This window comes from Hyperoodon ampullatus (assembly GCF_949752795.1).
Source record: "Hyperoodon ampullatus genome assembly, chromosome: 12".
Taxonomy (NCBI): Eukaryota; Metazoa; Chordata; class Mammalia; order Artiodactyla; family Ziphiidae; genus Hyperoodon; species Hyperoodon ampullatus.
Window position 1 is genome coordinate 46,623,279 of NC_136925.1, and position 245,475 is coordinate 46,868,753.

At 39.2% G+C, this 245,475-nt stretch overlaps 2 protein-coding genes across 4 annotated transcripts; one reads left to right on the top strand and one right to left on the bottom strand.

Moving 5' to 3' along the window:
• Positions 1–61,671: 61,671 nt before the first annotated feature.
• VGLL2 (vestigial like family member 2) lies at positions 61,672–68,166 on the top strand (the record flags this gene model as incomplete). 2 transcript variants are annotated; one of them, XM_079716470.1, is made up of 4 exons in its annotated part: positions 61,672–61,752; positions 63,958–64,270; positions 66,329–66,850; positions 68,126–68,166. In XM_079716470.1, the coding sequence occupies 4 exons, from the start codon at positions 61,672–61,674 to the stop codon at positions 68,164–68,166; spliced, it is 957 nt and encodes a 318-aa protein (XP_079572596.1). The 2 variants fall into 2 exon arrangements, with proteins under 2 accessions (XP_079572596.1, XP_079572597.1); XM_079716471.1 differs by lacking the exon at positions 66,329–66,850.
• Positions 68,167–86,208: 18,042 nt separating this feature from the next.
• On the bottom strand, positions 86,209–206,303 carry ROS1 (ROS proto-oncogene 1, receptor tyrosine kinase; the record flags this gene model as incomplete). 2 transcript variants are annotated; one of them, XM_079716592.1, is made up of 44 exons in its annotated part: positions 86,209–86,519; positions 93,902–94,065; positions 102,241–102,375; positions 103,409–103,612; positions 103,829–103,926; positions 109,989–110,118; positions 111,053–111,117; positions 113,162–113,324; positions 114,564–114,699; positions 117,905–117,988; positions 121,572–121,762; positions 124,666–124,783; positions 125,516–125,684; positions 136,848–137,024; positions 137,112–137,344; positions 138,507–138,651; positions 140,143–140,345; positions 141,731–141,907; positions 145,789–146,075; positions 146,946–147,151; positions 148,705–148,907; positions 149,221–149,284; positions 151,465–151,727; positions 154,220–154,364; positions 154,746–154,906; positions 155,233–155,447; positions 160,410–160,510; positions 163,937–164,128; positions 165,992–166,170; positions 167,328–167,438; positions 168,195–168,407; positions 169,796–170,292; positions 173,422–173,519; positions 174,266–174,450; positions 174,616–174,738; positions 176,432–176,508; positions 177,454–177,655; positions 180,342–180,480; positions 181,147–181,295; positions 187,909–187,969; positions 192,693–192,719; positions 194,789–194,848; positions 196,937–196,981; positions 206,181–206,303. In XM_079716592.1, 44 exons carry the CDS (start codon positions 206,301–206,303, stop codon positions 86,209–86,211), a joined length of 7,029 nt encoding a protein of 2,342 aa, XP_079572718.1. The 2 variants fall into 2 exon arrangements, with proteins under 2 accessions (XP_079572718.1, XP_079572717.1); XM_079716591.1 differs by having other exon boundaries at positions 155,233–155,450.
• Positions 206,304–245,475: the final 39,172 nt, after the last annotated feature.

Sequence of the window (245,475 nt, forward strand, 5' to 3'; positions counted from 1 at the left end):
TCTTAGAACTGCTTTTGTTGTTTCCCATAGGTTTTCTGTGGTCGTGTTTTCATTGTCACTTGTTTCTAGGTATTTTTTGATTTCCTCTTTGATTTCTTCAGTGATCTCTTGGTTATTTAGTAGTGTATTGTTTAGCCTCCATGTGTTTGTATTTTTACAGATATTTGCCTGTAATTGATATCTAGTCTCATAGTGTTGTGGTTGGAAAAGATACTTGATATGAATTTCAATTTTCTTAATTTTACTAAGGCTTGATTTTTGACCCAAAATATGATCTATCCTGGAGAATGTTCCATGAGCACTTGAGAAGAAAGTGTATTCTGTTGTTTTTGGGTGGAATGTCCTATAAATATCAATTAAATCCATCTTGTTTAATGTATCATTTAAAGCTTGTGTTTCCTTATTTATTTTCATTTTGGATGATTTGTCCATTGGTGAAAGTGGGTACCCTACTATGATTGTGTTACTGTCAATTTCCCCTTTTATGGCTGTTAGTATTTGCCTTATGTATTGAGGTGCTCCTATGTTGGGTGCATAAATATTTACAATTGTTATATCTTCTTCTTGGATTGATCCCTTGAGCATTATGTAGTGTCCTTCTTTGTCTCTTGTAATAGTCTTTATTTTAAAGTTTACTTTGTCTGTTATGAGAATTGCTACTCCAGCTTTCTTTTGATTTCCATTTGCATGGAATATCTTTTTCCAGCCCCTCACTTTCGGTCTGTATGTGTCCCTAGGTCTGAAGTGGGTCTCTTGTAGACAGCATATATATGGGTCTTATTTTGTATCCATTCAGCCAGTCTATGTCTTTTGGTTGGAGCATTTAATCCATTTACATTTAAGGTAGTTATCGACATGTATGTTCTTATTACAATTTTCTTAACTGTTTTGGGTTTGTTATTATAGGTCTTTTCCTTCTCTTGTGTTTCCTGCCTAGAGAAGTTCCTTTATCATTTGTTGTAAAGCTGGTTTGGTGGTGCTGAATTCTCTTAGCTTTTGCTTGTCTGTAAAGGTTTTAATTTCTCTTTCGAACCTGAATGAGATTCTTGATGGGTAGAGTAATCTTGGTTGTAGGTTTTTCCCTTTCATCACTTTAAATATGTCATGTCACTCCCTTCTGGCTTGCAGAATTTCTGCTGAAAGATCAGCTGTTAACCTTATGGGGATTCCTTTTTATATTATTTGTTGTTTTTCCCTGGCTGCTTTTAACATTTTTTCTTTGTATTTAATTTTTGATAGTTTGATTAATACGTGTCTTGGCGTGTTTCTCCTTGGATTTATCCTTTATGGGACTCTCTGTGCTTCCTGGACTTGACTGACTATTTCCTTTTCCATATTAGGGAAGTAGCATAACAACCATGGAAATAGTTTTCTTTCAAGGTATGTACAATCATGTATACATCATGAAAGCAAAATAAAAAGCTGACCTAAAAGAATGATTGTTCTACAATAGCAAAGGCTAAGAGAAAGACAAAAGGCCCAGACCACCCAGACAGGACAGATTTCCTCAAACAAATGCACATCTGAATACAATCCAACATTTTTATCCCATTTGTTATGGCTTCAACTTCTGCCTCACTATCTGCACTGTCACATTTATACCATTCCCATCAGATTTCTTAAGAATGGATTTCCTTTGTATCGTAGAGCACTGGTGATTTAAATCACTCAGTCATAGTTATAGTTTCCTGGGGTTAAAGAACATGCTTGTCATGGAGGCCTGACAGCATCTCAGGTCAACCACCAATGGACTGAAATGTCTTCCTGTGTCTCAGATGCCTCTCTCTAGAGATCTGGGTAACTGGCAGTCAAGGAACCCTGGGTGATATTCAGCTCCTCACTCAGAAGCAAAGTCACGTATATATCAATACAATGTTAATTGGATTTGTTCATTCTTATTAGGTTCTCATGGTCCATGAAGTCTTTTCCAAATTGCAACTAGACACTTTACACAAAGTCATTTTGTAATATTGACGTTACATCTTTTTAACAGTGGTGCCTATACTAGGTTGAAGTCAATTTACCCCAATATTCCAGGACCCCCAAAAGCCCCTTGGTCCAAACAGGCTGCTCAATTTCAATCTAAACAAACAGGAGGCTGACTAATAGAGTCACACTCTACATGTCCACAAAGAAATAATAGATTTACATGAAGGTTTACTTTTTATAAGTCCCATTTTACTTTCATGAGTAAAAACCCGTTTTCTGGAGATGCTGGAGGCTCAGATTTCACCATCCTGTCTTTCTCCATTAGTTACACTTACCAGGCAGGTGGGCTGTGTCACCTATTAAAATGGACTACCCAAATTCTTCCCCCAATGTCAGCATGTTTTAGATGAATGTTTCAATTGTATCAACTGTGTTTTACTTAACTGCATAATGGCTTTTTCCGCAGCTGGGTTTTCCTAATTCAGAGTGTGAGAATGACAGTAATGATTTTACGGAGTATAGAAATGTTCCCATAAATTTACTGATCTCCATAGTTGTAACATATTGTCATCTTCATATTGTCAAGCAGACCAAACTTGCCAGCTTAATACCAATAATAATACTAAATTGTGCTTCACATACTTATCTCCTTCTTTAAAAATCTTGTTACATTCTGTGAAGAAAACCTGCTTTCATCATAATCTTGTTGTTAAAAGACTCTCAGAAATGCAAATCACAATCTTTCCCCAAAATATTTTGAGAGAGTGTTTAATGTTTTATTTTAATGGCTTGACTACACTGGAAATTTTAAGGAGTGGTTTCTTTTTGTGCTCACCAGAGCAGAATGGGAAGTGCACTGCTCTCCTGACATCTAGAGAGCAACTGGCCTGGACAACTTATGGATTAACCAGTTAAGCTTGCAGTTGCTGCTCTGCCTTGGTTTTTTCTTTTTTTTTTTTTTTTTTAAGACCCAGGAAGTACTGACATCATTGTAGAAGTATAGAATTTAATTTCACCAATAAATCAAATTGGGCTCAAGCTGTTAGTAACACTGTCACATTTACAGAGTCAGGCAGAGGCTAAATGACTCAATGAACTGATAACAAGATATAAAGCTTTTCCCCTCCAAGTCCCTGTTTTTGGGGGTTTTTAAAATAAATTTTATTTTATTTATTTATTTTCTTTTTTTGGCTGCATTGGGTCTTTGTTGCTGTGCACGGGCTTTCTCTAGTTGCAGTGAGTGGGGGCTACACTTTGTCACTGTGCACAGGCTTCTCATTGTGGTGGCTTCTCTTTGTTGTGGAGCACAGGCTCTAGGTGCGCAGGCTTCAGTAGTTATGGCATGGGTGCTCAGTAGTTGTGGCTCGCGGGCTGTAGAGCACAGGCTCAGTAGTTGTGGTGCACAGGCTTAGTTACTCCACAGCATGTGGGATCTTCCCGGACCAGGGCTCAAACCTGTGTCCCCTGCACTGACAGGTGGATTCTTAACCACTGTACCCAGGGAAGTCCCCAAGTCCCTAGTTTTAATCAGGCCAAGCCCAGAACAGAAGAGACCAAAGCTGCACATGCTGCTGACCAAGACCCTGCACACCCAGTGCCAGGGTCCTTTTCAGAATCAGCCTGATTAGAATCCACATGGAGACAGCATAGACAAGTGTTGGGTTTTCATAAACAAGAAAAGGGCCAAAGAACTGGTGTGGTCAATAGAGATAGTCAAAGGGCCAGGGGATAGAGGTTTTGAAGGAAAAAGAAAGTTTTTATATGCCTACTCTATGGCATGGCAGAAAGAATGGCTATCCCCACACAGAAAGCCTGACTTTGTTTCTTCTTTGATACTAAGAATTGGTGATGAATGTCTAGACAGAGGTATTATCAGGTGTGATGGTTAATTTTATGTGTCAACTTGGGTAGGCCATGGTACTCAGATATTTGGTCAAACATTATTTTAGATGTTACTTTGAAGGTTTGTTTTTTCAATGACATTGACATTTAAATTGGTAGATGTTGAGTAAAACAGTTTACTCTTTGTAATGTGGGTGGGCCTTATCCAATCAGTTAAAGACCTTCTAGAAAAAGACTGATCTTTCCCAGAAGAAGAGGGAATTCTGCCAGGAGGCAGCCTTTACACCACAAAATCTACTCCCCCTAGGTCTCCAGCCTGCTAGTCTACCCAGCAGATTTTGTACTTGCCGGCCTCCACAATCACATGAGCCAATTCCCTAAAATAAATCCCTATCTATCTATCTATCTATCTATCTTCTGTTAGTTCTGTTTCTCTGGAGAAGCCTGACTAACACTTTTCCTCTCTTGGCCTCTTCCTTCCTTGCTCAGACCCCACCTCATTTTGTTTGATAGAAAACACAGAGCTATTAAAGATGTTTGAGATGAAAGAATCATATGACAAGAGTGGTACTTCAGTAAGCTAACTCAGACAGCAATACAGAAGATGGACTAGAAAAAGATAGATTGGAACAGTTAGAACAATAATGCCTGTGGGCCATTCCATCCAATATGATAGCCACTAGCCATATGTAGCTATTTAAATTAAATTTTGAATTAATTAAAATGACATAAAATTAAACTATCAGTCCTTAGTTGCACTGGTCAACATTTCAAGTATTCGGATACATAGAGGAAGTAGCTACCACATTGGAAGGTGTAGATTATAGAACATTCCTATAACTGCAACAAGTTGTATTGGAGGGTGGTCATAGAGCAAAATCAGGTGGGCCTCCACTCTGCCTATGACAGAAACAAGAGAAGGCAATTTGCATTGGGTGTGAAATAAGTGTTCAGTCCTGTCCTGTTTGCTTTACATGTCTTATCTTGGGTTATCATGAACTGTACTCAGTACTGTAGAGTAAACAGTGTTGTCCACATGTCTACAGATGAGGAAACTGAAGTTCAGCAAAGTGTCTTGCTCAAGGACAACAACCAGACAGTGATGGTGCTGAGATAAAAGTCATGACAATTTTAACTCCAAAACCTCCCATAGACATAGACAACTATCCTCACCATACCTGGAAAGAGAATGTTTTTAAATGATGACAGAATGCTACACCAAATTTCCAGCTGGAATTCCAAAGCCGTTACTCTCCACTTCTGGGCTTTCTCTCTAGCACCTATCTTTCTGCCTCCCAAACCTACAGCACAAAGAGCATTCCACAATCCCCTGACATTTGGAATCCTGAATGTTCCTTCTCTGACTACAATTTGCTATCCTTGCATTTTTTTTCTGTTTCCCCAAACCTGCTGTATTGTCGTCTTAGTCTGTTAGGGCTGTTATAACAAAATACCACAGACTGGGTGGCTTTTGCTCACAGTTCTGGAGGCTGGGAAGTCCATGATCAAGACACCAGCATGGTGGTGTTCTGGTTCATACAGGTACCTTCTCACTGTGCTCTCACATGGTTGAAGCGGCTAGCGATCTCTCTCTGGACCCTCTTTTATAAGGCACTAATCACATTCATTGAAGGCTCCACTCTCATGACTTAAGCACCTCCCAAAGACCTTGCCTCCTAATACCATCATCTTTGGGGGTTGAGATTTCAAAGTATGAATTTTGGGATGATGCAAACATCCAGTTGGCTGGGTCAGTCTCAACTGCCACAACAAACAACCCCCCAAAATTCAGTGGTTTAGAGCAATGTAACTCTAAGTAGCCAGTCTACACGGCTATGTCATAACTATATGTTGCCATTCTGTGACAAGACAAGGAGCTTGCACCAGAATGTAAAAGAACACACTCTTTCCATCATTGAGAAAGTCCTGCTAAGGAAAAAAAAAACGGCTGAATTAACTAGTGCCCGTAGTGGAACAACTGATTTACATTCTGGTATAATCTCCTTATGATGTCTCAGACTGAAGACCAATACTGGCCCCTGGATCGTGAAGAGCATTGGCTTGTAGATTTGTGGCTTTTCCACGCTTTATTATTCTTCCAAAGGCCATGATCCTGTGGTCACTACTAATGCTTTCCATAGATCAGAATCCACTAGGCATGAATCTCTCAAATTCCCTCTGTTTCTACCACTTCCAAGCTCATGAAATATTTATCCATCCTTACAAAGCTTCCCTTTCTTTCAAAGTAAAATGTGTCCCTGCTCTTTTCGGATGATAATCATTGCTCTTGAGCTCATGTCTACTTCTTATTAAGTTATTCAGCAACTTGATTTATAAATTATCCCTCTTTTCTCTTTGAATCTACACCCATGCTCAAGTTTCCTTCATCCTAAAAAAAAATCGTTACTTCAACCCCACCTGAGCCAAAAGTTAAAACTGTGTAACTCTATCTCCCTTCCTAACTGGACTTCACTTCCTAACTGCCTGTTCAAACTCAGTCCACCACTCTACCGAAAATGCTCTTAATAATAATCATGATAATGAATATTTTAAATGCCTATTATGAGCCAGAATCATAGTGCTGATCAACCATGTGCTTTTCATTACACCTCATGAAGCAGATATTACTAGTAATCTATCACTTGTAAAAGATAATTATGGCTCAAAGACATTAAGTAACTTCCAGGTGGCACAGCTACTGAGTTTTAAACCCCAGTCCATCTGACTTTTTTCACATCCAATTCTACTCGCTCTCTCTTTGGCACTTCCTAATACTCCCCGAGTTCAAAGCCCCTATTCTGTTTCTTTGCTCTTTTGCAGGCTCCTGTTTGTCCGCTGGGGGAGCGTGCTCTCTACCCTTTCTCTGTTGGTGACCTATAGTTGTTGCTTTTAGGGCAGATTCACCAGCAGAACAGCTTCAGGGAGTCTGCTCTTAAATTGCCACACTGTCAGTAGGCTGCCTGGGAAGCACAGGTATATGACCAGCTCCCAGAAGCATGTTCAAAGGAAGGGAGGGCTGCCTGTACCTGCGGTGGCGTCCATCTGTCTAGCCAGATTCTGAGCCGTGCAATGCGTGCCCAGAAGAAGTGAGGAAAATAGAGGTGGTTATAGGGATGCAGCTTTCCACACCCTGCAGGGAATTCAGAGAGAGAAACCAAGACAAAGAAAGAAGAGGAGCAAAGCCAGAGAGAAAAGCAGCCCTAAATACCATCCTGAGAATTTAGTTTTATGAAGAGAGCATGTGACCCTATAGCCACACTTACTAGGAAGTGGGCTAACTCCCCAGAGCAGGCTGTCGGGTTCCAACACTTTGTGGAGAATGTTTTTCTCACACAGCTGCAGCATACCAAGCTTCCAAGCTTTCTTTCAGGCTATACTATGAGATGATTTAATTCTCATGAATGCTCTCAATTCTGAAAAATGCCTGGTTATCCCTCTCTGAGAACATGTTTACCTTTTAACAGGTGCCTCTTATGCCCAAAGGAATAATTACGGTGAAACCATCAGACACCTTTACTGACCAGAAGCAGGATATTGGGGGAGGGGGGAGCATCAAATAAAGTTGTCCTCTTCCCTTAGTTAAGGGTGTGACCCAAGCACTCCCTGATTCCATGTTGGATCCATCATCCATGAACTTATCTGCACTGCCTTGATGGTATTTGCATTTCCACATTCCTCTCAGTATCCAAAGTCTAGCCTTCCCATACCCTGGGAGGATGGAATGGAGACACCATCACTGCAGCAATTTGGCTGCTCCCATAGAAGCCATTACACTCCTGATCCAGAGCTTTGCGGCACCCATTTCCCCCACTTATGTGAAGAGGCTGTCGAAAAGCTTCTCTTAGCAAGACAGTGTTGGGTTACCAACAGCTGCTAGCCGTTCTGTGCAGCCAGGTTCCAGGCTTATGGGCGATTACGGGTTAAATATGTGCTGTTGCCTATGGGTGGCTGTGCTCGAACCACGCCTTCTGTAGGCACAATGCCTTTAAGTGGAGGATGGCTCTTGTGGGAATTTCAGAACCTGGCAAGATGGCATGGAGAGATATTTCAGGGCAGGCAGGCTTTCCAGCACCCAAAATAACCACCAGTAGGAGGCTGCGTACATGGCCCCCACAGAAGGTCAAGCCAACCCTGCTCTGTCAGCATGAGCCCTTTGAATCATCTCAACACTTTCCATTTAGCCAAGCTCTTCCCCTTCCCCACCCCCGCATTGGCCTTCCCAGCCTTTAGAGTCATCTTCGAAATGGAGCGGCAAGCAGGGATCATTTCTTTTTATTTGGATTTGATAGAGAATTTTAAATGGGCAAGGCACAAGCAACAGGGAATCAGCACCCTCCCCTGATCCACAAAACCACAGAAGCTCAGCACTGGGGCAGCCTCAGAGATCTGGCTGGAACTCACATTGTCAACTGGGATTGCCACAAACCCCAGTTACTCCAGGGATACCTAATCTGTTCCTTGACACTGCTTCTTTGCCCTCAAAAGGAGAGACGTATGTATGCCAATCATCCGCACACATGAAGCCTCCCTCACCACTCACTTTCCAGCCCTCCTAGCACAGTGAGCTAAGCTAAAGATTCCCGGGATTCCCCACAACATAGCAGCCGTGCTTCAGAGAGGTGCTGCAGCTTTTTATGAGAGATGCCACGCGTGGTTCCTGGAGGGTATATTTTCATTTAGTCTGGATGTTTGGCACACTCCAACCATAAACAGAAGCCCAAGGTAGAAATAGATTGCGTGACTGGTTTACTCAGAGAGTGTTGAAAATGTTTAATCAATTAATGGTGATAATAAAGCATCTCATTGGAAGATAAAATGACAACTCCTCAAGCTACAGCATATGTGTGTCCAGCCTAACAGCTTACAAGCATTTACACTGACTGATGGACAAACACGAGAGCTATGCAAATTATGAGCGTCTCCTTTTATGTTTACATTTGTGCATATTCCTGGCTATTTTTGAAGATAGGCAGATTAGCAGCCCTGCTGATAATTTGATCTCTCTGACAGAATGAAAAATCATTCACCCATCCCAGAAACATGTTCCCCATTCCCCCAGCGTATGGATGTAATAAGCTCTCTGGGTGTTACCTTGCAGACAGCAGTCATGTACATGACCAAGCATGGGGATTTCTAGGGCAAAATCAACCTAAAAATGGACAAAAAATAAGGAGTCATAGCACAAGTAGCATTTGGTGAGATGAAATTTCAAATATTTCATTCAAATAATTTAAGACCGCAAGAGTTTATGACATGACCATAAAAGAATGTCGTAGTATTTATTCATTCACTCATCATCCAAATTCATTTACTAGCATAGAAGTTGCATAAGAGTGGGGATCTTGTCTGTTTTTATTCACTGCTGCGCCTTCAGCTGTTTACTACATAGGAACAACTGAAAAAAAATTTGTTGAACTGAATGAATGAATTCATTCATAATTCAGCAAACATCGAATAAATAATGTGGTCACAGGCTCTTCCATTCTTCTGCTTTCTTCTGTTCCCTTGTTATTGTGCAATTTCACTTCTATAAGATTTTCCTTTGGGGGGATATGTAAATACCTTGGCCTCTTCCCCCATAAGTTTGGTCTTTTTAAAACATTAAACTTGTTAATATAAAAATGAAAAATAGGGCTTCCCTGGTGGCGCAGTGGTTGAGAGTCCGCCTGCCGATGCAGGGGACACGGGTTCGTGCCCCGGTCTGGGAGGATCCCACGTGCCGCGGAGCGGCTGGGCCCGTGAGCCATGGCCACTGAGCCTGTGCTCCGGAGCCTGTGCTCCGCAAGGGGAGAGGCCACAACAGTGAGAGGCCCGCCTACCGCAAAAAAAAAAAAAAAAAAAAAAAAAAAAAATGAAAAATAATAATAATTCAAATCGTTCTTAAATAAACTGAACTTTTAACATGCCATATAAGAAAATTAAAAAAATCAATCTTTGCATTAATCTTGCATTTTACAGGAGGCAAATGATCTAAATACATTTACATAGAAGAATCATGTTCTTTTCTCTACTATAGTTATCATGAGGGTTTACATTTCATTAAATATATGAGGTATATGTGCAGATCTTCAAAATGAAATAAGTAGCATTTTTTAAAAATTCAGTCAAGTTATTTCAAAAACAATCAAAATAATCAGATATATCAGCTAATCCAAATCACTAATTAACTAATATAAATGGCTATTTGATTTAGTTCTCCAATTAAAAACTATCTTAGGACAATAATGAGATACCACCACACACCTATTAGAATGACTAACATACAAAAAACTGACAATGCCAAATGACAGCAAGGGTGTAGAGCAACAGGAATTTTCATTCAGTGCTGTTGGGAATGCAAAATGATATAGCTAGTTTGTAAGACAGTTTGGTAGTTTCTTAGAAACTAAACATAGCTTTACCATACGATCCAGCAATTGCACTTCTGGATATTTCCCCAGTTAATCTGAAAATTTATGTTTTCACAAAATCCTGCACACAAACATTTGTAATAGCTTTACTCATTATCTCCAAAAACTGGAGTCAACCAAGAAGTCCTTCAATGGGTAAAAGGATTTAAAAAAACGATGTCACATTCACACAATGGAACATCATGTGCTATTAAAAAGAAATTAGCTATCAACCCACAAAAAGCATACATGAACCTTAAATGCATGATGCTAAGTTAAAAGAAGCATCTGAAAGACTACGTACTGTATGATTCCAACTCTATGACATTCTGAAAAAGGCAAAAGTAAAAACATTAGTGGTTGCCAGAGGATTCAGGGTAGGGAGGAGTTGACTATGAGAAGCACAGGTGAGTTTTTGAGCACTGAAACTATTCTATATGATACTGTATTTATAGATACATAACAGTATGCATTTGTCAAACCCATAGAACTTTACGGCACAAAGAATGAATCTTAATGGACACAAATTTTTAGAAATTATTTAGAAAGTTGAGGGGAATCACAGAATGGAATGCAGAATGTGACAAAACAATCTGTTACAAATGTATGAAACAACTCTGGATGTTGTTGGGATGGGGGTGTGCTGCCCTCAGTAGCTTTAGAAATGAGTGGAGTCTGTGAAACTAAAGGCAAAAGAAACAGAACATAAGCAGTATACTCTAGTTAATAAAGTGATTTCCCAAGAAGTTACAAATTAACAATTCTGATACTATATATATATATTGTTATCAGTATCATATATATATATTCGAATTAAACAATTAAATAAATAAACAGTGAAAGGTGAGAGCCAGATTTCTTACTCTTGGACTGGTAATTTACAAATAAGCAAGGGTGCGAGGCTAGAATGATCCATTTTGTAATGGATTAGAATTGGAGACATCCGTCTGAACTCATTTTTAATTTAATATATATACAGATGATTACATATAGAAATACTTGTAGATCTGTATATATACGTAAGTTTGCACACACATATATTCCCTTGCTCTGTCAGCTGAAAAAGCCTAGAAGTAATGACAACTAGGTAGTAATGAGCACACCTAGTGTCCATGGTGTCTAACACCATTTTCCAATGAAAGGAAACAGATCTCTTTAAGAAAAGGCTGATCCTAAGACTGGGGCATAAAATATACAAGATAAGCATGGTGCATCCTATAACTCCAGGAGGAAAGTGCTCAAAAAATTTTAAACTTAATTAGAAAATTGTAAACCTATATAGATGGGAGTATGTTAAAGGGACACAAAAGACAACTAAAAGAACTCCAAGTAGTCAAGCTCCAAATGATCAAAGATGAAAAAATTTGAGCAAGAAAATAAAGAGTATTGGATTATAACCCAAACTATAAAATAAATATCCATGAGTAAATAAATAAATAAATAAATTTTTTTAAATGAGGAAAGATAAATCCCCCATGAAGAAGAATTCCAAATAATATATGTAGACACTTTGCACTCAAGGAAGAGAGCATAACTCCCTAGCCCTTAAGTGTGAGTTCCTCATAGTGTGTTTCTTCCCAAAAGTACAGTATGGAAAGGAGGGAAAAAGAGTAACTTTACAGTGGAGAAATCTGACAAACTATCTCAGCCAGGTGATCAAGGTCAACATCAACAGTGATAAGTCCTTTTGGTAGTATGTGTTGTTATGATGTGATGAGAATGATACTTTACCTCTGTAGTCTTCAACCCCAAAACCTATCATGTCAGTGTAATCATGAAAAAAACGTCAAACAAATTTCAATATTAGGAGCATTCTGACATCACCTGACCAGTAGTCCTCAAAATTGTCAAGATCATCAAAAACAAGGGAAGTCTGAGAAACTAACACAGCCAAGAGAAGCTGTAGGAGCATAACTACTAATGTAATATAATATCCTGGATGGGATTCTGCAATAGAAAAAGGACATTAGGTAAAAACTAAGAGAATGTAAATAATGATGGACCTTGGTTAACAATAATGTATCAATACTGGTTCATTAATTATAACAAATGTATACCATACTAGTGTAAGATGTTAATAATAAGAGATACTGGGTATGAGGTATATAGGAACTCTATGTACTATTTTTCAATTTTGCTGTGAATCTAAAACCGATTTAAAAAATAAAGTTTACTTTTTAGAAAATTCTTATGATGTAGCAGGAAATACTGAAGCATTTTCATTTAAAATATGATGATATTTTGAATTTGCTTAAAACATAATATGGGTGAATGTGATGGTTAAATTTTGTCAACTTGACTGGGCCACAGGGTACCCATACATTTGGTCAAACATTATTCTGGGTGTGTCTCTGAGGGTGTTTCTGGATGAGATTAACATCTGAATCAGCAGCTTTATCTGAGTAAAGCAGTTTGCTCTCCCTAATGCATGGTTGGGCCTCCAGTCAACTGAAGAGCTGCACAGAACAAAAAGGCTGAGTTAGAGGGAACTCCTCCTGCCTGACTACTTGAGCTGTAACATCAGTTTTTCCTTGCCTTCAGACTCCAACTGAAACATCAGCCCTTCTTGGGTCTTGGACCTGCCAAGACACCATTGGCTCTCCTGGTTCTTAGGCCTTCAGACTCTGATTGGAACTAAACCAACTTTTCTGGGTCTCCAACTTGCAGAATGCAGATCTTGGGACTTCTAAGCCTCCATAATCGTGTAAGCCAGTTCTTTACAATAAATCATATGTACATATGATTTATTATATATGTGTGTGTATATATATACTGTTTGTTCTGCTTCTCTGGAAAACCTTAATACAGTGGGGATAAATAAAATAAGATTGGAAAAATAAAAATGTTGATACAGAGAAAGGATTCACTTTCTGTCTACTATTGTGTGCCTGCTAGAAAATTTATGTAGTTTTAAAAATTTAAATGAGTATATTAAAAAAAAAAAAAAAACAGAAATCAGAAAGGACCACTATTACCCATGCACTATGCTTCTCTACTTACTTGCTCCCCTGGCACTTAAACAGTAACCCAGCCTTCCAGGACAAATCCACTCCCACCCTCACCATCTAAGCCTATGGAATGAAACTCATCTCCATATTTCTTTACCTTTAGCTCTGTAGAAACAGAACATTTTTTAATGCTCTTTATTATGAACCTAAGGGAAACAAAAGAAAATAAAAGAAACACCAAAAAAGGCGCCAATACTGCCTTGTGCAAAACAGGAATTCACATTCTTAGGTACTGCAATCTGGCTACAGATGACCTGGTATAACTGACAATGCCTTGCCTCACTCATCCTGTTCAAGTTGTCCCTCAAAGAAGCCCCATCTCTTTCAATTCCTGACAGTTCTCCTTTTCACATTTATGCAATTCATTCATTCATTCACTCACTCAACAAATAGTTGAATGTCCACCCTGTTCTAGACATTGGAGAATCAATGGAAACCAAAAGCATGTAAGGTCCTTGACCATACAAACCTTCTAAAAGGGAAAACAAATATTAATAAAATAATTATGCAAAGAAATGTAAAACTGTGATTGTGATTTGTGCTATGAAATAAAATATATTGTGGTAGGAAAGAAGAGTTTTAACCTAATATGGAGTTCATTGGAAAATGCCTAAAACTGAAAAATTAGGAAGTAGCAGTAAAAACCTGTCATTTAGAATCTTAATAAATATCAAAATAATCAGCTAAAAGAAAAGCTGATACACTTTGTTATAAAGCAGAAACTAACACACCATTGTAAAGCAGTTATACTCCAATAAAGATGTTAAAAAAATAATAAAAGAAAAGAAATGAAAGTGATGTGTCCAAGAAGGAAGAAATGAGAGAGAGTAGGCAGGGGCCTACTATTTTTTGAACATCTTTATGTTCAAATGTTTCTGTGTGCTCAGAAAATTTTGATAAAGCAAAATTTTATTTTTAAAGGAAGGAAATAAAAATGCGAGAGGACAAATAAAGCCAAATTTTGGGTGTTTAAAAAGACTAATAAAATTGACAAATCTCTGGCAAGTTTGAGCAAGAGGGGAAAAAATCAAAATTACTAGTAGTTAAAATACCAGGTAAAAAAAGAAAAAGAGGGTTTCCCTGGTGGCGCAGTGGTTGAGAGTCCGCCTGCTGATGCAGGGGACACGGGTCGTGCCCCAGTCCGGGAAGATCCCACATGCCGTGGAGTGGCTAGGCCCATGAGCCGTGGCCGCTGAGCCTGCGCGTCTGGAGCCTGTGCTCCGCAATGGGAGAAGCCACAACAGTGAGAGGCCCGAGTACCACAAAAAAAAAAAATTCAACGAGAACACAAACACTCCAAAAGGAAAATGGACAAAAGTCATAAATCAGCATTTCACAAAAGAGGAAACACAGGGAACTCCCTGGAGGTCCAGTGGTTAGGACTCGGCACTTTCACTGCCATGGCCCACTTAGTCCCTGGTCAGGGAACTAAGATCCAGCAAGCCACGCAGCACGGCCAAAAAAAATGAGGAAACATAAATGCCCAATGAGCCTGTCAAAAAAACCTCAATAAAAATTAAACAAATGTTCATAAGACCTCAATAATAATATAACATTTTAAACATACTCAATTAGTAATATTTCTTAATTATGAAAAAAAACAAGTGTTGGCAAAGTTATAGAGCAATAGGAATTCTTATTCATTTCTGGTACAAACTTTGAAATAAAACCGCGATTACTTTTTTAATACAAACATGTGCATAACTCTATTCCAAGGGATTCGGACTATCCTAGAAAAACTCCTTTAAATTTGCACCATGAGACATACTATGAAAATGTATACAGTCTCCATAAGGACAAAAATAAAAATAAAATCCAAGTACACATAAATAGAACTGGTGAATAATTTGTGGCAGGGACAAAAAAATGGAACGTTATATAGCAGTGAAAATAAGTGAAATACACCCCCATGCACAACTTGAATGAATTTTATATATGATGTTGTATGGTGGGAAAAAGGCTCAGAAGACTAACTGTAAGCAATTTAAAGCTCAAGAAAAAGGTTTTAAAAATGTATTTTTAGGAACGTATACATATGTGCTAAATATCATGCAAAGCATGATAAACACACAATCCATGGTGTTTACCTCTGGTTTAAGGAGAGGAGGCAGGGAGAAGGCATTTGGAAAAGGCACACTTGTACTTTCAAGGGTCCTGGAAATGTTTTCCATACATTAGGAATTTGAATCAAAAAAGCTAATTTTATTACCAGCCTGGCTACTAATATATGTATGTTACATTCATATATATATATATATATATATATATATATATATATATATATATATATATATATAATATACATTACCTCTGTTTCTCCTAACATATTAAAATATAATCTTAACAATTCTCAGCTAAATAAATGTACAGTCTTCTTTCTGAAAGTTTATACCCCCTTAGCCTCTGGTGCACTGAGAGAGAATCACACATACACATACACATACTCCCCTGAATTTTTATGGCAATGTAGAGTTCATCCTCTGTTGATGCTTTTCTTTTCCCTGAGATAATATTATTAACAGACTTTCAAAAAATGAACTTGAAAAAAGTAAAATCTGACATTTAGTCACTCACATTGATAGGTATTTTAAAGTGGATAAAATTCCCTATTAAAGAAAAAAAAAAAGGAAATCTTTGACTCTTTTTAGCTCCCTCATGTGGCCACCAAAGAAAAAGGCAAGTATTGTTTGTGATTAGAGATAAATAACCTTCACAACGTGTCTACACTGGGATTCCCATATATCAGTATCATTCTACATTTATTTGCTAGGTCGTAGAATGGCATATTTACAGAAAAAAACTAAAGGGAAAGTTCTTGATTCTCCTCACAATTTATTATTGGAGTAACCAAGAAGAAAAAACAAAGTGTGTTACACAAGACAGAAAACAAGAAAGTAACTCTCAAACGAGCAATGCCAAGTGTGTTCCACAGAACATCAATGTACAAGATGTTTTGTGGGAGAGAAAAAAAGTACTTCTTGGTGAAATAAGTTTGAGAAATTTGGCATACTATCCCCAGAGGATATTAACAGTGACCACTAGCTTAGTAAAGGCTCTGAAAAGTCCTTTATTAAAAAATCTATTTAACCCTTTTTTATTTAACATTACTCTTTAAAAGGAAACTTCTGTGAAAGTACTGTTTGACCTAACTTATTTTAGGACACGGTGAATCAAAGCTTTCAATTCTAGTAGAAAACTCATTTTAGGACATGGTGAATCAAAGCTTTCAATTCTAGTAGATTTTTAAAATTTATTCAAAACATTATAAATGACTTGCATTGTGACAGCCATCACACAAAAATGTAGAACTACATTGCTTAGTGAGTATTTACTGTTAAATATCAGGTAGTCAGTTGAGTGGAGTTTGGTTAAATGAATAAAAGAATCAATCAATCAATCAATCTAGTGCAGAGAATAACAAAAACTACTTATCTAGAATCCAAGTTACTTTTCAGACATTTCTAATTGATTGCATGTGTTTTTAATAAGAAGGATATTTCAGTCTGAGCCTCAAGTCTTCTAGCTATAAAAATGAATTTGATCATCTCTGCTGTAGTAATCAGTTAAGCATATCAATAGTGACATATTTCAGATAATCTTCAAATTAACGGGAAGAAATGGTATTAAGGACAACCTATTTTGCAACAGTTTATATTTTTTCCTGTCATCATTTAAAACTGCCATTACAGAAATGATATAGAAATGATTATATATCTATTACTGATTTTTGGTAAGGAAAATAATTACAGTGCCTATCTTAGTCTCTTCAACTTCCTCCCAAAATCATGCTTACAAAATATTCTGAGTGGCTTACTTTTAATAACCCTTGCGTGGTTAACTTTTCAGAGTGGTGCCTGTTCAAATAGTATAATAGACTTAGTTCCTGCCTTGATGAATAAAACTTGAGTTAGTAAGAATTTTCCCTAGGGCAACATCGAAGAATAGTAACAATACTAACACATACTTACAAATCTACCTTCTTTTTTCTGGCATATGCAAATGTTCACTTTTATATATATATAATATATTATATAAATAAATAAATGTATAGCTATATAAATACATATCTAACATAATATAATAAACATAAATATATATTTAATATTATATGTAATATATTTCTCACTAAAAGATTTTATCAGAAAATGAACATTCTCAATTGCCACACTGTTTCTTGAGAGGTAATCAAACCCTAACCATTTTTTTTGAAATATAAACTTAAAGGTACATTTGGCCAGATTCAGGCAGTGAGAAATCATTTATTCCAGTAAAACATTGATATTATATTTTTTTAATACTTTAATGCTTTAAAATTTATTTTTATTTTTTTCAAGTCACAAAGTAATATAGATCCATTATCAAATAAAAGTAAGTATGGGAACTTAGTCCAAAGAGGTAAAGCTCCAACTAGCAGTGACATCCAGAGGAACAGGGAGCCCTCACTCAAGGAAGATATGAACATCTGATACCACATCTAGCCAAATCCACAAATTGTTTTTTTACACAGAACTAGGCTCTATGAACACATGAATGAGAATTATCAAATACAAACTTGAGTGTACAACCAGGAAGTACCAAGTGTCTGAAGAAAACAGAAATGACTAATAATCTAGGGAAAAGATATTGTAATAAACATACTTTAAAAAAAAATAGGACAAACAACAATAATTTAAAATAAGTATTATTGACATCCTCAGAGAGATTTGAAATGGTAGAGCCTCCCTGAAAAAGAAACTACTAAAGAGCTTGGAAATTTCAAATATGTTGCCTTTTAAAACACTCAGTACATGAATTAACTAGCAAAGCAAACAAAAAGTAAAGCAAATCAGTAAGCTGGCCCATCAAGTCAGGTAATTATTCCAGAATATTATGCAAAAAACAAAAAAACCCACAAAGATGTTATGGAATAAAATTAAGAGATAAAAGAATAGATCCAGATGTTCCATTCTCTGCATACATTTTTATAGCAGTTTTATAAAGAAAAGAAGAAAAATACAGAGTGAATCAAAGAAAATCTCCTAGAAATGTAGAAAAGTATTAGCCTTCAGTTTGAAAGTCTCCATCAATTCCAGTCATAATAAATTTAAAAATTTATAGATGAACATATCATTGTGAAATTTCAAAATACCAAAGATAAATAGAAAATTCTAAAAGTTTCCAGAAAGAAGGGGACAGTTATTTAAAAAGGAAAAAGATTCCAACTGGTGTGAGACTTCTAAACAAGCAAAAATGGAATCCAGAAGACAATACAGCAATATTTTGAAGCCCTAAGGGAAAATATCTTTAACCTACAATTCTATACCCAGCAAAACTAGCATTAAGTTCAAGGGCAAAAATCATTTTAGATATGCAAGAATTGAGAATATTTATTCATCACAAACCTTTTCCTGAAGAAAAAAATCCAAAGAAAGGAATGATATGGGATTAAAAAACCATAGTGAACAAAGACATAAATCAACCATATAATCAAGGTTGATTAACAATGTTTAAAAAAATCATTAACGAGCTGAATCTAAAATCCTAATGGCTGCAAAATGTGAGACAAAAATGGTGATGCATATAGACAAGTAAAACTATGCTAAAATATTTTGTTTGTTCATTGAGAAAATGTAGATACATATTATTAGACATCAATTTTTAAAACACATATTAAAATTTTAAAGGAAATCATCAGAAGAACAAAAAAAATATCTAAAATCAGGGATAATAAGATCCAAAGCACTAGAGAAAAAAAGAAGCAAAGATAAAACTCAACAATATGAAAATGAACAACCTGAGCAACAAATAAAATATGAACTAAAGACCTGAACAGACAGCACACTAAAGAAGATATATGGATGGCAAACATATGGAAAGATGCACCATGTCATACCTCGTCAGGGAAATACAAAACAAAACAACAGTTAGATACCACTACATACTTAATAGAATGGCCAAAATCCAGAACACTGCAACACCAAATGCTGACAAGAATGTGGAGGACCAGGAATTCTCAGTCACGACAGGAATGCAAAATGGTACAGACAGTTTGGAAGACAGTGGGCAGTTTCTTACAAAACTAAGCATACTCTTACCATAAGATCCAGCAATTGCACTCCTTGGTATTTATGCGAAGGAGATAAAAACCTATGTCTACACAAAAACCTGCAGGTGAATGTTTATAGCAGCATTATTTATAATTAACAAAACTTAGAGGCAGCCAAAGTGTCTTTCAGTAGGTGAATAGATAAATAAACTGTGGTACTTTGAGACAATGGAATATTAGCACTAAAAAGAAATGAGCTATCAAGCTAAGGAAAGGCAGAGAGGGACTTTAAATGCATATTACAAAATGAAAAGACTATATACTGTATGATTCCAACTATAAGACATTCTGGAAGAGACAATACAATGCAGACAGTAAAAGGATCAGTAGTTGTCAGAGGTAGGTGGGGAAGAAGGGATAAATAGGCAGAACACAGAGGATTTTTTTGGACAGTGAAACTACTCTGTGTGATACCCTAGTGTTGGATACATGTCATTATACATTTGTCACAGTCCACAGTATGGAAACTCTAATGTAAACTAAGGACCTTGAGTGATAATGATGAGTCAATGTAAGTTTGTCAATTGTAACAAATGTACCACTTTGGTGCAGGATTTTGATAATGGGGTAGGCTGTGTGCATGTAGGGGCTGGTAGTATATGGGAAATCTCTCTGCCTTCTGCTCAATTTTGCTATGGATCTAAAACTACAATAAAAAGTAAAGTATATTTTAAAAATTATATAGTAGTAAATGAAATAATAAAAATAATATCTGTTATTGTTTGGAAGACTTCAATATATTTAGCTAAAATAGGCATGTATTATTAAAAAATCACCTTCAAACCACTAAATTCTAATAAAAGATTAAATTTTTCTTTTTGTGTTTAAAAAAGAAACAAAGAAAACCATCAATCCAACAGAGAGGGAGAGAGGGAGAGAGAGCAAAGAACAAAAAACATATGGTAAACATATAGATGAATATAAAGTAAATCTAAAAAGATCCCTTTACCTCTCCTTATTCCACTACCCTCTGCAAAAGTAACAGCTGTTAACAGTTTGGTCTGAATACTTCCATTCATTTTTTTACATAGAGTAGAAGATAGATAGATAGATGAAGATAGATAGATAGATAGATAAATATGTTTTTCTCCATCTTTCTCCTTTTCTCTTTTTTTCTAAAAAGCACCATCAAATGTGCTTTTTAAAAATATGTGTTATGGAAATGTTCACCCATTATCTACCAGAAGTAGAGAGAATAGCATAATAAACCCATATATACCCATTTTCTATTGTTGTTATGGGCTGAATTGTGCCCCCCCAAATTCATATGTTGAAGCCCTAACCCCCAATACCTCACAATATGGTTGTATTTAGAGATAGTGCTTTTAAAGAGGTGATTATGTTAAAATGAGGTCATTAGGGTAAACCCTAATGCAATCTGACTAGTGTCCTTATAAGAAGAGGAAATTTAGACACACAGAAGAGACACCAGGGATGTGTACATTAGAGGAAAGACCACATGAGGACATGGCAGCACGGTGGCCATCTACAAGCTAAGGAGAGAGGCTTCAGAAGAAACCATACCTGTTGACACCTTACTCTTGCACTTGTAGGCTCCAGAACTGTGAGAAAATAGATTTCTGTTATTTAAACCACTCTGTCTGTGGTATTTGTTATGGCAGCCCTAGTAAACTAATACACCCACCTCTAACAATTAGCAACATTTTGTCAGTCTGGTTTCATCTATCCCACACCCACATATTTTTTATTCTAGAGTGTTTCTAAAGTAAATCTTAGGCCATCATGCAATTTCACCTATAGGTATTTTACTTTGCATCTCTAACTAATAAGAACTTCTTTTTACATATTTATAAGCTATATCACACCTAACAAAATTAACCGCGATCCCCTCTTGCCTTCTAATGCCCAACCCATATTTTTTTTTTGTTGTGGTACACGGGCCTCTCACTGTTGTGGCCTCTCCCGTTGCGGAGCACAGGCTCCGGACGCGCAGGCTCAGTGGCCATCGCTCATGGGGTCAGCCACTCCGCGGCATGGGGGATCTTCCCGGACCAGGGCACGAACCCGTGTCCCCTGCATCGGCAGGCGGACTCTCAACCACTGCGCCACCAGGGAAGCCCCCAACCCATATTTTAAATTTCCTCAACGTTTCAAAGATTTTTTTTTTTACAGTTGGTGTCTTTGTAAAGTTAGATCAAAGGTCCTCATAATACATTTTGTAATTTTTCTACATCCTCTCCAACACTGGATATATGTTTAATACTTTCTGAGCAATGGGCAAAATTACCTTTTCGTTTTCTATTAGAATTCCCCCAATTACTAATCAGATCAAACATATTTTCATCTACTTATTTGCCCTTTACTATTCTTTTGGGAATTGCCTGACCATATTCTTTGCTCATTTTTGTGTTTACGTCATCTTACGTTTTTGTAGGAGCTCCTTATATTCAGAGAATTTTTCTTAATTTTGTTTCATTGTATTTTCCCCTAATCTGCTTTTTGTTTTTATAACTTCTTAATTTCCATGTGTCTTTCAATCTTCTCCTCTATGACCTCTGAAGTTTGCTGATATTATATTAACCAGTCATCTGAAACTCTTCACTCTGAAAATTGTTTTCTCACCAGCTAGAATCAAGCATATTGATTAGTAAACTTCTTCTCTAGATTGGAGTTTAGCCTAATTTTTAGCCTGAGTCTTAAGAAGACATTCTGCAAATGATCTTAGGCATACAAAGTTTTACCTTCTATAGGAGACACACAGAGAAAAACAGAATTAAAATTCCTAGCCCAAATTTCTACATTTTGCATCCCCCCCAAAATCACAAAAAGGCTTCTTTGCCCAGAAAAATAGCTCACTTATTATGAGCAGTGTTGGAGATGATAAAATTTCAGAACAACCAAAAGCAATTCCAAGCAGGTTACTGAATTCTCCCTGAAATGGAATGTTGGTTTTTCAGGAATATTCACAATGACCTCATGCTCTTTTATCAAAATAACATTTTAAGGAGATTATTTTAAATGTATCCTTGAAATCATTCTTCATGAAACCTAGACCTCTAAAAACCAAGCTTGAATACTCTCTAGCATCAGTGCAAGCAGGGGGAAAGTAGCATGGCAATTTCGATGCATATTTGTAGAATACTCTTTTTATGCATATTATTTCTAGTGAGGGTAGAACAGCTGCAAGAGAGAGAGAGGGGACTGGGAAGTAGACAGAAGAGAATTTTGTGGACCTCATTATAAAAAAGGAAAATCATCGCAAAATGAGACGCAGGAAAGTTTGTGTTTTGTCTTTTCCCTGACTTTCAGGAACAGCCTATTGGCTTCTTTCTATTCACTCACACAACAGCATTGTTTACAAGCCCCACTACGTGTGAATTAGGAGTCAAACCCATACAGCGTGGGATTTCAAGATCAAACATAACAAGAATAAGTATAGCCATTTCCTCAGATAAGTAAATGTCTCTCTAACTTTTCATCTACCTTTGGCCTGTCTATAAGTTTTTCTGTTTCTCCTACTCCACAGACTCAGCATCTTAAGTCCTAAATCCTTGAAGCTACTCTCGTAAAGCGTGTCACACACGCCGTGTCCAAGTATGGTCACTATGAGGGAGCTGTCACTGAGAGCCCTTGTGGAAAATTGATGGCTGACTACAGAGGGCAAGACGATAGGACAGATGGCTCTGTCACCACTGCCAGCCCGAGAGGCTGAAAGAAACTCAGTGTCTGGGCAAATACTGCTGCATTTCATACACTTGCTCCTTTGTTAATCCAATCTCCCTGTCAGCAGCTGTCCTTCATTGGTTTGGGGTGGGGGGGAAATGTTGTTTCGTTTTCTACAGACATTTTCTATATTTTCAATTTGTCAATGACTGAAGGAACACATTGCAGAAATTCCTTGAGACCCCAAACCAGAAAAGAGTCTTGTCTGTTATCTCTTTAAAGAACAACAGTGAAATTTCTATTCTGTACAATGCCAATAAAATATTGGTCTTCATCCTGCTGTGGAGTACCAAATTTAAATTCTTTAAGAAATTCTGTAAAAAATGAGCTGGGATACTTAATATCCTAAGGTTACCTCCAGCTAACACACATAATTAGGTTAATGCAATGAAATGGGGTAAAAGGTCAATATGAAAATGTCAGTCACATTAGAATGATTGTATGATCCATAAATTTTGCACTTTCCAACTGTGCCTTGGAGTCCATTAAACATCTTTTATTTTCCAATTGAACTTCCAGTCCAGGGAAAGCAATGTAAAATTAAGTCATAAGATGTTCATAAAATCTTTTCCCTCTTCCTCCATCTTCTTGGCCCACCGTAAATCTCATTTCCCCTTAGTCAGGACACTTCTGGTGTTAACAGATGGCTTCAGAAAAGAAGCAGAATGGTTTGGCTTCTCAAGTGTCAAGGTCATGCCTGAATTGAGCAACACAAGAGTGTGCCTCAGGGGGGAAGCTCACCTGCATTCTATAATAGTTCCCTTATAAAACACCAAACATGTATCCTTACTAGAAAAATCCTTGATACATAAATCCTTAAGATTCCTTCGGTGTCTAACACTCCTCTCCCTCCCACTATTGATGTCTGAATTTTAACCAAAGAATTATCGTCACTCCTGTGACCCTGTATGAGGGCTGGCCACCAATTTCACTAGAAATATTGTTGGTGCCTTAGTTTCCCCTCTATTCTTCTCTGATGTTTTTCTAAAGTAACAGTCCTGGGGTTCTGGGGAGTAAATTGGTAATTTCATACTTTTTTTTTTTTTTTTTTTCGATACGCAGGCCTCTCACTGCTGTGGCCTCTCCCGTTGCGGAGCACAGGCTCCGGACGCGCAGGCTCAGCGGCCATGGCTCACGGGCCCAGCCGCTCGGCGGCATGTGGGATCCTCCCGGACCAGGGCACGAACCCGTGTCCCCTGCATCGGCAGGCGGACTCTCAACCACTGCGCCACCAGGGAAGCCCCCATACATTTTTTTGAAAGATTAAGAAGGGTGTTTACGTTCACATGTCTTCAGTACAAACAGTGTAACTAAAACCCTCCATGACTTAGAGCTATCACATACTCCATAAAATATTATGGAGTTTTTCATTCCTATTTATAGGAATTTAGAGAAAGGGCCCTCAAAACAACCTATCCAGTTAGCAATCTCTCATCTGGCTTGTTAAGTGTCCATGCTGAGGGGCCTCCTCCAGGACACAGCTCACACCATCAAAACTGTCATTACCCTCTGGTTATGTGATGCCCTCTCATGGAGGTTGAGGGGTGTCCATTTCCTGGTATCCTTGTATGTCTTTTACTAAACCTTATTAGATACTACAGTTGGTACCATATAAAGTCTGAAAGTACTTTAATAACAAGTCCAGTCATTTGAGACTTATGAATGGTTAGAGAGAATTACTATCTACAAGGTTTCATCCTAGCCCGCCCGGCAAGTAGATCTCTCATGATCCATGAGGTCTCACCAACGCTCACTCCATGCTCTTGAGCACTAAAATCACGCTGACTAAGCACCTCTTGTACTACAGCACCAAGTGCTGGCTCCATATCCGTCCCTCCCTGCCCTTTCTCCTGAAACTCCTGCAATCCCAGCTTTCTCCTGCCCACGTGTGCACTGCCATTCTCAGGTGACACAGGGCAGTGTGTGTGTTCCATATTCTCCCCACTCCTCCATATGCATCCACTGCAGCACTTCACCAAATAAACCATTATAATCCTGCATTGGCTGAAAACTGGTGGATTGCTGTATCTTTTCATGTGCAAGAATAATTAAACAAAATTGCAAGCAGAAAAAAGTTAAACTACATTTCAATTTTTATGTGTAAATAAATATATATTGAATACCTACTTTGGGGCCAGCACTCTGAGAAAAATAAGAAAAGTATAAGGAAATGGTTTTCAAGATATGCTTCTGGGAACCCTAGGGCTCTCAAACCATTTCAGGGGAAGTCTATGAAATTAAAACTATTTTCATAATATTACTAAGATATCACTTGTCTTTTTCCCTCTTGCTCTTGTATGAATAAACAGTGGAGTTTTCCAGAGGGTATAGGACATATGATATTGCAACAGATTAAATACAGAAGCAGATATGAGAATCCAACTGTCTTTTGTTAAGCCACATATTAAAGAGACTTGAAAAAATATAGAACAATGTCACTCTTCTCACTAAAATTATTTTGTTTTGGAAAGTATGGCTATATTTTATAAAAATATGTTATTTTAACATGTAATGGATTTTTTTAGTAAATTAAGAAGTGAATATTACTTAATTTCTCAGTTTTACTTTCTAATATAATAAATATCAATAGATATGACTATATAAACAAAAGTTCTTTGGGGTTCTGTGATATTTTGATTTATAATAAGAAATACATACATTTGGTATCCATCCAAGTCTCAACTCCAATACCATCTCCTTGGGTAACAGCCTTCCATTCCCTGCTCTATTTTAGCACTTATTTAATAAAATGATCTCATTGATATTTATTATTTTATTCTCTGTCTACTTCCACTAGAATGGAAGGCCCATGAAAGCACAGATAATAGCCATCTGAAAAATCTTGCTGAGTTCACTTCTGTTCCCCAATACCTAGAACAAAACCTGGCATACATAGGTGCTCATTAGAGAATCTGAATTAAATGAACACAGTTGTTCAGCGTGGCATGAAATAGGCAGATCAGTAGAAGTTTATACCTTCCTTGGGTGCTTTGAGTTGATGACTTTAATTATGGTGCAGTTGCTTAAAATACTGCATAGAAGTCATTATAAGGTTATCTCAAACTCATCCAAAATGCTTGCGTTTTGTTGACAGTGTAACGAGAGGGGTCTCCCTTGGATTGAATAGAGCAAGTTTCCATTGATTAACTATGAGTCAGGTCCTACTGCAGTGAACAAGATATCATGGTCCCTGACTTCACAGACCTTATAGGCTAGTGGGGAAGACTACTTAAAAAATTAACTTTAAAACCAGGTATAAAACAAATCATGGGCGCTACGTTGTGGAGGAGGGGCAAGTATGAGTTGCTATAGAAACAAGAACATAGAACCTAACACGGGGCAGAAGTGGAAGGCATTAGGAAAGACTCTCAGAGGGAGTTACAGGAATATACCTGGCAGTGGAGTTAGTGTTAGTGACGTAAAAGCAAAGAGAACTGTCTTCTAGGCTACAAAGAGGAAATGTTGAAAGTGTCTGAGGAGAGGCAGAGCACTTTCAACAACCCAAAAGAAGTTCAAAATGTACTTGATCCAGAGAGCAGTGGGAAGCCACAGAAGAACTCTAAGCAGGGGAATGGCCTGACCCGAAGTGCTGGCTGCTGTATGGAGGATGGGTTTGAGAAGGTCGAAGCAAAAGGTAGGGAAGCTGCTTAAGATGCTGTGACGGGAATCCACGTGGGAGTCGAGGCTTCCCTAGATTAAGAGATTGTTAATAGTACTGCAAAGAGTTGGACTAATCCAAAAATCTTCTTCGAGAAAGAATTTATAGATTTTAGAAGTCAACTAGATGTCTGAAATGAGGAAGAAGTACAAAGTGAACTTCTTTAAGGCAGCGCAATGGATCAATGGTGACCCAGAGATTTCCGGTGTAACCTTGCTCTTACAGGCTCCAGGGTGCTTGGGAAGGGAAGCTGGCTTCATCCATTACCAAAAAGAAACTAGTTCTACTGAGTTAGCTATCTGATTAGAGTTCTAGGCAGGGTACAAAACAATGTTTTGCTATTTCAATTCAAACAAAGTTGGCCTCAGAAGGATGCCCAGAACCTCTTTCCTTTATCTTACTACCCTGACAATCCAGGCTCCACCCTGCAACTGCATGCTCCTTGTGAGTCCAGAAGGATTCCAACCCTTTTTGTCGGAGTCTGGCAAAACCCAGTTCTGCCTCCATCCTGGGAGAGCAGTATGGGATTCTGGTATTTCTCAGAGTACAGCACCTACTATACAAGCACACATCTCCCTTCCTAATTTGATCCCCCTAGAGTAGAACTTTGGTGTTATTCTGCTAAATCCCTCTTCCCCAATAGATATAAGGACTAGAAGTGACAAGGAGCCAACAAGACAAAAGCTCCATCCTGATACCAGGGCTTAGGTGACTGGATGGATGTTAATACAATTCACAGAGCTAAGATACTCTGCAAGAAAAACAGAGGTGGGAGCATGGTCATAATGAGATACACAACAGCTGTCTCAAGAGAAATGGGATGGGACTTCCCTGGTGGCACAGTGGTTAAGAATCTGCCTGCCAACGCAGGGGACACGGATTCAAGCCCTTGTCCAGGAAGATCCCACATGCCGTGGAACAACTAAGCCCGTGCGCCAAACTACTGAGCCTGCGCTCTAGGGCCTGGGAGCCACAACTACTGAAGCCTGCGTGCCTAGAGCCCGTGCTCCAAATCAAGAGAAAAGCCACCACAATGAGAAGCACGTGCACCGCAAGGAAGAGTAGCCCCCACTCGCCGCAACTAGAGAAAGCCCAGGCACAGCAATAAAGACTCAATGCAGCCAAAAATAAATAAATAAATAAATATATATATATATATATATATATATATATATATATATTTTTTTTTTTTTTTTTTTTTTTAAAGAGAGAAGTGGGATGGATCACAGGAATGACTGAGATGGAAGAATAACCTAGCATTACCAGGGAGAATGGGTTCCTTAACCCTAAAGTGGTTATAGTTGGAGGGGAGGACATATGTTATTTAGTTGATTTAGTTTGGTTCATTTTTTTGTTTGTTTGTGTTTTGGCCCTGGTATTAAGTATTGTGTAATGTAAAGAGTAGCAGCCTAATTGCCTAATTGTCTGGTTCCCTGAGCTTGTGTCCCTGCACAGGTGCTAAAGAGCTGTGTGTCTTCAGACTTCCTCTGGACTTACGATGGCTTGCTTCATCTCTCAAATAAGTGTGCAGCTATGTACCTCCTATGTAAAAACAACTATCTCTTCTATATTACCTCAAACTACTATTGAATTCTTTCTTGTTGCTTCATTTTCCCCGCATTTTTTTCTTGCCTCTAAATAGATCCTACACTCCTTGAAGGGAGAGTAAAATCTCTGATTCATCTCTGAATCCCCTTCAATACCACAGCCATAAGGTGGATGGTCAAAAGATATTGACAGAGATGTTTGGAAAAGTATGTGTAAAAACATTTTTTAAATAAGCCGTTATTGTTACTACACTTTGCTTTAGTTTTGATGACAATCCCTCTTCTATCAGATGCTTGTCAAGTTAAAGAGAATGCTGTAACTCTCAGACTTTAAATACATTCCTCCCATGATGCAAAAGACTTCCAAATTTTGACATCTTTGAAATCATAAAATTACGTTAATCCAAAGGATATGGTTATATTTATTCCCGCTGCTTTACCCCATCTGTGTCAATAGCTTGTTACATTGCTGAACTCCTTAAACTCTCCTCCAGCTAGACCAGTCCGTTTACAACAGAACTGGGCTGCTGTGGCAGTACTAGAGGGTTGGAAGCCAGAATGCAGTTTAGTTAGTTGGTCTATTTTAGTTCAGATTTTGCCTAATAGAAACAGACTGCTAAGATGCATGCAACTGGCATTAACCCATGGATAGATCCAATTTTCTTTAAACACATCTCTCCTTTGCTGAAGACAAGTATGTTTTGTCACAATTTGGCTGCCTAATTTTAGCTCTAACTAGGGTTTGCTTAGCCACCAATCTCCAAATCCAGGCCAGAAATAGGGAGAAGAGTGATGGTCATGTGTTTAAGGAGATCTCAGGCAATGGGCCAACATTGGAGATGGGGTGGAATTTCTTGTCCTGTGAAAATGCAGTGCTAAATTTTCCTCTCCCTCTTCTCTCTTTCTCTACAAGTAGATCTCTCCTGTAGAGTGCACTGAGCTGTCACCTGAAACTAATGAGGAAGATGTGTCTCCCAGCAATCTAAGCTACAGTCAGAAGTGGGTGACCTACCAGGCTTGACATGCCAACTTGGACCACGACGTCTGAAATGGTTGGAAAAGTATTCCCAGCAATCTAAGCTACAGTCAGAAGTGGGTGACCTACCAGGCTTGACATGCCAACTTGGACCACGACGTCTGAAATGGTTGGAAAAGTATTTTAATATAGTTCACCTTCGTATATTATTTCATCAATAACTTCCTAAATTTCACAGGGTACATCTTTAAAGTCCTAAGACATCCTCAGCTTATAACACATAGTAGTACATTTTTTACTATAGGAAATAAACTCCTTATTCGTCCTCTTTCACTCACTCCCTTTCATCTGGACTTTCTTTTCTTTTTTTTTGTAGGTGAAATACGAACTCTCATACTCACTCTTCTCTTTCCTTCTCCTGATTATTATTAGTAGTTGAAGCATATTTACCCAAAAAAATTATTTATAAGCTTATAAACATAACTTGTACTTTATAAATATCAAAATTTAGTTGTATACTCATGTCTCCTTTACTTTCTGGGGCTTTCATACCCCTTTCACAGAAACTTTGCCATATGTTAAGACACTATAGAGCAAAGGTAAAAATAGCATGTTTGTAAATTCTTTTTCTAGGACTGATTCCCTAGACAACTTAAGAAATAACACATAAAAACAAAACAGTCTCAAGGATCATAAAAGACAGAGAAGGACTGTGACCTCATTCAGCGTAAAATCCTTAGGCCTTTTTTTTTTATTTTTTATTTTTTTTTGATTCTTTTTTTTTTTTATTAGTTTCTGCTTTATAACAAAGTGAATCAGTCATACATACACATCTGTTCCCACATCCCTTCCCTATTGCGTCTCCCTCCTTCCCACCCTCCCTATCCCACCCCTCCAGGCGGTCACAAAGCACCGAGCTGATCTCCCTGTGCTCTGCGGCTGCTTCCCACTATCTATCTACCTTACGTTTGGTAGTGTATATATGTCCATGCCTCTCTTTCGCTTTGTCACAGCTTACCCTTCACCCTCCCCATATCCTCAAGTCCGTTCTCAAGTAGGTCTGTGTCTTTATTCCCGTTTTACCCCTAGGTTCTTCATGACATTTTTTTTTTTAATTCCATATATATGTGTTAGCATACGGTATTTGTCTTTCTCTTTCTGACTTACTTCACTCTGTATGACAGACTCTAGGTCTATCCACCTCATTACAAAGAGCTCAGTTTCGTTCCTTTTTATGGCTGAGTAATATTCCATTGTATATATGTGCCACATCTTCTTTATCCATTCATCCGATGATGGACACTTAGGTTGTTTCCAGCTCCGGGCTATTGTGAATAGAGCTGCAATGAACATTTTGGTACATGTCTCTTTTTGAATTATGGTTTTCTCAGGGTATATGCCTAGTAGTGGGATTGCTGGGTCATATGGTAGTTCTATTTTTAGTTTTTTAAGGAACCTCCATACTGTTCTCCATAGTGGCTGTACCAATTCACATTCCCACCAGCAGTGCAAGAGGGTTCCCTTTTCTCCACACCCTCTCCAGCATTTATTGTTTCTAGATTTCTTGATGATGGCCATTCTGACTGGTGTGAGATGATATCTCATTGTAGTTTTGATTTGCATTTCTCTAATGATTAATGATGTTGAGCATTCTTTCATGTGTTTGTTGGCAGTCAGTATATCTTCTTTGGAGAAATGCCTATTTAAGTCTTCTGCCCATTTTTGGATTGGGTTGTTTGTTTTTTTGCTATTGAGCTGCATGAGCTGTTTATAAATTTTGGAGATTAATCCTTTGTCAGTTGCTTCATTTGCAAATATTTTCTCCCATTCTGAGGGTTGTCTTTTGGTCTTGTTTATGGTTTCCTTTGCTGTGCAAAAGCTTTGAAGTTTCATTAGGTCCCATTTGTTTATCTTTGTTTTTAGTTCCATTTCTCTAGGAGGTGGGTCCAAAAGGATCTTGCTGTGATTTATGTCATAGAGTGTTCTACCTATGTTTTCCTCTAAGAGTTTGATAGTTTCTGGCCTTACATTTAGGTCTTTAATCCATTTTGAGCTTATTTTTGTGTATGGTGTTAGGGAATGATCTAATCTCATACTTTTACATGTCCCTGTCCAGTTTTCCCAGCACCACTTATTGAAGAGGCTGTCCTTTCTCCACTGTACATTCCTGCCTCCTTTATCAAAGATAAGTTGGCCATATGTGCGTGGGTTTATCTCTGGGCTTTCTATCCTGATCCACTGATCTATCTTTCTGTTTTTATGCCAGTACCACACTGTCTTAATTACTGTAGCTTTGTAGTATAGTCTGAAGTCAGGCAGCCTGATTCCTCCAGCTCCGTTTTTCGTTCTCAAGATTGCTTTGGCTATTCGGGGTCTTTTGTTTTTCCAAACAAATTTTGAAATTTTTTGTTCTAGTTCTGTGAAAAATGCCAGTGGTAGTTTGATAGGGATTGCATTGAATCTGTAGATTGCTTTGGGTAGTAGAGTCATTTTCACAATATTGATTCTTCCAATCCAGGAGCATGGTATATCTCTCCATCTATTTGTATCATCTTTAATTTCTTTCATCAGTGTCTTATAATTTTCTGCATACAGGTCTTTTGTCTCCTTAGGTAGGTTTATTCCTAGATATTTTATTCTTTTTGTTGCAATGGTAAATGGGAGCGTTTTCTTGATTTCATTTTCAGATTTTTCATCATTAGTGTACAGGAATGCCAGAGATTTCTGTGCATTAATTTTGTATCCTGCTACTTTACCAAATTCATTGATTAGCTCTAGTAGTTTTTCGGTAGCATCTTTAGGATTCTCTATGTATAGTATCATGTCATCTGCAAACAGTGACAGCTTTACTTCTTCTTTTCCAATTTGGATTCCTTTTATTTCCTTTTCTTCTCTGATTGCTGTGGCTAAAACTTCCAAAACTAGGTTGAATAAGAGTGGTGAGAGTGGGCAGCCTTGTCTTGTTCCTGATCTTAGTGGAAATGGTTTCAGTTTTTCACCGTTGAGGACAATGTTGGCTGTGGGTTTGTCATATATGGCCTTTATTATGTTGAGGAAAGTTCCCTCTATGCCTACTTTCTGCAGGGTTTTTATCATAAATGGGTGTTGAATTTTGTCGAAAGCTTTCTCTGCATCTATTGAGATGATCATATGGTTTTTCTCCTTCAACTTGTTAATATGGTGTATCACATTGATTGATTTGCGTATATTGAAGAATCCTTGCATTCCTGGAATAAACCCCACTTGATCATGGTGTATGATCCTTTTAATGTGCTGTTGGATTCTGTTTGCTAGTATTTTGTTGAGGATTTTTGCATCTATGTTCATCAGTGATATTGGCCTGTAGTTTTCTTTCTTTGTGACATCCTTGCCTGGTTTTGGTATCAAGGTGATGGTGGCCTCGTAGAATGAGCTTGGGAGTGTTCCTTCCTCTGATATTGTTTGGAAGAGTTTGAGAAGGATGGGTGTTAGCTCTTCTCTAAATGTTTGATAGAATTCGCCTGTGAAGCCATCTGGTCCTGGGCTTTTGTTTGATGGAAGATTTTTAATCACAGTTTCAATTTCAGTGCTTGTGATTGGTCTATTCATATTTTCTATTTCTTCCTGAGTCAGTCTTGGTAGGTTGTGCATTTCTAAGAATTTGTCCATTTCTTCCAGGTTGTCCATTTTATTGGCATAGAGTTGCTTGTAGTAATCTCTCATGATCTTTTGTATTTCTGCAGTGTCAGTTGTTACTTCTCCTTTTTCATTTCTAATTCTATTGATTTGAGTCTTCTCCCTTCTTTTCTTGATGAGTCTTGCCTTAGGCCTTTTTCAGAAGATTTTTTTTTTGTAGTTGTTAGCTACGTATAGTTGCTAAAATCAAGGGATCAACATACATTACAACCAACTATAATGTTTTAAGATATAATTAAAGTTCTGAACAAAAAAAAAGAAAGAAAAACATTTTACCATAGGGAAACTCTTAAGGCATGTTACCTGTGTCCCACTCAGGGAGATAGATGACACTCACATTGGATTTAGAAAAACAGATTTGGGTTCCCCTTTGTATGCAAAGGTCACAGGCTTTAAGAAGTTTTTTACTTGTGCCGATAGAAATGGGTTTGCCATGATCCTTCCTTCTTACCTGTTTCCCATTGTGACCTAGACACCGAAGGTAGGGACATCATCTCTAACTACAGACCTAAGTCATCTCCATCTATCCCACACTCAGAAGTGAACCTCTGTAACACCGGCTAATTAATTCAGGAAACCATCCAATTGGACCAATAACATCACTGATTAGCTAATGAGCTGGTAGGTGGAGAGGATCCAGGGACATATCTAATGATTTAAACTTTAGTGATAAGGAAAGTTCTACCCATTACATTAAATATTTTCTTAAATATTTTGACTGTCATTGTTATTGACCTAGAGATGAATCCTGAAAGTTTATTTGGGGGTCCTGGGGATTGAGACCGATACGATATTTCTATAATTTTTGGTCAAAAAACATTCCTTCGCTCTTCATGAAAGCTATCCCTCTCAGAACAAGGATACTTCTTGAGGAGGAAGACATCTTCAGTTCCTGGGACTCACCATGTCCTCTGGGCCTTTGCACCTGGCATCCCTTCTGCTTTGATGCTGCCCTCTTCTGCCCTGTTCCCTTTTGTCTGCCTAACATCTACTGATCCCTCAGATCTTAGATTTTATGTAACTTCTCCAGGAATATAGCACTGATCAGGCAAGGATGCTTGCAGATCAGCTGGACAAACCCTCATCAATCCTTCAGCCAAATGATCAGCATCTCCTTATTATTAATTTTTGACTGCTGTTCTGCTCAATACCCTGTTTAATCATATTCATTAAACTCCTAAAACATGAAAAGCACAGTTATTAGGTACTGAGAAATGGTATCCATTAAAGAAGTAGAGCCTTTGCTCTCAAGGAGATCAGAATCTAGCAAAAGCAAGAAACATACAAACAGCTAATGATAGCACAAAATAGTAAGGCTATAACCAATGTATGTGCAAAGTGCTACAAGAATATGTCTATGCAAGGATGAGTAGGATTTATACAGGTAAGAGGGCAGGAAGGTCATTCTAAGCAGAAGAAACAACATAACCAAAGGAATGCCAAAATGGAAGGACATTGTGGGTTCAACTATTAGACAGAAGTGTGTTCGGTGCCTAATAGGAGGTGAGCAATGGTAGGGGGGATGGGCAGGGTCAGCTATATATTGTGTGGAGCCCTACACAATGAAAATGTGAGGCTTTTAGTTCAAAAAGCAGGGGGAAAAGTGCAGTGAAAGGTACTAAAAAAGAGCTTTTACCTTTAAAAAAGAAAGTAATAGAATCATAATAGTGATATATGACTAATGCATACTTGAAAATTGCAAAGAAGATTAAATATTTTTGGTGTCATAATTTTATGTACTATAATGAATAACAGTATTTACTAATGTGATATCTTAGTTTCTGGCTCATTTTTCTACAAATTCACTTACAACAAAAAAAGAATTTGTACTCTTAGGAACTAAATTTCCAAACAATATAATTAAAAGCAATGACAGTTGCTAACACAAGATCACAAATACTTTTTGATAATCTCTAGTGGTCTTTCTGCTGATGCAAATTTACTGGAATTGTTCTCTAGGCAGTGACAACACTGATACATTTCTCATAAATTATTTTATAATATAAATTTTAGTACATCTAGAGCTGATAACTCTTTCAGAACAATTTTTTTTAAAGATTTGACTTTTTCTACAAATCAATTTCATGTAGATCTGAATTTAATTTTAAATGTAAATTTATACAAGGACATTTTAATGTTTCCTATGACATTTCCTAAAACTTGTGGAGGTTATTATATAAGCTAAAAGTAGCTTCGTGATTTGCATATAATTCAAAATACCTGTTTATGCATTCCATCTCTGTGTCTTCAATTACAAGGAAAACTTAATTTTGTAATTGTCTCCTTTTAATGGTTCATGTGAAGTGTCATATGAAAATAGCATTCTTTTCTGTCAAATGTGATCATCCTTAAATTTAATTTCCGTTTCTAAGCCTATGGATATTTGCTTTGTAATGTTGCAGCAGTTTTCAAAACCAGAAATTCAAAACTCCTTGAAAAATTCTAATAACTCCCTGATATGCTTTATTGCAATATCTGTGTGTACATTTTGATTTTGCAATAATTTACTGACAAAGTTTATTGTCCCATCGCCAGAGTTCCTGACCCTGCCCTCAGTCTGGAGAGTTCATATTTGTGCAAATGCACAGGGATGGGCTCCAGGGATGGACAAGAAGCCCATCTCCCACCACCGTGCAGGTATTGACCCCATACAACACCTCTCTCCCAGGGCCATCATTGCCACCACTGCTGCAGCTTCGGCTTCTACTGCTGCCATGACCACTGCCAATTTGGGTCCAGGTTCTAACCCTGGATGGCCCCTTGGGGACCCATGGCACCCCGGACTGTCCCAGGTACATGCCAGGGGGCCAGGCCAGTGGCTCAGACATTAGCTGCAGCAGAGCTGAGCTCATGCTCGTGTAAGCTACAGTCTAACATGTCAGCGCTGCTTACGCCCATGTTCTATTGTTACTTGTGTGGTAGCTCACAAAACACAAGTTCAAAGATAAAATCATCAAGAATTTCAAGAAATCCATACCAGAGCCTTAGGACGGAGCCTTAGGATGGAGGCCCTTTTGAAAGCAAGGCCCTGTGTAACTGCATAAACCGCTTGCCTGAGAAGCGTGCCTTGGGGATGGAGAATGCGAAGAAGGATAGAGAATCTTCTCAAATAGTATGGGGACGGGCTTCCCTGGTGGTGCAGTGGTTGAGGGTCCACCTGCCGATGCAGGGGACACGGGTTCGTGCCCCGGTCCGGGAAGATCCCACATGCCGCAGAGCAGCTGGGCCCGTGAGCCATGGCCACTGAACCTGTGCGTCCGGAGCCTGTGCTCCACAACGGGAGAGGCCACAACAGTGAGAGGCCCGCATACCGCAAAAAAACAAAAAAATAGTATGGGGACAAGTTTTAAAGCTCTTTAAATGCCTTAAGAAAGGGCTTCCCTGACGGCGCAGTGGTTAAGAATCCGCCTGCCAATGCAGGGGACATGGGTTTGAGCCCTGGTCTGGGAACATCCCACATGCTGTGGAGCAACTAAGCCCGTGTGCCACAACTACTGAGCCTGTGCTCTAGACCCCACGAGCCACAACTACTGAGCCTGCGTGCCACAACTACTGAAGCCCGCGCGCCTAGAGCCCATGCTCCACAACAAGAGAAGACACCGCAGTGAGAAGCCCGCGAACTGCAACAAAGAGTAGCCCCCGCTCGCCGCAACTAGAGAAAGCCTGCATGCAGCAGCGAAGACCCAACGCAGCCAAATATAAATATAAATAAAATAAATAAATTTATATTTAAAAAATGCTTTAAGAAAGAGCACTAAAGATTTAGGCACTCAAGATTTTGAAGTACAAAAGGGACATTAAATTTGTACTTTAAAAAGATCACTCTGGTGTCGAATCAGGTAACAATACTAGTAGGTCAACTAAAAAATTTATATAATCTAAGCAAGTGATTTTGGGGCACTGGATTTAGGGACAATAACAGATGCAAGGCATAGCCATAGTATTTTGAGTACTAAATATGTGCTAGGCCGTTTACAAACATTATTTCTAATACTCAAATAACCCTCTGAGGTACATATTATCCCCATTTTGCACCTGAGGCTGCTGAAACCCTCAGAGTCTAGTTTCCCAAAGTCATACAGTAAGTGAAGCAGAGCCACCATTAAGCCCTGAGCTCATGCTCTCCCCATCAGGCATCACTTCTTCTAAGCTCAAGGAGGACACCCCAGAATATGGTGACAGATCTACGCAAAACTTCAGGGAGAGGAAATAGTTAAAGTTTCCCTTAACATTTTCCCTTCCCTATCCTACACCCTCCAAAGTTCTCCAGCTTGTCCATGTTTATTTCAGGTGTATTTCAAAAGATCCTATGCCATAAACAGGACTGAGGTCTAAAAGGGAAGACACTGTAGTAGATTCTTTCAAGGTCATGTGTGCATAATGCTAACACATAGTTGGTATTCTATAAGTATTCCTTTTCTTTCCTTACTACTTCTCTAGTCATGGTCTCACTGTGCTCAAGTTTGATTTAGTTTGGTTTAGATTTTCCTGTTTTTTTCCCCTAAGCTGGTACCCCACCTAACTTGCCCCCTTGTGTCACGGATTGTAAATTTGCCCAAAGGGCCATGGGAAATGTGTGAATTTTCCATGCTGTGGAGACATTGCCCTCATTTGGTTCAGACATAGTCCATGGGAAGGCATGGCTGGGAGAAATGAAAGAGATAAGCATGTAAATGAGTGAGGTGATTAGCACCCAGGCAGCATACAATAAATGTCAACAGCCCGTCAGCCACGAGAGAAGGATGTTTAAAGCGCTCTTCTATTACCTACCACAGAGCAGGTGAGAGCCTTCCCACAGTGTACATCCCTGGGCTGCACACATGGAATCAGTCACAGCCTTCAGTCTGAAAATCACTATGTCTTTGTTGTTCAACAAAAATGTTCGTCGTCGACTATGACAAAGACACCAGGCTTGATAGTTCCCATCCATTTAGCCAATAAGATCTTGGAATCTGATAATGTTGGGCTATATTATATTTCATCATATATGTAAAAACCAGGAGAATGAGGCCGATTGAGTTATTTCATCAGGTCTTGGGCCAGCTCTTCACAACCAATGACATTCAGTTTAAGTCAAAAATTATTTTAGAACAGAAAGTTCCAAATGATCATTCCGTTTCCCATTGTACCAATCCTCGTAGTATTCATTATTCCTTAAGAAATGAATATCGTCTATCTTAGCCATTTTTCAGTATTTAAACATAGTTCGACTTTACACTCAAGTCCATAGAACAGCCATTTATCGGTGGGGGGGGAGAGGCACCCATATCTGCTGAGCGATGACCTCATAGGCACACGCCTAGAAGCCCCTTTACATACATGTCCTCATTTACTTTCACAGTGACTGCTATCACCTCCATTTTACAGATGAGGAAATTGAGACTCAGAAAAGTGAAGCAACTGGCCACCTATCACAGCACTAGCACAAGGTGGAGCCAGAATCTGATGTTAGTTCTCTTTAATTTCAAGTGACCTCCATGGGTTAGAGTTCAGACCTTGTGCAGGCATACACAATTTACTCCAAGTCACTTGATTAAGTGGAACAAAAAGCAAGCACATAAGTGCCAGTCTGTCCCTATCCAAAAATGTCGTCTTGCTATCTAACCCAGGTTCAATGTCATCTATTTCTTTTGTGACTTCTTATTTTCCTGCACAACTCATCACTATGCTGCAAGTAATATAAACTTAATAAATGTTTGCTTCCTGGGGTTTGAGTAAAGTTCAAGTCATAGAACATAAATATCATTTTCATAACAGGTCATCAAGGTACATCAGCTTTTGTAGTAAACTGGGAAGTCATTGCTTCCCCAGTGATAATCCAGGCAAACTGAGAAATACCGTGAATTAGCTTGAGTTAAACAGTTGCTACAGTTGTGCCCTGTATACTCTGCTTAGCAACAACCGTCAGGTCTTCCAATGATGAAAGAGCCCTGGGAGCTGAGTCCTGCCCCGATGGAATGTGTGGAGCGCTGGGTGTGCAGGGTGCTGGAAGGCGGGAGATTAAAGGAGGACTGGCAAGCGTGGGCTGGAAGGAGAGGGCAGCCCTGAAAGACGTGTGTGTGTCCTGTGCAGGGAGGAGGGCTGGGCCGCACAAGGATCTGAAGGACAAAGCCAAGCCAAAGGACACCTGGTTGATCTTTTGAAAGGAGGACGGGAGGTTGTGGGAGATAATCGGACCCTGAAGCCACTCATCTAGGTGCATACCCTCTACTCCCTTCTACTAACTCATTGTTCACCAAACCTGCGGAATCTCTCTAGAGATCATTTCCTTACATACTGGATCCCAAAGCTCAGGGGGTCATAATTATGCCTGCTGATCTGTCAGGGCCCTGGAGGGAGTCAGTCGCCATCCTTCCCACTCTGCCCATCCTCCTCCTGCCTCTCCTCTCCTCAGCTCTCAGGTGCTTGCCTGAGACACAGACACGGTTGACAGCAGCAGGGCTCTGGCAGCGTTCGAGAGGTGACCACAGGCTGCGTGGGTGAGCCTCCACCTTAGGGAGGTACTCTTCTCAAACAAGTCAAATGACCTCCCCTCCCACCAAGGCGGGAGCTCCATGAAGAAGACAGTAAACATTACCTGTAATCCCATCACCTAAAGAGACAACCACCATTAACATTTTAGTTATTTTCTTCCAGGCTTTTACTATACACCTAGAATTTTTCTTTTACAAAATTGGAATATCTGTATATGTGTGTGTGTGTGTGTGTGTGTGTATTGTATGCAGATATAGATATAGGTAGTTTCATGCCTATCTTTCACTTAAGATTATATAATCAGTGTTTTTTCATGTCAATAAATATTCTTAGGGGCTTCCCTGGTGGTGCAGTGGCTGAGGGTCCGCCTGCCAATGCAGGGGATACGGGTTCGTGCCCCGGTCTGGGAAGATCCCACATGCCGCGGAGCGGCTGGGCCCATGAGCCATGGCTGCTAAGCCTGCGCGCCTGGAGCCTGTGCTCCGCAACGGGAGAGGCCACAACAGTGAGAGGCCCGCGTACCGCAAAAAAATAAAAATAAAAATAAATAAATATTCTTAGGAAACAAGACTTTTCTTAACAACTGACTGTCATGTTATAAATACAACATAACATTTAAACATTTGCCTATTGTTAGACATTGGAGTTGTTTCAGGTTTTTATTATCAAAATATACTGTAATAAACATTTTGTATATAAATTTATCTGTATATTTGTTTATTTTCATAAAATAATAACAGCTAATGTTCATTGCTTTCTTACTATGTGCCTGACCCTGAGCTAAATGCCTTATGCATATAGCTTTATGCATATTCATTTAATTTTCACAAAAGTCTATAAGGTAGGTTCTACTGTTATCCCCATTTTACAGGGGATGGATGATGTAGAGAGGTTAAGGAAACTGTCCAAGCTCACACTAGAAGAAAACAGGGGAGTCAGGGTTCAAATGCAGACAGTTTTACTCTGGAGCCTGAACTCAAAGTCAGCTGTAACTTCTTAGAAAATTAAATTACACAGAATCAAAGACTAAGAAGATTTTATTTACTAGTTTGTATGTTTGTCATAAAGTAATTCCTGCAAGTAGTATATGAGTGATACTAAAGGAAAAATAAAAGACTTCTATACCCTCCTCCCCTACCTACTCCCCAGACTTACTCCCTAAAAGTGGTAGTTAAACCTTCCTTGTTTTTACTTCTCTTTATTTTCAATGTTTTAAAACTGAATGATGATATGTCTAAAGGTGAATCTTTATTCCATCCATCTAGCTGAATACTCAGTGGAATGCTTTCAATCTGAAGACTTGTGCCCTTTAAGTCTGGGAATTTTTTTCTAGTTTCTTTTTTTTTTAATTACTTCTCCTTTTTTTCCTCTGTTCCCTTTTTCAAAACTCCTTCTGGAGGAACATCAGATTTTTTTTTCTCACATCTCATCTAGCTGTTCTAAGTTCTGGGAAATTTTCTGGGCATTATCTATCAGCCTTTCTATTTAATTCTTTCCACTTCAGGAATTTCATATTTTAACTTCTAAAGACTCTTTCCTTGTCATTTATTGGGTTCCTCAAGAAAAAGAAGCAGATTCTGATATGGAGATTTGTATGAGGAATTTATTGAGGAGTGTTCACTACATCAATACCTGTTGATGGAAAGAGAAGGGAAGGGAAAGGAAGGAAGCAGGATAGGGCAGAGAGAGAAGTTAAACTGTGATACATTCACAAAAAGACCTTACTCAACAAAGGCATGAGGCACTATACAACCCACTGACAAGTCACTGACTTTGCGCTATCCCAGGGAGAGGGTGCTGTCATCATGGATAGCGGGGCTAGCTGAGGTCCCATGAGCAGGAAAAGCAAACTCATACCCAGAATCTGAGTTTATTCCAGGAAAGATGAATACCAGAGAGGTCACTGCTAGAAATAAAAAATTAAATGTTTTATTTCTGTGCCGTTTTAAAAAATATTTGCTTTAACCTATTTGTAATCCATTGAAGTGTAAGTTAATTCTGTACTACTTTGCCAGTCAGGCTTACTTTGTAATAACTTATGTTTCCTAACTCAAGTCTTCAACATTAAGGATATATTTAGGTAGCCCTAGGAGCTATGTCATTTTTCCCAAAATAACATCCTGACCCTAAACCATACAATCTGATAATAAGGAACTACTACCAATGAGACATTGTAAACAGACATAATATTTCTGAATCTGAAAAGTATTTGACCTATCAAAGGTCCACTGTCAGAGTCATACTTCCCATCATGACATTGCCGGGTTTCTCTTACAAGCCTGAGTAATGATCATTTGTCAGTCAGCAGTCAGCCTATCCTGCCTACGAGCAGGTCCTTCACTCTTTCTATTGGCCAGAGAGAGTGATGGAAGGCAGCAGCTGCTGCCTTGCTCAGTGCTAGGCTCCACCTCCACCCTACCAAGATCACTGACTGAAATGCATCAGAGACCACTCAACTGTTCATTAAGGAGCCCACAAAGAGGGCCGGCATGCTGAGCACTTACATGTGAACTGAACCTAGGAGGTCTAGTTCATAGAAAAAAAGTGTCCAGCCCCATCGGCTTTTCCCTTTACAAACACAGGGCATGAACCAGGGACTAGTGCTGCAGGCATATCAGGGATTTGTGTGCAAACTGCCAATTAACAGGCCAACCCTAGTTCCTGAGAGAACACTAGGCAAAAGGAAAAGGGTTTGAACAGGCATTCTGGAGCCTAATGCTGGGTCAGCGCTAATTGGTGGAGAGTGTTTCACAGCATGGGGTTTGCAGCACTGCCAGGTGTGTCTTTGGAATGCCACTGTCACTAAATCTGGAAATAAAGTAAGGTGATAAGGAGGGACAAGAAAGAGGCAACATCCAATGGGTGCTAGGACCTCTGAGGGACCCTGGATGAATTTTATTTGGCTATTTTTCTGAGAGTACATATTTGGGGGGTATACTTAGTCTCAGGTTCTGAGGTGGTGCTCTCTGGATACTAGCATTCTATGCATAGGGCTGAGAAGCAATTGCTTTCTAAGAACTCCGATATTCCTGGATTTGGGACCCATATTGACCCTGGGACTCTTCCATTGAACAGCAGACCGGCCTCTACTGTGTATCAATAATCTCCAGAGGCTAAGCAATTGGGCTGGGCTGACAGCAGCATCTGCTGCTCGTCCATCATCTCTTCCGGCCAATAGAAGCAGGGCATGGTCCCCGTGGCCTGGGAAGGCCTTCACTCTCCCTCTCCAGTGGCTGTGCCAGATGAAGAAGTCGTTACTACTCAGGGCTGGAAAAGAAACCAAGGATGTCTGGAGGGAATAAAAGAATGAGAGAACAGGATACAGGCAGCCAGTTGGTTACCAGGGCACATTACAGCCTCTGGGCACTCTTTCCAGATGCCTTGCATTTTTCAGTGTGCAGCCACTTTCCCCATCCCTTCACTGGGGGGAGTTCAAGGTTTCAACATCCCTGCATAATTCAGTCTTTAAGAGAGGGATAGGAATGTCTTGAGAAAGAGAAAGCAATGTGGCAACCCAAAAAGAGATTCACAGTTTTCTCACTGTTCTGAGATTAGCTCAGGAAGCTCCACGAGGAGCCGTGGGTTCCCAGGAGCCATGAATGTCATTTAGGGAAAGTGAGAAAGAAATGATGAGACAAGCAATCTTTCAGTGATCCTTCAAATGCTCTCAGTTTGACCCAGTTCTCTCTGTACTCAGGATGTGTATGTCTTTCATGGTTGCCCTTCATCACTATTTTCATGTTCTATTTCTCAAAAGCTTTATAGTTGTTAATAGTGATAATAACACTAATAATATCTTCCTCTTGAACCATGCACAGCATTTACAAAGATCATTCATATTCATGACTTCATCTGAAACCCTAGGAAAGAAAGACATGTGGTATCGTGCCCGTTTTAGAGACAAAAGCCAGAAAGGTCAAAAAAGGTATGAGCAGCCCCAGGTAGAAGACCTGATAAGAGCCAAGGTGGAACTTGACCTCAGATGTTACGTTTCTAAGTCCAGGTTTCTTTCCACACTCATGGCTCACATGACATCAGCACTGTCCACAACTCAAGCAACACCAGTCAGCTATGATCCAGAGGTAGGGGGCAATGGAGTATGTTTCTGCCATGATGTCATTGCCCTGAAGGAAGTTACATCCACGCCACCAGTGTATATGTGTGTGTATGTGTAATAAAAGTGTAATCTTTCCACTCACCAGATCAATGACTGCTGAAATGGAGTCGTTGAGGGAATCTCAGTTTTTTATGAACTCCTTTATTCCCTCTCATTTGGGATTTGGTGCCATTTTCTCAAATCCTTGGGAACTGAAAAAGGGACAAAGTAATGACAAAGTCAGTCAGCTGATTTATGCTGAGATCTGAAAGGTAGAGTTCTGTTCATGTGTGCATATGTGTGTGGGTGTTTTAAAAAGCAGTGTGATTCACGTTTTTAGCCTATAGAAAACAATTCTTAACATTTAAGAGGAGAATTCATGCAGGAAAACATTTAGATATGGAAGTGCAGACACTGTGCAGAAAGTTAGCTGTCCTTAAACTATCGTCAATTTCCAATAAATGACATGTTTCATTTTTCCCTTCCTCGGGATCAATGTTTTTAAATGTCCCTTTCTTTGTCCATTTCCTCTTTTCATAAAAATGAGCATACGACAATAAAATATTTTTCCTTATCCTCTCAAAAAATACATAAGAAAGGATTCTACCACTAGCTTAAACCAAATAAAATAAAACAGCATGACCAACAAGTATCTCATTATTTTGAGGACAATCTTTTTGCTGATTTGACTTTCCACACCAATTAAGAGATGTGGATTAGGCAATGAAGCTTGGAGAGTCTTTCACAGTAACACTTAGCAAACTTTAATTCATAAACCCTAGAGTGCATGACACCCAACAAAAAACATCCACAAAGCACATCAGTTAAGAAAGAAGAATAACAATCCTTGACCTTTTTTAGATAACTGTCAGAAAGATTAGGGATATGGGATAAGACCATTATGAATATATAAAAATGGAAATACCACTAAGATCTTAATTATTCTCTCTACTAAAAGAACAATGAAAGCTTCCATTTTTCCCAAACTTGATCCCAAGACAGACTTGTCTTCCACCCTAAAATCCATTTGCCTCTCAAGTTTTAGGAACTAACACAAAAAAAAGAGGAAAGAGTAGGAAAAAAAGTAGGAAAAAGTTAAAACCCATAGCCCTCAAGAAGTAGTCACCTCCTGCCAGCACAAATAAACTATAAAGGGTATTGAATCAATTGCATCATTTACTCTCTTATTAAGGTATTTCTTAAAGTATAATGAAAGATTGTCTTCATAATCGATTCCTGAATAAGCTTAAGTGGGAGTTCTAGAATAATGTATGATCAATATCATCCAGATTGTCCACACTAAAAAAAGAAAAAGAATTCTAGCATTCAATGTGCCTTTAATACAAATCACAGTGGGACTTTAATATTTAAAAAGTAATTCACAATGCCAACTCCTATAATATATAGAGCAGTGATTCTCAAATTTTATCATGCATCAAAATCACCTAGAGAATTTATGAAAACAGATTGCTGGTCTTGCCCCCCCAGAGCGTCTGATTCCGTAGGTCTGGGGTGGGGTCTGAGAATTTGCATTTGCAATATGTTTCCAGGTGATGCTGATGCTGCTCGTCTGGGAACCACTCTTTGAGAATCACTGCTATAGAGGAATTAACTTAATAGGAAATAATAAAGGGCCTTTGGCTTTGGGCTGAGTAAATTCATTGATGAAATAAAGAAAGAAATTTCAGAATGGAAACTACATTCATTCAACAGCTATATAAGTGCTCACTATAGGTCAGTAACTGTTCTAGATACTGGAGATACAGTGGTGACCAAAACAGGCAGGGTCCCTGTCCTCATTGGACTTATGTTCTCTTGGGAAGATGCATGATAAGCAAGTCATCATTGAGTGCTAGAAAGAGAAATGAATGAGGGGATAGAAAAATGACAGAGGTGGGGTCCTATGAAACCTGATATTGGGGAAGAGACTCTTTGAGGGGCCATTTGTGTGGAGGCTTGAATTCAGCAAGGAAACAAGATGAGATCGAGAAAGACTGCCGGAGCATTCTAGGCAGGGGAGTAACAAAGTTCAAAGACAAAGTGTTTTGCCATTGCTGTTACCTATTTTCACAGCTCATCTTCAAGATCAGCTTTGGCCAATGAAGTTATTTTTGACAGGAAACTCCTATGTTCTTAAAACTTCACCTGCATACACTAAAAAGCACTCATGCAAGTTCTAGAACTGAAAAAGGAATTGAATAAACTGCCAAACAATGGATTCAACAGAGAAATTAAATGTCAGGATACAATATTAGTGTAATAATATTGAAAGAATAGTATCATGTGAACAGTATTTAGCCAAAGTCAGCATCGTCAGTACGACATATACAGACAACTGAAAATTTTCTTGATTTAATAGAAAGGATTTCAAAATTTGATGCTAGAATAACCAAACATTTAAGGTAGATGAAAAATACTAATAATAAAGCAAAGGATTACTGTCTAGTGTAGAGAATTCAAAGTGAGATTATTAATTTAATGAGTAATAAAATGAAAGAAATTATCATAGATAAAATTTGAGAAAACAAGTTTTACTCAGTTCAGCTAAACTGTACCAGAGATAAAAGTCATGTTGAAAGATTAACGTTGAGTTTATGTATTGTTGACCTACCAGAGAAAAAAACAAGACATCACAAGTAATTAGTATTTCCTTGGTTTTACACCCAATAAAAAACTAAAGGTTTTAACTCTGTGAAGAAAGAAACAACAACTTTAAATTTTAGACATTAATTTTAAAAGTCTAGAGAGGGAGACTAAGAAAATGACATTAACATTGTTGTTGAAGAAAAGGGTGTACAAGCCAGAGTTTTAGCTGAAAACCAGGAAGTGTTCTTTGTGCCAAGTACAATGTATATTTTGAGTTTGTCACTAAAAGACATGGCCTCAACTGTGCAGATAGTAGTGACTTTGGGGGAACAATTTAACAATTATTTATAATATATTCTAGATCTGCTCAAAAATAGAACATCTTGATGAAACATATCAACTGTGACTTTGAAAAGTATTTTTGGCCACATAACAGAATACCTGACTACACTGTTAAGACAATTAAATTTAATTTAGTTGAGATATGAGATGCACAGAGTCTTAGGCCAAATCACAGAATATCCTCCAGGAGTGAATCATGGACATTGGCATGATATGAAATTAATTTTAAACTTGTAGTAGCCACAGTTATTGGTATAAACAGTTGCTTGCTATTAATGTTAGCAAAACTTACCAAAATATATATAACTTTAGCAATTTCACTTTGTAAAGGTTTTTTAACTTTAAAAAAATTTAAAGACAGTATTTAAATTTAAAGATATATAAAATGCTATAAATGTAACATTCCAATAAATTATAAGGAAATTAAAACATGAGGGGAAGTTCACCTGACTGTGACTTTAATTCACATATAAATAATAAATGAATTTCCATTTATACTATTTTCTGACCATTATTGATCAAGTTATAGTTGATCGATATACTACTATTTTTTTGGAATATATTGATATTAAATTTTTTGAAAGGAAACATACACAGTATTTGATTTAGATACTACTTTTAGAGATGGTGAATATCATTATATAAATCAGAGCAATATAGAAGATGAAATTAAAATATCTTGTAATATTTTCTGTAAAAATGGTAATTTCTCATATGCTAAACCATAGCAATGTTTGAACCTGATTTGTAAAATTCATGGTTCATTTCCAAATGTAATTATTTCTTTAAGAACCTATTGAGAATTCCAGTTGGTACTGTCTCAGTAGAGCAATGTTTCTCCAAATTGAAATTGATAAAACCTATCAAAGAACTACAATGACTCAAAGAAAGTTATTTGGTTTGACATTATTGCTAATAGAAAACAAATATTGTTAAACTCTTCATGATAATAACATAATTAGCAATTTTGCCGAAATGAAGGCAAGAAAATGCATGTTTTGTCATATTTTGCTATGTTGTTACTCATCCAAACATCCCCAACCCGTCAAAAGAATACCTAAATATGTGCAATAATAATTAAATCCAATTGTGCTGTATTTTTGCCTAATTTAAGTCACTGTCGGTTCTGTATTATGCTAGCTCCTGTGGTAATAATGGCAAGCAAAGGGATACATTATCCCCCTCTCATGGGGTTTAAAAGCAAGTGGGAAGCATAGAAATCGATCAAATATGCATGCCACTGAATATTTTATTTCAACCTAACTTCTGAGATAAAATCATGCTTCTATTGAAAGAGGATTAGTGACTTTGAGAATGTATGGAAAGGTTCGAAAAGGTAGTCTTAAGTGCAGAGTAATACAGCAACTCTGGAACGTAGTAGGCAAACTAAAGGAAAGCACGAAAGAGAATAAGGCTCAGAAGTGAAGGTCACTCACATCTCAGCTGCCTCAGAGTCAGGCAGCTCAGAGTGGGAAAGAGACCCACTCCGTGACTAGGAAATAACCAGTCTGATGGCTTTATTCTTTATATAAATCATGGCTTACTTCTTGATCTTAAAAAAAAAGAAAGTAAAAAGGGAATATTCAAAAAGTAGAAACAACTCAAATGTTCTTCAATAGGTGAATGGGTAAGCAGATTGTGATACACCAATACAATGGAATACTACTCAGCAATAAAAAGGAACAAACTATTAATTCACATAACAACTTGGATGAATCTCAGATGCATATTGCTAAGTGAAAAGAGCCACACCAAGAAAGGCTACATACTGCATGATTCCATTTATATGGCATTCTAGTCTGGATACAGCAAAGCTACAGGCACAGAAAAGATACCAGTGGCTGCCAGAGTCTAGGAGTGAGAGGGGTCAGGAGTTGACTACAAAGACACTTGAGGGAATTATTTTTTTAATGATAAAACTTCTGTATCTTAATTTTGATGGGGTTATATTCTTGCTTGCATTTGTCAAAACTCATATGACTATGCATTGCCAAGGGTGAACTTTTCTGTATGCAAATTTACCTTAATTTTTAAAAATCACTTCAACGTACCCAAAGAAAAAGAGAAAGAAAAAATATAAGGAAATGTTGAAATGTTACAATGCTATAACTTGGTTGGTGATTCTTCTCTAAATTCTTGCATCTTCAGTTTTTGACACCCCACCCACTACCTGTGAAACTTAGATCATAACTGCACGTTGGAAGTGAAGAGTAAGTACAAGTAACTGATGAATCTTCAAACTGTCTTGACAGACCTCAGCAATTAGACTGGAAATGCAAATGCACAGTTCACTTATTTATTCCACTCCATTTAAATTCTGATGTATACTTATGTCTCAAATTTAACCCAGACTAAAAAGGCATCTCACTTGAAGCCTATCTTTTTATGTAGAAATGGAATGTGTTAAGTAAAATGTTTTGAAAATCCTTATGAGACTGAAGAACATAAATGAGCAGTTACTATAAGCAGTAACCTAATCTTCTGGCAGTTGTAAAGGAGCTGAACTTTTACAATAAAGGTTTAGGGGAAAATTTTCTGGAATTGGTTGCCATGATAATCCTTTGGAATAAATTGGTATGGTGACGCAACTTAACAAACATGGGCTTCAACCATGCAACAGTAAAACAAAGAATACTTGTTCTTGAAGATAATTATACTCTGACTTTCAGAGGAAAGTGTATTTGATTACCTAAGCTAAAGTAGATTTTCTTCCTTTTCTAGCAGCTGACAATCATAAGACGTGAGGTGCAATTGTGATCTCCCCAGGCCACTTCCCAAAGAGCATGCCAGTCTACCCTCCCCTGCAAGGAAATCCCAGATTTTAACAATCAGACATTTTTTCACTCAAATTGCTGGATACTTTCCAAGACTACTGACCAGTTAGGAGATGGTGAATTAGTATCTCCTTTTTTTCCTGTATCTAACTTTTATTAGACTTCATATACAAACATGAATTACCCCATAGAACAGATGTGAATTCCTTTCAGCATAAAGAAGAATCTAGATAACAGAAGCAATGAAAAGATAAACAGTACTAGACCCAACTGGATATAATTTCTCTACTGTTATCATTTTCCCAAACTTGAATCTTTTAAAGTTGACCAATCACAAGCACTGAAATTGAAACTGTGATTAAAAATCTTCCAACAAACAAAAGCCCAGGACCAGATGGCTTCACAGGCAAATTCTGTCAAACATTTAGAGAAGAGCTAACACCCATCCTTCTCAAACTCTTCCAAAATATAGCAGGGGGAGGAACACTCCCAAACTCATTCTACGAGGCCACCATCACCCTGATACCAAAACCAGACAAAGATGTCACAAAGAAAGAAAACTACAGGTCAACATCACTGATGAACGTAGATGCAAAAATCCTCAACAAAATAGTAGCAAACAGAATCCAACAGCACATTAAAATGATCATACACTATGATCAAGTGGGGTTTATCCCAGGAATGCAAGGATTCTTCAATATATGCAAATCAATCAATGTGATACACTATATTAACAAATTGAAAGAGAAAAACCATATGATCATCTCAATAGATTCAGAGAAAACTTTCGACAAAATTCAACACCCATTTATGATAAAAACCCTGCAGAAAGTAGGCATAGAGGGAACTTACCTCAACACAATAAAGGCCATATATGACAAACCCACAGCCAACATCATCCTCAATGGTGAAAAACTGAAACCATTTCCACTAAGATCAGGAACAAGACAAGGTTGCCCACTCTCACCACTCTTATTCAACATAGTTTTGGAAGTTTTAGCCACAGCAATCAGAGAAGAAAAAGAAATAAATGGAATCCAAATTGGAAAAGGAGAAGTAAAGCTGTCACTGTTTGCAGATGACATGATGTTATACATAGAGAATCCTAAAGATGCTACCATAAAACTACTAGAGCTAATCAATGAATTTGGTAAAGTAGCAAGATACAAAATTAATGCACAGAAATCTCTTGCATTCGTATACACTAATGATGAAAAATCTGAAAGTGAAATTAAGAAAACACTCCCATTTACCATTGCAACAAAAAGAATAAAATATCTAGGAACAAACCTACCTAAGGAGACAAAAGACGTGTGTGCAGAAAATTATAAGACACTGATGAAGGAAATTAAAGATGATACAAACAGATGGAGAGATATACCATGTTCTTGGATTGGAAGGATCAACATTGTGAAAATGACTCCACTACCCAAAGCAATCTACACATTCAATGCAATCCCTATCAAACTACCACTGGCATTTTTCACAGAACTAGAACAAAAAATTTCACAATTCATATGGAAACACAAAAGACTCCGGATAGCCAAAGCAATCTTGAGAAAGAAAAATGGAGCTGGAGGAATCAGGCTCCCTGACTTCAGACTATACTACAAAGCTACGGTAATCAAGAGAGTATGGTACTGGCAGAAAAACAGAAATATAGATCAATGGCACTGGACAGGAAGCCCAGAGATAAACCCACACATATGGTCACCTTATCTTTGATAAAGGAGGCAAGAATACACAGTGGAGAAAAGACAGCCTCTTCAATAAGTGGTGCTGGGAAAACTGGACAGCTACATGTCAAAGAATGAAATTAGAACACTCCCTAACACCATACAAAAATAAACTCCAGATGGATTAAAGACCTAAATGTAAGGCCAGACACTATTAAACTCTTAGAGGAAAACATAGGCAGAACACTCCATGACATAAATCACAGCAAGATCCTTTTCGATCTACATCCTAGAGGAATGGAAATAAAAACAAAAATAAACAAGTGGTACCTAATGAAACTTAAAAGCTTTTGCACAGCAAAGGAAACCATAAATAAGACGAAAAGACAGCCCTCAGAATGGGAAAAAATATTTGCAAATGAAGCAACTGACAAAGGATTAATCTCCAAAATTTACAAGCAGCTCCTGCAGCTCAATATCAGAAAAACAAACAACCCAATCCAAAAATGGGCAGAGACCTAAATAGACATTTCTCCAAAGAAGATATATAGATTGCCAACAAACACATGAAAGGATGCTCAACATCATAAATCATTAGAGAAATGCAAGTCAAAACTACAATGAGATATCATCTCACACCAGTCAGAATGGCCATCATCAAAAAATCTACAAACAAGAAATGCTGGAGAGGGTGTGGAGAAAAGGGAACCCTCTTGCACTGTTGGTGGGAATGTAGATTGATACAGCCACTATGGAGAACAGTATGGAGGTTTCTTAAAAAACCTAAAATAGAACTACCATAGGACCCAGCAATCCCACTACTGGGCATATACCCTGAGAAAACCATAATTCAAAAAGATACATGTACCACAATGTTCATTGCAGCTCTATTTACAATAGCCAGGACACGGAAGCAACCTAAGTGTCCATCGACAGATGAATGGATAAAGAAGATGTGGGACATATATACAATGGAATATTACTCAGCCATAAAAAGAAACGAAATTGAGTTATTTGTAGTGAGGTGGATCGACCTAGAGTCTGTCATACTGAGTGAAGTCAGAAAGAGAAAAACAAATACCATATGAATGGTCATGAAGAACCTAGGGGCAAGATGGGAATAAAGACACAGACTTACCAGAGAATGGACTTGAGGATATGGGGAGGGGGAAGCGTAAGCTGGGACAAAGTGAGAGAGTGGCATGGACATATATACACTACCAAATGTAAAATAGATAGCTAGTGGGAAGCAGCCGCATAGCACAGGGAGATCAGCTCGGTGCTCTGTGACCACGGAGAGGGGTGGGATAAGGAAGGTGGGAGGGAGGGAGACGCAAGAGGGAAGAGATATGGGGTTATACGTATATGTATAACTGAGTCACTTTGTTTTAAAGCAGAAACTAACACACCATTGTAAAGCAATTATACTCTAATAAAGATGTTAAAAAAAAGAAATTAATTCACACTTATATGGTCAATTAATCTCCAACAAGGGAAGCAAGAATATACAATGGAGTCTCTTCAATAAATGGTGCAGGGGAAACTGGATGGCTGCATGCAAACGAATCAAGTAGAGCTACTTTCTCATACCATACACAACGCAAAATGGATTAAACACTTAATGTAAGACCTGAAACCATAAAACTCCTAGAAGAAAACATAGGCAGTATGCACTTTGACATCAGTCTTTTTTTTTTTTTTTTTTTTATTAGTTTCTGCTTTATAACAAAGTGAATCAGTCATACATATACAACTGTTCCCACATCCCCTCCCCCATGCATCTCCCTCCCTCCCACCCTCCCCATCCCACCCCTCCAGGCGGTCACAAAGCACCGAGCTGATCTCCCTGTGCTCTGCGGCTGCTTCCCACTATCTATCTACCTTACATTTGGTAGTGTATATATGTCCATGCCTCTCTCTCCCTTTGACATCAGTCTTAACAATATTTTTTTGGATATGTCACCTCAGGCAAGGGAAACAAAAGCAAAAATAAACAAATGGGACTACATCAAACTAAGATGCCTTTGCACAGCAAAGGAAACTTCCAACAAAATGAAACGGCAGCCTATCAAATGGGAGAAGATATTTGCAAACTATATACCTGATACCTGATAAGGAGTTAATATACAAAATATGCAAAGAACTCATACAACTTAACATCAAAAAAACAAACAACCTGATTAAAAAATAGCCAGATGACCTGAACAGACATTTTTCTTAAGAAGACGTACAAATGGCCAAAAGACACATGAAAAGATGCTCAATATCACTAATTATTAGTGATCTCACATTCTCACATCTGTTAGAATGGCTATTATCAAAAAACAACAAACACCAAGTTTTGGAAAGGATGTGGAGAAAAGGGAACCCTCATACACTGTTGGTGGGATTGAGAATTGGTGTGCCACTATGATAAACGGTACAAAGTTTCCTCAAAAAATTAAAAATAGAACTGACATATGATCGAGCAATTCCACTTCTGGGTATTTACCCAAAGAAAACAAAAACACTAATTCATTCATATATATATATATATTATATATATATATATATATAATATATATATATATATACATATATATATATAAACACACACAATGGAACATCACTGAGCCATAAAAAAAAAAATCTTGCATTTTGTGACAACATGGATGGAATCAAAAAGTATTATTCTAGGGTCTTCCCTGGTGACGCGGTAGTTGAGAGTCCGCCTGCCAATGTGGGGGACACGGGTTTGTGCCCCAGTCCGGGAGGATCCCACATGCCGCGGAGCAGCTGGGCCCGTGAGCCACGGCCGCTGAGCCTGCGCGTCCGGAGCCTGTGCTCCGCAACGGGAGAGGCCACAACAGTGAGAGGCCCGTGTACCGCAAAAAAAAAAAAAAAAAAAAAAAAGTATTATTCTAAATGAAATAAGTGAAACAAACAGAGAAAGACAAATACTGCATTATCTCATTTACATGTGGAATCTGAAAACCAAACCAAACAAACAAAACATCCTGGCTAGGTAGGGGGAAAAAAACAGCCTCATGACCAAGAACTGGGCTAGATGGCTTTTGACTCAGTGCCTAGATCTGCATTGTCTTTGTTATCACAAAGGAGCAGAAGCTCTGAAAAATACACTTAAGCCCAGGTTGAGGACCAGGATGCGCCCAGGGCATTAGCCCTGCTCATAGCTTTGAGTTTCTTTTTTATTTTTTGCCTTAGAATGTTTGTTTTGGGGTCCAGTTGTGTTTTCTGGTTATCTCTTTTTATATTTTCTTTATTATTTATATGTGTTTGAGCAAAAGGAGTGAATCTAATGGTTAATTCACTCTCATCTCTACAGAAAGCAGTTTTCACATATTCTTTAGGAAAAAATAAACAACAAAATTTCTATCTAAAGTAAGACTCTTAACATAGTGTGTGTTGTTGCCTGTCTTCTTCCAGAAATCTATTTAATTATTCACCTGTCCTGGGCAGGGGGATTTGTAGGTACTAATCACTAAGCAGGATATTATGGCTAATAATTCTAGTAATTTATTTCCTCCATTAAGTATGCTATATATTACTGTACATTGAAATATACAGTAATTACATATTGTGATAAAAATGAAAAAGTTCTCGTTTCAAAGCCCCAACTTTACCAGATAAAAGAATGGTTATCTTCTGTTCCTAGTCTCATAAAAGTTCAGAAAGGCTGTACTTTTATTTCCCAAGGAGCAGACACTGTATGTACATACATGTACTCAGGCCCACAGAAAGCAAACATAATGGGCAGCTTTGCTTCTGATACTGCATACCAGAGATCTCAGCTTCACTCTCCCGATGCCTGGAAGACACAGCTCCCTTTTGTATTACATCTCCCTGGAATTCTAAAGGATCTCTGGCTAACTAATTCTGTCCAACATTTAAGAATAGGCCCCTGCTTGATGAGATTTGGGGAACACAGGACATTTTCAAGTAAAGGTGATCATGTACAATTCTTCAAGAAGGATCTCTGGTTGGAAATAACACGCATAGCGGAAATCTTTAGAAACATTACGCTATTTTCAAATCAAATGTGAGTTTATTCCAATTTCAGAGTTTGGAATCATAAACATCCTGAGACAGAGATAACCTAGTCCAGTTTCTTCTTTGTATACATGAGCAAGCTGAGGGCTTAAGGAGACACCTTTTCACACCACAGGTCAGTATAGTGTCTTGATATCCAGTCCATCACTCCTTCCATGCTACTCATCAGCCCCTTCCATTCTTAAGAAAGTAACTAAGATAATGTCATTAGGTTGAGGGTGTATTACTTTTAGAGAAAAGACAGGACAATGTTCCATGAAATTCAGCCACTGGGTTGAGATCCCAAAGTATGTGAACTCTACAGTTACAGGCAGCCAGGGCTTAAGCCGGCCACCTCCAGTGCTTCCAAGGTGGCAATCAGCAACACACCCTTCCACCTTTCCCTGCCCCTTTTAAGAGCTAGGGGTTCTCTCTGGTTCTTTAACTACTTGCCTACTTGCTCACCTAACTATTTGACAACAAATGCTCTGAAATGTCTTCCTTTTGACATCTACAATTGGAATTTTCTTTCTACTGAAATAATTCTCTGTAGTTTTCAGGTCTACTACCCAAGGTAAAAAGAAAAAAAAAAAAAAGGACCTTTGTTTCTGTTTAACTTGTTGGGAGGGTTGCTTTAATTTAGCACTTTATTTGAAATGCACAGACATGGCCTATTTTTCTAACAGCAATAGTTGTTTACTAATAGAGTTATCCTACTGCATTACTGAAAGGCTGTTTTACCGCATCCATTACCAAAAATAATAAAGGGTAGTGCCCTGGAATTAGCTACTTCCTCATATACCCAGGAACAAAGCCATATACACTGATGCAGATTAGAGTTTCAAATTTATTTTTCCACTGAATTCCCACAGAGAAAAAGAACGCTAAGGGGTAAAAATACGTGTTCATTTTGAACCATTTCAGAATCACTGGCTTCTTAAAATATTTACAAACACCAACAGACACTACTAAAGTCATGGCCACATTCTGAGTACATGATTTGTTTGGAGAAAGAATTAGCTATGCTCAGGAGTATAAGCATTAATCTACTAACATGTAAAGAAGCTTCCTTGGTGAAAGCCCACTTTGAGACCTGAATTTTTCAGTTTGATTTCTTACATAGTCATATTTAGCTGGTTTTCATTCCAGGTTAGCTGGACAACTGACAAATTTCCACTTTGATTCACTGTGCAGCAATATCTTGCATGAGGCATATAAAATGATATACTGTTCTTAAATTTTACATTTCAAATTTTTTAAACTTTTATTTTTTAATTACCCCTGTAATGTCACGGGTTGGATTACTTTACAAATTGATTGATTCATTCCTCTCTTAAAGAAAGATGAAAAACAATAGCAGCTGGTGAAGCTTAAATTTCATAGTCAACAACTGGACTTTTACCTTAAAATATGATGCACAGTATTTATAGTATAAAGTTAAGATCAAAACTAAAAGGTGTAGTCTGCTTTGGGGTCTGCTAAGTGTCTTGATGCACCATCAAACTTCTTTCTACATGTTATACTTAAGGCACAGTTAAACCTAATTTACTTATGTCACCATGAAATAGACTTCAAAATCAGTCATTATAACCAAATACATTAAAGACAAACAATGCCAGTCTAGGAGTCAGTGCTAAAAATTCTTCCACACGTGCCAAAAGAAACTTCCTACAAGTGAGTTTCTAAGAAGCTGTTTCTTGAAGCATGTGACAGGACATCACACTCAGATGGATGTATCCACCTTCTGTCTGTTATTACTGTGGTCTCCTTTTAATCCCTTTAGCATCCTGCTGAAATGAAGTTTATAAACAGAAGTTTGGGAATGAATCAACACCAATACTGTCAAATATCTAAGTCAACAGTTTAAATCCTTCAGTCTACTTCTACCTTCTGAATCTGCAAAATCCTCTATGTCCCTGCATCTTACAAAAGGAGTTTCACACGTATGTTAGTTTCTAGCATATGTTTGTTTCTAGGTTGTTATCTCCAGACTGTATGTCTTTAAAGAAAAAAAATCCACTATGGTCAGAAATCTAAGGCAAGTAGAGTGACTTTTCCAGCCAAGTAAAGATGAAAAACAACTTCTTCCCATTAAGAAATAATTTATACATGTTCTCTGAATTAACTCTTTGTGTCCAAGTAAATAATCAGAGGATGTAAATTTTCTTCTAACATTTCCACTCTTGTAAAAATCTAACAAGCCAAAATATTTTCCACACATCTATTCCAAATCTCCCTTTTTGTCATTTGTTATCATTTTTAAGGTTTGGCTCTTGTGAATTGTATTTGTATAATAATATTTTTATACTAAGCATCTCATAGAGACTCATTAAAAAGAACTCATTTCTGAAAGATGAATCTGGTATTAAATATATTTCTCAATCCTAGAACTGGACATTACTGTCAACATGAATTCAAGAGAAAATTAAATTCAGGAAGTTGTCTTATACCTAACATGAAAATAGTCATTAAAATATAAAGGAGGAAAAGCTTAACATTCTTATAATAACCAAATATATGTTAATAATTACAAAGTAGTCTCATCTATTCATCAGGATAGTCCATGGAGGATTTTTACTTGAAAACACTGTTAAAAACTACTCTAATTTGCATGAAAATAATTGAACCCTCTTTCTCTAGGTTTTTCATGAAGTAAACTGGAATTCCTCCACTTAGCATTTCAGTGAGCTTTCGGAGAACAGGAATTTCTCCTTTTTCCTTTATTTCTTTAAAATAAAATCACCATTCAGACCCTCCATTAATCACTAGAGTATCATTACTAACTAACACTGAAAAAGCTGGCTTCTGCAGACATGTTTTCAACTAATACTATTAATAGGCTGAATCCACAAAATCTTGTCAGCTACTCTCCAAATTCCAAACACATCTCTGCTCTGTAAAACAGGCAATGATGGGTTTAGGGGTTTAAAAAAAAAAAAAAGTCTGCAAGATTACCATCATGTTCATCCTCTGGCTGGCAAAACAAGGCAGCATAAAATGCCAAGACTCAATGATTCAAATAAACCATGGCTGAGGGAGGGGCTGGACTGGCTCAGGTCAGCACTCCAAATTAGTTCCACTCCTTACATCCTTCCTATAAAGCAGCTTCTTTGCAGTTTTCAGAATAAGATGACACAGGTGGACAGAAAAAATTCAGAAGGTAATGAAGTCAGTTTATTAAAAAATGAGAGGCAGTTCTTCTGAAAAGAAAATAATTTCATTGTGATGCTACCTTGAAACATGTACCATTCAAGAGTAATTTGGCTTCATTCATTAACTTTGAGAGTAAAGGCACTTTTTATTTTCACAGTAATAGATATTGTTAGAATTGCACACTAGAACTAGGGTACTGAAAGGGAATTTTGGTGTAATTGATTTTATTTTCATATGGCAACCCCTCCCCCACCTTGGCAGCTCGGTAAATCGCCATGAAGCTATCATAAAGTGGAATTCCTTTCTAAAAGAAGTTTTATATTCCCTCAGCCCGATTAGGAAGTTAAAAGGCAATTAGATTAGATGCAATTCACAATAGATGATTTTTCTGGGGATGTTAGTACATTTTTCCTCGGGACCCAAGTTCTGGGACATTTAACTGTTTGCTTTGCAATCTCTTCTAAAGTAACTGTGAAAGAGGAAGAGAGAAAGAGGGAAGAGGAGAGAGACTTTCCTCCCAGTTTTCTCCTTCAACCTGTACCCCATCCCAAGGTTCTAAATCAAAACTTGACTCCTTGGACCCTACTAATGTCCTGGCAGTTTGAATGGCTGGGAGAGTAGAAGGGTTAAATTTAGTTGTGCTTTACTTTCTGCCTCAACTTAGAAACAAGAGGCAACCTCATCAGATTGATAAATACCACCCACGTGTAAATGACAGCTCTTCAGATATACAGAAACGACTGAACATGCTTCAATCTTTGCATGGATTTTAAAACTGCGTACTGTTTGTTTTCTTCTCTTTACTTTGGATTTGGGAGGAGGAGACTGCTTTCTTGCCTAAATTCAGAATTGATGCTCACTGGCCCAATTGCCTGTGTTCCTTTAAGCTCCTGTGCAGTCGGTACCCTTAGTTAGGTTCAATGATGTTTTTAAAAACTGTTTCAAATAAGAGAGGATTGAGAAATGTGAACAGAAAGAAGCCTTGGGCAACTGGCATCATATTCTCTTCATTTTCTTCGTTCAAAATGTGGGAAATCGCTGCTCCTGTAATCCTTTTCAAATATAACAAGTTGTTGGGCCTTGTTGGTTCAGAAAGATTGTCGTTATTTTCTCCTGCATTTGTAGGAAAAGTAAAGTTCAGGGCCAAAGTAAAATTAAAATGTCAGCGTGACTGGGTACAGAGGATAGGCGATGTCTACTGGGAGGTGAGCGAGGACAGGTTTCCAGCTGCCGAGCGCATTGGCTAGACATGCGATTTGGCGCTTGCCTCCTACCGCTTTTCCCGCGCAGTACTGCCAGCCTCTGGCCACGCTGCAGAGCCTGGGCTGCTCGGGAGGAAGCGCACTCAGGCGACGGATGCTCGGGCCTGGCTTGGTGCGAGACGAAGTGGTCCCCAGCAGCGAGGGTGGCTCTTCCCATGACCGTTCGCTTTTTTGCCCCCAGAGGAGATACGGGTAAAGCGATTGTTGCCCTCCTCCAAAACTCCTGGGGAGGGAGGGTTGGAGTAGTGGTGGGAGGGATGTTCTGCTTCACCTGTGCGCCTGGATCATGGTAGGCTCCAGAAGCCACTCAGCTCAGCCACAAGGCAGCCTGGCCCCTAAAAAGAGACTTGCGTAAAACTGTACCACAGGGGTGTCTTTTTTAAAAAATTTGTTTTAAAATAGATTGCACTGTAGTTAATTTAAAAAACACTTCAGCCACTCACGACTTCTCACCATTTATAAACCAAACTGGAGACATGCAGCCACTACCCATTTATAAATTGGACAAAACCAAAATTCAACACTGAAACCATTTGGCTTAAAATATTCACGTTTTAAAGACAAATATATCTTTTTTAAAATTTTAATTTAATTCATTTTTGGCTGCGTTGGGTCTTCGTTGCTGCACGTGGGCTTTTCTCTAGTTGTGGTAAGCAGGGGCTACTCTTCGTTGCAGTGCGCTGGCTGCGAGCGGGGGCTCTAGACGGCAGGCTCAGTAGTTGTGGTGCACCGGCTTAGCTGCCCTGCGGCTGTGGGATCTTCCTCGACCAGGGCTTGAACCCCTGTCCCCTGCATTGGCAGGCAGATTCTTAACCACTGTGCCACCAGGGAAGCCCCTAAAGACAAATATATCTTTTAAGCCTGCATTTGTTCGCAGTTTTATAGCCTGTGAATCGATGTCGGACTTTTTGTTGTATTTATACTCTATTTATAAACTCTAGTTATTCACTAGAGTTCATTTCTATCAGTAATCCACGCTGCCTCTTTCTTGGGTCTGGGCTCCAATGCTCCCAACCTCTACCCTCCCTACCCCCAAGTATGCCCTACAGGTATTCTTGTAACGCTCTTTCCCCCACCTGTCCCGACGTACAGAAAGCCTTGTCTCAATTCGTTCCTAAACTTTAAGGACAGAGAACTACAGGGCTGGGGGAGGGGTGCCTGGGAAGGCGGAAAGCGTTGCAGGAAGCAGGTCCGAGCCAGGAGAGCTCTCAGGGAAGGAAACAGAACGGCGATGAGAAATGAGTGTTTCACAACTGGAGTGTATTCTCTTTCACCTCTGAAATGAAACAAGCAAACAAAATCGCAGCTGCTGTATTACTGACTGAAGAGTCAGCAAAAGTCCTCTCTGACCTCCCTGCAGTGCCTAGGATAATTCCTCTTGCAGCCAATGAGTCCTCGTTCCAAAAAGTTACTGAAACTTTAAAGGATGCCGGCCGAGGAGACTCGGGGCGGCCGGGGTCTGGGTGAAGCCGCCTGGACTCCTCGAAAGCAGCTGGTACCCGGACGAGCTGGAGGCGGGGAGCGAATAACGCGGACCTAGAGGGTTCAGACGGAGGGCGTCAAAGAGAAAGGGCGGGATCATAATCTAGAGGGGCAATAGGGACCCGCCCCAGTGAGCAGAATTAAAAGGTGTGGTAGCTGACGGCTTGTGGATTGGCTCCGAGGGGGCGCAAAGGAGGTGCCGCAGGGCAGCGGTTACAGGCTTCAGCCGCTGCCGTTTCCCCGCAGAGGGAGCTCCTCCGCGCAGAGAGGAGTTCCCGGACTCTTACATCCTGTCTGCGAAGATCCGGATTTCCTGGGGGATTCCTAGGGATAGCGCCGTTCCTCCCGCCGAGGAGCCGAGAGCAAAGAATCTTCCCCACCTCGCCACCCCGGACGCACACACGCAACTCTCCAGTGTGAGGTCGGGACTCCCCACAAGACCTTTCCCCACTACTCAACAACTTTCTTTCTCTCTCTAAATGTAAAAGCCCCCATTTCTGCCCTCTCCTCTTCGTCTTCCCGCCCCCTCCTGCTTTAGCCTGGAAAATCCTTGCTCCTCACGGTGCGAAGTCTCAGGGCTCAAGTTCCGGGCTGCGCAGTTCACCGCACCCTTCGGCCACAGGTTCACCGCCGGGTAGCCCAGGGAAACGCACCGGCAGCCCCTCGGTCCCTCGTCCCACGCACCCCATTGGCCTCTCGGCCCCGCCCCCAACCCCTCCTCCTCCGCGGCCCGGGAGTGGCGTCAGCACGCCGGCCCCGCGTGGGGTTTAAATGCCCACTAGCTGGAGGCCGGGCGCTTCCATCTCGGAGCGCGGTGGCGGCTGGAATTGCAGGGGTGGGAAGGGAGCGTGCGAGCGGGATCCCGAGCCGCGGAGCACGCTGCCCCTCGCTCCGCCGCGGATGACTTGGGAGCTCGGGTCCAAGTGCCGCCCATGCAGCATCCCTGCCCTCCGCCGCCCGAGAGTTGATGATAAAACACTTAACCGTCTCCGCTGCGGGAAGCCATGAGCTGTCTGGATGTTATGTACCAAGTCTATGGTCCTCCCCAGCCTTACTTCGCAGCCGCCTACACCCCTTACCACCAGGTACGTGTCTCCTCTCGGCCGGGCCTCGTAGACAGGTGGCGCGCCCCGGCTTCTCCGAGCACTGCCAGTACTCCGAGGTTCCCGGTGCCTCCGCGCGGATACTGGGCGTCTGAACAGCGGCGGGCGCCTCCCGGATGCGGGGATTGCCCGCGCTGCCTCCCAGTAGGTTGAGCTAACCCCTTTAGCTTGCCCGTTTGCTCTCTCGGGAAGGCAGCTAAGTCCTGCTAGTGCGTGCCCCGGACTTCCCGGGAATAGTTAGACGAGGATCGCGCGAGCTGCATTGATTTCTTAGGGTAGGTCGGACTCCAGATTTCTTCCAAGCCCGGGAAGATGCAAGCAAAGCTCACTCAGGGAAAACCAAACTTTGGTCCCAAAGGTGAGAGTGACAACAAAACAAAAGCAAAGGCCTGTCTCTATGTCTGAGAATCAAAGACTCGCGTTCTCATCTCTGCAAGCTTATTTTATCAAACGCTTTTTTTTTTTTCCGTTTCAATTCTCAGGCGATCAGGCCAATTAATTCCAGAACCAGCGAATTCGTTACAAAGAGAACCGCACGAAACTCATTGGCTGTATAATCTTTGCTTTGCAAAGTTCTGGGAAATATTATTGACCCGGCAGAGGCAAGCTTCATAGATACTTCGCCTTTCGCTAGCTGAGTCCGGCTGCCCTGCCATCAACAAACCCACTTTTGAGAAGACCACTAGCCCCGGTTCTGCAAACTCTTCAAGTTTCGTTTAATTTTTTACAATATTTCTATTCTCCGGGCTATATCTGGTCGAAGTTTTTCTTTTCATTCCTCAGCTGCTGTAGTCGAAACTGAGGACAGTAGTCCAGGAAATGAATAAGATCGCACTCCAGTGGGCGGAGCGGGGGATCCCCTAGGAGTCCGGACGAGGTTGGAAAGTGAGGGCCTGGACTCCTGCTTCGGGAAAATTGAAATACACCCCAGTGTCCAAGTCCATGCTTTTGCCAATTTTGCTTGCAGAATGTCTATTTGAAAATTTCCGGATGAATTAATGATGAAATGGGTAGATTTTGCCTTTTGTTTTTGCTTTTCTCCCTCCTCCTCTCCTTTTTAAAACTTTCCAACCAGAAGTTTGTTTAGTCTCAATGTTAATTTTAGGAATCACCAGAGTCTCTCATTGTAAGCCAAGTGGGAATGTGGTAGAAATGGTGATATTGCTAAATAACTCCAGTCTTTTGGCTTCGGTGTCCAAGATGAGCTCCTTCCCAGGCTGGGAGTATTACAAAGAGGAAAGGAGGGTTGGTTTTCTGTCTGTTTGGTCCTTTCTCCTCCCTGACCCTGGACCAATCTATTGCCCCAAGATCTCTGTGCATTTTTGTATGATCAGGGTCTCCCTTGAAGGGCATCCCTGCCTGCATACGGCTTTAACACTGCATTCAGTCCACTGCTCGTTTCTAAGAAAGTTTTCAGCGGCCACACTTGGTTTTGTAAATCACTAGCAGACAGTCATGATTTACCCAACCTTACAGCCAAGATCACCCTCTGCTCCTTTTTACTACTTTTTTTCCTCAATATACACAGTCTCATAGCCCACTGGTTTCTCCTTACTCAAAAGAAGATCTCTTTAAAAGCTGAGACTTTCTAATGGCCAGTTTATGAATGACCAAATATCAACTTGCATTTATTAAAATGATCCATGTCACGATGTTATTCCATGTTTTTATCCTGCAGCAGTTCTTCCTTTACATCCTTGTTGTGTAGAGTGGATTTTGTTATTTTCATGTTCTATCATGAGGATGCTTTAATCCTGCATCTTGCACGTCTGCCCTGAATTCTCAGGCAGGGAACAGTCAGGCCCTAACTGGACTTGGGTGCCCTTTTACCCTTGGAGCCTGATTTTAAAACTATATCTGCCTTGAGCCTGGCTCTGTGGTCAAACTGCTTAGGCATCTTCCTGGACCTTCACCCTGACACCTTCAGAGACTTCTCCCTGTGGCCTGGCAGCAATTCCAGGGAGACAGAGACTCCAAGAAGGGCAGTCGGCCTCTCAGGAACCCCACCTTTTTTGAGCTGCAGGTTGGGAGGCCTGTTGACTGCAGCCCACGTTACTGAGCACTGGGCATGGGCACCGATGTCAGTTGCTCCTGGATACCTTCGGGATCCGGATGAGGGAGTGCAGTCTGAACACAATTTGCTCGCTCTTTTGAAACTGACTTCTCTATTCTTTCTCCTTTGAGCAGAAACTAGCCTGTTACTCCAAAATGCAGGAGGCCCAGGAGTGCAACGCCAGCCCCAGCAACAGCAGCGGCAGTGGCAGCTCCTCCTTCTCCAGCCAAACTCCGGCTAGTATAAAAGAAGAAGAAGGCAGCCCGGAGAAAGAGCGCCCACCAGAGGCGGAGTACATCAACTCCCGCTGCGTCCTTTTCACCTATTTCCAGGGAGACATCAGCTCTGTGGTGGACGAGCACTTCAGCCGGGCCCTGAGCCAGCCTAGCAGCTATTCCCCAAGCTGTACGAGCAGCAAAGCCCCGCGGAGCTCCGGGCCCTGGCGGGGTAAGTATGGGGCCCCAACTGGCAAGGGAGGATAGAGAGCCCTCATAGCCTGGGGTCCACCTACAGGGGTTCAAAGAGATGCAGCTGAAAGAATGCTAGGTGTTAGAGAAGAGGTGAGGAGGGCCATTGGGGGAGGATAAGGAAATCGAAGGAGGAGTAGGCACAGGCCTAAGATCTCTCCTTGAAGAGGCAGGGCAGAGCAGTGACCTAGAAAAAACCAATAGCCTTGGAATTGGGAGGCCTATGTTTGTGTGTTGGCTCCACCACTTCCTAGCAATATGACCTTGGGCAAGTCTCTTAACCTTCTGGAGGTCACTCTATTTACTGGTCTCTAAAATTAGAATAATACTTGCCCACTTAACTATCCCTGGAGGTGGCTGTAAGGGAAACAGAAAATGTATGTAAATGTGCTCTGGAAATGTGAGGTTTCCAACAGCCTCCCAAGGCAGGTGGGGGTGGGGGGATCTTCACGAACAACAGCTTACAGGGCCCTTACCCCATTTCTGAAAATCTTTCCAGAGAAAAAAGTCCTAGAATGCAATGCAAGCAAAACCTGCTGAAGAATGTCTCCTAAAACCTACTTATGCCTTTTGCCAGATTTTGATTACTTGGGAAATCTTGAAGCGGAGAATGTCTTTCAATAAGCGAGTAAAATAATAAAGAAATAAGAATTTAAGGGTAGCCAAAACGTCTCTAAGGGATTTCCCCAAACACATCCCTTCTTTATTGGTTTACCCTTCTCACCAAGCACTGCTTTACCTAGCCTGGGACAATGATTTCTTGGATGAGTCAACGAACTCTCTCTTCTATCCTGGAAACTTGACCTCCCTTTATTACCAAAACAAGGGTGGAAGTAACTATTTGGTAACTTTGGTAACTTTCTCACTAATCTTAGCTTTTGATGTGTACCAAGCTGAGAAATGAGGACTTTGTTGTAACAAAGGAAAACAAATATTTCATTTTGGGGGAAATGACAACTGTCGCCCTTCCTTTTTTTTCTTAAGTGTGTGACAGTTTGTACAAACCTTGCCTAGACAAGATCCAAAAACATTAGTTTTAAATACAAAACATTCTTCTTATTCTCCAGTTGCCTAAATACTTTTAAGAGGAAGACTGTTCCCTACTTAGGATGCATTTTCAAAGCATTTTAAATTATCTACTATGAAATGCAGATGCCTTCTCCAGGGTTCTTTTAATTAAAAGTCTTTCTTTCCTTTCCTCCCAACTAAAGGCAACAAATGTGATCTAAATGCTGTTCTCTTAAAACGCTTCCAGACACTAGGGGTCAACAATGATACAAACAATAATTATTATTGTTGTTATTATTATTATTCCTGGCGTCCACATTTTGACGCAGAAAAATTTTTAATTAAAACTGAAAAGACCTGTCCCTTCGTGTCCCCCTCTGCAAATAATACAGCTGCCCTTTTAATAGGTCAAGTTTACTCTTGGCCAAAAAATTTTTTTGAAATAAAGTTTCTAGAAAGGAGACTAATAATAGCAAGACTCCGAAATATGTCGATGGACTTCCAGTCTATCGGAGGCCTTGGAGGGGCACATTTTCTGGAGCAAGGGAGGCTGAAACGCGAGAGCGGGTAGTGAGATCGCTAGGCGGCCGACCAAGAGCGGGAAGAGGTACCTTTAGCTTGAGGAGAGGCTGCGGGCCGGGAAGGCGAGGCCGCTTCTGGTCCGAGGCCGTCCAGCCCGGAGTCCGAAGGAAGCTCCCTGCGCCCTGAAACTGGGGCTGGAGAAAGAAGTCTCTCCGCTCTTCCTCTCCCCGCCAGTCCCCAGGTTCCCGCAGCCTGGGACGCGCCTGCAACATCTGAGGAAGCGGCGCTCCTCCCCAAACGGTTCCCCCGTGCGGCGCCCGAACCTCGCGTTCCCGGGCCGCAGCCCCGCGAGAGAGGCGCCGCGCGTGCGCCCAGCACGGCGCCTTTCCCGCCCTTTGCCCGCCCCGGCCGTTCAGTTCTGAGGAGGCCGAGCGGCGTCGGCAACCGTGCTTCCGGCGGTGATTCGTTCCTCTCTCCCTCTCCTCCCCTCCGCCTCGCCGGCCCAAAGACGGCTCCTTCCCGATGAGCCAGCGCAGCTTCCCCGCCTCCTTCTGGAACAGCGCTTACCAGACGCCGGTGCCCGCGCCGCTGGGCAGCCCGCTGGCCGCCGCTCACTCGGAGCTGCCCTTTGCCGCCGCCGACCCCTACTCACCGGCCGCGCTGCACGGCCACCTGCACCAGGGCGCGGCAGAGCCCTGGCACCACGCGCATCCCCACCACGCGCATCCGCACCACCCCTACGCGCTGGGCGGCGCCCTCGGCGCCCAGGCCGCCGCCTACCCGCGGCCCGCCGCCGTGCACGAGGTCTACGCGCCGCACTTCGACCCGCGCTACGGGCCGCTGCTGATGCCAGCCGCCTCGGGGCGCCCGGCCCGCCTCGCTCCCGCGCCGGCCCCCGCGCCCGGCAGCCCGCCCTGCGAGCTCTCGGCCAAGGGCGAGCCGGCCGGCGCCACGTGGGCCGCGCCCGGGGGACCCTTCGCGAGCCCCACGGGGGACGTGGCCGGGGGTCTGGGCCTCAGCGTGGACTCAGGTAAGCGGGAGAGGGAACGTGGCATCCCCGGGCCCCTCCTGCCCTGTGCCCAAACCTGGGCTGAGGCCGGGACCCTACTTAGTTCTCCTTGGAGACCCCAGTGACCCTGAGGCCCGAAGGTCTGCATGGCGGGCTTGTGTTTCAGCAGACAGATGACCCTGTGTTATCGGTGTGCGCAGAATGAGAAAGTAACTGGTTAATATTACAGAGGATTTTTAAAAAATAAAATTTGTTGGAAAGGTTCTAGCTCTGTGCTGTTCAGTACTGTAGCCACCGGCCACATGTGTCGGTTGAGCACGTGAAACGTGGCCAGGCCGAATTGGGATGTGCTGTAAGTGTATAATATACACTGGATTTCAGGATTTTGTCCCAAAAAGAATGTGAAATTCATCTCACTGATGTTTTACATTGATTGCATGTTGAAATATTTTCAACACATTGCATACTGAATATATTGGGTTAAATAAAATATATTACTAAGATTAAGTCTCACCTGTTTGTTTTTTACTTGTTTTCAATGTGGCTGCTGGAAAATTTAGAATTATGCCCATGGCTCCCATTGTGTTTCTGTTGGACAGCGCTGATCTAGAGTGCCTGCTAAGAGCGTAGTTTAAATGGTGGCCCGGGGTGGGGGGTGGGGGGGTCTTGTCACCTCTTGTGGTAGCTACAAGTCATACAAATATGACTCATGACCCTGATATCAACTTAATTGTCAAATTAAATAGGTCTGTGGAAAACATAAAACTTAACAAGAATATGATTTTAGTGATAATATTAAGTCCCTAGCTTGAAGAGTTGAATTTGAAAGGTACAGTTAAATAAGGGTTTACTTTTTGGTTTGCTTTATTTTTAGGGCAAATGAAAAAAATAGTTATATAATAAATGCAATCATTGGCTCGTAGTCTTGCCCGCTCTCCCTTCCCTCAGGTGCAAATTTGACACTTGTTTGCTTTGCTTTTACTTTCATTCATGCCCTTTAGATGAATTCTGTGACTTTCACAATGAAACAGTGGTGTTTGTCTTTCTCTTTCTTTAAATATCTTGTGCCTTCCCTCCCCCACCCCTTTCTCTCTCCCTCTCTCTTTCTCTTCTCCCTCTCTCTCTCCCTTTTATTTTCTCTCTGTTTTCAGATTTGCAGCCTCAGGACAAAAGCAAGGATCTGTACTGGTTCTAGACAACCCACCTTCCTCCCTGTAGGTCTGTGCATAGCGCAATTGGTGACACTCAGAGCTGAAATCAAGTGGGTTTGTAACAGCTTCTGATCTTGGTTTGCAGCTCGTCGTTATTCCCTCTGTGGTGCATCCCTCCTGAGCTGATCTGCTGACCCAGGGTTTCCCCTTCCCTTTCCCTTCTGACCAGCCATGGAGGCTGGCATCTGTGCCTCTCACTTCATGGATGAGGACATGGGGGAATGCAGAGACTTCAAACTTCTCCGTGTATTGGGAAAACCAGAACACACATCGACAGAATGTTCATCTAAAAATAATTTCTTCTGCCAAAAGAGGAAATCCAAAGACTCTGAATGATGCTTAATGACTTTTGGGCAAATCACTGGAAATATCCTTGGTGATCACTTAGGTGACATGATATCATAGTTTTCTTGGAAAGAGGGAAAGAAAAAGAGATGTTTTGGTGTGAATATTTTTTATGCTGATGTGAATTATTTCATTAAGTAGTGTGATCTTAGCACTGCCGATGTCAATATCCTCAGACTGAAATGTATTTGTATTTGCATCAAGGACTGTGGTAGAGAAGTCAAAAGAAGCCAATTCCTTCTTCCTCACCTGTAGCCTCCAGCTCCTTTCCTGCCCGCTCCCTCCCTACAACACCCACTCCAGACACAAAGACACACTTTTTCCTTTGGACTGTGAACGTGGAAGCCTCAGCCTGAATGTGAGCGGCAAGTGGCTTATCTGGAGCCACCTGCCCGAGTCTTACTGAAATGCAGCTGTTGTAGGACAACTGTTTAAAACTCCAGAAATACATCGACCAAAGGGGGCACTTCCCAGTGTTTGGCACAGCAATTGCAGTTGCACTGGATATGTTTTATATGTGTGTGTGTGTGTATATATCATATTTTTTACAAAGAACATTTTATGAAGAAAGAAGAAACTCTCTCTGCCTTCTCTCCCACAAATTCTGTCCCTCCCTCTATCCTCCTTTGGATGAAAAAAAGTAAGCATCAAGAGGCCCCAATTGTCTCCAAGAAGAAGAACTAGGAGTCACCAGAAGGGGAAGAGATGCCCATGGAGTCTCTGGTACCTCGAATATTCTTCTCAGTCTCTGTGGTCATGGTTTGGTCACTTTAGTGTTGGGACAGGGGAAGGGGTACACATGTGGGCAAAACTGAAGGGGATGAGGAAGAAGAAACGAACATTAAAGATGTTTGTTTACCACTATGTCGCTGTGTTATTTCTTAAAAGGAAAACAAATACCTTAGTTTTTCTCTAATAGCATAAAATAATTTATAGTAGTATGATCCGATGTCAGGAAGTAAAATTACTTCGTATATATATTTTTGGTTTTCCAAAGTGATCGTCATGCTGTGAAACCTGTGAACCCCTTTCCACCTTATGTCAACCCTGGACATGAGAAGTTGGGTATCCCCCCTCCTTTTTACAGATAAGAAAATGGTAGCCCACGGAAGGCCAGGTTATCTGATGGCCTTCATCAAGTAAAAGCAGAGATGTATAGAAAACACTACTTGTATACCATTCAGTCAGATATACACATTTTTCTCCAAAAGAGAATTATTGTTACTTCTTAAATTCTAGACTCTTCAGATAGTAGAGTCCTCAATTTTAAAATGTTTTGGAAATACTGGTTATTTTATGTTTTAATCAGCTAGGCTAGGAAATCAAACCTACAGCTAGGCCAAAAAAGAGAAATTATTAAATTAATGGTTTCATTTTCCCTTGATGCCAAAGTTACTCGTCTTCTTTCTCTAAAGAGAGAGATTTAGTGTTATGCCCAAACTGCCCTTGAAAGTTGTTAAAGCATAAAATATTAATTCAAATCTTGATCTTCATTATAACACAAGAGGCAAATACAGTGTATATTGGATAATTGTCTCAAGAGTTGGGTGCAGTTAAGGGACCTTACTCAGAACATGGCTTAGCAGAGTTACCCATCCCCTCTTTCTATCATTTTGGTACCTGTTAAGTAGACTATGATCATTACAAGAACGTATTACTGTTTTTGCTCAGTTGGAAGGTACTATATGATTATATTGTCCCAGATGTGATAGTAATTAGTAATAACTAATTGTATTGCATATAGCAATAACTAATGTTAATTATCATGCCCCAGGCACTTTATATATAGGTTATATATATAGGTCTGAGGGCTTTATATATAGGTTAACTTATTTAAACCTCACAACAATTCTGTGTGGTACTTATTACCACAGAGGCTCACAGAGGAGAAGTAATCTGCCCAGTCACATAACTGGGCAGAGCCAGGATGCCAACCCAGGCAGCCCGGGACAGAGACTGCACTATTATCCACTGCAGTAACTACTGGCCCACTTCTGATCTGTCTTGAAATGCTCAACTTTGGGCTTACTTTCTCCTCCACAATAGATGAATAAAGAAGGGGAAAGAGACAGGCCAGCAAAGACTGACATGCTGTAGAACTTATAGAATCCCAGGTCTAAAAGGAAGTATTAAAGGACGTTGTCCAGACTCCTTCGTCAAATGGCACTACCTGTAGACCATTCAGCCAGATGCATTTTTCCATTCATCTCTAGGAAGGAATTATTATTGCTTCTCTTATTAATTCATTTCAGTATTTATAGCCTTCTCTGCTCTGAAGCTCTTCACACCCAACCTAACCAAGTCGTGTTAAGCGTGTTAGTCTGAGGTTTGGACATTGAAGCAATAACTAAAATTAACTTTGGATTCTCTGTGATTTTTTTAAATCCATGTTCCATTGGCATGGATCACTGGTGTATACAAGCATAAATAAAACGCATTTGGTTCCAGCGCACTTTTAAAACTTTGCCACTGAGTGTACAGACGAAGAAGAAAGCACAGCAAGTGCATTTTCTGCTGGACATCTTTTCCAAGTAGCCCCCCTCCCCAAGAAGCTTTCCCTGTGCTCAACCTACGTTAGCACTCACAAGATCTCTGATCAGAACCCACAGGGGGCCTTTTCCCAGCCACGAGGTTCTGATTACTGAAGCCTCCTGAGCTGCATCCGACCTGAATATCAGGTTGCTGGGGAGGAGACTCATTCACTGGGACTGGCCTTTGGGGCAGTCCTGAACAGACCGTCCAGACTGCCGAACAGGGCTCCAGTGACCTAGCACATAGGACACACGGAGCCGAGGAGCAGAACATTTCCCTCCACGTTACACATTCCCAGAGTAGAAATGCAAGAGGCCCTGGAACTATCATCACTCGGTTCTGTGTATTAAGACTTTCAAAGGGAACTTTGGTGAACTCATAGCTCTAACTGACATTTTTTTGACATTCTTTTAGGCCCAGCAAGTCACGTAAAGGATGAATTCTCATGCTTGTCTTGCTAATATTTGTGAAACCATGCAGATTAGAGAAGGCCCTAGTAGTTGAAAAAAGGACATTCAAAGAAAGGAGGGATGACATGAGAAAAGGTAAACATGTTTTTGCATATATTATACCTGGTTGGGGGTCTGAGAGAAAGATTAGATTCTCCTCTAATCATCCCGGTTGGCACTGGTGTCCTCCTCATCCACGGTTTTCCCTTTGCACTTGGCCTCTACTGAGGGAGAGGTGAGGAAAAGGGGAGAGACAGCTCTCCGCCACCAAATAATCCTGTTGCCGATTGCCCTCTGGCTGAGAATTCAGTCACCCAACTGCAGGGAACTCTATCTATTCTACTCCCTTAGTTTAATAAGAGTTGCCATCCTGTCTCATTTCCCCTTTGAAGTTCTATTTCGATGCGTGGCAAATTCTAGCAATGACTTAAGATTGATTCAGGCCTGGATGGGAGGGAGGGCAGAGGTGGTGAGTGTTGGGACGTAGACTCCCTGATTGGAAGCTTCTCTTGCCGCTCTTTCTGGGTAAGTACTGCATTTTCTGTGCCCTTTCGAATAGGGGGAAACAACTTGTAAGGTAATTTTAACCTCCCATTTGCTTAGAATCGTAAATCCTGTGTTTATGTGCAGGCACCTGTACACCTTCTATCAAAATAAACAAGAAACCTTTTCTTAAACACTTAGTGATTGGTTACTTCAGAATTGGGGATTTTTAAAAATAAAACTTAAACGGCTTTCCATGTAAATGCCATTTCCATAAATTGCATTTTTAAACATAATTCACTAGGAGTCAAAGCATGGAAGAAAAGTTGAAAGATATTTGAAAAGACTTTAAAAATAAACGAAACCAAAAAACATAAGATTCCTTTATAAAATTGCTTCAACAGTCTATGGATAATTTGCATGCAAATAATTCACATTTTGATTGTACTTGTGAAGGTCTTTGCTCTCCTTGCAAGATTTTTAAGATTTGTTGTTCTTCTTTATTTGTTGCATATTTCTAAATTCTGGAGTAAAGGAAAAAATGTCCTAAAGGCAATATCATTGTTATAGTTGCTGTTTGCACATAACTGAAGTTTTGACATTTACACAAACAACAGGATTAAGCAAATGTAAATTTCATATTTCCTCAATACCAGCTCTCCCTCATCTCCCATGAATAAATGAAACTCTCAATACAAATACAGGATCCATACAATAGAATCTATTTATCTACAGATACCACACACACTCAGACACACACACACACCACTGATGCATGCCTAAAGAGAAATCAGAGACCCCATGCCCTCAGACAGACACAGACACAAATGATTATTCTCACTTGACAGACCAAGTGTACCGCTCTTTCCTTGTATTTCATTCCAGCCACAGAGGGCTGGATCAGGAGAGAGACACTTGATAGCTGCTGTTTCCGTGGTTGAAATATTTGTGAAGTTAACGCACAATCTGAAAGCAGAAGCTAATAAATTATAGGGTGCTAATTGGAGCTGGAGCAGAGCTGTCAATCATGTTATCCTAAACACAGAGAGACCCTCATAACCTAAAAAGGCAAGGCAGCCTTCAGGAGGAGCGCCCAGTTGTCTCCAGCCTTGACCTCCACCCCAGCGGAAACACTGTGTCCAGGCAGAGTGGCCACTGGCAGAGTCGGCAGAGGTGATTCTGCTAATCCAAGCTCACTTTAAGAAAATAGACAAATTGTCTTTGGGGGAAAAGAGTAAAATATTTGACTGAAAAATTAATCTTTAGAGAAACACATATTGCTTAGAGAAATATATAGTGAATTTACTGGAATAATTAATACTTTGGTAAAATGTTACTCTTTACTTGGAATTTTTCCACTTTAAAACACAAGTTTAACTCAATAAGAGAAAAATCTAAGGTTCTCCACAACACAGGGTCATGTCTACCTCAATTTACAGTGTTTCCATGGGTTTACCAGTGTACTCTTATGAAACGAAGCACCTCTAAAACAGAATTAAGGAGTCCAAATTTCCTTTGTCTTACGGAATTCATTTCTTTCATCTAGAAAAGCAACAGCAGCATATTTTCTGTTCCTTTGTTTTGTTCTTCGAATCTCCTAGTAAGCTCTAGTTCTGCTTATCTCCCAAAATTTCAAAGTCACTAAAGTGATTTTGCTCAAACCATCCTCCTCTGTCATTATTATTTCCATTTCCTATCAAAACTGCATAAATTAATAAATAGACAATTTTCATTATATATAAGAAATTTAGTTTAAAGGTAGACTAAAATTTGGAAAACAAAACTAAAGAATTAAAATTTTTTGATTCCTAATCAATATTTGCATGACTCTAACGATCTAGTTACCACTTAGAGATTTTTACCAACATTTATTTAAGGAGAATATACTTTAGTCTATATATGTATTTACAACTGGTAAAATACTCTGTTTACCTCATAATTTGGAAGCTTCTTTAGAATACTTCAGGTAAAAATAGTTTTCGCTCAGGAAGAGCAAACCAAGTATCTTAAAATTCTAAACACACAATTGCTTAAAACATGGATTATAATTGATGGGAATGTCAGAGCTTATTTTTTTTCCTGCTAATTCTCATTACTACAGCCTTGCCCTTATTTTTGGCAACTACATTATCAGCCCTGTGCCAGTAATGGTATTATCAAGAAATGGGATGGAAAACAAACAAAAGTTAAAACAAAATTTTTTATTGCTGTTTATTTTTACTAGGTACAATCCTTTTTCTTCTTTCTTCTTCTAGTGCATTTTACCCAATGTGTAATCCATCTCAGAAAACAATAGGATGCTTTTTCCTCTAGTATCATATTACTTTTTTTCATTGTACCTGCTTTTTTATGGAATTTCTTGACATATCTGGGAGGTTATCTCAATATATCTAAAGGTTCTGTATTATTAGTATTCTTCCATCTTGCTTTGTGGAGTGTGAAATCCTGTTTTTACCTCGGGCAGTTTCTCCTCCACACTCAGAAACTGACAGAGGGCATTGACAGACAGATTTGGTAAGAAACACAAAGAACAGAGCTTATGATATTTGTTCTTCCTTGTTCAAAGGCTTCTTCTAAAAACACATTCTTCGCTTGTACTTTTTGAAAGGAGTAAGATAAGAGCCTAGCGACGTGTCAGACTTGTATCCCGAGGGAAAACCATGAAGAAGTTGTATTCAGTTGGGATTGGTGAGAAGGGAAATTTTATTCACAGTTTTATACTTAACTGTTTCAAACTAGCTAGTAAATTTTAAAAATGATACTACAGGCACCACCATCTTGCGTTGAAGTTTGGGACACCTGGTTATTTGATGTTTAAGGACTGAAAAATTTTTAAACCTGCCAGTGAGATACTGCCATCTCCCTTTTTTGTTTGCGATACAAAATATATTGAAACTATTTTAAATCAACTATACCCCAATAAAATTAAAAAGGTTTCAAAAATTTTAAATAAAATGTATTGAAACTAAAAAAAGGAAAACAACGCTTCACTGCCATAAAATGTACCAGGCTGCAGGTTAATATAGGCTTTGGGTCTTAGGAGACTGAGGTAGAAAGTATAGGTACCACTGAATCTCCCTGTGTCACAGAACAAGGGCAAGGCATTAAGTTAAAACAAGACAAAATTATACCACTTAATAATGTATATTCTTTCAGATCATAAAAGCTTCTGACTACATTTTTACTGCTATTTTAGAGTGCAAATTTAATTCTTGTCACTTCCTTTATTAGAGGAACTTGTCATTTGAACTCAAATTACCCATGCTTTATTCTCCTTCTCCTTACTTACTATAAACCGAAAAGTTCTAAAAGTGATATTATAGAAAATGCTTTGTGTGTTATCTGCTCGTTTCCTAATCTGGTTCTTGTGCTTGTCCTATATGTCCATATGGATGCTCAGAATGAAGTTAGAGCTATCTTGTCACAGTTCTCAGGAGGACATCAAGCTCACTACGAGACTATTTCAGCTCAAGGGTACATCATCTAGAAGTGACCAGAGTACTTATCACAATTCTAGTTGACTGCTCCTCTGGGTTAGTGCACTCGGCAGTGTTTTTCCCATATTCCACAGAAAGTTCCTGGTAAATTCCTTCCTCCCATTCTGTTAGAAAACCTTCACCCTAACTACCTTCTCATCCAAATGCTATCTGTTCTTCAACGTCTCACGTAAGTTTCTGCCTCTTCCTGGAAGCCTTATCTCCACACCAGACACAGTATGTGGTCTCACCCATATCAGAACTCTTATCAACTAATGTCTATGCCATTTTTTTGCCATTTATTATTTAACATCTTGGGACACAAGTTCAGAATTTAAAAGGTTGCAGTAACCCTAAAGATTATCTCGTTCTCCCTTGACTTATTCTTTACCCCCTCAGCTGGATATTTAAGTACATTGAGCAGGTACTACCAACTATTGTGAAAAAAATACACAAATTATTGCATTAAACTTTTTATTTTATGTGCAAACCAATTTTAAAATACAGGTTCATCTGAGGTTTAATGTACAAGTTAAAAAAAAACAAAATAAAAATAGTCTGGAAGCTGCTTCAGTAAAGAAAATCCTCTTATTAAAAGGAGTGGGGAGAGGTTCTTCACTTTTAGGAGGCAGTGTCCAATATCCTTTTTCTGCACTTGTATCCTGATCCTCAATCTCTGTCTTCTGCTCAAGGACATCCCTTCAAAAATTGTCCTCTCTTTTCCTGCATCATCATTTCTCCCTCTCTACTGGATCATTCCCATTAATATAAAACAGGCTGCAATATTTCCTGCCTTAAAAAAAAAAAAAAAAAAGCAACCTTCTTTGACCCTGTCTCCTTTTAGTTACTAACTCATTTCTCTGCTCCCTTTAAATGGCAGCAAGCCTTAAATGAGTCATCCTCTTGCTCTCTACACTTACTTTTCCATTTTCTCTTGTACCCACTCTAGCTTAGCTTCCACTACATACACACTTGTCAAGGTCATCAGTTAGCTCTGTATAAACCTGATGATCAGCTCTCAGTAACCTTTTACTTGTCTCATCAATAGGGTGATATATCAGTGAAGATCCTCCGATAAGCAGAGGTCAAGACATATACCATGCACTTGAGGCCTTATTAATATGTTCTAGCAAAGATACTACACCTGGCATCGCAGCTGCAGTTGGGCTACTATTTGATTTAACTCATGCTACACTACAGCCATTCTCCAGGATCCATGTGGTTTCTGCAGAAGCTCTGGTGAATTAAAAGGAGGTGTGACAGGGCTTCCCTGGTGGCGCAGTGGTTGAGAGTCCGCCTGCCGGTGCGGGGGACACGGGTTCGTGCCCCGGTCCGGGAGGATCCCACGTGCCACGGAGCGGCTGGGCCCATGAGCCATGGCCGCTGAGCCTGCACGTCCGGAGCCTGTGCTCCACAACAGGAGAGGCCACAGCAGTGAGAGGCCCACGTACCACAAAAAAAAAAAAAAAAAAAAGGAGGTGTGACAGAAACCATGAACCCTGTGACCTTTCGAACATAAATGCTGGCACTAATCATTGTAATTCCCCAGGATCCTATTTTATTTTTGACTTACTGTCTTGGCTAGGGGAGGGAAGAGAGGAGGGCAGCAGTTCCAGAGGTTTCCGCCTGGCCTTCCACACCATGATATATTTTACCCCACAGGCCAAGGATCCAGTGATTCAACCACCAAGTATGTCAACCCCTATTACACATTTATAGAGTGTATAAATGTGTGAACCCCCCCGCCACCAGTGGGGTCATGGACCCGGTGGACACGCTGTAGGTTGGCCTTTAGCCAGGACTCAATTTAATACCTGGCTCCATAAAACCCACCCTAACAAAGGGGCTATGATGATGCTTCAGGTCTCTAGATACCAATGTCAACTCAGATCCTGTGTCTAATAGTCTGAAATGTCTGGGGATTCCCAGTGCACAGTACTGGAATAAATGGCCACAGTGCCCTGTGGTGGAATCATCATAGTATATACCGTGATGGTGTTACAGGTTCTGTCCTAGGACCTGTCCACTTCTTCAGTCAATGGGTTACAGGTCTGTACAATGGTGATTTTTATTCATGTGACCACATCAGCCTCCTAACTCCTCCATTTTTGCCTTCCTCTGATTGTAAATGGTAAGCACTGCTGCCCTTCTGTTTTGTCCTGGGCACAACATGCTTTATTAACCATCTCCACAACTCCCTATGCTCAGGCTTCTCCATCATCATGGTGATGGGGGTCCCCTGGCTTCTACTAGTCAAGTGCAGCCATCTGGTATCTATTATTTCAGGGCTGTGTCATGTCCATAGATTTTAACGAGCCCAGATGTGGATGGCCTGCAGAGGAGGCCATTACTGAGCTGCTTAGTGATGCTCAGTGAGGCACCCCTCTCATCAGCCTGTTCCTAATGACCTTAGTGTGTCCTTTGATGGGTCTTCTGGCCTCACATAATATGTCCATGCCAGCATTCCCACTTCCCTCAGTCTTTTTATTCCTTCCTCTCCCATCTGACAGGGCATCTCAGCATGGGCCTTTGTTTTCTCCAGGCTTCCAAGGCTACCCTAGCTGAAAGTTTGCCTTGGGTCTTTTCCAAGATGTTAAAATTTCATGTTCCAGGAAATCCCACTGAGTGAATGAATTCCTGCTTATCCAGTCTTACCTTCTCACCCCCTTACTCATGTACCCTCCGAATGTAATCCCAGCACTACTCCCCTGGCTCCCACCATTAGATGTTAGCTAATTCTTAGAGCTCCTTTGAGATGTAATCTCTTTCCTTCTTTATCAGACCCAGCATATCCCAAGTCAGGTTAGGCTGGGATTTAACCCTGGTTATCAACCTGGCAGTCTCCAGCAGAGGTAGATGCAGCTCCCAAGGGGGCTCCTGTTGCCTTGCTGGGGAGAGGCCACAGGAGTATCTCCCTGTACAGAGAAAGTGCTAGCTCTTACGTTAGAGGTATGAACCATCTCGACAAGCAGTGAGGGATGAGAGGGGTCAGCTGAGCCAAATTCCTTGGGGGCATCCATCCAGTTGCCCCCATGCAGGGTTTCAGGGTCACAGGTTTTCTCAACAGACCTACCTTGACTATCACATGCGGGGCTTGCCCCTCAGTTGTGTCTACTCTTACTCTACAGTTTATAAGTGCCTCTTTTTAACCTATCAGAGACACCTTCTAGCTCTCACAATTAGCCTTTATTTGCTACATACCCTTAATTTCTCATGATCCTTCTGCAGGGAATCAGTACAACTGTTCTGCAGGGAAACAGCCAGCGAGTTCCACTGTTCTCATAGGCATCATCACCTCTGTATCTTTCAAAGGCCTGAATCATCACATTGGCAAAGGTGTTCCCCTCCATGGGATATTTTTCTTGTTCACCACTGGTGAAATCCGTAGCATTTAGGCTGCCACGTTGTGCCCAGGACTGTCTGTGCCCCACATATCTATCACTCATGCTGAGGTCCTCTTAGCCACTTGGGTGATGAGTAAGCCAGACCCCAAATCCCATCTCGCTACCTGTTTTCTTGGGCCATTCCTGGTACTATCTGTATTAGTTAAGGGCCTCAAAGAAACAGATGCCAAGAGGACTAGATGTGCAAATGATTTGTTGGGAGAAAGGCCTGGGAAGGATAAAGGGGGAGAGACAAAGCGTAGGTGAAAAAAGCCTTCAGATTGCAATGCAGGCCTGACACCTGTTAAGAAGAGAGAGAAGGGAGGATTGGATAGGGAAAGCCTGAGATTACAGTGCAGTTCTGGGAAAGTCTCAGCCAGACTGATAGAGAGTCAGTCCCCAAGTCAAAATGGCCTGTTGGTGGCCAAATAATGTCCAGATCAGGCAGGAATGGCCCATTCCTGGTACTCCCCTGTGTTTAGTCAGTGGCTGGAAATGGCCCAAGGGAAGCATGACCTGGCATGAATGTCACAGTAGATCTGAAGGTACAGCAGCTGGAGGTGTCAATTAGCCGTGCTCCCCAAAGCAGGTTCTCTTGAAAGATGATCTAAATAGCACACCTCCGTGTCCACCGCAGGGGACCATATAATTTATGGTCTGAACAAGATCACTTATAAGTGTGAAAGGGACACTGGTAATAATCCAGGACAAAGGCATAAACTGGAACTATCCCAGGCAAATTAAGACATATGGTTACCTACCTGTCAATAATATTTGACACAGTTCATAATTCCATCCTTCTTCAAACACTTTGTTCATTCGGCTTCCAGGATTCCATGCACTCTTGATTTTCATGCTACTTTTCTGACCCCTCCTTCTCACTCTTCTTTGGTAGTCTCTCCTCAGCTCCCTAATGTCTAAACATGGAATGATTTTGGCCTCAGTCCTTGGACCTTCTTTCTTATACACACCCCTGGTTGAGCTGGACCAGTCTCATGGCTAGTCTCAGCCTTACCTATATACAGACAACTCTCCAGCCTGAACCCTCTCCTTAATCCCCTCTCCCGCTGCATAGTCAGCCTCTCTCTTAGATCTCTAAAAATCATCTCAAAACTAACATATCCTAAACCGAACCTCTAATGGCCATCTTGCCTCTCAAAATAAATCATCTCTCCTTCAGTCTTTCCCATCGGATAAGTGGTAACTTCCATTCTTCCCACTGCTCAGATTAAAAATCTTAATCTTTTCTTCCCTTGTACTCCATGTCTAATCCATCAGCAAAACCTTCAAAAGAAACACAGAATCAACCACTTTCATCACTTTCACTGCTATTTCATCACCTTCCCTGCCAAGCGGTCATCATCTCGTGGTTAATTATCATAACTTTCTAATTGATTTTCCTGTTTCTACCTTTCTGCCCCACCCTACTCTCAGTCCCTTCTTCACATGGGCTCTGGAATGATCCTTTTAAAACCAAAGTCAAATCATGTCTCTCATATGTTCAAAATTCCCTAGTGTCTTCCTATCAGGTAAAAAGTCCCTACCATGGCCTGTATGATCTAACCCCCACTACCACTCTCCCCTCCTTCCCTCCCTTTTTTTTTATTGCTGTTGAGTTATATGAATTCTTTGTATATTTGGGCTGCTAGCCCCTTATCAGATTTATGATTTGCAATTATTTTCTCACATCCAGTAGATTGCCTTTTAATTTTGTCGATTTTGTTTTGTTTTTGCTCTGCAAAAGCTTTTTAGTTACATGCAGTTCCACTTGTTTATTTTTGCTTTTGTTGCTTTCGTTTTTGGTGTCAGATTCAAAACATCATTGCCAAGACATACGTCAGGGAGCTTACCACCTGTGTTTTCTTCTAGAAGTTTTAAGGTTTCAGGTCTTATATTCAAGCCTTTAATCCATTTTAAGTTAACTTTTGTTAACTAAAAGGAGTTATGTATAAGATAGCAATCCAGTTTCATTCTTTTGTATGTGGCTGTCCAATTTTCCCAATGCCATTTATTGAAGGGACTATCCTTTCCCCATTGTACATTTTGCCTGCATATTTTGTCATGAGTTAATTGATGATACATGCATGGGTTTATTTCTCGGTTCTCTATTCTCTTCCATTAATCTATGTGTCTGTTTTATATCAATACTACTACTGTTTTAATTCTATTGTTTTGTAATATAGTTTGAAATCAGGAAGCATGATGTCTCCAGCTTCATTCTCCTTTCTCAAGATTGCTTTGGCTATTCAGGGTCTTTGTGTCTTCTTCAGTTTTATTCATTACTGTCTTATCGCTTTCAAAATATAGTTCTTTCACCTCCTTGGTTAGATTTATTCCAAGGTATTTTATTCTTTTTGTTGCAATTGTAAATGGGGTTGTTTTCTTAATTTCTCTTTCTGATAGCTCATTATTAATGTAAAGTAAGGCAACAGACTTTTGTGTATTGATTTGTATCCTGCAGCTTTACTGAATTTGTTTATTAGTTCTAATAGTTTTTTGATGGAGTCTTTAGAGTTTTCTGTATATAATGTCATATTATTTGCAAATAGTGACAGTTTTACTTCTTCTTTCTCAATTTTTTTTTTTTTTTTTTTTTTGCGGTACGTGGGCCTCTCACTGTTGTGGCCTCTCCCGTTGCGGAGCACAGCCTCCAGACGCGCAGGCACAGCGGCCATGGCTCACGGACCCAGCCGCTCCGCAGCATGTGGGATCTTCCCCGACCGGGGCACAAACCTGTGTCCCCTGCATCGGCAGGCGGACTCTCAACCATTGTGCCACCAGGGAAGCCCCCTTCTTTCTCAATTTGGATGCTTTTAATTTCTTTTTCTTGCCTAATTACTCTTGCTAGGACTTCAAATAGTATATTGAATAGAAGTTGTGAGAGTGGACATCCTTGTCTTGTTCCTGATCTCAGAGGAAAAGCTTTTAGCTTTTCACGTTGAGTATGATGTTAGCTGTGAGCTTCTCATGTACAGTCTATTATACTGAGATACCTTCCCTCTATACCCACTTTGTTGAGAGTTATTATCATAAATGGATGCTGAATTTTGTCAAATGCTTTTCCTGCATCTACTGAGATGATCTACTGAGATCATATGATGTTTATCCTTCATTTTGTTAATGCAGTGTATCACACTGACTCATTTGTGGATGTTTGAACCATCTTTGCAACCTGGAATAAATCCCACTCGATCATGGGGTATGATTCTTATAATGTATTGTCATATATATTTTTGTTTTTTTTTACCATCTCTTCTTCCCCATCTATTGATAGAATGTTAGAATGTGGCCTCCATCAAGGCAAAGACTTAGCTTTGTTTATTGCTCTATTCCTAGCATCTATAATAATGCTTCCTGTGTAGTAAGCATTCAATAAATATTTATGAATGAGTGAATGAATCTACATGGGAACACTAAACAGCAGTGTATTCATCCTAAGGGATGTATGCAGTCATTAGAAACATTCACAAAGAATTTTTAATGATAAGGGGGAAAGCTTATGCAATAAAGTAAGTGAAAAAAAAAAAAAAAACAAGAGAAATACAACTACTCCAGCCATGAAAATAAGCTCACATGGGGAAGAAAAAAAAAAACCTGGAAGGAAATATTCTAAAATATATACAATGGAGTTTGGGTTGTATATTTTGTCCCCTTGATTCTTCTAATTGTGAAAAGTTCTAGACGGATTGGGATAGGTCTTCTGGTTTGGGCACCCCATAGCCTTGACCACTGCAAAAAGCAAAATTGGATGGGCTCCTCTTTACCAAAGAGAGAAGGTCAAAGAGAAGTCAAGGATAACTTAAAATTTATGACATTTATTCCACATCCATAAGGCTATCTGAGGATAAAAGCTGGGTTTAAGACGGGAGAAATGCTAATGATAAAATAACTTTTTGCCTCCTTTAACATCCTTTACCATCATTTCAAGGGCTTTCAGAATTTCAGGCCTCACCTAAGTTTGATCTGAACCTCAAAGCAGTCCACCAACTTCTATAATATGTCTAGGTCTCAAGAGATAACTCAGGATCTAAAGAATCCTCTTGAGTCCCTCTTGACAGTAGACCAATCTTCTGGCATCCCTTCCATGAGCTAAAAGTGAAGACTTGTGAAGTGTGTTGGAAAAGGATGATGAGAAAGCCAATTCATCCATTAAGTATGAATACTTACTTTAGATTAAAGGTATAAAGTCTTAAAAGACATCACCCTGTCTTCGGAAAGCTTCCAATTTATTCGAGTAGATAAAATACATAGAAATAGAATAGAAATACATATGGTTGCCAGCAAATGAGATATAAAGACAAGGGCAACAGTAATTCTGAGAAGTGAGAGGGGAGGGAGTTAGGGACAAGCCTTTCCAAAATGTTGGAATATGATCTGATCCTAAAGGAAGACTGGAATTTAGATAAACAGAGAAGAATAGGTGAGAACATTCCAATAGGCCAGGGAAAACCAGGATGGGTAAGCAACACAGAGGGTATCTGAGACCAGGGACAGGCTCTTTTCTCCAGGACATTTAGAATAAAGCATTTTCAACAGAATTATAGCAACACATTAATTTTATCCAGGTAAATTTTGTTCAACTGGCAATGTTAAACCATAATAATTTTATGGATTATTTCTTTTCCTTGAACAATTTAAAATGAAGGTTAGATTTATTGATCGGCTTTTGTATTGTTTTGCTTCATTCATACCAATTATAACTCTGCCTCTGGGAGCCATTATTTCTCTCAAGTCTAACATTCCCAGGTCGTATTTTGCAGATAAAAAATTTATCAATAAGGTTTATTCTTCTGTTAATTTTTAGTGAAGAACATATTTTAACAAGTGCCAATTTTAGCCATTGCCAATTTTTTCCCTCTTGATTACAAAATCTAATTTTTCCAGAATTAACTTACATGGTTTTCAGTATTACCAGCCATTTGTATTTTTATCAATTACTTTCATCTATAATAAATTTACCTATGAGATTTCAGCCACTGTCTATTTTATGTTGCATTAAATATTCTACCAATATTATTCATTATGAATTATAAAAAAAGACTACTAATTTGCACCTATATCCTAGCTGAAACATGATATTTTACGGGCTGTTCCCCTCAGCTATTCTATAAATTTCTCTATTGTCCAGGTTGTAATGCAAATGTATTGTACTGAAAATCGAATTCTTCTATATGCTTCTAATCCCTTTGTGTATTCCAAAATAAAGGTCTGTGGCACTGGCAGAGCAAAAGTCATGGTTGCAAGAAACAGAAACTGACTCTGGCTGATTTAAAAGAAAAACATTTATTAACAGGCTATGGAGTATAATTTTAAAAAAGCTTTGATGACTCATCTACTACAGAATGAAATTCAATTTCTGTGGTTTAGCACTAAGACCCTCTACTGTCTGCTCTTCCCTATCTCTCATTTCTTTTGCTTCTCCCAGGACAGGATGAACTGTTAATGCCAGTGTTTGTAGGTGACCACACTCCATGTTACCCATTTTCTTTATTTTTGAAACTGCTACCTGGCCAAGTGCTCAGTACTGTGAACTACACTAGTAGTCATAGTAGGTGAACTACACTCCATATAGGCAAGGATTTTGTTTTGTTCATTGCTGTATTTCTAGTGCTTGGAACAGAACGTGGCATGTAGTAACTATGTGTTGAATAAATTATTAAAGGATTGAATCAATAAATGTAAATACAAGATGGGGGAAAGGCTATGGAGATAAGTCACAGAATCCCTGGGAGGGCTTGAGAACCCAACTCAGAGGCTATGGAACAGGGAGCCCGGCCAGAAGCAGACAGCAGAACCAGGCCACTCTGGCCTCCCAAGCTGCCAGAGGCACCAGGCTCCAGACTTGCTCTGCCGACTCTCCTGGCCCTGGACACTGCATTCTGGGAGCTAGACCAACTGCAATTGCCACCATCACCAGGGACGACTCACTGTGGTTCCTATTTCTTTGCTTCCTTCGCTCTCAATTAGAAGCCTGTGGTGGCTGTGTCTGAGTGGTAGGGGCTAGGGTCCCTTGCCTGCCTTCTTACTGTGAGAGATCTTGGGGAAGCAAATGGAGCATAGCTCCCACTCGGAATATAATGGTAGAGGAATTCCCCAACACAGGAAGGGGCATCATATGCTGGGCTAACAAAAAGAATGATCAGTGCCCATTAGAAAGTCAAAAGATCAGAGGGAAAATATTCTGCCTTGTTCAATGAGATGACAGATGTGGCAGAGTGGCCATAAATCCTGGACCTTTACTTGGGGGCTGTTCACCACAGAATTGACACATTGACCTCCCTGTGTTCCTCATCATAAAGTCTATCATCTGTGCAGGTTCTCAGGCAGTAGGCAAATTTTAAAATGAACTAAATGATCCAAGGTGAAAACATATGTGTTCCTCTTCCACAGTAGTTTTTAGCAAATGTTATGATCAAAGTGTTCCTTATAGCTCGTGAACATCCTGTATACTGCAACTAAGTAACACACAATACTTTCATTGGTGTTGCTATTAGAGCATTTGAGGCTTTCAGGTTTAAATGGGTAACTGCAAAAAAATGACTGGCTTTAAATCAGAGTGTTTCTCTGCAGCAATTTTTAATTTCTCTCATTTAGGTGCTCTCATTTAATTTTTAATAGTTCTCATTTAGGTGTTTATTATTTTGTATGGTTGCTAAAGATCACACAGCTTGAATTAACATTATATAATCATTTATGTTTAATTTTAAGGACACTTGGATAGTAAATGTAATCCTAAGTATGTTATGTATAAAAGATATGGCAAACAAAAACCATCTTTATATTAGCTAATTTCTGTAACAGCACACAAGTCACAGAGTAATTTTTATATGACCCAAAGATCGTGGAATGCTAAACTTTAGGACGTAGAGACCTTCATGGTCCTATTGTCATTATGACGGAAGCTGCTGTTCCAAGTCTCCAAAATACAAAGTATTTTAGAGTAGTCATTAAGGACAATATTTTATTGTAGTAATAGCTTTCCAAATGACTTCTCGTGTCATAGGTGCTAGTTCCTTCTGTATGTGTAGAGTTATTTAGTCACTTCCTTTGTCCCTTTTGGGATAATCTGTTGTTCATTTGGCCCCTTGAGCACACTTCTTATCCTCCTCCTTCAGGTCCCTAAACATAAGTGTTTAGTCTTTAACCACCTAACTAAGATGTTTCTCTTACAGCCCAGACTGAAGGGTGGGCAGTGGCCTAAGGGACCTCAGGGTGAGGAATCACAGTTTCATTTCCAGACTCATGAGTCTTTCTAAGTTTTCCCAAATGCTCAAAGGTTCACCTCAGAATTCTGCTGAAGGTTAGACAGTTGGTATGGGGATTGTCACAACTAAAACCAAATGGCTCTTGGGGCCAAGATGAGAACTCAGGAACTTCCCTGTGTTAATTCAGAGTCATAGACCACCACCCACAACATCTATCATTCTACTAGGCTTTCTTTCACTGACTACTTAATGGGAGGAGTGTTTCTCTCAACTCTGCATTTCCCAAACAGAGCTATTAATCAGACCCATCTCCATATCCACTGTGAGTGAGACAGGCATAGTTCAGGCCTTCAGGCTTGCCAGGAGGGCAGTAAGCCACTTGTTTTTCTTGGCAGATGTCTTTGTCTGCATGTGATTCCTTCTCTTCTTTCCTCAGACCACAAGATTCAAATGCCTTGAAGCTTAGAGGACCCTCAGAATTTGCTTCACCTTGTCTGCATTCTGTAGCCAGTACCACATAGTTTAACCCTTCTTGGTTCTTGGTTTCCAGTAAAGCAGTTGACATAACGTCATCTGAATTCAAACAAATCATATGACCATCTTCATCTGTGAAAAAAAATACAAAAGTTATTCTAGCATCTGTTTGGTTTCCTTTATCTGTAATATCCAGGCTGTATGAGAATTAGAACAACACCAGCCTTACCCATTGGTTCAGCAAATATTTATGATGACCACTAAGGGAACACAAAAGTCCAAGACATGTTCCCTGTCCTTGACGCTACTGCAGTCTAGTAGGAAAGCGGAAATAGTACCATGGAAGGTCATGTGTGCGTATATAAGAAAGGAATACATAAAGTGATGAGAGCACAGAGGTGATTAACTCTGCCATAACAGGTGAAACAGGTCATGGTCTTTGTGACAGGAATTAAGTGGCCCTAGGGCAGCCCTTTTTGTGTGAAGTGCTTACCCTTTCATCTTGCCACATCAGCTAAAATACCTACCTTTAAAGATGTATTTCTTTAGATAAAGTAATCTAATAATTTATTAAACTAATATTTATTGCATGCCTACTGCACACCAGGCTGTGTCCTACGTATTGATGATACAGCAGTGAACAAAACACATTTGTTGCTATTTGGGGTTTACATTCTAATGGGGAGAGACAGACGATAAACTAGTGCAAAACTAAATTTATGTCAGGTGGTGATAAGCACTGATATGAAATATAATAATAATAATTGTTGTTATTAATACTTACAGAGTACTTACTACGTACCAGGCACTGTTCCAAGTGATATGCATATATTAACTCATTCTTCTCCTATTAAGTCAGTACTGGCACTATCTCCATTTAACAGATGAGGAAATTGAGGACAGAGGAGTTTAGCAATTTTCCCAAGGTCACACAACTAGAATTTGAACCTAAACTGTCTGGCTCTAGTCTGTGTCCTCATGTTCACCTCCCGGAGGGGAGAGTGGAGCTGCCGTGCTGTGTGGCAAGAAGGTGGTGGGCAGTGTGCCCTGCAGGAGTCCTTGAGAGGCACTGACTCCAGACACACATGTGTGTGAGGTGGGTGTGGCAGTAGAAAGATGGGCAGCCAGAGGGTAGTTTGACCTTCTTCACAATTGTGCTCATATTATTTTGTCTTTCTCTACTTAGAGGCTGACCTTCTTACTTAGAAAAGTATAAGAATTCTTGTTGAAACCTAATTGCAGGGTTTCTGAAACATTCCGCAAAATTCTAGGGAATCAACAAGATAAATATGCAAATGTATATTGTGGGAATTATTTGCTTTTTATCAGTGTTTTCCAATCTCTGGGTGTTACTACCTGGATGAAAAATTTACAGTCGGAAATATTACTCTCCTTTCATACAGCATCACGTTTTACAAATCAGAAACATTCTAGTCAGCAGACACAGGTCCTTCCCTTTCTCCTCATCCTACTTCCAGCACAAGAGCACCCAAATGTGTGGGTGAGGCCTGCCGGGCTGCCAAGCTTCTGTGCTTAGCCCTGACCTACACCCAGGCTGGATTTATTTAAATTGAAATATGGGGAAATTTTAAATAATTTCAAAGAACTAAGGGAAGCACCATTGCATCTATTATTCCCTGATGGAATTTAACGGATCTACCTATTACCAAGTTCCAAACCTGAACTACAAAGAAAGAAGCATGTGAATCACTGTCCTTGCTCTGTCTTATTAGGTGTTTATTTCATTTTCAGACCCTCCCCCACTGCTGAAGAGCAAGAAGGCCCAGCTACAGGCTCACAGGTTCTTGGGCATCACCCCATGTTCCTCTTCATTTTTCAAACATCATTCTAGTATATTTCAAACCACACAAATAGTCAGATAGTGTTGTAAAATATCTCCCCCACAGAAATAAGTTTATCAGATGTCAGGTTTGGTTAGTGCCTAAGTGCTGAATATCTATGGAAGGATCCAACTGTTATGATTATTGTCAATATGTACTTACAGCCATTGAGAAACTCATAAGAATAACTTGTTATGCAAGATAATAGCAATAGAAAATATTGAAAAATGATAGCAGGAAATAGGGTATTTAACTTTAAATTGCCCAGCAGCCCAGATTACTGAGGAAATTAGGATGATATTCCTGAAGGGCTTAAAGAAATTAGGCTAAAGGAGTCTAGAATTTCAACAAAAATGTACACCTACAATATAGGTCTAGCTACTCATGTTATCAGCTGCTTCACTGCCATACATTTAGTCCATTAAATAGCATATTGGGAAACTTTCTACTGAAACATGATTTAATTTTTTGCCTATATTGAGTTATTTGGAAAAAAATCTTTTACATAAGGCAAATAAATTCTTTTTACAAATTCTGGTGCAATATGTCAAAGAAAAATCATTAGCTAACTATTTCATTGGTTCATAGTACTTAGGGCAATATTTAGTAACTTGACCCTGGCAAGCTTTCAGCAATTAGTACATTTTCTTATTGCGTAATTATGAGAGATGGGGCGGGTTGTTTATTTTGGTTTAAAAACTACTGTATAGAAAACCTGCAGGTCCTTAAAGCAGAGAGAGATCCTGAGCAAAGATGGCATGCACTTGGCAACCCTTGGTTTAAGAGGGAAATATTAAAATAAAGACTTCCAAGTAAGACAGGATATTTACAGACAAGACATATGCTGGCTGACTGGCTATGTTTAGAACAGCAGAAGAGCATTTAGATTTGTTTCCTGTAGAACTCTCTGGGACTGATGAGGTGATGTTTACACAAATGTTTTGATGAAGTCACTGGGATATTTTTACTAGATCCCCAGATATGTTACTAATCTTCTCTCTCTATCCCCTCTCCACCCCATTAGGTCAGTAGGACCATAGCATAGGCATGGTATTATTGCTCCCTGAAATCCTAATGCCTTTTTTTTTTTTCAAAAAAGTCCTCCCAGTGGCTTTCCTCTCTTCTTACATACCTCCGACAATAACAAAGACTTCTTACAGTTTTGTTAAGTATGCCCACCAGTCTGCAAAGCAGCAAACTATTTTTAAATACATTCTCTTTTACTTAAAAGGTATTTAAGTTTAGGCTTGCCTTGAAGAGACTGTTCCATAATTTCTATCCTTTGCAAATATGCAAACTCTGCTTTTCATTCTATTTCTTCTCTCTTCTCTACCACTTTTGTTCAGTCACATCGAATTATCAAAATTTTTGGTGATCCCCATATCTCTTTCCATTCCTTATCATCAGGATTTACATTCATTGTAAATCTCAGAATGTGAATTTCCCTTGTACCAAAATTCTATATCTGTCATGGCACAGAATTACTTGTTTCTATCTAAATTATCAGAGTTTGATTATATTCCCTGTTAACCTCTTCCTAACCTCTTCCTGCATCCTTATTCTGCCTCATTATGTCTGCTTCTCTATTTTTTTAATGTTATTTAGAATTTTAATTCAGTCTTTCAACAACTTAGCACCTAAATAAATCAGCATACCAAAGAAAACAAAGTGGGGAGAGTGTGGGAGCAGTTTTCTAACCATAGCCATGTCTCTGTGAAGGATGAGAGCAAAGGCTCTAGAATAGAGTCCTACTCCAGCCCCATTCAGCAGGATGACCATGGGCAATTTACTAACCTCAATCTTTTCAGCTGTAAAATGGTAATATTATAATGCCCACTTCATAGGGCTATTGTGAGGATTTAATGAGTTAACCCACATAGCACAAGTGATATATAAAAAAGTGCTAAAGTAAAGTTAACTAATACTGCAATTAAAAGCCATTCACAAAAAGAGTTTTGTTCTCTATATGTACTGTTACCTCGGTCTCATAGATGAACTAGGTAATGCTACATGGTGAAAAGATTTTCTTAAGGGTTCATGGAGACTTCTGGTAGACCCTAAGGTAAAACTAAGCTCTCAGGCCCTCTAACACCCATTATGACAGCCTCCGTAATTTTTATATAGAATGTCTGTACACATTAGAAGGAAAGGCTTCCGTGAGCAAGGAGTTGAATTTTAAAATACAACACAAGTCAACTGTAAATTCCTCGCAACCCTGTGGAACTCTTTATCTCTGCAGCATTTGACCACTCTCAAGTCTGTGAGCCTCTCTCCTTTGGATTTCCATGACAGCCTTCCTCTTCCCTTTCTGACTTCTTCTCTCAGTGCCTGCCCATCATCTTTCTTTGTCAGTCCCTCATATATTGGCTGTTTTCTGGGTCCCATCCACTGTTTACTTCTCTTCTAATTCTATACACTTTAATTGAATAACCTCAATGACACCCTTGACTTCAACTACCTGTATTTCCAACTGAATACTGGGCTTCTTCATTTCTCCCACATTCACCTCAAACCAAACATGCGTAAAGCTGTTCCTCCTCCTGTGCCCCCACCTTTGGGAAGAGCATGGCTTTGCACCTAGTTTCTCAAATCACTGGGATTCACCATCGTCTCCTCTCTCTTCTTCACCCAATTAGATGCCAAATCCTCTAGCATCTACCCCTGTGGTAAGTCTGGTTCCCATATCCTTCTTTCTATACCTGTCACCATTCATTATTTCAGCTTTCATTAATTTTCATTTCTTATGTGATTAGTGTGACCACTGTTCCTCCAGTTTCATCACTTGCCATTTCCCACCGTCAAGTGTGATAAACTACCTGCAGTTCTGTGAACCCCCATTCTCTATTATTCCCTGACTTTCTACATACTGCTCCTTCTCTCCTGAGATACCTTACTCTCAACCCCCTGCAGGACTCAGTTTAGGATTAAGCTCTCAGTGGCTTTTATTGACTCTCCCTCTGCCATACAGTGTAGGTTTGGCATGCTGCCTCAGGACTCCCACAGAACATGAATTCCCTCTCAATGGCAACTGAATGCCTCCTGGCTTCTGGCAGAAGATGTAGTTTAAAATCATCTGCTCACCAAATCTTCAAAAATAAGCTCATTTGTTAAAAAAAAAAAAAAAGAAAAATGATGCAGAACTGACCAGAGAATCTACATCTCATTCCTCTAGACTACCAGCCAGTGTGTATGTATACAAACATACACAAATGAACATATCTGTAAATGGTTGTATATGCATATAAAATATCTGGAAGTATATAATCAAATCACAAACAATGGCTAGCACGGGGAGTAAGGACAGGGAAGAAGGAAGAGACTAACTTTTTACGCTGCTTAGATACTTTTATATGTTTTTTAAACAATAAACATAAATTACTTTTCTAATAAAGATCTTTAAATACAGTTATAAAAATAATATAGCAAGAACTATTACAGAGATTAATTACTAGGAAAGTTAGAAGAAAATTCAGAAAGGATCAGGAATCACTTTTTTGATTGTAAAATAACATAAAAATTCTTTTTTAAGCCTTTAAAAAGATGATGATTGTGTTTCATTTTATAAAGGCCACAAGAATGATATTCACAAGAAAATCTGAATCAGAGGCTTAGTAGTTAAGCTTTGCCTTCTAGAGATCAGAGAAGTGATTTAGTAAGGAAATCATGCTTTCAGGGCCCAGTAAGCAAAACCATGTTCTGCTTGCCTTTCAGACATCTGTGCAATCAACTCAACCCACTTACTGCCATTCATCTACCTCAGGAACAAAAGATTTCATTTTACATATTGGCAAACCACCCCAGATTGTTGTTCCTCTAAGGTTTCCATATGTGAAGTTACAACCAATAAGAACCAGGCCAAGCAGGGGCAGATTCAAATGGCTTGAGCAAAACAGTATTATTCAGTAGTGGACTGGTGACACTCACCTTTCCTGTGGATAGAGACACAGTCCTATGACAAGGACAACTTTCAAAATCACCAGTAGAAGAACAGCTCACTACTAAACATTACATACAAGATTAAAGAAACTGACTCTAGTTTCTCAAGGGAAAGAAATATTCTTGCCTCTTTCTTTAAAGCATCCCAATGGTACACATTAAATTCAGGCGCTTACCACTATTCTAGGTCTTGCACAAAAGTCAACAGGTATCTGTTGAAATAATTTTTTAAATTTTCTCAAAAATTCATTCAAAGGAATACATTAAGCAAACGTTTAGAAAATGAGAAGGATTTTATTGTATGTAGAATGGCTTATAGGTATGTTTTTTCTTAACCTGAGTGATCTTCACACAGTCAAGTACACGTATAGAACCCTCCAGAAAAATGGGGTTGCCTTGCAGTTATAACTCCTAAGGGCTCAACCATTGGCACTCCTAGAATCAGCTCGGTTCCATGATGAGAAGGCAGGTAGAGCCAATGTGAGATTATTAACAAGGCTTATTCTGATGAGGATCAGGATGCATGCTCAAAGCAAGCACAGCCCTTTCCAATCTGTCACTTAGCTGTTTGTGTTAAAGAAGTCTCATGATCAGAGTCTTATCTCCATTCATGTCATGGATCCAAAGTTACTCAAAATGTATAGTAAGAAACACAGCAAACAAGACAAGCAGATATTTGTCCTTGGGCTTCATATTTTTCCCTGCTATTATTCGTCAAGTGCATCACTCAAGGTGAAGGTCTCACTGTAGAGAGATGACTCCAGGGCAACCATCAGCCATTGTGTAATGAATCAGTGCAGAGACAGAGAATCTTAATTTCTGAGGGATTCTGAGTCATGGTCCATCTTGCCAGGTTTATATCTAAGCAATAATGTTTGCATTTGAAAAAAAACAAAGGGTCCTATGAACTTTTAATAATGGGATGAAGTTTAAGAGCAGCTGGAAAGGATCATTTTTAAATTTATTTTTCTGCAGCCAATTAGGCAAATGTATTGTAAATCTGATTTTGGAAATGAGTTAAGTGACTACTGTGTTTTAATACCAAAATACTGTAGTGGAATCACAGTAGACCTTAGCAAGGTGTGACCCACTACAATAATCATAGCAAACTAAATAGCAGTTAAAAGTACCAGATTAGACATATACATAGCAAAATGGATGACTCTTAAAAACACAGTACTTAATGAAAAAGAAAGAAAAGAAACATTACATAACATGATAGTATCCATGCATACAATATACAACAAATTAAAAGATACACATTAAAGACATTAGTATGGCTGCCTGGCAGGTGGAGGGAGGAAATAGAACAGGAGAGGAATATGGAGATAAAGGGACTAAACAAACAAATGAAAGATAAGTCTTGCATAAACCAATGACAATAATGTACCATCAACTATAATTAACTCAACTCTGCCACTGAGGTACAAACTGGCATGAGGGGTGGAGGGCGGAGAGAACAGGCCTCATGAAAATATAGTCTAACATGTTAATTCTCATCCTTACTATCTTAAATTATAAATCCAGGGGCCATACCATTATTCTTTTTTTTAATTTAATGAACAAATCAAAATTATTTTCAAAGAGGAGTACAATAAATACTTGATTATGAGGATGGTCCCAGTATATTATTCTTCTTACGCACTGTAAGATGTCTCCCGCATACATCCCATTTTAACCTTATTCAGTTCACACTGTAGAGAAAACCCAAAAATTCTGAAGAAGAATCAAACTTACCTTCAAAGGCTTCATTTATGACTCCACTGGGGTTTGTTTCTCCTCTGCATTGAGAAATACTATTTAAGGAAAAATTTCTGAATAACTGAAGCTGTTCTTGAATCTTATGGAAAGTAGGTCTTTGGTCAGGTTCTTGAGCCCAGCACTGGGTCATTAAATTCCACCTGGATATGTGGGTAAGGACACAAAGTAAATAGTGATCGGATATCACTAGGTAGCCATTACTGATAACCCAGGTAAGGTCATTTCAGAAGGAAAAGAATTTGAGTTATTGCCAGTTTTCCATAATTAATATAACTGAACCAGAACAAAAGCTTTTGTTTCTTATATAATAGTGGCTGGCAATATAACTACGTTTATTAGAAAACATCTTCCTTCTGAAAAGCTGACATTCAACAGTTATTAATCTAAAAAAATAGATAGTAAATAGATGGTTGAAAAATGTTTACTGAACCCATTAGGAAACTAACAGCTATAAAAATTACTGAAGAAGCTGAGATTAAATTTTACATTCATACACTGATATCTGAAACAAAATCTAAGATTTACTCCAAGCCACACAGATATTTAGTGGCAGAACCAGAGGTAGAAATCAGACCCAATTCTAAAGCTTTTACTCTTCATTACACTGCCAGGTTAATTAAGAGACTCAGTTCTCCTAGACATAAATAGCTGGTTGAACATTCTCTTTTCCTTAACGGTTGTCTAAGAAATGTCTGTGCAGAACTCTTGACTAATGTTCATTCATTCACTCAGCAAAGATTTGTTGAACACTTACTATATATGAGCAGTATATCAAGAGCAAGAGATGTGGCAGTGTGACTCCTGTCCTCATACGATATATATATAGCAAACGTAAGAGGGAGACAAAATTTATCCACTACAACTCATAGGAGCAGGGGGAAAATGTAGCTCTTTTATAGTTCTGTAACTAATTCTCAAAGCCCCACCTAGTAGAAGAAAATTAGTACAATGCCATTTATAACCTAGCCCATTCCAATATTTTAAACCGCCCTTTTTAGGTCATCCTCAGTCTTTTATGGATAATAACTCAGTCTCTCTTATCTTTAGGCTATTCCTACTCCCTCTGTCTTCCTCTCCAAGGTGGTATCAGGATTTATGTTGGGTGAAAGTCTTTTGTGAGTTGTACTGGCACGGTGAAGGATCCTTTGGACCCCACTGTGCCCTCCTTCTCTAGTCTCAGAATGGAATGATGAGGAATTCCATAAGGAGTGACTGGTCTGGTCCATCCTGCAGGCATCGGCTGCTCTCTGCAGTCTATGATCCCTTTAACCTGTTCTTTTGGCCCTTCTCCCTGAACTGGTCCCCGCTTTTCTCTCTCTAGCTGCAGGCCTCTGAGACGGCATCATGTCCCATATCTACTGACAAGGCCCAGGAAATCCCTTCCTGTTTCTGTTACATGCCCACAGGATGCTCCTTGGCTGAATCTCCAGCCTTCAACAAAATGTCACTCTACACAGGAAACAAAGGAGGCTTAGAAGTGCAAGCTACATGTTCTCTGTCTGGACATGCCATCCTACCCTGTTCATGATGCTGGGTATCCATGTCAATGTGGGGGATCCCCTGCTCAGTGATCTTCTTGCCATCCTGCCAAATTGGGAGGAGTGGGCAGTTGCTCCCTGTGCTTGGTGTCACCCACACCTAATCTAACGGAGGCCTACAGAGGTTTCAAGACCTAAATATCCAACATCTTCATCCTCCTACCTCTATCTGTTAAGGTCTCTTCCTACACTTGCCCGGGGCTTAGAAGGAGTTGAGTTTCTCTTCAATTCCTCTTTTTTTATTAGACTATCCTTATATAGAACTATAGATTTAGTTGCTCATACCTGGCATTTAGCAAGCTAACAAGGAGCTAAAGGAGTCTGTTGGGTGGGCTAAAAGAGTCGTTCGTTTTTTTCCGTAAGGTGGCTCTAGTAGCACTTAGTTGTCTTTAACTTCATTCAAAACAATTTTGTTAGATTGTATGTGAGAGCTGTCACATCAGCATGCATTATTAAAAAAACTTCTCAAAATTGGTGTAGCCATTTTAATACTGAAGGTGGAAGGAAAAAAAGCAACATTTTCAGCATATTATGCTTTATTATTTCAAGAAAGGTAAAAATGCAACTGAAACGCAAAAAAAGACTTGTGCAATGTATGAAGAAGGTGCTATGACTGATCGAATGTGTCAAAAGTGGTTTGTGAAGTTTCGTGCTGGAGATTTCTCGCTGGAGGATGCTCCAGGGTCGGGTAGACCAGGTGAAGTTGATAGTGATCGAATCGAGACATTAATTGAGAATAGTCAACGTTATACCACACAGGAGATAGCTGACATACTCAAAATGTCCAAATCAAGTGTTGAAAATCATTTGCACCAGCTTGGTTATGTTAATCGCTTTTATGTTTGGGTTCCACATAAGTTAAGCGAGAAAGACCTTCTTGACTGTGTTTCCTCATGCGATTCTCTCTTTAAACGTAATGAAAACATTCCGTTTTTAAAACAAATTGTGATGGGTGATGAAAAGTGGGTACTATACAATAACGTGGAATGGAAGAGATCGTGGGGCAAGTGAAATAAACCACTACCTTCCACACCAAAGGCCAGTCTTCAAAGAAGGTGATGTATATATGGTGGGATTGGAAGGGAATCCTGTATTAAGAGCTCCTTCCGGAAAACCAAACGATTAATTCCAACAAGTACTGCTCCCAGTTAGACCAGCTGAAAGCAGCACTCGACAAAAAGCGTCCAGAATTAGTCAACAGAAAATGCATAATCTTCCATCAGGTTAACGAAAGAGTGCATGTTTCTTTGATGACCAGGCAAAAACTGTTACAGCTTGGACGGGAAGTTCTGATTCATCTGCTGTATTCAACAGACATTGTGCCTTCAGATTTCCATTTATTTTGGTCTTTACAAAATTCTCTTAATGGAAAATATTTCAATTCCCTTGAAGACTGTGAAAGATACCTGGAACAGTACTTTGCTCAAAAAGATAAGTTTTGGGAAGATGGAATTATTAAGTTGCCTGAAAAATGGCAGAAGGTAGTGGAATAAGAGGGTGAATACAGTGTTCAATAAAGTTCTTGGTGAAAATGAAAAATGTATCTTTTATTTTTACTTAAAAATCAAAGGCACTTTTTAGCCAGCCCAACAGATAACCCTCTCTCTCCTCCAAGCTTCATTTCCAAGTCTGCTGACTCACTAAAAAGGTCAAGTACCTGTTCTCTTTTTTACTTTCTGGATCTAGAAGGCAGATTGGGGGCAGAGAGAGAAAGCCTGATAAAGAAACATAAACTGGGAAGTATTTAAAAATATTAGTACTACCATATCAACAGATAAATATACAATTACAAATTATAAGTTCTAAAAAAGATACTAAAGAAAACAAATGTGAGCTCTAATTAGAGATGGAACATTTTTGGCAAATTGCTTATAGAAGGACCCTCTGCAAAGGTGATGTTTAAGCCAATGAACTCTAGAAAAATAAGATGCTAGTCATGGGGACTGGGTGGGGATGGAAGTCAGGGAACACACTAGGAGAGGCAAAAGCATGTATAAATTCCTAAATTTGGAAAGAGCTTGGCACATTTTATAATGTGAAGGAAAGCCAGTGTGGCTGTAGAGCAGTCATTGAGGGGGAGAGTATAAAAGATGAGGTCAGAGAAGTGAGGATCACACAGATCAAGGGCCAGGCTAGGTGCTGGATTTTATGGCACTGCAGTGGAAGCTGTCCAAGCTTTTTAAGTGGGCATGATCTTTACATCTTTAAAGGATGACTCTAGTTGATATATGTGGAGAATTGATTGTAGAGGGGCAAGTTGGAAGCAAGGAAGTTGTTTTTTTTTAACTTCTTTATTGGGGTATAATTGCTTTACAATGGTGTGTTAGTTTCTGCTGTACAACAAAGTGAATCAGCTATATGTATACATATATCCCCATATCCCCTCCCTCTTGCATCTCCCTCCCACCCTCCCTATCCCACCCCTCTAGGTGATCACAAAGCACTGAGCTGATCTCCCTGTGCTATGTGGCTGCTTCCCACTAGCTATCTATTTCACATTTGGTAGTGAATATATGTCCAGTAAGCTGGGATGAAGCAAAGGAAGTTATTGAAGAAGACTAGGTGAGAGATAATGGTGTTGGACTAAGACAATGACAGTGGAGCAGGAGTAAGAAAATATTCAATTGCTAGGTGACAATGACGCAGAACTCATCATAGGTATTGTATTTAAAATAGCTGTATCTGTATATGGCATGCAGACTCCACTTCCATCTCTTTCATTCTTGCAAGCACCTCAGGTCAGAGTTAATACTCAATATCAGAGTATCATGGAGAAACCTAATATTGGTCTGGTTTTCAGTATTGATCTAATGACTTTTCATATATATTACAAGGAATTTACATTCTGGATATGGAGTGCCAAACTTGGCTTTATTTTTTAAAGATTAGAATCATCGCTAAGAACCTAATCTTTTACATATTTCTTTATAATCTGTGGCATTTAGAAACAGGGATGACACAGAGAACTCAGTGAAAGACAATTCGACTCTGAAATAACATCGTGTTAACTGATATTCGATCATGGAGTTTAAACCAGTAGTTAAAGTAGAATCTTGATGGGAATCTTAGGGTTGTCCTAAGAGGTGAGAGGAGAAAGTGAAGTGTAACTTGCCACAGGGAGCCTATCCCTTCTAAAAAGATAGTTGCGATTCTGAGATACTGCCAGAGGATACACTGAATCTCTCAAGACTTGTCGTATTTCAATTATGAAGTTTCTAGTTAATTTATTTATATCCCACCTCATTCTACAAAGTATTCAAGACACTTAATGGAGATGATTTAGTGAGAAGGAAGGAGCGAGAGGAGGACGGAGGGAGAGGGAAGAGAAGCCATCCATACAGTGGCCCCTTTGCCACTCTGTACTTCACCCACTCACACTCCCCTCCAAAAGTTTAATCTGTGCAAGTTATTTAATCAGATATTCCTAATTTTCATCTATGGAGGCTTTAATTTACATTGAGTCCATCATTACTCTTAACTCTCTGATGGCAAAAACAATTGACCTGATGGTATTTGAAACCTTTCTCTCCTACTATCCAGGGCCAAATGAGCACTGGATTGCCCTAGATTAAGAAAAGAGGAGCTCTATAAAGCAGTAGTCATTTAAAAGTAAAGAGTAAAACTTGTGCTCTTAAACAGCATTAAGCTGACAATGGAATAAATGACTAGGCTTTTAAAATTTTATCAATCCTGAAAAATGCATTTCTTACATCTTTCAGGTAAATTAACAACAACTGTATCTTTGGCATAGGGGTCTTTCCTTACAAATACATACTTGTCACAATTCAGTATCATGCATTAAATACTTGTACCAAGTTATAGTTACAAATATTCAAGCATATTAGTCTAAATAAACTGACAGCTCCTTCACTTTTATTAAAATTTACCTGGGCTGGTTGTTCTACCTCTAAACAGATACTCACACATTATACTTGAAATATCTCACTTAGCTAAGTGTTCCGGTTCAAATTCTTCCATTCACTATGCCAACCCCTTTACTCCTCTTTGCTTCAGTTTTTTCCACAATAGCACAACCTCATTAACCATGTTCATTAATAGTCTCTATGAGTAAAACCCTTGGATTCATAAGGCAATTGAAATTCAACAGTTGCAAACTCCATGGCATCTTTCAGTATTAAGGGGATGAGTTTCTATAAGTATTTAAGCAAAGCACATAAAACACAGATTTTAAAATACCCAATCCCGGAAAGACCCAATTAGCATCAATTAGCATCTAGGTATACATATTCTTAAGGGGTACAAATAAGGTGGTGAGCCTCCATGTTCTCCCATTGTCGCCTCCGTCATTTGAGAGACTCTCCGGTAATTTCAGTTGCCCCTGTGATACCTGTGAAAGAGCTCTCACTTGATGTAGATTGCCCTTTGATCCCGTTTATTCTTGAGAGTGCTATGGTTGTTGTGCAAACTAAAAGCTGCAGAGAATGCTGAGGGCTGGGCTTTGCACCGTACATCCCAGGCTATGGAAAGAAGGGCAGGAATGCTCTGAACTCTCACATTCCATTAATAGCTAAGCACAGCGTAGCCATCTATGGACTCACCTGACCCAGAGTGCATCCAGGTGCTGAGTATTTAAGCAGTGAATAGAAGGTGCAGCCTGGCTCAGCACAGACTTTCAACCCTCTAAGCTGGGCCTATGATCTCAGAGAACTGCTTCAAATAAAAATCAGTTCCCTCTGTACTCTAAGGAGAGTAGTTAATCTTTATCATGACAACTTAAGGCCGTGGACAGATTGAATGGCATCGCTGAGAGCTCCATTTCCTTAGCACAGTTTGTCTTCCTGGTTGGCCATGGGTCGTTAACCCTTCCTAGGGATCTGGAGCATGTAGCCCTTAGAGGGCTTGGAGCATTGTTCACTTTTTAATTATTGATGTTCAAATGAACTTCAAAATCAGCAATGGAAATTTTAGCTTCAAGGAAACTATATTTTTATAAAATTCGAGCAATAATGTATCCAACTGAATAATTATTCAAGATAAAATTATATAGAATATTATCTTTTTCCACTTATAATCAGGAATATTTTTCTAGAACATTTCTAGCACTCCTTCTTGTTCCTCCTTTTAGTTGAATTTTTGGATACCTTTGGATAGAGCAAAGTTCAACATACCTGCATTTTTCTTCTCCACAATAGGGCAATTAATTATCCACCTCCCTCTTCCCCAAACAAAATAAGTGAACACATCAGTCAAGATGTATAATTCAGTGACTGATTCCTAGAGTGCCTATCCAAAAAAAAAAGCCTAATTATGATGAGGTACATTACCCTCTAGAGGGGAAGATATGCCAAGTAGAATTCTAACAGCACAAGGAAAATTTTGTGCAACTGAAATTTGGGAGAAATTTTATGAGTGTTCAGTAGATGTGTAAGAGATACAAAACAGTGATTAGTTTGCTAACTATTTAATTAAAATGTATTTTATACTTAGGTATGCTGGGTTTTTTTCCTCAAGCCCTAGACTAAAGTTTTTCAAATTTTGTATAAGTTTCTTACCCCTAACTTATAGAAGTTTTTCCATCTGCTTCAAAAGGATCATGAGTCATACTTTTAGACACTGCCACCAAACTTGTTCAGGTATGTGTATAACTGATCCTTCTGTAAATATCCCAGAGGCTATAAGAGCTAAAGAGAAACAGACAGTGCTTCCAATCTTCTTCTAGCTGGAAAATTTAAATAATACAAAAACATTCACCCATAGAACATCCAGCCAAGGTGCCCAGATCTTAATCATCTTTGTCTCTAGTCTGAATAATCCTCTAAATAACACAGCATAGGCAAGGCAGTGCAACCATGGTGTGTATCCGCATACTGCTAATTCCTTTTGCACTTGTCTGTACCACGCAGTTTAGCACTTTATTACGTGTTGGCTTGTTATCCAACTGCTCCATGTGTGTGTCTTTTCTTTCAAAATACATTCAGAGATGCTGAAGAAGCGTGGCTCCGGTTTAAACACCTCTGTATTCCATACAGTCCTTAGCATGGTGTAGAGCACACAACAGAGGAGTTTATACTTGTTGATTATATATTCTTTTAGAAATTTCTTGGGTAAAACATCTCTTAGAAAAAGTGTCAAGACTTGATATTTCTGCTAAGGTTGTTCACAAGAAGATAGATTAGTACTCAGCAAAATTACTTGGCTTGTTTTTCCTTTATAATTAGATCAAAATCACCTACTGTTCCAAGGATCACAAATCTATTAGAATTCAGTGCCAGGATCAATTTGATAAAGTCACTAATACTTATGTAGCCACTTCGTGTGAAGTTCATAAATAGATAACAACCTATATAATTTTTAGCAGTACTATATCCTAATATCAGCTTTATCAACAAAAGCAATCCAACTATTAAACAATATATTCCTAGTTAATAGAACCTTTTAATATGCAGGTTAAGATGTTAGTCAAATTAGATCTTCCAAAATGAAATGAGTATGTATGTGAATACACACACACACACACACACACACACGCACTTATACACAAAGAGCTTTTATTTATTAGAATTCTCTTAACCTAGAATATAAACATATTTTGCTGTTCTAGATTTTGCTTCTGAAATGAAATATCATGTATATATATAAATAAAAAGAAACCATCATGTATTTAGTAAATTAAGTGCCACAATCAATTTACATTTTACATAAGATATACAAATATATAGATTCAGTTTTTATTTAAAAATACCATACCAATGAGGCACATGATTGCATGTGCACATTTTTTTGTTCTTGGGTACTTATGGAACATGATTAACTTACAGATCATCGGGACAATTTCTCGGTGGCTCCAGTCTCCCTCCTGTTTGCACATAGTTTAAAACATCAAGGTTAGAATGAGCTGGATAAGGCTGATGACCAAGAGTTAAAATTTCCCAAATTAAAATTCCAAAAGACCTAAAGATATTAAAGAGTTTGCTTTAATTATACATATTAGAAACATCATGTTTACAGTAGTTTTTCCAACATAATTATTCCTGGGGCTATCAGAGTCTACTTTGTGATTGGCATTTTGGCCCCATAAAAGGCAAATGGGAGACTTAAAAGCAAGTTGACCTCAAGAAAAAGAGAACAAGCAACTGCATACTAGCAACACTTCAAAGGTGATAGGAAGGCTTAGTGGGGGCACAAACACACACACACACACACACACACACACACACACACACACTATGCTCCTCTTCCCTGGCTGAATCTGCACTGTGGACCTCCATTACCTATGGCTTTTGTAGCTTCATTATGCAAACACACTAGGGGTGAGCAAGAAAGCAGTTCACCTTTCTTCCTGAGTTTGAGTGCTAGTAAATGTGGAGAGGGAAGGCATGAATATAAACTGACGACACTGAAGACAGACTTTATTTCATCCCCAGTTTTGCAGAGGTCCAGTCCAGCTTAAAAGTTATTGGATGAATCTTTACATTTTGAGCAGCTCTAATCAAAAGTTTGGGGTCAACAAGCAAAAATGAGGGGTTCTATTCAAATAATAAAGAGCTGTCCAAACCTCCCTCATGTCCTAATCGTTTTGAGACCCATGATTTAAATTCTGTGTATAAATTAATGACCAAACATCCCAAAATAGTAGGCATTTGAACACATACTTGGACATTAATTCATAGGCACCAATTCCTATTAGTCATAGCCTCTACACTTTTGGAGAGTAATAAGCTATCTGAAATAAATGGATCTATTCCACGTATACCAGTAAGGTAACGGATCAAAACTAATTGGAGGGAGAGGTATAAACTGTTGAGACCCAGGAATAGCCCTTCCTTGCCCACCAGCTTTCACTTTAGCTTGAGGCATATCACTTAACCTCTCTGGTCTTATGTTTTCTCACATAAAAAACAAGACTAGATGACCTTTTAAGATCCCTTCTGGCTCTGGCATTGGATGATTCTGCCCACGTTTCTCTGTGTCCTGTTAAGCTCACCATACATCAGACTGAGTAGTGAAGATTCCATCCATCAAACTTTCTGGAGCCATCCACCGAACAGGAAGCAGGCCTTCTCCTCTCTTTCTATAGTAGTCATTTTTATAGATGTCCCTCGCGAGTCCAAAGTCCCCAATCTTCACTATCCGTGATGGACTAATATAGTCTTTTACAGAGACAAGGCAATTCCGAGCTGCCAGATCCCTATGGCAGAAGCTATACTTAATAATAATAATAATAATAAAGTACCAGAGATCAGACAAGTAACACTAGGAGGTCTGTAGAGAAGAGAGATTTTAACAGAAACTATTGCTATTTTGAAGGAATGAAAATGTTAATTATCTTGTATATTCTACCCAAACTACAGGTGATTATTGTGTCAATCTTCATAAGAACCCTTTATCCAGAATGTCACTGTACCTGTGAATGAAGTGCATCTGCTCCAAGTAGACACAGCCTTTTGAAATATCTACACAAAGGTCTACAAGGTCAACCAAGGTGAGTAAAGGACCGTGAAACTGTAAGAAATAAAAGAAAAATTACAGGCACTTTTCCAGTTTGCACAAAATATATATGTATATATATGGCCACATATATATGCATGTACACACACATATATATGATGTTTTAAAGGAGTTTTTAGTTATGGTAAAAGAATTCAAACAAAGAGGAAAAGAACTACATTTACATGCTTTCTACCAAAATATACATAAATAAGACTATCTTTAGTAAGCAGAAGCAATATAGAATCTTTATTGGAAAGATCTCAGGGTGTTAGATCAAACAGACTAGTTTAAAACCTAGTTCTGCTACTTACAAGCTGTGTGAACTTGCTCACATTGCTTAATTCACTAAGCAATTTTCTCATATGTAAAATGGGAACAATAATACTAACTGTGTCCGATTTGAGATAAGATACGTAATCTAGCTGGGACATAACAGGCACTTAATAAACAGTAGCTGCTCTCATTAGCAGTAATGATGATAGTTTAATCAGTTTAATTATTGGCCCAATGTCACGCTATAATGTCAGTCATGACAATGGGCTTGTTCTCCATATGAGCCCCATAGAAATTGTTAGCAATACTCTACTTCAAGGTCACAGACTACTCCTCTCATCTAAGAGAGCCAGCACAAATATACAGTTGAGCCTGTGCTGGCTGCGATGATTTCTACATGAACAAAGCCAGTTGAAGTTTTTATTAGTACCATATGGAAAAAATTCAAAGTTCCTTCCTGGAGGCTATATTCATATACTCTCTGTCCCTTACCATTTCCCTGCAATTACCCTGTTTCAAGACTTTATCATCCCTATCTGACGCTTCCCAAACTTCCCATGTCTCCAGCCTCCTGTGCTTTAATTAGCTCACTTTGTTGTGACCCACTGCCTGTAGAGTCTATTACAGATTCCTGAGCACAGCCTCCATGGCAGCCCCAGGCTGCACCAGCCTCTCTTTACATCCATTTATTTTCCATAGATTCTCCTCTCACAGTCTGTGCTTTGGTCACACTGGGCCATTTGCAGTTCCTTGTACCTGTTCTGCATTTCTCAGCCTCTCTTCATTAGTCCTTCTGTCATTCCTGGAATGCCCTCCGTGTTCTTGATTTCCATCCACATCCTTCAATGAGCATCTCAAAGGATTCACAACCTTGAAATCCCTTGATTCCTCATAGATGGGTGCTCTTAAATGCTGTTCCCTCGGATTCCCCTGACAAGCTCATGTCTTGGCCCAAAAGTAGGAAGAATCCTGAATTCTGGGACTCAACATTGCCATGGTCCCACTCAACCACACCTAGGTCTTAAAACTAAACTCAGTCTTACTCCCAAGAATCAATCCCTTGCAGCCCTGTTAAGGTCCACTAGACGCGCGTCTCACAGCCTTGTGTCTGAGTCCCTGCCTTGTGTCTCGACTGGTCCATTGGTTCCTCTGTGAATGGAATCCTGCTCTGCCCTTAGAAAAACCTACTCTACTCTTGAAGACATTCTTCGCAGAGAATCCTACTCCTGCACTTCAGTCTGGTGGCTAGTGCCCTGTTCCCTGCTGAGAGATATTCAAATGCTGCCTGCCTGCTTAAATCTCTAATTATAACTTGCTCCTAATAGCCCCTGTGACAACCTATTGGAACATTTCATTACCCCATGTCGGGCCTCCTTAACCCCAGATGCTGCCCTCGGCTACCACCTGTCTTCTCTTGCCAAACCCTCCAGACACATTGAACCTCCATCTCTGTCCATCCCTAGTCAAAGCCTTTTATATAACTCATATGAGTGTAGTTTCAGAAACTGTTCTATCTCACACCTCGGTTGTGTCCCAAACAGAAGACCTCCTCCGTGAAGCCTTCTCACATCTCCCCAGTTGGAAATCATCTCTCTCTCTCCTCTGTGCTTCAGCAGTGTATTCTCTACTCCATTCTAATGGTCCTTCCCTCTTTCTACCTTAAATGAGTCATTCATATGTGACTTACCCACCCTACCACGTGGCAGGGCCCTTGAAAGCAAGAGCCACATCCTCCACTGTCGTAAAATAAATACCCGGCAAAAATTTCATGAATTGAATTGTATCCGGCTATGTAGTTGTATTATTTTGATAGATAGGGTTTTTTGTTCACTTTTTCTATCTTACTACAATCTTAGAATATCAAAGCTAAAAGAAGCCGAGAAAGTTTTGGATTCAGTGTTCCATTTTACGATGCAGAAACTGAGTCCTAAAGATGAAGGACCAGACTAAGGTTTATAAACCCAGTTGCAGTCAATCCTTATGCATTCAACCCAACAAAACAGTCTCAGAGTGGGGATGGGGAGAAGGGTGCTCGTGGTAATTCTGGAAAGGTGCCTCTGAGCACTCTCTGTGGAGAGGCGGCTGGCCCCGTGTAAACTTAGCCTGATGGGGGCGTAGAGCCCGTGGCCCTCCGCTGTGGACCCCGCACCTTGATTCTGGCACTCAGCACCTAAGGGCACCCTATCCGATAAGGTCAGGGCGAGGGAGACAATCATGGACGCTGCCTTGGTAGCCAGCAGGAAAGGCAGAGGAAGAACTGAAGTGCACTTGAGAACCAGTCATCAGAACCACTAGGACACTGGCTGAATAAGAGTAGTTTGGGAAAAGCAGCTCTGTGAGTTCTTTTAGTCCATCTTCATTGTCTCTTCTCTCCCCCACAAAAAACTAAAATAAAAATCTACAGAGGCACTTTCTTGTTAACGATGAGGAATTGAATTTATGCATTTTAGTTTTATTCTCTCCCCAAACCTTACTAAAATGACATTATAGAGGAAATGTTGTGATTTCAAGAGGATAAACAGATCAGGAGAATAGATAGAGCACAAGGAAACATTTTGGAGGAAGGAAAGCAGGTGGGGGTGTGGTCATTTAGCAGAGCCAGGAGAGATGAGAGCTGGCTGCCTGCGGAGGGAGAAGACGAGAATTAAGTGATGTGTTTCACTGTAGAACCCCATAAACACTCTGGAATTCGAGGTAGCAAGTATCTCTGAATGCAGGGTTGAGGGGCAGGACTGAAAGCAAGGTGAATATTTAAAAGTTTGTTTTAAGAGCTAAGTACACCCTAGATCCCCGCCACACAGCAGCAGGAGGCTTTCCTCTGCTAAACACCCCACACACACGCACACACATACACACACACACACACATACACACACATACACACACACATACACACATACACACACACACACAGAACCAGAGCAACTCCAAGTTCAAAGATACCAGTCATACTAAGGCACTGTGCTAAAAATGGAGAAGGGAATTAAATGAAAATCCTCATCCTGAGCCTTGAGACTTCCAGCCCTCTTCCCCAACTTGACTCCCTGACTGAGGCTCAGGCGTTTATTGCCCAGGCAGGAGACCAGCAGATTCCTCTCTGGGGAAACTGGCGTATGCCAGGGAAGACATCCAGATGCTGTCATTAGGCGACCCCGGCGGAACATCAGGGTCCCACCTGACAACCAATAGGAAGCTGCCACAGACGTAGGCTCCAATCAGCTTCTTAGGTCTCACTATTAAATATGAAGACCAGCCACAAATTACCAAACATTTGAGAAAAGCTTCTCATATTACAAACAGATCCCAGAACAATGAGGCAAAAAGGAAGTCAAGACAATGCAGGAAGCAAATTAACACTTTAAAAAAACTATGATTAGTATCCTAGGCAAGATAAAAGAAGATTTTGCACGTATGGAAAAATCAGAATACTATTTTAAGAGGCAGTCAAAATATAAGAATGAGTCTGTGGAAAATTAAATTTTTAAATTCTATTAAAAAATTAAGGAAATATACCAGAATTGAGAGCAAAAATACAAAGTGTAGAAAATAGGAGAAAACAGCTAATAAAAGAAAAGGATACAACAAAGGTGACCATTATCCAACTACTAGGATTTCTAGAACAAGGAAATAAAGGGAACAAAGAGTTTTCTTTATTACCAAAGAAATAATATTAAAAAATCCCAGAACTGAAAGGGATAATTTTCCAGGCTGAGTGTCCAGATGAGTAAAAAGTACCACAGATAAGAAGCAGTTCCTGGGACTTCCCTGGTGGCGCAGTGGTTAAGAATCTGCCTGCCAATGCAGAGGACACGGGTTTGAGCCCTGGTCCAGGAAGATCCCACATGCACAGAACAACTAAGCCCATGTGCCACAACTACTGAGCCTGCACTCTAGAGCCTGCGAGCCACAATTACTGAGCCCACATGCCACAACTACTGAAGCCCGCACGCCTAGAGCCCGTGCTCCGCAGCAAAGAGAAGCCACTGCAATGAGAAGCCTGCGCACTGCAATGAAGAGTAGCCCCAGTTCGCAGCAACTAGAGAAAGACTGCAAGCAGCAACGAAGACCCAACGCAGCTAAAACTAAATAAATAAATAAATAAATTTATAAGGGGGAAAAAAAAGAAGTTCCTAAAATTTTCCAAAGAGAGGACAAAAAGCAAGTCACTGACCATATGTCCAGAAATCAGAATGGCATAAAACATTTTAAAGGCAATTGTAGAAGCTAGAAAACAAAGATGCAGGAGTTTTATTTTTGAGGAAAAGAGATTTTCAACCTAGAATCCAGCCAAATTATTAATCAAGCGTGGGGCAGGAGGGAAGAACAGTTCCTCAAAATGAAAAAAAAAAAAGACTTTTGCCTTGCATGCTTTCTCTTTTCTAAAACAGAACAAAGAAGCCATGGAATTGAGGAAATAAAGGTCCAACATGGAAATTACCAAGGTACATGTGAAGGAAACCCCTAGAGTAACAGCTCTGTAGCGACCAGAGGACAAGCGCCTATATCAACTCCAGGAGGGAAGTGTCCAGGAAAAATATGGTGAGGAACTGGATTATCTCATATATTTATCTATATTGTGAGAAGGGTTACAATTCTGTCAGAGAGTTTAGGAATATAGAAACCTAAGCAAATGGGGGGGGGCATTTATTAAACTACTCAAGAGAAGAGCCACAATCATAGTATTTGAGTAACTTAGCAAATAATAATTAAATAGACATAGTAACATAAACTTGCAATATTGATTTATCTGCAAATTGGGGTAACTGTCAGAGGATGGGGAAAGCAAAGTTCTTCTGTGTGTAGAGCTGGTGGGGTCAGGCTGGTACATGACTAAGAGCTTAAATCCTTGCCTCTTGCAGTAGGCAGTCAATAGATTTCCCCCAAGGTTGAAAACTCACTGTGCAGCAGTATAAGCAGAGCGTTTAGGAAAGTGGAGGTAAACACCAGAAGGAATGAGCAGAGGCCTGGGATGTGGGGATGAGAGAGAGCACAGGACTCCTGTTTTTCACCATAAACCTTGTCATATGTTTCAGTTTTTTAGCTATATAATGTATACTTCGATAGAAATAAAAACCGTAATTTTTAAAACTACACATTTAAATTTTAGTTACTTGTTTTGTCTCAGGTGTTTCTCACCTGAGACCTAAAAGCAGGTTCCCACAGGTGCTGAGACCCCCAGCCCTTATTCCTCACACGTGCCACAGTATTTACACTGTCCACTGTGCTGGATGCTGCTCTAGGCACTGCAGACATGGAGAGGATGGATCGGAGCTGCATTTTGTTAGCAGGACCCTAGAGTGGATGGGACCTATTAGCATGGTTGTAGGAAAAGAAAAGTAAGGAACCAGATGGATGGCATGAAGGAGGATGCATGAAATCAAGAGTTCTGTTTTGGCCAAAGTTTGAGACGCCTGTGAAAATCCACACAGAGAAAAGTCAGCTGGGAGAGATGTAAGACTAAGGGCTGGAAATTTCAATTTGGGACAGAAAGGCAGATAGATTAAGTACAGAGAAACTCCACACATTCTCTGTTCTTCAGAAACCATGACTCTAGCAGGGAGGGACCTATTTTTCCATTAGATACTAAGAGCAGGCTCAAATAGCCAGAAAACGCCAGACATTAGCCCAGGGTTCTAGTTTGACTAATCCAACATGAAGGAAATATAAGAATTTTTTTTGACAGAAGTCTTCTAAGTTTCAACCATCAGCCAAAACTGCAGCCTATTGAATTTAAAGGAAAATAAGACGAACTTATAGGCCATCTGCATTACATAACCAATACTGTGGACCCCATTTCCTACCGATGTCATCCGGGCTTTACGCAAATAGGTAAGAAGGTCTCCTCCTTCCATCAGTTCCAGGATGATGTACTGGGGCTCATTCAGCAGACAAACTCCAAGCTGCTTCAGAATGTTGGGATGGTTAAACTTACTAAAAGGCGAAAAGAGACAGGCAGGATAACATGACAACGACAAAAATCTAGTGAGGATCTTTATGGAATAGAATAATTCTTTATTTCTGGTTTCCTTCAAAACCCTGATTTTTTTTTTCCTCTTAATAAATGAAAGCCTCCTTTTCCAAGAACCCAGCTGCATGCCTGCCTTACAGAGGTAATATTGCAACCCCTAGTGGCCAAGGCATGTGGATAGAACAGAGGGAGTTTTAGAAGAAGTGATATTTATATTAATCATTTTATGTTCTGGAAAAGAAAGTAATTTTAACTAATGTCCTTCTTCGAAAAATATTTTAGAGCATTATGTTTTTGGTCATGACAAGTATGAAATATTCTCTCCCTTTCAGAGAAACGATTCAGACACTCAGGTTTGGCTACAAATGTTTTCTCAAGAGGTCAAAGCAAGTAAGCCCCAATCTAACAATCAGAACCCACAACCTGGGACCCGATCAACCACTGCCTCAAGGTGTATTAAGATGTATTTGAGTAGTTTCCATGACCATCAACTAACTCTAACCTTGAAGACAAGTTTACCAAGACCAGGGATATTCTCATTGACATCACTGTACTTAAGAGAACTCTCCCTTACTTGGTCTACTTGACCCATTATCACACATTTAGAAGCACATCAGCATATTTAAAGCTGAACAGCTTCAGAAATCCCTTGCAAAACATGCTTCTTATTGAAGGTAAAAGAAAGGACTGCCTGAGGACTGCTTGTGACCAGGCTCAGAAGACTGGGTTCTATAGAATACTTGTCACTCCAGACATATTTCCTTTTAAACTTCAGCCATGTTTATTCTGGGCATGATCTGTTAGGTCAGGTCATTTTGAATGTTAAAAATCCACCAATCATATGTAAAAGCTTCCTACCCATACCAAGGGAAAATTATTTTAGAGCTGCCCTGATACCTCATCAGGTGTGCCTCCTTCAGGAATTCAATCTTCTCCTGGTCTGTGGAGCCCTTCTTCAAAGTCTGTGCAATGTAAAAACAAGCCAGGAATCAGTATAGCAGACATTTCCGTGAGCTCATTGGGTTAATGGAGACAATCTTTGTTTTGTTTTGTAATATCCACCCTTATCATAAAAAACTGTGTTCTCCAATTCTCCAGCCTCCCTTGCAAACAGGGGTGGTCATATGACTCAGTCCTCGTCAAAGAGATGTAAGGGGGAAACTGCTGAGGGTGAGAGAGGCTTGTGCAGAACTTTTACTTTCCTGAACATATACATCTAACACTATCCTTCCCCCTCTCAATGTCCTGAATGAAGATGTGATGCTTGATCCTTTGGCAACCATATTGGGACCATGAGGCACCATACACGTACAAAGTTGAGAGAATTTCAGATATCCTGGCTCTGGCCTGACACAGTACTACACAAAAGCCAGAAGTCAACTTGTTATGTAAGGAAAAACACTTGTTTAAAGCAGTTGAGGTTAGAGTATGTGAAAGACTGTTAAATGCTATCAATTGGAAGTGGAGAAAATTTTGCCAACTTTTCTGGTTGTATAGCCCACTCTCAAAGCAATAAGTTCCTAACAAGCAGTGATCAGGATATTACTCAATTACATAAAAGATTCATCATCCTTTGATCAAAAGAAAGTTTTATAAAAATATGAGAGTATATCCAGGGCTTCCTTAAAACTACATCATCAAATACACCATGATGAATAATTGTGTAGTCCAGGGGTCAGCAAACTACAGCCTGTGGACCAACTCCAGCCTGTTACCTATTTTTGTACAGCTTATGATCTGAAAATAATTGTTACATTTTTATTGGTTGTTATTTTATTTTTTCCAGCTTTATTTTTTTTAACATCTTTATTAGAGTATAATTGCTTTACAATGGTGTGTTAGTTTCTGCTTTATAACAAAGTGAATCAGTTATACATATACATATGTTCCCATATCTCTTCCCTCTTGAGTCTCCCTCCCTCCCACCCTCCCTATCCCACGCCTCTAGGTGGTCACAAACCACCTAGCTAATCTCCCTGTGCTATGCAGCTGCTTCCCACTAGCTATCTATTTTACGTTTGGTAGTGTATATATGTCCATGCCACTCTCTCACTTTGTCACAGCTTACCCTTCCCCCTCCCCGTATCCTCAAGTCCATTCTCTAGTAGGTCTGTGTCTTTATTCCTGTCTTACCCCTAGGTTCTTCATGACATTTTTTTTCTTAGATTCCATATATATGTGTTAGCATACGGTATTTGTTTTTCTCCTTCTGACTTACTTCACTCTGTATGACAGTCTCTAGGTCCATCCACCTCACTACAAATAACTCAATTCATTTCTTTATATGGCTGAGTAATATTCCATTGTATATATGTGCCACATCTTCTTTATCCATTCATCTGTTGATGGACACTTAGGTTGCTTCCATGTCCTGGCTATTGTAAATAGAGCTGCAATGAACATTTTGGTACATGACTCTTTTTGAATTATGATTTTCTCAGGGTATATGCCCAGTAGTGGGATTGCTTTTTCCAGCTTTATTGAGGTATAATTAACTTGTTACATTTTTAAATGGTTGAAAAAAGTTATAAAAAAGAAGAGTATTTCATAACACATGAAAATTATATAAAATTTAAATTTCCGTTTTCATAGATAAAGTTTTACTGGAACACAACCACACCCATTCATTCACATATTGACTGTGGCTGATTTTACACTACAATGGCAGAGTTGTGTAGTTGCAACTGACACCGTCTAGCCAGCAAGCCTAAAATATTTACTATCTGCCCTAACACCTAGCACCCCAGTTCTCTTATAGTATATTTGAAGGGAAAGACTGTCTGCCAGGTCTTAGCTAATTAGCAACCTCAGAGGTAACTGTTAATAACGGAATTTATGTAGAAAATGGGGGGGGGGAATGTGATTTCTGTAGCCATGGACAGGTTTCTACCTTCTCCCAGTTATCTTTTCCATCAAGAACCCTCCTCTTTTATCATAGTTGTATCCATGTAAGTCCCTGTAAATATGTTGACATAACAAGTCAAGGAGTTAAAAGATCAGCATTACCTTCACTGCTACTTTGGTTTCTGCACTTCCAACTCCTAAGATGTCTACCGCTGTCCCTTCATACACTTCTCCAAAGGCCCCACTTCCCAACAAGAGACGCAGAGTCAGTTTTTCCCGAGGGAAGGCAGGAAGACTTTCAATCTCCTCTTGGGTTGGAAGCGTACTGGAAAATAACGATATTTTTGGTCTCCCAAAATGCGTATGGTTTACGAGTGGGTGTTGGTGTTAGTGTTTGAAAGAGAAAAAGTATGAGAAAGAGGAAGAGAAATCTTATGGTTTTGCAACACTGCAGTGCATTCAACGTGACATAGTGATGTGTCTGTGTTCCTATTCCTTTCCTATTCCACCATCCAGAATATTCCTTCTCTCTTCCAAAACCCAGAACATGTTACTTCACTTCTAGGCACCTTCATTTTGATAGCATGCCTGTGTGTGCACTGCCTCAAGACTTTTTACTGTAGTTTGTTTCGTTAAAGTTATCAGTTATTAATTTCTTCAGGTCACCAATTTGTGTAAAAAGTTATTGCAAATTAGTAATAAATACAGCTGGGCTTATGATCTCAAAAGCTTTTGCTTTACTTCATACACCTGATCTCTCATGTAAAACATGTAAAAAATTTACTATGACCACAAAATTACTCCATGTCCATCAGGTTAACTTTTAGAAAGTCAAGCTTCTCACTTGGAATATCATGAGGGGAGGAAATCCATCTGCATTAAAAACGCTTTGAGATTTTAAAAGAGAATCTTGAATATCAGATATGCTGCGTATTTTCTCCAGGAAAAGTCACCTCTGAAAAGCTGATTTAGGTCACTTCTGTGTCTACTTCAAATCCTGTGTTCTTATGTCTTTAAATAAATTTCTAGAAGCAAGGCTGATGGCTATATAATCCTTTTTGCGTGGAACATAACATAGTGTCTTGTACAATGAGACATTTAAATATTTTCTTTAATTATGATGACAATGGAAGTTCAAACCTCATCTATTTTAGAGAAGTTTTGTAGGCAATCACCATAGAATTTCTGAAAACAGAATAAAATTGGCTTAATAGCACACACAAGAGACCTTGGAATTCTTCTCTTCCAGTTGAATCAATCATGTTACCATCTACTCCCTTCCACGTAGTAGTTATCTCCTTGTTTTATTGACTTTCAAACTATGTGATAAGATGCTAGAAAACAACTAATTTTTGTTTATTTTTCTTAGGATAGGATAACAACATAATTTGCCATCCATCCCAGGTCACATTTGAGAGTGAAAGAGGATGTTACTTTTGAATATGCCAGAATAATATGGGCATAAAGCAGGACAGTCCTGGGTAACGTGGCATGCATGGGCACTCTCTTTAGACTTGCCCACTCTTCATCTAGGTGCCCTGTAATGCCGACCCAGGTTACATACTGTATCGCATAGCAGGCATTCGCCAGTCCTACTCCAGCGGCCAGACCTCGAAGGTCAGCCAACTCTTTGTCTTCATTTATGAGACCCGTCAGCCCTTCCTTGGGAGTTTTTTGATTCTTTAATCTTCTGTAACAGACTATAAAGACAAAAGATCATAATTTACAAAATAAAACATTGCTTTCTTTTTCTCTAGGAAATGCTAACAATACATTTTTAAAGTTTATACTGAAGAACACTATTGATAGAATAACAGAATTTGATTGAAAAAATATGCCCATAATAGAATAAATCCAGGTACAAAGCCATATAAAAACACATAACTTATACCACATTTTATCTCACTTCTCAGAGTAAATTTTAATATATTTCTTATTGCTGTTATAAACAAGTTGAAGCAACTTAGTATCAGAACTTATTTCTCAAAATCACCCATAAACTAGACTCAAAATAAACCAAAACAAACTTGCATAATAATTATTAGTGAACAAATTCATTTCTGAATCCAGATATGTCCAGGTTATACTCCTCAGCAGACCTGAGGAATGCTTTCAATATAATGGCATGCTTTATTTTATAATGCAGAGTATAGGAGTGTATATTCATTGTTTTTCATAATACACATACTCAAATACATAGAAAAATTATTAGAATGAAATCTACCAAGTGTTAGTAGTGGTCCTCCCTAGCTGTGGGATCATGGGTGATTTGTATTGTCTTCTTCATACAATGGGCAAATATTATTTTTATAATCATGAAACATAAGTAATATTTTTGAAGATTAAAATACAATTATATCATTAAGATCGCCCATCAATACTGGAATATTGGCTCAGAAGTTGAAAACAGCAAGGATGCTTTGTGAGATGATGATTAAAATTTGAACTTTATTCCATAGAAGCTTCAGTACCCAACAGGTGAGAGTTTTATGCAAGTGAAATTCCGTCTGAGGGACCACACAGGGAGAGATCTTAAGTACCTTTGCTAATGTAATTCTTCAAACCTGAAATGCTCTTACCATCCCTCTTCATTTTTTTTTTTTTTTTTTTTTTTGTGTGTGTGTGTGGTACACGGGCCTCTTACTGTTGTGGCCTCTCCCGTTGCGGGAGCACAGCCTCCGGACACGCAGGCTCAGCGGCCATGGCTCACAGGCCCAGCCGCTCCACGGCATGTGGGATCTTCCCGGTCCGGGGCACGAACCCACGTCCCCTGCATCGGCAGGCGGACTCTCAACCACTGCGCCACCAGGGAAGCCCCCCCTCTTCATTTTTAAAGGCCCAGAATGAGGCCCCAGATCCTCAAGGATGCCTTCCGAGACCTCTGCAACCTCTGTTGATCTCTCATCTCTGAACTTCTAAGACCAACTGTGGCTCTCAGTCAGCATGGCTATGTCACTGTCTTCTACATTTCCTATTTCCTTTTATTGCTGTTTAACATATATCCTGCTATTTATCTTTTCGTACAGGTATGTCTTACCTCCCCCATTAAATGGCAAGCTCCTGAGATCAGCAATTGTATTTTACAGTTTATTTTCCTTTGCTCCCAGCGTCAGGCTCACGTTGCACAGTATATATAACCACTCACCAAAGTGAAAGCTGTCGATGCTTATTTTAAAACCCTTGCTTCAATTTTGTATTTATAAGTATGATTGATGAGAGCCCTCTGCACAATACAAATTTTTAAACAATTGCTATTTTCATTATTTGAATAATTCAATCTTTTCTCATGCACTCGCATAATCCTACCAGTAAAACCACATGCACTGCTACTAAAAGCAAAAGAACCAAATTAGCTTACCTATACTCAAAAATCTGTGAGTTCCAAGTACAATAAAGACCTTTAAGTCTTGCAAAAGTCAGATATCCATAGGATGTCTTGAAAGCACAATAGATTGTCTGAAATTATCTCATGTTCATCCACTAGAGTTATGGGTTTAACAATGGTGATGTACAAGTAGGCAGGCAAAGGTCAGATGAAGGACTCTTCATGTAATACTCCTTCCCAGTAGGAAAGCAGACAAGCAGTCAAGCCTATATGCCAACTGCCAAATATACTGCAGTCATATGCATAATTCTGGAGGGGCTGGCTTAGTGGCACAAACATCAGCTGTGCAATACTTAGACTCCCTGGAACCACAGGTTAAAATCCTGGCAGGGTCAGCTGAAATTTTTAGCTTTCCAAGTTAGCTGAAGAAATAATATATTCCATATATTATCTGGTGTGGAATCTTTGAAAAGAAATCTCAATTCAAGTTTCAATGTGCTCTCTAATAGCTTATGACTCCAATCAGTTTTGGGAAGAATATAGATTTAGAACACTTAGTAAAATATTGGCTTTCATTATCCTGAGAGTTCAACTTTATGTTTGTAACTTTTCCTTAAACTTTCCCCTATTTATGAAAAAAAAAAAGAAGCTACTGTTTCCTGAATATGCGCTTGAGTGTTCTCTTCCAGTAAATATCATGTCTTTTTTTGTAATATTTCAGCATGTCAGGGACTCATACGTTAATAATGACAGGGTGACCATATATGTTATAATCCAAATCAGAACATTTTGGGGACTGAAAGGAAGTACTATTAATGATTATGCTGAAACAATAGGAATGAAGCAGGATGTATGATCCACTATGGTAACCCCATAGGTCCCATATTTAATCATCTTTTTAGGAGTTGTCACTGTATTTTCTCATCATTAAATCTTAAGGAAAAAAAAAGACTTTTAAGACCAATACATTAGTATAAAATGAGTGGTGGGAAGTAGCTAGCTTTCTGTCTATCTAACCTAATTCTTCTGCTTTCCTGGTCATTTACAAATGAGCAGCGATTTGAAACAAGCAGGCCAGACATCTGAAAGAGAGAGTATTGAATGCTATAAGGCAGAAATGGATCTTCTGCAAGAGGCCCTGCTCATTCTAGACCAGGCTGTCTGCCTGGAGACCTAAACTATCCCGACCAAGGATTGTCACTGGTTTCCCTTTAATCCAACACTTTTTTATACCCAGAGTCATTTTTTTTTTATTTATTTCAAACTATAAGTCACAAAACACTTGTTAAATAGCCAATCTATAATACTGTTTTAAAGAAGGCTAAAGTTGGTGCCTTTGCAAGTAGTTTTATCTAAAGTATACTGTGAAGTGTAAATACAGATTTATTTTTCATAAAGTTACCCCAGATTAGAAAAAAAAATTCACAGAAGTTAGTGGTTATTGAAGTATAGCCAAAGGTAACATTGTGAATTTTATAAATTTATTTCATGTGGAAAATTAAATCAACTCAGAGATTAAATCAAGTAATATGATCAAATTAACAGTTTATTACCTATATTTTTAAATCTACTATACTTACCAAAGGTCAATAGGATTGTAACAACCAGAAATATTCCAATTATAGTAGTAAGTATAACGCTTGTTTCTGGTATCCAAAAACCATCTAATAAAATAAATGAGAAAAAGAAATTAATTCAAAGAGTAAAACTAGATTGTCTCAGTGATATGCCAGATATGCCAGAGTTAGCTCCTATTGGATTTTTGCAAGCCACTTGTTAAACCATCGGTAGCTTGAAATCAATCATGGTGAGAGTATTTACACCATGAGAAACCAAAATCAAGGTTTTCTTCTTTTTCTTTTCTTTTCCAATGATCTGGTTTACCAATACATCATTGGGATATACCCACCCCATCTTCTACTTTAAAATGGCTGAGGAAACATGTATAATCTTTTTAGTGAATTTGGGACAAAGAAGTCTCAGTCTTCACGCACCATATGGTTGGGAGTATTATTTCTCCTATAACATGTTCATGTACATTTAATTCCATGAGTACTGAACTGAGGAATATAGACATGATAACATGGTACCTGCTCTCAGATGGTTTCAATGAGCAGAGGAGACAAACATGTGGACCAGAGCTGGCAAACTATGGCATGCAGGCCACATCTGGCCACAGCAGCCTGATTTTGTACTATTCATGAACTAAGAATAATTTTTACATTTTAAAAATATTATTTGAAGGAGTTCCCTGGTGGCACAGTGGTTAAGAATCTGCCTGCCGATGCAGGGGACATGGGTTTGAGCCCTGGTTCAGGAAGATCCCACATGCCGCAGAGCCACTAAGCCCAAGAGCCACAACTACTGAAGCCCGTGCACCTCGAGCCCGTGCTCCACAACAAGAGAAGCCAGCACAATGAGAAGCCAGAGCACCTCAACAAAGAGTAGCCCCCCACTCACCACAACTAGAGAAAGACTGCACGCAGCAACAAAGACCCAACACAGCCAAAAATAAATTAATTAATTAAAAAAAATATATATATATAATTTGGAAAAAAAAGAAGATGCTACAGAGATCATTGAATGTAGCCTGGAAAGCCTAAAATATTTACTGTTTGGTTCTTTGCAGAAAAGGTTTGCTGAGCTCTTCTCCAGATAACTAACTATAATGCAAATAAGAATGATGTCAGTTTTGTATAGAATAATGGGCTGTGTGTGTATAAAATGCAGTAGCTCATTTTGCCTAAGGAGCAGCAGTTAAGCATCACAATGGGTTCATTTAAAGTTAGGCCTTCAGGCTCCCTAACTTCAGACTATACTACAAAGCTACAGTAATCAAGACAGTATGGTACTGGAACAAAAACAGAAATATAGATCAATGGAACAGGATAGAAAGCCCAGAGATAAACCCACACACATATGGTCACCTTATCTTTGATAAAGGAGGCAAGAATATACAGTGGAGAAAAGACAAGCCTCTTCAGTAAGTGGTGCTGGCAAAACTGGGCAGCTACATGTAAAAGAATGAAATTAGAACACTCCCTAACACCATACACAAAAATAAACTCAAAATGGATTAAAGACCTAAGGCCAGACACCATCAAACTCTTAGAGGAAAACATAGGCAGAACACTCTATGACATAAATCACAGCAAGATCCTTTTTGACCCACCTCCTAGAGGAATGGAAATAAAAACAAAAATAAACAAATGGGACCTAATGAAACTTAAAAGCTTTTGCACAGCAAAGGAAACCATAAACAAGACGAAAAGACAACCCTCAGAATGGGAGAAAATATTTGCAAATGAAGCAACTGACAAAGGATTAATCTCCAAAACATACCAGCAACTCATGCAGCTCAATATCAAAAAAAACAAACAACCCATCATTAATCATCAGAGAAATGCAAATCAAAACTACAATGAGATATCATCTCACACAGCTCAGAATGGCCATCATCAAAAAATCTACAAACAAGAAATGCTGGAGAGGGTGTGGAGAAAAGGGAACCCTCTTGCACTGTTGGTGGGAATGTAAATTGATACAGCCACTATGGAGAACAGTGTGGAGGTTCCTTAAAAAACTACAAATAGAACTACCATATGACCCAGCAATCCCACTACTGGGCATATACCCTGAGAAAACCATAATTCAAAAAGAGTCATGTACCAGAATGTTCACTGCAGCTCTATTTACAATAGCCAGGACATGGAAGCAACCTAAGTGTCCATCAACAGATGAATGGATAAAGAAGATGTGACACATATATACAATGGAATATTACTCAGCCATAAAAAGGAACAAAACTGAGTTATTTGTAGTGAGGTAGATGGACCTAGAGACTGTCATACAGAGTGAAGTAAGTCAGAAAGAGAAAAACAAATACCATATGCTAACACATATATATGGAATCTAAAAAAGAAAAAAAAAATGATCAGAAGAACCTAGGGGCAAGACGGGAATAAAGATGCACACATACTAGAGAATGGACTTGAAGATATGGGGAGGGGGAAGGGTAAGCTGGGACAAGGTGAGAGAGTGGCATGGACATATATACACTACCAAATGTAAAATAGGTAGCTAATGGGAAGCAGCCACATAGCACAGGGAGATCAGTTTGGTGCTTTGTGACCACCTAGAGGGGTGGGATAGGGAGGGTGGGAGGGAGGGAGATGCAAGAGGGAAGAGATATGGGGACATATGTATATGTATAACTGATTCACTTTGTTATAAAGCAGAAAGTAACACACCATTGTAAAGCAATTATACTCCAATAAAGATGTCAATTTAAAAAAAATTTTTTAAAATAATAAAATAAAGTTAGGCCTTGAAGGATGAGAAGAATTTCAGTTGACAGAAAGTGAGAGAAAGGAAATCCCAGCTAAGGACAAGTGGTAGGTAGTACAAGCCTGCATTCTAGGCTGAGGGAAACAAAGGCTGAGGACCCAGTGTCATGAAAGTTTTTTACCAGTCTGACATGGCTACAGCATAAGGATAAATATCAGGAAAGATGAACCACAATTGGAGGGCAAATCACGAAAGGCCTTAAATGCCACAGAAAGGTTTGTACTTGATTCTGAAGGCAGTGAATGGAGAGCCATTTCAAGCATTTCAGAGAGTGGTGAAGTGATCCAGATTGTCCTTCAGCTAGATTAACTGTCAGCAGTAGGATTAAGCCAAGAACACAGGCTAGAAATGGTAGCTTAAATTAGGAAAGTCAAAGTAGAAATAGGAAGAAGTGAACTCATTAGACAGAAATCAAGATAATAAAATCAACAGAACTTGGTGGCCGAATAGAGGGAAAAATCCTACATGGGACTGAGATTTCTAGCCTATGTGATTAGAAAGGTAATGTGTTATGAACAAAAATAGGCTACCCAGTGGAAGATATAGATATCGGGAAGTAGAGTTTCAGGCCTGTTGTGTAGCAGATGAGAGTACCAGGAACAGAATAATAAGGCTGGATAAAAACCAGACTGGGGACAACCTTGGAAATCCATCTAGGAACATGGACTTGATGTAGTGGGCATTAACAATTAGCTGATTGTTACTGAGGAGAAAAAGGACATGCTGATCTTGACGTTTTAGGAAGATCACATCGGATGAAATGAATAGTTCAATAGTTTCAATGATAGACTGGTGAAGTTATACAGTCACCCAATTTACTGCTAATGCTAAGAATTCACTTCTCTTTACCTCTGAACCTTTGTGTAACAAATTAATATATAGACAGACATGATAACATACCTCCAACGAATATAATATCCTCACTGATTCCACTATATTCACCAAAACCCAGATTATTTACAGCTACTACTCTGAACTGAAATGTTCCTTTCAGATTTTTGGACTTCCATGTGCAAATGCTAATGCATGAGCCATTAAATGCCGTCTTCCACATTAAATTCTGGTTCTGTGAATTCTCTGAAGTGCCCTTACTGCAAAAGAAAGAGCAAAGTTATAAATATAGGAAATATACAAGACAATATATGTGTTATTTCTAGGTGCTCATATATCATTTAATGACAGAACTCCAAAGCATCTCCTGTTGCACACTTTGCCCTTGATTTCATTCCTCTCACATGGTTTGGCTACAGAACATAGCAGAGTCTTATAAAGTCATTCCAACAGTGCCTGGAGCCAACCAACTCAGCCCATCTGGAAAATTACGAATAATCAATGGCCAAGAGAAAGCTGAAGATCCTCTTCTTACTACTAGGGTGTGCAAACTTTCTTCAGAATTCCAAACACATAAGACAATTATTTCATAATTTTTAACTGGGAATTTTTAATTTTTCTTAATTTTTGGTGTCTTATGCTATCTGTCATTTACTGATACCATATCTGGATAAAATACAGAACATAAAATTGAAAAGGAAAATAAAATAGTTCAGCTACCAAAGTTATCATTGTATCTGAGATTCCAAGGTTCATTGCTTGCATTTATATTGGCCTACACTACCTCCATGTAATAATCCTCATTATTCTTCATAACGAAACATGGGAAGAGAACAAGAGCTGGGTTCAAAAGACATAACTGAAATTACTTTTAACAGAACCACAGACTGAAGGCAAGTTCAAGGCCTTCCAATTATGTCTTTTCTGACAACGAACTTTTCAAATCTGAAACTTCTCAGACCACAGCCATTTTAGGACTTAGTACCAACCCACAGTAACCTTGAGGATAAGTAATGGAAGCCAGTTCTGCTCCCACTAACTGAGTGGTTGTCCTGAAAGAGCACCAAGGACAGCAAGGGCTGAGCCTCTGAGGGACAGGGAATGAGCAAGGGCAGCAAGGATGGTCACAACTGTGACCAGGAGCTAAGTGACCTCAGGACCATCCTAAGTAAAGCTGTAGGACACAGTGATTTTGTACATTGTGTGAAGTCTCATGTTGGGCATTGGCAATTTCATTGTTCAACCCAAACAACGCTGATCCAAGAGAAAGAGACCCTTAAAAAATGTATAAAGTGCCTCTTCACAGATATTGGCCACTGAGGAAGAGAAGGAAGAATGCTTCCTTGGTTGAGCGCCTTCTATTTACAACACACCGTACTGGGGCTTTTCATATGTTGTTGCATTTCATTGAATCTTCTCAACAACCTAAAGAGGTAGATATCATCATCCCATTTTACAGATGAGAAAACTTAAGTTCAAGAAAGCAATAAAGCAAGGATTTAAACATGGTCTGTGTACTGGGTTGAATAATTCCCCCCAAAATTCATGCCACCCAGACCTTGTGAATGTGACCTTGTTTGGAAATAGGGTCTTTTCAGATGTAATTAAGTCAAGATGAGATCATACTGGATGAGGGTGGGCCCTAAATCCAATGACCAGTGCCGTCTTAAGAAAGAGAAATTTGGACACAGACACATACAAGGAGAACATCATGTGATGACAGAGCCAGAGACTGGAGTGATGCATCTACAGACCAAGGAATGCCAAGGATTGCCAGTCATCACCAGAAGCTAAAAGGCAAGGAAGGATGCTTCCCTAGAATGCAGTCCTGCCAGCACCTTGATTTCAGACTTCTAGTCTCCAGAACTGCTAGAGAATAAATATCTGTTGTTTTAAGCCACCCAGTTGGTCGTACTTTGTTCCATCTTCCCTGGAAAACTCATACAGTCGGCTCAGCTCCCAAGTGCATGCACCTTGCACTACGACCACCACTGCACCATCAGCAAGTACACACGAGTATCCTGACTGAAGAAGATATTCTGAGATACTGTGAGGTACTCTGAGACAGATAATACATTCTATTATACCATAGTCCCTCTCTTGAGAGTAGAGACTTGGGGGCAAGGAAATGCAGAGTATTTATGGAGCTATGCACTTAAGGTGTTACTGAGGAGAATACACTACAGGGGTCCTAGTAAGACCGTGGTGTGGCCTGGTTGGTGAACATAATTGCAGTCACAGACCACCAGGACGGTTCTGCAGGTCAGAATGTATTTCACTCTGCATGAAAAAAAAAAAAGTGACAGAAATTTCAAGAAAGTTTCAGTTAGAAATATGGCCAACATAATTCTCTAGCATGAGCAGGAAATTTTTTTAAGGCTATGGGAATGCCAGAGCAAGATGAAGTAAAAATAGATCTAAAGCTCAAGTTGCCAGGACTATAATTATGGAAGTGACTTTTGTCCTTGGAGCTTCTTAAAAGATGGCTTCAGAGTCCCGTGAGGGGAGTGTCTATGGAATTTGGAAATTCTCCCCTCAAGTTGGCACAAAATCAGCTCATCTGAGCCAGTTATGATTCACAGAGCTCCCCATACTGGCCAGATCTGAGGTTGCATATATTCATCAGGTTTTCATCAAAGGCACATTTTCAGTCCCTGGGAACACACTACAAACTGTAATCTTGACAATAGAGAGAGAATCCTGGGTTGCCTATACACTGCAGGCCATTTCAGATCTTGACCTGATTTTACATTCTGAAAAATACCTAACTCATTGTCAATTCTCACTAGACCTTATTCATCTTCCTAAAACAAATTAACCTCAGAAATTTACATGCATACCAGCATCTAACATCAAACGTCAGCTCAGAATAGGTATTAAGTAAATATTAGTTACATGCTCAAAAGATTGAATTGTTTCCATCGACAAGCAGTTGCAGATTTCTGAGAAGAATGACTATCTGCCTTGTAATTGAGTGCCAAGGCTGACCACTAGGAATTGTGCAAAGAACCTAATGATGCATGCAAGGCCCTTAAACTAAAGATCCTTTGTGTTTATTTGTGAATACACGTTCATAAATATTGTTACTTTTGATCTAATAATACCTTACAATTAACTGCTTAGGTCTTTGTAGTTTACAAAGCACTTTTGCAAACGGACATACCTCATCTCAAGGATATAGTACATAAGTCTGCTTCCATTATCATCAGCATTTTCCCACTGTATTGAATTTTTACTCCCTTCTAATAATTTTGGAATGCCTGGTTTACTTGGGACTCCAGCTTTGGAAACAAAAGAAAATCTGATTTGTATGTTAGAAGTATAAAATAATCTGCAAAACATCTTTCTATAGACTGTATTTACTCAGAGGAAAGCCAGATACATTAAAGAAATATTCAGAAAATTATTCAAAAATTTTATTCAAGAAATATTCAAAAATTCTCATATGATTGCATATTTTTAAATGTGTAACTGAGGTTCTTATTAGTGACAGATTAGATGGATTAGTGATAGGAGTAACAATAGATCTTAGCCTGACACAAAATAAGTGATGCAAATAAAAAGAATTATTGTAAGTTTTGGAGCACTTTCCCTTGAGTCTTATAGGGATCAACTTGGAGTTATGGTATACCTTTTAGAACACTAGTTAATTTAATATACTTGTTAGATATTTTTTATTTTGGGCATCTGGTTATAGTAGTCAGTAGTAAATATTTGAACACTCAGTGACACTGTTTTCATTTAGTTCTTACTGCGAAATATCATAGCTAGACAGGAAATCAGAATACTGAAATAATTTTGCCCAGTTCAGGATCCTGCAAGACCAGATGAGTATTACCTCATTACTGCCAGTAAGGACTCCTACCTCTTTTCAATTTCTTCAGTCAGGCTCTAGAGATAGTAATTTACTCTTTTAAGAAAAATCTCAACCTCTAGGATTAGTGAAGTAAGCGATGAGAAAAGAAATGAGAAACGTCTAAAGTTTTCTAAGTGTGGAATATGTTAGTACTCACCTTTAGTCTTAAAGCTTTCTGGAAGTGAGGTGCTATTTTCTCCTGTTCTGTACACCACCACTACTCGGACATTATAGGAAGTATAAGGCTGTAGATCTGTGATGTTACAAACATAAGCAGGACCTTGGCTGCACGAAGCTTTAACATGGTAAAACTCATTGTGCTTCCACTAGAAAAAGAAGTCTCAATTAACATTTTGTTTCTTTAAGAAAAACATTTTAAACATAGAAATTCAAAAGCTTGTGGCAATTAAAACTTAAAGTTTACTTTCTATTAAAAAATAAGAGCTCCTTTTTGAGTGTTTGATCCCAAATATTATCCTTACCACCAACAGCAATTTTATTTTTTATGACAAGGTATAAGTGACTTGAATGGTGGTCCTTAAGATAAGTCCAAGGTCGGAAGTGCACCCCTGACTATGTATCATCAGGGGGGATTCAAAGCTTGACTTCTTGTTATCCCTAATCAAAGGCATTTTTATTAAATCAGGATGACTGAGAACACAAATTTACACCTGAGGGGAAATGATGGATCAAAACAGTGATACTTTCAGTTCCACGGATTTGCTAATTTCAAAGTAATAATATTTTTACATATTTTGATTCTTTGAAGAAGTCCACAGTAACTTATAAATTAAAACATTTAGTTTTTCCTCCCCAAACCCTCTTCAGACATCTAACCAACATTCCTTATATTTATACATAGGAAGCCTAGTTCCCTAAAAGAAGGACATTTTTGCCCACCATCACTCAGTCACTAAGTAACAAGGTTACAAGTTAAATATAGGAAATGTTACTTTCATTTCACTGGGTCTCTAATTATAGCTATCTTAAACTTCTTTCTTTGAAACACTGCTTTAAAAAAATCTGTATGTTTGGACCCTTAATATCTTGTTTGAAAATGATGATTTTTTTCAATGTAAAAATAGGAAAAGACAGAGGCATCCTGTCAAGGGTTCTTCTTGCATTTTCCTCAGTAGAGTTTCCTAAGAAGGTCAGTTTCCATAAATAAACCTGACTTTACATCTCCTTTTTCATTTAGCACTCACAAGGTCATGCCATTTCATTGGATGGGCACTTTATATTAGTTTTCTGTTCAGTTAGAAATGATTCTCTGGATTGGCCGGAGGAAGATGGCGGAAGAGTAAGACGCGGAGATCACCTTCCTCCCCACAGATACATCAGAAATTCATCTACACGTGGAACAACTCCAACAGAACACCTACTGAACGCTGACAGAAGACCTCAGACCCCCCAAAAGGCAAGAAACTCCCCACATACCTGGGTAGGTCAAAAGAAAAAAAGAATAAACAGAGACAATAGGATATGGACGGGACCTGCACCAGTGGGAGGGAGCCGTGAAGGAGGGAAGGTTTCTACACACTACAAGCCCCTTCGCGGGCGGAGACTGCAGGTGGCGGAGGGGGAAAGCTTCGGAGTAGCGGAGGAGAGCACAGCAACAGGGGTGTGGAGGGCAAAGCAGAGAGATTTTGGCACAGAGGATCGGTGCCCTCAGGCACACACCAGCCCGAGAGACTTGTCTGCTCGGCCGCCAGGGCGGGCGGGGCTGGGAGCTGAGGCTCGGGTATCGGCTTTCAGTCGGAGCGCAGGGAGAGGTCTGGGGCTGGCGGCAGGAAGAGACCCTGAAGGGGTTAGTGCTAGCCCGGAGGGAGTCCGGGGAAAGGGTCTGGAGCTACCGGAGAGGCAAGAGACTTTTTCCCCTTTTGTTGCCTGGTGCGCGAGGAGAGGGCATTCCCCTCCCTCCCCTCTGCCTGAGTGAGCCAGAGCCCCCGAATCAGCGGCTCCTTTAAACCCGTCCTGTCTGAGCGAAGAACGGACGCCCTCCGGCGACCTACGCGCAGAGGCGGGGCCAGGTCCAAGGCTGAGACCCGGGAGCTGTGAGAGCAGAGACAGGGAAATCTCTCTGTGCAGCCTCCGAGGCAGCGGATTAAAGCTCCACGGTCCATTTGATGTGCCCTGCGTCTGTGGAGTGCATGAATGGACAGCGAATCATCCCAAATTGAGGAAGTGGACCTTGAGGACAAGATTTAAGACTTTCCCCCCCCTTTTTTTTTCCTCTTTTTACAACGAATTATCTCAAATTAAGGAGGTGGACTTAGCAAGATTTCAGACTTTTCGCCCTTTTCCTCTTTTTACAACGAATTATCCCAAATCGAGGAGGTGGACTTGGAGAGCAAGATTTTTGATTTTTCCCCCTGCTCTCTTTTTGTGAATGTGTATGTGTAATCTTCTGTGTAAGATTCTCTCTGTATAGCTTTGCTTCCACCATATGTCCCAGGGTTCTTTTGGTCCGGGTTTTTTTTCAATAATTACTTTTTAATTTTAATAACGCTACTATATTTCATACTTTATTCTATTTTACTTTACCTGCTCTTTCTTTTTTTCCTCCCTTACCTTCCTCCCTCCCTCCCTCCGCTCCTCCTTTCCTTCTTTCTTTTTCTTTCCTCCATCCCTCCCTCCCTCCCTTCTTCTTTCCACTTTCTTTTTCTTTCCTTCCTCCCTCCCTCCCTCCCTCCTGTCTTTCTTTCTTTCTTTCCTTCCTCCCTCCCTCCCTCTCTTCTTCCATTCACTCTTCCTTTTGCTTTCATTCCTCCCTCCCTCCCTCCTTTCTTTCCTTTCTTTCCATCCTTCCTCCCTCCCTCCTTTCTTTCTTTCTTCCTTCCTTCCTTCCTTACTTCCCTTCTTCCTTTCTTTCAATCTCTCTTTCTTTCTTCTACTAATTATTTCTTTCTACTTTTTCTCCCTGTTATTCTGAGCCGGGTGGATGAAAGGCTCTTGGTGCTGCAGCCAGGAGTTAGTGCTGTGCCTCTGAAGTGGGAGAGCCAACTTCAGGACACGGGTCCACAAGAGACCTCCCAGCTCCACATAATATCAAGCAGCAAAAATCTCCCAGGGATCTCCATCTCAACACCAGCACCCAGCTTCAGTCAACGACCAGCAAGCTACAGTGCTGGTCACCCTATGCCAAGCAACTAGCAAGGCAGGAACACAACCCCACCCATTAGCAGAGAGGATACCTAAAAACATAATAAGGCCACAGGCACCCCAAAACACACCACCAGACGTGGACCTGTCCACCAGAAAGACAAGATCGAGCTTCAACCACCAGAACACAGGCATTAGTCCCCCCCACCAGGAAGCCTACACAACCTACTGAAACAACCTTAGCCACGGGGGACAGACACCAAAAACAATGGGAACTACGAATCTGCAGCCTGCAAAAAGGAGACCCCAAACACAGTAACATAAGCAAAATGAGAAAGCAGAAAAACACACAGCAGGTGAAGGAGCAAGATAAAAACCTACCAGACCTAACAAATGAAGAGGTAATAGGCAGTCTACCTGAAAAAGAATTCAGAATAATGATAGTAAAGCTGATCCAAGATTCTATTTCCCAGATCCAAAATCTTGGAAATAGAATAGACAATATGCAAGAAACAGTTAACAAGGACCTAGAAGAACTAAAGATGAATCAAGCATCGATTAAAAACACAATAAATGAAATGAAAAATACTCTAGATGGGATCAATAGCAGAATAACTGAGGCAGAAGAACGGATAAGTGAGGTGGAAGATAAAATAGTGGAAATAACTGATGCAGAGAAAAATAAAGAAAAAAGAATGAAAAGAACAGAGGACAGTCTCAGAGACCTCTGGGACAACATTAAACGCACCAACATTCGAATTATAGGGGTTCCAGAAGAAGAAGAGAAAAAGAAAGGGACTGAGAAAATATTTGAAGAGATTACAGTTGAAAACTTCCCTAATATGGGAAAGGAAATAGTTAATCAAGTCCAGGAGGCACAGAGAGTCCCATACAGAATAAATCCAAGGAGAAATACGCCAAGACACATATTAATCAAACTGTCAAAAATTAAACACAAAGAAATCATATTAAAAGCAGCAAGGGAAAAACAACAAATAACACACAAGGGAATCCCCATCAGGTTAACAGCTGATCTCTCAGCAGAAACTCTACAAGCCAGAAGGGAGTGGCAGGACATAATTAAAGTGATGAAGGAGAGAAACCTGCAACCAAGATTACTCTACCCAGCAAGGATCTCATTCAGATTTGATGGAGAAATTAAAACGTTTACAGACAAGCAAAAGCTGAGAGAGTTCAGCACCACCAAACCAGCTTTACAACAAATGCTAAAGGAACTTCTCTAGGCAAGAAACACAACAGAAGGACTATACCTACAATAACGAACCCAAAGCCATTAAGGAAATGGGAATAGGAACATACATATCAATAATTACCTTAAATGTAAATGGACTAAATGCTCCCACCAAAAGACACAGAGTGGCTGAATGGATACAAAAACAAGACCCATATATATGCTGTCTACAAGAGACCCACTTCAGACCTAGAGACACATACAGATTGAAAGTAAGGGGATGGAAAAAGATATTCCATGCAAATGGAAATCAAAAGAAAGCTGGAGTAGCAATTCTTATATCAGACAAAATAGACTTTAAAATAAAGACTATTAGAAGAGACAAAGAAGGACACTACATAACGATAAAGGGATCGATCCAAGAAGAAGATATAACAATTGTAAATATTTATGCACCCAACATAGGAGCACCTCAATACATAAGGCAAATACTAACAGCCATAAAAGGGGAAATCGACAGTAACACAATCATAGTAGGGGACTTTAACACCCCACTTTCACCAATGGACAGATCATCCAAAATGAAAATAAATAAGGAAACACAAGCTTTAAATGATACATTAAACAAGATGGACTTAATTGATATTTATAGGACATTCCACCCCAAAACAACAGAATACACATTTTTCTCAAGTGCTCATGGAACATTCTCCAGGATAGATCATATCTTGGGTCACAAATCAAGCCTTGGTAAATTTAAGAAAATTGAAATTGTATCAAGTATCTTTTCTGACCACAATGCTATGAGACTAGACATCAATTACAGGAAAAGATCGGTAAAAAATACAAACACATGGAGGCTAAACAATACACTACTCAATAATGAAGTGATCACTGAAGAAATCAAAGAGGAAATTAAGAAATACTTAGAAACAAATGACAATGGAGACACGACGACCCAAAACCTATGGGACACAGCAAAAGCAGTTCTAAGGGGGAAGTTTATAGCAATACAATCCCACCTTAAGAAACAGGAAACATTTCGAGTAAACAACCTGACCCTGCACCTAAAGCAATTAGAGAAAGAAGAACAAAAAACCCCCAAAGTTAGCAGAAGGAAAGAAATCATAAAGATCAGATCAGAAATAAATGAAAAAGAAATGAAGGAAACGATAGCAAAGATCAACCAAACTAAAAGCTGGTTCTTTGAGAAGATAAACAAAATTGACAAACCATTAGCCAGACTCATCAAGAAAAGAAGGGAGAAGACTCAAATCAGTAGAATTAGAAATGAAAAAGGAGAAGTAACAACTGACAGTGCAGAAATACAAAAGATCATGAGAGATTACTATAAGCAACTCTATGCCAATAAAATGGACAACCTGGAAGAAATGGACAAATTCTTAGAAATGCACAACCTACCAAGACTGACTCAGGAAGAAATAGAAAATATGAATAGACCAATCACAAGCACTGAAATTGAAACTGTGATTAAAAATCTTCCATCAAACAAAAGCCCAGGACCAGATGGCTTCACAGGCGAATTCTATCAAACATTTAGAGAAGAGCTAACACCCATCCTTCTCAAACTCTTCCAAACAATATCAGAGGAAGGAACACTCCCAAACTCATTCTACGAGGCCACCATCACCTTGATACCAAAACCAGGCAAGGATGTCACAAAGAAAGAAAACTACAGGCCAATATCACTGATGAACATAGATGCAAAAATCCTCAACAAAATACTAGCAAACAGAATCCAACAGCACATTAAAAGGATCATACACCATGATCAAGTGGGGTTTATTCCAGGAATGCAAGGATTCTTCAATATACGCAAATCAATCAATGTGATACACCATATTAACAAGTTGAAGGAGAAAAACCATATGATCATCTCAATAGATGCAGAGAAAGCTTTCGACAAAATTCAACACCCATTTATGATAAAAACCCTGCAGAAAGTAGGCATAGAGGGAACTTTCCTCAACATAATAAAGGCCATATATGACAAACCCACAGCCAACATTGTCCTCAACGGTGAAAAACTGAAACCATTTCCACTAAGATCAGGAACAAGACAAGGCTGCCCACTCTCACCACTCTTATTCAACCTAGTTTTGGAAGTTTTAGCCACAGCAATCAGAGAAGAAAAGGAAATAAAAGGAATCCAAATTGGAAAAGAAGAAGTAAAGCTGTCACTGTTTGCAGATGACATGATACTATACATAGAGAATCCTAAAGATGCTACCGAAAAACTACTAGAGCTAATCAATGAATTTGGTAAAGTAGCAGGATACAAAATTAATGCACAGAAATCTCTGGCATTCCTGTACACTAATGATGAAAAATCTGAAAATGAAATCAAGAAAACACTCCCATTTACCATTGCAACAAAAAGAATAAAATATCTAGGAATAAACCTACCTAAGGAGACAAAAGACCTGTATGCAGAAAATTATAAGACACTGATGAAAGAAATTAAAGATGATATAAATAGATGGAGAGATATACCATGCTCCTGGATTGGAAGAATCAATATTGTGAAAATGACTCTACTACCCAAAGCAATCTACAGATTCAATGCAATCCCTATCAAACTACCACTGGCATTTTTCACAGAACTAGAACAAAAAATTTCAAAATTTGTTTGGAAAAACAAAAGACCCCGAATAGCCAAAGCAATCTTGAGAACGAAAAACGGAGCTGGAGGAATCAGGCTGCCTGACTTCAGACTATACTACAAAGCTACAGTAATTAAGACAGTGTGGTACTGGCATAAAAACAGAAAGATAGATCAGTGGATCAGGATAGAAAGCCCAGAGATAAACCCACGCACATATGGCCAACTTATCTTTGATAAAGGAGGCAGGAATGTACAGTGGAGAAAGGACAGCCTCTTCAATAAGTGGTGCTGGGAAAACTGGACAGGGACATGTAAAAGTATGAGATTAGATCATTCCCTAACACCATACACAAAAATAAGCTCAAAATGGATTAAAGACCTAAATGTAAGGCCAGAAACTATCAAACTCTTAGAGGAAAACATAGGTAGAACACTCTATGACATAAATCACAGCACGATCCTTTTGGACCCACCTCCTAGAGAAATGGAACTAAAAACAAAGATAAACAAATGGGACCTAATGAAACTTCAAAGCTTTTGCACAGCAAAGGAAACCATAAACAAGACCAAAAGACAACACTCAGAATGGGAGAAAATATTTGCAAATGAAGCAACTGACAAAGGATTAATCTCCAAAATTTATAAACAGCTCATGCAGCTCAATAGCAAAAAAACAAACAACCCAATCCAAAAATGGGCAGAAGACTTAAATAGGCATTTCTCCAAAGAAGATATACAGACTGCCAACAAACACATGAAAGAATGCTCAACATCATTAATCATTAGAGAAATGCAAATCAAAACTACAATGAGATATCATCTCACACCAGTCAGAATGGCCATCATCAAGAAATCTAGAAACAATAAATGCTGGAGAGGGTGTGGAGAAAAGGGAACACTCTTGCACTGCTGGTGGGAATGTGAATTGGTACAGCCACTATGGAGAACAGTATGGAGGTTCCTTAAAAAACTACAAATAGAACTACCATATGACCCAGCAATCCCACTACTAGGCATATACCCTGAGAAAACCATAATTCAAAAAGAGACATGTACCAAAATGTTCATTGCAGCTCTATTCACAATAGCCCAGAGCTGGAAACAACCTAAGTGTCCATCATCGGATGAATGGATAAAGAAGATGTGGCACATATATACAATGGAATATTACTCAGCCATAAAAAGAAACAAAACTGAGCTATTTGTAATGAGGTGGATAGACCTAGAGTCTGTCATACAGAGTGAAGTAAGTCAGAAAGAGAAAGACAAATACCGTATGCTAACACATATATATGGAATTTAAAAAAAAAAAATGTCATGAAGAACCTAGGGGTAAAACGGGAATAAAGACACAGACCTACTTGAGAATGGACTTGAGGATATGGGGAAGGGGAAGGGTAAGCTGTGACAAAGGGAAAGAGAGGCATGGACATATATACACTACCAAACGTAAGGTAGATAGATAGTGGGAAGCAGCCGCAGAGCACAGGGAGATCAGCTCGGTGCTTTGTGACCGCCTGGAGGGTTGGGATGGGGAGGGTGGGAGGGAGGGAGATGCATGAGGGAGGGGATGTGGGAACAGATGTATATGTATGACTGATTCACTTTGTTATAAAGCAGAAATTAATAAAAAAAAAAAAAAAGAAATGATTCTCTGTAGCACCTTCAGGAAGTAGACCACCTGGTTCCAGAAAGAAAGAGCAACAGAAGGAATGAAAAAAAAACAAAAACCAGAAATGCTGATGTCAGAGACATTGCCTGTTAAACTCATAAATGTCTCAATCCCACTAAGACATATAGCCTAATGAAACAGATGCACTGGGTCCTTAATATTTATTCTGAACTTTCTGAGAGAAACAGAGCGAGAGAAATGCTGAGCCCTGGCTCAAAAATGTTAGCCCTTTTTGGTTCTGCCTCCTTAATGCTCTGTCATAGAAGCCTTCAGTGAATAGTCTAGATGGCCCAACATTCCACACCATCCAGAAATTATCAGAGCTCCTTGGAATGTCAGGGAGATGTTTGACCAGGGGCTTTGCTGGAAAACTGTGGAGTATTGACCTCACCACAGCAATGAATGTTCTGGGCAGACCATCAGCTTGGAGAGGTACCACAGGCTACCCCAGTAAATCACAAGGGAGTTGGGATTTTCCATTCATCAGAGGCCAACAGGTGCAGGGGGGGAAGGCTACCACAGAAGATTTCCAAATTCCTGGGCAAGGGTGTGAGGGAAATGGTGCAGACTATGGTGCAAACTCAGTGTCTCAGTTTCAGAGATTGAAACCAGAAATGTTTGGTTCTGGTAGGGATTCCCCTGGGCAGCTGAGAAAAAGACAACTGTAATGAATTTCCATGAAAAAAATTTACCAAAGCAAAATTATTTGTTTCTCCTCAATCTTAAATTGAATATGTTCTTCTGCTATATACTGTTGTGAGAAAGAATCTATGAAATTTAAGACCAAGATAAAAATTTAGCCTTGTGCTCTAATTCCCTCATTTTTCCATGTAAGGAAAAGATGAAGACTGGAAGTTTATCCTTTTCTCCTTTCCTTTCTGAAAAAAAAAAAGTTCATTAAAATATTTACTCACCCTCATCACTCACCCCTCAGAGTTTCAGTGTGGAGTTACAGGACCATTGCTAGCTGTCCTATCATTATGAGTTAGATTCAACTTGCTCAAAAGAAATAGAACTTTCTGACTAGATGTAACACAGCCTTCTACTGTGCTCATCAGTTAGTACTTGTAGGTGGTCACACATGTAGAAATTACTATCTTACATGTTCAGCTTCATGATTTCTTAAGTGGTCTATCTGGAACCTGCGCTGAGCAAGTGTAGCGGAAGTTTTGAAAGAAAAAGCATCACATGAAAGTCATGAGGACTGAGCCAGGTGGCCCCTGTCTACTGTCCCTCTCCCAAACTTTGCGAAGCTGGGTGGGTGATGATGACTCATGTTCCTTCCGTGTATGAACCAACGAGAACCTCTGTAAGGATGAGTCAGCCCTGAGGGTCCTCCCCTGCACGGTTGTGATATCTGACTCATCAGGGCGCCTTACTGGGTCTCTGGCTTCTCATCAGTAAAATGAGAGGCTGGAGTCATCACCTCTAAGGTCCTTCCTCAGTTCACGTCTTTGATCTGGGAAATGAACTTTACATCACTCCCCTTGACCTCAAACTGAACCACATTAAGCTCACGTAAATAGATGTCCCCAAAGAGATGATCCTTCAATTTCTCGAATTTAAAACTGAATTTTTATGAAATGACCATTTTTTAAATAGGCAACAAATCATCATAAACATGCTCAATGGAAGAGATCTGATTGAACTATGGTCTTTGGTCTTACCAACTTAATATTCACTGCTGTTTCATATTTTTCATACTTTTTATCTAAAAGTACAAGATTATAAAAAATATTTTACATAGAAAAATTTTAAACCTCTGGGAAGCAACTCCATTTTTAAAGAAAAGTGAGGTCATGACTATACTGATTTGTTTTTAAGTTCCCACTAAACAAAACACTCCTAACCAATCTTTACAAATGCGGACACACAAATATATAATAATGAAAAGTGAAACATCACAGTTATAAAAACTTAATCATCTATTAAGTATATCAGTATAAAAATTAATGTAGACTTTCCCTAGCAGTGAATTAATTAGATTAATTGAAGCTTAAATTCAGTGGGCATTTTTACATTGGTTAAAGCGTGAAGTTTTTTGGATGAGGAGCCATTTAAACTAGTTTACAAGCCAAGATCCAACTAGTTTAGAATAAACTAGTTTTATAGTTTACTTCTCTCCTGTTGCTATTCAGCCCTGAAATGGCTGAAAGAACATTTCTAAACAAGGTTTTAGATTTATGTTTGTTCATTTCTTTCCTTTTTTTTTCGTAGAAAACAGCAAATTGCTATGGACTTTAAACTGAAGAGCCATGCTGGTAACATCTAAAGTAAGTAAAACATTATGAAACCAGTAAACCATAATTTATACCCTTTTATGTGAAGCTTTATAAGAGCAAATTAATCTCACTGGGAATTTTTTCCATCAGAAATTAGTCTAGATAGTTTACCACTTCTATCTGGCAAACCTGAATCAATGAATCTTGTCAAATATATTGCTCATTTATACAACTGGATGCCCTAGAGATATCTTTTAAAAGGCCTTTTGATTTATTCTATAGCATAAAACAAAGATTAGCATTAAAAGTGTACAGTGAGGGCTTCCCTGGTGGCACAGTGGTTAGGAATCTGCCTGCCAATGCAGGGGACACGGGTTCGAGCCCTGGTCTGGGAAGATCCCACATGCCGTGGAGCAACTAAGCCCGTGCGCCACAGCTACTGAGCCTGTGCTCTAGAGCCTGTGAGCCACAACTACTGAGCCCTCGCACCACAACTGCGGAAGCCCACGCGTCCTAGAGCCCGTGCTCCGCAACTAGAGAAGCCACCGCAATGAGAAACCTGCGCACCGCAATGAAGAGTAGCCCCGACTCGCCGCAACTAGAGAGAGCCCACGTGCAGCAATGAAGACCCAAAGCAGCCAAAAAATAAAAATAAAAGTGTACAGTGAGATGTACCTTTTGGAGTTCAAACCAAAATCTGATAAGGTGAACATTAGATGGAGCCTTCCAATCTAATTGCAAACTAGTGTTCTCTGGAACCAAGGCATGAGGTTTCTCTGGCGTGTCAAACGTTTCCACGGTGACAGGATGACTCTCCGTGCACCACATTTCCTCGGCGTGGCAGGCCAGAACCTTTTTGTAGAAAAGAACAATTGCTTACCTTTTCTAGAACCTTGCACTTGAGAATGGCAATAAAAGTACCCAATATACTCGCCGTACTTTTAACTCATAGAGTTTTCCACCAGACAGTCTAGTAACAAGGAGAGAGAGCCTCCCATTTGGATATTCACTTTGCCTTAGTGGAGTCTCAGGAATGGGAGCCAGATGAGAGATTGCCACCTGATAGCGGACTGCCTCTTTCGGTCCATTTGGCTTGTGAGTTTCTCTCCAGGATATAACGAGGCTGGTGTCTGACTGCACGGTTGTGTTAATGAGCCAAACCGCCTCTGGTACTGAAATAAATAGCAGTGCACAATAAGGCATGTTGCAACAGCACTGAAAGATGGAAAGAAGTAATGGGGTCTTGGTTGTGGGATAGGCATATCGTGAGCAGAATGAATGACAGATGTTCCGAAGGAAAGCCAGCCTCCTCCATAATGGTAAGTTAACAGGCTGCCTGAAAGGCTCTCGCTTATTTTTGCCTAATGACTAAATCATTCTCTGACTGCAGCTCAAAGATATGGCCAATGATGAATAATCCAATTCGGGTGAGTTTTGTGAATGGCATCAGAGATGTGTGAAAGAAATGGCCTCCCCTCATAATAATCGCCACCTCTTACAACACCTTTTCAGATTCTAAATCCACTTTCTTTAAGGCAACGATGTTATATTACTTTACAACTCAGTAGCCTTGGTAAAATTCGCATAGAGAAGAGGCTTGGCTTTCCTAGGTTTCACCACATGTACAGAGACCTGTAAATACATGGGAAGAGAGTGACACTGTGAGGTGAGACCAAAGAATGTGTTTCCAGACACATAGAATTGATTATGATGTTTTGCCATGTAGTTGCTTTTCATTTTGATGGGATATTTTCCATCATCTTCTGGTGTTAGCGTAAGGATCATGTCAGTAGAATATTCTCCTAGAAATACATTTTTCTTATTAAGCTTAAAAAAACTCACATAATAAAGATAACTTAGCATCCAGATAAAAACCAAGTATAGGGCTTCCCTGGTGGCTCAGTGGTTAAGAATCCGCCTGCCAATGCAGGGGACATGGGTTCGAGCCCTGGCCCGGGAAGATCCCACATGCTGCAGAGCAACTAAGCCCGTGCACCACAACTACTGAGCCTGCGCTCTAAAGCCTGTGGGCCACAACTACTGAGACTGCATGCTACAACTAATGAAGCCCACGCACCTTGAGCACATGCTCTGAAATAAGAGAAGCCACCACAATGAGAAACCTGTGCACCACAACGAAGAGTAGCCCCCGCTCAAAGCAACTAGAGAAAGCCTGCCCACGCGCAGCAACAAAGACCCAATGCAGCCAAAAATAAATAAATAAAATAAATAAATTTATTAAAAAAAAAAAACAAAAAACAAATATAGGCACATACAAGCACATATATCACAAAATTCCACTCTAGAAAATCCCACACCACACCCGTAACTCACCTCCACTTTTAGTTTTTCCCCAAATCTCTTTTCCCAGAGGTAATTGTTCCAAAGGATCTGAATAATAATTCCTTACAGCTGTCCGTATCATATATGTTGAAAATGGTTGTAAACCTTCAATAAGGGCTATACTCTGCTGAAATTCCTGTAATTAATTTTAAAAAATCATTGTCTTATTTTTTGTACAAACGGGGAGAAATTATTTAATCAAAGAGAAAAAAACTAAAAGACTCAAAAATTTTTAATTCATCTTTAAATCTTGGATCATGAGTGACAATCTTCACTGTCCTAGTCTGCCCAGAATGTCTCCAATAATAAATGCCAAATGATTGGCAGCCTCAGTCAGTTGTGACACAATCATTTCACTTAGGAAGCTGAATTCCCAGAGCACACTATCTCATTAGCGTTGCATTAGAAATTCAGCAGGAAGGTATTGTAAGGATGTGACACATCAATGAATACAATAAAAGATTAAGCTACATGATCTAATCATTCTCAGAAATAAAGTTTAAGAAACTAAAAAGGCTTTCCTTACACTAATGGTTCTCAACTTTGGTTACACTTTGGAATCATCTGGGAAGTTTTAAGAAAATAGTGATACCTGGGTCCCACCCCTAAAGATTCTGATTGCATTGGTCTGAGGTGAAGCATGGGCTCCGAAATTTTAAAAGCTTCAATGTGCTGTCAAGTTTGAGAACCACTCACTGTCTTTGGCCCATATTAATCATTATGAAGACAATAAGAGATAAGCTCTAATAAGAGAAATGTCCAATGCCAGAAACCCAATCTTGGTCAGCCAAATGATCCAACCTGTCTCTGAAACAACTCCTGTTAGAAATGTGTAAAGAAAGGTTAAAATAGGCAAAATCTTAAAATAAATATATTTTTAAAAAATAGACAAAATAAAGGAAGTTACAAGAATCAGAAAGAAAGTATATAGTGCTTAACCTCCAATAGATGGTGGTCAGTTTCACCTTTTGACTTGATTAAAAAATAAGCACAAAGAAAAATACTGGATACATACAATTCCATCACAAAAACAACTGGAACACCCAGGCCAATGATGGAATGAATTGTCTCCATTCATTCAAGAAATATCTAGTAATGCCTATACAATGCCAAGTAGTATGCTAGGTGCTAGGAATACAATGATGAATAAAAACGTAGTCCCTGCGTAACAACACATTTCACAACATATAGAAAATAAACAAAAATATAATGTACAATTTTTATATTAGCTACATGCTATGGAGGAAAGGTATACAGAAATGTTCTTTCTGTCCAGTTCATTTCTTACCCCTCAATCTGCAGGAATGGCCACAAAAACAAGTCTCTATCACTTTCTGGGGATAATTAGATAATTAGGGAGGGAAACAAACCCAGCTCTTTTAGGACACTCAGGAAACAGTCACTATAAGGCAATCTACCGACTGATTAGGGTTAATATACTTCCTTGAAGCTTAACTTACTCGTAGACAAGAGACTAGATAGAACACAGTATGTTTTGATGAGTCATCTGTAAAAGTTTGCATCACAGTGTGTTTCAGAACATAATATAGAAAATACTATGGCTGAGGATTTTATATCAAAAAAAGGCATCTTGTGAAAAGACAAAGACAATGGGCTCCAACCTTACCAGCATTCTATCTTTCAGTTCAGAGCTGTTCTTCCTGTCATTTACTTCTTTGTAATAAAGCAGGTATGTGGGAGTGGGACTGGTGATGCCATCCCACGTGAGGTTTGTCTGGACAGGTGGTAATCTGATTGTGAGGCTGGTGTTAGTGGTGTTAAGTATAGTTGGCTCTGCAATATCTGAAGCTAGAGACAGAAATGCTCTATCTAAAATAATAATAAAAAGATTAAATATATACACATGTACGTACAAGAGAAACAGCAGATTTATCTAACATCAAGGATAATATCATATTTTCTTTTTAGTTAACTGACAAGGTATGGTATATTGGAGTGTTGGAAATGTTATTCAGGACAGGAAGACACGTTTTTTTCATGTGTTTTGAACATGTTAAACGCCTGGGGAAGAGTGCAAAATAACTGGTAATTGCTTACAATTTCCAGCAGATGGGGCTAAACTACCCTTAATTATGTACCTAGACAGTGAATAGCAAAATAAGTTGACCCTTTTTTATTTTGAAGAAAGTAATGAGAGCATTATATCAATCATATTTTTCAATGAATTCCGATTATGAAAACTGATGTTATCTTTAGGACTTTTATTTCTAGGGATATGCGTGTGTGTTCAAACTCAAACAGATATTGCATGGATTTCTTAAATCTCTTAAATGAATTATTTCACCAAAATATGCACTCAGCTTATTTATAAGTTCTCCCATGTTTTCATATTGTATAACCTACATATTTTATAACTGAATACATTTAAGCAAAGAGGGTTTGTTTTACTCATTTCTCTCCCTCTCTAAGAGGGAATTATACTGAATTTAGAATGACATTGTGACTTTAATGGCAGAGAGATTTTGTGAAAAAACTCAGAGACCACTTTAGGTTTGAATGTCACCCATGAGGCTATGTAATGCTGTTTTTGTTTTTGGTTGGTTGGTTTTTATATTTCAAACATTTATTTTATTATGACTCTCAGCAAAAAATATATAGTCAGTTCTGCCATAATGTGATACATGCATTCCTAAAAGTCATTGCATCATACAAAATCCAGAGGATGTGTGGGAAAAATAGAGTGAGGGGCACAACACTAAAAAACTTCATGAGTGACGCATTAAACAAACAAGAGAGAAACTTAATAAAAATGGTAGCACAAATGTACACATGTTAAATGGTTGACATATCTAATCCTATAATACATAGGCATTTTACCTTGAAAAAGACCTGAAATTTTATGCAAAGCTTTTTGACACCACTGGGAGGTCTAAAATATCATCAGGGGAGAAAAAAGACAAAAAGAAGGGAAATTATGGGACTGAGAAGACAAAGAGGATAGACAGAGAGAATGACAGGACAAGGGTTTCCCATGTCTAAAGTAGCCTGCCACAGCCCAAGCCATGTACACAGACAGAGATAAATTGTGACCCAGGGCAAACAGCAATCACAACGTGCACCAAACCCTGACCGTTTGGAGCAATGCTGAGAGCACAACAAAGAGTTGGAGGGACAGACCTGGAGGAGGAAACATTATGAAATTTTCCTGACCCTAAACTGGGAGAACAAGCTGATTAAGTATGTGACTTTCTTACCTGGAAAAGGCTGCAGAACTGAACTGTAAACCAAGATATGCTTACTACTTAGGGCCTCCACCTGGGAGAGGATGGCCCCATTGCTTTTCTTTGCCTGATAAATTTGTGTGCTGTCCTCTGCTGTGGAGATCCAATATAGAAATTGTCCATCCACAGTCAAGCTAACAAGCATTTTTCCTGTTGATGAAAAACAGAAAAGAACATAAAGAACAAAATACATATCTGACATTTTCTACTCAAAGCAATATGTGAAATCCTTTTTCTATAACATAACTGATAAATTTTGAATCTATTATTTCAATATGAAAAAATAATACTTTTATGACATTAGCCTAAGGATTTTACAGATATTTTCTCATTTTAGCTCCATATCAAGCCAACAAAGCAAATACTATTATTATTAGCCTCATTTTGTATAAGTGGAAACTGAGGCTTCGAGGGGTTAAATAATCCCCTCAAGGCCACAAAGTTAGCCAAGGGCAGAGCCAGGATTTAAAAACTTACCTGTGTGGGCCTTCCCTGGTGACGCAGTGGTTGAGAGTCCACCTGCCGATGCAGGGGACACGGGTTCGTGCCCCGGTCCGGGAGGATCCCACATGCCGCGGAGCGGCTGGGCCCGTGAGCCATGGCCGCTGAGCCTGCGCGTCCGGAGCCTGTGCTCCGCAGCGGGAGAGGCCGCGGTGGTGAGAGGCCGCGTACCGCAAGAAAAAAAAAAACCTTACCTGTGTGATTCCACCCCAAACAACACCAACTGAAGGGAGGTATTAGCTGGGGCATAGGGCTCAGTGCCTTGCTCAGTATATTTATCAATGATTTAGAATGAATGCATAATAAACATATTTACCAAATTTGCAGATAATACATGATTCTTACTGTCACTAGTACATTGTCTTTGACTTATTCAAAAATATCACAACAGAATCGTGAAATGGATTGAAATTTAATAGCAACAAATATAACATCCTAAATTCAAGGTTAAAATTAAATCTGTAAATAAGGAATGAAAGAAATTCTGGCTTAATAATAGTTAACATGAAAAAGACTATGGGTTCTTCAAATGGCAGGCAGCCCAAAGACCTGATGTCACTTTTAGCTGCAGTAAAAGAAGACCTAGGAAGTCAGAGGCCCTCTGTGCTGACCAGAACATACTGAAAGTACAGTGAGTCATTACGGGACAACATCCAAGAGAACTAAGCAGCTAGAGCGAAACCTCAGGAGGGTGAATAGGGCAAAGAAAGATCTAGAAGCCATACCACCTAAGGGGTACTTACAGATACTTGAATTTTTTCCTCTAAAGGAAGTGCTCAGCATGGGCTATGGCAGCTGTTTCCACATAGTTGAGTCGCTATCATGTGGAAAGTGATTGATGTATTCTTTGTAAATTTAAAAGTCAGAACTCAGGCCAATGAATGAGAGGAATGGGGAGAAAACGGCTAAACATAAGAAAAATGTCTAGCGTTTAGAATTGTGCAAAAATTAAACAGACTTCCTTATAAGGTAGTAAATTGTTTTATAAACAGGTGCTCAAAGAAGGCTGTTTTGGTAGAGGGGATTTCTTCCAATATCACGTCAGCTAAATGATCTCTAAAGTCATTTTAATTTTCTAATTTTTGGATCATGGATTTCAATTGTGGCTTCATGAAAGACTGACTAGTTCTATAGCTATAAAATAATGGCCCATTAGATAATTCTTGTGTATCAGATGTTAAAGAAAAATTATTCTGACACTTGTTTAAATGGTAAGGAAGACTTTAATCAAGGCTGTTGCAATATTGTAGTAGGGGAGGGAGACGTGCACAACTCCAAATACAACAAAGACAACTGGGGGTTATAGCCAACAAGCAGAGGGAGAGAGCAGTCAAGAAAATTACTAAGAGGAGACATCAATGGGAGGGGGATTCTTGCTAAACTGGCCTCATAGGATTTTTGGCCAAGAACATCAAGGGTGGGGGTGAAGAACTTTATCAGATACCAAGATGAGGGATTCAGGATTCTGCCTGATTTGGCAAGACTCTTGCTAAAACTGGATTCAGCAAGGATGGACAGGGAAGACCAAGTTTGAGGCCTAGTTGAGAAAAGGGCTCACAGGAGCGTAACTAAAGTTTGACCAGGGAATTCCCTGGCGGTCCAATAGTTAGGACTCTGGACTCCGTGCTTCCACTGCAGGAGGCACAGATTTAATCCCTGGTTGGGGAACTAGGATCCAGCAAGCTACTCGGTGTGGCCCAAAATAAAAAAAAAAAAAAGAGCAATTAAAGTTTGATCAAGGAAAGAGTCTTTGTCACATATTCAACAGAATCAAGTTATTCTCCTAATAAGAGAAGTTCAGAACATTATCTCCACTCTTAAGCCCATTGAAAGTACATTGGAATTGCTTCTAAAAGGCTCTGGGGGCTTCCCCGTTGGCTCAGCGGTTAAGAATCCACCTGCCAATGCAGGGGACACGGGTTTGAGCCCTGGTCCAGGAAGATCCTATATGCCGCAGAGCAACTAAGCCCGTGCGTCACAACTACTGAACCCACGTTCCACAACTACTGAAGCGCGCGTGCCTAGAGCCTGTGCTCCACAATGAGAGAACAGCAATGAGAAGCCTGCGCACCACAAGGAAGAGTGACCCCCCCACTCGCCGCAACTAGAGGAAGCCCGCACACAGCAAGGAAGACCCAACGCAACCAAAAATAAATAAATAAATTTAAAAAAAAAAGGCTCTGGCTGATATGTCAACAAAACCATACATGCAGTTACAACACACAGACACACGCACATTTGCAAATTCAAAACTTTACTATATAAACCAGCAATACCCAATATCACTTTTTAAAATAAATAAATTTATTTATTTATTTATTTATTTATTTTTGGCTGCGTTGGGTCTTCGTTGCTGCACGTGGGCTTTCTCTAGCTGCGGTGAGCAGGGGGCCACTCCTTGCTGTGGTGCTCAGACTTTTCACCGTGGTGGCTTCTCTTGTTGCAGAGCATGGACTCTAGGCACGTGGGCTTCAGTAGTTGTGGCACGTGGGCTCAGTAGTTGTGGCACACAAGCTTTGTTGCTTCATGGCATGTGAGATCTTACCAGACCAGGGATCGAACCCATGTCCCCTGCACTAGCAGGTGGATTCTTAACCACTGCGCCACCAGGGAAGGCCCCCCAGTAGCACTTTTGATGATGGAAATATTTTACATCTGGGCTGCCCAATACAGTAACCATTAGCCGCTATGGGTTTTGAGCATTTAAAATGTGACTAGTGTGGCTGAGGAATTAAATTTTGAATTTTTAAAAATTTTAATTAATTTAAACTTAAATCACCACACGTGATTAGTGATTGGATAGTGAGGACTAGACCCTTAAGAATATATGGGGGTATTTAGAGTGTTTTTTTTCTTTTGCAATTACTCCTAATTAGAAGACTTCCAGGTGACTTTAGACTTTCACATATTTCCTCCACAAGATTGTGAATTTCAGCAGATAGACCTGTCAAGTTGACCAAGTCATGCTGAACATGGAGGCAATTAGATGATCAGCATGGGGGTGGAGTACTGGTGGGAAGATCAGGGATGCTGTAGTTAGGCCCAGTTTCAGATACCAGCTCCTCTATTAACTATGGCCCTTTGGACAAATTACCTTTCTCAGCCTCAATTTCCTCATCTGTAAAATGTGGATACTAGTATCTACTTCACTGAGGTGATTTGAAGATCAAATGAGATAATACATTTAGTAGCCTGCTTAGAACACATAGTTGAGCTCAGTAAGTTGTAGTTCTACTGTTAATTATAAAATAACAACAAAAAGAGCCCCCCACAGATCCAGAAAATTATGTGAATGCCTATGTACAATTTGCCTGAAAACAACATGAATTCTACAAAAACATTTGGCACGGTCTGGAGCAAATATTATATATATATATATATATATATATATATATATATATATATATATATACACACACACACACACACACATATTCCTTTGAGTATAGGTTGAATGTAACCCCTTTTTAATGGGACAGGAGGGGCTGCCATTATTAGTGAAGATCTACGTACACACACGAGTGTCTTACCAAGCAGAGCAGGCATGATGATAACTTGCCAACACTGACATCCTTCCAGATCCATTGCCCAGATCTCTTGCCCTTTGACAAAGTATATCCGTGGTTTCTTTAGGTCAGAGGTATCAATAGTCATTGCTCCACTTAACTCGAATTCAGTCACACTGCAAGAACATTGGCTTCTTCCATTTGGATGGTTTATGGCTGGGGGTTGCAGAATTCGGTGCAAGGTCTGGTTGATAATACTGTAGTAGAACATCTGAGATCCAAAATCAGAAACTTCTGTCCAATACAGGCGACTATAGGAACAAAAGGACACTCCAACTTAATGAGGAAAACATATCATTGCAAATATGAGTTTCTAATGAAGATCGATCATTTCTAATGATTGTGGGGACAGATGCCACCTTTGGAAAGAACATGTCCCAGTGTTCAATAACCTTCTGATGGAAGAGATCGCAAGAAGTCTAGTTTGTAGCATTTTCCAATGATTTCTCAATAAATGTGTTTGCAACGAAAGCCTTAGACTATAATGACCTTAGGCATTGTATTAAATGACTCATTACTGGCTCTTAAGTATGAAATATATTTGCATACTTTTCATCAACACCATCTCCATTCCCTTCCTCTCAAGTTTGTTTCTGTTTCTTAATACTAGTTACCAATCTAGTTTCAAGATAGACTATAACCATGCTTATGGCACAAACAAAATATAACTCTTCAGCCAGAGAAACTGCTATTCAGTTGCTGAATGAAGGCCTTAAAATTAATCTCATAAGGACATTAATTAAAGATGGATGAGCCCAGAATAGCATTTACTATGGAAAACATGCTTCCTGTCTATCTCCTGCTCATTTCCTGCTGCCGTCTCAGTTCCCTTCTTGTCCTTACCAACTGGGGATATTATTAAATTCACTGGTATAAAACTATCCTTTGGTTTCCCGCTGGTAATTAACCTAACTTTAGGTTACTGGAATTGTCAGTATGGATTAATTGTATATGTTGGTGGTTGTAGGCTCATCATTTATATGTAGAATTACTATAAGTTAACATCAAGAACATTAAGCATCTTACTGTCCCATCATTGACTCTAATATTAAACCAAAGATATTACATTAAATATGTCTATGTCTATTTCATCACAATAGAAACAGACACGCTTCACATACCTTAAGAAAGGATATACAGAAAAAGAGATTATTGTTGAATTTCTGTTGCAAATTTTCAGCTTCCTGGGATATTTCACCTTGTTTTCAAGATCTACATCAAATAGTTGCATTCCATTTTGTGATTCTTTCCGCACAAAGTAGAGGTGCCTTGAAATCCAGTCAATTGTAATAATTTTGATATCAAAAACCAGTGCATCTCGGAAAATCTTAACAACAGGTAAAAAACACAGCCAAGAAGATAATGCTCATTTTCTTCAACTCTGAGGACTTTTTTTGTAATCACTCAATTTCTTATTTACTGCACTTCTCTTCTGTAATCCAAAATCTTGGTAACTCTGGACTGTGTGCCACTGTAACACTGGTCCTCTTCTCACATTGTATATTTTCCCTGGTTAATTTCAACTGCCATGGCTTCAACTGTAATCCATAGACAGGAGCTACAAATTCACATCTTCAGGCAAGATCTCTCATTGAGTTACTACTTCAAATATCAAACTGCCTACTGAACATCTCCAAATGAATTATCTCAGAAAACAAAATTCATCACCCCACCCCCAAACCTCCTTTTCTCCTGCATTTTATATTTTAATGGATTTCCAACACTCACCTGAAGAGCAGTCTTGACAACTGTGGTTCCCCCTTGACTTCTTCCTCCCATTACTACCCATAGCGAATTAGTCCCATTTTAAATATCTCCTGAGTTTCTCCTCTCCTCTCTTACCTCAGTGTCTCTCACTTCCTGCCTAACATTTCCTGTCTGGATTCCTGTGATAGTTCCTGATTGCCTCAGACTTAACCTTCTCTTCTTTGCTAACAGAGAGGTCTTCCTAAAACACTACTTGATCATGTTAATGACCCACTAAATTTCTTGAATGGCTTGATGTTGGCTTCAAAATTGACACTCATCTCCTTGGCACAGTAAAGAAGGTCCCTTATATTTAGGCTCTTGCCCACCTCTTCAGCTTTACCACCTGCCTCTTACTCTGCCCTGAACCCCACCTCCATTCCAAGCTCCTTCTACTTACAGCTCCCCAAACAGGCTATGGCTCTGTGGTTTCCCGGACTTTGCTGCTCCCTCAGCTTTTCCCCACATTCACCTGGTTCATCTTATTTATACCCAAGATGTCTTTCCACTCTACCACCACCACCACCACTCCATCCTGGATGAAGCATCCTTTCTCTGTGATTCCACTGCATCCTGCCCTCAGCATAGCACTTACAGTCTTCTGCCTGTCTTCTCCACTAGCTAACACTCAGTGAATACCTACCACATTCCAGGCATTGTGCTAAATGCCTTACATGGATTAGCTCATTAATCTTCACCCTAAGATGAGGGACTATGCAACCATAGTGGTTAAATAAGTTGCTGATGGTCACAGTTCTAGCATGTAGTAAAGTCAGAATTAAATTCTAGGTTGTCAGATTTTAAAGCTTACCCTCTTAATCACCATGCCATACTGTCTTACTCTTGTTAGACTAATACTGGACTGGATTTGTTCAAGGACTGTGACATTCTGTTTTACCTCTATCTCAGGTAACACAGTGCCTTAAGCCCAAGAACTGTTTGCTAAATTAAGCCTGAATCACATCTGCACAAAACATAACCTGAATTCATTTGTGACTAAATAATTATACAACATCTGTCCTTTTCAACCATTCTAATCTTAATGGCTCAACCACTGGCTCATCATTTTCATCACAGCGTTGTGTGATATGCAAATACTCCACTTCCTTTCAGAAGAATTACATAGCGAAATACCTCAGAGCTGGACTGATTGTGCATGTTGAGGAGGAAGAGTGAGTCTCCCTGAGCATAGTACGCCACTGTGTCATCAGCTGTGTAGCCCATGGCACCAACGTCGCCTTCTGCCAAAAGTGTCCATACAACTTGATTTCGATCCATATCTAACAAAACTATCTTGTTGTCAAAAAAAGTTATGAGGTATGGAAATTCATTGATCTCTAAAAACAAAAACAAGTAGATAATATGTATGAGAAAAAGAACTTTAGCAAAATCCCTTGATTCAACATCAGGCCGTTTTGAAATCCGTGAGTCTCCTTTGGGCTCATTTACTACACCCGTCTCAATGGATTCTGCCTGGGTGCTCTAAGCCTAGGTTTATTTAAGCGTGTTTGGTGATGATGAAAATTGATTATTTTATTTGACTTTAATTTCAGCTCAGAGATAGCACTTGGGTATCCCCGAGAATACTAAGGGTCAAAAATGTTTTTAAATCACTAGTTGTTATTTGCACAGGTTTTAGATAATAAATACCTGATGTTTTGGACTTTACTATGTCAGAAAATGGTCCAGGTCCTTTGGATGTGAAGACTCGAACCTAAAGAAAGAAAAGGATACAAAAATGTGCATTCAAAAGTGTCCTCAGTGACAACAGTTAAGTTCTGAGACTGATAAATTATTGAATGTTTCATTTCACAATTATGAGATATATTATGAATAGGTTCAGTTATTCGCATCTAAGTATATAACAAAAAATTACTAAGAGGAAAAATATTGTCCCAAACAATTTTTGGTAGGATTGTTTTGTCCAGAAAAGTACAAAGTAATGGCACAAACCTCTATTGCAAAAGATCTGAATTTCTATAAAAGGTCTTTAGCTATTTCCAAAATTAAATTATATGGAACATTTAACAGAAACAAAACCATGCAGATTATGGTAAACTTCCACTTTATCATGAAATCAACAAGAAGCTTCAAATAACTAAATGTACTGTACTTTTTTAAAAGAAGATTTATAAAAAGAAAATAGTAATTAACCCTTTTATTTGAAAATGAGTTGTGCATTTCAAACCACTTTTACGTATATTATCTCTTTTGATCCTCACAACTACTAAGAGTAGAAACTGGACAAAGATCGTAATTAGGGGAGGTAACCTATCCACAATGACACACGTAGAAACTGGCATAAAACTAAGTCTTCTGAGGTCTGTATGCTTTTCTTCCCACTGTGCCAAGCTGCGTTCTAACAGCAAAGTTTTTAAACAATTTTTATTACATGTTTCTTATTATATAATAATTATTTCCACTTCCAAAACTTGCCTGTGTTCTATAGCCTAAAAGAAAATTGCCATCCATAATGATGGCCTTGAAAGATAGAACCTCAAGTGCCCTCTCAATCAACAAAACATTGGATTATTTTTATTACACTTCTAGGATTAAATCTATTTTAATATATTCTGTTTATTACTATCTGTGTATGGTGTGTGTGCATGTGTGTGTGTTTATCATGGTGCATATATATATCAATCAGTCTTCACTTTTGCACTGGACCATGTTAAGTAAAACTCATGCCTATACATGCAGGTCACTTTGCAAAGCTCTGTGGTGACTGAGATTTGAACCAATATAAACATATAGGCAAATACACTTAACCAGACTATTTATTTAACTGGAACACACATAATTCTTTTTTTCTTTTTCTTTTTTTTTTTTGCGGTACGCGGGCCTCTCACTGCCGTGGCCTCTCCCGTTACGGAGCACAGGCTCCGGACGCGCAGGCCCAGCGGCCATGGCTCACGGGCCCAGCCACTCCACGGTATGTGGGATCCTCCCAGACCGGGGCACGAACCCGCGTCCCCTGCATTGGCAGGCGGACTCTCAACCACTGCGCCACCAGGGAAGCCCCATAATTCTTAACAAATAGGAATGTGTGTTATCTTTAACTTTTATGTACAACTTTTTTGATTAGTATATGTAGACCTAGTATATTATCAAAATAATTACTGAATTAGAATTTTACAAAAAGAAAATAGATCCTCTGGAAACCACAAATCTCTAAAACACTCCCCAAAACATTCTGTTCCCCAAAATGAAATGGAAAATAACTCTAAATATATACAACCTTGTCACCAACCTGGTATATAATGACGATGTGAAAATCATCAGGCTATCTACCATAAGGGGAAAGCTATGTCATATTATATTTAAAATGCCAAAATAGGTGGCAGTCGTTTTTCCTTTTGACTCCTACTCTCTCCGACTTTCTCCTCTCTCCGCAGCCAGGTGATAAATGTGAGATGTCAACTACCCAGACCCTCAGCTTTTATTTCCTTTAGGAGCTGCAGTTGGGGGTGTCCAGATGACTCCCAGCAGTTGATGTAATATAGTGGAAAGGACTCTAGAAGCTAAACTGTAGCACACCACTTCCCAACCACGCAGCTTTGGTACCTCACTGATACACCCAGGGACATGGCTTTTTCTTCACAATGTGAGGATCAAATGAGATAATGAATATAAAAGCACCTAGTGTGGTACACGGCCTATAGTGGTGGAACCAAAAAATAATGTTTGTTCTGAATCTGGAAGCAAGAAAATTGTCAAGATGTCCTTTACCCTAGCTGTCCCCTCTCCCTTCTGTACCTTTGCTGTCCACTTGACCTCTGTGATCACAGCGTACATGAAATTATTGACAGAGCGGCAGAATTCTTAACCTGGTCCTTTAATCCACCTTTTGTCTACACTATTCAGACCCCTGTATCCCTGTTTTCACTCTCATACCTGGAAGGCAACACTGTACCCAAGACTCATACCCTCAAGTTGAAAAGACATCACTGAGGAAGTGACATTGACAGCAATCCAGTCTTTGAATGTTTTGTTTGTGTCGCTTTGGTTGGATATTTGATAGAAAATTTCGAATCTTGTTAACACACCATTTTCGTGCTTAGGCTTATTCCACCTAAATTCCACCACAACTTCATTCTTATTGTGGTATTTTTCACTTGGTAATATAAATATTCTGGGATTCTCTGGTGCTGATGGAACTGAAAAGCAGAGACACAGGGCAGAAAACAATACAAGGTCAACTTCTACCACTCATGATGAGGATGCAGAGCAACTTAGTAATAAATATTTCTCATTCCTGACAGTTAAGGTATATCTATCTTCTTCTTAAAGATCTTCAGGAGAGAATATTCCATAAATTTCTTCAGGAACCTATCCTGATATTTCTGCAAATCTTCCTTTTCTCCAACCCAAATCCTGCTTACTACCACTAAGGCACACCTTTCTCATCTGTGGTCCATATACATGGAAGCTGGCTAGTTCACCTTATAAAATACAGTATTTACTCTCACTCTGGAGGTGGAAATGGCAGTCACCAGGAAGGAAGATACTATCTCTATCCAGCCTTTAGCCAGTTCCGGGTGTAAAATACAGCATATCCAGGATCCAGGCCCTCTCACCGTGAACCCTCTCTGAGAGTATGGCTTAGTTGTTGCCATCTATTCTGGAGGCACATCAAGAAGTTTAGCCTCTCCCAATCCTTTAATTAATTTCTCTCTCTCTCTCTCTCTGTCAATCAAGAGAAATTCCTCTGCCTGATTTCCAAGTCATTCCATCCAAGACATCCCTCTTCTTTCTTAGGATTCCTCCATAGGTCCCCTCCCACTCTGCCACTCCAATCATATTGCTCCGTAATGTTCAACATTCACATCGTTATCCAATCCCCAGACCTTCTTGCTTCGTACTTACATGGGATAAACCTCTTCTTGCTTCATGCCTTAGAGCCCAGCTAAAGTTTCCACTCCCCAAAGGCCTTCCGCAGCCATACCAGTCTGCATGAGAGGCAGCTTGATAGAGGTGAAGGTTTCATAGCCTGCTTATTCACTCTATGCCACTGCTACTCAGTTGTCACTATCTTATTTCTATTATCATTAGCAGCGTCTGTGTTTATCTCTCTACTGTTTTATGAGCTCCGTCAGAGAGAAAGCACCTTTTCTTATTCCTTATTAAATCCCCCCAAATCTAGTAAAGGACTGGCACACAGTAAGTGCTTAATAAATATTTGTCAATTTGAATAATTTCCAACTATATTGTAAATTCCCCAAAGGCAAGGGCCATATCTTATCCTTTTTCCTTATTTCAGAGTGCTGATGGCCCCTAGCCCCCAGTGCATCCCCTGATAGTCAAGTCCATTTCCACAGAAGAAGCCAACCAAAGCTGACATCCCAAGACAATCTCAAAGAGAGCATACCTGGATCCAAATGTTAACTGCTCCACAACCTGCCCAGGCTCCACTATGTTCCTGTTATGAGACTCATGGATAAATATTGTTGATAAAATCTTAACAGTTTAAAAAAAAATTGCAACAGTGAACGTATGTCTGTTTATTGAGCTCTTACTGCCTGCCAGGTCCCGTGCTAGGAAGTTTATATAAATTAAATTAACATGATAAGATGACTCACCAGCATCTGCAAAAATGACTGAATGGAGATTTGAAGAAACTAGAGTGAAAAGTCCAGATTAAGCCCCAGCCCTGCCACTCGCTAGCTAATTTATATTGGGCAACTCCTAGGCTTCCATTTTCTCTTAGCATAACCAAGATAATAATACCTGTCCTACCTACCATAGAGATGATACAATGATGTTGAGGGTCACTGAAATGATACAATGATGTTTCTGACACATGATAGGGATGTAATAAATGTTTAATAAAGGAGTGATATATATAAATGTGCTTTATACACTTTAAAGTGATATACACATGTAAAGGTATAGCTAATTTCCTTTTTTAAAAATATATTCCAAAGAAAAACATTTTTTAAAAATTTATAGGGACTTCCCTGGTGGTGCAGTGGTTAAGAATCCGCCTGCCAATGCAGGGGACGTGGGTTCGAGCCCTGGTCCGGGAAGATCCCACATGCCGCGGAGCAACTAAGCCCGTGCGCTACAACTACTGAAGCCCACGTGCCTAGAGCCCGTGCTCTGCAACAAGAGAAGCCTCCACAGTGAGAAGCCCCCTCACCCCAACGAAGAGTAGCCCCTGCTCGCAGCAGCTAGAGAAAGCCCGCGCACAGCAACGAAGACCTAACACAGCCAAAAATAAATAAATTAAATACATTAAAAAAAAAATTTAGACATCAATATTCACCTACAGAAGATTCTGAGTTACCATCTATGAGAACACCTCCTGGTAAACCTGCCTTCCAGGACATTTTTACTGTTCTTAAATCCCCTTTGTCTTTATGAAGCATCTCACAAATTACCTGAACCATGTTTCTGCATTATATACATACTGTATATCATTACGGTCAAGTGAAACAGTCTTTAAGAAATCTTTGAGATATTCCTTTGGAATAAATTATGCAGATTTATTTTAATGGTGCTATTCTAATCTCCAAAAAGTCATTGATAGAGTATTGGATCTAAACACATCTACAAAACTGAAAGTTACTTTTAAAAATTATTAACTATCCATTCTAGATTATGAAGGTGAGATTCTGTCTTTTTTTAAAAGATATTTTAACCCCTGTACCTGTTTCAGGTGCTCGGAGTGATAGAGATGTTTTGGGGCCCTTTCCCCAGTAGGTATAAGGAGTGACAGAAAGATTAAATAAGGCATAGGGCTCCAGCCCTTCCACAGTAAATACAGGTAAAGAGTGTTGCTCACTAGCCAGGAACTAAAATATAAGCACAAAACATGATTTTCTTAGGGAGAGAATCATAACATCTTTTATTCCTAATTAACTAAAATCTTCAAACTTTGGTTCACATGTAAAGTTAAACCTTGCAATTTTGGAAACGCTAATGTTGGTAAATTCCATGTTGTTCCACAAGGACCAGTGTATCTAACACACCAACGGTTAACACTAACCACAAAGCAATCAGAGACTGGCTATAAAAAAGAGTTCTCAGGAATAATCTTAATAATCAAATGCTACAGGAACAGTGAGGGAGATGAGCTTGGCTAAGTAAAGAAAGTGGCAAATCAGTGTGGGCAGGGCTGACACAGATGGTACACTCTGTTTGAAAAATGGAAGTTACTAGAACTAATGCCATACCTTAGAATGAGCACTAAATTCCACACTGTAGAAAATGACACCCCAATCCACTGCTGGGGAAGCATTCCAGAGGATTTGAAAACTCGAAGCATTTCCTTCAATCATAAATGAAGACTCTGGAATGGCATCTGGGATAACCTTAGGGGTAAAGGAAAAGTTCCCTATGGGATGAAAGAAACAATAGAGAAAGAAAGAATTTAGGATTATCAATTATCACAGATACATGGAAGATTAATAGAAATTACTAATAATTAGAACCAAAACAAAATTTTTCTTTCCTTTTATATATCCTGAAAATCATCTTTTTCTGACTGTTTCAAGCTATAAATTTGGGTAAAGAGTAAAATGACTGCAAGCAAATTAACAGAAACTACTACAGCCTTTTTTCCTCTTAAAACATAATTCTAAAGAAAAAAAAACCCAACCTTAACATTTATTTAACAGAAAGTATGGAGAAGAGAGGCTATGCAGGAATAAAATATCGTACCTGGCAGAGGCTTGAGGGATGTCTGAATAATTGTGAACTGATTAAATTTGGCTGGTTCCAAAACAGAGACGCTAGTTCTCTGATCTATTTCCTGAGCTGTAATAATCCTAAAGCCATTGATCCAGAAGAGCCGACCACTGTAGTACATCAGTGCGTTCTGGGAAATGTCAGAAGTACTCCAGGCTGCGAACTCTGTGATGGTGGTGTCCCCAGCACTGCTGAAACAGGACATCAATTAGTATGTCTATCTGGAGTGGGGTAAGGGCTGGTGCATTCCAGTACTGGAGAGAATGTGTGTTTGTGAGTGTGTGTGTTTGAAAACAAAGAGAAAATACTTTGCAACAATAATTGTCATTATTCTTAATTCCATATTAAGTTGACTTTTACATTTTTTATGAAGTATACCTAAAGCAAATTTCCTAGGGTTTTTCTTATGAATGTGATATTGCAATAGCAAGAGTGTTACACAGATTTTAATAAATCCTTGTGATTTTTATCAAAAAAATTTTTCACCCTACATCAAAGGCACAACCCATGATTTGTTTCTCCTCATTGCATCATGCCTTCCTCCTATTCTTGGTTAGTCATCTTATTTACTCGCCATTCTTTATTCTAGGTTGTTTAGTCCTTCACTTTATACTATTCACAACTGTCTGTTGCTTCAACGATACTTATCAACTTCCACAGCTTAGTCCAAATGCTCCATTTCAGACCAGGGAATTCAAGGAAACAGTCTATTGTTTTAAACTGCTTTTAAAGTCTTTTTCTCAATGACAAGGAATTTTACAATGATTTTTATTTTAAAAATCTGCTTGGTTGTTTCTAAAATTACACCAGTTGTCTAGTTCTCACAGTAGCTATCTCAATGATTCTCAGTCTCTTGGAGTAGTTATTTCACTTTTTAAAAATGATTTCTCTAAATTTTTTTAAAGTGTTGACATTCCCCTCTTTAGAAAAGTATGGCACCTAAAATCAAAATAAATAAAAGTTTTGTTTTGAGAGTTTCATAATACTTCCTTGAGAACACTGAAACTACCTCCAAGGACCTGAGAGGTGTCAGCCTTATAAAGAAAAAGTATATTCACTAGTACTATTCCCATGGTCCTTTTTCTCATAAAATAGTCTTTATTCATACCTACTCAGATGAGAAGCCAGCACCTGGTTTGCCTTTTGGCCTTTCACCCACTTGTCTAATTTTACACTTTGTCATTTCCACTTCTCATTAGAACTTTCCAGTAACCTTGGTGAGGTATATAAAACCTAATCCCATATGGAAAGAAGCTCACCAAGCAGGATGCACTTGGCCTGAGAAGGCTGGCCCTTCTGGACCACACACAGAGCTGCTGCAGCCTAGATCCTGTGAATGTGTTCATGTTAGCCTTGCTCACAGGTCGTTTGTTCAGCATTCCCAAAACAGTCCCCAGGACAGAGATTTCCCTGCAGGGTGAGACTGGAGATCCTTAGTTGTCACTGGCTTGGATTGCCCCTCATTTCCAGCTAAAGACTCCTCTCCTGTAAATATCTCCTGGGCAGATCGGAAATCTCTTGCCATCTGGTGTTCATTGCAATTTCAGCACAACCTCCTCACTTACAGGAGATGAGTACCTCAAACCCTTCAGTCCTCAGCAACGGGTAGAGCTGGATTTAAATCAAAGCTCAACAAAAAAAAAATCATTAAAAGGTAAACCCTTCCATGAAGCATGAGCTGTGTATAGAGGTCAGCTGAGGTTACTCTACTGAGGGCTTACTCATTTATTCATTCATTCAGCAAATGTTGGGTGCCTAGTTCTGTGTTGGCCACTAGGAATACAGTGGTAAATAAGACAAATACAATCCCTGCCCTCATAAAATATACAGCCTAGCAGAATAGGCAGGTAATGAGCAAATAACTACACCATTGAATGGCACTGTAAAAGGAAAGGTAGAGTGGGCTCCTAAACAAGGAGACCTAATGGGGTCTGGTCAGAGAAAGCCACTCTTAGAGAACGATGTTTAAGCTGAGCCATGCAATCTGAACACAAAGTAGGGAACAGCAGGGTGTAGGCTCCTTTGGAGCAATATATTCAGTCCTGACATGACTAAATATGCCTGAACTTTTATGACAGATGCATGCACCCTTTTCAACCTCCAAGACAGATATGTTTATATATCTGTATAGATAGATTATATATATAATAGATTATATATATGTGTTGGTAATAGATTCATTCTTTAATAAACCAAAGGGAATGGCTGTACATAGGAAAGGGAAGATCAGTTTGAAAGGCGGCTTACAGTTGTCAAGTTCAGAATACGCTGAACGACAGCAGACAGCTAATCTCATCTCTACTCTGTGCTAGAACTACACTGTCCAGTAATGTAACCACTAGGCCACAGGTGACTACTGAGCCCTTGACATGTGGCTACTACAATTGAGGAGCTGAATTTTTATGTTATTTAATCTTAATTAATTTAGGTTAAAATTTTAAGCTAATATTTGATTTATATATTATGAATCACATGTATGATTTACTGGAAAACTTTAAAATATTTTGGAAAAACTTGGGTATGTAAATCAACTTTTTCAATTGTAAATTTTATAAAATGTAACTGCAGATCAAGTATTTCCTATGGAAACTTAGTGTGCAAAATGAGATGTGCAGTACATGTAAAATACACCCAAGCTATCCAAGAATTAATATGAAAAAGGAATACAAATAACTCATTAATAATTTACCTATATGCTTTTACTTTTTAAAATGAGGCAAGAAGGAAATTTACAATTATATATGTGGCTCACATTAGTTGTATTGGGCAGTGCTGATCTAGACTAGAGGTGAGGAACTTAAAATACAGAAGAAGGAAGCTTGATTATACATTAGGAAAAAATTTCTGCTTGTAAGATGGCTCTGGAATCCCTAACTTTATGTACAGCTTTTTTTTTCCCCCAGTGTGATAAAAAGGCAAGTCTTACGTGGAGGGCAAAAGTGCCTGTCCTTTGTGTAACCTTGTCAAGATCTGCTGCACTCCACTGGGCATGCAGACAAGGAAAATTATTAACCTTGAGATGAGGAAATGCATTTTTAAAGGAGAAACTTCCTTCCTCTATCTGGTAAATCCAATAATACTGATTTTTCTGGACACTTGAGGAGCTGGGCTCTCAACGCCAGCTAGCCTGTCCTCCGGAATGTACAGACAGGGAGAGTGAGCCGTAATCCTTCAGGACACTGTCACTTTGAACACTGTCTATATGTCACAGACAGATTCTTTTGACAATCAGATCGCCAGTACCTTACATTTCTAGGGAAGGGAACAACCAGTTTTCTATGGTTCACAGTTGGGAAACGAACGAGAGCTGTATGTTATAGCTGATATGAAATAAATGATTAATCAGATTTGCTGTGTTTATGCTTGTATGCATTATAGGTTTATAAACATATACTCCTTTTTTATAGTCTCTATGATTAAGAGTTTTTCCATAAACCAAAAAATATATTTTTTTTAATCTAAAAGTAATTTTGACATTGTCTTCATAGAGCACGAATTCTTGGTCTTTGTAAGATTAGACTCTTGAAAATTTGATGAAATGAATGGATGCTCAATTTCCAAGCACTCACACACAACCTGAAGCCCTCCATGAACTCCCTAAGGGGTCCAAGAACCCAATATTAGAAATCTCTGCCCTAGAGCAGGACCTTTTGTTTTACTTTAACCTTTTCCTATCTCTCTAATTTACCATGTGACAATCGGCAAATTTATACACATCTGTGGTTTCAGTTTCTTCATCTAAGTAATAATATGACCTCTATATTCTCCCTTTAACTGCTGTTCTTTAATGAGTTTATGTCCTGTATTTTAATTTGAGATATGTAACTGTTTCCTTGAAGTTAAAAACTATTGGCTCTTTAAACTAAAAATAGTAATGAACATGGATTTTAGAGTGTAGATGAAAGTAAAATCATATGACAACAAGAACCCAAAGAGTGAAGGGTAATAATTGGAAACATATCACCATAAAGTTTTAAAATCATTTATGAAGTAAGAATATTTTGAATATGACTGTGGTAAGTTGAAGATATTTAATGTTAAAAATGCATATTTTACTCTCTAAAACAACCTAAAGAAAATTATAAATACACATAATTAAAATGTCATGAGAGGAGATAAAATGGAATACCAAAAAAGTATTTTATTTACCCTCAAAAATGCAGAGAAGTAGAACAGAGGAATGAACAGCCGATGAGACAAATGGAAGTCAAACACCAAGATGGTAGACTTAAATCCCAACATATCAATAATTATATTAAATGTAAATGAACCAAACACCCCAATTAAAAGGCAGAAATTGTCAGACTGCATAAAAAAGCAAAACCTTATATGCTATTTACAAGAGACACATTTTAAATGTAAAGACGAAGGGCTTCCCTGGTGGCGCAGTGGTTGGGAATCCGCCTACCAGTGCAGGGGATGTGGGTTCGTGCCCTGGTCCGGGAAGATCCCACATGCCCGGAGCGGCTGGGCCTGTGAGCCATGGCCGCTGAGCCTGTGCGTCCGGAGCCTGTGCTCCACAATGGGAGAGGCCACAACAGTGAGAGGCCCGCGTACCACAAAAAAAAAAAAAAAAAAAAAAAAAACCCACAAATAAATGTAAAGACGAAAATTGAAAGTAAAGAGATATAAAGAGCTGTACCATGCAAACACTAAGCATAAGAAAGCTGCTATGACTTTCCTAATACTATCAGACAAAATAGTCTTTAAGATGAAGAGTATTACCATAGATGAATGAGGATATTTTATAGTAATAAAAGGAAATACAATATAATCAAGTATATAGATAACAATACTAAATACAAAGCATGCAGATACATCAACTAAAGAGTTATAGGCAAATCTATAATCATAGTTGGAGACTATATTAAGAAGGAGAAAAACCCATCCACCCATTTCCTGGGCTCTTGAGGGGCATTCTCCTCAGTGCCTCTACAGGAGTCTCTTTACACCTTATCACAGTATTCACCATATCCTACAGTAATTAGTTATTTACAAACTTACCTTTCCTTACAAGCACAATGCCTGCAACACAGTGGAAAATTAGTAACTGTTTATTGGAAGAATAAATGAATTCTCATGCACTATCATTTATAACTGAGGAGCAAGTTGTTCTCTATTCTCAACCAATTGCCTTCAATCTTACTTACCTCTGACCCCTAAGAACAGCTGTGTACAGGTGAATACACTGACTGTCTTGAACCAACCAATACAGGAGCCCATCACTAAGGTCTAAAGTGAGAGCAATTACCTAAATAGAAAATATGGAAAGAAAACAAATCAAATACATGTTTAAGGATACCTTTGTGATTATGTCACACTTAAGCTACAGATTTCTCTTTAACATCCTCTTTGGAATAATAAACTCAGTGATTTTTGCCTTTCACTGAATATAAATATTATATGAGTATGTCTATTACTATGTGATTTTGATATAAGCACTGGTTTCCTAAAAATCCCCAAATGGCAAGAAGTATTCACTTCTATATACTTATCTCTAGTGGTTCTCAAAGTTTGATTCTTGGACCAGCAACATCTGCATCATCTGGGAACTTGTTACAAATACAAATTTTCAACCACACTCCAGGTCCTACTGAATGAGGGACTTTGAGCCACTGTGTAAAGCCTTGTCTAAAGCTAGCCATAACTTTGGACTCTTCAGCCACATAAGCCAGTGAACTTGATCGTTGTTTAAATCAGTTGTTCTCAATTGCTACACATTAGAATTACCTGTGAAATTCTTTAAATATCTCAGTTCCCAGTCTGCATCCTGTTAAATTTTGATCTCAGGAGATGGTACCCAGTCTCCAGTATGTCTTCATATTCCCCAGGTAATTCCAATGTGTCTCCAAGTTTGAGAACCAGTGGTTCAAACCATTTAAAATTATATCTCCTGTTAATTACAACCAAAAACATCCTGGTATTTTTCTAAAATATAACACAAACAAGGTTTTTATGTGATATAATTGGATAGAGTCATGTATATATAAAGTCCTATTTCCAGCTGACATCTTACAACCACTTCTTACTACTCTTTCTTTGTCTTCTTTTTACAATCTATGTCTTAATTTTACATCCAGTTGACTATGTGAGGCCTGAGGGAAGACTGTTTCTCCTATGAAATAAGGTGCATGAGATAGAAGTTACAATCCAAAGGATCTTTTTCACTTTCTTTGGCTTTATAGGTATTTTTCAAATGAATTGAGATTGCTAGGAGTCTGACCTCAGAATATCAGAGTCTTTCTATAGCAGACCTAGAGGCTGAGAGGTATCAGATAGGATTAAAGTTGATGACTGTATCTTTAGCAAGATACAACAGCATATAAACAAAAAGGTGAGCCAGTGAAAAATGTAAAAAGAATACAATAAAGTATCCAACAACTAAAAATACTTGCTGGCAGGTTACCCAAGGCTTGCTACAAAGAAATAATCTCAAGACCCATGGCTGCAAGAACCTTCAGTAGTCATGTAAATCACAGCCTTCAATCTTCAAGAAAATTCAACCTACTCCTTTCCCAAAAGGTAGAAAACTATTCTAGCAATTCCTAGCCTTTCGGGAGTTGAATTATGTCCTTTCTTCAGGCTAAAAGAGATTTATTGATAATTTTTCCAGTTAAAGTGAAACCAGGTTAATATTGTTTCGTTATCTATAATGAGATGTACTAGAGTTTTCTAAATTACAGATTAACTCTATTTTATCTCTTAAAAAAGAGATTCTACAACTCCCTTTGCTGGAATACAACAAACTGTTCAAGCTATAAGTGAAATTCAGGTGTTGGATCATTACCCCATTCCTTTACACCAGCCATTTGGGCCCATATTTAAGCAGTGTCAGAGGGTGTTCCATAAATCTTTGGTAACCATTGTTATGTCTATTAACTCCCATACCTAGGAAATAATCCCTTTGATCTAAACAAAAACCTTAAAGTTTAATCCTCTGGTAAAATGTACTATATACTATGAGCCTGACACATCAGATGTGGCAAAAAGTATCTTTTCACTTTAAACGAATATCTCATTTCATTCTCCCTTTTCATCACACAAATGAGTCTTTCTATAAATGATTGGCTAACTATTTTATTACACTGTTGATTGCAAAGTATCTTATACTCCGTGATAAATCTATGAGTAACACAGAAAGGAATGACAGTGAGATGGAGCACTTTGCTCAGTGCAAAACATATTACCTTCAAAACACCTACTAGCATTAATGGAGGCAGATGAATAAAACAAGCCACGGAACCAGAACACAGATTTGCACAAGTAGCAACATTAGCCAGCCTGTGAGAGTATTTGGAGTGGATTTTAAAGGAAAGTGTATTTCCCCAAACATGCTGAGAAATTTAATGATTCACTCATTTACAGAAAAGTCCCCAGGGCCACTCCCGAGCTATCCTGAGTAGAAAAATCTCAAACAACAAGATCAGGACAGCAGGGAGATTACTGACAAAGTCTCAGGGATGAATAGGTAGTTACTCCTGATATACTGTTACCTTTAATATGCTTTTACACAGAAAAAGTTTTTCCCCTAACATTTTTTATTGAGACATAAAAAATATACTTTCTTTGTATTCAGACTCAAGTGGCTCTAAAATAGAATTAAGGGATTATTTCATTATTTGACAGGAATAATTAATCTCTGGATATGGTGTGTAAATTTCTATTTCTTTTAAATATCTGTGTTATAATCTGTAGGTGTCAATCTTAGGAATTATAACTGATACATCCTATGGAATTGAGGATCAGTGACTCAACAATTCGTTTGTTTGTCTATAAATGATCTGATACATCTGTATTATCTCTACTGACAACAAAAAAGGCTTTAAAAAAATAAGAAAATTTTAAGAAATATCCTAGATAGAAATAGTATAAATGATATATTTCTTCTTCATGCTTTTCTGTAATTTCTAAATTTTCTACAGTAGACATATATTATTATGATGATCAGAAAAAACAAAATTCAGAAATTTAGATGGGTTGCTAGAGGGTAGCTAAACAGGATCAAGAAAAATAGGTATTGCTTCTAGAAGTTGAGGAAGTAAAAATATCATTTGTTTTAGAACCATTTCTATGTCAGGGTATTTTTTAGATTGAGTTACAAAATACAAGCTTAACTATTGAGTGGTTACCATGTGCCTGGAACTATTCTCACTACTTCCCATGAATTATCTCATTTAATCTTCACAACAACCCTAAGAGGTAGGACAATTGTTAAGATTCCCATTTTTCAGATAATGAAACAGACACAGAGAAGTCAACTTTCCTAGGAGTTACACAGTTTTTAGAGCAGTCAGTACAAGAAATTGATTGAAAATAATAAAACACCTAATCATCACCCAAGAAGAAGCTCTAAAATATCCAAAGAATTCCTAAAGACTATGAAAACAGATGGAAATTAAAATGCTCTTAAAGTGTGAGTCCATTCAAGATAAAGCAAACTATAAAAATCTCCATATTATATTCTAATTTATTTAATCAATTATGACAATCAATAAGACTTAGAGAAAGTTTGGTTATACCAAGATCTAACCATAACAGTATTTCTTTTCAGATTCTACCTGAACAACTCACAATAAGCAGAAACAGTATTATCATAACTATAAAACAGTACTATCATAACTATAAAACAGCATTATTTAGTACTATTAAATGATCAGATCTTATTTTTAATTTTCACCTTTTTCCCAGAAAACCAAGGCTGTGCCTGTAGTATAAGGGAACTTTCCCCATTTAGCCTGGTACTTTCAACTGAATACAGTGTGGTCCAATAGAGATATCCGCCAACTGAGTCCACCACCATGTCATTCACCAACAACTTCACGTGAGTCACAATGTCTGTGTGTCCTGTCAACAGAGACTGCCTTTGTATCTATAAAACATAATCATGTCAGTTAGTGATTTTCAAATGGCATCATGATTTCTGAATTGTTTATTGCAATTGTTAGTAAATTACTGCATTCATACATTCATTTGTTCAACCACAAGTATTTATTGGCACTCTGTGCTGCGTAGTGTGTCTAGCCTTGGAAACATAACAGTTAGAAGTTATAAGAAAGTTAGAGGTTATAAGGAAGTTTACTCCTTTTCATGCCTCTAAAGAGAAAGGAGATACATTTATTTTGAGTTAAAATACTTGCCCTTCCTAATCATACATCCAATCAACACATAAAAATGTATTTGATTAGGCTCCCAAAGAAGATGTATCCTCCTGATAAATGGTGATGTCTCTCTCCTTGCTCCTGTCAGTATATCTCCATAATATTAATTACTATTATTATTGAGTACCTATTATGTGCCAGGCACTGTACTTCTTTTTTTTCAATCTTTAAAATATTAGCCCTCACATTAAGCCTGTAAAGGATTTCTATTTCCTACTTTTTCACAAGTAAACTGGGTTCAAAGAAGTTAAGTAATTTTTCAAGGAGTTGAACTGTTTTATAAAAGACAGAGCAAATACTTGAAACCAGCTTTTATCCCACTCTTCCACTTCCTCCTTCAAAACTATTTCTAAACTAACCCATTTTGGGGAGCATTCTCTGATTAACCCCAGTCAGCTCCATTCTGCCTACAAGTCATTGGCACTTATGAATTCAGACTATACCATATTGCTTTGCTTCTAAATACCTTGTTTTGTATGCTTCTTCTATTCATTCATGAATGTATTTTTATGTCATGAAAAGAGCAGGGGCAAGTAGTGATGGTTGCACAACACTGAACATACTAAAAACCACTGCATTTTATACAATCAAAGGGTGAGTTTTATGTTACATGAATTATATCTCAACAAAGCTGATATATTTTTTTAACAGAGCAGAGGCATGTCGTCTATTTTCTTCATATTCTCTACTATGCCTATTCTCAAGACTCTAAACATATTGGTAAAAGATAATGAGTAAATAAATGAATGGACACCTGCCTTCCTGATTAGAAAACAATTTCCATACCATATTTCTTCATCTGTTAGACCAGTGTCCTCATCAGCAACCATCTTTTTCTTCAGTGTGCACAATGCGTGGGATGTCTTCATCTTGCCCCCAAATCCACTCTCCACCCTCCTCTGGTGCCCCCTGAGCCTGGTATCAATGGACTACATCAACCTAGCTCTGTTGTTCTCTGGCTTCCAGAGAGTTTCAGCCAATGGAAGCAATGGCAGAAGATCAGATGCCAGAAGAAAAGAGGGATAGGGGTACATATGTACCCCCGTATCACTCCTTGCTAGACCATACATTTTGACAGTGGCTGGTTTTCATGTCAGCAGCTCTCCTAAAGCTACAGCCCTCACCATTCTTTCCCTTCTTTCCCTTGCCCTTTCTGCCTGGTGGCAGTAATATCCTCCCACACTTGCTAGCCCAGGGCATGCTTCACCATCCTTTGTTCATTTTCCTTAGCCCTGTAGATACCTTTGAAAATAGTCCCCTCACTTAGTTTCTTTTAATCATGCCTTTGGAGTGTGCCATCTTCCCTAGGACACTAACCCACTGGTGAACATTTTAATATATTTATTTTAAGATATTATTGAAAATATGTGACTATACACCACATAGTGATATAAAATTCCCCTTATACCTAAATATGTTTTAATTAAAAAGTGATTAGGCTTAGAGACAAATACTAAGTAAATATTAGCATAGGTGGTACACAAGTATGAAAAAAATCATGAAAATTACATTCCAGTCACCGAAATGGGTGGGCATTGTTCGAGAGCATCCAGAATGCCAGGCCTTCTACTTACCACGTATGTCTTTCCAGCCCAGTAGAGAAAGTGACCCAGCCACTCAAAAGCTAACGCCCCTGCTCCTGCAATGTTGGGTATGTGATAATTCTCTGAGATGTCTGTCCCATTCAGCAGCCACACATAGACATCACCTTTCATGTCGCTGTAGTAGAGGCTGTTGTTATACCAATCCATGTCTCAAAACAAAGTGAATTGGTAGCAGTTATTTTTTCATACATGCTGGTATAAACATGGCGAGTCAACAAATCATACATGCACCTCAACATAACATTAAAGCATATACTAACATAGGTACTCACGAGAACTTCAAGGATCTGTCAAGAATGTTATCCCAAAATCTTAACCCCTGGGACTAGAGAGAGGAACTAATAGTCATTGAGTGTCTCCTCTTTGCCTAACATTGTCTTGGGCACTTTTACCTATTTCACTCAACTCTTGAAACAAAGCTATGAAGTAGAAATCATCCCCATTTTTTTTATTATTTTTTATTTTTTTATTTTTATTTTTGGCTGTGCTGTGAGGATTGCGAGATCTCAGTTCCTCAACCAGGGATTAAAGCCGGGCCATGGCAATGAAAGCCCAGACCCCTAACCGTTAGGCCACCAGGGAACTCCCCATCCCCATTTTTGACATGGTGAACCCAAGACTCCGTGAAATTATCTATTCTGCCCGAGGTCTCACAGATGAAAAGAGGAGGAGCCCAGATTCAAGTCAACTTCAAAGCATCATTCTTTCTATTAGTACCACACTGCCTCCTAAGTCCAACTCATTTTGGTCAGAAATGCTGTGGTTACTTTTAATAGCCAAACAAAGAGATCTAATAATTAGATAATTATAGAAGATGCCATTAAATAATAAATAAATAATAATAAATTATAGAAGATGTCATTAAAGTAAGATACCATTACTTAATCTTCTTTGTCATGAAATTCTTTCTTATACTTGATTTAGAACTTCACATAGCTGTTCTGTGCTCCAGTCTTATAGCAAACTCATAATAAATTACTTAACTATAGCTATCTTCATGGAACAAGTTAGGCTGTTACTGTGAGACAACATTGAGAAATTAAAATACATGAGAAGTATATCAAAGCCTTCCTGAAATGGGCATAAATCATTAAATAACTACATTTTGTGGAGTAGTGAATGGCCCTCCTCCTTGAGAACAGACATTTTCTTAATAGTGTCACTGGCAGTATAGTTCAGTCAATATTTTTTCCTTTCATTATTGACCTAATACTAAAATACTCAATCCTTTTGATTGGTTGAATATCTCAGGAAGTCTTACAAGTAGAAACCTGCCATCCAAGTGTACAGGGGACTTGGTGTTTACCTGATACATTTCCCATATCAGAGGATAGGAATTCTCCTGGGCCAAAGCTATTTAATGGTTTACTCCAAAGCCCGTCTTCTTTCACAGCCATGATAAATGGTGGCTCTGCAGCTGTTTGGTTTTTTAAAAAAAAAATTGAAAGAAATATCACAGAAAACACACTTTTTTTAGGTACACATTTATACCTTAGATTTCCTTCATAAAGTCAATCAGCATTTTGAAAAATACTCTGGAATAATATGAGTAATTGTATCTGCTTAAAAGAATTATCTATCATATTAAACATACTTTCTGATTTTTGTGTAAATAGTTGCAATTGAATGTGAAGAGAAATGTGTAGTGATGTTGCCTCTATAGCAATGTCACGGTCATGGCAGATTTTTTTTTTTTTTTTTTTTTTTTTTTTGTGCTTTAGCTATTGGTGGCCATGGTCCTATTCAGAGCACCCAGAAGCGATTGCGATAACAACAATAGTATAAATGGGTCAGTTATCTTTCCATTTTTTTTCAACCAAGAGGATAGAATTCAACATAATTCACAGCCCCTCAGCTTCTCTCGCCAAGAGCTTCAGAGTTCAAGGAGTGCTACTGCTTAATAAACCATGAGAAAGGAGAAAAACATGAAGAAGAAGAGAATTATATTGTTTGTTAAAAAATATCTTGGACAGTTTAAAATAGCAGGTTAGAAACATAAATATCACACAATGCTTTATTTGCTTTCCTAATCTCAGATAATAAACACATCCTCAAGGGGTCAACGCACACTCATTCTAATTTTTTTACCACATTGAAGGTGAGAAATTTTAAAGGACATAGGGAGAAAGGCTTTTTGTCAGAATCATTCCCTAAATCAAGAATATTTTCTCACCTGGTACCAGGGTAGTTCCCACTGAGGGCTCTGACCAAGGGCCTGGCCCCTTGGGAGAACTTGCTCTCACAAAAACCTTGTATTTCGTAGCACTCTGAAGGTCGTGTACGTTAAGGATGGTCCCACTTATATTAGAGAACACGTGAGTGGTTTCAGGAAAGTCTTGGGTTGATATTTTCACCTCATAAGTCCAGTTCTGCCAGGCGGAAGGACCTAATTGGAAGAGTTAAACAATATTACTGACGAGGATGACATCAGCAAGGGCAAACAAAGGACTGTCAGTAAATTTATCTACAGCTTCACCTTGAGTGAAGGGATAATTGGGCCTGTTACCCCATAATCACCAGGGTTAACTTGGTGACATGACTAGGGCAGTGGTCATCCCACCCACTCATTTTGTTCCATCAAAGGAGACATCATGCCCAACAAATCAGAGGCCACTGTTCCCCTGTCAGTGCTGTATGATTGGCTGCATAGAACTGTCGGAGGGGTTTTCTATACAAGCTCCTAATAAACAAATGCTTAATGATGAATCTCTAATACAATTCCCAGTGTTGGTAGAGCATCTCCCTTCTAGAAGCCCAAACAATACAAAAGAATTTTTTTTTTTGCTAATTCATTTTCAGCCATCTTTGTCATATACAGCAAACAGGCATAATTAACTTAGTCTTAAAGTAAAAAATAGCCAATGTTTGCTAGATACTCTAGGGGACCAGGGGTTGGCAAATGGCAGCCCACAGGCCAAATCTGGCCTACTGCCTGTTTTTGTAAATAAAGTTGTACTGGAACACAGCCACAGCTATACATTTACATTTTATCTATGGCTGTTTACACACCACAAGGACAGAGTTGAGTCGCTATGCCAGAAGCCACATGACCCACAAAGCTGAAAATATTTACTATCTGGTCCTTCCTTTATAGAAAAAAATTGCCAACAGCTGTGCTAGACACTGTTCTAAGTGTTCTACCTATGAATCTTAATTTGGTCTGTATGACAATCCCATAGAAATATATAATTAATATTTTTATTCCAGTAGTGGAAACATGCATGAAGTGGTTAAGTAACTTGCTCAAGTCATTCTGCTAAAAAAGGGCAAGACCAGCCTTTGAATCCATGCAGGCTGGCTCCAGAGCCCACCTGCATACCCACCACACATGCTGCCTCTCCAGAGATGAAAATTCAAGTCCAGAGAGTTTTAGGCTCAAACTCATGCAAGATCTCCCTGGATACATAATCTCAACCCAAGTGCTCCATCCCCCTGGCTAATGCATTCCCTCAGACTAGAATGTCAGTGCCTGACTCCAAGGAGACACTCAATAAATGCTCCAACCATTCTGTTGGGACATATATGATAAAATATAGAGATTCTCTTAATGCAAAACTGATAAATGTAGAACAAATGTATAAACACGTGTGTGTGTGTGTGTGTGTGTGTGTGTGTGTGTGTGAAAGAGAGAGAGAGAGAGCACTAAGTAGTGCTTTGGGTTGATGACTAAATAATCACATATGGGCTCTCAAAGTTGAGTCACCATCTCAAGCCATTCAAACTTTCCTCTCCTTCCAGCAAGGCTAGTCTCCAGGCTGGGGACAGGGCACTCACTGGCTCCAATGGCGAGCACAGGGGGCTTCCACTGAACCAGGGCCTGGTGTGAGCCGAACAGCACTGAGAGCCGCCGTGGGCAGCCCGGCAGCGGGTGTGGCTGGGTGTACAAGCCAAAGATGACCAAGTTGCCAAACCCAAATTCTTCTATGTGACTCAGGTCACATCCCACGATGAACTCATTAAAAGACAGAGAATCCTTTTGGAAAACAGCCTTGCCATCTGTGACCAGGAAGTCGTTGTTTTCACAAGCAAAGCTCTTCACATCAGTAAACGGGACATGAGGTAGGACAAGGTAGGATGCGGAGCCATCCAGAAAGGTTGACATGAAGACTTGGGCGGTGTCATTGAAGTAAATGATTCGCTTGGACTGTGGCTTGATTGCAAAGTCCTTTAATGTGCCACTCTGCACAATACGCACAACTTCCAAGTCCCGACCAGAAGCCACAGGGAGATTGACTCTATAAATGCCGTCTCTCAGAAGATAAAAGACATACCTGACACAGGAGTAAAAGAAGCCTGGTGTGATTCAGTGCAAGGGCGAAGGAGCAACAATGTCTTAGCCCATTGTTTTATCCTGTTGGGCAATTAGAACCAGATATCTCCAGAGTGGATAAGTACAGGGTTTCCCAAGGTGCAAACTAGTAAAGGTATTTATTAAAGATATGCTCTAGTCATTTAAGTTAGAAGTTGGAACACTGGAAAATTTCAGCCTCCCTTATAATGCATAATCTCCTAATTATTAAATGTGACTTTTTAAGGAATCAGAATTTAAGAACAGCAAGGGTCTTTAAAGGTTTTCTAATAAAATCTACTCTTAAAGGAAAGCATATTATATAAAAATTACATGACCGAACATGTTATTTATTATGAAACATTTTTCTCCAATATACACAAATTCTTAGTCTAATTCTGTCAATAAATATTCCCATGCATTGTGAAGTACAAAATGGAAGAAAGCAAAAACATTTAAGCTATTTTTTTAAACTGGATGGTTATTATTTTACACAGTTATCTAGTAGTACTACTCTGCATTTGTAGTAGACTAAGCTTTTTTTTTAATATTCACAATTGAGTGAGACAGTAGGGCTACCATTTTACAAAATCATGAAGAAATACCCCATAATTGAGTAAAACAGCTGGGAAGGACCACCCAACAATCAGGAGAAAGGAGCCAGTGGAAGAATTTTGATAAAACACCTAATTTGGAGCCAAATATCATGGTAATGATACAGGTTGATTTTTAATAATGAAAGAGAAAACACTGCCAAAATATTTCATTGATAAATCAAATTCATAAATACAGTTTTAAAACATAAAACTATTAATTCTCATGTAGCTAATCTAGAATTTGTGATTATGGAGAAAGACGTTAACACACGTATATTTTTGCTTAGTAAATCTTTCTTATCAAGAGCCCATGCCGTGGGTTGGCAGGATTCCAACCTATCATCACCGCTGTCAAATCATTTTTCTTGTCCTGTTCAGTCCTGCTTTTATTCTCCTTGATGACTATTCCAAATCTTTACCAACATGCTCGAGACTCCTGTGCCCGAATAACATTCCGTGATGTAAACTTCATGCTGAGATATCAACCTATGTTCTTTTTCTTAAGAGAACATTGTGGCAGGCAAAGAGCAGAAATAACTTGGCTCTTAACTTCCTCTTTTGTTTCCCAAATTCAAAATTGTTAAGGGACTTTGAAGGGATTTCAGAAGATTACAGTTCTTTTACTGAAGCAGGGAAGAGGGCAGGTCTTTAACCCTCACTGTCACTTTGGAGGGGAAAGAAAACGAGAAGAAAGGTGAGGAGAGCTGGGTGTGGGGGGAGAAGGACGGAGGTGAGAGAGAGAAGCAGCAGGGATGGGGGGAGAGGGAAGAGTTTTATAATAAGTACAAACTCAGTGAGTGAATAATTCAGTGGTGCAAGATAACAGCATAATGGTAACCTTTTTTAATCAGAAGAATAAACTATTCATCTGTCTGAAATTCTTCAGGAATACTACATACAAAGGGTTGCTAAAAGTTTTGATTTTTACAGAAACTCTATCATTGTATAAGGAGATGATTAGAAGACAGGCCCTGGAGCAAGAAGTCAAATACTGATTCCAGCGCAAAACAGCTGATGGTCTTGGGCGGTTGATAAATCAACTTGTGCTATGCTTTCCTGTCTTTAAAACTGGGATAATAAAAGTACTACCCCATACGGCTGAACAAGAATTAAATGAATTATTGGAAGTAATGCACTTAGAGGCACATATTAAGTGCCTGATAACTATTACTGAATAATTATTATAATTTCTAGTCATATTTCAAAATCTAAGCACAAATCAGTTTTATCCTAATGGAAAAAAGAGCCACCAAAGACCTCTTTGAGATGTATTTTGAGTGACTGATTTAGTGAGTGAAGTTCATTATCCTCAGAATGAGTCATTTTGTGTAACTGCCAGCAACAAAGTTCATATCATAGGATCTTAGACTTTTACAAATGAGGAAAATAAGATCCAAAGAGTCCAAAGGATTTGTCCTACAACACAGGGTTTTAAAAAAAAGAAAAAGAAAAAATCCTGTAATTCAGTAATTCACTCAAGCTTAAAACATTAAAATAAATATCTGGTAAATTATGAAAGAATATGAATAGAAAATCTTGATTTTAAATCAATAATGAGTAAGAAAGTCAATTCGTGAAAGATAAAAAGTGCTATGGGCTATATTTTTTTTCACTCAAAATGAAAACAACTTTATCCCTACAAGAAAGAAAAATGTTTAGTCTTACAAACGTTGGCCTTGCTTATTGGTTACTAACCTGTAATTATCTGATTACATTTAAGAAATAATAACCCCAAAATAACTTCCTATGTTTTCATCCTTCACATTTGAGCACGTGGAGATCATGTAATACATTCACAGTGAATAACTCATTTCATCCTCAAAATACCCCAACTGAGTATTATTGTCTTCCCCGTATGGAAGGATAAAGCAAAGGTCATAGACACGAAGTTACTTTCTTGAAGTCCTACTACAATTTAGCATCACAACTGAGCTAAAATGTGTCCATTTCATTTGTGGCAGGGGGAAACATAGTGATTTGTAATGGCAAATTTTAACTTGTTATTAGCTATCAATTTCTGTTTCCTAAAGTGGATGGTAGCAGTGTTCTTTCTAAACCAGCCTCCTGATAGATGTGAGAACCAGACCAGAAAAATAAACAGGTACTGAATTGCTCAGCAAGAGAAAACGGTGCAATGAAAAGAGGAAAGAGAGGCAGGAAGGGCTTCTCATGGGGAGCATTGAGGGGGAATAAGACCCTGAGTCATGCATAAAATAGTGACATACCCAAGACGAGAACCCAGGCCCCAGAGTCCCAGACAAGAAGTCTTTCCCATAAGCCCATATTTTACTGTGAAGGAGAAAGGAAAAACTACTTACCTAGAGAAGTTGTGGATCAAGTTTGAATGAAATTTCCTCTTGGCTCTATAAGAATGAAAAAACTTTGCCTGGATTTAATTAAATGTGAAATCAGATACATAGATTGGCTCATCTGGTACTAGAATGTTATTAGCAAGCAAGTTTCCCCAAGATTCTTGCCAAAGGAAGAGAATTCACATTTACAAGGCTAACACTCACCCATTGTATGAATCAGCCACAATTTTTTGAGGTGCAATAATTGAGGGAGGAGTAACTTCCTCAATGTTTGAGCAGTTTTCTAAATCACAGACCCATACCTAGAGAAGAGTACATCAGTAAAATTAGTGTCTATTCAATTTGGCCAACAAGTATTTCTTGAGCAACTGTTCTGTGTTTAGAATTTCACTAGTCACAGAGCACTTTTAGAAAACATAAAAAAGCTCTTAAAAGACAGTGTTATATCCTATATCCTAATGAGTTTATATCCTCTTGGTATCCGTGAAATACAAGTACGTATTTTCCTGGCTTACAGAAGCACTCAACTATTTTTATTAATATTTAAGCTGTTTCCAAGCTTAGGGGCTTCCAGCCATAGTGATTGTGACCAGCCTGTCCCTTTAAAAGAAGGAAACTTGAAACACAGCAAACTGTGTCTTCTCAAAGATTTGGTAATACAATATTTTCAGAGACCTACTAAAGTTACCCATGGTTATTATACAATTTACAATGCTTGCAGCTGATTTTGATCATGATTGGCAGTTTTATCTAGTGATAATTCAGGTACCACCACTGTCTTATGGAAGATGAATTATCATTAGTATAAACTCGTAGCTCTGAAAAATCAAAATAAAGATGATTTAATGGTAGGTCAGGACTAGTACTAGGTAAAGTCTAGACCCTCCTATAGGCTAGATCTATGGTTTATTGCTAACCCAGTGTCTAAAACATAGTAAACACTCAGTAACTAATTATTGAATGAAAGAATTATGTTTATTTGTAAATATACCAAGATATGCATTAGAGTATCAATATCAAGTTGTTTACTTTAAATTCTCAGACTAACCAGTTGATCCATGATGAAGTACATTCTCTGATAAAGCCAGTCTATGGAGATGGAAGAAATTAATCCTGAACCACTGTAAAAAATTCTTAGGTCAGACACATCAGACATGTTGGCAGTTCCCTTCACCCATATGAGAGTTCCTTCAGAGAAATAAACAACTTGCTGGTGGACATTAACTGATATTCCTGGAAGAGCCATGCAAATACATGTGTGTTATTAGGTAACAACCAGACAAAACACTTCCATGAAAGAGAATTTATTTCTTTAATCCTTAATAAAGGGATTAAAACTGAAGTCAACCTGGATCTTTCTTTTCACACTAAGGAAACATTTTTCTCTATTACACTGACCTGTAATATTACGGTGTGTAGCACCTGACTGAAGGCAATGTGCTTCATCTACTAAATGTTTTAAAGATCTCTTTCGTAGAGAAGTTTTCCTGGATAAAAAGAGCCACTGTTCCTCTTCTTGAACTAAAACAACAACACAGTTTCTAGACAGACAGACCAATCATATGCACATTGACACAAAAAAGATCAAATCCACCCTTAAAAACGAGGGGACTAGCACGTGAAAGAGGCTGGTCAGATTTTCTCTGAAGGCACTGGGGTATTTCAACTGTGGTATAAATGACATTCTGTGATTGGGATGAGAAGTACAGTGTCAGTCAAGTAGGATTTCTGGGTATGTGCCCCTAAATGCCCTCAAAATAACATCACATGCGGTATCACTGTTCTCAACAGCCTTGCCCAAATAGGAGCTTGGCTTATCCTCCACCATAGGAATCTGACTGCTTGGTGGAGGTGGTCCAGCCCAGACTGGAGAGGGTTGTTGCATAACACACACATATGGACAAACTTTGGTTGTCTCTGTTTTGTCTTTAATTATCTCCCTTTGAGGCAGAAGAAAGTTCTGTAGTAATGAAATGTGAGGACTACAGAACTGTTTGACATCCTGTTCAACCAGAGACTGATGAAGTGTGCATTGATGAACACTTTTAGTGTAATTAATAAATGTTATGCAATAATCACGGTAACAACAACCTTAAGCCTTCTCTATATTTAACTCGCCCTTTGGATGCTTCTTGCATAACAAAATTACCTCTCCTTTCCTAGAGTGTAGTAACAGCCCCAAAAAATAAACTAAAGGCTGGTGATAGATGACATTCACTACCCACTGGCATAGGCCTGTGCAGATTAGAGGAAGGGGCAGTCAAGTCAGCAAATGGGGCTCCCATGAAAACAGAGAGCAGACTCCTAGAATTCTGAATCTTTGTGTGTTATTCCAAAGTCTTTTTTTTTTTTTTTTTTTTTGCGGTACGCGGGCCTCTCACTGTTGCGGCCTCTCCCGTTGCGGAGCACAGGCTCCGGACGCGCAGGCTCAGCGGCCATGGCTCACGGGCCCAGCTGCTCTGCGGCATGTGGGATCTTCCCGGACTGGGACATGAACCCATGTCCCCTGCATTGGCAGGCGGACTCTCAACCACTGCGCCACCAGAGAAGCCCCCAAAGTCTTTTAACTCGCTTCCCCAAAATATTTCCAGTGCTTCTTAGAGAGCATTTTCTTTTATAATTTTGCTCACGTGGGCATCATGCAGAAAGTATTCAATCTCTCAAGGCAATTGTTAAAATGCTGAAGTAAAAAAAAAAAAATGGTACTTGCAAAATAATAACAGAAGCTAATTTGGTAGACTGAATATTCAGAATGGTAAAATGTAACTTATTAAGTTTAGATATATTTAAAAACCTTAAGGAAACTGGAAGAAAAAGATATCTGATCTGTGTTAAATAATAATACATAATACAAGGTGGAGGTTAGGGCAGAAACAATATATGTATCCCCTAAGTGTGTAAATGAGAGTCATAATCACTAGTGACTTTAACTGAAACCAAGGGTTTGCTTGAAGCCAGTTTTTTAATCCCTAATTTTTTTTTTAATTTTTAAATTCCAACGTGGAAACTTTTGATCAAACAGCTTACTCCTATTTGTCAAATACTGGGACTCATTTAAAATTGAAAACTTACCAAGTATTCAGAAGACAGTGTCCATTTGCGCAGAACAGTAGGGTCTTGGGGAGCACCAGATGACCCAGGACCTCTAAGATCTGAACCCACCCTTGCCACCCCCTCAGTTCCGTGTAACAGGAGGCGCCTCCCCAGTCTCTACCTGCTGGGGATGAAGTGGTAATACTAGATTCTGCTTCCGGCCCCTCACCAACTTCATTTACTGCTGCAACAGAAAACCTATTCCAAAAACAATTTGGAGAGATGTATTTTACATGGCATGGTGTGAACATGAGATAAAAATAGAAGGAGCAATAACATTTCTATTTAAAGGACGATGTGGCAATGCATGTATCTAGTTACTTGGTGCCACTGCTTAGCACTAAAATGACCATCAATCACATCCTTGTTTGCATTCCCCATAGAATAGTTCAGGGTCACAGAGGTCAAAAACTGAACTCTGCTATCTGCATGACCCCCATTCATGCCTTAATTTAAAGAAGTCTTAGTAAATGCTGGAAAAGCTAACAATAATAAAATAATCCCCTTAACAGTTAATACAAAAATACCATTAACAGAATTTTACCTCCTTACTTTTCATGTTGGATTAAATGAAGAAATGATATTTATGGTGCTTATAATGTCTTTTTTAGCCCATATTTATAAGCCCATATTTATTAGCCCACATTTATATTTATCTCTGAATATAATAGAAATACAAATGTTTTTGCTCAGGATGGTGTAATCTAATAAGCATAAAAACTTGAGGAAAACCACAGTAACTTAAACCAGCAGCACAAAGCCAATGTGACTTCTCAAAATACATTTAAACTATTTTTTAGCCCTATTTCTTAAATACTTATCATGCCTGTACCCATGCTGGTTACTATTTTTTAATTTTATATTGGAGTATAGTTGATTTATAATATTGTGTTAGATTCAGGTCTACAGCAAAGCAACTTAGTTATACATATATCTATTCTTTTGCAGATTCTTTTCCCATATAGGTTAGTACATAGTATCGAGTAGAGTTCCCTGTGCTGTACGGTAGGTCCTTGTTGGTTATCTCTTTTACATATAGTCGTGTGTATATGTTAATCCCAAACTCCTAATTTATCCCTCCCTCCCCCCCACCTTTCCCTTTTGCATGCTGGTTACATCTTTCCTGCACCACTTAATTCTTACCTGTAGGTGGTATTTGGTAGAGTGGAGTAAAACTGGAAACTGGTTCTCTGTGTCCCTGAATCTAACTTTTGATTTTTACTAATCAGCCTTAAGTTATAACCCAAAATAGGTCCACCTGGGAATTGAGGTGGAGCCCAACTGATTTCCACCGTGTCGGGACTGGAGCTTTCAATATTTCTAATGAGAGGAGCAGTTTCAGGAACTGGAAGAGATAATGGTGACATCGTGAGCAGAAAATATACAGTGAAAAATGTAAAAATGTAAATAAGATAGGAAAAAAAGTTGTTTTTTTGAAAACAGCATAAATGAAGTATTTTTGTTAATATTCACAGAAGTGATAGAGAGAAGATAGCAATATATCTATGAGCTGCAATTCTTGATCCCTAAATGATACCAGTTAGCTACTTTCCTAAGGGACTCTTTCAAATGTTATTTTCCTCACTTCTAATTTATGCAATAAAATTAAATGTGGAAGTATGCAAATAGGATAAATGTTCTAGAAAAAAAGTGGTCAAAAATCTCCAGAGACCTAAATAAGTTGAAACGTGGAATGGAACCAGGTTAGGAAGAAGAGAATCTGTAATAAACTGGAGTCAATGATTAATACAAGTTAAAAGAAGTAAGTCCTGGGGCCTATTCCCTCACTAGAGTGCTGTGGCCGGACTAGTTCCAGCTAAAGATATGGATTTAGATAAGCCTGAATTAGAACAGTCTGCTTCACTTTTGCTGGCATCAGCTCTGCTGACCTAGACTGTACTTTCCTCCCCCAGCTCCCAAGGTCCCCTGGAATGCAGGCGTTCTGTGCCTTAGCAACATCCCTTCCCTTGTGAAGGATGAAAGGAGCATGCATTCACTAATTAAGCACTCACCCACAGACTTTAGGAGCTACCCAAGCGACAAAGAACAGAAAGGAAAACGAATGATCTAACAGCCTATCTTCCATCCATGTCTCCACCCGCTTTCCATACCCCCCACGCCCTGAAACCACACCCTTTTATTTCCTCTCTCCATAGAAAGACAGACTGATGTCACTTTGCTCTTCAGTAGTCTCTCTGCCTCGGAACGATTTTGGCAGGTGCTCTGCATCGCCCCTGACCCTTTAGAGTGGGGAGAAAAGAGACAGTTCAGCCCTCACAATGGCTGCATTTTAAAAAGGCTTTTTAATTGATCTCTCAGCCTTTCTCTGATACAGTTCCTCCCCAGCTCTCAGACTGAGCTTTAGCAAACACAAATATCATCACATCATTCCTCTGCTCCATGCACTCAGTCACCCTGGTGAACAGGGGAGTAGGAATCATCTCCCAGTGAATCAGAATCAGGATGTCAGAAAAACTAACTCTCTAGGGTCAGTGCCCAGACAGACATGATCTGCTCCACGTCAAGCACGTAGATATCACATGGTGAACGGTGATTATTGTCCAAATCTCCCCCACAAAAATTGTCCCTGAAAAGGCTGGTCAGGTTAGGCAAGGTAAACATTCCACCTGATTAAGAAATTATCTTCATAAGGGCCCCAATTAAAAGGCAGTAATACCATCTAAAAACCATATATTTCCCATAGCTAAAAAAGAAAAGAATCATGAAATGATGGAACATGAAACAGATAACCTTATAAGTTTTGATGTGGCTAAAAAAAGTGACATAGAATTGAGGCATGAGATGCTATCCATGGAAAAGACCCCCAGTACAAGGACTGGAACACCTGGAGGGTATGTGGGCTTGCATATCCAGAGAAAGGCCCAGAAATGGAAAGCAAAATTTGCCTTCTTCATTATTTTGATTTGACTAGCCTTGGGCCCTGGACCACGGTATGTCTCCAGCACTGGAAAATGTTCCAACACTATTGGAGTACATGAGGCATTGCTTTGAATGAAGAAGGATCCACGTATTCTACTCGGATCTGGAACATTTCGAATATGACCCTAGGCCAGTGTCTGACCTGAGGTCCCAAGGGTAGTCAGGGAATAATCAGCAAAGGTTCCACACATACCCTAAAATCTGATAAGCAAGAAGAGAGCACTAATCAGAGAAGAGGGAAAATGCCCCAACCAGCTTCATCAGCTGTCTAGCTATGCACTGTCCAAGGCCTAGTTCACAGTGAGGGTCTCTGCACACAGCTGAATCTCCAGAACGAGGGGTAGGGACATATAACATCTGGCTTGGAATAAGTCCTCCCAAGTCCCTTCAGCTAACTCTAAGTGTGAGAGCACCAGACAACTCTCCCTGAGTGTCTGCCCCAGGCATTCACCTCCCTAAAAGGCTCTAGGCTTGAATCCTTTTCCTGGTATGGAAGTCACATCTTTGAAAGAAGAAATCAGAAAATGTCCCAATATGCATACTGTTTTTTAAAATCATCTCTAATCAAATGTTAAAGTATTATAATAACCTCCCAGCTGGTCTCACTACCTCTGTACTCTCCAGTCTCTCTCATTCCTTCAATCCATTCCATGTGTAGTGGCCAAAATTATCTTTTCAAGGAGTACTCAAAGCAACTACTCCTCTTCTTTAAAACCTTCCATAATTTCTGACTGCTAAATGAGGCTTATTCTGACCACCTTCTTTAATACACTCCCCATTTCTAAAGGACAGACCCTGCTCAAAACGTTCCTCTTACCATAGCACCCCGTATCTTCCTACTTACAATATACTTTTCTTATTTATTAGGTTTACTGCTTAGAGTATTTCTTCTCCACCAGAATGGGTATTTTTGTTTTGATCACAGAAGTATGGTGAGCACCTAGAACATAATTTGGCACCTAGCTAGGTACTCCATTGTTCGATGGGTCTATTAATGAAGGAATAAATTTATTTCATTGTTTAAAATAAAATGAACTAACCAAAGCTTTGGAATAATCCCTGATTTCTTAAGCAACGTGTGCATGCCATACCTCCATAAGGATGAGTCCTATAACTGGGACTTGGAGGGGAATACAGTTGCAGCTGGGCTGTGAAGATCCAAACCACTCGAAAAATATATTCAGTGAAGGGATGCAAGGGCTCTACCACATAGGAGAGCTTGGACACGGCCTAAATCAACAAGAGATCAAAAATCAGCATTTATGGAATAGCCACTGTATATTGTAACTCAAGAGCACAGATTCGTTTGTAGATGATGGATGGCCTTCTGGATATGGAGTGACCCAAGGCCTGCCAGACCCGTTGAAATGGAGGCCTGGAGCTCAGAGCTGAGCCATCCCGACATCAGTCAACATAATTCACACCAAAATTCTTTCCTTCTTCAAAACTGCAAAATTATGGATTCAATTATATGGAATTTACCTCAAGGCTTTACTTTACTTTTCCATGTTAATATACTTGGTGTCTTGGGACTATTTTACTCTGAACATGCTTTTGATTCCCTAAAAGGGACCATCCTGGATGACCTCCCTGCCCTCCACCCTAGTTGGAATCATTTTCAGTGGGGTGGGCAGATAATGACCAATGATACAAGTAGTTGGTTATGCGATGCTGTACTGAAGGAATAATATATACATCCAATAATATATCTTCCTTAAAAATAAAAGGTTTAGCATAAAGAGTAGCAGAGATTAAAGTTCATCTAATCCAACCACTCATTTTACGTTTGAATCTTCTCTAGAAAGTCTTTACACCTATAATTATATGTAGTAATTTGGCACTTTTAATAATTTGAAGAAAAAGTCTCTGTTTAGGCACATGGGCAGCAGTTCATACCTCAGTGTAAGTCCAGCTTCCAGGCAGTTGTGCATATTTCCACTGAATGATGTATTTTACTCCAGAGATGTTGGCCGATTTCCATCGTAATGTCACACTGTGGCTTCCAATGGAAGAAGCAAATGGTGCAGTGGGGAAGTCTGTATTTTCTGGGGAGAAAACAAGATTTCATTCACCATGTTCCCTGTCTGTCAAAGCAGGAGAGAGTGTCCCTGCTTCATCTAGTGCCCTCAGCACCCTCTTGCCACAATTATTCACCTGAACAATAACTAATGCACATATTCAAGTGATTTATTTTTTTAAATGAGCCAGTCGGTCTGGCAGCTTTTTTCCCCCATAGAACGCACTTATCTTTGACGATAGTTTTTTTACAAGCAAGCAACATGGAGTGTTCTGAGACTGTCCAGTTTTCTCTTGTGATACCACTTCTATATAGGCTAAAAGGGTGGGCACCAAGGGTGTGTCTGGGGCAACAGAACCATCCACTACCCCAGGACATGTATCTCAAGATGTATTTTAATTTTACACTGTATATCTACAGTTGTTGCCCATTTTGTCAACACGTTATTTTTATATGTGCAAGTAGTTGTCTGTACTCCAAAGGATTCTATATTCTGCTGTTTTTTATTGTGAAATATTTCATAACTTTTAAACAGTAGCAACATTACAATTGGTACACACAGTTATTCGTGCTACTTCCCAGGCCCTGTGTGAGGGGTTAGAATTCTGAATGGTATGTACCACTGGGATGAAATTATTTTACTTTACTTTTTCTATTTTCCAAAATTGTGACTAATTTAATGCATTAGCTTGCTTTTTCACCAGAATTTTTTATTGTGGTAAAATACACATGGCATAAAATTTACTATCTTAACCATTTTTAAGTGTACAGTTCTGTGGTATTGAGTACATTTATATTCTCGTACAACCATCACGACCGTCCATCTCCAGAACTCTTTTCATCTTGCAAAACTGAAACTAACCATTAAATAATAACTCCCCATTCCCCCCTCCCTCCCCCTTCCCTAGGCAACCACCAATCTACTGTCTGTATAATTTTAAGGACTCTAAATACCTCATATAAGTGGAATCAAACAGTATTTGTCTTATTGTGACTGGCTTATTTCACTTAGCATAATGTCCTCAAAATTTATTCATGCTGTGGCATATGTCAGAATTTCCTTCCTTTTTAAGTCTGAATAATATCCCATTGTATGTGTATATTGCATTTTGCTAATCCATTCATCTGTCAGTGGACATTTGGGCTGCTTCCATGTTTTAGCTATTGTGAATTCAATATTTGAGTATAATAGGGGTGTATAAATATCTTTTTGAGACTCTGCTTTCATTTCTTTTGAGTATATACCCCAAAGTGGAATTGACAGATCATGCAGTAATTCTGTCTTTAATTTTTTGGTTTTTTTCCACAGGAGCTATACCATTTTACATCCCCGTCAACAGTACACAGCATTCCAATTTCTCCACAGCCTCGTCAACTCTTTTACTTTTCTGGGATTTTTTTGCTTTTTTTTTTTTTTCCCCTTGAAGTGGTATTTCATTGTAGGTTTGATTTGCATTTCTCTAATGATTAGTAATGTTGAGCATCTTTTCATATGCTCTTTGGCCATTTGTATATCTTCTTTGTAGAAATGTCTAAGTCCTTTGCCCATTTTTTAATTGGATTGTTTGGGGGTTTTGTTGTTGAGTTTTAGTAGTTTACTATATATTTTGATATTAATCCCTTATCAGTTATGTGATTTGCAAATATTTTCTCTCATTCTATTGTTTGCTTTTTTTACTCTGTTGATAGTGTGCTTAAATTTTTTTAATTTTCATGAAGTTCAATTTGTCTATTTTTTCTTTTGTTACCTATGCCTTTTGTGTCATATCCAAATAATCATTGCCAAATTCAATGTTGTAAAGCTTTTGTCCTATGTTTTCTTCTAAGATTTTTATAGTTTCAGGTCTTACATTTAGATCATTGATCCATTTTGAGTTATTTATTTATTTTGGGGGGGCTGCATTGGGTCTTTGTTGCTGCACACGGGCTTTCTTTAGTTGCAGCGAGCGGGGGCTACTCTTCGTTGTGGTGCGTGGGCTTCTCATTGCGGTGGCTTCTCTTGCTGCGGAGCACAGGCTCTAGGCGCACAGGCTTCAGTAGTTGTGGCATGTGGGCTCAGTAGTTGTGGCTCATGGGCTCTAGAGCACAGGTTCAGTAGTTGTGGTGCGTGGGCTTGGTTGCTCCGTGGCATGTGGGATCTTCCTGGGCCAGGGCTTGAACCCGTGTCCCCTGCATCGGCAGGCAGATTCTTAACCACAGTGCTACCAGAGAAGTCCCCATTTTGAGTTAATTTTTGTATATGATGTTTTATAAGGATCCAACTTAATTCTTCTGTATGTTGATATTCAGTTTTATCAGGACTATTTGCTGAAAAGACTGCCTTCTCCCCCATTGAATGGTCTTGGCACCCTTGTCAAAAATCATTTAACCATATATATAAGTATTTATCTCTGAACTCTCTATTCTAGTCCACTGATCTATATGTCTGTCTTTATGCCAGTACCACAGTATTTTGATTACTGTAGGTTTGTAGTAAGTTTTGAAACCAGGAAGTATGAATCCTCCAGCTTTGTTCTTCTTTTCAGGATTTGGGGTGCTTTGAGATTCCATATAAATTGTAGGATGGGTCCTTCCATCTCATGCAAAAGATCTGCAAAAACATCTTTGGAATTTTGATACGGATTGCATTAAATCTGTAGACTGTTTTGGTAATATTGACATCTTGACAATATACCAGGTCTTTCAACCAATGAATAAGGATGTCTTTACATTTATTTGTCTTCTTTAATTTGTTTCAGAAATGTTTTGTAGTTTTCACTTTACAAGTCATCCACCTCCTTGGTTAAGTTAATTTCTAAGTGTTTTTATTCTTTTTGATGCTATTGTAAATGAAATTGTTTTCTTAATTTCCTTATCAGATGGTTCATTATTAGTGTATAGAAATGCAATTGATTTTCAAGTGTTAATTTTGTATCCTGCTATTTTGCCAAATTTGTTTATTAGTTCTAACATGGTATTTTGTGGTATCTTTAGGGTTTTCTGCATATAAGATCATAATATCTTCAAACAAAGAGAATTTTTACTTCTTCCTTTCAAATTTGGATGGCTTTTATTGGATCCATCAAATTTGGATGCCTTTTTCTTGCCTGATTGCTCTGGCTAGTATATCCAGTACTATATACAAGTGGCAAAAGCAGGCATCTTTAGCTAAACTTAGAGGATAAGTTTTCTTTTATAGAAAAAGAATCACTACTCTGGTTCAGAAAAGATGGTAAATTTTTTAAGGAGCTTAAAATGATTAAATACAAACTCCCATGACCTATTTCCAGTTAAAGGAAAAGTTGACACAATTCTAATCACTATAGATACTGAATCTGAATTAATTAAAGTCCATACTACAAAAATACTCTGTGACCCAGAAAAAATAAAGCCACTGTCATCTGAGAGTTTAGCCCACAGAGTGGCTTAACACAACCCTTCTCTGCTTATTCTTCCATTTAGGGTTCATTTTTGGATACTATAACTATACAGGCAAAGCACAGTTCCATTTTTCCCTTTTTATAGGGTGAGATGCTTATCAGCAGGGATTGGATAGCTGTGGGATACCTTGAAGAGGAGTCCAGTGATGGAGTGGTCAGCAGAGCAAGGAAGAAGAACCAGGAGACATCAGAAAAGATGTAAGTTAAGAACTGGGCAGAAGGGGCCAGAGTTATATAAGTACAAGTAAGTGTAAATTTCATAGCTAAATACAGACATATGTTTCAAAGCCATGGCGATGCATATGGAAAAGTAGAGATAAGGTAGGTTTATTCTAACATATCAAGACAAGAGTGAACCAAATGAGAAAGAGGAAGCTAGGGACTTCCCTGGTGGCACGGCGGTTAAGAATCCACCTGCCAATGCAGGGGACATGGGTTTGAGCCCTGGTCCGGGAAGATCCCACATGCTGCGGAGCAACTAAGCCCTTGCACCACAACTACTGAACCTGTGCTCTAGAGCCCGTGAGCCACAACTACTGAGCCCCTGTGCCACAGCTACTGAAGCCTGTGCACCTGGAGTCCATACTCTGCAACAAGAGAAGCCACCACAATGAGAAACCTGTGCACTGCAATGAAGAGTAGCCCCTGCTGGCCACAACTAAAGAAAGCCCACGTGCAGCAACAAACACCCAATGCAGCCAAAAATAGATAAATAAATGAATAAATTTATAAAAATAAAATTTTAAAAAAAAGGAAGAGAAGCTAAACTGAGCTATATACTATTTTCAATATATAGCAGAGTGGCTAAGAATAGGCTCTGGAATGAGATAACTGGGTTAAAATTCAAGTTACATCCTTCTCTGGCTATGCAGCCCCAAGTAAGTATTTACACTCATGCCTTATTTTTCTCATCTGTAAAATGAGGAGGATAATAGTGTTTATACCTCTAAGGACAAAAAGAGCTAAAACCTATAAATTACTTAGAACTGTGCCTGACTCATAAATGCCTAATAAATAATAGCTATTTTTATTTCACTATATTATTAGCTGTTATCATTCCAACCATGAGGAAAAGGTGAGGATGGAGGGTATATAAAATAGAATAATGTAGCAGATCCGCAGGTAAATGGACCAGTACCAGATGTGTTAAAGACAAACAGGGTCTTAAGTACATGGCTGAAAAGATTCATCAGAACAAACTAAAGATAAGGTCTGTAAGCACAAATGCCATATATGTAAACTTGGTACATCTCAGTTAGTGGTACATAGACATTGATAGCCAAATGAAAAATATAAAATATAAATATAAATATTTATTTATAATTATATTTATATATAAATATAAAATATATAAAAAATATAAAATAAAGCACTGATTACACTTGTACTCTAACAGAATTGTATAATTAAGTTGGTAGTATAATTTTAGAATATAAGAAAAGGAAATAAATCAAAGTTTCCCAAACTCTCTCAGTTCTGGCATCTTTAATATATTAGTAATTTTTGGGCTTCCCTGGTGGCACAGTGGTTGAGAGTCTGCCTGCCGATGCAGGGGACACAGGTTCGTGCCCCGGTCCGGGAAGATCCCACGTGCCGTGGAGCGGCTGGGCCCGTGAGCCATGGCCACTGAGCCTGCGCGTCCGGAGCCTGTGCTCCGCAACGGGAGAGGCCACAGCAGTGAGAGGCCCGTGTACCGCAAAAAAAAAAAAAAAAATATATATATATATATATATATTAGTAATTTTTTCATGACCCACTAGAACAAAAGAATCACCTAAACAGTTCCATTTATTAAGTATTATAACCTGAGTATGCGTGTCCTATCAACTTAGTAGATGTTTGGGGAAAAAACACATAAATTGAAAGACAAAATAATATATTTATTTCATCCCTAAATAAAAATAATTGCATACTACTCGGATCTGTGTGCCTACTGGGCACTGCACAACTTCTCAAATATTCTAATCAGACTGGACACCTCCATCCTTATTTCCTGTTCCTCGTTGTATTCCTCATGGTATTTGCTTTTTATCACAGCAACACCAAAAAAGCAGGATTGTAAAGATATGATAGCATAGAAAGGAATGTAGTGCAATCCATTGTTTATACCATCAATTACCTCTGGCTAGTAGTTCCTGTGATGTCCAACAGACATCGACTACCCTTGTGTTTCCCTCAATGTTTAAAATGCCCCACACCTCCTTGTAAGGTAGATGTGATGCCCTGGGGAATCTCAGTGCACAGTTTGGAAACCACAGAATATAAATTTTATCCACAACTAACTCCCACTACACAGAAGGTAAAAACTGTAATACCACTACCCCTCCACAGAAATGTCAAGGAGGGTCTTTTGTGGGACATTAAAGGGCAGAAGCAAATTAGGATAGGAAGGCAAGATCCACCTTCCAATTTCCATCAGCCTCTGAGAGCAAGGAGCAAGCCACTGAAACAAGGACTACAACTTATGGAAGAACCAATCATCTCTTGTTCTGGAAGGAACTGTCTATCTCCCAGTGGGAGGAAACACTGGGGAATTCTGGAAGTTAGCTGCTAACATATAGGCTATAATTTATCAAAGCGTTGGTCCTTCAGAAACCACTAGAGAATCAACACACTTGGGCAAAGTCACTTAGAGACACCCAACCTGCTCTGAAATAAGTCAGAGGGAGCTGGAAACCCAAGTTCCCTACTTACTCAAAATTTAATACTGAGAAGGATAACTTCCATACATTGTGCAAATTTCCCAATGTCTTGTAGGGAGCCATAACTATAGTAGGTACTCAATTGAATAACTGTTAGCTGAGTAATGAAATGTGCATTAAATAAAATACTTCTACACTTTCAGTTCATTAAAACAGTGGCATTTCCTGACATCAAGTTGCTCAGGATTCACATTGGTCTTTCTCGTTAAGACAGAAGTAATTGCATCCACTGAACTGCGGGCAAAATCTCAAGTTCTAAACATGTCATTTGCTGTTTCCTCTGTTTTGCTCTGAAAGAAGAGTTTTGCTGAGTCTGTCAAAATGGCTTCCACATTTGAAGTTATCGAAATATATATATATATATTCAATAATACATATATTCAATAATATATATATATATTGATCATACTGAGACATAGAAGTCTAGATATTTTAAGAGGTGGCTCATTACCCCTACATTAGCACAGGTCCCTGGAGTAGTGTAAATTATTTTCAGTAACAGTTGGTTGAGTCTGCTTACCTAGCACTTCCTCTTCATATGCACCTTCCCCGCTGCTGCAGCCGACCTCACAGGATTCTCGCTATGGAAGACAGGTAGCATGCCAGTCAGCACAGCCTTTGTACTGCTTTTGCTGATAAGCTTCAAGTAAATTTTGAAATATGAATGCCTGATATATAAGCATACATGTATATCAAGTATTTCAGCTGTAATACTTAAGTTCTCATTTGCTAGTGGGATTAGAACAACACTTCTCAATCTTTCTTGACTGTGTACCAAATTCCAAAATACATTTAACAAAACAACTTAGTACACACATACATGTTGGGAAAAAAAGATTCTTGAAATGGTATTTTTTCCCCGTTTTAACAGTTTTATTGAAATATATTTTACATAACCATAAAATTCGCCCATTTAAAGCACATAGTTCAGTGGTTTTTAGTATATTCAAAGATTTGTACAATCATCACTACAATCTAATTTTAGAATATTTTCATCCCAAAAAGGAATCCTGACCTGTGATGCAATCTTATATGTTCTATTCTATGTCATTTTATTGTGACTCTTTATTCAGTAAATTGATTTCATGACCCTCTAATGGGTGACACCCCACAATGTGACAAAATACTGAACTCAACAATGCAATTATATGTTTGCCATCTTAGTCAAAGTTTTAGTGAGTTAATAACCTAAAGCTCTAGCCTAAAGTTATGCCTATTTATTTTATATATCCATGTCTTCCTTGAAAAATTAAAAATGGACTATAAACTTTATAGTAACTAAACATTTCAATGGTTGTCTTAATGCCAACGTTAAATTTTAAGGTCTACCAAAACCTAATGATGATTAACATGTTTATCTCATTAACAGAAAACATTTTGGTGACTGAGAGATAAATTTCCTGCAAATTTTAGCAGGTGCATTAACAATAGTTAATGGGGTGGGGTGGGGGAAACTTGGAGAAAAGTTACACATCATAAAACTACAACACAATCATGATCAATCTTCCTGCTCTCACTCAGTTTACAATACCTAGGACAACATGCTATTGTTTCTCATGATAATAGTGGAAACCATGACACAATGCATTTACTCTGAACATCCAGGTAGAGAAGGGCTGTAATTTGCAAATACTTAGCTGTCCCACGTTTGATCTGTGCACTCAAAGGAAGTGGAGCCTGATAAGCCTAGGTTTGCTTAGTTAAGGATTAATTTAAATACTTCAGTTTGGGCTCAGGATTATTTAACTTAAGGGTTTAGTATACTTTTCACATCTTCTTTGCAGGTTTCAGTAAAATACATTCAACACATTCATTAACTGCAGAGAATAAATATACCAAGTGGGAGCAAAATTATCATTAACATAGGATTTTCTTTTCAAGAAAGAAAACTGAGGAAGAAGAAAGGAGATGGAATAATGTTTATCTGGAAATGTAGCTAGTCCTGACCTAAGAGTTTAAATGTTTCATTGTGTTTACTTTGGTGAAGCTTGTATTTTTTTCCAGCTTTTTTGAGATAAATGATTACCACCAAAGCATTAGCTAACACCTTCATCCCATCATATAATTACCATTTCTTTTTTGTGATAAGAACATTTAAGATCAGCTCTTTAGCAGCATTCAAGTACATAATACAGTGTTATTAGCTGTAATCACCATGCTGTACATTAGATCCCCAGAACCTGTTAATCTTATAACTAGAAGTTTGTACTCCAAGGACTTTAAATGTTTTCTCAAGTGGAGGCAAAAGCTATTGATTAGGATTTCCTTCTCTCTCTCTCTCTCTCTCTCTCTCTCTCTCTCTCTCTCTGTGCCTTCCTCTCTCTCTCTCTCTAATCTAACATTAGACTTCAAATGAAATTATCCACTGTTTCTCAAGCTCAAGTTGCCTGGAGAGAATCTAAAGGAATTCGGATTTAAGAAATTCACAGAATCTGAGCTCACAGCCCCTGGATGGGGCATTTATACAGCATATTCCAGGCTACTGAGCTGCCATTCCCACTGCAGAAGCCAAGTTCATACTTCCCAGGGGCTGCACCAGTTTGCTGTCTCTGTTCTCACAGCAGTAAGACCATTTTTATCATCATCCCTCTGGCTCCATGCTTGTGTTTCCCAGACTGGCACACCTGCTGTCGGTGCCTTTTCTTATTCCTGTAGCACAAGGAGGACCATCCTCCTGGGATGCCTCTACTGCAGAGTCTCCACACCAATTGTGGCTTCATCTCCTAAAAAATCATTCATTCACGCATCAAAAAATATTTATTAATACCTTTTATATGCCAAGCACTGTTTTAGGTTTTAAGGATATGGCAATGAATAAGACAGGCAAGTTCCCTGACTTCATGGAATTTACATTCTCTTAGAAGGGAAGAGCCAGTAATGGAGTAACACACTTAAAAAATAAAATATGCTCAAATAAGAAAAGTGCTATGAGGAAAATAAAACAAGTCAAAAGCAGACGGCATGACCAGACAGGAAGGAGACTAACTTTAGTGAGGGGACTCAGGAAGAACCATGCAGAGGTGACCCTCAAGGCAAGACCTGAGTGATTAGAAGGAGCTGGCCTTGCAAAAATCTGGGCAAGGGCAAACACCCTGAGGCAGGAATGTGCCACGTATACTCAGAGAAGAGGGAAAGGCCAGTGTGGCCAGTACAGAGCACAAGGAAGAGGGGGCAAGGTGAGGCAGGGGCGTCAGCAAACACCGGCAGTCTGTATTTTTTCTCAAATGGCAATAAGAAGCCATAAAAAGGGTTTTAGAACCTTTTAGATTAGGATAATCTAATTTGTGTTCTTCAGGGATAAGCCACCTTACTTGCTAACATCATTTTCCAAGTTTTATTTTGCTAAGCTACCACTTGTAAAACTATTGCCTCCAAGAAACATGTGGGCAGATTCCAAGCTTCCTAGGTTGAAGCATTGATGGTTGAGGAGTTGATTTCCTAAAGGTGTGAGCAGCTGAGTTTAAAATATCTCCCTCGGGACTTCCCTGGTGGTCCAGTGGCTAAGACTATGTGCTCCCAATGAAGGGGGACCACGTTCGATCCCTGGTCAGAGAACTAGATCCCACATGTTGCAACTAAGACCCGGTGCAACCTAATTAATTAATTAATTAATTAATTAAATATCTCTATGTTTATCTCTACCGCCACCTCTATTGAGCATGTATTACTGTTCAGTTCTACATTACTTAACGTATAAAATAGCAAAATATAATAGAAAAGAATAGAATAATTATATGTTACAATAGAGAGAAAAGATGTACATTACATAAGCACAGACAACTGGGCAGCATACTGAGGAACAGGGAACTACCACACTGGAAACCCAGTCCTGGGCTGCTTCAATGTTTGAGACACTTTAACTCTCTCTGGCTTCTAAACACAATCCTCCAGGGACTGTTTTTTTGGCTGCTTTTATTTTGGTCACATAAGAGAGTTCTCAGGCAGTCTTTTTTTTTTTTTTTTTTTTAGTGTCAATCAGGAAAGAACGTTAATTATCTATTTACATACAGGGCAAATTTTCTTCTCTGTTTTATCTCTTCTTACCCAACTCAATCACCATCCACCCCCAAGGAAAAATCACTCAGGTACAGGGTTGCCGCAGACTATTGAGAAAATATTCCAATTTACTTTTTTGTTTTTACTTTATTTTCCACTCAAATGAAATTTTTCTATTTTACTAATGAATGACAATCTCTGTTTCTTCCTCAGGCAAGATAGGATAGTTCTGTTCTCTGGTTTCAAGGACATTTTAAATAGAATACAGCATAGATGTTAAAGTGAGAAATAATGCATTTTCATCATAAATGCTTATTGTCAAATAAACTAAAATGAATTCTGAAGGGTATGGAATCCAGGACAGGGAAGTTTAGTTGAAGGAGATTGAGTAAGAAAAGATCAAAATCCCAAGGTCTTTCTGAAGGAAGAAGAAAGTCAAGAGCAGGAGAGGGAGCTCCTAGGGGGAGGGAGACTGGGGGCAGGGATGGCGGGGAGGCGTTGATAAGAAGAGACCTGGGCACCAGAGTCTGCACAAGGTCCCTTATTTTCATAGCAGGAAGTAAATTAATTAGTTAAAATTAAAATTTTAAAAAGCTGTGTTTCAAATTGCTGTTGAAAGAGTTCGCTGAATAAGGAAGAAAATTGTAACTAAAGGGATCTCTCCTTTTTTTTTTAACATCTTTATTGGAGTATAATTGCTTTACAATCGTGTGTTAGTTTCTGCTTTATAACAAAGTGAATCAGCTATACATATACATATGTCCCCATATCTCTTCCCTTTTGCGTCTCCCTCCCACTCTCCCTATCCCACCCCTCTAGGTTGTCACAAAGCACTGAGCTGATCTCCCTGTGTAAAGGGATCTCTTCTAATGCACTGTATTAATGATAGTGCATAGGCTTTATGGGGAAGAAATGAAATCAGCAGAGATGAGGATAGTTCTCCATGTGCCTTTTCCTCTCTTCCTGCCACCCTCTCCCACCCAGGCTTCAGTAATCAGAACCTTTCAAACCAGATTAGAGTAATATACATGTACATATGTGAATGCATGTGTGTGCATACACACATCTATATATATTCATATATGCATTTTAGGTAGGCACATAGATATATAAAGCGCAGCAAATACTTCTGTCAACATGGAATTATACAGTCATTTTTATAGCCAGAGTAGGACACTCCCAGGAAGAACATTTCTGCGCATTAAGAGTGACTCCATTTTCTTCATTCTTATTTTAACAGCTTTTTAAGGACAAGAGAGAAGGACATGGGGTTTAATGACATGTTTGCTGTAAGTGACTGACACTCACCTCACAAACAGCAGCATAGGTATCATTCTGCATAGAAAGAAAAGGAAAGTAAAATTATTGAAAATCTCTAAAGTTGTAAATAATTTTAATGACACTTAGCTAGGCGTTTCTTCCAAATTAATTTCTTGCTCCACCACTGACAAAATAATCAATAAAAAAATATCAGAAGCAAGGGAGCCCATAGATGGGCCTTCCATCCAGGAAGGCTGCTGTACAAATAGCTATAAAAATTATGCTGTTTGCATCATTGGAGAAACAGGGATGCATGATGTCTACTAAAAAATCCCAGTCAGTTAAGAGGTAATCTGTCATGGGCCAGGCTAGAGAATGAAGGGGTGTTGGCAGGTGCCCGGGGAGACAGAACCTGAAATGAAACCCACCAACAGCTCTGGCTAGGAAAGGCCAGTGGGTTCCTCTGCCCAGACTGGCTGCTCCAGCGTCCACTCTGCTTCCTGGACTGTTACTGGCAACAAATGGTACTTCCCATTCACTCACTCAGCAAGTGCGATCTGAGCACCTGCTACGAGCCCCTCACTGTGTTCAGTGCAAGGGACACAGCGTGAACAAGACAGAGAGGATCCTGCCTTGATGGGCTTACATGTCGGCAAAAGATACTAAACATGTAACTAGACAAATAATGATTTAAATTGACATTTGGACAAAGTGCTACCAAGGAGAAGGAAAAGTGTTTTTAGAGTGTGTAATAATTCCCAAGTGCAGACAGCATCTGCTCCATCTTTTGGTAAATTCCATTCTATGAAGCACACAGTCACAAGCATGAGAGTGGGCTTTAAGTGACTCCCATAGCAGAGATCTGTGAAGACACACTATATAAGAAAAGCTATAAGGACTGTACATAGGAGATGTTAATGACGGATTTAAATCTCAATGCTATAATTTGAGTCATTAATAGAAAATGATATTACCTAAAGTTATCACGATCCTAACTGATTTAATCTCTGACTTGAACAACTTGAACAAAGAAACCCGTTTTTTCTTTTTTTTATATAAATTTATTTATTTTTGGCTGCATTGGGTCTTTGTTGCTGGGCATGGGCTTTTCTCTAGTTGCGGCGAGCGAGGGCTGCTCTTTGTTGTGGTGCGCGGGCTTCTCATTGCAGTGGCTTCTCTTGTTGCACAGCACAGGCTCTAGGCACACAGGCTTCAGTAGTTGTGGCACGTGGGCTCAGTAGTTGTGGCTTGCGGGCTCTGGAGCACAGGCTCAGTAGTTTTGGCGCACGGGCTTAGTTGCTCCGCGGCACGTGGGATCTTCCTGGACCGGGGCATGAACCCGTGTCCCCTGCATCAGCAGGCAGACTCTCAACCACTGCGCCACCAGGGAAGCCCCACAACCCCTTTTTAAATTACAAAATTCTTAGCCATGAGATTGGAGTGATTATAGTGTAACAGGCACTATCCCTAGCAGGGAGATTCGATTATTATCCTCATTTATCGATAAGGAAAGCAAAGTACCAAGGGTGAAGTACCTTAACAAAGTCACACACTAATTGGCAAAGGCAGGATAAATGAAAAATGAAAAATAAAGTACTGGGGATGTATTTCCTATACAAAGTGGAGTAAACCCAGGTGTTTGTGCCCTCTGGATGAGATTGCTACCATGTTCCCTGAAGAGAAACTGAACATGACCCAGGACCCTGTTATCCAAAGTGTGGTCTGGAAACAACAAGCATTGCATCACCTGGGAGCTTGTTACAAGGGCAAAATTTCAGGTCCTGCCCAAAACCTACTGAATCAGAGTCTGCATTTTAGCAAGATCCCTGATATTTGCATATTAAAATTTGAGAAGTGCAGGGCTAGGAAATTTAACAAATACCTAACATTCTACTGAAAGGCCTTTATAATTTGGAGCAACTGGTCATCTCTGGGTTCCATGGTTTGCATTAACTTCCCTCTATCTCCAGTTGCATTAATAATGTTGATCTCATTTTTTCTATTACTATGTATTACTCATACTTTTGCTTTAGAGTCAAGCAAACTAATCAAAAGCCAATGGAAGCTGAAATGGGAATCCTCTTGGAGAACATTTCTCTTAAGGGAAACATTAGTATCAAAACAGAAACATAATTAATACTTACACACTTTAAAGTACAGTTTTCCTGATCTGCAGAGGTCCAAAAATGACATCCTTGGATGCACTACAAGAGACAATAAGGGACAATGATGACTGAAGAGGGGTGATTTTTTCTTGTCACCCGAAAGTGCAAATAGTGACATGAAGTTTTTCTGAAATAGAAATCTACCAAGGGATCTGTGGCCTCACAAGGATCAGGACCTTTGGAATTCTAAGCAGAGCTGTCATATTTACAGGCAGACAGGGCTTGGTGTGGCTCAGCGTTGCTGAGTGGAGTCCAGCCTGGGGCAGGCAGGCCTGGATCCCAGAGAGCACCAGACCTTCAGGGAACGCACTGTCCATTGGGTGCTTGGCAGCAGGTTAAGTTCAGGACAGCGTGGCATCAAGCATATTATATAGGTCAATGGGGTGTTCTCACACAACAAGCAAAAAGCAAAGCTGGGGACTCAAACAGAAGGCAGCCCATCAAAACCTAAGTAGGTGGACAGTTTGGGAAGTCAGCTGCCCACTAGCTGGCTTTCACCCCTTAGCTGCTCTGAAAACCTGCTTGCAGAGCTGCCCTGGCCTCCTACTGAACAGATTCAGCCAGTTCCTCCTTCCCTTACCTGGTTTGTCTGTGCCTGTGATTGTGTTGACCTTTCTGTCCACAGGCCATGATGACACCTAGATCCCACCTTTTTCTCAGTTCCTTCTACTTTGCCATCTCTTTTTTCCTCTCCTTACTCCTTCTGTGTTTTTGTCCTGTCCTCAACTTTTTCTCTTCTCACTCTTCAAGTTCTCCAAGTGAACTCATCCCCCACCTCAGCTTCAACCTTGCAAGGTGTCAATAACCCCCACATGTGAACCTCAGCTGAGACTCCTTCTGGAGCTCCAGACACAGATTTCCAATTGCTCATTAGATATCTCCATTTAAGTCCCTACAATACCTCAAATTCAGCAAATGAAACATCAGATTCCTCACTTTCTACCCTCTAATTTGCTCTCTCTCCTGTGTTTCCCATTAGTATGCTTCACTCTTCTGAGCTGCCCGAGCCAGGAACCAGGGTGGCTTCTCTTTCTGCCATCCCCTTGCCCCATGGACAATCCATCATCAAGTCCTATTGACTCGCTCCTTCGTTACCTGGATTCTATCTGGGTTCCTCGCTCACTCACTGCCCTTGCCTTTCTGTGCCTGCCACCGCTTGCCAACAGCCTCATGAGGGACCTCTCTTGTTTCCACACTTGGAGTGATCTTTTTAAAACAAAACCTAATCATATCCTTCTCTTACCTAAAACCTTATGTGTCACTGAAACCAAATTACCAACATGGTACTCACAGCTCTCCACCACGTGGGCCTGCCTAGCTTGCCAACCTCTTCTACCTGCCATCTCTGCACACACGCCCTGTCCTCCAAGCAAGCTGAAATCCTCCTCTTCTCCTGCACCAGTCAAGCTCTCTGAAACCATTGTGTCTTGGCACGAAGGCTCCCTCTGACCGGTGTACCTCTCCCCTCTAGTCCATCTTTCTAGTTTTAGCCATGCAGGCAAGCAAGTGCTTTTCCTCTTATGTATTCTCTTTGCTCCTCCTACACACTGCTGATCTGACTCTCGCATGGCTGTCTGGCTGTGGTTTTATCCGTGTGTCTGTCTCTCCCACAAGGTTGAGAGTCCTTTAAAACAGAGACCCTATTTTACTCATTTTTACTCTACTACCCAGCACAGTGTCTGGTTTAGTCTTACACTTGGAGTCCCTAAACGCTTGTTGAATAAATGGATACAGGTGCAGAATAGTGATAAAACCATAAATGTAATTATTAGAAGAACCAGTGGAGATTATCTAATCCAACCCTTTCAGAATACACATACTTTAGTAGTTTTAACTACATCTCAGAAATTTTAAGGAATTTGCCCAAAGTCACATAGCAATGTAGAATCAAAATCATGGTCATGGCTTGGTCCTGTGCTCTTTACACTTCAACACACTGTTCCTGAACTGATGTTTGAATACTCTGTGATTCAGACTTCTCTCTGTTTTCCATCCAGCTTCCTCCATCAGGCACAAATAAATGAACTTTTATTTAGGAATTATTCTATGATGATCAAAACTGACCATTGTCCCTTTTTTATCAATGCAAACACTATAAAGTCCCAGGAGGTGGAAGAGATTACTCACCGGTTCACTCAGATTGTATGGTGTGCTGACATCAAGCTGTCTGCCCTGAAATGAAGAAGGAAGGAGTGAACACCCCTATCAATCCTGTGTTCAGTATAACTACCCCACCTTTTTTTTAAAGCTTCCTGGAGTAGTGTTGCCTCCTCAGTGTTTTCTAACTGTAAAGTAAGGAGCCAACTGTTTCAAAGTTGTTAAATCAGTCATTTTTAAAACCAGACAAATTGCCAGTGCAAATTAACAGGCATACCTTGGAGATATCGCAAGTTCAGTTCCAGACCACCGAAACAAATAGAATCACACAAATTTTTTGGTTTCCCAGTGCATATAAAAGTTATGTTTGCACTACAGTAGTCTATTAAGTGTGCAATAGCACTATGTTTAAAAAACAATGTGCATACCTTAATTTAAAATACTTTATTCCTAAAAAATGCTAACCATCATCAGACAACACAAGGTTACCACAAATCTTCAATTTGCAAAAAACTGCAATATATGCAGAGTGCAGTAAAACGAAGTATGCCTGTCTAAGGTGTAATGCTTAAGGACTCTGCAGAAATGATAAAGATGGGAGTTGGGGTGTAGACAAAAGGAGTAGTTAAGAACAATGGAGAGGTTCTACATAGTATTAAATAAGTCTGTGAATTAGTCAATTAATCAAGGACTGCTGGATTAGAGATGAATTATGTTTGCATTTTTCTTTCTTATTTTTTTAAGAGACTGAAACAACCATTGACTGCATTTAATTAACATTATATAACAGACTATACAAAAAATATTCATATTCCAACCTAACTCTGTATACATTTGCATTCATTACACACAAGGTAAAAATGTGGGCATTTCCCTAGGCAAGATTTTTCAAGGTGTATCTCTTTCTTGTGTTTCCGTATTTATTATTTTGGATTTTTTTTTTGATAATGGAAAAACTATTTTCCTCCATCCAAGAAATTGCTCCCAATATAGAAATCATTAGTGAGCTTGGATATGAAATTCAGAAGTGGGAAAATGAAGTCATAAGCTAAACAGACTATTTGATCATGAGATTAATAACCTGAAGCCCAGAAACAACTTGATTTTGTTCCTTATAAAGTCTCATGTACTAATATGAATAGTACATCTTAATTCTCATGGCTATGCAGTATTTGGGGTTTATATAGCCAGTCAGTCTCCAACTCTTTAGCAAAGGGATTTTCAGAAGTTCTGTTAACAAAGGAGTTAATGGAATGGCATTACTATTAAAAGATTTATGCTAACCAGGTGTTTGAGTTGGTTGAAAAGTCGACCATTTAACATATAACCATTCTGTTGTAAATACTGTACCACCAGAAGACAGATGAAATAGTTTTGTATAAAACTATGGTTTAAAAAACAATAAGGGTAATGAAAAAAACATTATGTTCAAATTTTCTTGAGTAAATTGCCAACCACATGACCCGGAGAATGCCACAATGTCCTGATACCAGCAACTCACTTAAATTGTCTCATGCGGAGACAAAGGTGGTACTGGGGGCTTTAAAACATAAATATAGGATATGCATACCCGAAACAGATTGATGACTATGCTAATCACGTATACAATTATATGTGTCGTGCAAAAACTCATTCAAAGGACTCCAAGGTTATGGTGGCCTATACCATCATACTTAGAGACTTTCAGTTTGTCTGAATAATGACTTTAAGACTGTTAACCCTGTCGCCTTCACACTATTTTGCTGGAAATCCTGCCTGTTTGGGAATACTGTGGTTTTTCAGGCTTACAGTCTGGAGCTTGCTTTATACAAACTAACCACTAAAAATGGGGGTGGGGGGCTTTTCATGAAATGAGCATTATAGGAACTAACCTCTGGGTTAAATACTACAATCATTCACAGGTGGGATTAACGGGGGTTTCGTAACTTTCCATGGAGGGATTTACATATGCCTAAAGGAAGCCACTGCTGAAACAGGTTGTTTTTTCCTTTGGGGCAGGGGCGGGGTGTTAGGGGGTTGGGTGTGCAATTTTCACTAAGCAGGGAAGTAACCGTATCTGTTCATGGTTACAGAGCTGTTGTGCTTTTAAGTATCCGTATCCATCTTCCTGCTCTACTCTTGGATCTCACAAATGAAACAACTTGTAGGTGACTACTAGAGCCTGCTACTGTAAAATGAAACAGAAAACCACCCATTGTCATCAAGAGTTACTAGATTCCCCTCTGGCTTTCTCATGAATCACCAAGTTAAATGTACAGTCACAACCCAGAAATTTCTAGATTGTTCACAAATGCCCAATAGGTCAAGCGTGGTGAATGTTTAACAGCATTTCAGTTGAAGACCATCCTCTCTTCATTCACACAGTCATGGCATCATCTTTTTTTGCCAATAGTTCATTGAAGTCAGGGTGTTTTTTTTTTTCTTAAAACAAACCAAAACTAAAGTCTCATTTTTGTCATAGATAGATATGAGATTGATATTAATTTTTAAAAGCCCAATTTGCAGACACATTCTAGGCTTTACACAGAGGCAGTGTGTATGTACACATGTGTGCAAGCAAGTGCAGCAGCTGCCATGTGTCAAAATGAGGATCAGGCCTTCTAGCCCTGCCTGATGGCACATGGCATCTTTCTGTTTTAAAAGCAGTCTTATTAAGAACAGAGGAAAAATACAAATTCAGAATTTTTCTTATAGTAAAACAACAGATTACTCTGTTTATTTCTCACATTTTCACAAATTTTAAGAACTTTTTTGTGCTGGAGGAAAATAAAAGAAATGGAAACTAAGGTGGGAAAAGTCTATAAATTGTCCATCCTGTCCCTGGTCATTTTTGAGTGGAGACCTTCATGAGCAGAAGGACTTACAAAGGATGGCAATGCTGAGTCTATGATAATCAGATATGCACCCGAATAGCCTTACATGGATATGATCTAATTGTCAACCTGCCTCACTCATTGACTTAGAATTATAGGCAGAGGAAAAGTAAGTGAATATTTTTAGTAACTCTAATTGGTACTGAGCAGAACCTCCCCTTAAAAGTTGCTGAATTTGAACCATTGAATTGGAGAGGTGATTAATTCAGCAAGGAGCACGCCATCTGTCCTGGGCTGACCCAGCACTACAAGCAAGATACGTTCCAAGAGACAATCGAAAATCTATAGGGGCTTGGGAGGTGGCTTAAGCATCTGTTGTGGCCTTCCAAACAGTCTGTGCTTTTCAGAGGGAAGAGAAAAGGGGCCATTACTGAGTTCGTGGAGCCCTCTCTCTCCCTTCCACGTAAGCACCATCCATTTTGCTCTCCACTCTCTCCAGCATCTAGAACGGTGCCAGAGGGATAATGAGTGTTAAATAACTATAAGCTGAAGGAATAAATCCATGAATTCAACATGGCCTACTACTCAGGAATGGTCCAGAAGTCATGCCTCTTGGAAACATCATCCAGTGACCTAGCGTTATGGGGGTTTACTTGAGAAGTAATCAGACACAGGAACCAAAGGACAAATGTTGACTTTTTTCCTCTCATTTGATGTGTAAATAGAGATTCCTCTAGGGCTTCCCTGGTGGCACAGTGGTTGAGAGTTCACCTGCCGATGCAGGGGACTCGGGTTCGTGCCCTGGTCCGGGAAGATCCCACATGCCACGGAGCGGCTGGGCCCGTGAGCCGTGGCCTCTGAGCCTGCACGTCCGGAGCCTGTGCTCTGCAATAGCAGAGGCCACAACAGTGAGAGGCCCGCGTACCGCAAAAAAAAAAAAAAAAAAAACCTGTATCTTTTAGATTAATTGTGCAAGCACATATTCACAGTTCTTTGTTTTCATAATTTTGTTCAAAATGAAGCCTTTGATTCCCCTTTGTGTGACTGAAACACAACCATACACAACCAAGTGTAAGATGGTGAATTTGCAATTGAATTTTTTCCTACCCCTTCAAAAAAATCAGGGTTAGCTCATAAAACCAAAAAGGTAGATGCTGGGTAGTTTTTAAACAATAAAGCAACAGATGTTTCTTGATGACCATAAAGTCACATTGTAACAGTATTAAGTCTTTCTGTTGGCAGCTCTCAAAATTAAATTTAACAGGTTGAATGGCATGCCCATAAATGGTCTTGGGCAAGGTAGCTTCCTGAGTTGAGTCTAGGGGGTTCTGATGAAGCAGATTTGTCAACCCTCTTTCCTGATCTCCACTCCCTCTCCATCCCCTTCCCCCTCGTTACCACAGCTAACATTAGTGAGTGATTCCCACATTCCAGCCACTCTTCTTGGTGTTTTACACTGTCTTATTTAATGTCCCAACAACCCTATTCAACAGGTACTGTTGCTAATTCCATTGTGCAGCTGATACCCAGGGAAGTTTTGTAAATTGTCCAAGAGTTAGGATTTGAATACGGCACGGAGCCTCCGTACCTGTGCTCCAGAGCCTCCAGAGCCTGTGCTCTTAACCAAAGCACAGATGCTGCCTGTAGTCTGCACCAAATTCCTCACGTTGGACTTAGGATCCTCGTCGTTTAACTTAGTTCCACCTGCTCCAATTACCTGCTTGAAAGACACAATCCCAGTCCCGGATCTTAAAAACTCAACCCAACACCTACTTCTTGGCATAAGCTTTTCTATCTTGCCCGCCTCAGCCGGAACTAATTTCATTCTTTACTTCCTACCCTAATAATGAAACAGAGCAGAATGATCTGTATTTTAATCCCACATATGATATTTGCTCCTGATGTGATATTTTGAAAGTTACCTATGCTGTTTAAACTTAGTATTCTCATCTGAAACATAAGTAGGATAATATTAATAAACATAAAGTTCTGTGAGGACTCAATTAAATCATATATTCATTATTATAGTACAGTGCCAGGTGCTTAGGAATCTAATATTAATATTATGTGCAAATTTGCTATAAACAGCCTTTTGCAGACATATCGTTAGTTATGCAATAATCTCTTCAGATAAATTTCTTGATGTTCAGTGTTAAAAGTATATTTTCTCTTTTAATTTTGACATTTATTAACCCACTGTTTTCTAGAAATCTATCAACTTACATCCTAGCCAACAGCACATGAGAGTCCCAGCTTATCCAAACTTGGCCAACTGTAAAATTTTTTATCTCTGCCAATCTGATAGAAGAAAATTGATAATTCATTCTTTCTGTGCAATTCTATGGTTGCTGTGAGGTTGAACATTTTTCACATGTTTTTTAACCATTCATAGTTCTTCTTTTTTAAAGTCTTCACGTTCTAAACTTAATTTAAATACTCCTATATATATATATATATGAGTTGGTAAAATTGTGTTTATCATACTTTTTTCCATTCTTTGGCTTTGTTTTTATTGTCTCCCGTTTATTGTCATATAGTTTCTAGCACTTGAATTTATTAATAATTTCTTTTAGTGATCCTGGATTTTTGAAGCAGGCTTCTTAAGGCATTCCCATTCCAAGATTATAGAAATATTCATCCCTAATTTATTCTAATATTTTTATAGGATGAGGTCTTGTTTTGGTTTTGCTATTTGTCTGTTTGTATTTAAATCATATCTTTTTTTAAATGCCTCCTGGAATTTATTTGAATCTGGTAGTGATGTAGGAGTTGGATTTTTTTAATCCTTTTTTTAAACTTTTTTTTTTTAAGCAGCTTTAGGTTTACAGCAGAATTGAGATTATTAAGGTACAGAGATTTCCCATAAACTCCCTTTCCCCACACATGCATAGCTTCCCCCATTATCAACACCACTCACCAGACTAGTACATTTTTTAGTAAGGACGAACCTACATTTGCATAACCATAATCACCCGAAGTCCACATTTTACCTTACCTTCACTCTTGGTGTTTGGACAAAAGTATAATGAGATATATCCCTCATTATGATATCAATACCATACAGAGTATTTTCACTGCTCTAACAATCCTCTGTGTTCTACCTGTTCATCTCCCCCTGGCCCAACGCCATCCCTCTCAACCCCTGATCTTTCCAGTATCTCCATAGTTTTGCCTTTTCCAGAATGTCATACAGTTGGAATCATACAGTATGCAGCCTTTTCAGATTGGCTTCTTTCACTTAGTAATACGCATTTAAGTTTCCTCCATGTCTTTCATGGCTTGATAGCTCGTTTCTTTTTAGCTTAGAATAATATTCCATTTCCTGGATTGCCGCAGTTTACTTATTCTTTCGCCTGCTGAAGGAAGGAGTTATTTTTCATTCTAAATGGATGGCCCCACTTTGGTTTGAAGGATCATCTTTATCATATTCCACACTCCCTTATGTACATGGTATTGTTTCTGGAGTGTATTCTGTTTTGCTGGCTTGCCTATTCCTATACCAGTACAAATTGTGCTAATTTCTGGATATTTTATGGAATTTTTGGATTATGGTTTTGTTCCATTTTCTTGTTATACAGTTACATATTGATATACAGGAAAGGTATTGATGTTAGTACATTTTTTTAAACAGGACAACCTTCTGAATCCTATAGTTTCTAATAGTCTGTTTTTGAATTGAGTTGATACTTGTAAAAGAGCACTTCTGAACACTAGTCCCTCAGCTGTTCAGATTTGTTACTCAAAAAAAGAGTTTTGTTGCCAAAGAAGATCAGAAAATTGTGATTAAACAAAGCCATTAATATGCGGTTGTGTCCTGTGGGTCTACAAAAAGAGGGTATAGCAAAAAGCCTTTCCATAAATTATTTGACCATGAATCTCTTTTGTTTCTTTTTTATAAAGGATCTCACAATACTAGTGTTCTGAAGAACATTATTTTTTGTTCTCTGCAGCACATGGCATATGTAATTTTAAAATATCAGGTCAGTTAATACACTCAACTAATACATACAGATTCCTCCATTAATGTAAAACCCATGCTCAAGCATAGAACGCTGATTTGTGCATTTTGGGACAGCAATTCTAACATTCCTTTGTACAAGACTCTTTTGTTTCTTTTTTTTTCTTTTTTTTTTTTTTTTTTTTGCAGTACGCGGGCCTCTCACTGTTGTGGCCTCTCCCGTTGCGGAGCACAGGCTCCGGACGCGCAGGCTCAGCGGCCATGGCTCACGGGCCCAGCCGCTCCGCGGCATGTGGGATCTTCCCGGACCGGGGCACGAACCCGTGTCCCCTGCATCGGCAGGCGGACTCTCAACCACTGCGCCACCAGGGAAGCCCTGTTTCTTTTTAAAAGACAAAGATGCCTCAATATCAAGAACCACCCAGTGAGAATAATATAATATACATCCAATTAGAGTCTCAGAAGGCAAGAAAAGGATATAGTAGAGACAACCTTATGAGAAATAATGACTAATAATTTTCTAGAAATGTTGAAATACATGAATTAGCAGTTATAGGAAGTATGTTGTATACCCAGCATGATAAAGCAAAAAAAATTTTAATTAAAAAAAAAAAAAAAGGACCACTCAGTGAAATCGAAGATGACCTTCATAGCGAAAATCCAGGCTAAAAAGGATAGCACAGAAAAAAATTCAAACAGTGAAATAAACTCGAACACTTTTCTATATCTTTCCTCTGACCCATGGCTCCGTTCACTGTTCTTGCACCGAGGTTTTGTCCCCCCAGCCCCGTGTGGGGGGCCCAGATGGAGGACATGATTACTGTCAGATTGGCAGACTGGGTCTTCTGCCACCGCCGCATCAGCTGTGCCTTTCTCTGTAGGTGGTGAGCGGAAGGCAACTCGGCAAAGGACAGACTGTCTACTCCTCCTGCCAAGCCCTGAAATCAAGGAGCCCACACACAAAATAAGACAGAACTAAGCTTAGCTAAAAAATAAAACAAATAGAATAAGAGAAACAACCAACATCAGTTTTGATAGTAGGGAAATTAATAAACAAATTACAGTGGTACATTCATACGATGGAATATTCTAAATATATTAAGGATCCTGTTTCCATAAAAACTTCAGGGTATAGGAGAAAACCCACCATGTAATGCTCAGTGAAAAAGCTGGGTACACAACTGTGTGAAAAATTATATACATATTTGAGGGAAAACACTGAAAGAAAATACAATCATAGGTTAATAGTGGTGGAATTATAGGATTTTTTCTTTTATTCTTCTCTAGCTCTTCTCTATCTTATAAATATTTTACAATTAATATGTTCTGTTATAATCAGAGAAATTTTTTAAATTTTTTAATAAAGAAAACATTTAATAGTCCCATTTTCCCATGTTTAAATTTAGATTACAACTGTAAAAACCTAAAGCACACAATTCTACATTCGTAGCAGTGAAGTCTTCAGCAAAGATTTATATAAAATACCAAACTTAAAAAAAAAAGTGCTATTAACCATAGTAAGCCTAAGTAGTGTTTTAAACTATAGTTTAAATTAAGCCAAGAGTGTAACACAAATGTTTCTTTTTTATTCTACCATAGACTTCTATCTCCAATACCTCAGCGTAATAGTGAATATTGTATTTAGTACTTTTATTATTTTTAAAAGTATGACTATAAGTATTGTCACATGTAAGCTATCATGCTATTTCCTTTGTCTTTAGATAAGAAGAGTGTATCTTTCCCTGGCTAGAATGTATTTGGTTTTTAAAGTTGATTCAGTGACTGTTTTAAGCACAACTAAGTCAAAATAACTGAAAAGACATGAAACACTGTATATAGGAGGAATGACACCCAGAAATGAGAAGGAAATCATAAATGTCCCACAAAACTCACCAAAAGAATTACTAATGCACAGATAGAAAGGAATTTACAAACAATTCTGTCTTTTAATAATAATTATTATATATAAATATATAATACATAAAATAATATATAAATATATAATAACTAATAGTAAGATAAAATGTTCTCTGTGGCACCTACATCTGCTTCCCTCATCATCCACCTCCCGATACAGTCATCCATCCACAATATAAATAGTACTGCTGCCTGCAATTAGAAGGCATTGCCCTGTGGCTGAACCTATTTCATGCTTCAAGACAAATATAAATGATTTTGTAATAAATGAGTTTAACTGATATTTTTTAAGGTGTGCAAAATTGATTTTATTTAAGCCTCATTTACCCGAAACCCATGCCCCCCCTGCAAAAAAAAAAAAAAGATCTATGAACAGATAACTTAAAGAAATAAAGTAGCTCTGCCCTACCTTCTGTAATGACTAATGTTCCTAACTTATTTTGGAAAAAAGAATCTTTCTTGCCTTGCTACCAACTTCTCATGAGAAAACTTCTCATAAAGATAAAATAATTCAAGCATTTGTAACAAGCTGAATTCTACATGTTCTAGTTTCTACAAAGACAAATATTAGACCAGGAAAACTTACCAGGTTAGTTACACATGACTTTAGGCAGCTGTTTAAAATTGTACACTGTACCACAGAAATCCATATGCAGCCAAGAGTCATAAAATTGACAAGTTTCAGAACAAGCCAGTAAATGTTCTTCATCACTTCACCAATGGCGGATTCTTAGATGAACTTTCTTCTCATTTTCTCCATTTAGCTATCTGAATTCTTTGGGTTTCATCACTTCAGTTGGAAGAGTGGCCGGTGGATTTTTTGCGTTTGTTTTGATGTGTTGGAATATCTTTGCCTTTTAAAATAGTGTTTAGACCTTTGAATCCTAGATAGCTTGTATCATTCCCGTAATAGCTATTTCATAACGTAGCTTCCTTTTACTCCCATAAAGAAAGTCACCCACTGCGTAAAGGTTAGGTCTTAGGAGAGCGCTTCACATGGAAAGTAAACAAAGTAGAGACCGCAAATTGCATTTCAGCAAGCATGTGACACGTGCAGTCTGAGACGGGATCAGATTCGGTGGATCCTCCACCACTTCACTTCTTTGAGGTTTGTTCAGCTACGCAGGAAATTGGGTTTTGACCCTCTATGCTTTAGCAAACAGTAATACTATTCTAATAATGAATTATCAAAAAAAAACAAAGCGCCCAAATCAAATGATGCAGCAGAGAGAGAAAACAGAACCCTTCGAAACCAAATATATATTTCAAAATGAAAAAGCAAACAAAGCTGCAATTAATAGACAAATACTCTTGAGGGTTAGCTAACGACAAGGAAGTTTGTTAGAGCGCTTTCAGAACTTCACTACATATTAACTAAAACACAGCCTTATCAGGTCTATTGAGACAGAACTGAAACCAGCCACCACAGAAACCTAAGATATGTCCCAGTGTAACAGCCCTGAAAAGGAAATATTGTACAAATTTCAGTCAACCCAGCATCAAGATAAAGTTTAAGCCTGAAACAAAGAATTTGAAATTTGCAATGTACAGAAGTGAGTCATTCTGGATAGCTACTTTTTAGATTGCTGAGGGTTAACTCTTTAAGGCTAGATATTTTCGTGTTGGTGTTCTTTCTTATGACAATCTGAAGTACCAAATCAACTTCCTTGTCTTCTTAAATAAATTATACTAATGTAACTTAAGCTTTTCTTAATGGCATGAAGTTCTCATTGTGAGCAAGATCCACATGAGGGTTTGTTTTGAGCTGAACATCTTTTAGTAAATGCTAACCAAATCGGTGAACAACATAAAGAAGAATGGCACTGACTCCAGAACTGACCCCTAAAACCTGTTCTCTTGAAAAAATTCCCCACTGTCTGCCTGCTCTTTGTTCATTTTCTGCATTTTAAAGAATGTAGATTAAAGAATATGCAACTCTCCAACTTCTTAGTCAAAGGATATGGCCATCTTTCTACAAAAGCATTTTTAAATCACAGAATAAACTACCTTGCCTAAGGGATTTTCTCATCCCAACAAAATTTATCTTCTTCACTGTGCCACCAGTGCCTTTGTCTTATTAGCACAAATAATATCTGTAACTTTTACTTCACTAACAAAGTGGACCACTAAGTACTTCCTTGAAAACCTAAATACATTCTTTACTCTCACTTGATCTAACTCTTTGGTGGGATGTGAAAAAGAAGTATCCTTACAATATCAAGACTTGTCCTTATTCTGGTTTGGGGAATCTAACTGGTACATAGATTTGCACTTGTGAAAAATGGAGTATGTTCAAAGATATTTGTTGTAGAATTAATCATATTAGCAAAAGACTTGAAACAACCTAAAAGTTCAATAGTATAATACTGGATCAACCAATTCACACATCTTCTCCAGGTGATTTCTCCAAAAAGACTTATTTGGACTCCTTCACAACATAATAGTCTCCAGGCAATTGGATGGCTTACATGGTGGCTTAGAGCTTTGGTAAAAGTGTGCCAGTGTTAAGCTGTATTGACTTCCATGATTCAGCTTTAGAAATCATGCAGCTACTTGTGCTCCATTTTACTAATTACCAGAGAGGCACAAAACTGCCTAGATTCAAGAAGAGGGGAATTAGACCCTACCTTTTGATGTGGGAATAGCAAAGTCCTAGAAGAGCATATAAGAGGAAGAGATCATTGCACCACCTTCGGAAAATAAAATCTGCCACCGTATAGGCAATCACTGTTGGGATGGTTCTGAAATGCAGAAATTTAAGTTACCACAGTTTAGTTAAATAATAATACAGTTCAAACTTCAGTTAGCCCAATATGTTAACTGTAACTATTGTGCATTAAATACAAACTTCTCTGCTATCTCTGCAGTCCACAAATCAGATGTATATAACAGATGCACATTAAGATCAGATACCAATTATGTCACTTCTTTCAAAGTCTGTCAGTGATTGGCCACTCACTGCACATCTGTTATTCAGTTCTTACACAGACAGCAAAGCATGTTGTCGTGTTGCCTCCTTGTCTTCCTGTGGTAAATCCACATGACATTTTACAAAATGATGTTTAAAAAAATGGATAATTGAAAAAAGAGAATTGGCCAACAAAGATAAAAATGCAGCAGAGGAACAAAAAGTGGTAAAACTGGAAGTGATATTTGAATCAAATGTAAATGGAGGATTTGACACCAAAAACAAAGCAACAAAAGCAAAAACAAACAAGGCGAACTACATCAAACCAAAAAGTTTCTGCATAGCTAAGGAACCCATCAACAAAATGAAAAAGCAACCTACAGAATGAGAAAATATTTGCAAATCATGTAACTGACAAGGGGTTAATATTTATTTGTAATATCTTGAGTTTTGTACCATGTGTACATATTACAGTTTCAAAAAATAAATTTTTAAACAATAATTTTTTAAATATTCTGCATGAAATTTTAAAAGTATAAGACTTACAACCTCCAAATTCATCTCAAGTTAAAATAGGATACTCTAAATACATGGCAAGAGTTCACATCAAACAAGTTCCTCCAAAATGTCTTTGAACAAAATTTTAGTGCATGCATTAAAATTTTTATCCTAACAAATAAGACTTAAACTCCTATAAAATACCTTAGAATAAATCGACTTTCCCATGGGATCAATTTGTAATTAAGAGATCACATTCTGAAACAATTGCCTTGTTCATACATTGAATCAGTGAGGTGGCACTGTGAAAGGAGAAATTGTTAAAACATTCCTTTATTCTAATCCTGCTTCATTAGAATAAGCTATACAGATGGTTAGCAACAGAATAGATTTGATGTGATCAAATACATCAGAGTTTTGAAATTATATTTATGGAACATATACAATGTATATCCTCAAACTCAGTTGCCCTCTATCAGCACCACATAAACCAGGGAAATAAAATTTTACAATCATCAAAAGGAGCCCCAAAGGAGGACCTTTTACACTATTAGGCTTGAGAAGGACCATGTTATCAGGGGAACCACTACTACAGGCCAGACCCTGAAGTAACCATTTGCATGAATTATCTTACAATAGGAAATCCTGGTAAGGAATGTGGAACTAACAAGCCACTACCAACCGGAAGAATTTGGGAAAGGTCAAAAGGATAGAGGAGATACCAGTCCATATGTCCTACCAACCTCCCAGAATCCTCCTTACTGGATTCCATCTTGGCTGAGCGATGTGCACGCCACCATGAAGGACCCTGAGTCAGAGTGATTGGCCAGAGAAAACCCAGAAACTAACCCAATTACCATAAAAGCCGAGACTGCGAGCCACGTGGCAGAGCAGTTCTCCTGGGTTCCCTTACCCTGCTGATCACCACCTGGGCTCCCCTTCCCAATAAAGCCTCTTACTTTGTCAACATGTGTGTCTCCTCAGACAATTCATTTCCGAGTGTTAGACAAGAGCCCACTCTCGGGCCCTGGAAGGCGTCCGCCTTCCTGCAACAAGACTGGTCTCAACTTTGTAAAATAAAATGAAAAAAAGAAAATGGATGCAAATGTACCAAAGTATTTTTCTCTGAGTGGTGGGGAGAGAGAGAGGGAGGGAGGGAGGGAGGGAGGAAGAAAACTTTCTGTTTCTTGTCTGCAAGACATTCATTATAATAAGAGTGCGTTACTTTCATCACAGTCTTTAGAGGTTTCTTCACGTGCATTTCACAGCATCTTCCCTATCTGCTCCCCTGACCCCCTGCACCCATGACCCCCAGCTTTTCACAGGTGAACTGACTCACCAGTACCCCCAGGTTGGGCTCTCAATCCTATCATAGGCCAGAATTTAAGACACCCTCATTCATAGATGAAGTAGGCACCAAGTCAGTTTTGCTGGATTTCTCACTTTAACTTTGTGATTCACTTCCATTTATTGAGTTTCTGCCAGAGTCTGGGTTTCCATAAACTTCTAGTAGCAACTCCGAATTTGTATCTTCACAAATAATCTTTTTCTTGATACCTGGTTCCCATGAATGGGCTGCTGGCTGAAATTTCTCTAGTTAGAGCCAGTGGCCTCCAAGGCAAATACCTGTGTTCCACTGAGCACTCCTTCCAACCACCCCTGACAAAAGCATTGCTTTTTATTTGTCAACTCTCCCAAGTATTTGCACTATTTGAGCCTTTTCAATCTAATTGAGACTAAAAGGTATTGTGTTTTCATGGAAGATACTTCCAGAGATTGAAACTAGATACTGGATGACCACTTAACCATTTTACCTAAAGCTAGCCCTCAAGTGAAAACTGTTTTTGTAATAAAGTTGAGAGGTTTTCAAATACAAAATCAGGCCCTCTTCTCCCAGCCTCCAGATCAGAGGACCCAGAATCTATAACAGGGTTTTCACATTCCTCTCCCTCAAGAGTGGCCCCAACTTTTGTTCTTAATGAAGCTTCTCCAACCCCTGAGGAGCTGGGGCCCAGGAACCCCACAGTATCACATGGTACCACCAGTGACCTTGCAGACTGCCATACACACCACCAGCAGCCCATCTTGGGCCAGAATTGCTGCTGTTTCAAACCCTACTCCAGGCATGAAATATATGGACAGAGCCAAGAAAGCAACTGCCGAAGGACAGACGGTGGGCAGAGGACAGGAAAGCACAGATGCATCTCGTTGAGGCAGGAAACCTCAATGGGCAATGGGAGCAGGTGAGGGAGGCAGTGACTTTGACCCCTGAGAACCAAGCCGGAGACTTTTATCTTGTAATAAAGGACTTTAAGAAATGTGTGATTATAATTGTAATTATTAAGCTGTGAGTGACGTGGGAAAAACTCCAACATTGGCATTATTACAGATATTGAGAAACCAATTTAAAAAAGGAGGGGGGGCAGAATAGGAAGCCTTACTAACAACTAATTATGTTGCAGGAGAATGGGGCATGGAGGATGGTCATGTCCCAGGTCTCTGGCGAGTTCCTGGAATGGGCCACCAAGTGAGGGTCCCTGGCTCTGCGCAGGAAAGAAGTCAAGAGTGAGCCATAGTAAAGTGAAAGCAAAGTTTATTTAGAGAGATACACATTCCGTAGGCAGGACACAGTCTGTCTCAGAGGTGAGAGCGGCCCCGGGGTGCAAGGGTGGTTAGTTTTTATGGGCTGAGTAACTTCATAGGCTGTCAAGTGGGAGAAATATTCTAACTAAATATCTTGGAGAAGGGGCAGGGATTTCCAGGAATTGGAGCACCACCCACTTTTTTTTTTTTTTTAACATCTTTATTGGACCACCCAATTTTTGGCCTTTTATGATCAGCCTTGGAACTGTCATGGTGCCTGTGGGTGTGTCATTTAGCGTGCTAATGAATTACAATGAGCATATAATGAGGCTCAAGGTCTACTGGAAGTTGAATCTTCTGCCATCTTAGGCCTAGTAGATTCTAACCAGTTTTTGTTGTGTCCTCAATGGCTGTGTCATTCTTTTAATGGGTGTGCCCAGCCCCCTTACCTCTTCTTTCAATTACATCATTTATTATTGTTTACCATTTATGACTTAGTCTGAGCACAAAACCAATTGTCTTTGAATACGGACTTCAGACTTAAAAATGTCTTGACAAGAATACACCAAAGTTCACCTAGGAAAGAGAAAACAGGGAATCTTCTAGACTTTTCTTTGCTTCAAAGGTTATTGCAGTGGTGGACTTCTTCCCTGGTGGTGCAGTGGTTGAGAATCCACCTGCCAATGCAGGGGACTCGGGTTCGAGCCCTGGTCCAGGAAGATCCCACATGCTGCGGAGCAACTAAGCCCGTACATCACAACTACTGAGCCTGAGCTGTAGAGCCCCTGAGTCACAACTACTGAGCCTGCAAGCCACAACTACTTAGCTCGTGTGCCACAACTACTGAGCTCGTGTGCCACAACTATTGAAGCCCGCGCACCTAGACCCCGTGCTCCGCAACAAGAGAAGCCACTGCAATGAGAAGCCCACGCACCGCAACGAAGAGTAACCCCCGCTCGCCACAACTAGAGAGAGCCCGCGTGCGACAACGAAGACCCAACACAGCCAAAAATAAATTTAAAAAAAAAATTGTTGCAGTGGTAAAGAGAGCCTTTGGTACATCAGAAAACAGTTCTTCACCCTTAACATGTATGGAGAGATCGTTTATTAGGTGGTAGACATGGTATTAGATTTCAAAGCACTTTATTTCTCTTACCCACCCCCTCCTGCAACATGTCTCTGACATCAGAGCCTTCACCTTTTCTGTCTCCTGGAAATAGTACAGTAGTTAGAACACAGACTCCCATATTAGCCTGTGTCTAATCCTGGCTCCACTTATGAGCTTGGGAGTTACTTCAGTTCTGTCTGCCTCAATTTTCTCATCAGTAAACAGAGATAATAATAGATTTAATCACAAAGTTTTAGTACCTGCCGCCTGGTACATTCTTGGTCAATTTCTTCACGTTTAAGAATTTTGTCACTTAGGTATCCACGTTGTTCCAGTTGAGGTTAAATTAGTCCTAATGATTTGCTGAATTAATCTTCAACAGTTATTGACTGCCAACTATGTGCCAAAGACCATGCGAAGAACTATGAAGACAACACTGAAGCAAACAGATAAAAATCCCAGTCATCATTTGGGTAGGGACCAGAGGAAGACACACAAGACATAAACAAGTAAAATGCCTGCTAACAGATAAAGAAGATGTGGTACATACATACAATGGAATATTACTCAGCCATAAAAAGGAACGAAATTGGGTCATTTGCAGAGACGTGGATAGGCCTAGAGATTGTCATACAGAGTGAAATAAGTCAGAAAAAGAAAAACAAATATCGTATATTAACGCATATATGTGGAAACTAGAAAAATGGTACAGATGAACCGGTTTGCAAGGCAGAAATAGAGACACTGATGTAGAGAACAAATGTATGGACACCAAGGGGGGAAAGAGGGGGCAGGGGGGTGGTGGTGGGATGAACTGGGAGATTGGGATTGACATAGATATATTAATATGTATAAAATAGATAACTAATAAGAACCTGCTGAATAAAACAATAAAATAAAATTCAAAAAAAAAACGCATGCTAAGTTATTATATGCTAATAAGTTCTAAAGAGGAAAAATGACAGATTTGCGGGGATAGAGGGCTAAGTTTGCAGGTTGCTATATTAGATATTATAGCATTGAGTAAACTCTATATAATTTTGTTTATTATTTAAAGATATATAAAATTGGGCTTCCCTGGTGGCGCAGTGGTTGAGAGTCCGCCTGCCGATGCAGGGGACATGGGTTTGTGCCCCGGTCTGGGAAGATCCCACGTGCTGCAGAGCGGCTGGGCCCGTGAGCCATGGCCGCTGAGCCTGCGCGTCCGGAGCCTGTGCTCCGCAGCGGGAGAGGCCACAACGTTGAGAGGCCCGTGTACCGCAAAAAAAAAAAAAAAAAGATATATAAAATTGTGATTTTAATTGGAACAGTGAACTAGTCTTCGCTAATATAACAAGGTTGCCTGCTCACAAATTAAAAACATTTGCACAAACGTTGTTTTCTTTAGCTATTTGTATTTAGTAAAAAGATTTCTCAATCTCTTTCACATACTTTCAACAAGAGCACTTGGGCCACCTACAAGTAAAGATCACGGCTGAGAGCAAAGTGCTTTCTTTCAATAGCTCTTATTTCTATTGTGATGACAGACACACTGTTTAAACTCAGAGAGGATGAAGAACTAGGAAACCATGACTTCAGGCTTAGCAAGTTTCTCTATTTCTTTATCAAATCACCCGATCTGCATTTGCAAATATTGCAACATATACGTCAGACAAAGGTTCCAATTGAATCCTTCGCTAGAAATTTTATGACACAAAATTGTTACAAAGCCCCTCTAAGATGGGGGTTTATAATAATATAATTTTGTATTTAAAATAATTGATATTTATTTAAATATTATTAAAATATTTATACCTTTAAATATTTTAAAGATATTTTAAAATTTAATTAAATATTTTAAATATAAGTAATAATATAATGTATTATTGATTATAATATAATTAAATATTATTAAATATATTAAATAATGTAATTTAGTATCACTAAAAATATATTTAACAATGTAATTTAAAATAATATATTTTCTTTTTTATTTCAAAGACTGGGCTTGGAGAAGGAAGTTGGTTCAAACCACAGGCATCCAGACATTAATAGCCAACCAACACCCTAGAGAGTGGAGATCAGTGTCAAGCTGCCATATCATCAAGAAAGTGTGAGTGCCCATTATCTCTCTGGCAAGAGTGAGGTAAATTGCTTTGGGGGTCTCAATCAGGGTTCCCATTTAAAAGGTAATCATTAAGAAAAAAGGACTGGAGTTTTGAAGGTATGTTATTTGAATGTTTATATTTATGTGTCCAAGTTTAATTTCCCTGTTTTGAAATACACACATGATTCAGAATGGTTCTGGTGGTTTTCTTCTACCATGAGTTTTGTATCAACATACAAATAGAGCTGTTGTGATTAACTCACACTGAATGAGCAACGTCTGTGTACTGCACACTGAGAAATGGTTTATGTGTATTATCTCCTTCCAGTCTAAGACTCAATAAAATAATTATTAGCATATCCACTTTACAGTTGAGAAAACTGAGGCCTGAGAAGGTTAACAAAGTTTCTTGGGTTCACACAGATAGGAAGTAGCAGAATTGGGACTGAAATCCGTATTTATCTGACCTTAAACTCCATAACCTTAATTTTAATCTTAAAATCAACCTTAACGTTAAACTGCCTTTAGCCAGGTAATGTTTTCAGTGGGTCATCAGCATTCTTTTCATCTCTCTGAACTGCAACATCTAATTAGAATGGTCCTGCTCCGTTTAAAGAGGAAATGTATTTTATTTAGCACTATCAGTTTAAAGTTTCGAGTAGTTCCCACTCCCCACTCCTGCCCCCAAATTTAAAATAATAATAATAATAACAGGAGAGAAACAATACCTGAACTATAAGATATTGCATTCCAACTGTTGCAATAACTAACCATTTCTCAGTTTTTCGATTTGAATAAAGTTCTTGGCGGGAACGGCAACACTTTAAGTGTATTATTATCGTTTGTAATAGTAACAGCCCTTATATAATACTTACATTATACTAGATATTTCTCAGAATATATGAAATATACTACCTATTTTTCAAAGGAGTTACCAAGACAAAGAACTAAGACTGAATAGGGTTTGGACAGTAGACTAAGCTTTGGTTTATTGGGAACTCAAAATGTCCTCATGAACTTAACATGTCATTAGGTCAATCAGTTTGACTAATCAGGCTGTTCCCTGGTCTCTAGAATTGTGAAAAGTTGATCCAACTAAATCCCTTTGACATGTGTGAAATAGCTAGACTTCACTGGTCTATTCTAATCATGAACACCACTATGTTCACAAGATCACAGTGTCCTGTGCTTTTGAATCTTCTCCGTGGGAGAACTCTGACAGCAAAGGAGAATTAATGAGTTAAGTGGGGATGATGTTCAGCTCTGGACTTGGGTTTGAGTTTTGAGCTGCTCATGAGCTCAAATTTTCTTTGTATCTCTAGTTTCGGTTTTAAAATTTATACAAATTTAGCATTTTACTCCATAACATGTTTTAATATAAAAATCAATGAAAACTTGAATTAACACTGGGCCCACCTACTTCCAGACTTCTTTAAATGAGATCATGTTTGTGTTGTTTAAGACATTTTCAACTTGATACTCTGATTCCTAGTCAAGAGCTTCTAAAGTGATACATAACAATAAAAACAAAAAGAATATAAAATGATAACAGATAACGATGAAGCCCAGCACCTTGCAGGTGATACAAAAATGTTTATGGGTGATGAATATCGGTATCAAATAAGAAAAGGGGGCTTCCCTGGTGGCGCAGTGGTTGCGAGTCCGCCTGCCGATTCAGGGACGCGGGTTCGTGCCCTGGTCCGTGAAGATCCCACATGCCGCGGAGCGGCTGGGCCCGTGAGCCATGGCCGCTGAGCCTGCGCGTCCCGAGCCTGTGCTCCGCAACGGGAGAGGTCACAACAGTGAGAGGCCCGCGTTCCGCAAAAAAAAAAAAAAAAAGGTTTAACATCAAAAATTCAAAATAAGAACTCCCGTTTTTTTTCCGGTAGCTTATCCCAATCACATGGGAAGGATGGGTCCTAATTAAGCTTCAGGAGCACAGGGCTGTTATTTACTCATAAGGTTTGTTCCAGATATTAAACAGTCTTACCGTATATGGTGCACTATCTACAGCCAACATGGCTGTGTGTTCCAATATTGTAAGCAGATCAGCTACTGTAGTCATTATTGTACTTTTTCAGTTGCTTTTTTACCAACCTTGAATTTTCACTGAAATAGTCCCTTCAAAACCCTGGCTCCATTGTTTTGAAGGGACTCCCCAGCTGCTGATCCACCCCAAGCCATTTATTTCAAGTGTAAAAGATAACTGTGATGTCTTCCTATGTTACCTCCTTTCTGAATCTTTACTTCCATCTGTTCCTCTGGAAACTGAATAGTCACAGTTTCCCAGAGGAACAAGAAAGCCTGTAAATGAATCTCAAGCGACCCAGCTGTGAGGGCTGTGGCGAGATAGCTGCCTCGCTGCTCCCCAGGACAAGCACTGCCCTCATCACAAGTGGACACTGTCTAGAGGGACAGGTGCACAGATTTGGCACTCCTAAGACTTGGGTTGCTGGACACCAATTCAGACTTTGGATGCTTCATTCTGTTCAGACTTGGAAATGTCAACTAGACAGTCTCTGAGACTAATTCTATACCAACACAAGGTGTAAAAATCAGCTGCTCCCCTGCCTAAAACACTTTGTCACCTTCCCATTTCCCTTTGGACTGTTAAACTAATTAAACAAGGAACGCATTAGACTGAGTTGGCTCTAATGCTGTGGTGGTCTAGGTAAGCAAACCAAAACCTAAGCCTGTAAATGCCTCGAGGTTGAGAAATCAAAACCTGAGGACAATCCATCACGAACAGCCAGCTAGGCTTTTCCCAAATGAGGCAACTGCTTAATCAAATAATTTCCTTGCTTTGCTTCTCTCTCGCCTTCTCTGTGTCAAGTCTTTCCCCTAGCTCCTGTCGACGAGCACTCCTAAACACTTCGCTCCAAATGGATTCTGATTTGGCACTGCCCAATTAGAACCTATATTTGCTCAAATAAACTTAAAATTGTTAATGTGCCTCGGTTTACCCTTTAACAGTTCAACATCTAAAATCCCTAAAACAGATGTGGTTTACAAGGCTCTCCTCAGCCTACCTGCTCAGCTTCTCTTCCTCTGATCTCCTCCTACATCACCTCCAACTGGCCAGAACCCCTTCGGGTTCTTTCCTTCACCAATGGGCCTTCCCTCATCAGTCTCCACTGCCTGGAAGGCCCACCCCTTTCTCCATCTGACTCATCCTACCCATCCCTCACACCACTTTCCCAATGACCCACCCCCTCCAAGACTAGCTTTGGTTCCCTCATTCCAGGGTCCCCTGGGTCCCTCTTTCTGCTCATAGTTGGCACACTTGTAATTATTTGCTGATTAATTACTCTTTAGTTATTTGTATAAAGGCTGTATTCCACACTAGATTATCAATCCCTTGCGAGTAGGAGAGTTTTCACAGCTGATTCCTTGAACAACTACTTTAGCCAATAGGTTCAAGCATGTGAAATGGCTGATATCTGAACATCAATTTCACATGCTTCAACCTAATACCTGTTCAACAAATACTTATTAAGCAAATACATTAAAAAGCCCTTCACTGTGGTTTTAGGATCTCTCCCTCTGTGTGTGTATGTGTGTGGGGGGGGATCAGATATTAGTGTTAATTGTTATTAAAAGAATCTCTTAAGTTATGCTAATTTTGAAAAATTTAATTGGTTTTCATGGAAATTTTTTTCAAAATTAAATACAATAATAAATTCTAAAAAATGTTTCCTGTTTGAAATACAACATCAGTAGTTTCCCTCTGCTGCTTTAATCTTAGGTCAGTTCTCTGTTCACCTGAGCTTTCTTCATTCTTCTCTGGGATTTAGCTCAAAAGGTCACCCCTTGAGGCCTTGCAGGTGAGTTCTGCATGATTTCTTGCCGACCGACGGAAGGAGGAACCAGGATGGGATCTAGATTTGGCACTGTCACCCTCCCACCCCACCGGAAGCATCAGACACCTTTCTTCACTCTCCTTCCCCGAGTTGGATTTAACTGTTTATAACCAAGACCAGTTCTCTCAGCCAGGAGCTGCTCTCCAGGAATGCCTCACCCAAACTCCCCTAATGTTTATAACTCCATAGAACTCCTCTGATTCAAGCACAACCAAAATTTATAGTGATGCCAAGTCTACGGCACCTGAGTTAAGGCCATTCAATTTTATTCCTCTCATAGATTCTCCACCTAAGAGACTTTGGATGAGGGGAATATTGAGGGAAGAAACCATTCGGGAGAGTGGGGAAAGGGACTATACAGGGATATGACAAATACTGCATAGAATTCTCTCCCCCAGCCCCACTCATTGTTATAAATTAGCTGGTTTGCTCACCTCACGTAAGCATTCAGCAGGCACATCCTGTGTGCCAGCGCCCTGAGCGCCGGTGCCTGACAGGCACTGGCCGCCTACCTTGTGAAGCCCAAGTCTAGAAAAGCCAGGAAAAGTAGAGGTGATTTAATCATACTGAGAAAAATAGTCAACTGAAACACCTTGTTAGTAAAACTTAAAATCTTTTATAATTGCCCAAGCTTTGGAGCACTAGAGAAACTATTACATTTTATACATAAGGCAAAAGATAGTAGTATGAATCATAAAATAAAATAATGCCTAGTGACTGGCCAGAAGGAAAGCAAGATGAAGGAAGAACAAATGGTCTAAGAAGATAGGAACAGGTCCTTCGGGAAGTAGATTCTTGAGACTATCACACCCTGTCCATCATCCAGCCTCCAGAGCTGCTTGAGGTCCAACGCACCCTGGAGCCCTGACTCTCTCATAGAGCGTGGAATGAAAAGCTCTCCCAGTCACAATCTGCTGACTTGACTTTCTGATGAATGGCAGCTCTGAGGAGCTCATCAACATATTCAGACCACAGCCACCTCCCAAAGGACAAAAGCCCTATGGGGCCTAAGAGGCTAAGGCTTTCCCTCCTTCACCCAGAATGGCAATTCACCCAACCCAGCACTTAATCAGTACCTGGGGTGACAACAACAGGAAAAGTAGGATGTGCATGAACAGCCACGACAATCCTGCCTCAGAAGGCCAACCAGATCACTCAAGACCTACACGCCTTCAGTCCTTACAGCAACTCAACTCAGTGAACATGGTATCAAACCCATTTTACAGGTGAGGAAACTGAGGCTTGAGCAGTTAGGTGTTTGAGCCAGGAGTAAAACCCAGATAGATGTATTTGACACTAAATCTCCAAATCTCTATATAGGCAAAATTGCATCTGAAATTGATGGCTTCCTTACTCTCTCAAGTATTTAGAAGTTAATTGATTCCATAGCTTATAGACCTGAAAGGGGTTAATCATGGAAACTTTTACACATACATTAATTTTTCATATATTTCTATATGATTCATCATCCTGTTTGCTGACAGTCTGCTATAGTGGAAGCATGACGCCAAGGAGCTATTTTCTTTTGTAAAGAGCTTTATTGAAATATGATTCACATGCCACACAATTCACCCATTTAAAGTGTGCTATTCAATGGCTTTTAGTATATTTACAGAGTTGTGCAATCATTACCACTATCTAATCTAAGAACATTTCATCATCCAAAAAAGAAACCCATTGCCCACTAACAATCTTCATTCCACCTCCCTCCAGCCCCTGGCAACCACTAATCTACTTTCTGTCTCTATGGATTTGCCTATTCTGGACATTTCATGTAAAAGGAATCATACATGTGGCCTTTTGTGCCTGGCTTCTTTTACTTAGCATAGTGTCTTCAAGGGTTATCCATGTTGTGCCCTGTATCAATACTTCATTCCTTTTTATTGCTGAATAATATCCATTGTATGAATACACCACATTTCATTTATCTGCTCAACAGATGACAAACTGGGATTGCTTCCACTTTTGGGCTATTATGAATTATGCTGCTCATGACATTGGCTCCATTTACTTTTAGTTCATTATACTCTCCTTTTACTCTATAGAGATTACAGTGAGCTCCCCTAGGTCTGTGACAAATTACTAGAAACAAGGCTAAAATCCCTGGGCAAGACAGCAATATGTGAATCATACTTAAGGGGATCAATTTTTCCTGGTTTGCCTAGAACTTCCCCAGTTTTAACATGGAAATTCCTGTATCCTAGGAAAACTTTTAGCTCCAGGCAAACCAGGACAGTTGGCCAACCTCGACTGGAACTTGTCTCAGAAGAGAAGCCCACTTTCCTGGGATGAGTTTTGTGGTTTCTGGTGATGGTATAGTTATATTTTTAAAAACTGGCTTATGTAGTAACTATCATTTTACATAGTTTCATTTGAGCAGAAAACAATTATTCTTTTAATTCCTGCTGGTGAACAATGCCCCCAAATTTCACAATTTCACATATACTAATTTTAAAGTTATTACATATCTATCTATTAGGTACACAGATTGATAAATAGATGCTATTTGCCCTGCATTTTTTTAAAGATTTTTTTGATGTGGACCATTTTTAAAGTCTTTATTGAATTTGTTAACAACATTGCTTCTGTTTTATGTTTTGGTTTTTTGGTCACAAGGCATGTGGGATCTTAGCTCCCTGACCTGGGATCAAACCCGCACCGCCTGCATTGGAAAGCGAAGTCTTAACCACTGGACCGCCAGGGAAGTCCCTGCCCTGCATTTTTTTTTTTTTTTTCCTCATGTGATTTTTTTTTTTTAAGACTGTATTTTTTGGAGCAGTTTTAGGTTCATAGTAAAATTAAGAGGAAGGTACAGAGATTTCCCATATATCCCTGGCCCTCACACACGCATAGCCTCCTCCATAATCAAAATCTCCTGCCAGAGTGGTATGTTTATTACAGTTGACAGCCCTGCATATTTTTAGGCAGAGTACTCGTTAGTAATTAAAAGACCTCCCTAAAAGCTGAAAAGACTCATGTCCACAGGGTGGCAGTGTGACACCCCATAAACCCAAATAGAATTTAAGTAAAAGCTATGTTAATAAAACCTAATCGTTATCTTTATGGGGAAATGCTAACGCCCATCAGCTCCTTGTGAGATCAATGGCTTTGTTTTATACCGGTAAACAGACACGAATGGTTAACGATTGATGTTTCCAAACCTCCCTGGAGCCCTGACAAGAAATACAAATTTAATCAAACAGTTCAAAGGCTATCAATGCATGCCTTTTTTAAGGCTTTTTTTTTTTTTTTTTTTTTTTGCTTTTGCTTTTGGCAAAATCGTAGAATATTAGGGGACTTAGAAACCACAAAATTCAATGTTTTCCACCAAAAAACACAAAACACATTTTCAGACACTGTACATGCCCATGACATTTCATGGATTGTAACTTCACTCCTTTTCCTCAACTTAAGAAAGAATTTTAAAATTCAGGTGAGTGACAGGGTTATTATAAGGATAATCTTGAATCTTCTTTATTTTTTAAGTTAATCATTCACTAGCTTCAATACTTGAGTCTTAGAAATAAATTACTTTTACATGCTTAACACCAAATCTGGACACGAGTGTGTTAAAATTCTTAAACTAAGAAAACGTAATTCTAGTCTGACCTTTCACTGAATGCCAAAACCCCTTCTTGAACATTCTTAACAATTATCTATCTGGGAAATGGGCACCAAGACAATAACCTTCAATTTGCATTGGCTCCATTAACATAAATCCAAAGTTGCAGACATGATATTTACAAATTATTTATATTTCCTTATTTTCATTAAAGAAGGAATCTAGAAGAAAATGTATACTTTTTACTACAAACAACAACAGACTTGGAATTTGGAAACTGTTTGTTCACATCATTAAAGTAGGGGTAAAGGGAAGTATGGGCTACTTTCTTTTGCATGACAAAAAGACAACACTGAAATTACTGAGCAATTCCCTGTTATAGTTTCTAAGTGATGCACCATGCCAATGTTCACCTCCTGTTAATAAAGCAGCACTATAGACTCAACAGCTGAGTAAAAATAATTAGCAAAGGAGGAAAAAAAAACAGGCTAAATATGAATCTAGTGACATATATTCTCTCTCTCTCTTTTTTTAAATGTCAGGTCACAATGTCCATGGAATAAAAAGCAATCTGATCTCTAAGGGCTCTTCATGCTGGACTTTGTTTTCTTCTAGGAGTCTTCAGTCCTAATCTTACTTGTTTGTCTTTTATTTGCCCATGTGGACTCAGATATTTATCATGGCATTGCTGAAATTTGAATAGGTGAACAGTGACTATCTAATTCTCTCTAATTCTATCTAATTCTCTAAGAGAGAAGGTATCATATGTTTCAATTCTTATCCTGCTCTGTCTGTGAACTTCTGTTTTGAGATTCTAAATGCCCACTTCTACAACTCTTGTAAAAATAACCACTGAATAACTATAATTAGATTGATTAAACAACGACATTTTTTATTTTAATGTTGTTTTTAATATTAACAAGAGACGTAGAGAATTAATATTAACGTAGACGTAGAGAACGGACATGTGGACACAGCAGGGGCAAGGAAGGGTGGGACGAATTGGGAGATTAGGTTTGACATAAATACACTACCACGTGTAAAACAGATAGCTAGTGGGAACCTGCTGTATAGCACAGGGAGCTCAGCTCAGTGCTCTGTGACGACCTACATGGGGGATGGGGGTTGGGGTAGGAGGGAGGTCCAAGAGGGAAGGGATATATGTATACATATAGCTGATTCACTTCACTGTACAGCAGAAACTAACACAACATTGTAAAGCAATTTTACTCCAATAAAAGAAAGAAGAAAAAATAATAATATTAATGAGAGCCCTCCAGGACTGCAATCTACTTGTGGCAGAGGATCTTTGAGGCATAAAATATATATCTAGGGCTATGAAAGCTGCTTTCCTCAAAAACTGGATATATTGTCTGGGTTAAATAATACATTCTCTAAATCATATTGCCTAATATGTGGGGGGAATTGGTCACTAATTAGTTAATGCCATTTACTGTCTTCCACAGAACGCCAGGCACGTCCCACTTACAGTTTCTCAATAGATCCTGAAGTTTACATAATAACTTCCTGTTTGATAGAATAGGCAATACAAGCACTCTTCTGATATGAATGATGATTTTGAAAGCTGTGTCTCTGACATTTCTTTTAGGGATGGTTGCTTATCTTTATAACAGATTTCAAAGGTCCATTCAGATAACTTGCCTGTTGTTGGTTGCTCTGGCATTGCATTCCAGAATTGCATTGCTTTGGAACACAATGCCACCCTTCTGAGCTCATTAAGGTTTGTACCCAGGAGCTTGCCCCGGCATTGCCGGTTCGGAGTACTGAGAATCTGGGTTGCTGACAGAGAGGCCCTGAAAATCAAACTAGAAAGGCTTGAAGGTGGCAGTCAAAATAGCTACAATGCTTTGCTAACAAGGCTCGGCACGGTTAATCCTCACTACAGAGCAAAATAGATATTTATTCACAGGTGTAGACAAGGAATTCGAGGCTGGGAGATTCAGTGACCTACCCAGTGCAGAGAGTAGTCTGAACCCGGGGCTGATTCCCCTGCAGCACTCTGCTGTCCTGGGGCTCCTCACAGGGATGACGGAGCTTCTCTGGGAAACATCTGTATCCCTAGCCCAAGAGACAACGTGGCAGAGTGACACAGATCTGATCTCACAAGTTAGAAAGCTGGAGAACTGTAGTCCCAGCCCCGGAACTACTAAGACAGAACACTTGCCCTCGATCAAAATATAATCACTGGGGTTTGTTTGTTTTAAGACATCTGGGTTCTATTTTTTTATTGTGGTGAAAAAAAAGCACATAACATAAAATTTACCATCTTAACCATTTCTAAGTGCTAACTATATGCACATTGTTGTGCAACAGATCTGTAGAAAATTTTCGTCTTGCAAAACTCTTAACTCCATAAAACAATGACTCTCCTTTTCCCCTTCCCCACTAACCCCTGGCAACAAGCACTCTACTCTCTGCTTCTCAGAGTTTGACTACTTTAGATACCTCATTTAGGTGAAATCATGCAGTATTTGTCCTTTTGTGACTGTCTTACTTCACCAAGCATAATGTCCTCAAGTTTCATACATTCTGTGGCATATGATAGAATTTCCTTCTTTTTAAGAACTAAACATTATTTTATTATATGTACAATATATACCACTTTTCCCTTTTTTAATGGAGATATAATTGACATATAACATTGTGGTGAGTTTAAGGTATACAATGTATTGATTTGATTGATACATTTATATCTTGCAATATGATTTCCACTGTAGCATTACCACCTCTATCATGTCACGTTTTATTTACTTACCTGTGGATGGACATTTGTGTTGCTTCCATCTCTTGGCTATTGTGAATAATGCTATAATGAACATGGATGTGCACATATTCTTCAAGATCCTACTTTCAATTCTTTTGGATACATACCCAGAAGTGGGATAGCTGGAACATATGGTAATTCTAGTTTTGTTTTTGTTTTTTTTTAAGAAACTCCATACTTCTTTTCACAGCAGCTGCACCATTTTACATTCTTAATAACAGTGCAAAAGAGTTCCAATTTCTCCACATCCTCACCAAAACTTATTTTCTGTTTGCTTTTTTTTATAGTGGCCACATTATTTTTTATTACAGATATCCCTGACTCTTATCCTTCCCTAACCATGCCCCATTTCAAGGCTCTTTCTGCTTTATTTCTATTTGTCTGGATTTTTTTATACATCTATTATTTTTATAATCATTAGGGCAGTGAAGATACATTTTTTAAAAATCTGTTCTCTGCAAAAAGTTTGGCCAAAACCAACATTATAGAGGCATTTGATAGCTTTGAGTATAACATATGAGTTACTGAGTACTGAAAGAAATGATAAAAATTGAATTGTGAATTTTTCTGAACAGTGTGGAATGGAGACTAGGGTATCACACTATGGTCCAAATATCCCTCCCATCATCACCTGTCTTCTCTATACCCACTCAAATAAGGTTAGCATTGTTAGAAAACCTATAGTCAACTAAGCCATGCACTAGAATGTCAAGTAAAAATTAGTTTCCTTTGTTAAGCAGATAAATATATTCATTAATTTAAAGTAAATAAAATAAATCAAATAAGAACAAATAGAAGTTCAATAATTTATGTTTTAGAATTCTAAAATGACCCCATATCAAATCAGCTCATGTCAAATTATCATGTGTCCCTGCCACTAACTAATTGTGTGACTTTGACCAAGTCACTTAACCTCTCTAGATGGATAGATAGACGGATAGACGGCTGGATATACTAAACAAACAACAAATGAGTGAATAAGTTAATGAATGGACTTAGAACCATTTGGCTACTCAATTATGAGAAAATATTACCACATCTTTGTTAAAGCCATGTATTTATCTATTAATTTAAAAGCAATTTATCCATTTATTTAATAAGTATTTTGTCTCTTCAATTAAGCATTAATAATTGGAAACATAAAATTGAGAATTACTCTCCTACTTATATTCACCCATTTGATATGCCAAGAATTTTGGTTGCAAATCAACAGAGATCAATTATCTACCTCTTTAATGTACTGGAAAGTATAAAATTACAAATTGTTAAGCTTTTGTATCTATCCAGGATGCAAAGAACTTGGTATTAACTGTCCCAAAAGCTTTTCTTGCTTTGACAGAGGCAGCTATTGCTTTCAGCAGAGTTTAAGCTACTAGTGCCTATACTAGCTGACTTTTTTCCTACAAAGAAAAGAAGCAAAAAAGTAATTTATCCAAGAACTATTAAAAGTAAAATATACTAATAGTGTGAAAGCAAGTTTTTACTGGGTATATAACAATTTGAGGTAAAGTTGGATTGGGCCAGGAAAAGATTGTGGGAGCCAAGAGAAACAGGCCTAACCAGCTCTTCCTGTTCTAAAGAATGGAATCTAAAATGAATCACACCTAACACTGTGAAGTGATTCCTCAGAGTTCCTATCATACGTTTACATATAGTAAACCAAATTTTATCTGCATTTAAAAATTTTATTCATGTGATGTCAATATAGTCACAAAATAATAATTGTACTTAAACAGTGATGTTCTTGTGGCAAAATCAAAGCTCAATTTTGGAAATTCTTGAGGAACTCACACAAAAACATAACAGTGGTTTTCTGGTGTGGGTGAGGAAAAGGAATTAGGAGGACAAAAAACCTTAATTCTGTCCTTTACTTCTGGAACGTTTTACATTTTTACAATAATCACATACTGTATTTTAAGCAGAAAAATAATTTAAAATTTTATGTTTAGCTTCTGGAGTTTATGTGATTGATAAATAACTCCCAGCAAATTTCTACTCTGCATTATAAAGATGTCTTCTCATATTCATATTGATTCCTTCTAATTCAGTACACATGAAGATTTAAGCATCTGAGGGAATATGAGGACTGCAGAGATCAGAGTACAGACACTGGGAAATGTGTGTTTCTAGCCTTGTTGGAAATGTTATTGCCAGCCCAAGTTGTCAAACATAGTCACAGTTTCCTCAAAATGGAACTGAAGAAATTAAAAGTCATTATTATCATTCTAAGTTGGACAGAGAATCTGCAAACCCAGCTACATATGTAATATAAATTTATTACAGGTTACTATTTAACTGTGTTTTTGTTTTTTTGGGTTTTTTTGTGGACCATTTTAAAAGTCTTTATTGAATTTGTTACAATATTGCTTCTGTTTTATGTTTTGGTTTTTTGGCTGTGAGGCATGTGGGATCTTAGCTCCCCGACCAGGGATCGAACCTGCACACCCTGCACTAGAAAGCAAAGTCTTAACCACTGGACCGCCAGGGAAGTCTCTAACTATGTGTTTCTGATCAAAGGCTACTATTACATAACACAAAATATACACGTTGCAAATTCACAACATTCTGTAAAGCAATAGAGCACTCAAAATAATGGTTTAAATTACAGATACTTATTTTTTGGGGGTGGTGGTACGCAGGCCTCTTACTGCTGTGGCCTCTCCCGTTGCGGAACACAGGCTCCGGACGCGCAGGCTCAGCGGCCATGGCTCAGGGGCCCAGCCGTTCCGCGTGAGATCCTCCCGGACCGGGGCACGAACGCACGTTCCTTGCATCGGCAGGTGGACTCTCAACCACTGCACCACCAGGGAAGCCCCAGATACTTCTTTTGTTTAAAACTCTTACATGTTTCATTGGCTTTAGGAAAGGACATGGTGGGGAAACCTTCAAGATGGCGGAAGAGTAAGACGTGGAGATCACCTCCCTCCCCACAAATACATCAGAAATACATCTACATGTGGAACAACTCCTACAGAACACCTGCTGAACGCTGGCAGAAGACCTCAGACCTCCCAAAAGGCAAGAAAGTCCCCACGTACCTGGGTAGGGCAAAAGGAAAAAGGAAAAACAGAGACAAAAGAATAGGGACAGGACCTGCACCAATGGGAGGGAGCTGTGAAGGAGGAAAAGTTTCCACACACCAGAAGCCCCTTCACGGGCAGAAACTGCGGGTGGCGGAGGGGGAAGCTTCAGAGCCAAGGAAGGGAGTGCAGCAACAGGGGTGCAGAGGGCAAAGCGGAGAGATTCCCGCACAGAGGATCGGTGCCGACCGGCACTCACCAGCCCGAGAGGCTTGTCTGCTCACCCGCTGAGACGGGCGGGGGCTGGGAGCTGAGTCTCGGGCTTCAGAGGTCAGATCCAAGGGAGAGGACCGGGGTTGCCTGCGTGAACACAGCCTGAAGGGGGCTAGTGCACCACAGCTAGCCATGAGTGAGTCCAGGAAAAACTCTGGAGCTGCCCAAGAGGCAAGAGACCATTGTTTCGGGGTGCATGAGGAGAGGGGATTCAGAGCACCGCCTAAGTGAGCTCCAGAGACGGGCGCGAGCCGCGCCTATCAGCGCGGACCCCAGAGACAGGCATGAGACGCTAAGGCTGCTGCTGCCACCACCAAGAGGCCTGTGTGCGAGCACAGGTCACTATCCACACCTCCCCTCCTGGGAGCCTGTGCAGCCGGCCACTGCCAGGGTCCTGTGGTCCAGGGACAACTTCCCCGGGAGAACGCACAGCGCAACTCAGGCTGGTGCGTCACGCTGGCCTCTGCCACCGCAGGCTCGCCCCGCATCCGTACCCCTCCCTCCCCCCGGCCTGAGTGAGCCAGAGCCCCCGAAGCACCTGCTCCTTTAACCGCGTCCTGTCTGAGCGAAGAACAGACGCCCTCAGGCGACATACACGGAGAGGCGGGGCCAAATCCAAAGCTGAACCCCGGGAGCTTTGAGAACAAAGAAGAGAAAGGGAAATCTCTCCCAGCAGCCTCAGGAGCAGCAGATTAAATCTCCACAATCAACTTGATGTACCCTGCATCTGTGGAATACCTGAATAGAAAACGAATCATCGCAAAATTGAGGCGGTGGATTTTGGGAGCAACAATATATATATATTTTTTCCTTTGTCTCTTTTTGTGAGTGTGTATGTGTATGCTTCTGTGTGTGATTTTCTCTGTATAGCTTTGTTTCACCATTTGTCCTAGGGTTCTGTCTGTCCATTTTTGTTGTTGTTTGTTTCTTTTTTAGTATACTTTTTAGTGCTTGTTATCATTGGCTGATTTGTTTTTTGGTTTGGTTGCTCTCTTCTTTCTTTCTTTCTTATTACCTTTTAATTTTTTATTTTTAATACTTATTTTTTATTTTAATAACTTTTTAATTTAACTTTATTTTATTTTATTTATTAATTTCTTTTTTTCTCCCTTTTCCTCTGAGCTGTGTGGCTGACAGGGTCTTGGTGCTCCGGCCAGGTGTCAGGCCTGTGCCTCTGAGGTGGGACAGCGGAGTTCAGGACATTGGTCCACCAGAGACCTCCCAGCTCCTCGTAATATCAAATGGCAAAAGCTCTCCCAGAGATCTCCATCTCAATGCCAAGATGCAGCTCCACTCAACGACCAGCAAGCTACAGTGCTGGACACCCTATGCCCAACAATTAGCAAGACAGGAACACAACACCACCCATTAGCAAAGAGGCCGCCTAAAATCATAATAAGGTCACAGACACCCCAAAACACACCACTGGACACGGTCGTGCCCACCAGAAAGACAAAATCCAGCCTAATCCACCAGAACACAGGCAGCAGTCCCCTCCATCAGGAGGCCTACACAACCCACTGAACCAACCTTACCTACTGGGGGCAGACACCAAAAACAACGAGAACTGCAAACCTGCAGCCTGCGAAAAGGAGACTCCAGACACAGTAAGGTAAGCAAAATGAGAAGACAGAGAATTACACAGCAGATGAAAGAGCAAGGTAAAGACCTACCAGAACAAACAAATGAAGAGAAAATAGACAGTTTACCTGAAAAAGAATTCAGAGTTATGATAGTAAAGATGATCCAAAATCCTGGAAATAGAATGGAGAAAATACAAGAACCGTGTAACAAGGACCTAGAAGAATTAAAGAGCAAACAATCAATGATGAACAACACAATAAATTAAATTAAAAATTATCTAGAAGGAATCAATAGCAGAATAACAGAGGCAGAAGAATGGATAAGTGACCTGGAAGATAAAATAGTAGAAATAACTACTGCAGAGCAGAATAAAGAAAAAAGAATGAAAAGAATTGAGGACAGTCTCAGAGACCTCTGGGAAAACATTAAAAGAATCAACATTCCAAATATAGGGGTCCCATAGGAAGAAGAGAAAAAAAAGGGACTGAGAAAATATTTGAAGAGATTATAGTTGAAAACTTCCCTAATATGGGAAAGGAAATAATCAAGTCCAGGAAGTGCAGAGAGTCCCATACAGGATAAATCCAAAGAGAAACACACCAAGACATATGTTAATCAAACTAGCAAAAATTAAATACAAAGAAAAAATATCAAAAGCAGCAACGGAGGGCTTCCCTGGTGGCACAGTGGTTGAGAGTCCGCCTGCCGATGCAGGGGACACGGGTTCATGCCCTGGTCCAGGAAGGTCCCACATGCCGCAGTGTGGCTGGGCCCGTGAGCCATGGCCACTGAGTCTGCGCATCCGGAGCCTATGCTCCACAACGGGAGAGCCCCGTGTACCACAAAAAAAAAAAAAAAAGAAAAAAAAATCAGCAAGGGAAAAACAACAAATAACATACAAAGGAATCGCCATAAGGTTAACAGCTGATCTTTCAGCAGAAACTCTGCAAGCCAGAAGACAGTGGCAGGACATAATTAAAGTTATGAAAGGGAAAAACCTACTACCAAGATTATTCTACCAGCAAGGATCTCATTCAGATTCGACAGGGAACTTAAAACCTTTACAGAGAAGCAAAAGCTAAGAGAATTCAGCACCACCAAACCAGCTCACAACAAATGCTAAAGGAACTTCTCTAGACAGGAAACACAAGAGAAGGAAAAGACCTACAATAACAAACCCAAAACAATTAAGAAGATCGTAATAGGAACATACATATCGATGACTACCTTAAATGGAAATGGATTAAATGCTTCAACAAAAAGACATAGACTGGCTGAATGGATACAAAAATAAGACCCATATATATGCTGTCTACGAGAGACCCACTTCAGACCTAGAGACACATACAGACTGAAAGTGAGGGGATGGAAAAAGATATTCCAAATGGAAATCAAAAGAAAGCTGGAGTAACAATTCTCATATCAGACAAAATAGACTTTAAAACAAAGACTATTACAAGAGACAAAGAAGAATACTACATAATGATCAAGGGATCAATCCAAGAAGAAGATATAACAATTGTAAATATTTATGCACCCAACATAGGAGCACCTCAATACATAAGGCAAATGCTAACAGCCATAAAAGGGGAAACTGACAGGAACACAATCACAGCAGGGGACTTTAAAACCCCACTTTCACCAATAGACAGATGATCCAAAATGAAAATAAATAAGGAAACATAAGCTTTAAATTATACATTAAACAAGATGGATTTAATTGATATTTATAGGACATTCCATCCAAAAACAATAGAATACAGTTTCTCCTCAGGTGTTCATGGAATACTCTCCAGGATAGATCATATCTTGGGTCACAAATCAAGCCTTGGTAAATTTAAGAAAATTGAAATTGTATCAAGTACCTTTTCCAACCACAATGCTATGAGACTACATATCAATTACAGGAAAAAAACTGTAAAAAATACAAACACATGGAGGCTTAACAATACACTACTAAATAACTAAGACATCACTGAAGAAATCAAAGAGGAAATCAAAAAATACCTAGAAACAAATGACAATGAAAACATGATGACTCAACACCTATGGGATGCAGCAAAAGCAGTTCTAAGAGGGAAGTTTATAGCAATACAATCCTACCTCAAGAAACAAGAAACATCTCAAATAAACAACCTAACCTTACACCTAAAGCAATTAGAGAAAGAAGAACAACAATAACAAAAAAAATCCAACGTTAGCAGAAGCAAAGAAATCATAAAGATCAAGTCAGAAATAAATGAAAAAGAAATGAAGGAAACAATAGCAAAGATCAATAAAACTTAAAGCTGGTTCTTTGAAAAGATAAACAAAATTGATCACCCATTAGCCAGACTCATCAAGAAAAAAAGGGAAAGACTCAATAGAATTAGAAATGAGAAAGGAGTAGTAACAACTGACACTGCAGAAATACAAAGGATCATGAGAGATTACTACAAGCAACTATATGCCAGTAAAATGGACAACCTGGAAGAAACAGACAAATTCTTAGAAAAGCACAACCTTCTGAGACTGAACCAGAAAGAAATAGGAAATATAAACAGACCAATCACAAGCACTGAAATTGAGACTGTGATTAAAAATCTTCCAACAAACACAAGCCCAGGACCAGATGGCGTCACACACGAATTCTATCAAACATTTAAAGAAGAGATAACACCTATCCTTCTCAAACTCTTCCAAAATATAGCAGAGGGAGGAACACTCCCATACCCATTCTACAAGGCCACCATCACCCTGATACCAAAACTAGACAAAGATGTCACAAAGAAAGAAAACTACAGGCCAATATCACTGATGAACATAGATGCAAAAATCCTCAACAAAATAGTAGCAAACAGAATCCAACAGCACATTAAAATGATCATACACCATGATCAAGTGGGGTTTATCCCAGGAATGCAAGGATTCTTCACTATATGCAAATCAATCAATGTGATACACCATATTAACAAATTGAAGGAGAAAAACCATATGATCATCTCAATAGATGCAGAAAAAGCTTTCAACAAAATTCAACACCCAGTTATGATAAACACCCTCCAGAAAGTAGGCATAGAGGGAACTTACCTCAACATAATAAAGGCCATATATGACAAACCCACAGCCAACATCGTTCTCAATGGTGAAAAACTGAAACCATTTCCACTAAGATCAGGAACAAGACAAGGTTGCCCACTCTGACCACTATTATTCAACATAATTTTGGAAGTTTTAGCCACAGCAGTCAGAGAAGAAAAAGAAATAAAAGGAATCCAAATCAGAAAAGAAGTAAATCCGTTACTGTTTGCAGATGACATGATACTATACATAGATTATCTTAACGACTCTACCAGAAAAATACTAGAGCTAATCAATGAATTTGGTAAAGTAGCAGGATACAAAATTAATGCACAAAAATCTCTTGCATTCCTATACACTAATGATGAAAAATCTGAAACAGAAATTAAGGAAACACTCCCATTTCCCATTGCAACAAAAAGAATAAAATACCTAGGAATAAACCTACCTAAGGAGACAAAAGACCTGTATGCAGAAAACTATAAGACACTGATGAAAAAATTAAAGATGATAAAAACATATGGAGAGATATACCATGTTCTTGGATTGGAAGAATCAACATTGTGAAAATGACTGTACTACCCAAAGCAATCTACACATTCAATGCAATCCCTATCAAGGTACCACTGGCATTTTTCACAGAACTAGAACAAAAAATTTCACAATTTGTATGGAAACACAAAAAACCCTGAATAGCCAAAGCAATCTTGAGAAAGAGAAACGGAGCTGGAGGAATCAGGCTCCCGGACTTCAGACTATACTACAAAGCTACAGGAATCAAGACAGTATGGTACTGGCACAAAAACAAATATAGATCAATGGAACAGGAGAGAAAGGCAGAGATAAACCCACACACATATGGTCACCTTATTCTTGATAATGGGGACAAGAATATACAATGGAGAAAAGACAGCCTCTTCAATAAGTGGTGCTTGGAAAACTGGACAGCAACATGTAAAAGAATGAAATTAGAACACTCCCTAACACCATACACAAAAATAAACTCAAAATGGATTAAAGACCTAAATGTAGGACCAGACACTATCAAACTCTTAGAGGAAAACATAGGCAGAACACTCTATGACATAAATCACAGCAAGATCCTTTTTGACCCTCCTCCTAGAGAAATTGAGATAAAAACAAAGTTAAACAAATGAAACCTAATGAAACTTAAAAGCTTTTGCACAGCAAAGAAAACCATGAAGAAGACGAAAAGACAACCCTCAGAATGGGAGAAAATATTTGCAAATGAAGCAACTGACAGAGGATTAACCTCCAAAATTTACCAGCAGCTCATGCAGCTCAATATCAGAAAAACAAACAACCCAATCCAAAAATGGGCAGAATGCCTAAATAGACATTTCTCCAAAGAAGATACAGATTGCCAACAAACACATGAAAGAATGCTCAACATCATTAATCATTAGAGAAATGCAAATCAAAACTACAATGAGGTATCATCTCACACCAGTCAGAATGGCCATCATCAAAAAATCTACAAACAATAAATGCTGGAAAGGGTGTGGACAAAAGGGAACCCTCTTGCACTATTGGTGGGAATGTAAATTGATGCAACCACTATAGAGAACACTATGGAAGTTCCTTAAAAAACTAAAAATAGAACTACCATACAACCCAGCAATCCCACTACCGGGCATATACCCTGAGAAAACCATAATTCAAAGAGTCAGTTACCACAATGTTCATTGCAGCTCTATTTACAACAGCCAGGACATGGACGCAACCTAAGTGTCTATTGACAGATGAATGGATAAAGATGTGGCACATATATACAATGGACTATTACTCAGCCATAAAAAGAAATGAAATTGAGTTATTTGTAGTGAGGTGGATGGACCTAGAGTATGTCATACAGAGTGAAGTAAGTCAGAAAGAAAAAAACAAATACCATATGCTAACACATATATATGGAATCTTAAAGAAAAAAAGGGGTTATGAAGAACCTAGGGGCAGGCCAGGAATAAAAACGCAGATGTAGAGAATGGACTTGAGGACTCCAGGAGGTGGAAAGGTAAGCTGGGATGAAGTGAGAGAGTGGCACTGAGATATATATACTACCAAATGTAAAATAGACAGCTACTGGGAAGCAGCCGCATAGCACAGGGAGATCAGCTCGGTGCTTTGTGACCACCTAGAGGGGTGGGATAGGGAGGTTGGGAGGGAGATGGAAGAGGGAGGAGATATGGGGATATATGTGTATGAATAGCTGATTCACTTTGTTAAAAAGCAGAAACTAACACACCATTGTAAAGCAATTATACTCCAATAAAGATGTTAAAAAAAGAAAAGTAAACATCACAAGAATAATAGAAAAGGACTTGGAACCCATAATAATGAACTTGAGTTTATTACTTAGATAAGTGCAGAGAGGATAAGATATACCTTTTTAGAAAAGTACCAAAAGTAGACTCAGTAAATATAACAATTATTTTAAAATAGTAATATCAAGTCATAATTCATTTATCAAACAAGATTGGAGAATTAGGTGTGGTACCTGAGCAATTTTTAAGAAAGCTGCAGTTAACCATTTTAAATGTCTTTTTATTTTTAACAGCAATCTATTAAAGTTGTATCAGATATTTTCTTGTGTAATTGAACACAGTATATTGAGGAAAACATCACCTTTGTCCTAAGGTTCAGGGACATCAGGGATTGTGCTGCACAAGGCACTCCATGGTGACTAAGATTTTTATATGCTGTTTGGCTCCCTTGCTACCTCCTTTGCTGCCTGTTGTTCCCAGCATGCCGCAGCCCCCTTTTCATTTTTCCTTCCAGTACACCACACCCTAGGGACACAGTGATAATTGAAAGTAGCCAGCAAAAGCCTGATAAGCAAGCTTGGTTAAATTTACAGGCATACCTGAGTCAACAAGCTCTGATCTTGAGGTAGGAGATATATAGGCCCTAGTTTGATCAGCTGCAGCTGGTCTCCTGCTGATGCTTCGAGATGGGATACCAGCCTTGGCCCCTGATTGGGTGTATTCTTGTGGATTTCCTGACCCAACACATGCACAGAAAAGGCCTTCAGTCTAGGGGAAGGACAAAAGGAGGGAGAAGATACCAGCTGGAATCCATCTTGGCTGAGAGATGTGTGCCCACACCAGGACCAAATATGGAGATGATTGGTGAGAGACAACCCAAAAAACTGCCCCTATATAAGCAACCTAAGCTGCCCCCATTGCAGGCAATTCACTCTGAGCTCACCTGTGTGCTCTTCCACATGGTACTTTGCTTCTAGTAAATGCTTTTATCTTTTTCACCAACTTGGTCTCTCTGCTGAATTCTTTCTTCAAAGAAGACAAGAACCAAGGTCCTTCTTCCAGCTTTTCACTGCCGGAATCAATGTCAAGCTCGGTTAATGGCTTCACTCTTCTCCAGTGAGTGGTGAGACCATGACCTTTACTACTTAACTCAGTAAGATGCTTTTTGCCAAGTCCATGCTGTATGTTGGTACGGGTGGGTAAGATGGTAGAAAAATTAGTTGCCAAATAATAAAAGCAACACAAGCCAGGTTATTCAAGTGCCTGTGACAGCTGCAGTCTCTGGTGAGCTCCCAATAATTAATACCCCTCTCCCCCATCCCATTATAAACAATTTAAGTAATAAAGTAAAAATGGAAGCCATTACCAATGGTCCTTGGTTGAAAGTGTGAGACCCAACTAGGCCTACTGACTAAACTACAAATTTAGGAAAACTTGCCCACCCAGTCCTAGATAGCCCTGGACCTAAGCAGGCCTGTGCAATGGAGGCCACCTCCCAAGAAAAAAGGAAAGAACTGAGCTGTGCATGCCTAATGTGTCTTTCCCAATTTATCAACTCCACTTAGCTGATGTGACATGAAATCATCTCAGCTTTCAGTTTCCTATACAAACAGTCTTCCATTACTCCTTCATCTTTTCTTCCTTAATTACCTCAGATTCAGAGAATTTAGCTAATCATACTCATTCCAAGTCACAGCATCATCAATGTCACGAGTCCATACAAAGCCCCTTTTGCTTAGTTATATATAAACTACCCTTGTTTTCTTCCCCACTACAGGCAACAAAAGTAATATAGTTTATGTGTTGTCTTGAGTTAAGCTGAAATTTTGTAAAAAGCATTGTTGTTTGAGTGTGTGTTTTAAACCTTTATATAAATTTGCACACACAAAGTCCCATCTGAATCCTTCTGACTCCATACCATGTTTTTTGTTTTTAAGCTTTTTTTTTTTTTTGCAGTAACCGGGCCTCTCACTGTTGTGGCCTCTCCCGCTGCGGAGCACAGGCTCCGGACATGCAGGCTCAGCGGCCATGGCTCACAGGCCCAGCTGCTCTGCGGCATGTGGGATCTTCCCGGACCGGGGCACGAACCCGTGTCCCCTGCATCGGCAGGTGGACTCTCAACCACTGTGCCACCAGGGAAGCCCTCCATACCATGTTTTTAACATCTATCTACACTGTTATATGCACATCAAGTTCATTTCTTCTAAATGTTGCATGGTGCTCCAAGGTGTGCAAACACCACATTTCACTTGCTCATTCCCCCAAGTGATGGACATCCTGACTCCTCTACATCCTCATGCATGTCCCATTATGGTCCCGGCTGGATCATAGAGCTGTGCGTACCTATATACAGTGGAATATTAGCCATAAAAAGAAACAAAATTGAGTTATTTGTAGTGAGGTGGATGGACCTAGAGTCTGTCATACAGAGTGAAGTAAGTCAGAAAGAGAAAAGCAAATACTGTATGCTAACACATATATATGGAATCTAAAAAAAAAAAGTCATTCTGAAGAACCTAGGGGCAGGACAGGAATAAAGATGCAGATGTAGAGAATGGACTTGAGGACATGGGGAGGGGAAAGGGTAAGCTGGGACAAAGTGAGAGAGTGGCATGGACATATATACACTACCAAATGTAAAATAGCTACTGGGAAGCAGCTGCATATCACAGGGAGATCAGCTCGGTGCTTTGTGACCACCTAGAGGGGTGGGATAGGGAGGATGGGAGGGAGACACAAGAGGGAGGAGATATGGGGAAATATGTATATGTATAGCGGATTCACTTTGTTATACAGCAGAAAATAACACAACATTGTAAAGCAATTATACTCCAATAAAGATGTTTAAAAATAATAATAAAATAACAAAATTCACTAGTAAGTTTGGACAGCTGTCTATACATGTGTTAGGCATTTAGGTTTCTGTAAATGATATGTCATATACTTTGCCTATTTTCTGAAACTTGTCCTGGATTTTTCTGGAAGATTTGAACATATGAATGTATTCCAAATGTTGGCTCCTTGTCTGTTTAGGAGTCGCAAATATCTTTCCCCAGTCTTTCATCTACCTATAAAGTTTGTTCAGTATGTCCTTTGCAAAATAGAAATCCTTATTTTTTTTCAAACTCCTAAATTATTTTTGCTTTATGGTTGGACTTTTGTTCTTTCTGAAACCTAAATGAGCCCATATTTCTTCTTATGACAGTTTAGGCTAGGCTACTCACATGTGTTGCTCCCCGCACAATCAAGGTGAAAAGATTCATACGACTTATTTTAGCTACATAAAAATAGTAGCTTTATGCTTTCAATAGAAAAGTTGTTTTGTTTTAGTCTGGGCAGACAGACTTGTTAACTACAGAATATGAGTTGAATGAAAATAACTCCCAAATCCTACAGTGTATACAAACCAAATTACTCCAGGCAGTAGATTAATAAATGGGAAGAGAGAAAGCAGGCTGTCTGGACCTGCCCAGAAACTCACAAATCAAGCCACTCCTTGCTAAACTCACCTATGTGTTCTAGGAAAGTCTTGGTAGATTCCTTGTGGTTTTCTACATGGACAATCATGTCTTCAGCAAACAAAGGTAGTTTTTTTTTTTAACAATTTTTTTTATAAGCAGATATTCATTTTTAATTTTTATTTATTTATTTATTTTTGGATGTGTTGGGTCTTCGTTTCTCTGCGAGGGCTTTCTCCAGGTGCAGCAAGCGGGGGCCACTCTTCATCGCGGTGCGTGGGCCTCTCACTATCATGGCCTCTCTTGTTGCGGAGCACAGGCTCCAGATGCGCAGGCTCAGTAGTTGTGGCTCACGGGCCTAGTTGCTCTGTGGCATGTGGGATCTTCCCAGACCAGGGCTCGAACCCGTGTCCCCTGCATCAGCAGGCAGACTCTCAACCACTGCGCCACCAGAGAAGCCCCTAAAGGTAGTTTTATTTCTTTTTTTCTTTTGTTCTGATCTGTATGTCCTTTATTTCCTTTTTTTCTTTCTTTTTTTTTTTTTTTTTTGGTCTTATTGAACTGACTAGAGTTTCTAGCTCTATGTTGAATAAGAGTGGTGAGAGGCAGACATTCTTACCTTATTCCCAATCTTAGTGGGAAAGCATCAGGCTTTCACATTAAATATGATGTTAGGGCTTCCCTGGTGGCGCAGTTGTTGAGAGTCCGCCTGCCGATGCAGGGGACAAGGGTTTGTGCCCCGGTCCGGGAAGATCCTACGTGCCACGGAGCGGCTCGGCCCGTGAACCATGGCCGCTGAGCCTGCGCGTCCGGAGCCTGTGCTCCGCAACGGGAGAGGCCACAAGAGTGAGAGGCCCGCGTACCGCAAAAAAAAAACCCAAAACAAACAAATATGATGTTAGCTGTAGGGTTTTTGGTAGATGTTCTTTATGAAGTTGAGGGATTTCTTTTCTACGTTTTTTTTGTGTGTGTGAGTGAATGCTGAATTTTATCAAATATTTTCCCTGCATCAATTGATATGAGCATGTAAATTTTCTTGTTTAGCCTCCTAATATGGTGGATTACAGTTATTTTCAAATATTGAACCAGCCTTGCAAATCTGGCATAAGCCCCACTTGGTTATGGAATATAATTCTTTTTATATATTGCTAATTCTATATTGTTAGGGATTTTAGAATATGTAGTGTTGAGGAATATCAGTCTGTATGTTTCTGGGGTGTTTTTTATTTGTTTGCTGTCTGTTTTGGTGTCAGGGTAAAATTAGCTTTATAAAAGGAATTAGAAAGTGTTCCCTCCTTTTCTATTTTCTGGAAAGTTTGTATATAATTGATACTAATTTTTCAAATGTTTGGTAGATTTCTCCAGTGAAAGCATCTGGGCCTACAGATTTCTTTTTGGAGGATTTTTACTTATGAAATCAATTTCCTTAATAGTTACAGCGGTCTTCAAATTACTTATTTCATATTGGGTAAATTGTGGTATTTCATGTCTTTCAAAAAAAGTGGTCTGTTTCATCTAAGTTATCAAATGTATGTATGTAGAGTTGTTTGTAGTATAAGTGTTCCCTTGTGATCCTTTTCATGTCTGCAGAGCCTGTGGTGTTATCTCTATTTTCATTCCTAATATTGGTAGTTTGTATCGTCTCTCTGTTTTATCAGTTTTGCTAGAGGTATGTCAAATTTTGTTATTTTTTAAAAAAATCCAACTCTCTATTTTATTGATTTTCTCTATTGTTTTTTGATTTTTAATTTCATTGATTTCTGTTCTCATCTTTATTATTTCCTTCTTTCTTCTTGCTGTGGGTTTAGTTTGTATTTCTTTTTCTAAGTCCTTGAGGTATTTCCATTATTTATTTCTAGTTTGATTCAACTGTGGTCAAAGAACACATTGTGTATTATTTCAATTATTTTAAATTTGTATGATTAGTTTTATAGCCAAGGATATGGTCTAACTTAGCATAGTTTTGTGGGCACTTGAAAAGAATATGAGTTCTGCTGTTGTTGGGTGGAGTGTTATTTAAATGTCACATAGATCCTGTTGAGTGATGGTGGGGTTGACTTCTATGTAATTGTTGATTTTCTGTATAGTTGTTCTATCAACTGTTGAAAAAGGGGTGTTGAAGTCTCTAATTATAGTTATTAATTTGTCTATTTCTTCTTTCACTTCTATTAGTTTTTGCTTAAAACATTTTACATATGTGGTTGGTTTTTGCACAATTAGAATTGCTGTGTCATCTTGATGGATTGACCTTTTTATCATTATAGAATGCTCCTCTCTGTCTCTGTCTCTGTCTTCTTAGCTCTCAAGTCACTTTTTTAACCACATCAGACCGTGTTAAAAATTTTGCCTCAGCCAACAAACATAATTTAGAACACTCAAGATGAAAAGGAATGTCTATTGTATTTACCCATATTTTTGGTTACTGTTTTCTTTCTTCCCTCCTGATGTTCCAAGGTTTCTTCCTTTAATGTATCCTTTTTGTTTAAAGAACTTCTTTAGCCATTCTTCAGGTGCATCTGCTGGAGATCAGCTCTAATTTTTCCTTCTTCTGAGAATGTGTTGACTTCCTTTTCATTCTTAAAAGACATTTTCTCTGGGTGTAGGATTCTGGTTGACTTCTTTCAGTACTTGAAAATATTGTGCAACTTCCTTCTGGTCTCCATGATTTCTTATGGGAAATCTCCTGTCATTCTGTTTCTTCCCCCCACCATAGTAAGCTGTTATTTTCTCTGGCTATTTTCTCAAGATTTTTTTCTTTGTCTTTAGAAGTTTAATTATGATGTGCCTTTCTGTGTATTTCTTTGGGTTTATACTCTTCGAGATTCATTCACCTTCTTGAATCTTATGGCTTATGTCTCTTGCCAAATTTGGAAAGTTTTTAGTTATTATTTCTTCAGGTACTTTTTCAGTGCTGGCCTCTCTCTCTTCTCCTGCTGGGATACCAATGACAATATTATTCGATCTTTTCCTATTACCTCATAGGTCCCTAAGGCTCTGTTCCTGGTTTTCTGTCTATTTTCTCTCTATTGTTCAGGTAAGGTAGTTTCTATTGTTCTATCTTCCAGTTCCTGATTCTTTCCTCTTTTCCCTCCTCTGTTCTGTTCAGCCCATCCTGATCTCTTAATTTCTATTATTGTATTTTCAGTTCCACAATTTCTATTTGATTCTGCCTTATGTCTTTTATTGCTGAGGCTTTCTATTTTGTGGTGGTTGTTTGAAGCATATTCACAATTGCTCCTTGGAGCAACTTTATCATGACTGCTTTAAATATTTGTCTGGCAATTCTAAAAAACCCCTGTCACCTCTGCATTGGCATCTACTTTGTTTTTTCATTCAGTTTGAGACCTTCCTGGTTCTTGATATGGTGAGTGAGTTTTGATTGAAAGTTGAATGTTTTTACATTATGTTATGAGACTCTGGATCTCATTTAAACCTGTTTTAGCTGGGTTTCTTTGACACACCTCCAGCAGGGGAAGAGTGGTGTGCTGCCTGATCACTTCCCGATGGAGGGAGAAGTCCAGGTTCCCCACTTGGCCTCCAGTGACACCCAAGGGGTGTGTGTGTGTGTGTGTGTGTGTGTGTGTGTGTGTGGAGTTCTCCTTACTCCTGGGTGGGGATGGGAATTTTGACTCACCATGTGGTCTCCAATGACATTATAGGTGCAGGAGGTGGACCTCCTTAGTGACCAATGGGGAGGAAAGTCCCAGCTCCCTACTTGGTCTTCTAATACCACCCCGGAGTGGGTGCTGGCAGCCATCATTACAGTTTCATGAGGACAGAAGTCTAGGCTTCCCCCTCCACCTTTGCTGGTGTGGGTGTGGATGAGGCTATAGTTTTATCTGTGATGTTTGGCTAGAATAGAGAAGTGATTGTCTAAAAGTTTTCTGTCTTCCTATGCTGCCCCTTCTCTTGTCCTCTGGCTAGAGAGAACAGGCTTTGGTTGGTGTGTGTGTGTGTGTGTGTGTGTGTTTGTTCTTTGATCTGTACCCATTGGTGTTTCCTGGTTGCAGCCTTCTGCAGTTCCAAGTCTGTGATGGGTAACACAAAAAGAAACTCACCACCATGTTGTTCCTTGGGTCCCAATGTTTCTAGGCATCTCCCTACTCCATAGTCTTCTTATGTTTGTATTATATGCAATTTTCAGGTTTTTAGCTGTACTTAGCAAGAAGAATAAGAAAAAGTATGTCCAATCCGTCTTCCCAGAAGCAGAAGTCCAACTGCTTCTTTTCATTTTTTTAACTTATTTATTTATTTATTTATTTAGCTATGCTGGGTCTTAGTTGTGGCATGCAGGATCTTTGTTGTGGCATGCAGGATCTTTGTTCCAGCATGCAGGATCTTTTTTTTTTTTTTTTTTAGTTGTGGCATGTGGGATCTCTAGTTGCAGCATGCATATGGGATTTAGTTCCCTGACCAGAAATCGAACTGGGCCCCCTGCATTTGGAACATGGAGTCTTAGCCACTGGACCACCAGGGAAGTCCCCCATTGCTTCTTTTTTTTTTTTTTTTTTTGCTGTACGTGGGCCTCTCACTGTTGTGGCCTCTCCCATTGCGGAGCACAGGCTCCGGACGCGCAGGCTCAACGGCCATGGCTCACGGGCCCAACCGCTCCGCGGCATGTGGGATCTTCCCAGACCGGGGCACGAACCCGTGTCCCCTGCATCGGCAGGCGGACTCTCAACCACTGCGCCACCAGGGAAGCCCGTTTCTTTTTAAATAACACATTTTGATAACACAGAACATAGTACATTCTAGAGCAGATTTTCTGCAGAGTGAATTAAGAGGCTTATGGAATTTCTGTGATATTTGAACATGCAGAAGAACAAGGGAGAAATAAACCTTACTGTCATGAAAGCCAAACAGGTGGAAAGGAGACAGTTTTCTCCAAGGTAATAATCCAGTCAATGCTGTACACTAACAGAAGTGAGCCACTGACCTAAAATACTGTTCAGAGTACACGGCTGAGACCCCAGCAAAACCTTCAGTTCCTCAGCCTGTCATATCCACTTTGTACTTTTATTCTTTGGGCATTGAAGCTGTTTTTCACAACTCAGTCAGACAGGCATGAAGAGCATGATGGGAACCTTGCCATGCCTCATAAGTAGACCTTGTCCTCAAACCAGGCTGTTTTGTTGGCTTGGCTCTGAGACCCTCATCCTGACAGTACTTCTGACTTGTAGTCTTGACCTTTTGCTTGGTCTCAGTGATCCCAACATTGTTCTCTTTTTGTCTTTGATAGTACCTTGTCATGTCTCTAGCAGGAAATCAGGTATATTTGCCTCCTTCCAATGAAAAGTAGGACCAACTTGGCTTCCCAGGGAAAGTTTGATGACTCCAGGCTGGTGCTTTGAATCCCAGTTACATTCAACAGAAGAGAAAACTTAAGAATGTGGGTGTAAAGATGTGATTAGTCACCAGCCCCCAAATTTGATAAATGGTACATAATTTCAAGTTCCATTGTTGAGTGTGTTTCAGTCCTCAAGAGATGCCTTAGGGATAAAGCCAACTGGGTTCACCTTCAAGTAGAGACAGAAAACATTGGCCCAGGAAGCTGAATTTGATATTGTTGTTTTTCAATAGCTCCTCTGCTGCAGACTGAATGTTTGTGTCCCCCCACCAAATTCATTGTTGAAACCCCAATCCCCAATGTGATGGTATTTGAAAGTGGGACCTTTAGGAGGTAATTAGGTCATGAGGGTGGAGCCTTAATGAATGAGATTAGTATCTTTATAAGAAGAGACATGAGAGAGATAATCTCTTTCTCTCTCTCTCCACCATGTGAGGATATAGCAAGAAGCCATCCATCTACAAACCAGGAATAGGGTTCTCACCAGGAACTGAATCTGTCAGCACCTTGATCTTGAACTTCATAGCCTGCAGAACTAAGAGAAATAAATTTCTGTTGTTTAAACCACCCAGTCTAAGGTACCTGCTACAGCAGCCCGAGCTGTTTAAGCTATCCTCTTAAAAAATACAGATCTTCCTTAACTTATGATGGGGTTATGTCCTGATAAACCCATCGTAAGTTGAAAATATCATACGTCGAAATGTATTTACTACATCTAACTGAACATCATAACTTAGCCTAGCCTACCTTAAACGTGCTCAGGACACTTACATTAGCCTACAGTTGGGCAAAATCATCTAACACAAAGCCTATATTATAATAAAGTGTTGAATATCTCATGTTATTTGTTGAATACTGTACTGAAAGTAAAAAAGAGAATGGTTCTATGGGTACAGAATGGTTGTAAGTATATCAGTTGTTTACCCTTCTGGTCGTGTGGTTGATGGGGAGCTCTGGCTAGCTGCCACTTTCCAACATCACAAGAGAGCATGGTACTGCATATTGCTAGCCCGGGAAAAGAACAAAATTCAAAATTTGAAGTACAGTTCCTACAGAATGTGTATTGCTTTCTGATCATAAAGTCAAAAGATCATAAGTAGAACCATCATAAGTTGGGGACCATCTGTAACTCTGTTAAAACGTGATCAGTTAACATCCCCAAAGACACCTCTGGGCTACAGGAAGAGAGTAAAGTTTTGTAAAAATGATTCATAGAAGTATGAAAGACCCTTGAAAGCTGCAAAGAGGGAAAGGATAGAAGGAGTGAAAGAGAAACTGTTTAGCTCATTTTTTTTTCTTTTTTAAACAGCTTTATTGAGATACAATTAACATACTATACAATTCACTAATTTAAAGTGTACAGTTCAATGGTTCTTTAGTATAGTCACAGCCAGATAGGTCCAACCATCACCAGTCAATTTTTTAGAACATTTTCTTTTTTTTTTCTGATTTGAATTTTATTTTACT